We start from the raw sequence: 288,358 nt of genomic DNA, 5'->3' as shown, positions 1-288,358 counted from the left end.
GCCTGAATTAAGTTCTGTTCACTTCTGTATCAATGCAATTTTTTAATGAAAGTATGGAACAGTTCTATATACAACATCCTTTTGAATGGTTGTTAATCTTTACAGATGGATACTTAAGCAGTTACCCCATGAGTGAAAAACATATTTTTTCCCATATAGAAATTGCAACAAAAGTACTGAACACCTCAGCAGCCAGATCAGGACACAATGAGCAATCTGTCTATGTTGCAAAAAGAGAGGATATCACTTTTCACTAATATTTAGTTAAAATCCGTTTACTTCTTCAACTAGAAGCTGGGCAAATAATACTAGAGATTTTCTACTGACATTTTCTAAGATTTATTTGATTAACGTTAGTTATGTTCATACTCCTTTTGGATTTATTTTCTGTGAATATGCAAGTGATTACATTTCATGTTCATGGAAAGTGGATTTTCAAAGCCAAATTTAAATGTAAGGTAAAAAAGCATTGAGATTGGAAGTCTGTGCATGCTTGTCTAATCAGGGAACACGACAAGTACCATATGTTTTATCAGCACTGTCATGTAAACTAAGCATCGTCACTTTAGAGAATCGTAGAATGGTTGGCGTTGAAAGAGACATTAATCATCTAGTTCCAACCCATCTGCCATCGGCAGAGACACCTTCCACTAGACCAGGTTGCTCAAAGCCCCGTCCAACCTGGCCTTGAACACTTCCAGGGAGGGGGCAGCCACAGCTTCTCTGGGCAACCTGTTTCAGTGCCTCATGACCCTCACAGGAAAGAATTTCTTCTTTAAATCTAATCTAAATCTACCCTCTTTTAGTTTAAAACCATCACCCTCTGTCCTATCACTAGACTCCCTGATAATGAGTCCCTCCCTATCTTTCCTGTAGGTCCCCTTTGAGTACTGGAAAGCTGCTATAAGGTGTCCCCAGAGCCTTCCCTTTTCCAGGCAGAACAACTCCAGCTTTCTCAGCCTGTCCTCACAGAGGAGGTGCTCCAGCCCCCTGACCATCTTCATGGGCCTCCTCTAGACTCGCTTGAGTAGGTCCATGTCCTTCTTATGTTGAGGGTCCCAGAGCTGGACACAGTACTCCAGGTGGAGTCTCATGAGAGGGGATTAGAGGGAAAAATCACCTCCCTCAACCTGCTAACCACACCCCTTTTTAAAAATGGGGGCTATGTTTCCCCCTTTCCAGTCAGTGGGAACTTCACCGGACTGCCATGACTTCTCAAATATGATGGATAGTGACTTAGCCGCTTCATCCACCAGTTCCCTCAGGACCCACAGATGCATCTCATCAGATCCCATGGGCTTGTGCACCTTCAGGTTCCTTAGATGGTCTTGAACCTGATCTTCTCCTACAGTGGGGGGTTCTTCATTCTCCCAGTCCCTGCCTTTGCCTTCTGCAACTTGGGTGGTGTGGCTAGTGCACTTGCCAGTGAAGACTGAGGCAAAATAGTTGAGGAGTACCTCAGCTTTCTCCATATCCCAGGTGACCGAGACCCCATTTTCCTTCTGAAGAGGACCCACATTTTCTCTAGTCTTTCTTTTTTCACTGATGTACTTATAGAAGCTTTTCTTTTTGCCCTTGATGTCCCTGGCCAGGGGAAGGCCAAAGCCCGCATAGAATGGGCAACAATCCCATTCTATCAGGTCTTTGGCCTTCCTAACCTGATCCCTGGCTGCTTGGACAGTTTACCGGTATTTCTCCCAGGCTATCTGTCCTCACTTCCACCCTCTGTAGGCTCCTTTTTGTGTTTGAGCTTGTCCAGGAGCTCCTTGTTCATCCATGCAGCCCTCCTGGTGATCTTACTAGACTTCTTCTTTGTCAGGATGCATTGCTCCTGAGCTTGGAGGAGGTGATCCTTGAACATTAACCAGCTTTCTTGGGCTCATCTTCCCTCCAGGACTTTATCCCATGCTACTCTACCAAGTAGATCCCTGAAGAGGCCAAAGTCTGCTCTCCTGAAGTGCGGGGCAGCGAGCTGGCTGTGCATCCCCTTTGCTGCCCTCAGGATCTTGAACTCCACCATTTCACGGTCACTGCAACCAAGGCTGCCCTTGAGCTTCACATTCCCCACCAGCCCCTCCTTGTTGTTGAGAACAAGTTCCAGTGTTGCACCTTCAGTTTGTAAAGTTGTGGTCCATCCATAGAGTAACATATTCAGGGATCGTTATAGAATAAACGTGAATTACAGCTAATTTAGAGAGAAATTGATCTGTTCACAGATGTTCACTGAACATAAAGCTAAATTCTTTAGAAACAGTTAATCTGAAGAATTATTCATTCACTTCTCTTTCTGAGTGTGCAATATGGTCTATTAAAACCCAGCTCTACTTTCCTGTGCAACATAAATATCTAGGAACATTGAGATAAATGTCAACTAGAAGGAATTCCTCTTGCATTTAACTGAAATAGAAGCTTGATATAAACACTTGTTTAAAACAGTTCATTTTAAATTATCAGACAAAACTTTAAATCTAGACTGACATCTCAAATTTAGGCAGGGGATTTCTGCAAATTCGAATGTTAATTCAATGCCATAGTCATTTCTTTTTGGCATTAGACCAGGTCTTGTTTCTACTATTTTTGAAATCACAGACAAAACCACAGGCAACTGGATCTCTCCTAGGAAAAAGTTGGATAAGAAGCAAAAAGAGTTTAATATTCTTCCATCCTTTAGTCCCAAAAAGAACATTATTTTTATTTCTGTTCTCCTCATTTTCACTGTGCAATGGTTGTAGTACTTAGAAAGAAAAAAAAAACCAACTATGTTTTTACTACTCAGATATAGTATTACCCTAAATACTCAACATATTTTAACTGTATTGGAACTGTTAATAAAAAAGGCAAGTAAAGCGGCATCCCTCTTCTCTCTTTTCAGTATGCAAAAATGACTGTTTCAAAGAGGGTGAGATTGGAAAGAATCCCTCATTAAACCAGTGACAGAGGCAAATTCTAGTACAGTTGGAGTTGAAACATAGCTAATGGGGACACGCTTATCATTATCTCCCAAAATATTTTTCATTGTATTATCTTCCCACATCCAAGACACTGTTTTTAATGTAAAATGTCCTAACAATCTTTTTGCAACTAATTATGGTCATTGTAGTTTTCAGTTCTACTAAATGAATAAAACACCTTCTGTGAGTCTGAATGACTGAGTAAACTGGACTCATTCAGTCTAGAAAAGAGAGAGCTGGGGAGGTGTGGTGGGGAATAGAAGTCTGCAAAATTACAGTGGCTTGGGCAGGGTGGATAGGGCCTGACTGCTCATTCTTTCTCCCAATACAATAAAGGATAGAAAAAGAAAAAAAAAAAAAAAAAATGGTGAGATTCGAAGAAAACAGAATGTCTGACACAAGACACCTGGCCATCAGAAGTCCTTGCCAAAGGGTGCTGTGGGTGCAAAGTTTATGGATGGCTGGGAACAGGCTGGACAAACAGATGGAAAAGACATTCTCTGATGGTCACTGAATCCCAAAACACCACATATAACTCAGGAAATTCCCTGAACTGAAAATAGCTGAAACCTAGGAGAGGACTATTCTGTACTTTTCTTACCTTTCTTACTCCTCACACAGCTGGAGTCTGCTGCTGGAGATGTATACTGGGTTACCTGTACAGTTACTGTCTCGGTATAGGCCTGCTTATTTTCTCATACAGGTCTATGAATAACAGTATGTCGATTAATAATGAGTGGCTTTAGTAATTTTCTTCACAGCTTTTTTTTAATTAATTAATGCATGTTTTCAGAAATCTAGATTTCAAGATATTCATTTGGGTGTGAAATTATATTTAAAATATGTCATGATCTGCAGAACTAGGTTCCAGAAATGTAAGATTTGCTGTTACTGAATTTATTTTTTTGAATGAATGAATGAATGAATGAATGAATGTATGAATTAATAAATTAGTTGACCTTAACTACTTCCTTAAATCTAACCAGTACACAGAGCAAATTTTACAAGATTAAACAGAATAATTCTGTGCTTTAAACAGATTCCAAAGCTCAGATTTTTAAAGGGCTTATTTCCATTGATCCTTGGAAACAAGTTCTACAGAAATTTTAAGCCATACCACTTAGTGTAAATCATAAATGAACTGCTTCATATTTGAAATGGAAAAACTGACCTCCAAATAATCTCCAATATTCATAACACCTGAACTATTACCTTCAATGAAGATCACCAAATGCAGATGGATAAAAATAATACTTCACATTTTCTGAAGTTCAGATATGAGAGAGGTTGTGCCCAAATGTTGGTACCTAACCTTCCATTAATTTGCATTGGACTACATGGTCCAATCACATATGAAGGCCTCTAAGGCATCTGAATGAGGAATGGTCCTTTCAGCCTCTCTCAAGCTGCTACTGTCCACACTGGCACATTAACTTGAAAAGCTGCTGACATCTGTCTGCCCAGCATTTCCATCGCTGGTTCTAAAGCACATCAAAATAAAGTTACTTTGCTTTGCTCTCTGACTATTGAAGTCTCACTGAGACTATGGACCTGATTAACCTGTCAAGAAATGTCAAGCTGGCATGATTATAAATAGCCTCAGAAAAATGATGTAAACACTGAAGGCTATTTAGCTCCATCCCCAAAATAGCAAATTTTCCTGGGTAAATCAGAGCTAAATTTGTCCAGTGGTCAGATGCCTTCTTACCAAATCATGTCTTCCTTTTCTTGCATTTCAAATGCACAGACTGCTCATACATATACATCTGCCACAGCACAATTTGCTGCACCTTTAGGCTTTGCACTCCAGGATTGCATTGTAGTTTCTGTAGCTTAGAATGGGTGTCATATACTCTTGGAAAGTATTGATCATTTCTCTGCTGTTCAGGTGATTCTCATACTTTGAATGAATGCATACATTATATAATAATGATCCCACCTTTCCAATTATACATGATGTGCTTATTATCAGATCTCCACATAGATCTACATGACCCAGATTGGTTCTACATGTATTAGAAACTATGCTAGAGTCAATGAGCTTGTATCATTACTACAGACTTCTTGCATTTCCAAATAATAAATTAAGGTGTATATTATCCACTGGATACACTCCTTTCTTGATATATATATATTTGTAACCTATCGGATTTGACAGTTACAACAAAGTGTTAGGTTTTTAAAAAGTGCTCAAAAGCAGGACTTGGACAGTATTTAGTGACCCTAATCCCAAACCACTATCCTAAAAAACCCTATTCAGGCAGTAATTCTACTAACTATCCCAGCCCTTTAGATGCATACACTTCATAGCTGTGCTTCCCTTTGACAGTGAGTACTTACCTCATAACCTGTATTCTGATTTGCCTAAGTGTCAGCAGCTTAGCACTTAACTGCTTAGGCAGTCAGTATTCAAAGACAAGGCATCCTTTTACATAAGTGGGGCCTCATCTGATAGGGACAGACCCCTAAAATTCAGTAAGAAAACTTCCTTTGCTTTTCAGTAGAACTTCTAGAGGAGGAAGTTGGAGGATGTGAAACACCTTTTACATTTTATCTTAGTAACTAGACTACTCATACAGGAAAATGCCTTTCTTTGCCTGATGGGGTTCAGTTCTACATTTTCACAGAATCACAGAATCATCTAGGTTGGAAAGGACTTGAAGATCATCCAGTCCAACCATTAACCTAACATTGACAGTTCCCAACTACACCATATCCCTAAGAGCTTTGTCAACCTGACTCTTAAACACCTCCAGGGATGGGGACTCCACCACTGCCCTGGGCAGCCCATTCCAACGCCTAACAACCCGTTCTGTAAAGAAATGCATCCTAATATCCAGTCTAAACCTTCCCTGGTGCAACTTGAGGCCATTCCCTCTTGTCCTATCACTTGTTACTTGGTTAAAGAGACTCATCCCCAGCTCTCTGCAACCTCCTTTCAGGTAGTTGTAGAGGGCGATGAGGTCTCCCCTCAGCCTCCTCTTCTCCAGACTAAACAACCCCAGTTCCCTCAGATGCTCCTCGTACAACATGTGCTCCAGACCCTTCACCAGCTTCGTTGCCCTTCTTTGGACACACTCGAGTAATTCAATGTCCTTTTTGTAGTGAAGGGCCCAAAACTGAACACAGGAATCGAGGTGCAGCCTCACCAGTGCTGAGTACAGGGGTAAGATCACTTCCCTGTCCCTGCTGGCCACGCTATTTCTGACACAAGCCAGGATGCCATTGGCCTTCTTGGCCACCTGGGCACACTGCTGGCTCCTGTTCAGCCGGCTGTCAATCAACACCCCCAGGTCCCTCTCTGACTGGCAGCTCTCCAGCCACTCCTCCCCAAGCCTGTAGCGCTGCTGGGGGTTGTTGTGGCCAAAGTGAAGAACCCGGCATTTGGCCTTATTGAAGCTCATGCAGTTGGCCTTCGCCCATTGCTCCAGCCTGTCCAGATCTCTCTGCAGAGCCTCCCTACCCTTGAGCTGATCAACACTCCCACCCAACTTGGTGTCATCTGCAAACTTACTGAGGGTGCACTCGATCCCCTCGTCTAGATCATCAATAAAGATGTTAAACAGGAGTGGCCCCAAAACCGAGCCCTGGGGGACACCACTTGTGACCGGCTGCCAACTGAATTTAACTCCATTCACCACAACTCTTTGGGCCCGGCCATCCAGCCAGTTTTTCACCCAGCAAAGCGTGTGCCCATCAAAGCCGCGAGCAGCCAGTTTTGCCAGGAGAATGCTGTGGGAAACGGTGTCAAAGGCCTTACTAAAGTCAAGGTAAACAACATCCACAGACTTTCCCTCATCCAATAAGCAGGTCATGCCTTATACCATGATTTGGTAGGCAGTGCTCTATTAGGATTGTTTCTGTGAAAGCTGATGCACTCTGAAGACCAGATGTCAAATGAACAGAGAGATTGACTATTTAAATCAGTGATTACAGTGGTTTCTTCTGAGAAGGTGTGCGGGTTTCTGGTCTCTGTTCACATTGTCCTTTTAGCCTTATATTTAAAATCTGCCTAATATAAAATACCTTAAAAAACTTAAATTCTAAAACCACGATCTAGCTTACTTTTCCAGCTTTGATGCTGTGTTTTATCTTTGTAACTTCATCACTCTTGAACTACCTTCTAATTAATTCAACTTGAGGAAAAGGCATCATTTCAGGAGAAAGACTGAGTTCTTCCACACATTGTTAACAGTGATGCCATTGTTTAAGGTTTGATGTGTCTGAATCTCTCTGCTTTCCAAGGGTGCTAAGTTCAGAGCACCTGTGGGACAATGTCCCAGGTGCACAGATCATAAGTAAAGAGGGTGTTTTGCTGATTAAGGATACCAATTAAACTCGGACACCAGAGTGAAAAGAGTAGGCGTACTTTACTAGTGATAACCAAGTAATGTAACAGCGTAATACAGAGAACATGCAGTAAGAAGAAGCAGAACAGTGCACTTAAAGCAACAAACAGAGTAATGCATCAAATCATTACTACACGAGAGAGAGAGAGAGAATAGTAATTAAGAGAAATGCATCACCACTTGCATATATAATCATCATCATCCAGATCCGCAGACGCTGGGGAGCCCCAGTTACAGCGAGGATTTGGAGAGCCTGTCCCGGCAAGTGGGAAATCCTACGCGGTGCGTCCACCCATAGGTGAGGCATCCAAGGTCGCTGTGAACGGGCCCAGCCTTATATACCAGAGATCGACAAGCCAGAATAGCTGGCACCTTTGTTTTGAGTGGAAAGTTTCTGGTTTCATTCTCCTGTTGGATTCCACCCAAAGCTTGGCCAGGGCTCGGGGGGGAGACCAAGGGAGTTTCTAACAAGGCCAAATACTTAGGTTCTCAGCCTTGAAGAAGGCTGCGAAAGGAAAGTCGGATACATTCTCTCCTCTCTACTGATTAGATTTTGTCTTTCACTAGCGAGTTTACATATTTTACTAATGACTACATGCTAAGTTAGCAGCTTCAGCTTGGGGCATGTTGTTCAGGCTGCAGTATTTCAATACTTTAGCGTTTTTACACCAGCATAAGTGGGTTGTTATAATTTAGTACATTACCTACTAGCACAATGGTTATCAGTTATAAAATATACAGGATTCATCTATAGGTCAACTCAGGCTTGGGCCTGTTGTCCAAGCCTTAGCACTTCAGAGGGTCAGTGTCACTATTCTTGATGAGTCTCCCAAAGCTTTTCTCATGTCTTCCTTTCTGTTTCCATCCCCTTTTATCTCAGGAATCGTGTTCTTGCAGGGAGGAGGAAGCCCTTCTCTGCCTGGGATGGTAGGTGGTAGCTGTCCACTCCTTCAGCAGGCTCCAGCCCTGCATCCCCAGCAGACGCCATCACCTCTATTCAACCCTTAACAAGATACATGATCCAGACTTCACCATATCACCAATATCTGGGTTTCCCATTGGCTTGTTTCAGAAAGCTCTCAGCCCAAGGTGGTGATGCATTAAATGTCTCCAGCACTATGACTAGAGCTGAGATTCCTAACTGGGTTATAAGTTGTGCAGGAGAAGCCAGGCATTTCAGAGCTAGCACATCAGTTGGCAGGACACGGGCCATATCAAAGAGATTTTTTGTCTGTAAGTGTCTGGAGCAGATCCAGGAGTTGGATATGAACTCAGAATTAGAATGAAACATTGGACCTGCTGAGCTGAGCGGAGTCATTTGAATTCACTGGGCTAAATATTTCAGTGAAGAACTGACACTGAGATAACTGAATCTGAGAGCAAAGAAGGGCCTTATTTTGCTCTTAAATTTTTATTGTATGTTCACTGGAGTTGTGCACAGAAACAAAATAGTACTAACTTTATGGGACTGATTTTAAATTGATATATTTTGCTTCTGTCCCTAAGAGGCTTGAAACAGGCTTTAACCTCATTGAGTGGTTTACCTCATTGACTAAAGACAGAGAGCCAGACAAAACTTCAGGTGTGATACTAATATTGAAGGTGTATTTTAGTCTCAGTCTAACCCTAAATGAGTAAGAACTCAGAGGACAGAAACTACCACCATGCAACCAGAGCCATCACAGAAAGTCTCAGCTGAGAATTGAGGTACAGTCATAAACCCTATTGCCCAGAAATGACCTTTCACAGAGCTGCTGCACTGTGGCTGTTCTGTAGCTTATCCACGTGGCAGATTATGAGCATGTGCAAGCTGGCTTTAACTTATGTTGCAAATATTTGGCAGTTGTTAGCACTGTAGTGAAACCATACAAGTAAGCCCTGATAAAGAGGCAAACTATACTGTCTCTGCACCATGAGCTTATACCATTAGAGTCAGGGACGACTTGTATCACACCAACAGACCATTCAGTTTTGGCTGATTGTTCTGTAATACATAGCTGTAAAAAAATATTTCACTAAGAAATACCATTCAGAAAGGCATCTTCTCTTAAACACAGCCCAAAGGCAGAAATCCATCTTTCCTTTGGCAATTTCTTCCAATGGTCAGCTGCTCTCAGTCTTCAAGTTGAAGTGACAAAGCATAATTGTTCACATGAGCACACCTTCTTATTAATAATGGCAGAATGTAGCAGAAACTACTTTCAAAAATTATGAGGAGATATAAAATTAGGGGCTCACATTCCACTCCTGATCTTCTCCAATGTAAACTCATTAAAGGAATGACCTTGATTGAATTATAAATGATGTGCAAAAATAAAAAAAAAAATCTATCTTTCAGCTGAATGCCACATATGGTGTTTTCTACCCTATTGATAGATGTTATTTTATACAGGAAGAGTAACTGAGGGATACTTAGATCAGAGCCTCCAGAGCCTGTTGTAAAACAAATCAAATGTATTTAAGATGATATATCTTCTAAGAAGAATATAATCTATTATTTAGACATTTCAGTTTCTTATGCTCAATCATCTTTGATATTCCTGCACAAACAATTAATTACTAAGTATTGTATAAATATTGAAACAGTAATTTATGGAAATAAATCAATATAATATCTGTGTTTTCCCTCTCTTCAGGAGCCTAACTATACAGGCTATGTTAAAACACCTTCAAGACCAAATCTTTGGAAGGGCAACATATTATATGTACTGATATCTAGGTCAAAGCCAAAAGAACTATTTTACAAAGAAAACAAACCAGTCATTTCCAATACTGAACGAAGAAGCAGCAGGCCTAACTATTTGGGCCGCATGGGGAACTGAAGGAAAATTGTACTCTATTCCATCATAAATTGCAATGTTAGGAAGAGGAAAGATGCCTACAAAGGTTTCATCCTTTGTGGACCACCTTGCTTCTGTCTGCACTGGTGGGGCTGGGATGTGTGGCTCACATTGAACATATTGCACAGATGAGTCTTGTAGAAGGGGATCTGTATGTAGCTCTAGGAAAGAAATCGCAGAATCTTTCATCCTTCCAAAAATACATTCTGCATGTACCAGGAAAATACCAGCTTAGGCCCTGTGAGGAGTTAAATCTCATAGAGGAAAAGCATAGCATTATTTCTGCTTACCCTAACTGATCACCATGTTCGACACGCTGAGTCAGATCCCCAGTTTGCATAAATCAGAGAAAGTCAATGAGGTTATATTGATTCACACAAGCTTATTTTTTTAACCCAGTGGTATTTCAGACTGTATAACTATGATTTAAAATAGAACACAGTCTATGACATTCCTAAAGGAAAAAGGAGGCAAGGTAATATAATGAATCAGAGTAAGTTGAAATATATGTAACCACGTAACATTAGCCAAAAGTAATGCTTCATTATTGCACTTAGGGTTACAGTTATTAAGTTTGCTTTTTCCTGTTTCTTTTATAACTTTGCAATGATATAACAATAAGATCCTCTGGGAGAGTCAGTCTTGGAGAGAACACAGGCTTTTCCACATGCCCCAAGCTAAAATACTACATATTTTGCTACAAAATCCCAGCTGCAAAATTTAATCCTATGGAGGTAGAACTGCGACTTCTGAATTTTTGCCCTTGTGTCTCTTTCTGTCAATACAAATCCAGAATTATAAAAACTATGAATGCTTTGAAATACCTACAGCTGTGTGTAAATAGTCCACTCTGTTTTAATACAATTTCTCTCCTGAGTGCCAGCTTCTTGATATTCAAATTGAAGTGACACTCAGTTGAGAAATATGAGTTTCACTGACAAAGCTGCTTAAAATGCACATGTGAAATTATTTGAGTACCAAAATATGGATCAGTCCAGGAGGAGCTGACTGAATAATAGTAGGGAAATTGTTTACCAGCTGGAAAGCAAAAGTTGTCAGTTTTCCTCAAATCATATTGTTTGCTTGTGACTTTTTGATGTGTTTGACTCAAAAATGTTAAATGTTAAAAATGTAATTCAACTAAAATGTGTCTGGTTCACAGAAGAAATCTGTGGATATTCAGTGAAATATTCAGTTAGCCTGGGGTAACTTTTACCTGTTATATTGAGCTGGTATAAAAACTCACACTGCAAGCAATTGAACAATTCCATATTGTGAGGTTCTGAATTTGTGAAGGTTAAACGGAATAGGGCACACTATACTAAGCAAGAAATTGTATCAGGCCAAGGCCCTGCAGGTAGCACTATGAAAGGTGAAGGTAAAGAAGAAATGATCTAATAAAAGAAAATTTAGAGCAGAGCAATAAAGTGAATGGTATCAAACTGAGATACCTGATGGTATTTATCCAAGAACTCAGGAAAAGACCTCATATGTGGAACTGTTGAACTACTAACCACAGCATGGAACCTATAGCTTAAATCACCAAAAGGATCAAAACAGCGACAGTGATGACAATTCTTAGAAAAGGCTTTAGGTATGATACTGGAAACTATGAGCCAGCCTGACAGCTAAGCTAGGTAAACTGGTAGGGAAAAAAAAAAAAAAAAAAAAAAAAAAAAGCCAATAAGTAATAGAAATAACAGATAAATATGACCTATTCAGGCTTATCCTTTTGAAGAGAAATAATACCTCATAGGACATCTTTGAAGGAACCAAGAACATAACTCTGTTGGTAAAACAACTTGGATATTCACAAAACTATCTGTGAGGACCCTCATGAAACTCTCAAAGAGATGCAGTTGCCATTGGATATGGGCTAAGGTGTATCTAAGATGGAAAAAAAGGTGGGAATAAGTAATTTCACAGTGCAGGCAGATCTGTAGAGGTATCCCTGAGAACACTACTTGTGGGTATAGTGAGGTGCAAATACTACTGGTGGGACACAGTTGGGCCAGTTAAACCTGAAGCATTTTGCAAAGCACTGAAAAATGTATAATAATATTGAGGATCTCAATGATAGATGGCAGGAAAAATTCACTGTTGATGTACATGGTAGTCATGAATAAGGGGGAAAAGTCCTCTCAGGCTACATACACATTGATGGACTCTTATTTAACAGCTGCTAATCCGCAAAAGGAACTATGAGACACCATTGATAGCTCTCTGAACATGTTGGCTCAGCAGTGATCAGAAAGGTAAAAAGAAGAGTAGGATTACAGAGGAAGGAATAAAGAATAAAGCAGGGGACACCAGTATTTCACTCTACATATCCATGGTTTGGCCACCCTCTGAGTAATGCCTGCAGTTATAATCATCCAGTTTCAAAAGGAGTCTAATACAAAAGAAAGATAAAAAGAACATTGACAAAAATGATCTGAGGAATAAAGCAGCTTCTGTCCAAAGAGGAATAATACAGATTAGGATTCAGACTGGAAAAGCAACTGAGGCAGAGAAGGAGTGTGATGCTATATAAAGTCATGAAGGGTATGAAGAGGGGTGACTGGGGAATGATGTTTCATTATTTCTCATGGTACACATCTGACCCAGTGATAGTACACTGAAATTATTGTGCAGCAAGAGAAAAGGGGAACAAAAGGGATTGAAAGAATGCTGGGGGCGCTATTAATCAGTCTTGTCCCAGATTTTTTTCTCTTTCCTTGATGGAGCTAGGCTTTCAGACTAGACTGATCTTTGGTGTGATCTGAACAGGCAGTCCTTATGACCTTATGTTCAATGTGCCTGAGCAATTTAGAAAGGTACTTGGATATAACAGCAAAGAAGAACATGTAAATCTGCATTTACGGGACAGGAAACAAACAGGTTAAATTCTACTGCAGCTTTCATTTTTAAACAAAATCCTTTCCCCATCACAGAAATATTTATTCAACAGTACAGTTTGTTACATTGCTTTTTTCCTATATTGTGCATGCATGTGAATGTAATTTTCACCCTCAATGCATTTCTAATGCAATTTTTCTAATGAATATTATTGTGTATTTGATTAATAACGTTTATCATCTGTCTTAAGAATTGTGTCAAGATCGTGAAAAATACCAAAATGGAAAACTACAATTAGATTGTCTTATTCCCTCTGTGCTGAAAATGAAATATCCATTGCACCACATAATCATTCTGATGAAATAAATGTACTATATTTTATATTCCCACAGTACTACTACTGCAATCTTGAATTCTATTAGTTCAGTTAATGTCATGCATTCTTCAACCTGTAAATTATGGTCACATTTTGCATTTATAACACATTGCTCTCTGCCAAAGCACTTTTCTAACATGAGCCAAAACTATTCCTACCACTAAAAAGAATCACTGTTGGACTATATATCTTATGAAGAGTTCATGTTTAAAGTCAACATTTTCATTGATGTGCCAGAAGGGCACTTTTGGATATCACTGTGTGGTTTGCAGTGTCTCTGACTGAAAATATTGGCCTCAATCAATAAGACCAAGGAGTTCCAAAGGAGTTAATCTGAACTGTGACTATATAAGAACAATAGGAATTCAGTTACTTCAGTAGATGCAACCATACACCTAGTGCTAACCTGCAGGATCCCACCAACTACTTTGAAATTTGGAAAATTGCTTCCTTTGCATTAGAGTATGCTTTCAGATAAAACCATTAGCAAATAGAGTAACTCAGAAATATCCCTGGAACTAGCTGTCAGCCTGCAATATATTTAAGCATGATCTCAATTTTAATCATGCAAATAATCCCATTTATACAAAAGAATGCATATATTTAATACTAGATGCATCCTTACATGCTTCAGTGATTTGGAACATGAGCAAGATAACAGCTCAGTGGGACTATGTATGAATTTAGGTAAAAGGTTTGGATTTAAGGCAGTAATTAAATTAATTGCTGGATGAAAACTTAAACTACTGTTTTCTTCCAAACTATATCATGCATTGCACCTAAGAACTGGAAGAGTGCAGAAAACCGTGATAGGATGGCAGACCTGCATACTTTCATAAACATGTGAGTGGTGCTGCTATTCTGTTAATCCCTGCCATACAACCTGATTTATGATTTTGCCTTGGGTATGGTAACAGAAATCTTAATGCAACTGAAACTGCAAGTGGGAAATATTTTCCATTTTTGAAATGAGGTAGAATATCGCAGTCAACATTTCTCTTCTCAAAATACCTCAGGAGGACTCCTGCTGTAGGACACTATAATCAGGTCACATAAATCATTTTGACCACTGTCTCTTAATTAAATGCTAAAAATAATGGCCAAAACAAGTGACAGTAGAATTTACTCATTATCAGACAAAAGCATAACTAGAGGTGCTGTGGCTGGTGGCATGTAATACATGGGCTTAGCTTTTCTTGGTTTTGTTTGTCTCTGTCGTTTTCAGTATTAAAGAACAACTAAATCCAATAATGTGTTCTTTATTCTTAGCACTTTCACTGCTAAAATATTTCTGCTAAGAACAACTGCTAAGAACAATTTCTGAGTAACATTTCCAAGTCAACTTGCCTCAGAAAAGAAAGTAATAAAAAGTCTTGAATCAGTGAGGTTATAAATGTAAATTTAATCCATTCTTAATGGCCCATGGATGTGGTTCACCAAGGTTCCCTGCCAGCAATTTTCTGCTGTTCCTTTGGAAAAAAAGTAATTAATGAAACAAGTTGAAGCTTGTTGTGTAATCCTCTCTTGAAAGCTGCATTCATACATTTTTCAATAAGAATCAGCAGCTGATTAAAAATGTACCTGTCTGAATGCTTAGAGCTGTTGGAACAGAACGTGCTTCTTAATATGAGGTTTATTAATACTGCATTAGACTTTTTTTTCCTTTTTTTTTTTTCCACTCATGATAGACTGATTTGCTTTCAGCAAAGACATCCTTGGATTCACTAAAGTTCATTACACAGAAAATGTATATCAGGGAAATCTATTAAATGAGATTACAGTCAGAGGGTTTACATCTAGTTTGGAGCCAAGTTTTTGGAGAATAGAAATCTCTCTCCTGGGAGACATGGACATGAATCCTTTTGACCTGAGGGAACAAACAGAAGCCAAAGACACCACTAGCAGGTACATAGGTTGAGAAGTCCCAGTAGCTCAATGCACACACTCCACCTCTACTTCCCATGCGGCTCACTCTCTCCTCCTGGTTTGGTCACAGCCCTGTGGCAAGCAGGGCCCCCACCGACTCCTCCACTCCTGGGGAGGAGGAGACACACCTGGAAATTCAGGCAAGCACTGGGAGCAAAGCTGAGACCGATGCTGCTGTTGCCTCTGCTACTTGTCCTCCTGCCTGGCTGACCTAGCCCCTGGCATTCCCCACTGTCCGGCCACAATTAAACGAAAAGACCTACTTGGATTTTGTGAAAAAAAAGTGACATTATCTACCCACAGGAGACAAGCATAGCCCCTTGATTCAAAACAAACAAACCCATCACCAACATTTCTGAGTCATATCTTTAAGCCTTGGACTAGAAGAATAATTTAATATATTCATGATCTGAGTTTCTGTATGTTTATAATCTAATATTGTAATTAAGCCCCTCTGGACCCAGGGAGCTGTGATAGTGGTTCTACTGAGAGACTGAGCTATATACATCTTGTTTATTTGTTAAATGAAACAAATGCAATGCCAGCAAAAAGGGGAATTATTTTAGATAAGTTTTCCCTTCAACTCGACTGCCTTGAAAATCCTTAAAAGGAGAAGGCTACTGCTGGCAGAGCTATGACAGTAAAATTTTAAAAGGGCAGAAACACTAATCCAGGTTGAGAATTCATATATATGACAAGCTGGCTTTTTTCCACCTTTGCTGGTGCTAGGAGGTGTTTCCTTCCAACACCAGCTCCCTTGTCAAAGGCTTCTGCAATATTCTTCTCTCTGATCCATTCGGCTTCCTTCTTAGAAGGATTCAGTTCTTGATTTCCACTGTGCACTCTTTATTTTACATGAAAAACCTGATGGTGGAAAAAAAAAAAAAATCCAAAATCCCTTCCAAAGAGCTTGTAGCTGCTGATGATCTACAAAGGTTCATATATTCCAGGTCATCATTAAACCTTGTACTGAGAGTTTGGCTTGAAAAAGCCAAAAACTCAGTGTGGATTTCTTCCCCCTGCTCTCCTGCTCTCCAGCACCTACTCAGTCTGCACTAGTATTCATTCTCCTCCTCCTTCCCATGACCTAAACATAAGTACCATGGATACACAAACATCTCTGTCAATGCTGTAATAAACAGTAGCACAATATTGACAAGGAGAGATGTAGAACTGATTTAGGGCTCAGTTTTGCAGCTGCTCAAATTTGGAATTACCATTGCTTTCAACAGGAATTCTCAAAAGGGAGTGGCTGCAAATTCAGGCCCAAAGAAAGCAGTAGCACATTGACAGCTCACCCGTCCAGCCAGCCTCTCCCTACTCTCTGAGACCTGACCTGACCCAGCTCAGGGGATCCAGGCAGAGAAAATAAATGATGGCTGGAAGGTGATTGACTGGAGCTGGAGTTTGTCAGCCATCTCCCTATACCACCAGCATCGCCACAGTCTATAAAAGCAGAACCAAAGCAGAACCAAAGATTGAGAAGAGACAGCTGAATGAAATAATCATGAAATAAACTTCTCCTGTTTGCCTCTTTCTGCAGCTACATTTTATAGCCCAGTTTGGACCAAACATTAAGATTCTGGAACATACAAATTTGAAAGGGGATGAAATATAAGACTAATTAGCAAAAATGCAACAAATGCACCAAGCATTCATACAGAGAGACCCTCTTAAGTTTTTTATCTATGTATTGCAAACATGCTGTCCTAATTTCAGGACTTGGACACATAGGGATTAAGGTCAGAAAAAGAACTGGATTTTTTCTGTGTTTAGATTCTGTTATGATCCCAGAGCTGGTACTGGTAACTGATAGAACTGTGATAATTCCCACAAATCATTAGAATGGTCATTTTTGGTTGACAAAACTGACTTCATTTTTTCAAAATGGGAACAGAGCTCTGTCGTGAAACTCAGCTGTGTTTCAAACATGCCAGGTTAAGGTGTGTTATGAACAGTGGTGCTAAGACTGGACTTGTTTCAGGTGATGTGGTGCAAAACTTCAGCCCAGAGATTTGCTCAAAGTCTTCCACAAAATTCAGGAGTTCCAGACTTCTGTAATTCTCTATGCTCATCCCTGTGCTGAAAGCTGCAATTTAACTACCAGCAAGCACACCTTCTCTAAGGTACATCAAGACATCCTCAAATGTTTTGATCTTCTTTATTTTCTTCTCTTTGCTGTACCCCTTAGGAGGAATAAAGGAAGCTAAAGAACACTGTTTGAAAGCAAAAAGTCCTCTGTAAACCCAGAAATACTCTCTACTTTAGACCACTTAATGAAGAGATTATGATTCCTGACAGTATGACCACTGTTAAGACAACTCATTAGCACCACCCTGTGATAGGGGAGTTTATATTTAGCAAGACTGTACATGGAATAGGACTACTCAGCTATGTGACATAAATCTTCAAGTGCCAGAAGAAGAAAAAAAAATCTTCCAGTGAAAAAATCCTGGGCTATTGCAGCTAGACAGATAAATAATGCTAAATTAAATACATGGTTGGAAAATGTAGCAGATTTAATCTCATTTTCTAACTGTCTGTGCTTTTTACTAGCTGATTTGGAGTACTTTTTTTTGGCAAATATATTTGAGATCGAATTTCAGCCTATCAATTGTGAATAAACTATCTAATTTTTTTTCATCTACCTCAACTGTGCTATTGGTCACTCAGAATCCACAGAGCTTCACAGATTTATGTCTGCTGAGAATTGAGCAGATTGTTTAGTTTGAGTTTCCTGACAGATGGCCTAAAATCTCTTTTTTAATAAATAAACTACTTCCATTTCTGCCCAGAACTAATTTATTTTGCTCATGAACTAAATTTGATTTTCTGATTAGCCAATGCTTGCTCATAGGCTTAACTTAATTTCACAAACATTCATACAAATATTTTTAGGAAAGTTCTTCAAAAGCAAAAATATTTATTTCAAAGAATGGTCAAAGTGGAGATTTCCTTAGAAGCTTTTCAACCAACCACAAGTAACATTCTTATTGTACAAAAATTTCAACCCCCTCTTCACTCAGCTGGAATCTTTCCATGGACTTCAGGGGGAATTAAACTGGATTATATGAGTCTACTTCAAACAAACACTGTAAAACCTCACTAGATCATGCATGTTTTCCTTGGGGGCTTTTCTCTAAATCTTTACCTCCTCAGTCTCTAGGTTTTCACATCCCATGTACATATCTCAGTTGCCAGTGGGTAGCAGCTCACCTCTGAGGCAGCTGTTGCTCCTTTACATTGGATACTTCCATATTCAGATATTAGAATCTGAATTTGCCCAGTTCTAACCACTCTAGCAGAGCTGGCTCCTTCACCCAGTTCATGGAGGAGGAAAAGTAAGGAGCTCCCAGAAAGGTCTCCACCATTACCTCTCCGGCACTCAGCTGCAGCCTTCCAGCACTTTCTTTCCACACTGCCTCCAGGCTTCCCACATCTCCTCTCCTGTCTGCCGGTTCACCCCAGCCCTGTGAAATGAATCCAAGCTGTTTTTTCCAGCTCTAAGCAATGGTACTTCACTATAATCACAGACACTGTGTACAAAGAAGGTGTCTGAAGTCTGTGTGTGGTTCCTATAGGGAATACTATGCCTGTCTCCAGGCACAGAGCTGTAGCCATACCACACTGAGACAGGCAGTGGCCCCCATTTTAGTGTAAATACATGTGTCCCTTCAGTTGTGTGGGTGACAGTAGAGGAGCTGGTCTGAACCCAGACTATACTCTTTTTTGCTTTTTTTTGAGGTTTGACTTCTCACCTGAAATTGTGATCAGTGCTAGCTGTCATCCTGTACAGTACAGCAAGAATTACCTCCCATTCAGCCAAATGATGTATGTCAACATGTTTTTAACAACCATCTGCTTTCCATTAAATATTCAGAAAGGTGTAAAACTGAAAGGAATGAATAAAGACAACAAAGCACTTTACTTTTAGGCCTTAATATGTCTGTTTAATTACACAACATATGCAAGATGACACTGTTTTACTGTCACAACTTAATTATTTACACTTATTTAGACAGGCTAACTGTAATTAAATTACATCTTGAAATACATCTTTTTTTCTTTGCAGGACTTAATTTAATGCTACATTTTAATTTAAAAGTGCTTTAATGTAATAGAAAACAAGTAGGGATGACAAATAAAAGGCTAATGTGCAGATATAATTCATTTGTACATAAATCAGTTAATCTTTTTTAATGGAACTCCTTTAAATAATGCCTTTTTTTATCAGCTCTAGTTCTGCTCTTTATACTCCTGTTGTTAAGGAACCAGCATTTTCCCAATGACGCACCAATACTGGCAGGAAGCACATCCTAAGTGTATTTTGTGACTCATTTCAATTTGCTCTTTAGTGCATTTGCAGTTTGCTCATTAACAGCAACATTGGTGGCTAATGGATACTCAGTAGGAAGTCATTTTTTTCATGAATGTTTCATGGAGCAACAGAAATGAAGGTGAGGAAGGATTTCACTGGTGACAAAGTGAGCTTGTGGCTGGACGGCGGGCCATGAGCCAGGGCTTGCCACGACCAGGCAGTGGCTGAGCACCACTGCCTCCCCTGCCAGGAGACTCACCATGGCCGGTGTCTGTTGTAGCACCTACACTCCCACTCCTCACATGCACACAGCTCATGTGCGTTGGCAGCAGAGAAAGGGGAATGATCTATAGGCTGAAAGAAGATGATATCTCTATACACTGATCCTTGTCATTGCTCCACAATTGAGGTTTCTGAACACTGTGGTTGTTATGAACCTGAATACAGAATAGACTTGGCTGAGTAATTTTGCTGTACTTTCTCTTTTTTCTTAGCTTTTCCTCTTTCTTTTTCCTGTCTATTTTTTTTAAAGAAGACACTGGAAGAGATACTGCTTTTTGTGTTACACATTCAACACAGAAACCACTAATCATTTTTCACCCATGTCTTCTGGCTCTGTTGAAAACAAAAGGAAAAAAAATCATTCCCTTCCCGCCATACACCAAAAATATAAAATCTGAAACTGTAGCTCGTTCTTTGTCAAAAATTCCCTTTCTGTGGGTTAGGTGAACTGGTTATACTGTTCAGCCATGAATGAGTCAGGTTTCTGACAGATGATAGTATCTCTTGGAAAACCTATTAAAGGCAAGCATATTCTCTCTGTGTCTGTCTTCAGTTGAAGTCGCGAACAGCAGCCACAGTCTGTTTGCATGAACTGGACTGATGTTACATGTATAATAATTTCCCTAACTCAGAACACCTTGTCAGGGCATTCCAGTGACACAAATATGTGTCTGTAGGCTCAAGCACCTTCAGAACATGTAATACATGCAAACACATGTAAAACCTGTAGTGAAGGGCATAAGGGGAAGCCTCAAGGCAGGAGGGGGAGAAGTTAAAGGCAAGCTTGCTAAACTCCTGAAGTGTTCCTGTGTGCACACCAGGAACCATACACAACCGGGTCAGCAAATTTTCAAGCATTCTCAAGAAAAGCAGAGGTTTACATTATTGTTGTTATTACTTTTTTTGCCATATCAGGAACAGTAACAAATTCAGTATGATCTTCAAGGTGCACAGTGACATTTATTATGTTCTCATAAGGTTTTCCTAACCTCAAGTTGTTTCCTCAGCTTTAAAAACAATGATGTCACCAGACAGAGCAAAAAAGAGTGCATTATACTAGATAGCAGGAGGAAAAAACAGTAAAGTACGAAGGCAGAGGATGCACCAAGTGCACAAAAGGTACATGTACAAGAATTCATGTCCTGAATAATCCACCATTTAGTAGATATGTTAAATATTGGTTCCAAAGCAGTTGCACAGTCACTTAAAAACAAAAAGTAGATGCTAAACAATTGGGAAGAAATGCTCAGGTGCCATTGATAAAGTCGAAATGCTCCATATCCTGATTCATTCCTTACACACACACATAAAAAGATACTTTTGACCACATGTGTAGTGTAATTGACCTGATACAGAAATAGAAACATAGGAAGAATAAGGACACAAGAGCTCCAAGAATATTTAGATAAACTAATATCATGACCTGATGAAATTTACCCTGAAGTACTTAAAGAACAAAATGAAGCAATTCTTAAACTGTTGGATACTACTGTGAAGTCATGGAAGACAAATGGCATCCCAAAGACTGGAGATGAATGAGTGCAAAATCTCTTCTTACGAAAAAAAAAACAAATGCAGGACAAAAAGGGCAGTCAGTCTAGCTTGGGTAGATTGCGATGTACTAGAAACTCTTTGAAAGCCCAAAGAGAATAACAAGATAATGAAAGGATCAGCATGGGTATCTCAAGAACAAGTTGTACCAACCTGATCCTTTCTTGACAGGATAGTTAGCTAGGATGCCAATTAGGATAAGCTATAACTCTACTGCAATAAGTCTGGGCATCATCCCACATCACATGTAAGTAACTTGGGGAGATGTTGACTGGATAAAATCACTATAAAGGAGTATAGATAAGTCAAACTGAAAGAACATGTGTCAGTAACATGTTATGAAATTGGAAGGGCAGCGTCCTAGAGGAGTCCATTATAAATCCTCTATTAAGCAATCTTTTCACTTAGATGCTGGAACAGAAGTTGTTTATGTAATTAAACATACAAAATGTGCACATCAAAGCAACTTGGGTGGACCTGCATGTATTTTTGTGGACAAGGCTGGAATTCAAAGTGCCTCTGACCATCTGGACAATGCATATGCCCTCTGCGAGGTGGACAATGAAAGTGAGTAAAAGAAACCTATGGACAAAGGTTGAATGTCTCTGTGTCTACAAGGGAGCTTTACATTAGATATTACAGATGGGGACTGGAGAAGAGAAAAGAAATATTTTACTGTAAGGATAGAAGGCAACTGGGACTAGGCTGTCTTCAGAAGCTGAAAAAAATCCCTTGCTTTTGTATACTTTTAAGAAAATGCTAGACAAATATCTGTTGGGGGATGGTCTAAGTGAATCTGGTTCTGTCTCAGACTGGCAAGGTAAGCTCTACTTCCATCACTGCTATGATTTTGTCAGCCCTCAGGCTTCATCTATAAGGTATTATTTGTTCCTTGTTCACTTTCTCCTCTTATCTTTTTCAGACTTGCCTGCCCTGTGGGACAATTTGCCGTAAGAGTGGGACATTCACGTATTGTTCCTTTTGCTGGATCTGAACACAAAAGAAACTCAGTGAATAAACATAGATTTAGCACACCATCAGCTATGTTTTTATTCCTTCTTGTTTCAGTAGCATGTTATGTTACAACACATTTTCCACAGCTCTTGTTTCCCCCTCAGCTTGCTTTATAATGTTCAGCTTTAGTACACATGTGTCCAGGCAGCACGTGTCCAAAGCAGAAGCAGAGGATCAATCTGTGAAGCTTTGGAAAAAGTCCATCTGGGACCAATGTTGTCTCCTAAAAAGTAGAGCAGGGGGGAAGGGAGAGAAGGAATGAAAGGAAGATGTCCCCAACACCACAATCTTGAGGGATAAAACAGGACAATTAAGGTCCCAGCTACTATGGAGAAACATGCAGAGGGGTTGAGTTATTGCTCTCACTTCCTCTGTCACTAGCACTCTCACTCCCTCTGCATTTCCCTGATCAACATCTTCTCACACAAAGTAAACAGGAAGAAGATAAATCATTGTTGGAAAAAAACATGCAAAAATGGAGATTTTTCAGCAGGAGGACATTTTGGATGCAGTGTGTGCCACCCCACTCCTAATATTTGTAGTGCTATAAACATTCCAACAGCTTTCTGACTTGGTTTCTAAGTCACATGAATTCATTACAAAACTAGTAGGTACCTGGCAGTAAATTCTTGTATTTGGATAGGAGAACCACCAGGATCATAGTAATACTTCTTAAAGGACACTATCTAGATTTGTCTGTGGACCAAAGTCAGACCCAGCTACATGAAGGTCCTGTTTTTGTAGTTTCAGTTCATCCCTATTTCAATTTATTTATGTGAAGAAATAAAATTTGGGGTTTTGACATTGATTTTTAATACAGACATATATTCACATATTTTTAAAATGTAGAATGCTCTTATTTGGTTCATTTTGTTTGATTTCTACATTTAATGAAAATATCTTTGGAACTGGAGGAGGAAATTTTTTTAGTTGTGAATGCAATACAGCTTGCATACAACTTTCTAGGTTTTTCAGTAAGCAGGGGAAAATATAATAGGAAGCCTAGCACCTCAACAGGCTGAAGAACTGAGCAGAGAGGAATCTCATGAAGTTCAACAAAGGAATATATGAAGTTCTGCATCTGGGGAGGAATAACCCCAGGCACCAGAACATGCAGGGGGCCAACTGGCTGGAAAACAGCTCTACAGAGAACTTTGGAAATTCCACGTGAACACATGAAAACACTTTTTTTACTGTGAGGGTGGTCAAACACTGGAACAAGTTGCCCAGAGATTGTGGAGTCTCCATCTGTGGAGATATTAAAAACCCAACCAGACACAGCCCTGAGCAACCTGTTCTATCTGACCCTGCTTTAGCAAGTGGGGGGGATTACATGACCTCAAGAGAACCTTTCCAACCTCTTCATTTCTGTGATTCTGTGATTCTGTGAACAGAAGCAGTGGGAAAGAGAAGCAGTCATTCATCAATGAATGAACACCACCTCATCTGCTCTCAATGGAAAAAGCAGATTCCTGACTTAAAAAAATGGATTGTCTGGATCACCTCTTGGAGGTATTTGTGTTTGCATTATAGGGAATGTAGAGAAGGAAGCACCACCTCCCTTTCAGAGATTTCATCCCAGTAGGGAAGGAGAAGCTCCACTTACCATAAGAAGAAAGGATACCAAATGGACATTCTTCCCCAGAAAATCCTCTTGTACTCCTCTTTAGGGAGCAAAATTCAGTTTGGACAGGGGTATTGAGGAACATTGAACTGTCAGAGCATGGAAAACAGATGGGTCCTGAGTCAGTGTTGGAATCATCATGCCCCTCAACATCTGGTGCTCTACAGAGGTAAGGGAAGGATCCAAAATAGGTGTGACACAGTGGCCTTACCTCAGACTCAGGGACTGTGCATTGTTTTATGTCAACTGAATACCAGCCCACATGTTTTCCTCCCTCCATTTATCTTTGTTTTGGACTATAAGAGTAAATAAAGGATGAACAAGCAGCCCTTACTACATACTAGAAAAAAATGACATGAAAGTACATGGTATGACATATCTACTGTGAAGTACCCATCTTGCAAGAATTAAATGAGTTAAATATTTTAGGGCTTATATTAGGGGGATATAATTTCCAGAGAGCACATTTTGCAAGTCATACTTCTAGGTTGGAAGAACAAATTTAAGTCATATAAATTCTGGATTTTTAACACACTCCTATGTGACTAGTAGAAAAACTACAGTGGTACAATAGAAAGTTACCAGCATCTCCAGAGTTAGCATTTCAGAAAGTTTTCTATTTAACAACAGGATGAAGAAAGATTATCTCCTCATGAGGTCAGAGGAGTTAATATGACACACCTTCAAATCTTCCATGTCCTAAGGACCTTCAATAGCCCAGCTCCTACCTTCTTCTGAAGAAAAGAAACTAATCCCTAGTATGATGCAGTGCCCCAGCCAGACTGCCAGACCATAGTTTTCTTCCAGGTGACAGAAACTTGTAAGCCCATCTCTCCCAGGCTGCATTTCCAGAACAGGGCTCCAAACAGGTTTCAGCTGCAAGCAAATACCGCTGGTCTGGAAAGGAAGACTGCTCTCTTACTAGAGAACAGAGTCAACAGCAGCAGCAGCATTCTCTAGCTATTGAAAAATGGAAACCATTTGCTTGGAAGGGAAACCATTTTTTCTTTTGGCAATTCAGTATGCTTCTTTCCCAGCCTCTGTAGGAATTATTGCGCTCTCACCCTAATAGCTACAACAGATCCATAGTTAATCATTGAAGGCAACATAGTGCTCTTCCTCATGCGACACAACCAATCTTTAAAATAGTTGATGTGCTATGCTTCAAGGCCATCATCATGCTTATGTTGTTCCAGCAGGCTATGCTTATCACATAAGAGTGAGACTGGAGAAATTCTGGACTAATTTCATGTTATAAAATCTTCAGTTGGACCCTATTCACACTACGGGAGTCCCATTATCTCATTCTGACAACTCCTTACACATTTGAGGAATCCTGTACCAAATCAGTGAAAACACTGAGATCTGATAGTAAGATACAGTACTAATTGTTAAAATCATAGATCATAGAATCATGGGATGGTTTGAGTTGGAAGGAACCTTGAAGATCATCTAGTTCCAAACCCTTGCCATGGTCTTGGACACCTTCCACCAGACCAGGTTGCTCAAAGCCCCGTCCAACCTGGCCTTGAACACTTCCAGGGAGGGGGCATCCACAGCTTCTCTGGGCAACCTGTTCCAGTGCCTCACCACCCTCACAGTGAAGAATTTCATCTTTATATCTAATTTAAATCTACCCACTTTCAGTTTAAAACCATTACTCCTCATCCTATCACTACATGCCCTGATAAAGAGTCCCTCCTCATCTTTCCTGCAGGCCCCCTTTGAGTACTGGAAGGCTGCTCTAATGGGTCCCCAGAGCCTTCCCTTCTCCAGGCTGAACAACCCCAACTCTCTCAGCCTGTCCTCGCAGGGTAGGTGCTCCAGCCCCCTGATCATCTTCATGGCCTCCTCTGGATCCACTCAAGCAAGTTTTCTCTTCAGAATGTTCATCTTAAATCTCTTTTTAAGTGGTTATTTTAAATTATAAAGTTGAAAAAAGACATGAAAGAATTTAACATTTACTCACCTTTTTTTTTTTTTTTCCACTAGTAATGACAACATAATGAAGTGTTCATTATCTGTATGTATTAATGAGTAAACACCTCCCTCTGAATCTGTCACAGTGAAATGTCATTTCTGGAAGTGCTATGTATATGGCATTCAGAGTAAAATTGTTGACTGCAGGTGCAGAAGAAAAAAAAAGTAGTGTTTTTCTTTTTTACCATGGACTGATACATCTCTTTCATCATTCATTTCATTATTAATTTATCACACAATGTCATGTTCTTATGGCATTGACTTGAATCAGGTTTAGCATGGACAGGTGCTGTTTAAACATTCCCAGCCCACACACAACTCCTCATCTGGATCATCCCTCTGCTTTTGCAGTTCAAGGCAAACTCCAGAGTAGAAATCATCAATATGACACTTAAGTGTAGTACGGAGTTTGGTGATTTTTTAAAAAAGTAGGGATTAATGGAGATCAGAGTGTCTTATGAAGAATGGTCCATTTTTCAGGATGTCAGTCAAGGATTGACATAGAACTCCTTCCTCCGCCATGTGCTTTTCACAGGATCTTGTAAATGTCACATTGGCAAAACTATCAGAAGCAGTTTGATACTTAGCATCCACATAACTAATTCTTTTCTGTGCTCTTTGCAGCTAATGGATGAATAGACATTTCTAGAATGCAGATAATCTCATCCTAAAGAAAATATCTAGAACAGACTGACAAATCTCACCCTCAAAATGCCTACTTAGCTCTACTGTCTGTCAAGGGATCCCCTAGAGAGTGTCTCAGACATGTCTACAGCATAGTTATCTACAGCTAGGTGAGCTCAGCCCCATCTTTTGTGCCTGACTTCCTCCTCTATTCAGTGGAGCACAAAACATTTACCTTCAGATAATATAGATACGATAAAATAATGTTTTTCTTGTATAATATATAAAATTATATTCTCAAATGCACTTATTCCACATACTGTAGGATAAACATGCTCCAGGCTCAAGCACTGTCCCAGGTGCTGGCAGAGACCCAGTCGGGACTGTGAGCCACCCACAGTGGTTCCCCCTATGCCTCCAAATGGCAGAACACAGTTACCCTCTCACCAGGAGGGTCCCTGCATTAGCTGTGCTATATGAAGGGGTCTACTGCAGATATGACAGCTCACAGGAGTTGTGTAGATCGACCCATTATCATGGGTATTGTCCTGACTTCAGTGTGGCTGCTGGCCTGGACCTGGCTGCTGTCTGACAACTTGAGCATGGCCTGAGAGTCAGCAGAGTGGAACCACTCTCCAACAGGCTCAAACCAAGCTATTTGTAGCCTCCACAAATGAGGAGAGCAAGGCATTATTTTACTGTCTGTCTTAGCCTTTGAGCTCCTTGTTCAGACAAAACTCTCATTCGTTTAGTCTGCATCACTGCTTAAGTAATTTCAACATCAGCTTTCTTCTGATATTGAAGAGCCCAAACCCCAAAACTTATGTATATGGGAAATACTTGTGCTGACATAAAGAAGCTTTCGATCAGTCCCTATTTCATGCATTTGTTATCTGAAAATGAAACAAGAGAAATTTCATGTAAGAATACTTTAACATCCTGAATATGTGAAAGACAGCAGAAGTCCACAAGTTTACCTCTTAAAGAAATCTTGATAAAACTTCAGAATAGCCTAAAAAGCTATGAAAAGGAAGTCAAAACAGAATGAAAGAAGACTTCAATTCCAAAAAAGACAATGAGAATTTTGCCACAGATTTCCACCTTATTTGTATTTCACTCTTGAGTCTGTGAGTCTGATAAGGTCAACAGAGATGTCCCATTGTGCTAAGCAGAGGCAGCCTCTGAAATTCAGTGACTGAAATCTCACTGCTAGATCGGCAGCACAGCCTCCCTCTTCCAGCAGCTGCAGTGCACTACAGCCCTGACCAAGACAGGGGCAGCCCTTTAAAAGCACAGGAATCCACTGCCAGTCTTCTATGCAAATGCATCAAACTATAGACATTTACTGTTCGCCCCCAATATTTATGATGTTGACTGAAGGGGTGGACTAGCTTATGGAAATGATAAATAAAAAGTGAGGTAGACTTGTCTTCTGTGGAATTTCTTCCAGTTTAGTCAAATGGAGCTCCTTGCCTCTTCTTGGCATCTGTCAGAAAATTATAAGCCAGGGTAAATTGGGACTCTGTTTTAGCACTTCATTGTGATGCATCATTTAAAAGGTGACAGCTTTGTAGTTTTCCAGTAATACCAGGAAAATGGGGGAAGGTTACTTAGGCTTAGTAAATAGGATTTTGGTTCACCATTTGTTCTCCAAACCAAAACAGAAAAAAGAGAAGGAATTTTGAACAACACTCCAATACAGGGAGTTGTTTAACTTCTACAGATGACATTTAGGTGGTACATTGCACATTATCAGTGGGAGCAGGGGGGTGGAAGTGAAGAAAAATAATTTACTATTGTGTGAAACCCAGATCACTGAAGAAAAACATAAAACATAAGAAAAATACTAGTGCTCATACACAGAGACACAAGGGACCTCAGCAGAGCCTCTTACAGCAATGGTGCTCATTCACAATCAGTGGAGTTTACCAACATCCATGTGAGAGGCAGGTAATAGTAACAGCTGAGTTACCAAAGCCCACTTTTAATGAATAAACAGAGAGGAAAAGCAGAGATCCTTCCCTCAACCCAGAAGAGGATTTAGAGTGCTATCTGGAAGGTACTGGACTGGTCAACTTGCTCAGCCATCAACACAGCCCTCTCGCATGGCAAACGTGCATCTTGCAGGCAGATGTGCCCTCAGAGTGTGATCCAGCATGAGGCCCATCTCACAATGAGAAACACGAGTCCACAAACTCGTTAGGAAAACTTCAAGAGTCTGGCTCTGCAAGGCTCAGTAGGGCAAGTGGGGCAGACTTGTAATAAAATGTCCCAGTGGACTCTATTTGGCACATGGGCTGAGGTTTGCCACCATTTCAGTGAACACAGACATAAAGACTGTTTCACAGTACGTAGTATCACTAATAGGTCTATAGCGTAAAAAGAACTCAGGGAATCCTTGTTTCAAAAAATCTTTTAATCCCATAGTTGAGCAAATCAAATGTTACATCATTTATATATTTAATAATAACATAGAAAAACAAATTTAACAGATATGTACAGTCCAATTAAATGTTTAATCCTTATCATTAGACTAACAAATAACCCAAGAGAGAGTTTATAGTTTTACTTACTTAATGAACAACGTATACTTTCATTGTGACACATACTCCACTTCATTATACCAGGCAAATGGGACGAAACATTGAGCCTTTTCTTCAAAGAATTAGAAGAACATAGATAATAAATGAAGGTTCTTTGACTCCCACTTCACTGCTGTACTGAATTTGAATTTCTCATTTTCTTACTCAACTTCCCACACAGCTCCTTCCCTCTCTGTTTATTCAGCTTTACTCCTTGCTATGATGGCGATGTCTCTACTAAACCAACGTTAGGCTTAATGCCCTACTGTCTGCTTTCTACAGACTTGCTGTTCCCTATTAGCACCCTATAACTCGATGGATAGTATGCCCTTGCTTAGATGGTTTGCCAAGTCAAGGCTCCCTCTTCATTCACTTCCCTTCTTGAGATCTGCTTCCATCATGAAGACTTAGAAATTACTCTGTTTTCACTTACTTAAGCATCATTCAAGGACAGAACTAATTACTAGAACCTTTTTATGGTCTAAAAACCCAACATATAAAAAGAATGACCTAGAGAGATTAATAAATCCACTAAAAAACTGCAAAATTCACAGCTGCTCACTGAGCAAGAAAGTACACTTCTAAGGTAGATGAGGTCTTCATACAAGTTTGACAGCCTCTCTAGACCCATTTGAATACTGCACAAGGATGCCAGGAGATATTACCTATCTTTCTGTAATATCATTTTCATTTGTCTTCTTTTTGACCCAAAGAAAAGAGTTACCATTTATTTGTTTGACAGCTGACAAAGTCTGAATTGTAAGTCGTTACATGAGTAATCAATCCATCAATAAAGTCTACATAGCTGTTTCTGTGATGATCTTCTAATTCAGGTCCATAGGTTTCTTCCAGCTCATTTCAACAAGTAATGGATTCAGACTACAAAGTGGGACTATACCAGTTAGAACTGTACACCTTTTGATTTGTTTATGAAGCACATGGTGTATGCATAGCATTTCTTATGTGGTAAAACTGTTCTGTATAGAGCATAAGACCTGTAGTAAGTGAACACCTTGCAATTATATTACTGCGTAAACTGGGGTCCTATAATTCAATAAGCTTGAGCGTGAATTTTTGAAAATGAATACCAAAAGTGGTTATAAGTTTTGTTTTCAAAACCATTGATTCTCTATTGACTTTATGCCTATTGACTTTAACAGTATTTTCAGGGAAGAACAGTTCTCAGAGTAAACTGAGTTAACATCCAATGACATCCAGCTTCTTCTTTTCTTGGCAATAAGAATACAAATAAGGCACATTTTGAGTATAACAAGTGTTTGTTCAATTTCTCAGTGACCAACTTGCAAGGTTTTTTTAAAGTATTGAGTAAGTCAGACATTCATGCTAAACTGGTTATGATGGTCCCCTCACAAAACTGATGTCTCAATGAGACTCAGTGTTCTCCACTCATGGAATTACCACACTTGCCTTTCCCCAGTGATCCACTGTGCCCAATTAACCATGGTTGCCTGAGGACAGATCTTCTCAGTTTACAGACTCCTCTCTACAACTGATTCATCATATTTGGGTTGTTCATTTTTATCCCTGAGAACTGTGCATTTACTTTCTACTCTTAATTCATACCCTCCCTCTCTTTTTTTGATAATATGTTGCAGCTTACTAAATATAAGATTTTAGAACAAGAGAATGAAGCAAAATTAACATCATCTTTGTGGCTCATGAAAAGAAGAATGTGATTTTGTATGTGACTGCCTGGGTACATGCAGTTTCTAAAGCATTCAGATGGGACAGATAAAGAAAAATGGTATTTATTTGTAGTGATATAGGAAAGGTTCTGGGATATGTTTGCCTAATTCCTATGGTTAGCTTTAGCCCATAAGTGTTGGAAAATCAGATCCACAAATTTGTCATATCTGATGATAGAGTATCAGTGTGTTTAAGTGTGTTTTCAAGGAGAAAGAAAACATTACTGTTGATGACAATAGTATTTGTATGGTGTCACAGTTCCAGTGACATGCATGTCTCCTGCTTTTAACTATCAGAAGTTAGTTTAGCTAAGAAGTTAGAAGCTAGCCTCTGCCCTAATTTCTAGAGACACTCCATGTCGTTGTTGAGATGGACACAACACCGAATTGTGTAAAATGGCTACTTTATTGTTCTAACAAGCCTTTTTATAACTTTATTAATAGTATGTGTCCATATATGATTGGTTTAATTAGAGACTAACAGTTCATGATTGGATGACCTCTTCTCTGTTGCAACCTCAATAACCTTCCTCTCCTCGCGGTCAGGCAGTTCCGGTCTGGCAGTTCCTTAATCTTGTTTACTCAACTCTTCTTGGGACTTTCAAGCCTCTTAAGGGTACACAGTTATCTGCTCAAGGTCAATATCAAACTTGCATTCTGTTCCCTTGGACAAGCCGAGGTTTCCCATAACTCCAAACAGCAATTCATGCCATCCAAATATACAGGGGAACAATTGTCTATTCTCTGTGCTTATTTTTCTGTACTAACTATTGAGGGAACCTAGACAATGAGGTTGGTCTAGGATTCAGATTCATCTCACCTAACATTGGTTATCTTACATTTGTGCATCTGGTCTATTCTAGTCATCTACCTCCCTTTATAGTCACTGCAGAGAGATAAAATGCATTCAACAGATTATTAATCTAATTTTAAATTATGTGCCTGAAACAGATGGGACAAATCCACCTTTGGATTTGCCTATTTCTCTCAGTTGCTAACAGAAAAAATACAGAAGACCCTCTCAGCCCAGATACCTAACTTCTAAATGGCTGAAGTTACATAAAGGTAACCCTACTCTCAGGAACAAGCAGTACATTTATATAACAAAGTAATGAGCCTAGACAATGAAACAGAACAACTTGAACATTAGGTACAGAATATGAAAGGGGATGACAATGACAGAAACTGGGGAATAACATGGCTGTTGCAACACAGCACCAAAGGGCGTACAGGGATGCATGAAGGACAGGAACGCAGGTCATAAAACAGCAATATGCATTGCAGATTTGACTCTAAAATTATGAAAGAGAGCATGGACAAAACAGAAATGATTTTGTTCAAAATCTCTTGTTAACAATCTTAAATAAATCGTCCGAGGTGTTAACTACTACACAGCCTCACAGATATAACCATCTGGTTACATGCATAGAGAACATCAATGGTACTAGGGAATTGCCTAATAAAGGCCTTGAAAGTCACGACATTATGGGGGAAATATATCTTTCCAGATATGAGACAGAGAACAAATGTTCATTATCATGATAGGGTTCCAGTTAGTATGTCAGCCAGTAGGTTTCTAGGCCAAATACACAGAGAGCGATATTCAGACTATTTACTGTGGCACTTTAACAAACCCTGTGTCTATTGCAGCATCTGAGTTCTAGAATGAAACAAGTAATTCAGCACACTGCTACCCAGAGCTTCTGAAAACCTACTGCCCCTCCAAGTCAACAAAAGAAACAGGTTGTGCAGTCAGTTTGCTGTCAATGGTGTGATCGTACCTGGATTTTGCATCTTCACTGCTTCCAGTTCCAAGTCTAGCTGATTTGTCATTAACCAGAAGATCTCTGCACTTCACTGTATTGTGTAGTACAGGTATGTCCTTCTACATGAGAGTATAGTTTAAATCCCTTTACATATTGAGACTTCCAAGCCTTTTGCAGCACATCACTTTTCAAACATGCTTTGTATAATCAGTGGGAGGCACTGCTGTCCATACAGCAATGTGGACCAGAGAGTTGCCAGGTGAGGAACTACGGAAAAAGCTGACCTGTAGAAAAGAATGGGTTACTTGTCTGTCAAAGCAACTTAATGATAACATATGCTACTTTCAGGTGTTAGAAGACCACAGCAAGTAGGACAACATATGAAATGAGGGTCAACTGTCTGTGGCGGACATGATTGTCCATGACGGGGTGGAACAGAGCAGTTTTGCATAGGACCTAGGAACCTGGAACAACTGACTGAAAAAGCAGAGCAGAGAAGAAAGCAGGAAGAAAATCCTGACTTCACAACATCAAGGGACAGCATGAGGATCTGTACCCTGCTCTGGTGACACATAAGAGCTGACACAATCTTGCTTACCTCTGGCCTTGCTAGTTTATATCAGATGCTGAATTAGTGTACTGTATAGTTGTTGATAATAAAGTTGCCCCCCTCCTGACTAGTGACATGGAGAGTCATTCTATTTGCCTTTCAGATGCCACGATAAGTCAGAAGAGGTCTTTGCTTCCACTGTAAGGAATACCTTGCCAACCTCCTCTAAGAACCAGCTAGTGAATGGATCAAAAGCATTGCCTCAGCCAAGGCTGGTGCACAGTGTCACAGTCCACAAACAGACTAGGGAGGACATCTCTTTCCACAGAGGAACAGATCACAAAGCAGACTGCCAAAGTCAGCACTGGGGCCTTAGTGTCAATGTGCAGTGCAAGGAGATTAGAAATTAAAGGGAACTTTGGTTAATACACTTTTAAAAACAAAAGAAACTAAAGGACAGAGACTTGAGACCTCACTTGAGGCATATTTAATTGTCTGAAATGAGGGTCTACTGCCTACTTTCCCTTCACCTCATGAACAACTGTCCCCATCAGAGGAACCATAACCACAGTTAAAATTAACTGAGGAAATTTTGGACAGTTCCTGGGGGAACACAGCAGGCTGAATGGGTGGTGAAATGGAAGTCTACATATATTTGTTAAGATAGTCCCTCCATACCTCCTCTGTGCACTTGGACAAGGTAGATCAAAGTAGGGACATCATCATCACCACCATCAAACTGCAGGGGTACACTGGTGGGGTAATAAAAAGTTTCATTGCTGATACCACTATTTTCTAAATAAGCTGAAGTCTGCCTCTAACTAACTGGGACCTGTGACAGGCAATAAACAGAGAAAAAAAAAAACCAACTAGAAGTCATTCTTTATATATACATAAATTCAACACTGCTATAGTCAGTCAGACAATTGCCTAGAGGTGCCAGCATTAAATCTGGTTGTTGTTATGAGTGCCTGAAAGACTCTTCTATTTTTAGTCTGCCTAGTGTACCACATCTTCTGTCACAGCTACTCCAAAAATTTCTTTGGTTTTATTCTGGTTTTGTAGCTTTGAAAAGAAGAAAAACTTCCATTCCTTTAATGGGAGTTCTCCAGCAGGAGAAAAAAGCCAGCGGGATCTGTTCCTCTGTGTCCCCAGATGAACTAGACATTCCAAGGTCATCTAAAAATTCTTCCTTATCCTAAGATTGGACATACAAAAAATTATGGTGCATCCAAAATATAATTTCTTTACAGGAGCATCAAATGAAAGGTCTATATATGAAAAATATATATCTGAAACTGTCCGAATCTGGCCCTGGTTTTATGCTCATAAAAGAGTTGTTGGATAAGTACTTCTAGCACAGAAAAATGGATTAAGACACATATTAGAAACTATAGTGGTTAAAAGTAAAAAAACATTTTATGGTATTTCCCAATCTGTAAAAGTTAACAAATTTGGCACAGTCATCCAAACTCTCTCTGGTTTACATTTTGGTCACTGATTGTGATAACAATTCCAACAATATCAAAGAGCAACTGGAATCCACGCTTTAATAATAAGAACTCCCAAAATGGGGTATGACACACTTGTTACCAATTTAGACATCCCCATCAGAATGTGAAGCCCTAGGCTCCCTTTACACCTGGTTCTGTGTCTCTGTTATATGATTACCGATAACATGCTCTACACTAAGAAATCAAATTGATTTCTTATAATAAAGAGATGCAGAACTTTCAACATACTGGGAGAAGTGTTTGGCAACTGGAAAGAACAAACCCTCTTAATTTATGGGAAAAATAATTGCAGTCACTAAAAAGGTGAATAAAAAATTGTATATGAACATTGATCATTTAGGTCTCCATCGTTTGTTTTTTTTTTTTCCTCACAGGCTATTCACAAATTCCTTTAATTCACATTTAGCACTTCTTTGAACATTGATTCCTGCTTTCTTTAATACCAAACGTAACAAATTTAGGCAGGATTAAAGATAATAATAATAATGGGGTTTTTTTTAATATGTCACATGGCCCTGACTCTTTCCAAACCAAACCATATAAAAGTTAGCTATTCTAGAGGAAGTGGCCAAACACTGACTAACTCACATTATTAAGCTTTTTTTTTTTTCTCTTGCTGTTATCATGTTTCCTCCAAATGTAATTAAAAATGGACATAAGCATGTAATACAATACGACTCAGTAGACTATTTCCTCAAACAGAGCTGCAGATAGTTTGAGAGAACAGCATTCAGATTAATTAATAAAGCAAATGCTTTTAGCTTTACATAGGATGTATTCATTTCATTATAAATGGTCTGCCTGTTGAGTCGTCAAGAAATACTGCATTTTCCCTCCACCATAAAAGATGTGGTACTAATTCTTCAGAAGTGCATTGGTGGGAATAAAATCCACCATGTCTGAACAAGGAATATATATCATTTAACATGTAAAAATCATAAGATGGTATTAGCTTCTAATATGAAAAATAATTATTCTTACTGATATTATTAAAACAATTATTTTCTCTTTTGCAACAGAACATTAAATTTATAGGCTGGTGGCTTGGAAATCACGATGGTAATGAGTGGCTGAATTCACTTAATCTAATGTAGATGGGTAGAAGTTATACACAGAAAAAAATCCAGGTCTTTTTTCTCAAGGATTCTATGCTCAAAGCTTGTTTAAATAGACCTGTTTCATCCTAACACTGGAAAGTTTAAGCACCATGGGAAGATCTGGCACAAAATCAGCCATAGAATAGTCAACCCTATAAATTGACCTTCATGGATTAGGTATATGATATCTTCTGGGCAGAATCACATACTTCCCACATAAATATTAGGTATTTCCTTCCTTGCAAGTAGCTCAGGAACAGTCCTAGACATGAGCCACATACAGTCAATGATAAGACCACCTGATGAAAGAAGAGAAAGACACATTTATTAAATTCAGATGTTTGTTGGTCTTAATAGTAATAGTGGTCATCAGTCTATCTGCTGACAAAGAACAGTGATTATAAGAATCATGGTAAAAGGGGTGTTTACAGAAATATTTAAATGACAAAAAGATAAGAAATGCACACATTTTTGATTGAGAGTTGTTCCCAAACATATGAAATATTATCACAACACAACTGACCATCTGACAGCTCATGTTGATTGCACAGGGGTTTAAAGATATAAATTACATGCCATGAGAAAGAAAACAAGGAATGGGGTAAAACAAAAGAAACAACTAAATTGAAAATAAGCGGTAGGTACACTGGTTAAAAGTTTTCCCTTCTTTCTGTACTACTGTTAACAAGAGCAGGGCAAACTACCACGAAACTATTGAAAACCTGCTGTTAAACGTATATCCTAAACCTATGAAATGCTCTCTAACGGCCTGTTGGCAGACAAAATAGCTGAAAGGCTGAAGAGCTGAAAAGAGGATGTACCACAGAAACCCTGGTGCTTCCACAAATTCAAGAATTTGTTAGATTTGTTGAAACTATTTTCTTGCTTTTAAGAATTGTTATTGATCCTGATCAGTTAGCGAAAGAAGACAATCTTAAATGTGCAACATAAATCTTCACAAGACCAAAAAGCCCTTCAGCCTTATAACATGAGATGTTACCTGACAACCTGTGGGGATTCCCAGGAGTTTCTCATCTCATGGTTTTTTTGATCTTTTATGGAAATGGCTCCAAAAGTATTTCATCTGGTCTTCTTATTTATTGATTATTCTGTCTAGTGCAATATTGCTCTGCTTCATTTAATCCAATATTCTTAAACATATTAGTTCTGGAAGATGCTTTAGACAATGGTCTAAACCCAAATTTTATTCAGTCTTTGAAAATAAATATTTTACTTCACTCAGTAGGCTTAAAAAAAAAAAAAGGGGGGGGGGGGGGGGCTGTTCTATCTTGCATCATCCTTGTCCTTAAAATGCTCAGTGAAATGAACTTCCAAGTTTATTAATACTCATAAATTGTCTCCTTTTTGAGCTAACAATAAAGCAAAAGTGGAAGACCTGGCAGCGTTGTTTCGCAAGTCCATAACTCCATAGCAGCCCAAGCTCTCAAGGTCTTCTGAGTCATACAATCAGGGTGGCTCCTGAGGTACATCTAAATCATGCAGTTGTAAAATACTCACAACTCTCCAGCCCATATTAGATACTGACTTAGTGTCAGGACAAGAGCTGAGGGGACCCTCTTCCTTCCATGCATTCTGGTTCATTCCAGAAGTAAAACTAGACACAGAAGCAGTGAAGAGGGTAGCTGTGTACTCAAATGGACCCTTGCATTTGGATGCTTTAAAGACCGAGAATTCTGGGTTCCTTTTTATTTTACAGAAGCTTTCAAAATTGTTGGAGATTTAGTTATACCTGATCACATTTTGAGGTACTGAAAAGCAAGTATTTTCCTTTACACATTTTCAGTTAGGATGACCATTTAGGATCGTCTCAGATAGAAAAAGCTAAATGAGAGCTTTCAAAGAAAAGCCAAACAACATGGCTGAGGGATTATTAACTGCCTTATGAAATATCCTGTCTTATTTTCCTTTATGAAAAGCCTGTAAGAACAGTGCATCCTTATCCATGATAACCTGGCAACTGCAGTTACAGTCTTCAACATTACCTCATTAACACTCAGTAGTCATGTACAAAACCATTATTCACAATGAATTTTTCCAACAGGACTTGAAGGAAACCACAAGATCTGACAGTCTTCTGTGCCTTCATCTTATTTACTGGAGCTGAGTGAGCAAACTGGAGAGTATTGGAGTGTCCGGTAAGCTGGATAAATAGTTCCCCTGCTGCTGTGGAGATTCAAAAAACTAAAAACTATACAACAAACTGGGTTGGAAGAAAACATATCAAATAAAACCACTAGGATTTTTCCATTTTAAAATCTGATCTATCACTGATTTCTCAGGTTGGAAAATGTCCAGCTCTATTTCTTAATCAGGCTTTGATTTCAGCATCATTTTCTCAAAGATCAAGCAAGTAGCTCCAGTGCTTGATACCAGTGCATTCTGCTCCAGCTGAAGTGAGCTGTATTGCATCACCACAAGTAAAGCACCCACATAATTCAGGTACTTCCATACTTTTTTAAAATATTCATTCTGGCCTTTCATGTCATACCCCCAGCACCACCACTGATGTAATCTTGCTCAAGAACTTACTTTCTTTTTTTTTTTTTTTCCTTGAGTGAATAATTAGTTAACACATTTGTTTTGGAAATGTATCATTTCAGTGTAGGGCAGAGAAGTGCAGCAGCTGCAGGTATTAGCACAGCATGGCAACAGAAATACCCATCTGCAACAAAACATCTGCTAGAGCATTTCACAAAGAACAGCACAGCCCACATAAATAAGACACCAAGCAAGCACATCAGCTGCATCCTGAGGCACTGTTCACTGAAGTTTGGAAGGAGGGGACTTGTTAGGTCTTCTTTGGGTTGGTTTTCCAGAAACTAAGCACAATGGGCAAATTTGAGTCCTGTTATAAGCTGATACATTCTGCAGATGAGTTTCCTTATGCCTCATTTAGATTTCTCCCAGCAAAACAAGAAAGTATAGCTCTGGAATTTGTCCCAGCAGTTAGACCACTATATGACATGAAAAGAGCACCACTTTTGCTCGGAATATGTATTTCAAGAATACAAGCAGCAATGGGATAAATCTGAGTCTGTTATTATGTCTCTACTTAAGGAGAAAGCTAAGGTAACCAGGATTATAGGCAGAAAAAAGAGAAATGGAAGGAGTGAGATAATTCCATGGTAAAGAACATGTCAAAGGAGTATCTCATGAAAGATGAGTGTATGTGAGATAGTATCCCTACTTTAATTAACAGTGATTTCCCGCAAAACTATCTGTGCTGATAGAGGTCAAAATATCTGTGGAAATTTGAACTAAATAATTCACTGCCATCCAAGCCTGCACTAACCTACAAATGAAATATCTTGAGTAGTGAAAATAAAGTAAATCAGACTTTGTGTAGTTTATCATAATTTAATAACAGAAGTTTAAAATGTGATTAGAGAGATAGATGATGAGAGCCACCCAAAAACTCTGAGTCAAAAACTAAGATCCTTTCTAACAATTTCTGAACCGAAAGGTGCCAGTTTTAGGGTTCAGTGAAGCCTAGCTTAGTGAAAGACAAAATCAACTTTTGTATTCATTTCATTTGGAGTATTCATTGCCCCAGGGAGGTTTGAAGTCCTAAGAAAAGTGAAAGGCCATGCAGACCACCTCCAGCTGCAATTTGTCATCATTTGCTGGTCTCTGATCAAACAGGTCTGCAGGCTGACAGGGAGAGGTCCATCTGAACCTCTGACCCGCTGAGCTACAGCTGCTCTGATAACCCCTGCCAGGCACAGGTATACCTGTAATCCCTCTTTCCCATTGCCAGTGGCAAAGCCCTGAAGAGGATTGGGCTGGCTGGAAACAGGGGACTTTGGAGGACCCAAAGTGTGCTCACAGCTTCTGCTTTCATGCCCTCTCTCTAGCAAGGACACGGGCTGACTGATAGGAGGGGGCTTGAGCTGCTCTTCCCATTTCCCTTTCCATACCTCTGTGGGCCTCTTAAAAGCCAGATGTCACCATTTCCCACCAGAGTAAATAGGAAAGTCTAAATTAAAGCCTCATTGAGAAAGCAGTGTTGTTTTTTAATTAAGGAAACACTTTGGCTCATCACTAGTAGTTTCATCAGCTAGGTTTATTCTTCTACAAGAAGTGTTCAGTGAAGTATCAGCCTGTCCATTATTTTCATTTTTCAATAAGAAGCAAAGCTTGTTGGGAGAGGTAATATCTTCTGACATAAAAAAATATCAGCTGGTCTGCTAGGAGATATTCTCCCCTGTCTCACTCATGCCTGTGAGCTTCCTCATTTATAAACCCCAACAGTACTACAACTTTTTGTTTTAGGCATTTCTGTGATTCCTGAATTTTTAAAAACAGCCACTTCCAGTGGAGGGAGGTGGGGGGGAAAGGCATCACTGTTACACTGAAAATCCTTACCTCTTTTACTGTACATTTTTTGCTTTGGAGTGTGATTCAGGCATAATTAAAAATCGTAATCAAAAGGATAAAAGCAAGAGTGCTTCCTCATTTTTGCAAAGAAATCTTGCTGGAATCTTTACCCTGCAGGAGTCACTTACCTGTTTGACTGCACAAGGAGAAGAGGGATAGAAAAAGTTGAAGAGAAGGAAGTGGAAAGAGTGGTCTGGCAGTACCACCATACTTTTTAATATCTTTCAAGTCTTTAATTAGTGTTGTCATTTGGTGCCTATCAGTGTAAAATGCAAGTGTTATATTCCCACAGAACAGACTGTATTAACCCAGCCTTCAGTTTGCATGCGTACATGCAGATGTGCTTCTCACCTTTACCTTTGCAATTCAGAGCTGAGTGTGCTAGTGTATTAGATAGCTTTTGACTGAATGCTGCAACAGTCTGCTGGACCTTTAGTTATGGGTTTATCAAGAACAGTGGGGCCTGAATTGGAATTAGAAGTAATTACTTAGTCACAGCCTGAATGAATTTTCAAAACAAATTGGTGCTGACAATCCCATGATTCAGACAGTATTCTATAATTATTGATTTAAGATAGGCTCCAATTTGTTTTAAAAAGATAATGGCTTGAGTATGAAATAAATGGAATTATATTTATTAAGTCCTGAACTCTCCTGGTTAAAATATCATTTCTTCTTTTGTTTTTGGCCAATACAACACCCTATTCTTTATTCACTTGGTGATGGTAGGCGTCAGTGAGTTTAGAGGAAAAGAGTTGTGGATTTCTGCTTCATTTTCCAGACCCTGGGTTCAGGTGACGTTAATGTACGCTGCAGTGCATCATCTATGTGATGTGAATTTGTGCTCATTTTTTAAGGATTTTTCCCTACACAAGAACGCTTTGAGTTTTTGAAACAGCCTCCTCAACAGCTAGCATAACACATCTTCTGCTCTTTGGCCTTCATGAAAGAAGAATAAAAGATGGTTTGAGGAAATGAAATAAAGAGTTTATGGACATAGTTGGCTTCATTTCCTCATTAAAACACTGGACATTAATAATTATGGAAGAGAGACTTTTTATCCAGACCATTTCAGCTCCCTAAAATATGTTACCCTATTTGTTTCTATTCTGGTGGAGTTCTTTTTAAACCAGTTGGGATATACAAAGAGAAAACCTGATACCCTTGAAGAGGGGTTTTGTGGGTTTTGTATCAACTTAGATGAGTCTTGTTGACTGGGCTTTGGAAAACACAAGTTGTTTCCTCTCTGGAGAAGTTTAGCTCTCCAAGTCCAGGGTTCAGGGGTAGCTCTGCATTTACAACGTACAGGGAAAAACTTGAAATATGGTGTCAGAAGTGAACAAAAGAAAAGCATAGTAAGGAGGATAGCAGTAATGCCAGAATTCTTCCCCTGCTGCCTCATTTTCTTAACTTGTGTAATAAATTTAGTCCTGGCATGAGTGACTGTAACACCCACTGAAGTCAATAGGATGTCTGCCATTTATATCAGGACTCCGCTGACAGTTTATGCTTCTTGTCATTTGCATTTTTTACCTGCAGTAGATTAAAACAGGAGAGGAGGGAAGGAAAGGGAAGGGAAAAAGCTAAAATGGCAAGTATAGTACAGTTATAAAATTTGAATAGACAAATGTGATAAAACTTTTTAGGTTTTGAACTCAACAACCTGGGAAAACACTGAAATGGCCTAGTTATATTAATGATTAAAAAATACATGTTTCCAAAGCAACTTCAGGCAGGACTCCATGGACTCTACTTACCTGTGTGACTTTTTAGTTACTATTACTCGATCATCTTTGCATTTCCTAAACCCTGCTCAGTTTATACTGGAGTCCTACAATGCACAAGAATTTCCTGAGTAGTGTGATCAACTCTTATTCCCTCATTACAGAAGCCTATGCTCAGTTTGGCTGTAGTTCTTCATCACATAATGGTCAAAGTTAAAGGGGGAAAATAAGAACAAAAAAAAAAAAAAAAAATTAATTGAAAATTAATTCCTTACTAGAGGAACATAGGGGTTCTGTTATTTTCATTTTATTTTCACTACCAACAAACTTTCAATTTGTTTGTTGTTTTGACAAAAGGTTATGCAAATCAAATTTGGGTTTGGATGTGATTTTCTTTCTTTGCCAGAAAATTGGAGTAAGGAATTCCTTAACCTTGAGCACTTCTTCCCACAGGAATTCTCATCTGTTTATAGTTTTGAAGTACAACTTAAAATCCCATTTAAAAAATAATCCATCAATATCAAAATACAAGGAAATCTTTAAAAACTTATAAAGTTTTAGTGGTATAGTGCATATCCGTAGTCAGGACACTGCTTCACATCTCAGTAAGCCAATCTGATGAGCAGGATGTGTTATCATCTCAGCAAAGAAACAACATCGAATACCAGTTTGGACTGTAAGAAGAACATTTATTTCCTTGTTTTCCCATGGGAAAGTTACACTACACACTATTCTTCCACTCTGAATTCCTGAAAACAATGAAAAGATCTTGTTCCTCCATCACCCAGTACAGGTCTGCTGTTGTTGATTGCATAATTATGAATTACAAAAAGAAAAAAAGAAGTACAGAGAAGGCAAGGGTAGCTCTTGCCACTATGAATTTATACCAGAGCACAGGAGCCACCCAAACATCTTCAATTCACTCCCACCTTTCCAACCTGGGTCTGTCATGAGGCCAAGGTTGTCTCCAATGTTCACCTGTAATACTCCTCCAAGCTTTAGGATGTTCCTCTCATTCAAGGAAAAAAAAAAAAATGAAATACAAACAAAAAGCAAGTCTACAAAAACTTAGTTGGATTTTGTTAGTACAGCAAGATCTGCACGTAATTTTCATAAGGGAAGAACAAAAAGCATGCAATTTAGCTTTGTTTTTTTATATCTGAAAATAAGTCCAAAAAAGCTTGTTTCCTTTGTTTAATAGGTACATGCTATTTATGTCTGTCATGGCATATTGACACTGTGGCAAATTTAGACCCATGCTGACTTTATTTGAACTGGAGATTTGGATGCTCCGCCTCTGCTAGTTTAATTCACTTCACAACTGCCTTACAAATATGGCATGGAAGTTTCCAGAGAGGTAAAGCAAATCTGCTAATGGCTGATAGCAGAGGGAAAAAAGAAAAAACAACCCTCCCTGCTCTTGGTTACTTATAGATTTATCTTCTAAGATCTGTTATGTTACCAACCAGAAGACACTGTGCTGCTTTGAGTTTCGGTAAAAGTAGATACAAGAGCATTAACATACAGTTCATCCCATGATGTATTATTTTTGGACTGTTCCCAAGAAGAAGAGTTAGTATAGAAACAAAGTTATTTTTTCTTTCAGGATAAAAATAAAAATGCCTTTCCACTGCCACCAGGCATATAAAAAATATTTTGCAAAAGAAAGCTTAGCCAAAATAACATACAAGAGAAGGTTTTATAGCAATGGTATCTAATTAACTCCTAACCCTAAACAGAGTACAAGAATCTCCCGGAGTCAATCGTGTCCCAGCAGAAATCCATTCTGATCCAGAAATGCACTCAGCACAACTTCATTCAGTAAGAGGTTAAGAGGTATTTGGTTTTGTGACTTTGGGTTACTGATAAGGTCCCAAACATGTGTTACTTCGTTTTTGAAAACCAGCATGCTCAGCCAAGCTCCATGCTCTCCGCCCAGGGTGGATCTCCCTGGGTGCAGTTGAGAGCATGTTGTGTAATACAGGATAATGCTATATTATTACAGTACTTATTATATACAGCCAGACAAATCAAATTACAAATGTATTTATCCATATCACATTTTCTAGTAAGCCATGTAACCAATTCCTTATATGTCTGAGGTTTGAAGGAAAAGAGTGTGAGAACTTGGTGTACAACAGACTGCCACTTTGTACTACATATTGAACCAAATTTTTAAGGGGCTCACATCTCTTTAAGCCTGAGTTTTTCCACCTTTCCAGACCATTGCAGGTATGTCTGGATGGGTGGTACAGAGAAACATAGGCATCCTTCTGGGGGAGGTTTTCTCATAGTTTTGTCAGAACAAGAAGTAATAAAACGTCTAGATTCAATAGCATGTGCAACTGACTGTTCCTCCCAAGCTTTCTCTGGAGACAGTAAAGACCACTAAAGATTAAAAGAGCAAAATGAATCTTGAGCTTCATTGCACAAGATGTTAAACATATACGAGAAGGAAATTTGACTAGAGCATGCCTGGGGAGGAAAAATGACAGAGAAGGGTGAGCCAGCACAACACTCTGGATGTTTTATGTTCCCAAAATGCATGCAATCTCAGGGAATATACATTTCAAGCACACTTTCCATTCCTGGTGCAATGACTTTCCCAATACTGAACAGCAGCTAGGCTTCTGGACAGGTAATGATTAAGGCTCATATTCGTAACAACTTTTAACTTCCACAAGCAGAATCTCATAGGGCTAGTCACAGCACTTTGCCAGCCTCAGTTATTAGGGTATGGGTCTTGATTCCAGTCTTAGTAGCTACTTATTTGTTGCTCTCAGACATCTAACATGAATGTCCCATGTTCCCAGTGAAATTCTGCAAAGACCAGAACAGCTACCTCATTTAATCTCACTCTTAAACAGACTCCTCAGAATAAAGGTGTTTGTCTCATTATTAGGTTCTAACTTTGCTTACTCTGGTCATTTTCAGAGTGCATGGATTGTTGGGGGCTTGCTTTTTTTTTTTTTTTTTTTTTTTTTTTTTTAATGCATCATGAAGTGAAGTCAGTCTGTGTGAAGCTATCTTCTGGTTTTGTCAGATTTCCAACCTGGTTTACTACCTTTTCTGTTCCGCAACTTTATATGTCATAAGCTAACCTCAAATGGGTTCACAGATAGACTTTCTGCTGAGAATCTTAGATAGAGGTCATGTTCTTACTTACCCTTTTTTTCTGTCTTAGCAATAATAAACTTCAAATTGTTCTGTCAAGTTAATGAAGCATAGTCTTCTCTTGCTGAAAATGAAGTAGGGAGTCTCCCTTCAAGCACTGCTTTTACAAATGTTTCTCCATTCAAACTCCTTAAAACAGTTCCTTACATTTTTCTTATATATCAGCTAGTGTCTACCATATTTCATATATTCCTATGCTTTTTGAAGGTTATCCAGTTCTTGCGACCAGTCCTCAGGAATGTCTCCTGAACTGAGAGAACTTGTGAAAGTATCTGTGAAAACATCTCCTCTTTCTGTTTCCGTTTCCTTCAGATCTCAGTAATATTTTCTCTGGACAGAACACCACATCAAATTTACAAGCTTATAATGTTCATAAGTATTTTTGCTGTTGCCAACACACTTCTGAATTCCTCATCCCAGCAAAAACCCCAGACTTATGCAAACAATCATCATTCTTCCCCACAAAATCAGATGCCAAATGATTCTTGCTACTATTTTGCTGCTCCTCTCATACCAGTCTGTTTCTCTATTGTAATCCTTGAAAGTGCCAGTGCTTGTTTATCAATTGCATATTTTATATAAAAATTGCGTGTTTTAAAATTATCCTAAAGATGCCCAAGACCAGTTTGCACATGTCTTTTTGCATCTCCTTTCTATTTTATTTTAGGTTTCTTAATAATCTCCTCATTCACATATGCAAAACTCTTCGTACCTTTAAATCACATCAGCATTTATGTTTGATCCATAATAATAATGGAATGTTGTTTTTCTGTTTCCATTAAAAAGCATTCAGCAGAAAATAACATCTACTGGTGCATGTGAAAGCAGAAGGGTCCTGATTATTCCATCAAGTTCGCAAATACTTTCACTGTTGAGGACCAAAAGAAACAATGCAATTATCATCTAATCTCACCTCTCATCTAGCAAAGAACAAATAACCTAACTCAACTGTTTCCCTTTCAACAGTATTACACCTTATAAAACAAAGTGAGGTTTCTCCATTTAGATCAAGACAGATATCTTGATTTAAAGGCAGAGAATCCACCATGTTTCAGGGTATAATTTTTTTCAGAATTTTATAACCTTCGCTTCCAAGTTTACCTTTACTCTCTAGCCTATGGATCATATTAAGTCTTCTGCTGTGGAAATCAATGTTCTCTTATTATCACAAAACACATCCCTGTGTAGCTGTTCTGAATTGTGATCATATGGTTCCTGAAGGTATTTTAGAAGAAACAGACAGCTTCTTAGAAGCTATAACGTACAAGCACCTTTTTCAGACTCAGATAACTCAGGGTCTATCCACTGTACCTTTTCTAATGTCTCTATATCTTCTGTGAAGGGTGGACAACAGAATAACGTGGGACATTTATGCCTGTACTTTCATTTTGGTTCAGTCCCTGTTTCACTGTGAAGCACAGGTCCCTCAGAGCTCAGTACTGAACAAAAATTAGTTCATTCCTGCTCTGTGATCTGCAGGGAAACTCAAGATGTCCTCAGGGAAGCTAGAATAAATAGTTTTGTCCAGACTGAGTAGCCTATAAGCAGCACAGTTGCAGACTTTGCTAAAGTTTGCTGCTTCTACTCGAGACAGTCCTCCAACACAACCCCAGCAGGATCACACACACTAAAACATCACACCTAGCTGCTGTTTGAGCAGAACTCACCCTCTGGAGTGCAGTATCAAAGCAAAAGGCATCTGGGCTATGAAGCACTCTTTTCCTTATTTTGCCACAAATTCAAAAAATAAATAAATCTGCAGAGTTGAAAGTGACAGCATGAGGCACAACAAAAATGATCATTCTGGTCAATGTCATGTCAATGGAAACCAGCCCACATCCAGCATCCTGCTCTCCAAAAGACATCATGGAAACAATAGTGGGAAGATAAAGGCCTGAGATGGACCTCAATACAGCTGCATTTGCATATACAGCCCATCACATACCACTTGAATGGGTTAAATAACATGTTACCACTGTCAAAATGGCACCAGATACCCAAGGAATACACACTCTGGCTGCACATCCACAGAAACAATGGCTCTTTGGGCTCAATTTTATCTCCTGCCCTCCGTTGCTCCCTCATGTACACTTTCTCTTCACCCCTACATTCAAGTGCCACCTTCACCATCCAGCCCCCAGAAACGTCCACCCGTGGCCCAGGACGTGCTCTGCCTGCACACATCAGAGGGCACTACACAGCAGACACAGTCATGGAGAAAGTGGGAGGAATTAAGTTACACCCCTGAATTTGCTCTTGCAGGGTAACCTCTGGATACAAGGATCATGGAAGGGGTCTCTTCCACTTACCACCCTTAGGACTCCTTGGGAATTTTGCCCTTTCTTGGGTCACTTCTTCCATGGCATGCTAGGTACAGAGGCACTCAGGATGTGTTGCAGACAAACTTCTGCAGCAGGCACTCCAGCCAGCTGTGCACTTGCAGGAGCAAACCACAGAGACCAGAGTTTTCCAGTAACATGACTGGAAACATCACTCTGTTCCTGACTGTGAAACAGCATAAGGCATGCAGTAACACCATGTCATGCAGGTATGACAGCATCCTGCAAGGCTACTTCTGCCTTACAGGACACACAGAGAAGCATACAGCTTCTGATACGCTCACAGCAAGCTGCAAAGTCATTGCACAGAAACACTGTTGTCATGGTAGACACAAGGTAGTTTCTCCCCTTTCACCAGCTGCTATGCACACTGGCAGGGTTCCCCTCCTCCCTTTAGCTCCCAGAACACTAACAATGCCTCTGTGATGCCATCTCCTGCAATGTTTGAGACATTTACTAGTAGCAGGTATGCTCTGAGTTACCTTCTGGGAATATACTCTGCCACAGAATAAGGTTAGCCTGGGTGCCTTCACATCAAACCCATGTACCCTTGGGATACAGTCAAGCATCACTGAAGAATATTATGTTTTCCAAATATCACTGTGCACTGTTACAGTTGCTAAATCTGTCGCCAGACATACCCCTGAGGAATAAGAAAATTTTTAGCACTTGCCAAGAATAACACCCACTGGTCAGCCATGCAGCTGCAGCAGATTGTTTGGCAGAAGACACTAGAGGTAGTTCTGGACTAACTGCCCTGCAGTCATTTACCTTAGAAAAGAATTGAGATAGTACTAAAAGGGCAGCTCCACTGGGTGTTGCAGAGCAGGGAGCTCTTTGCTGTTATTGCTACAGTTAACACCACTGCTGCTATCCATCTGCCATCCACTAGTGCTGCTCTGACCTTCACTCTGAGCCATCTGCTTTTGTGTGCCTTGGCATTAGTAAAATATATATGGTTCCTCCTGTAAAGAAACAAATTCCCCCTATGCATTGCTAAGCTTTTGGTAAGAATACTGTTTGTGGTCAAATTAAACCTCTTACAGGAGTCTCCAGTTAGATAATGTGTCTGAATATGGAAGTTTAAGTTACCACCCATAAGATGAGCTGCTATAACTCTTCATGCTTTCTATCTCCAGTTGTGAGGTACTCTGATATATCCTAAACTTTAAGACACACTTTCCCTCAAAACTGAAATGGGCTAAGAGAACATGAATTATTCCAGCAGTGAGATGTTCACGTAAGTTAATCAAGTTAAAGGATGAGCTTAAATTTTAAGCATGTTTTATTCACTACTGTTTCAATCTAACTTGTAATCACTTCATAAAAAACTTTATCTCAAAAAAAAATGTAGAGATTAATTATCCATGCTGTGACCCTTTAATTTTTTATTTACTTTATTCTGTATCTTCCTTTCTATAACTTTGTCAAGGGCAAATATCAAGTTATCTGTTTCTACTTACATGGGTGATATCCTTTGCCCATCTTACATAAGGACACATCATTGACTTTTTTCTAATTTTCAGAACTCCCCAATATCCTGTGGTATGTTAATGAAAGTGTTTCCAGCCCTATTCTTTCAGAAATTTTAAAAGCAATTTAACTACTCCTAGGTATTCACAAATATTCTAAAATATTTCATGTTTAACTCATTTGCATATTCACAAGCAGCTCTTTCTCATTTCCTTGGAGCTGTAAATACTTATATGTCATAAATGTACAAATCTACTTTCCGGGGCTATTTTGTCACTTGGTGATCCACAATTTAGTCCTTGAAGTGCAAATATGATCAGAAAAATAATCATAGAAAATATTCTTTAATAGAATCATAGAATTGTTTAGGTTGGAAAAGATTTTTAAGATCATTGAGTCCATCCATTAACCTAACACTGCCAAGTCCACCAATAAACCATGTCCCTAAGCACTGCATTTGAATGTCTTTTAAATACCTCCAGGGATGCTGACTCTACCACTTCCCTGGGCAGCCTGTTCCAGTGCTTGACAACCCTTTCAGTGAAGAAATTTTTCCTAATATCCAATCTAAACCTCTCCTGGTGCAACTTGAGACCATTTCCTCTTGTCCTATTGCTTGTTACTTGGGAGAAGAGACCAACACCCACCTTGCTACAACCTCATTTCAGGTAGTTGTAGAGAGCAATAAGGTCTCCCCCAAGCCTCCATTTCTCCAGACTAAACAACCCCAGTTCCCTCAGCCACTCTTCATAAGACTTGTTCTCTGGACCCTTCACCAGCTTTGTTTCTCTTCTTTGGACACAACATTGGATTCAACATGTTGATTTCCTGGCTCTGATTCCCGTTTGATTTATACCAGAGTCACACTAGTATAAATGCATTGGCCCTTCTGATTTTGACCCTATCTGAACACATATGCACTAGAGGAAAAATAGTTTCAAATTCATGTTTGCTTTCACCCAGCTACTCTTGCAGATAAAACAATTTTATCACTGTTAATAATGCAAATCCAATATGCTCAGGAACAAGCAATTGGTATGTTATTCTGCCTCATGTATTATTGAAAAAATTGTCAGTCAAGATGCTCATTACAGGTTATTTATCATCACCTGGAGATAATAAGAATATTATATGTTTTGATCCCATTTCCTCAATGAACTTTGTAGTTTTGATATTTGGAAAACTATTAAATTTTAACTTGAGAATTTAACATAAGTTATAAACTTGATCCTTGACTGCTTTTCACAGCTCAAAATGGATGCAAATATGACATTATTATGATCCAGCGGTGTTTTGCACTCTCCTTATGTGCAGATCACTGGTTATATAAGGACAGAGTACTTAGTGATTAGAATATAGTTGTATATATATGTATGTGTATTTATATGTATGTGTATTTATTTGTATGTATCTACATTCAGTTGATTAGAGATGTATGTCAGCAAAATGCCCACTGAAATTATTAGACATTTTTCAGTAGATTTTCTTCTCATTTGAGAATCAGCATAGCTCCTCTGCAGTAATATATAAACTTCTGTGTGACAATGTATAAAAATGTTAGCAATTTACAAAGTTAATAAATTTTAGAGACTTGTCAGCTCTACAAACAAGTAAAAACCAAGCAAAATTCAAACAGCCTCTCTCCTCCCCACCTTGCTTGTAAAAGGAACAAGCTTTAGAAAACTGTTTTCTCTTAGGATATTATTAATAGCAGGAATAATCAATAAATAGATATTGTTTGCAATAGAGCACAGGTGCTCTAGGAACAATACTGACAGTTCAGTGCAGTATGCACAGGTGCTCTAGGAACAATACTGACGGTTTAAGCAACTTAGAAAAGCTAAGTAATGAAAAGCTAGACATAGATTAAGTATATGTTAAATAGAACATTTTGAGTCTTTTCTCAGAAGTCTAAAAGTGAATTATGATGAAGATTGTTCAGAAGATAAGTAACCATGATGACCGAAGACTGCATCAGTGAACAGTGTTGTCCAAAGAGGAATTAGAACAGAACGACAAGAACTAGTCGAAACTGTGGAATACAATGGACTTTTGAAATTGATGATGAATTAAGAGTTGAAAGTTCCTGGAAAATCACCAAAGACTCTTTGTATTGTATGTTATATCATATATATAGAGGGCGCTTTTTGTTAGCTGTTGCTACTCACTGAGGTGATGGCCCAACTCTGAGTTGTTAATAAAGCAAGCCTAGAGACACCCACAGTCTGGTAAAATCCTTTAACAGAATTGGCCACCCAGATGGGACTCTAGGACACAAGAGAAGAAGAGTCAGATATTCCTCTGGACAAACCCGTTACCAATACTCAAATTGCCGGCAAAGAAATAAGAGGTGAGTTCACCTAAGAGACTTGGGCACGGGTAATTCCAGACAGAATTATACTGGGAAACTCTTGTGTATAAATTCGCAAAGAGAGAGATAAAAGAAATGTATAGAAGATGGGGACAGTACTCAGTGTTGAAAGGGGGATGCCCCTTGCTGAGGTTTTAGAAAATTGGGGAAGATACCTTTGGCACAATCATTACAGAAAAGGAAACTGATAATATTGTGCCAAGAGCAATGACCATTCCTGACAAGAAATAGAGGAGGAGGGCCAATGGATGTATGGCCTTCAAAAGGAACAGTTAAACCTCATCAGTAAAAATTTCTAAGAATAATTTTGGAGGATTCTGAGAGTCAAGATATCGATTATTGGTATATTTGGTATAATAGAGGTCAACAAAGAAAGAAAACCTCTTTGATAAAAACTAAAGGGAGTTTACTTCCTTCAGCTCCTGAAGCTGAAGGGGAAGAAATTGAATTCCCTTTCAGAAGTACTGGCATGTATCCAATGTGTTTGGATTATATCCCAAATCCTAGAGCGGGCCCTGGTGCAGGCATCGATGTCTCTCCAGTAACAGTAGTGATGTGACATGAACCTTGGAAGCAAGGTGATTTAGTAGCTTGGCAGGCACAAATGCCTCACGAGCTGATGCTGAAAATTGTGCTCAATTGTTATTGGGAATTGTCACTGATTACACCCCTAATTGGAATGATATGAAAACTTTATTACGAGAGCTATTTCAAGCAGAGAAAAGGGAAAAGATTTTCCAAAAAGGTAAGAGAGTACCTAATTGGACAAAAGCTTTGGAATGGAGACAAAGATCCGACGAGCACCCAAGTGATTATTAGTGCTGATTGAAGGCTACTTTAATTATGGGGGTATGACCCATGACAATTTCCAAGAGCCACTAGCTATTAGTGTTTTTGTAGAAATTCATGCCAGGCCAGCAAGGTAAAACATTAACTAAAATCTTGAGCATTGCTGCTTTTGTTTTTGATGGGAGACATGAAAGAAAAAGCAGCAAGAAGAAAGGTTAAAACTTGAGAAAAAGCGAGAGCAAAAAGAGAAAGAAAGAGAAACTGGGTTGCTGGCTGTAGCAATTACCCAAACCTATAACCCAACTCCCAAGAGGGAGAGGTCGGGGATTTCCCTGAGGTAGAATCAGGGAAAGGGGTGCGCAAGGCAGAATTCCTCTTATCTCTCAATATGCTAATTCTTTAGAGTGCTTCTACTGTGGAAATTTGGAACATATGCAGAGAGAGTGCCCGCTGAGACCCGTGTCTGCACAAGGAGGATCTCCACCTGCCAGACTTCCTCGACCTCACTCACAGTAAAGAAAATGATACTCATCTTCTCTGGGAATTGAAAGAACAATGGGACCCATTGGAATCAAGGTAAATGAGCACGGTCAGATTTCTGCAAAGGTAAACGGTATCATTTTGGATAAGAAATTGGTTTGGGGTAAATTTGTGATCTCTCCCAATTCCCCTATTTGCCTTTTGGGCCTGTACTGAATTTTGAAGTTCCCCACATTTCGAATGATAGTACAGGGAATAGTAGGGGAAGAGATAAAATATTTATCTACCCCTTTGATGAGACCTTTTTCAGGAATTTGGTACATTTATCTCCTTGGCTCCAACAGGGATTCGATTGATTTTAATGGGCTCAGAAATAATTGAATTGGGAGGTCAAAACCAAAATGATTGGAATGATATATGATTTGAATTGGCTGCAATTCCCAGAGAACTTTGAAGTGGGATTGTTAAAATCGGCTGAGCCAATTGTGATAAAAACAAAAGGAGGGACGACTCCTTCAATTTGGCAATATCCAATTATAAATGAGGCCATTCCCAGTATAGAAAAACAAATCGTACACTTTTTAGAAAAAAGAATTTTGAAGGAATGTCATAGTCCTTACAATACTCCAATTTTACCAGTTAGTAAACATAAAGTAGATAAAGATGAAGATCCTGAATATAGATTTGTTCAAGATCTACGAGCTGTAAATGAACATGTAATTGCTTCACATCCTGTGGTACAGATCCTAGTCACAGTATTTTACAGTGCTTGATCTTACAGGAGCTTTCTTTAGCATTCCAATTGCGGAAGAAAGCAAATCAATCTTTGCCTTCACATGTCAAGGGAAGCAGTTAACTTGGACTAGGTTACCGCAAGGATTTTACTAATTCTCCAACAGTATTTTCTCAAATTTTGAAAAATTATTTACAAGATTTGGGTTTTTTTTCAAATAAGTCTGTTTTGATACAATATGTTGATGATTTTTTTATTATCAAGTAAAACTAAGGATGAATGTATTAGAGATACTGAATATCTATGTATCCGACTTGTTAAAAAGGAACACTGTGCATCTCTGTCCAAATTATAGTTTTGCAAACAGCAAGTGAAATATCTTGGATTCATATTAAAGCCAGGACTTCCTGATTATTCAAAACCTTTTAAATTGTGATGAAAATAAAGGAACTGTGACAGGGGTGTTAGTACAAACTTTAGGACCACGTGAATGACCTATTGCCTACTTTTCTTCTACATTAGACCCAGTGACTAAAGGAACTCCTTTTTGCATTACAGCAATAACAGCAGCAGCTGAAATGGTAGAAAAAAAAAACAGAACAATTGTCCTAGGACATCCACTAACTGTCTGTGTACCCCATGAAGTAGAGATATTATTAAAACTATATGTGGAGAAAGCTTTATCTCCTCTAAGGGTGCATAGATATGAGATAATTCTATTATTGGCTAATAATTTGAAATTGGAAAGGTACAATACATTGAACCCTGCCACCCTAATGCTTTTACCCTCCGATGGAGAAAAAGATAACCATAACTGTGTTCAATTATTAAGTGAAACCAGCAAACTGTGACCCTGATTTGAACCTCTTCACGGATGGCTCCTCCTATTATGAAGAAAGTCGAAGATGTACCAGTTTTGCAGTGACTACGGAAATGCAGGTACTATTGGTGGGACCTTTTCCTGCACCTTTAGGTGCACAGGGAGCAGAAATAATTGCTCTTACAGAAGCTACAAAATATGGACTTTAAATATGCTTTTGGTATCTGCCATGCAACTGGGACTTTATGGAAAGAATGGGGTTTCTTAACATCAGCAGGGAAGTCTATGGCTCATAGAAAGCAGATCAAGGAATTATTAGAGGCAATACAATTACCCTTTAAGATTTCTGTCATCTATATAAAAGCACATACTCAGAGGCAAGATACGATTTCTAAAGGAAATTCTTTAGCTGACCAAGCAGCTAAAGCCACAGCACGACAGGTTGTGTCTATCATGTCAATTTCACAACATGAGGCGATATCCGAACTTCCAGATATAAATAAGTTATATGAAGACCTCCCTGATGAAGAAAAGGAGCAGTGGATTATGCTTGGAGCCCATCCACAAGAGGAACAATGGATGCTTAATAACAAGCCTCTTCCTCGAAAAAGTTATTTATTACCGATTACGCGATGACATCACGAAAAAAAACTCATGGGGGGCCAGAGAGCTTAACACTCCGGATTCAAAGACTTTGAGCCACCTCTGGAATTTATGCAGCAGCCAAAAGAATCTGTGAAGGATGTAAACTTTGTAAACAATATGCTTCTGTACGAATTAAGGCACCCAGTGGAAAAAGACCTCCAGCCACCTTTCCTTTTTCAAAAGCTCCAAATTGATTATACCGAAATGCCAAAAAAAATGGGGTACTCTTACATGTTAGTGATAATTGATCGGCTAACAGGATGAGTAAAAGCTTTTCCTACCAGGAAAAATGATTCAAAAGCAGTAGTAAAAAAATTTAATGAAGGAAATAATTCCTAAATAGGGAGTTCCTGAAGTCATTGATTCTGATCATGGGGGTCATTTCACAGCTGATATTTTAATTCCAATTTATAATTCCTTAGGAATTTTTAGTCAATTTCATACTCCCCATCACCCCGAATCATCCAGCCAAGTAGAATGAATGAACAGAACCTTAAAAGAAAAATTACTTAAGGTTTGTAAGGTTTGTAAACAGACTGGCCTAAAGTGGCCCAATGCTTTAAATTTAGTGTTATGGGATATAAGGAATACCCCAAGACAGCCAATTGATATTTCCCCAGCTAAAATTTTATTTAAATTAATTGTTACTCTTTTTAATTATTATAGTCATAATAGTCTGTGTGATTGTTTTGTTTCAATATTACATTGGTTGTTCTTTTATAATACAGAAGATAGAAAGAGAGATGTGGAATTATAAATAAGAAGGATCGCAGGAGTGCGATGGGAAAAACAAAAGGAGGGAATTTGTAAAAGGAACAAGCTTTAGAAAACTATTTTCTCTTAGGATATTATTAATAGCAGGAATAATCAATAAATAGATATTGTTTGCAATAGAGCACAGGTGCTCTAGGAACAATACTGACGGTTTAAGCAACTTAGAAAAGCTAAGTAATGAAAAGCTAGACATAGATTAAGTATATGTTAAATAGAACATTTTGAGTCTTTTCTCAGAAGTCTAAAAGTGAATTATGATGAAGATTGTTCAGAAGATAAGTAACCATGATGACCGAAGACTGCATCAGTGAGAAGTGCTGTCCAAAGAGGAATTAGAACAGAATGACAAGAACTAGTCGAAACTGTGGAATACAATGGACTTTTGAAATTGATGATGAATTAAGAGTTGAAAGTTCCTGGAAAATCACCAAAGACTCTTTGTATTGTATGTTATATCATATATATAGAGGGCGCTTTTTGTTAGCTGTTGCTACTCACTGAGGTGATGGCCCAACTCTGAGTTGTTAATAAAGCAAGCCTAGAGACACCCACGATCTGGTAAAATCCTTTAACATGCTCCCTAGCTTTGTAATTCTTCCCTCTTGCCAAAGCCTGGAAAACCTTTAGACTGCACTCACATTCTACTGTAGCTACGTTTTGAGTGTACAGCTGTCAAACAGTTTCTTAATCTTATGAAAATAAGCATTTTATGAGGTTTCGGGGCAGATGTATTTCTTGTAATTGTCTTTGTAAAAGAAACAATGGTTTGTAGGACAGGTTAAGGGGCTGATTTCCCCAGCCTAGCAAATGGATTCACATTTATAGCTGTGTTAAGCTAGTGTGAAGTGAGTATAAAATGTTACCAGTAAGAAATCAGCAGCTACTGTGGAAGGATGCTGAGGAAAAAACCAAAAGATATAAACCAACACTGACAGTTGGTTCTGTCACTCCATAACCAGAAGTATAGTGCAAACGCATCGTCCTGCCTCCAAAAGGTACTGCATTTTTCCCTATTCAAATACAACAGCAGTCACTCCATAACTTGACTGTACAAAACCAAAACCATCCTCTATTACAGAATGACTTTAATTTGCTTTTGCCCAAGAATGTTTTGGTGCCATGTATTATTCAAAGCTGTACACTTTTGTGAACTGAAAGTGATTTTCAGATTAACAAAACCTTTCCCTTTGTTTATGTATTTTTCTTCTTAATTGCAATGCAGACAGCTGAACTAAATAAGAAATTTATTAATTTAAAATCTTTGGCTTTCTCTTCTAGTTGTGCTGTATGATCTATGACCAAATCCTGCTCGAGTCATTACAGAGATGCTTTCAGTTAAGTCCTCTGAATATAGATTTCATGCTGTTGCTTGAAGTGGCTGATATATTATAATTGATAAATGACTTCCAGCAAGTGCATGTCTTTGCCTCAGCTGAGGCATATATTATGGAGTGAGGGTTTTCCCCAAATCTGTGGTCGCTCACCTAAAATTGGAAGAATTTTTTAAAAACTGCTCATGAGCTTACAAAATGGTATATTCAAGGGAACCAGTCTACCCTGTTTGCCTAGCACACTTCTTTAAAATATCTAAGGCTATGGGATCTTACTGCTAAACACAATAAGGGGAAAAAAAATAACTCTAATTAGTTCTTTAAAGAAATGTTGTCCAAACTGAGTAAGAGGACTGATGCTGAAGAAACATTGTATACTTTATTTTTTCTATATTTCACTGGTTCCCGCGTGCTGGACACTGTCAGAAAGAGGACACTGGGCTTTTCACTCTAATTCATTAGAGCTGCTCTTCTGTTCTTATGTTTTGTTCTGAGTTTTAACCAAACTTTCAAATTCATTCTTACTTGCTCTGTCCTCTTACTACAGAATCTGGTAAACAACCATTTCCAGCACACATTGCCCTTTTACTTGACCCCACTTCTTTTAAAATAGGATAAATCTGAGCATATGCACCCAGTTCACAGGAACAGACATCAGAAGAGAAACAGGTTTTGCTGCTGCTTTTGATCTAGCTATGATCTAACTTTCCAACTGAACCTCATTTCAGTATTAAACTTTACTTGTTCAGCACATTCAAAACAGTGTGGTGACTGAAGAGCCATGGAAAGAAGCCACATGTTGGTTAGAGAAAGGCTATTGGTACAGGACAGGAGAGCAAATGATTATAATGCTAAATTAACATATACTGCTATTGTGTTGGAAAAGGAGAAGCATGCTTTTGTCTCCAAACAAAATTACAAGCAACAGCATACATTACAGTTGCTAGAGAATGTGCTTAGAAAATAGAGGTTAAATGCTACCAGATGACATGAACAGGAAAATCAATCTTTCAGCTTGTACCTCTTTTGGGGGATCAGATGGATGTTTATGGTTCAAGTGAGCCCCAGTGGAGAGATGCCCCTCACCAAGCCCCAGAGGCTGCCTTCCACAACCCAGGCTGCCGAGAGGTCCCTGCTGAACAGCTCAGGATGGTGCAGGCAGAGTGTATAAGGCTTAGAGACAACATACATATGGTGCTGGGCTTCCCGCTGCTCTTGTATGGACTGTTGCTGCAAAGTCTCATAGCTGTGGGTTAATGCACTCAGATGACAGGCAGCCCGATCACCACCTCACTTTTATATAGAGGGACTTTCCCACTTTTTCTGAGCTTAAATGACTATGAGAATATGGTTGTGCCTGGAGTTATATGAATGGCTAAGAAAAAATTACACCAGAAGGCTTTACTGATGAACAGAGGAGAAATATAGATATTTCCAGAGGATCATTCATTTATTCTTAAAATAGGGAGAGTTAGTCACCCTGCAAAATGCTGGTTTCATTCACTGTGCTATTAGACACTGTGCTGAAGTTCTGCCACCTATAGGAGGCCATGATCCATTTCCAGCTACAAGTGAAATGAAATAAACTCTAATAACAAGATTTTATTTTAGAGCAATATGCAAACAACCTACATGTCTTTGTTTCCAGGTTTTTTCCTACACTGCTCATCTACCTAAAAACAGTTTCCACAGTTATTTCTTTGTCTCCCTCCAGCAGCCAAAATGTAACCTGTCGTCCAGAAAGTTCTTTCCATTTAAACCTGCACTGCAGTTTTACCTTATGTTCTGAGAAATTATTGTCAGCAATGTTTTCTTTGCTAACTTCACTTCATTCCATATAAATCAAAATGCTATAGTACAATAGCCCATTTTACACAAATTGTTATTAATCATCCCATTATGTATTGTGCAAAAATGTTCTTTAACATGTCTGCATTATATTATTTAAATGGATGTTGCAGAACTGTGCCTAGTTTAATTTGCTAGGACTTTACAAATACGTGCGCAACTCTTCTTACTCTTGTGGGAACAGCAGCTTTAGAAGCCACTATCTTTAAATGCATGGGTCACTAATTCAGGGGTATGCTGCACATATTTTATAGCTGCTAATTGACAGGTTGTTTAGCTCAAGGTCTCAGGGGAATCTGTAGATGAAGTAATTTTGCCAGACATATCAAAATTCAAGAGTTATTTTACTGTAGCAAACTTAATTCTATAATTAAGGTAGGGTGAGCTCTTGGATAGTGCAGTGGACATACATCAGTGTACAACATCAGAAGATGTTGGTTTAAGTCTTTTGCAAATATTAAACATCCATGTGTCAAAGAAGTATTTGTTACATTTACTACACCCTGGCTTTAGGAACTTCTCCTGTCTACTTACCTTTTCTCTGCCCCTTTTTGTTCTGTTTTTATCAGGTGAACTGAACTGTACAGGGCTGCCTGAATTAAAACTGAACTAAAACAAACAGAAAAGTTGACAAGTGTCCATAAAGGTTATTTCAATGGAAAATTTTCATCTGTTTTAAAATACTGAGATCCCTTCCATAGTTGAATAACATTCTGAAGTATAACCAATGGCAAATCACCCCTTTGAATGGGGGGCTGTTACTGGAGGAAAAGACAGAGAAAAGGAAAACATTTTTTTTGCTGTATTTGGCATTTCTTGCACCAGGCCATGTTTTCATTTAGGGTTGGTTATTTTTTTCTTCATGAAGGTAAAATCAAAGAAAACAGAAGCTCCAAAACCTGAATTCTTGGAGTCAAGGATGAGAAACAGTCATTATTATGGTAACTTACTTGACTTTCTTTTTTGTTAAATACCACTATGCTGGGTACAAAAGTGCAGGAGAATGACCTCGCTGTTACCTGCCAAAACAGTTTGCTTTCAGATCAGTGATTGCAGAGGAGTGAGCTAATCTCTACTACAGAAACCCTCTATCATGAAAGCACATTTTCCTTGCAATAGCGTGTGACAAAGTAATATGATTCAGTAATTGATCATGAATAAGAGACAAGTCTCACAGTCTCTCCTGATTATGGAGCTATAAGCTCTTACAAGAGCTCAGGCAAAGCTGAAGGCGATACATGGCAGAAAACAACCTGTTTAAAGGCACTGCAATGGATGCAGATGCTTTTTCACCTGCCTTTTCTTACTCATTCTTTGACCTTTGTGTTGGATTTATTTGGGTAAAACACTGGTTAGGACTTCCTGACTTAAGTTTAATAAGTTAGGAACACTAGCCAAAACCTGATGGGGCCCAACTAGATCTGAAAGGTCAGATTAAAACTAGAGAACATAAAGATGTGGGTGACTGGAGCTGAAGTCAGACAGCCTACAGAACATGGATGATTGGGCACTGTGACTGCTTCTCTCCTTTGGCCCCATAAGGGATCAGGGTCTAGCACCTCTGGCAGGTGGATGGTCTGAGGCACTCATTGCTCGAACGTAGTTCTGGGTGCTTAATTAGGGACCTGCAGATACTCTGTGTATGGCCTACTTTTTGGCAGCTCTACCAAACCAGCTCTTTCACTTGTCACATGGCTAGTTTTTTTATGTGACTTCTGCCCATCAGTTCTAATTCAAACAGGAACAGGTTTCAAAGTTCAGAGTCTTACATTGTCAAACTCTCAGGGACAGATGGATGAGCCAGAAAATGATCAAAAAATGTAGGATATGGAAAACAGCATGAGACCCAGACCGTTTTGTAAGTGACCCCATGTGGTTAAGTATATCACATACATGTACCTGTGCTGAAAGGAAATTTCTACTTTAAAGAAAATGTTGCTGAAACACTTTGTTCAGGAGATGGATTTGATAAAACTGTTATAACACTCTCATCCAGCTCAGTAGACCTGCTTACCATTGCAAACTATTTCTTTAGCACTGAAAGTTATTTTTCTCTTTTATTTGCAGTACAAAAGAACAGTTCTGTGGTTTTCCTGAACTATATGAATGAGTTATCTATGACTCTGATAAAGAATTAAAGTAATATGTGAAGAAGCAGCATACTGAATAGAAATTCATGCTTGCTATGAATGATGCATGAAGGTTCTCCTCCAGAAGAAAAATAGGAAGCTACTGTTAAGTCTCTACTTAGTACTAGAGTAAGTTCAAACATTTTTCTAAAGGCATCTTTGTCTCTTCTTTCATTATTAGTAGTCAAGCTATTCATTCTCCTCCTCCTGAAAGATATTACATGTCATTATGGATAAAGCATAATATTTTTATTTCTCTCTAGTGATCTCAGAAAAAACATAATCCAAACCAAAATAAAATAAATTCTTTTTCTTTCCAGCAGAAAGTGGATAGCAACACAAAATCACAGTTATATGTGTGTCATCAGTGAAGTAATTTTCAACAATAAAAATTGTTTTTCTGCCAGATAACATAAAACTCACACCCAAAAAAAAAAGTAAAACAAGATCCAAACACTCCCAGTTCCTGTATTTCTTGACATAATATCCAAAAACATTTTAAGACAATCTCAGAAGTCAGTGCAAATAAACACTGGTCTGTTACTTTGGGCCTCTTCCACTCCCTCTCCTTGCCATGCTGATTAATTAAAAAAACAACGAAAATATCTGCAGCTGGCAGTTGCACAGTAACAAGGACAATTTACAAATGTGAACAGACTTTGTGTTTCCAGACACAGAGCAGTCACCAGCACATTCCGTTACACACACAATGTGAAGATTAGTAGTAGAACAAAATAAATAGGCCAGGACAGGGAGTTTTACAGCCCTCCGCAATGACAGGTGACAGAAATTGGGGATCAGAACAACCACTTGAGATGTCCTAGATGTAAAGAAGGCTGTCCCTGCTCTTAGGCACCCTTACAAGATCATTTACATATGCAAGCACACATATTCTGCTGGTCCTGAGTACTCATGTTAACCATTTACTTATCTGTGTTCATGATGCAGAAGGAGCCCTCTGAAAACTGCCTTTTGTAGGGCTAAAAGTTGCAACAAACCCCTGCTTTAAATATGCCCAATATGAAATTATCAGTAACACCCTTCTATCAAATAAATCCTATGTTACATAGATATTTCTGAATAAGGTTCTTTTCCTGTATTGGTAGGAAACATCTAGCTAAGCCATTCCAATTTTGAAACGAAGGTTCAAGCAACAAAAGTGAGGCAAGCCCTGCTGTAAGTCAGTGCAACATGTAAGGCATTGCTCTGTCTATTTGATGGAATTGACAAGTCCCACCAGCCTACTAAAGCTCCCCTGCAGCATGGAGAGCCAGAAAACCCAGTGAGTTATGTCACATTAGGCTCAACCTTCTGCCAGATCAGTAAACTCCTGTGGCTTTTGCAACAAGGGTGCTAGCACAATTCTGGGCAAACATGTAACTATCCAGAGTGCAGTAGGTATGATCAGGACAGAAATATTCTCCCTCTCAGTTCCCTGACCAAAAAAACATTAAGCATTCAGTTTCTGCCAGAAATAAGTCTTAACACCCTTGTGGGTTCCACCTCTCTGTCTAGGTCAGCTTCTGCTAGGGCAGCCCTGCGCCGTGCTGCAAGGCAGAGTCAGCAACGCGTGGCAACGGCAGCAGGAGGGAGTTGCAGCTTTAGTTCGGAAAATAACCCTTGTAAGCATGGCATTAACATTCACAGCAAATGGCAGTGGGCAAGGCAGTCCTCATCTGAGATAATAGGCTTTTTCCAGTGATTGCTCCTTGTCGCTTAGGAACCCATCAATCCCAGCATCTGCTACCGCAGGCTGTCATGTCATATATTCTCTTCCCTGGGCCCTATTTTGTAAGAAATAGTTAATGTCCACACCTCCTACCAGCAGGCTGCTCCAAAGCCTCACTGTGATGGTGAGAAAATTGTTTCTGGCTTCCAGTTTCAATTTATTCATGACCAGTTTATAACCATTTCCTCCTGGGCCAATATTGTCCTATAGCTTAATCAGCTTTTTTCCCTTCCTTATGTTTATCCTTCTGATATATTTACACAGGACAGACATATCCCCTGTTAGCCTTTGCTGAACAAGGCAAGCTCCGGCAGTTCCACTCATGGGATTAACTGAATCGCTTCTCCTCCCACCTAGCACTCAGCTTTCCTAAAGACATGTCTATTTGCTGGTTTGTATTTGCTATTCTTCAGGCAGATGGTGCCATTCCTGTCTTGATAGAGTTATTGCAATCTGGATACTAGATGACCCTCATCTGACTATGTCATTTTAGTTCTCCCAGTACACATGTTTTCTATGATGGGGATTAATTAGTTTGGGAAATCAGTGCATGGTACAGAACCTGTACCATGTGATTCTGTGATTCTGTGATTTACTGGGATTCTGGACTCTAGCTGAACTGAGCCAGTGGAGTCCAACAACTGTAACAATTTTCAGCCAAATGAAAACCTGTGTCATGCTACAGTTGTAAATTGTTATCTTTGGACTTTTGAAGCTCAAGGTATCCATCAGAAAATCTTGAGCTGTTAGGACTGACATATGACTTTGGGAGTTAGTAATCACACACCTGGGGCCAGAGTGAGCCAAGCTGGTTAATGTTTTCACAAGTGGGATAGAGGACCCTTCCCCTTGCAATTCCCTCCTGCTAGCAGGCACACATGAGCACGGTCTCTGCATGTACTGGGGCCCAAAGCAGCCCAGAAGGGACACTGTGGCTCTGCTTCTCCCACTCCCAATCACAGTCCATGGGACATAACAGGATTTCAGCACCAAACTTGCTTATTCTGTCTGGCCTGGGAATATTATGACAATGAGGAGCTATTGCTTTCCAGGACATCTTTGGGAGAGACTACTCTTGCTCTTGGTATCTAGACTTCCCACATTTGCCTTGGAAGACTTGGTTGGCAGTCAAGGAAACAGTTGTGCAGGAGGACCAGGCTTTGCCTGCCTTGTTCGGCATTCAGATTCTTTGCCACAGCTTCACTGTCACCAGTTGTCCAAAGGAAAGGTAAAGCAACGTTAACATCCTGTCTGGAAGAATAGAAATAGGGAATAAAATGTCTGTTTTGGTTGAGACATGCTTCAGGAAGCATTTGCTTGTTACTCATGATGCTTTGCCAGCATACCTTTATAATCTCCACAGCCAAAGCATGTCAGTATCAGAAGTAGGACCCAGAGAAGTGCCAAACTAAGTCACGTCATCTGTCTTTTCTGTTCACTGTGGTTTCAGGAATTCAGTCCTTTCATTAGCTGTTTAATTGTCCTGCAAAGGTCTTGAGTCAATATTTTTATTTCCTGATTTTACCTGCCAGTGGTGAACAATCTGCTCCCCTTTTCAGAGCATCTAACTAAATTTAACAGGCAGGACAAGGAGGAACACTCCCAGGCCTGCTGGATTGGAAAATTATATTTAACAATTTAAAGTATGCACACAGACCTTGAAAACAACCACTTTTTTCTGAATAGGACTACTGTTCTGCTGAGAATTTTTTAGACTGTGGAAGTAAAAGGGTTTGGGTTATACAGAAAATATCTAAAGACAAGAATGCTGCAGTTCCATGGATAGACTAAAAATCTAAACCCAAATTATTAAAGTATTAAAATGAATATTTGGAGGGTATCTTATAGTTTATACTTTCTGAAGTGTGAAATCAAATTGGTTCCTAGCTGCTGGCCAATAACTGCTGGAGATAAGTGAGGGTTTTTTAAATCTATCTTTCATTTTCTTTCACATAACCTAAAAAAATGTTGATCTGAACTAGCAACTCATTAAAAGAACCCTTACCCATTACAGAAGGCCCATCAACTCTCCTGAGGAGGAGGAGATCTCCATTTAGGAGATGACAATCATTCCTCAAAACTTCTTAATACAAGAAATAGTGTGGCAGAGCCGTGTTGTAAGTAGTATGCACTCCATGTGATGTCCAGGAAATACCCTTCTGCATTTAGTCTTTCTGACAGAATCTATGAAAAGGTAAGCTAATACAGTGTTGACATCCTGTCTGGAACAATAAATTTGGGGTATAGAGTTAGCTTTGTTGGATGCAAAACAAAAACAAACTAAAGAACCTTTCCTTAAAACTCTAGGTGAGAATGCACTTTAAGGCTTTTTGGGGAAGGCACATTGGCATTGTTAGTGAAGAATGGAAAAGAAAAGGACTGTGAGCACACTATAATGCCCTGATTCAACACTTCTATCAAAAAAATTGATCCATTGTTCTTCTTTTTGGTGTAAACCAAGCCTTTTAGAAAGAAGTACTGCAGAAAACAGCTGGATTTATAATCAAAGAAAAAAGAAAAGGTGATTTACTGTATCTTTGTTTTGGAGGGTTTAGAGGAATTCAACAGGCAGGCTCTGTGGTTCCATAAGGAGAAGCCAGCCCGGCCAATTCTGAATTAAATCCAACAAAAATGGGGGCTGTACATCTTAGCAAGACAGCCATCATATAAATATACGGGTCAGATGGGTTTCCCTTGATGTACATCCAATTTTAACAATCCCAACTCTTTATTATTATTTCAAAAATCCCAGCTGCACAGTGTTTTCAGGAAAAGGGGAACAGAGATGGCAGAAACAGGTATGGCTGAGTCCTTTGCCCTTTTAAATCTTGCCCATGGTATGTCGGCACCTCCTCACTGTACAGTTACACAGATTAATATTTTCTGGAGCTGTTGGAAGCTCCCTTGCATAATCCAAGCAAGCCAAAAATGATGCTGTTGACCTTCAAACATGCTAGTAGTGGACAAAGTCTGGAGCTTGGATGCTCAGATATGCAAGTGGGCTCTAAGGAGCCAAGTCTTGCACTGGATCAGTGGCACGGAGTACAACTACCATATGAAGAGTTCTCGTCTCACTGCTGTTTTCCACTGATCCAAGCAACACACTATTGGCAAATTACAAAACAGATGAACATGCTCTATTTTTTGACACATAAAAGGAAACCTGTCTTACCCAGTCACATCTGTTTCTTTGATTTAACTCCATGCTCATTCCTGTTCGCAGTGGATGAGTGGTTTGGCAAGCGCATTGCAGCCCGCTTCACTGAAAAAAAAAAAAAAGCTTCCTGGTGAAATAAACCCCTTTATGAGACTTTGATATGAACATATTTAGCAAATTATTTTATTAACCCCTCCTCCTCATTAGTGACTGCATTCTGGGGTGGAGCACAAACCTTACATTAAAGGACCTGTTTTTTTACAAATAAATTGAAGAGGAGACCTCTCTCTCTCCAGTCACCCTAGACACTCTCACAGCAGGACTGTGACTATTCATAAGATGCTTGTAGAGAAGTAGCAGATATATCCTGTTGATTTGTAAAGTAATTCCAATGCAAGGGGTAAGGCTGCAATGTCACGCAGTTTATTAATCTCTGAACTGTGAAACTACACAAGTTGCAAGAGAATTATAACTTCTGGAAAGAGCACTCAGAAAAGGGAAAAGAGAGAAGCAGAGAGAAAATTAGGGTATCAGAACACAGAGACTACTAACTTGGAGCAGAAAACTGTAGCTAAAAGTAGAATAACTGTACACAGGGTGCACATACCTCACATCCTTTTTAAGAAGAGATTAAACGGATCATAAGAGATGCTTATAAACTTTGCATTTATCCTGTGCTCATGACCTGGAGCTTGTCAGTCAATCAGCTAATGGCTAAAGATATGCAGTATTGCTCACAACATGTTGATGCTAAATGAATCCTCACAGGAGACTATCTAACATGTAAATTGCTGGGTGCATCTGAAATTGTAACAACAGGCACTATGAAGAGTCATTATTTGTACACAGTTTTTATTTTCAACATTTTACTTAAAGCATCAAGCACAGGGCAGGGGGAGCATTTTTCCATGATTAAAAAAAAGGTGATTATGATCACTCTGTCAGTAACTATTCAGACCAACTCTGCCCAAGAACCAGCAGCCAGGCCCCACCGCATTGTGCTCGTCCACCAGAACTTCGCTGGACTGTGAGAAAATAAAGCATGCCAAGAAAGGGCAGGCAATTATCATAAATTCTCACTGATCCAGGCTAATGAGAGTACCTCCCTGTCTGTACACGGCTGTTGAACACTGGTGGGAATGCTGTTTTAGTAACAGAAACAGAGAATCCCGCAAATATGCCTATAAATATGATGTGGGTCAGGAAACTCGTTTAAACATACTTTATGGCTAGAGGTGTCACCCAGTCAGAAAGCATAAACAAACAGCAAATAGCATGCTCCTGAGCTTGAGAAATCTAAGACTTGTGAATGACTGAAGTCTTCAAAATGGGATTTAAGCAGAATTTCAATGACATGCGGGCCTTGAACGAGAGCTCTGCATAAGGTTAAACTTTCTATTTTCCTCAAAAGCTAACACTGACACCCAAAAGCCAACACCTGAGCAACAATCTGTGACAGAGGCTAACTTCATTAGATAGATTAGATAGATAGATAGATAGATAGATAGATAGATAGATAGATAGATAGATAGACAGACAGACAGATAGAAACAGCCAACTAGTAAACACTAGAGCTGATAGCATCTAAAACATGAGCTTGAAACAACGTTTCCTTGGATTCATATCCAGTCCTTAGTCACCCTTTACTTTTATTCCCTGAATACATGTTTCTATCCTGTTCCTATCTACCAGCACTCACTGCAGCCAAAATATAGGAGGTCTGACCTCCAGCACTGCACAGCCCTTCAGATTTCATTGTTCCTTAAATCCATTCCCTGTCTGCCTTCCCCTTTGCTCTGCCACCAAGGACCTAACCCTCTGCTCTTTTGTCTTATTTGAGTCCGGTGGATTTTTATTCCTTTCTTTCTTTCTTTCGAGAATGCCCTCTCCCACTGTCAACTTCCTCCACTTTTCCTGCTTTCCAGTACATTTAAAACACCCTTCCTTTTATTCACCAGACAAATGCTCCCTTTGCTTTCAAATTCCTCTCTAAAACCTAGGAAGACGGCTTGTCTTCAGCTCCTCGCTGGTGATTATCTTGAGCATACCTAGAGTATAGCCTTTCTGGGACTAGCTTTGCTTATCTGTGTAATAGGCAACATGTAGATGCAGGACAAATAAATAATGTAGAAAAACAGGTCCGATGGAAAGTCTTACCTTTCTTTCTGTTTTCATAAACCAAAGGGTACTTTGAGTCTTCAGTATTCTGCTACTCCTCTACTTTCTTTATGTTTTTCATTGTCCAAGTGCATTACTGAAAATAAAGTTGAGATAAACCTTAAAACTAAAGCAAAATTTTACTTAAAAATATTATTTCACCAAATCACCGCTGGAAGTAGCATCCTGTTCCACACAACCTCGTCTTCATAATCTAACAACTTACACTGCAGATGTGCTGATTTTTCAAGCTAACATTAGAATCATATTTTTCTAAGTACCCACCCACTGATACTCTCCACCTTGACATAATGTGATCACTTTTTTCTCCCCTAATATCATGTATTGATAAATATTGACAGCAAGACCCTGGGTCTCTACAGTTGTCAAGGGCTTTGGAAAGGTGTCAGTTGAGGATGTTCTGAAAAATTTGTTTTCATTAACGAATTGATGCTATCAGCTTCTTCTAGGATGCTATGCCATTGAAAAAAAATAAAAATGCACAAAGTCTAGTTTTCCTGAACATAGCAGGAATCAAAAAGGAGATGGAAATCACTATTTACAGTTACTGGTGTCCCTCCAACTTGCATGTTGCTCTGATTGTTTTCTTTTTCTCTCACACAGATACCTGGTTTTCTGGTTGCTTCCAACTCTTTCTCTGTTCTATGTCTGCTTCTGTTGTTACACACACACACTTCTTCATTTCCTCCAAACAGAAAAACCCCAAAGTATCTTTGCATTACATTCCCTGCAAATACTCTCTGACCTAATCTCTGACTAGTCTTCGATGGCCCCTGCATTTCTGAAAGTCTCTCCTCTTTTGTCACCTATCTGAAGCTCTGAATTTTAATTTTTCCCTCCATTTATGCTGAAGGACAGGTGGCAAAAGTTGTGTACTGTTTATATACTCCAGTTTTTAAAGTGATCATTTTTCAACTTCTAACTTTTCCCATTGTACTGCCCATTTCCACTCAACTTAGTTTAAGTCAATCTTTCAGTTTCTTTTTTGTTTATTTAAATTCATTTATTTATTTAAATGTTCTGCAGCTCCCTTAAAAACAGGGACTGGGAGGGAAAACTGTGCAAATGATACCAGGTGCTGTTTTAGAGTCAACTTTTAGATAGATGGAGTACTGCTTCAAAGTTGAGTGTTAGTTATCCCAGTGGTCAAATTATTGACTAAATTCAAATTGCTAGGAGTAGAGGCAAGATTTTATTTCTAAACTTTTGCAATAGTATTTGGATGAGTTAAAAGTATCACAAACATAAACAAAATTTAAAAAAAAAAAAAAAGGTTAAGCTAATTACAAAACAAAAGTTAGGTTTTATTGGTCTTCTTTCTTACAGGAATGGAGAACTGAAGTACAAGGGAGCAGATGGCTGAAATGTTGCAGGAAATCTGCCACAGGTCTAAGAGCTGGATCTAGATCTTTGAGTTCTTTTCCAGTTCCTTGAAAACAAACTTCCATGATTCATGTACAGAAAAATGTTCTTGGTCAGTTCTAACTTACACAAATAAAATGGCAATAATGGCCTCATTTAACTTTGCCATCACCACTTTAAGTTGTAAAGAATGTTTTTCATTAAAGAGAAAATGCATCTGAGCAATTGCAACAGGTGCTTTATAGGGGAAACCTTGCTTTGTAGTTTCATCTAGCATAAAACATTCCCATGTCCTTGTCGATCAGGTCAGAAACTACCAGGAGAAACACCAATCTATGGCACGGTACAGAAGCTTCTCCATGTCTCTCCAGCTGTGCTCCTTGCTGGCCAGTGCTCGTTTTCACCTCTACCCGGGGATGTCACTGCTGCCCGAGCAAGCAGAGCAGCTCACCAGGCAGCAGTCTGTATTTTCAGAGCTGGCAATGAGTCATGCGTGAAGCTGGCTGACAACCCATGCTGTCTGTATGTATGCAACCATGGATCGTTACACAGCAATAAAGTACAGTACCTTGTTCAAAACCTGTCTCATTTTATTTGGATCCCCACTGACTTTGCTGGCACTGAGCCATGGCTGGTGTTTACTGACCTTTCAGAGCAGCACTGTTGGCTGTAGGAATAAAAATAGCTTCTTTTCGAGGTTGTGCACAGACACTGAAGCTGTAGGGTGCACGCTCAGCCACGTGCACAGCAGCCTTCAGACCCATCTGTAGGCCAGGGGAAAAGATCAGGACAACCAGCCAACACTGTTCCTCCTGGAGTGGTTGCCTTGGTTTGAGCAGCCAGCCCATCCTGAACATCTGTGTGCTGATAACATGCCTCCTGGTCCCACACAGCAATGTATAATGTCTGCTCAGCTTTCAAGGGATAACGCTTCCAGGCTGTGTCTGTGTTATGAGGCAGAGGTGATCCCCCAGTGCTCCCTGCAATCCTGGCCCAAAAACACCTGTTGGAGGTGTTAACAGGATGGCACTGCACCTCCATGCTTGGGTATGCAGCAGGGCACCGTGGAGGAAGGCGCTCACCATGCTGACAGAGCGAGACCATGCTTGAGTGGATGCAGCGAACGCTCCTACACACAGGACAGACTCCCAACATCTTCCCCAGGTGTCTTTGAAGACACATTAGTTGCTGCAATAAAGACAATGTAAAATGCATTTGCCACCAGGCTGTTACAGTGTCTGCCGGGCAGAAAAATGTAGAAGCCAGTTAGCCAAAGTCCCATGGCAAGAGGTAATATGATCTTCCTAATGAGCAGCCCTGAAGTTTGGAGGTTTTTCAGCCCTTAGGTTGGGAAGGTTTGGTTTCACTCACAGAGAGGAGAGGGCTCTGACTGCACCAGGGGTCTTGCGTAAGTTGGCTTAGATGAGACATGCAGAAGTTGAAGGACCCCAACTCATTCAATATATTGGGACCACTGTTAATTTTCTTTTAATGTGAATGTGGTGTGCTGTTTATACATTCCAGTTTTCAAAGAAAGCATTTTTTGAGTACGAGCAAGATTTCTAGCTGGACATGGTGGGCCTGCATGTTGCAGGGGCTTGCCAGTAGTCTCTGCATGACACACAGACACTACTCAACCACTGGCCAGCACACACACAGAGATAGATTTAACTAAAACAAAACAAAGCAAGCCCTGTGTTTTTATGTAAGAACAAAGCTATTATCTTGGTCGTTTATGATGGCCACTCTTATCTCAGAAAAGGACTTGCAGTATCTGGGCCACATTTACTGGTTTGTGCTGAAAGGCCAGGCTAGCAGGAAGATAGTTCCAGGATGGATTATCCCTGTACATGATGGTAAAGAAATTTCACTTATAGAAACATGTACTGCCACCACATTTGGAAGGCTGTGTACTCCTGGCAGTGTACTGCTACAGTTAGCATGGTGGTGTCCTTCCAGGCCTGTAAAAACTTGCATGGGATTTTGTCCCAGGCATTGTCACATCCTGCTCAGACAAGGGAGACCAGTGACTCAGATTCGCAAATCCCCAATGGAGCGGACAAGAAGTCTCCAAGTCCAAACATTTATTAACTACCCACAATGTACTAATCGAACACACAATAGTTGGCTAAGTATATAGCAAGTTGTGGCAAGCAATACAATATGCCTTGCATTTCTTAACGGGAAAGGGAAAAGAGGGAGATAGAGGGAATGGGGAAATACATCACCGGTCTGGGTTCCTGCGCTGATCCCACTGGCGAGGGTTCCAGGAGGCACAGGAGACATCCGTCTTTTTCGCTGGCATCCGTCTTCTTCGCTTCACTGCACTCTCCAGGCTCCCCTCCCCTTTCTTCCCCCACCTTGATTTATACACACTTTCCTTGGGTCCATCCCCTAGGTCAACCCACATACCTACGTATCCCATGTACGGGGAGGGGTAAGGTGTTTCATGGGATGATGTAATTAGCATGATCATGTTAGCACATTGGTGGGTGTTAACTTTACTATGCATTTCGTGGATAATGAAGCAAAGGTCATTCACTGGACAGATGGCCCTTGAAATTTGTCCAGGTGCACCAGAGCAGAACTGTCCTGTCTCCACAGGGCTCCCTCCTCCAGCTGCATCTTGTGTTATTCGGGCAGCTTTATCAGCTTCGACCTCCACAATATCCACCCTGTGACTCATAGTTTTGTCTTGCAAGTGTTTGAGGCATTTCTTCGATCAGCCTCAACTTTTGCTTTCTCTGGCTGTTTCTCTTAATTTCTCGCAGGCCTGGCTTCTTGTCTCTCACAGGCATCAAATGCCTTTTCTGACCTGCTTGTGTCCTTGCAGTATCAGCAAACCTTTCCAAACTGTCATTGTTTCAGAAGCTGGTTTTCACTCTCGAAAATCCACAACAGCTTCAAGTGACACTTGAACTCCATTTTTGTAAGATTTGGTTAGTTCATGGTACCCCCACTCCATGTCACTTCTCACGAGCATCAACCTGATATTGCCAGACAGATGAGCATATAGATAGCAAGAATAACCAAGATAAATCTAATTATTTGAGACATTTGAGACATGTGTGGTATTTAATTTTTCATACCATGGAACATGACAAAATAAATTAGTAACAGAGGAAAATGCTACATAGTGCCATTACAGGGTGAACGTTTTTGTGTGTTCAGTCAAAGCACTGCATAGTAAGATATATGAGTGTCAGGGAATATCCATTTTAGCTATGCACTTAATTCTCAGTATTCAATATACCAGTAATTTAGATGCCTTCATTTAAATTCTTCTAACACTTTTATCAAAGCAACAGTTTCTGTTCATTTCTCTCTTTTAATGAACACAACACTTGCTTTTGGCACATTACTGATGCTTATTTTACCTTTCTTTTCAGGCATACAAGCTGTATTAATGTTTCTGTAATAACCAGAATAAAGCCAAGTGACAAGAACCCAGTATTTGTATTCCTTTGCCAGATAAATATTCCATTATAAAAAGGAGACAGTAAATTATAGAAAGAAAGTAACACTATGACCACAGAATTCTAGTATTTATTCCTACATCAAGAGACCTACATACAGTAACTGAAATTCCTCTTTTTTCATTCAGAGGGGAGCTTTGCATGTTTGGTGATCAGATACTATGAAGGCAGTTACATGTTTTTCAGCTGGTCATAAGCAAGTCACAGGATGCAGTTAAAAGAGGAAGTGACTGATGTGTAACCTGTTTTCACTGTAATCATGCTGTATGGAGTGAATAAAGGAATGTTTCTCCATATCTCTCTCTGTGAATGAATTAAAAGGCACTGGATTCAATAGAGGCATCTTCACTTTTGTCCCACCAGAGAGTATCCTTGCAGGGGCAGTCCACCTTTGGCTGCTACAGATGCCTGAAGTCTGGAGGAACTATATTTTTACCTCTTGAGAGGAGGAATTTTATTTTTACTCCCTCAGTAGCAACACAGAAAGCATTATCCATGACTGAGGTCCTTCCTCGCCTACTGCAGGCTGTGTTCCCTATTCACCTTCTGTACTTGACTGGGAAATTTAAATGACAAGATCTTTACATGCTCAGAGAAAAATGATCTGAACTTTAAGAGACATGAATAGGATGATAAATAACACTCATTTTTAACAGTGACATAGCTGTTAGAAGTTCTGAGCATCTTTGCTGTACTAATACTTCTGACAGTTACCTATATAGGTAGCTACAAAAATTGACACCTGTCAATAGACAGCACAGTCCAGCTAATCAGTGGTACTGTGTCAACATTCAGATTTGTATGCTTGCCACAAATTATCACCCAGAGGTGTGTGAAATACTGTGGTTTCCTACATCAGTGTCAAAGAGACCATGATGGTACAGATAGAATAACTTGAAAATATTCTTCAAAATGTTTCAAAAGAATGATAAAAGTCATAGTCTTTTCTCACTGTCTCTCGTGGTAGCTTTCCCATCCTGTCATTTTCAACATCATCTGCTGTATTTACTTAAATGTATGTATTGGCTGTCAGTTCTCTCCCTCGAACCTTGATACATGCAGTGAGATGGACAAAATGGTAAGACAGAAATATTTAAACCTGGACTCATAGGGTTTGTTTAATTGCATTTTGAGGTGAATCTCAAGAACATTTTCAAGAGCATCTCAATAGTCTGTGCAGAGAAGAACTTTACAAATGCAGGGCTGCTGTCTGCAGCACACATGTTCCCCAGACCCAAAAACTCGGCCATTGGCATTTCATTAGGTGACTTCATACGTGTAAAATAAATGTGTGCATAGAAATTGCAGCACGTCATCTGAATCGTGGAGGAAAACAGTCCTGTATTCCCCGTAGGAGAGATATAAACATATTCCAGGATCTTCCTGTATTAATTTTTCTCAGGAGACCATTCATGAACTGTTCAAAGGACACACAGTGATCTCTGGAGGGACTATAGCTTGCTGGGAGATGGTTGCACTAAAAGTGGCCCATGACCATTCCCCTGCACAGGCAATTCCTAATTCTACCAGTCAAAGACAGGCCTCTGCATAGATGCAGACCTAGACAAACCAGTCTGAGCTCATTGCCTGTCACACAGCTACTGTGTGCTAGCTAGGAAATTTAACTCATCATCACAACACAGCTTCATTAGTTTCCACAAATGGTATAAAAATATCCCCACAGATCAAAGAGAGGTAAGTTTTGAAGAAGTTATGCATGGAAAGGGCCCACTTACTGCAGAGTCTATAAGTTACCGCACCAGGAGACATTTAAAGTAATTGGCCTTGTTAACTGCTGTGCTCACTTCTGCGAAAAGCACCTATACCCAGCAAATACATGGTAGAATTTGCTAGGTCTTACTTCAGTGTAAGCATGAGGAGGTGGCAGGACCTCTACAGAAGAAAATGCTTTCTCTTGGAACACTGACATGGCACACAGGCAGGATGCTGATGTTACTATTAAGAAAAAAGGCAAAAAATAAGTTTAGAAACCCAGGAAAAGCAAAGAAAAAAGCAGGCAGGGCAAAGAAAACTCCAGTGGCAGAACAGCTCTGTCAAGATCCTGGGCTTCAGGTCATACCCAGCACAGCTGCAGCAAGGAAACCAGGATACCACAGAAACAGGAAAGGAGGGTCCACCTCCCCAGAAACAGTGAGAGGAGAAACAAGTCCCTAGGAAGCTGGTGAAGCAGCAGGGGAAACATCTTGAAGCAGAGACTTGCTTTGATCCTGATGATAAATCAAGCTCGCCAAAATGGATGAGCTCTTTGGACCCATTCCCTGTTGTTTAAGGATTTGTCCTTGAAGTGATGAGCATGTGTGAAAACCCACATATGCACTGAGTAGGGGAAGGCAGATGACATCAGGCTTGAATTCAGATTAGAAAAATGTGCATGAAAGCAAAAAAAAAAAAGAAAAACAACCTCACATGGCAGCATAGGAAATGTTGGTATTCCTTTTCTTTCTGTTCTCCTCCTCCAACAGATGGGATTTTCAGCTGTAAATGGTGAGCACCATGTTTTGTTACAGATCATTTGCCTCTCTGGGTACCTGGGCTGCCTCAGATCACCATCTTGCAGAAAGGTTGAAACCAATTTTTAGGACTGGTGCTCCACAGTGCTTGGGCTGGCAGCAGCTGCCCGGCCTTCGGGGCTGTCAGAGGCAGCTGCCTTGCACTCAGCTGCTGCTCCAGGTCACCATAGAGACACAGGGGTCATTTCCTGGGTATTCAGGGAAGCTGGACAAAGCCAGGACTGCTGGCACTGTATCATACAGCAAAAAAAGAGAAAGACCTCCAAACCACGTAAATGATCTTAAAAGACTGAGACTTCAAAACATTTACCTTCAGACATAATTGTTCACATTTTGGTTTTGTTCTGTTTCTCTACTAGGAAGAGTGAATTGCAAAGACTGCACACACCAGGGCCATCTTCACCCAAAGAGGAATTTACAAAATTAACATCAAAACAGGTACTATAGACATATTAATACCTAAAACTGGCATTTTAAAGGTTCACATAGGCTTTTAAAAAATTATTTCACCCCTCTTAAGCAACCCATTAAAAATAATTTTCAATACAAGACCATCACATTTTTGCATTTTTTGGCTAACATCATCAGCATATATGACACACATAACAGGGTATTTTTGTTTCATCTTTATAGTACGCCCAGTTTTCTTCTCATGGTATATAAAAACATAAACTAGGAGTGCTGGTTTTGCAGCTTATTTTGGATGATTTCATGCTTCCAATTATTAAATACATAAGCTGTGATGGCAACTCTGTATGCATTTTAACCAGGAAGAAATTAGGAGACAAAATGCTGAGAATACAGCCTGTATGCATTCAAATCTCCCTACTCCCAGGGAAATAAAATGCACCCGTGTGCAAATACTGTCACCTCCTTGTCATAATTTTAATTTCCAAAAGTCAATGGAGTAATGTCGTCATAGTATATACAATGTAATATTTTGAATGTTGCAGTACTATTAAGTAAACATAGCACTGTTTTGGGATATTCTGAATGTGTTCAGCATCTCAAGTTAATTAATCTAAAACTTGAACGCACCTGACTACCAAAAATGCAGGTCAGCAAGGATACTTGTGTTCACAGGGGTATTTATAGCCTTTATTTGAAACATCCCCTCTCTAGTCAGGCTGGTTGAATTCCTTTTACTTTGAATTTAAATTAGAAGTAAATGCTAGGGTGTTGCTTGCTGCCACCAGTCAGTCCTCCCTGTCCTACATTTAAGATAAAGAGAAGTGTGGAGCATGTGTGGATCCAAGAGCTGCCCGCAGCCGCTGTACATTAGAGGAGGTCTGAGCGTGCCCTGCGTGACTCCATAGACTGCTGCACCTCAGCCAGCTCTGGGTCTGTGAGCGCAAGGATGGCTGACAGATGCTTCAGGCCTATAGGCATTCTGCAAAACCTGGACACACAAAAAAATGTTTTGGTTGCTTATTTAGCATAATGGGTTTAAAATGAGTGGTCCCTCGATTGGTTTGCATTTCAATGTTTAGATCTCACAGATTCCTATAGGAAATCTGCCATAAAAATTTGAACCTGAAGCAGGCTATATTGTGCACTGTTGAAGATTACAGAAATGTGGGTTGAAACTGATATAAATAATGAAAAGCAACTATTTTTTTTTCTAAATCTTTGTGTCTATATAATTTAAAACATATGCAGAATTTTTTAAAGATATGTCTACCTAATCCTAATATAATTAATACCCTGTAAATCTCACCTGTCCTTATAGAGCCTGACCTATAATGTTATATTTTCATTATCGTAATCACTGTGAAGATAGGCTGCCTAGCAAGTGAACAGTGGCCATGACAAACAAAGATCATAATGAGATCTTGAAGATCAGCACAATAGAGTAAATTAGAGAAGATCCATGACTGATTTCATTATGCACATCTCAGTAATGGCAGCAAAGAAATCTGGCTTATTTTGCATATACTGTATTAAAGACACATTGTTCAGTTACCTCAGAACACTGTGCAACTAGACAGCCATGCTTTTACAAAAACATATATAAAGCAAAACCTCAAACTTAACCACTATGGACTCCACTGTGGTGACCTACTGCATAGATTTACATTGGCAATGCCACAGAAATCATGCATGCTGAAATAATTTATTTCTGAGCCTAATTTTTCTCTGTGGATTTTGTCATCTGATTAACATTTCTTCTTTATCTTTTTACAGGCTCTTTGAAGGTGGTGTAAATTGCTTCTAGCTCTAATTAATGGTGAGATTCATGCTAGAAAATAAAACCTTCACTCTAGCTGGAATGTAAATGAAGCCTTTCAAACTAGCACAGAGTTTTTAATAGAAACAAAATGAATTAACTTAACCTGGAATCTTACATATGCACACAAAAAATCAGGTACCTAAATAATCTCAGTTTGTCTCTGCTACAGTTCTTGATAAAAGGCAAATACAGTTTGTTGTGCTGCCAAGATAATACTCTTACTTCTCAAGGTTACTTGTAAAGTATACAGTACTAACACTGTGTCAGATGTATGCCACGTGAAGTCAGTTTTCAAACCCATAAATGGAAATCAGATGCCCAGCCATTGATGGCTGTCCAGAGGGGCTGGGTGCTCAACAGCCCCTTGTGTCAAGTTTACCCTTACTATTGTAAGGGAGAACCCAATCCCTCCCCCACTTTGAGGTAGCTGACTCCCCTTAGAGTCACAGCAGCTACAATGGATGTCACACAATCATTAATATGATTATTTGGGGTAGCATGGTGAGAGAAGTGGGTGTTACATCTGGAAGTTGAGTCACAATCAGAAAGTTTAAGAATCACTCTTCCAAGGCATAATTTTGGAGTTGGTACTAATCATTTGAGAACCAGGAGACTCCTATCTTTAAGGTCAATCCCTCTTTGCAAAAGGGGTAAGGCTAGGAGAGGAAGCTGTGCTTCAGGGCATATTATAAGCAAGTGTCAGGTGAATACTAGATTACCTAGAGCATGAAGTTAGTAATTAGCTCCAAAATACACTCTTTCAACAAAAGAGAAACTTGTCCAGAACAAGATATCAAAAAGCATAAGTTCCCTGCAAAGCACAGAATAAATGAGGAGAGAATGGGGATGGAGAGCATACCCACCTCTTCTCTGTGCACACCAGGAGAATAAGAACTGTACCACCCTTGACTCTTCCCAAAGATCCCTGAAGTCAAAGTTGGAGAGCAAATATGAGAAAAACAACATTTCAAATCTCATTCCCCACATAAGGAAGTGACTCCCATCTTGAGGCCTGTCCATCTGGTATCACTCACTGGTGCCCAAGTGCAGGAATGGTCTTTGCTTTTGTTTCTGAGGAGGATCCCATGGCAACCAAATGAGGCAAGGTTCAAGAGCATGCCAGAGTAACCTACCCATTAAAACACTTGGCTGAAGTGCAAAGGTCCCCACTTCAGCTGAGCTGGTTTGTTTCATGTTAGCTTATTTGTCATGAGAAACCTGAGACAGCACACAAAACCCCTTTCCTTTATTTCCACTCCCCTCCCTCACTTATTTACACATCCTTCTACCGTGTTATTATGCTGAGAAGCAGAAATTTTGTTTGACCACTCTAGAAATGCACCCAGTGCTGGATGTGCATGCATTTGCACATAGCAAGATCAGGACACAAGGCACAGTACAGTATGTACGATTTCCTTATCTCGCATCTGCCTCTGTGCACTGCGCACTGCAAAACCGTTCCTTCCAGCACCCGTAGGAGGGTTGCATGGAACCAGGCACACCTGAAGGGAAAGCGGATGGCAGAATGGGGATGCTGTACCGTCCCATCCACGTAGCTTGTAGATTAAGGCTTGAAGGCATGTTTCCCAGGACATGGGCATCTCTTTACACATGAAAGCTCAAGTTTATTTTGTTACATAGAAAACAGAAATTAAATTTAGCTTTGAGTGTCAAAAAAATTGTTGTTGTAATGGGCCAGATTAATTTCTGGCATGAATAGACACAATTGTCATTGATTTTGATGATTTATGGCAGCAATTTATCCTCAGTGTAACTCAACTGACTTTGCTGCAGCTACATCAGAGCTTAATTTAGCCTGGTATTTTTATCAAGGAAAGGAACAGAATTAAAAGAGCACGTGTCTCGGTTCAGGCATTTGTTTTCTACTTCCCCGTTTTACACAAACTGCATTTCTTTAAGCTATGTATCCTCCAGCCCTCTGTTTTCTGATATTGTGATAGCTTTAAGGAGTTTTTTCCTCTACCTACTATTTGCATCTGGGCTTATTGACAAATTGTCACCTGTGATGTGTTTTCTGTCTTACAAGATTACAGATGACTGCTGCCTAGGACTGCTTCTCCTATATCTCTTGCATACTGAGTGGGTTGTTTTCTGGACAGTGAACACCACCAAATAATTTATATTAAATGCTTTTTATGCATTTCTTAGCCTAGAACTTTTCTTCTTTTAATGACTTGTGTTCTGAACAAGTGCAGGGCAAAGATTTTCATGTAAATTGTTAACAACTTCAAGATACATAAATTTCATACATGCTACATAATTGATGATAAAATCTCTCTTCTTCTTTTTAAAAACTTCATTCTTTGGTCATCTGCAAAATTATCATTAGAGTGAAGAACAAGCAGAATACTTAAAATGGATGCCATGTGCAAGGACACAAATATCTGTTCCCTCTGTAAGCCAGGTTCTTGGAACCCACATAGCTGCCAAATGCAACAGCTTGAGCTGTTTTATCATGTCTGCTTAAGTCATATTCTGGGCATCTGCTGGCATGAGTGTTTGACAAACACTGATATTCTATTTCACAGCAACGCTACTGGTATGGGTACCCCCAGGAAGCTCTCCTTTCTGCCAGGTTGGGCATAGAGTCATTGAAGAAGAACCAACTAAAAATGTTGGCATGCTATGTAGCTGGGGTGCTAGAGGCAAACAAACAAATGAAGACCCCTGAAAGCACTTTAAAGATGCTCTGAAATCCTTTCTTCAAGCTTGTCAGAGCAATACCAGAACCTGTTAGAACATGACAACATACCAAGGTATCTCCAGAGAAATCTGTGATAAGGTTGCTGCAGACCTTAGAGCAGAGCACATAGCCCCATGGGCGACCGGGAGAGCAACAAGGAATCTCTGAGGCACTCGTCAGTCATCAGAAATATGTGAAATCAACCTGCAGCCATACCTGCTCCTCAGGGGTTTGTCTGTCCTCACCTGCTTGAGCGCATGGGTGCTGAGGGCAATTACCTGCAGCAATACCTGCTCCTCAGCGGTTTGTCTGTCCTCACCTGCTTGAGCACATAGGTACTGAGGGCAATTACCTGCAGCATACAGGAGAAAGTTGTTGCTGAGCAAGACAGAAATCTACCAGCAGCAGTGAAAGAGTAGGTGTGCATGCACTCTGCTGTTTGTTTTCTCTGTGTATTCATACTTAATTTACACCACAGAGGCCCTGTTGCAGTAATTAACTGAGGTGTAACAATATTTTGATGGCCTCATACACAAACAATCCCATTCAGTAAGTGAAATGAGTCATCTGAAATCTTCCTCAAAGCTGTGTGATGAGACCTTGAACAAAGCATGCAAGGATTTGTATCACCCTCTCTGACAGGAGACCACAGAAGAGGTACACCGTCTGTTCCTCTGAATCTGCTTACTCATTCCCTCTGCTGCTTAGGCTCTACAGTGGAGGACTTTCAGACCTTTATAATTATATTTGCATTTAGCACCCTTCTGCTGAGCTACTGTTCAAAAAACAGCCACAACAAATAAATAAACAAACCCAGGGCTCCAGTTCAGACAGCCAGCATGCTTGCTCTGAGGACATCTGCCCTTTCCCTAGCACCAAGATCACAGATTGTTGGCAGTGGCCTTTCAACTCATAGTAGCCTTCTTGCATTAAGCTTGTATGTCCTTGGCCCCCCAAAAAACCAAAAGACCTTAGAGATTTCTTTTGGATTTCTCTTTCTTTTTTTTTTTTTTTTTCTTGTTTATTGGTCTTTGCACAGCCCTGGAAAAATGTCTGCAATATCTTTCATAAACATCATCATTTATTAATGTACTGCAAGTCTGAAACAGCCCAGTTGTTTGGGTGCTTGGTAACGTCTGAGGTTAACTCATTTATAAAGAGGAGCAACACTGGAAAGTGTTTCTCTTCAGAGAACCATGCTGATGAAAAGTTGCTTAGAGCTCATCCAAAATTCTGTCTCACACCGGATCTTTAATATAGTTTCTTTTGGATGAACTTACAACATGTGTGATTTTTTTTTTCCCCTAATAACCACCAGTATATTTGTATGCATTATTTTAATGCAGAGATTTTATTTTGATATTATGTGAGAGATGTGGAAACCGCACCTGGGAAATTTGGCTGGCATTTCTGTAGAAATGTAACAATAGTGTGACAGCTTAACCAAGTGGGTACTGGTATTTAACTTGCTTTTCTTTTTAGCTAGTAATTTCAAATGTAATTTGAATATTCATAAGATAGCAAGACAGTGACTCATTAAAAGATGCATCGCATTCTATAGAGTGAAATGCTATGGAAATAAGCAATACATTTGCAAGTTGAACAGATCAAATACAGCAGAGGCCGGAAGGGAAGGACACAGAAAAAACCATCACCTTTCTCTTTTCTGAATGTGTACAGAAGGCAAGGATTAGGATCATCATGTAATATTCAGGAGAGTTGCATGGGAAATACATTTCCCATAGCAACAGCTGTTTTAGACGTTAGAGCAAGATTAAAGAAAACCTATTTCATCTATCTTTAGTTTTAAATGAATGGTTATCTGCCAAACCAGCAGGTCAAAACAGGAGCTTCTGTGAAGACAAACATCTCTTTGCAAAAATTATACTCTTTCTGTGGATTTGGTTTTCTTATCTGATAATGGGCAATCATGTGCCATGCTCCAGGTCTCTGAGTGATTACTAATTCACCATTTCAGTTCTACATGGTTAGTCAAAAAGGCCCTTAAGTAAGTAAAAAGGAATGCAAAAATATTAATGAATTCAAGATGATAAACTCTGATTTGTACCTAATTCTGTTAATACATGCAGTTCAAATTAAAATGTAACATCAGACTTTCTGGATTTGTTGGCTTTAAAAAATCCAATAAAAGAAAAGATTGTATTATAAAAATATTATAATCCAGTTCTGCTCTTATCTCTAGCTCTGTTAAAAGAAAACTAGAGGTAAGTAATAACATCTATAAATGAGTCATTATCAGAGATTGGTATTTTTAAATAGCATCCAAAAGTTTGTCAGGCATTAAAGAGCAAATAGGAGAGATTTGACTTTGCTCCTTGTACAAAGAGATTAGTCTCAAATCCTCAAAGGCTTACATACTCAAGTCCTATCAAGGGCCCAGGTTCATTTCATCTAACCAAAGGATCCTAAATTAGGAGTCAAGTCAAAACAGACTCCCTCTAAAAATCCTTAAAGAAAAATGAGAGATATCAGACAGCTCAGCTGCCCTAGAAGCCAAATAACATTCTGAAGGAGTCTGCTTCTTGCTTTTGGGGTGCTTGCAGGAGGTGATGCTCCTACTGAAAGCAACTGAAGACAAAATGCAAGCACCTCACTGGAAGTGAGGTGGCTCATTAGTAGTTCAGTGCTTCGACACTTGTGATAATCTAGACCTCTGTTGTGTGGGATATGCCAGGTGTCACCAATAAACAAGGGGAGGGTCAGAGAGAAACTGGATAAAATTTATGGCAAATGACTACGTACTCATGATTTTTTACATAGGCATGTCCTGATGGTACTTGCAAATTTATTAATTGATTTATTTTACTTATGTTAATCAGATCACGTACTGCAGGCACCATGGAAGAAGCATTTGTTTTTGAAGTAACTTAAATAAAGAGCAGATGGCGGCTTGGTGAGCAGGGCCTGGATTTGTGCTCAGTTCCAGGTTCACAGTCGCAACCCATTTGTGAGACTCTAAACTGAATTACATCTTATTTGAACCAATATTCACAAAAATCTGCATGCAAATGCTTACATTTGATAGTTGAGAATCAGTGTGTTGATTAATTTTTGATAGAAGGAATTTAAATATCCTGGCTGTTTGGGCCATTGCATATCTAATTTATATCTTTGAAAAATTCAGTTATGGGGCCACACAGAGACAGAGTGAAGGCCTTTATTGCCTACCAGAAAAGGCATCTGCTGGTATGTGGGAGACTCAGGTTTAGCTCCCAGTTTCAAATATTTCACAGTCCACCTCTCCATGAGAAGACTTCAAAACCACCAGTCTCTCAGAGAAGCTAGCAGCAGGATATTTGGGATACCTGTCTGGATTGTAGGATAGAAAATCTTCCAGTTCTATGCCAGACTTTCTTAAGCTCCTTTGGTGCCCATCAGTCCCTCTGATGGTGGCCACAGAAGTAGCTGATGCTTGCTCTCCTCTGGGACATGTCCAAGATGCCCTTCTCTCTTACTTTTGAGTATGATGTTGCAGGTTGTAGCCGCTGATCTCTTTGGGGCACCAAAGAAATGGCATAGCTTCAGTCAGATACACATTGTCTGAGGGAGAGCATCGGGCACTGCATACCTCTTGTGGTTAGCTTGCAATGCCCTCTCTCACTTGCCCTCTCCAACTTTGTCCATCTTCCCAAAAGCTGAGCTCAGTACCAGAGGTACATAGGAAACAAAAAAAAGAATTAAAGTCCTTTTGAAAGCTTCTCTGCTACAGCACATCTTCATGAACAGGGCAGAACTTCATATCTGATTGTTTTTCAGAGGCTCAGGGGTAAGTCATGTGTTTGCACCAGTTCAAGGAGGGCATTTGTATATTCCCCACTAAAAGGGCAGAATTCCTCAGGCAAAGGAAGAAGCTGTTCAGTTTGTCCCTCAGGCTTGCCAAAACTCTCTTGTCTCAAGGGAGAGTCTCATTACAAAGAGGGTTTCCCCCTTCTTTTACAGAGCACTTTCAGTCATTTCAGTGTGAGCTCTCTTTGGATCTTATTGTTGTTAGAAATGTGTACCTTTCTTGGAGCTAAAATGGCCATTGTTAGAAACAAAAACAAAACATCTCTGTGTGTGGGAAAATAGGAACTAGCACAAATAGTCATGACTGCAAATGAACACTGCTTTGCTTTCCAAGTGACTATGACCCCAGATGGTAGGACATGACTGTATGCTGGCAATCCTTAAAGTACTAAAATAAAGGCCCATTTCAAGTACATTTGCCTCTAGAAATAGAAAAGTATCCTCTATATTTATGTTATATTAGTGGTTGGTTGGGAAGTTTTGCCAAAAGTTGTCCAGAAATAAAAAAAAAAAAAAAAAAGAAAAAAAGTTTTGCATGAATCATCCATGTTACAGTCTTCATAAATCTACATCATTACCAAAGTATGTCCCAAATTGCTGCATGAATACCAGACTTGAAAAACTGGTGGGAAAAGGAGCATATAAAATTATGTCAGAGTACAACTGGTACTAATATGATGGCAATGCAATACCATTCTGTTAGTCTACAAAAATTCTGTGGCGATACTCTAACTATAAGACATATGCCTTTGATACAACAGCAGATGTGGTAATGCTCTATTTTACATACTATACTATGCCTCCATCAGTCTGTGGTAATGCAACCTCAAACCATAAGAGAAAAATAAGGCTGAACTTATAACTTTTTTAATACTTACACAGTGCAGCATTGCAATTGCAATACTCACTACAGACCTGATTGAGGGAACCTCTGAAGAGAAGCTGCTGACACACTAAGATTCTTCTGACGACATCTTAAAATGAAGGCTGTTGAGGACAGTTGTCTTTCAGCTGCTATCTCATGGAATGGCTTATATTTTTTTTTCATGATGTCTTAGTTATAAAAAGACAGTTTATGAATATTTCCTAGCGGGTGTATTAAATTGTCACCCACAAATTGATGATGAGCATATCCATTCATTCTAACTCTTTTTTTGCTTGTTTACTGTTAACCGTAAGAAGGTGAGGACAGTCAAGCATAGGAAGAAATTGCCCAGAGAGGCTGTGCAGTCTCCACCCTTGGAGGTTTTCAAAACCCATATGGATAAAGGCTTGAACAATCTGGTCTGATCTCATAACTGCCCTTACTTTGAGATGGAGGTGGTTTTCCTGAGGTCCCTTTGCACCTGAACTATGCTATGATCCTAAGATTTATTATTTACAATTTTATAGCTGAAATAATATGCACTAGAGTCTCATCATTAGGCCCTGTATTTCTCCCACAGCAGTAATTAAAATGTACAGAAGACTCTGAATCAGAGACCCTGGATCTCAAGAGGGACTTTAACCTCCCTGACAGCTGCTGGAAGGATGATACAGTGGGACACAGACAGTCAAGAGGATTTCTGGAAAGGGATAACTTCTTGGCTCAGGAGGGCAACTAAGGGTGAAGCACGGTTGGATCTACTATTCACTAATAAGGAAGAGCTGATCAGAGATGTGATATTGTCCTGGTTTTGGCTGGGAGAGAGTTAATCCTAGATAATCAATGGCAATGATGGCTGCAGTGACCATGAAATAGTGCAGTCTGAGATCCAGAGGGGAGCATGGAAGGAGGTAGGAAGCAGAACATAGGAGAGCAGACTTCAGACTGTTCAAGGAATCATTGCATCTCTGAAGGGTAAAAGGAGCTCAGTGAAGCTGGCAGGTCTTTAAAGAACAGTTCATCACAATCCTTAGGAAACCAGGCAGACTTATCAGGATATTGGCTTGGCTAAGCAGGAAGGTCATGACAGAGCTCCAATGCAAAAGACAGCATAAAGGGGAAGAAGGGCCAGGCTGTAAAGGAGGAATTTGAAAACATTACCAGGGCACACAGAGGTGGTGTCATAAAAGCCAAAGACCTGTTGGAGTTAAGACTTTCAAGGAATGTCAAGGGCAACAAGAAGAGCTTCTATGACAAAATTAGTAGTATAAGGTTGAACAAGGAAAATGTGAAGCTATTGTTAAATGGAGCAGCGGTTTAGTGATAGCAGACAAGTTGATGTGCTTAATGCCTCTTTGCCTGTGTTCAGCAACAAGGTCTCCCAGGCTTCTGTGCTAAATAAAAGGGTTCAGAGAGGAGGGAAGCTAACAGCACAGTATGAGGACCGAGTCAGGGATTACAAACAGAAACTTGACCCAGACAAAAAAATGGTCCTGGGCGCATGGAGAACCAAAAGCAGATTGCCAGCATGGATTTACCAGAGGTAAATCATGCTTGACCAACCTGATATCTTTCTGTGATAAATTTCCTGGATTTCTAGCTGAGAGGAGGGTAGTGGATGTCATTTACATTGACTTTAACAAGGCTTTTGACATTGTGTCCCACAATAATCTTGCATTCAAGTTAAGACATTAAAGTCTGGATGGGTGAAAAAATAAGCAAGTAAAAAACTGGTTGGACAATTGGGCTCACAGGTTGGTAGTAAATGGGTTGTGCTCTACCTGGTGGCCATTGACAAACCATCATTTCAGGGATCTATACTGGAATTTGTCCTGTTTAACACCCTTATCAGTGACCTGAAGAAGGTGACAGAGTGCACCCTCATCAGGTTTGCAGTTGACACCAAACTGACAGACCCATCAATATGCTCAAGGGCAGGGCTACCATCCAGAGGGAGCAAGGCAGGCTGGAGGGATGGGCCAGTCTTGTGAAATCCAAAGAAGAATTGCTGAACTCCCCAGAATGACTGTGATCCACACCGCAGCTGCAGAGTCTCAGGGCTGGTTTCTTCCCTCCTTGACACGGGAAAGACCTATGTTTTGTGCACTTCCACATGCATGTAATGAGAACGAAGATTAGACTCTCTGCACCATGCAGCACTGCTGCTGAAAACCTACCAATGCGTTTGCACTGCATTACAAGCCACTCCATAGTCTTTCCACGAACTATCAGTCTGTGGGCCTGATCATTAGCTCATTGACTTTGCTGCAAATCTTTTAGCAGGTTGTAATGGACATTGGATCAAGATATCTGCAAGCTATCACTCTCCTTTGTGCCAATATATTAGCAACTAGTTCATTGATTGCTCTATTTATACCCTTACATTTTTTGAGATTTGATCCCTTTATCTGAATGTCTAAACTCAACTCAGTTCTTTTATGTTTGACCCATTTTCATCGCTCTTTAGAACTTTGTAGCTGACTCTGCTTTGATCAGGAAGCTGGACTAGGAACCTCCTGAGGTCCCTTCACACCTGCATCATCCTATGACACTGTGCACTTCTCTGCTAGGACAGGAGTTGAGGAGTTTCATTTTCAGGCAGTTTTAAGGAAGAAACTAAATACAACTGCAGCACTAACTGGACTCCCTTTCTCCCACCTTCAGCTTTCCCCACACTCTTTGCTAATAGATCATTAGGCATGTTTATGCTGCTTTCAGCTGATGAATTGTTTATGCAACCTTTCATGACATAACTGTAGTGAATGCTTTTAAAACAAACAAACAAACAGACAAAGAGTTTGGCTCTGTTAGTAAGGACAGACTGTGGCTTTCTTCCAAGACCCAAGGCCCAGAGGGGTATTTAGTTGAGCTATGTTCAGCAGTAGGAAAAAAAAAAAAAAAAAATCTTTCTAAATGATTCACATTCAGCATACTGTTACTGTGGGGAGAAATAGGAAGAAAGGGGGAACGGAAACAGAAGCACATGAAAATTGTTATTGTCCTACACCAGCATCAACTGATGTACATGTACACACCCTCTTAGATTCTCAGCCAAGTTCTTTTTCAGTTTTTTTCCACCTGCTGTGGGGGTGTGGAGGTGTGTCACCTACAAATGAATTAAATTTATTTTGCTCCTCAGCCAAGGTATTGTAATAGGGATTTCTGTCTTTAGTGCTCTAGCCCGAGACAGCCTAGGTGTTTCCTTAAGCATCCTCAGTCATACACATTCTTCATACCAGGTGCTAAAAATATTAAAGGCACTGGCACAGCAAACTGACATAACAGCTAAAACCTTTGGTCTGCTAAACATGTTAAAATGGGGAAAAGCTATCCTACAGACATTGTCAGTACATTTGAGCAGCTCTAGTGGAGTCTAGAGACAGAAATCTAACACAAGAAAGATAGAAGTATTTTGAGTTCTTCAGATATAAAAGTTTCTTTACCTACCAAAATAAGAGACAGGAAGGAGGAGAAGAGTGAAGAAATTTGACAGGACTCATAAAAATCTCCAATATTTAAATATCCATGTGATAGGAATCTCACAGTTAGGAACTTGCAGGAAATATGCATGGCCAGATTTCCAAGAGTACTGAGAAGTCTGTGAGCCAGGCTTGAGGCCCTTTAGAAAAAAAATCAACATAGGACCAGAAGGACTTAAGGAGAAGATCTGTGACCTGACTTGCCATGTTAGGTACTCATGCTGAAACCGTCCACCCACAAAAGCATTGCACAGCTCTTTCTGGTTCTGGTAGATACCTATTTGTCTATTTCTTTGATACCAGAATATATTGGGCATTTCAAGTTCTGTCCTGGAATGTCTCCAGAAGTGCCTCAGTCCTGACAATGCAGAGCATCACTCTGGGACAAGGCAATACAAGGCAGCATTGCAAACTGGTGTTGCTCCTGCTGACCTCATGCTGAGCCAGATGTGACAGCAGTCCCAGACCTCACTAACACAAAATAGGGAGGAGGGAGGCTACATTTTTAATCTTTAATTGGAGCTGTGAGATATCTGGATCTAGCACCCAAACCCACATCTCAGTCCTTCATGAGCACATTAATTACAGAACCAGAGGGTATGCTACCAAGGTGGAGGAGAGCAAAGGGCTGAGAGGAGGTGCTACCATTCCTGCCAGCTGAAGATGCTTAACTTTTCATTAAATTAATTGTTGTAGTTTAACACCAGCCAGCAACCTAAGCACCACCCAGCTGCTCACTCACTCCTTCCTGGTGGAACGGGGAAGAGAATAAGAAGAGTAGAAGTAAGAACACTTATGGGTTGAGATAAAGACAGTTTAATAAGTAAAGTAAAAGCCATTCATGCAAGAAAAGCAAAACAAGGAATTCACTCACTACTTCCCCTCAGCAGGCAGGTGTTCTGCCACCTCCAGGAAAACAGGGCTGAATCATACATAACGGTTACTTGGAAAGACAAAACACCCTAACTTGAAACGTCACCCCCAGCCTTCTTCCCTCAGCTTTATATGCTGAGCATAACACCATATGGTATGGAACATCCCTTTGGTCAGTTGGGGTCAGCTGTCCCAGCTGTGTCCCCTCCCAACTTCTCATGCACCCCCAGCCCACTTGCTGATGGGGTGGGGTGAGAAGCAAAAGAGGCCTTGACTCTGTGTAAGCACTGCTCAGCAATAAGGAAAATATCCCTGACTTATCAACACTGTTTCCAGCACAAATCCAAACCATAGCCCCATAGTAGCTAATATGAAGAAAATTAACTGTATCTCAGCCTAAACCAGCACATTAATTTAATTTACCACTCCCTTCAGCTAATGCCTCAACTTGTGGGATAGGGACTTGCACAGCTACCTGCTCTGCCTCGTCTACACTGGCCCAGTCCCATAAAGAGGGATGCTCTGGAAGGGGAGAGGTGAGAACATCCTCACAGCTCCAGGTATGCCAAAGAGAGTTTGAGATCTGGCTTTGAGACTGGGGTACTCTTTTGAGTGCCACCACATCTTTGAATCCCCTCAGTCTCCTACCTGCCGAGCAAGTGCTTCAGCCTCTTAGAAACTGCACAAGGATAGACAGCCTCTTCTGTCAGCCACATCCCAAAAGTGACTGCCTCACTCACAAAGTACCCTGCATGTATGAGAGCAATTTTCTGATATCTTGGATAAGGTACAAAAGGTAGGGGCAAAGTATAAACATCATTTCTTCCCTTGAGTGTTTCCCATTGTATTCCTTCCCAACGAGAATGCCACATGGGCTCAGATCACATCTGGGTTGCCAAAATCTCCCTGAAGCACTCCAAATAGAGCCAGCATAGCCAGCTTACACTGTATGAATCCCTGCAGATGAATAGATGCCTAAACACCCACCTTGAAAAGCCAACCTGAAGAGTGATTGGGCCCTGGAAACTTTTTGTAACACTGTTATTTTTACATACCACAATAAAGAGAGCCATGAAAATAGACAGAATCATCTCTTGGTACTGAAGGCTTTAGACTCCTCAAGAAAATATTTGGATACAACCTATTTTTGTGACAAATAGGGACAAAATTCCAATCTCAGTATTATTTTAAAGAAGAAACCTGAATTTGGTTACAGTGTAGGTCAGACAGACGTTCCACCCAAGGAACCAAAGCATTACTAAGTATTATATTTGTGTTTATTACAGACCCTCAGAACCACAGCCATGGCCTAGGACCCCACTGTAATGGATGATATATAAAAATATATAATACCCTTCCTGACATAAGTCTGAGAAACCCACTGGCTTTAGTGTGATTACTCACACTGCAAAGCAACAGCTAATTTGCCCTAACAAATAAACCATCTATATATTTTTACACACACCCACCCTCCTCCCTCCCCCCCCCCCCAAAAAAAAAAAAAAAAAAACAACAAAAAACCCACACAACAGGAAAGTGTCCAATATCAGGCTGTAAAACTTAGGTTCACCATGAAAACAAGTATATGCATTTGTAACAACCAATGATGTGCCTTTCCTTCTTGGAAGTAAAGAACATCAAGGGAGCCTTCATTTTCTATTGCTTTGGCATTTTATTGTGTTGGTAATTTCCAAAGAGCCAGGCTGGCCCCATACCTAGAATAGAAAAATTAGGCAATGTAAAAGTTGATTATAAAGCTACTTGAATGCAACATTGCATCTCTTCTGTGCAAATATAATTAAATAGTACATAAAAACCTGCTAGTGAGTAACTCTTGAAATATGACTATGATTAGACCGAAGCGTTTTAATCTGTAGACAAGTTCTATTAGCCACACACACTAACTTATTTTGCTGATGACCATGACTGGGCTTTACCTAAGAACTGGCCAAACCATGCCACAAAATTGGAGATGTCCTTGAACTTGCATGAGAAAACTACTTTCTTGCCTTCCTTCACTCTTAAATAAATAGCAGGGTACTATGTGTGCTGAAAGGGAATCGTTTATGTTGGACTAAAACAGAGAAGGAAAAAAAGATGCAAAAGACAGAATAAAAGTAGGCTGGATGCCTGGAAATAAATATGAATATATTAGAAAAATATTTCAAACTAAGGATGTGAAAAATGGAAAGCCCAAACCAAATCTGGGGAAGGAACTTAATATAATTCAGTTTTATGACTATGAAGTGGCATAATACCAATCCAAAGCAGGGTAAGATTGCTTCTGAGATCTGGAAAAAATGGGAAATTTCTACTCCTTAGATGCTGTGATGTGAATCTCGAACAACTTCTTTGGTTTCTGCAGATTTGCTCCATGAAGAGTCCCATATATTGTGCCTAAAACTCTTGCAAATACAGGGTGATCATAATGTAACCTCCTTGTGGAAGCACAGAGATTACCTGTCAATTGACTTGCAGGATCACAGATTTTATCTGTCCAAAATGAGAGCAGAATCTAGGTCTTCAAAATTTGCCTTCACCATCACCAAAGACTTTTGTTGGCAACAGCACGGGTTTCTCATGCTTTAGCTAGAGGAATACCCTTATCTGTCTGGGTATGCCAGACCAACAGTACTGCCCTCTCTGGCAAAGGCACAGGGAGCAAGAGGATGTCATGCACCAGATGGCAATTAATAAAAACTCTCCTTATTCACTTCCTACCACAGAATCTGGGAAGACTTTTTCTTCTAGTGCTTTCCATATCTTTATCATTGAGAAAATGAAGAAATATCAGATTAAAGCTATTAGGTGATACATGGCCAGATGGTGATAAAAGCTAAACACTGCTATGAAACCATGACTGAAATGAAGATCTTTCTGATATTCTGCCTCTGTTTTGTAATATATAGTATGAGATCATTTTTTGCTCATTTTGCTGTTTCATGGTGAGCAATATCTCTTTTGTGGCTGCAAAATAAAGAAGAACTAGGTCATCATGTTTATTACAATTCACCAGAAAATAGTGGTCTCTTAAATACAATGGAGTCTGAAAAGGTTAGTGACAAAAGGACCAAGAGGCTTTATTGAGAAATTATCTGTAAAGGCAAAAATAGAATAACTGCAGAAAGAGATCAAAAGCAAGAGCACAGACCAGAGGAACACAGGAAGGTCCAGAGAACAGAAAATGTACTGAACTGTAAATACTGAACCAAGGAAAAGAAAATTATCTACAAATGGAAAAGATAAGAATGAAGGAGAGCCAACATGTAAAATATTATAAATAAAGTATATTCAAAAGATGATATTTAAAAATATCACATAATAAAGAGGCTTTTGAGAAAGGATGCATTAAAAAAAACAAACGCTGAATGAGCAAGAAAACCCATCAAACCGAAGGCCAAAGATAGAGAAATAGGCATGTCTGAAGCAATGAATGGTGAGAAAAGACATAAGATAGGTTAATAGAGAGAGGGAAAACAGGAATTTAGACAAATACTAGAGGACTTGTACTGCATATAGGGCAAATTACATGACAGGCAAAGGAGCAATTAGTAGAAAATAAGCCTGTCATTTAATCCTAGGAGCTGGTTAGAACCCAAGCGGATGAGAAATGTGGTTTAAGTGGTTTCTCTAAGATCAGCATCCCAGAAACCCAGCTAAAGAACATAAACAGAAGGATGGTGTCAATCACGCTTGTTGGAAGAGAAATGGCACAGAAATGGTTTAACATAATCCCTGAAGGTTAGATGTTGATTCCAACTTTGTTTTCAGGTTTCAGCCTACATTTAAGAAAACCCCTCTGTTCCATTCGCTGCCCAGAGTCTTTGACATTCCAGTTCTTAACTTTCTTCCTTTTTTCATAACTAAAAGGATCACTGATCAAACCAAATTCAACAAATGTCAAAGGCATTCTTTCAAAGCCAGTATGTGGTCTCAAAACATCTCACTTCTTGGCAATGAATGAGAGCAAGAAAATTAGGCCTGAGACAAGATGATCATTATTATTTTTAAGGAAAGGTATTCATATTTAGTCATACGTTCCATCTAAGACATCCTATTCAAAGGTTGTTTGTAATTCCAGTTGGCTGTGCATCACTAGCTCCCATGAGAACCTCAGAGTTTAACTGTCATGTTTAGTCACTGGAAAACTCTCTTCCACACAGGCATCTTGTGACCCACGCAACTAAACACAGGCATAGCTTTTTACTTTTGGGAAGATACAGCCCCAGATCTTCAGAATACAGAGTGTGTCAGGATACTGCAGGCTTGCATTGGTAAGGATCATCACAGATACAAGGCGGAAATGCATTGATGCCAGCTACTCCTCTGTGAACTCTAACTGTGTTTTGTAAAAGCAATTAAAAGTATTTAGATATAAATTAAAAGCAATTAGATATAAAAAATAAAGAGGAACACGATATCTGAAAGATAATCACAAGTAAGTGTGCATGTACATAAGTGCACATATACATATATATACACACACACAGTTGTATGTATATCTAGATGTCTTAGATATGCTATATGCTATAGATACGCTACGGCATCAGGCAGCACAGTTGTGTCACCACATAGGATTAGGAATTTTATAGTGTTCAGAGCTGTTTATAACCCGTGGTAATCTTCAGGATCAAGAAAAGCGGGAGAAAAAAATTGTCCTCTTTGGAGATGCACCTTCTTAGTGGTGGGATTGGCTTAATGTAGCTGCATACTGCACTTCATGCTGATTTAGGAGTATATGCAAGACTAGACCAAAATCAATTTTAATGGGACACAGGTAAACTATCAATGTGATCTTTTCTCTCAGCACTTAAGAAAACATTTGACTGAAGTGAGGAAGACAGAATAACGCTTCAAAGTCATTTTGGGTCAGGTGTGTTGAAGAACCTTTTGGGTGCCTGTGTTACTGCAAGGACCTGGGCCATCTGACCCTAACTACTTCATAACAGAGCTTTGGCCAGCACTGTCCCCTGTAGTGACTGTCTTCTTCATATCACTAAGGACTGCAAGAAAATTATCTGTACAGTCTTTACACACAGCGATCTTTCCTCCCAGACAAAGTCCAAAAGCCTGACTGCTTGCTGTACCACAGTGCCATGCGCTGTTTTCCACATGTGCAACAGTGCACCTGGGGTAGTTCAGACCCACTGCACAAACACCTGAACTTTGCCTGCAGTGAGCACCAGAAGTCTGAAACATCCTGACTCCTGGTCCTAGATCTCCAGACTTTTTGAAAGGCAGGTGGGCTGGCGTCTGCTCCAAAAACCAGAAGAAGGAGGCCTGGTCCTGCAGACAGACTCCTATCTACATCTCCACTAATACAAAGGAGTGACTTTGAGATGTTGGTATCTTGTAAATATGTCAGTGCAATTAAAACTGAGCCACATTTTTTCACCTTTTCTTATTTCCAGATTTCTATCTCCCATTGCCAGTGTTGCAGCTTTGTACAGTGACTGCTATCCTGCACATGAATACCACAAAATTCCTTTGTCTGTATATTTGTTTCTGTAGGTTCACAGACCTATTTTTTGTACGCATCAGTGACAAATGTAATTTGCAAAATGTATTCCTTTTTTTTGCATTATTTATTTCCTAAGTCATTAGTGAATCTTATTTATCTCCACCACCTTAGCAACAAGTTGACACAGGAAGAGACAGGCAGAAATACTGCTCTTACCACACAACTTTATTGATGTTTCTGTGCTAACTGTGATTCTTGGCGATCCAATCTACCCTTTCCCAGCCCTGGTCAATGAAGTCATACTCATGACATCAACAAAGAGAGATTCAATTTCTCCTTACTCACGTTAGGTGGGCTTTTCAATGTGCTCTCAAGAGAAGGTGATGCCTCCAGATACTCTTGAGAAACAGTTTGAGTCTGTTTACCCTATCATTGCTGGCATCTCTGTGCCCTGTACTTGCTGAGGAGAAGGCAAAGCACTGATTGGGAACTTGGGATCCCAAGGGTAGATGTGTTTTGCATTTCTCTAGTTCACTGAATGCCACATGACTAGTACTGATGGTTATGTTTCCTAGGTAAGTGTGCAAAGCAGGGCTCAGTGTCTTTGTCACTTCCATCTGCTTTCCCAGAAAAGCTAGGGGGAGGATTTCAATGTTGCAAGTTTATGTCTTAAGAGTTTTAACACCTCAGTAAGTTTACTACAACAGTTGACAGTCATTGCAACACATGGCAAAGAAAAAAAGTAGTCACAAAGTGTTTTTCTTTGTGTTTATTTATGTTCAACTTGCATGTACTGTGTTCATGTATGTTTGCTTGTCTGCTCAGGGACCCACCAGCCCATTCTCCCTGATGTGTTTCCACAACACATAGGCTAAGCCCTGGTCCCTGGACTAAGTGATACAGGATCACTCACATCCCTTACTATAGAGTATGGTCCTCAAGGCCACTTCTTCCCTTCTACATCTCAATTTCTCCTACCCTTTTTGTCCTGGACTAGAGCCTGGTGGTGGATAGAGCACTTTAAAGTACATGTGGGTGCCCAGTTACTCAGTTCCTACCAGCTTGACAGGAGGTGGGTGAAGAGATGCAGTTGGTGTCCCTAGGGAGAGAAAGGCTGCAGGCAATCACACTTCTTCCTGTACCAGGCCACTCAGCTCTTCTAACTCCAGGCCATCTGCTTCAGAGTCTGTTCCTGTGACCAGGTTCCCTTTACTTTCACCAATGGTCCTCTGTCACTGTAAAATATTCACACGTATTCATTTTCCCTTCCTTTTTAAGATGAACAGAAAAAAAGTGAGTCCTGACAATATTTTTTTAATGCTGCTGGGATTTTCACATATCACGGCAGATCAACATTATGCTGTTGTAGGTACAAACTTTCAGTGGTATTCGAAAAATGTTCATTCTACCAGCAAAACCTGTATTTTTATCAAGTATGAAACATTTGGGAGTTGTGTTAACTTTTGACAGCTTACAATGGGAGACAATAAAAATTAATAGTACCAACTCTTCAAGTGTCAACAAAATTTATTTTATTCTGGAAAAATTTTGCCTTTCAACAGTTTTTCTATTATTTCATTTTAACTTCTAGATCATAATTTTAGTATAATATTCCTATACATATTTCACTTTTTCTATTGGAGTTTTGACATTATCCAAGTGAAATATTGCAATGGCTCTAAACATAATTTTTTTCTGGAACAACAGGCCTATAACTCAGTTAGATTCTCTTTATAAACTACATTCCGTAGAGCTCAGCAAATAATACAGTTTGTAGTCTGGGACTGAACCAAAAAAGTAAAAAAAAATTTTGTTCAAGGCAAATCAAAACAGAAACTGACATTACAAATATAAATTAAAAATGGGGTAGGTTATAATCAGAAAAGAAGTTTTTCCTTTTCTTTTAAGGATGTTCATGTCTCTGCCTTATACAAGACAGATCATGTTTCTTCCATTGACCTGCTGGCTGAGGTCCTCATAACTAAAAAGGCAGGCTTTCACATTGGCCGTTGGCCGTTTTCTTATGTTAGACTTTTACTAAAACTAGGAAGAACTTGGTCTTTCTTGGGATGCTGAAATCAAGGGTTGGAATCTATCTTCTGCAAGACATTCAGATTCAATTCAAATTTTCTTGAATGCTCTCCTTTCTCCTGAGACCCATCTCTGAAAAACACCTGCTCTGAATGATCCTTAAAGTGAACAAACAAGTTTACCATTGTGGTCCTCTAGAAAATTCTGTTTCTGTTCCCACCAAAATTGTTGTAATTTTTTATTGCTTATTTGACAATGTCCAGGAGGGAGCAAGGTGCTTTAAAATATGGATAAGAAAAGCCAGATTTCTGTCTGCAGCAGTCTGCAAATGTGATGTGATGAAGAGGACAACAGTAGAATAGGGTAAGTCAGTGGGAAGAGAAAATCAAGAATGAACAGTGAGACTGAACTGCTGTTCCCTGACACTTACTGCGCAGCATGAAGGGGTAGAAAATCAAACTTTTCTAAACTATGAAATATAGCATCCGATTTTCTTGGAAGCATCATCATAAAATCTTGACTTTTAAAGAAGTCTAAATAAAAAGAGAGCAGAGTTCTTGCAACCAACTCAGAAAACTATTTTGATTTATCATTGACTTCAATGGCACCTTGACCACATTAACTTTTTTTTTTTTGATAGAATGGCTATAGGTATGGAATGAAGTCTTGGCCAATGACTATTCTGGAAATACTGGCATCAGAAACATTTTATTTCTCACATATTGTGCCATTTTGAAATGTAATGACAGCATTGCATTTATAGAAGATGAATTAATTACTGAAGCTTTTTTCCCCCAATTAATTTTTCTAAAGATCTGATTTTCAAATGGAGCAGTTGTCGCTGCTTAGCACACTGTGGACAGAACAAAATAAGAGCACCTTTCTGAAAAAAAAAAATTAACATTATTCTACTAACAAAAGAAGTGTTTGACTGCAGAACTACTTTAGGCTGGTCACACCCCTAGCCCAGCTTGGGAAAACAAATCTAGGAAGCTCTTTATTTTCATCTATTTTTCTAAGCAAAAACTGCACCATTGACTCCATAAGATTTAAAACTTGCTGTGGTGTGAGCCACAGGACTTTCTGCAGCTAGTTATAGTGTTATTTCAGTCTGAAACATCACCAAAAATAACTAGTATAAACTCATTATTTTTAAAGAAAACAAACTTATTTTTGTAGAAATTCAGATTACATACATTTTTGCATAGACTTGTAATATCAGCTGAAGCCAGTGCTAAAAATTAAATATTCTTTAAAAATATATGCCGTGTTCCTTTAAAGAATTTGATGAATCCATGTAGCAAGCCAGCTTGGATTTCTCCAAATAGCATTCTAATTGTTATTATTCATATAGCAATAGCATCTAAATACTTCAGTGATTTTTAAGCCTCAGGGTGTTAAGTAATGTGCAAGGGAGACAGACACTGCTCCAAAGCACTCATGTTTGAGATGAACAAGCAGCACAAAGCATAGGTGATGGGGAGAACAAAAGACACAGAGGGAGGAGTGACCTACACAAGACACGCAACTGAGACAAATGAAAGTAAAATCTTAACACTCACTGCAATGCCTTGCCCAAGCAGATGTCTGTATAGTGATGGCACAATAACAAGGCTGAAATCCTAGCCCAGTAAAATCAACAGCAAAATTTCTCACCAGTTTCAGCCTAAGAATTAAAATATGTCATGAGACCCCATCCGGAGTACTGTGTTCAGCTCTGGTCCCTGCCCAGTGTAAGAAAGTCATGGACCTGCTCGAGTGGGTCCAGAGGCCCATGATCAGGGGCTGGAGCACCTCCCTTGTGAGGACAGGCTGAGAGAGTTGGGGTTGTGGAGAGGAGAGGAGAGGAGAGGAGAGGAGAGGAGAGGAGAGGAGAGGAGAGGAGAGGAGAGGAGAGGAGAGGAGAGGAGAGGAGAGGAGAGGAGAGGAGAGGAGAGGAGAGGAGAGGAGAGGAGAGGAGAGGAGAGGGGAGGGGAGGGGAGGGGAGGGGAGGGGAGGGGAGGGGAGGGGAGGGGAGGGGAGGGGAGGGGAAGGGAGGGGAGAGGAGAGGAGAGGAGAGGAGAGGAGAGGAGAGGAGAGGAGAGGAGAGGAGAGGAGAGGAGAGGAGAGGAGAGGAGAGGAGAGGAGAGGAGAGGAGAGGAGAGGAGAGGAGAGGAGAGGAGAGGAGAGGAGAGGAGAGGAGAGGAGAGGAGAGGAGAGGAGAGGAGAGGAGAGGAGAGGAGAGGAGAGGAGAGGAGAGGAGAGGAGAGGAGAGAAGAGAAGGGAAGGGAAGGGAAGGAAGGGAAGGGAAGGGAAGGGAAGGGAAGGGAAGGGAAGGGAAGGAAGGGAAGGGAAGGGAAGGGAAGGGAAGGGAAGGGAAGGGAAGGGAAGGAAGGGAAGGGAAGGGAAGGGAAGGGAAGGGAAGGGAAGGGAAGGGAAGGGAAGGGAAGGGAAGGGAAGGGAAGGGAAGGGAAGGGAAGGGAAGGGAAGGGAAGGGAAGGGAAGGGAAGGGAAGGGAAGGAAGGGAAGGGAAGGGAAGGGAAGGGAAGGGAAGGGAAGGGAAGGGAAGGGAAGGGAAGGGAAGGGAAGGGAAGGGAAGGGAAGGGAAGAGAAGAGAAGAGAAGAGAAGAGAAGAGAAGAGAAGAGAAGAGAAGAGAAGAGAAGAGAAGAGAAGAGAGAGAAGAGAAGAGAAGAGAAGAGAAGAGAAGAGAAGAGAAGAGAAGAGAAGAGAAGAGAAGAGAAGAGAAGAGAAGAGAAGAGAAGAGAAGAGAAGAGGACAAGACTCTGGGGACACCTTATAGCAGCCTTCCAATACTTAAAGGGGGGTTACAGGTGTCACGGATTAAAGTATTAACACAGTAATGATTTAACAGGAATTTTAGATTTTTTAATAAATAACAGCAATTGATCATTTACAAAATAATTTAGAAGATGCTATTTATAAAAGCAACTTATTTACAGATTCTAAAATGACAAGATTCACACTAACTTACTTTACAGTACCTTAATTTAATACATATGTACATGCGCATACACAAATCGTACAAACACACACACAGAAACAGAAGTATTTGGATCCAGTAAAATGAACACAAAATGTACAAACACACATACAGAAACAAAAGTATTCAGATCCCGTAGAATGAAGTATGTACCCACACACCAGTAAGCAGAGAAAGAGCTAGTGAAAGAGAAGCTAGCTCAAAGAAAAATTTCTCTCTTCTTGAGTTTAGAGTAAATACTTACAATGCCTTGGCATTCCTCAATGGGCAATAATTGAGACTCGAGTGGGTTGACTTTGCCCTGGTCTTTTGTCAGGTCTGGCAGCAGACGACACCTTAAGGGTTTTGATACCTGAGAGGCGTCCCAGCTCAGGGGAGATCTTGGCCCCAGGCCCGCTGCGATCCAGGAGAGCTCAAAGGGTCTCCCTTGTGGTCGCAATTTATAGGGTCCAAGATAACTGACTTTTGTCAGATACTTTTTGCTCACTCCCAGCTCAAACAATGAAATATTCTGGTGCCTTCCAGCAGTTGTACAAGAACTTGATGAATATGCAACTCTGTTGTTGTTCCCATTTGACCGCATCCCAGGCACAGGTATGCCAGGCCATTAGGAGATGATGGACTGTCATAACCATTTGTGAGCAATCGGGAGGGGCAGGAGCCAGGCTCGTTAAGGGGGCACCTTAACGTTAGCAGTCCTTATCTCCACAGATTGGTGTATAGCTCAGAGGAGATGGGTGGAATCACACCCAACACCAAGCAGCCCAACAAGGAGAGGCTGGGAGGGGTAAGAATTGCACCACCACAACAGGAAAGATGGGGTAGGACTCTTTATCAGGGAGGGTAGTGATAGGGGTAATGGTTTTAAACTGAAAGAGTGTCGATTTAGATTAGATATAAGGAAGAAATTCTTTACTGTGAGGGTGGTGAGATACTGGAACATGTTGCTCAGCGAAGTGGTGGATGCCTCCTCCCTGGAAGTGTTCAAGGCCAGGTTGGATGGGGCTTGGAGCAACCTCATCTAGTGGAAGGTTGGAACTAGATGATCTTCAAGGTCCCTTTAAACCCAAACCATTCTATGATTCTATGATTCTAAAAGGAATTTGAAGACTATGACACATCAAAGTCATCATCAATGTGCCTATTGACTGAGTGACCGAAGTCTTGTATTTCAAGTCTGCGCGCCATGTGCCTGCTCCCATCACTTGCTTAACAACTCTTTTTGATGTTTTCTTCTACAGAGTTACTGAGGAACTTTTATCAATACTCAGTGAGTCTCTAATCTCTCAAATTTTCTGCATTTGGAGTTATTGAAAGCTTTGAATACACTGAAGGAAATATCGTAAGTATGCATAGTCAGGCTTTCCTAAATATTGAGTTCCTGTGAATTCAACTTCTTAATTTATTGAACACGTTGACATGTGTATGGTTATGTTTCACTTCCCTAAACTCGTTGTTGTATTCTGAAGTCTGTGAGATATATTCTAAACACACCGACACAAATTTTCTAATTCTTTTCTAGTGAAGCACAGTTTGTGAATACAATATATAACAAAATCTAAACACAGGTTTAAAAATCTCTTGGCAAAGACTGCCTTCAGTTTCCAGATTCAGAGAGATGGAGATTCCAGCAGAGCAAAAGGCTTGTTATAACCAGAAGTATGTTAAATTTGTACTGATTCAATTATTCATTTGAAATAATATTGATTGCATATGTAATTATTTCTTTTCACTGTGAAGAGCTTATGAACTAATGGACTAGCTCATTATTAAATTCCTTCTTACTCATAAATATTCATAGAATAATCAGGATAATCTTCAGATTCAGAATGTTCACCAGATGTTCACTCTGACCACTTTTTGTTGGTATTTGTGCTGTGTGATTGGCCACTCAAACCATATGGCATTGTTTCTAATCTCTGAATCAGTGATAAATGTTTAAATCTGGATACTGATGAAAAACAAAAGTTCACTTCCATTATGAATCTTCAAATGAAAAAATCACGTCCCAAAAATCTTTTCTTTTTCATGAATTGTGAATATTTTCACCCATTCCATGTAGACATTCAAATAATGATGAATAGCATAATACATAAACTAATCCTAGGGCATTGCTTTTCCTCACAGTTTGCACAGACCAGTCTTTTCTCATTTGACAAGCTCTAACTTTTCCCCAGGGTCTAAATTTTAATGACAGCTACATAGTTTGGACTTTTGTTGCTATCATCATCATTATTTTTGTTAGCCCTTGAACTTGTTATTTCTTCAATTAATTCAATGTATTGATTCAATCAACATATTTACTTTTCAAAATGTGCTTTCAAATAAATATTTCTGGGCAGGGCAGACATATTGGCTCTTTTCTTTAAGAAAATAAATACCATTTTAGGAATATTAGGAGAAAAGGCATATAAATTGGCACTTTTCTTAAAGATTTCTGCACATAGCAGCACATTTTTTCACAGTTATATAAAAGTCAACTTTACTTGAACATTTCTGAGAAAACTAACACTTTTCTTCAGTATCTGGAAATAATTCCTACATAAAACAGTGTGTCTTGAACTTCCAAAGTTTAAGACTATTAAAAACATTGTCCACATGGCATATTTCATAATACTAGGCTATTCTATTCATACCCTTACATCAGTCATCACCTTGGTATCTGAATGCACAAAGTTTAAAAAAAAAAAAATGTTTTTCCTATTAAAAAGAATTAAAAACTGGCTTCTCAGAGATCACAGAAAGTTACTCCAGATAATGAGCAAGAATTTTCTCTAGTCTCAGCATTTTTACTCTCAATCTTTAAACATTTAAACTGAGAGAAAACAGAAAAATATGGCTACTGTTTATAATTTTGCTATCTGCAAAATGTCAAATAATTTGGGGGGCACAACAGTTAGATCAATTTGGATGAAAACACACTCTAACCCAGACAAATGCAAGGTGATATGTCTAGGAAGAATGACACAATTCACAGTAATCAAATGAGAGCTCTTTCCCCAAAAGACAGTGATAGGTATGGTCTTAGGGGATATGATGTGAAAGAGCCAATCTGACTGTCACAGTTGTCTCTTGTTCATGTAAATTTCTGTGAAGCTGCAAAATGCAAGAGATCCAATCTGGGCAACAAACAGCAACAAAATCTGGAGTTTGACCAGCCCTTCTACAGGCAGTCAGTTTCTGACATTATTCATTCATCAAAATCTCAGCCTCTTTCTTCCATCATTCCAGTGTTTCATAACCAAGATGACATTTCAACATGAGAAACATTTCTGAACAGAAATACTAGAACAGAGTCCTGCTCTTCAGCAGTATTTTTCCTTCTTGATTTAAGACCCTGATGCTATGCTGTAGTCACATATTTAGAAGGGTTGAATTAGCTACAGTAACTGAGGACTGCTTCAGGAATTATCCGCTGTGATTGACAAATCTCAGACCGTGTTTCACATGCATGGCCTCTAGAAAACAAAGGAAAGAGTTTCACATCCTCCTGTTCTATGTTTTTCAGAATTATGAAGAACATTATTACACTTTACATGATTTTTATTATATCATCAAGCGGTGTATTTGTGTAACAGCTATGCACAGATAGCCTGACATATCCCACCAGAACTGGATTTACTGGGCATGAACAATATATGCTGAGCCATGCATGCACTATGAACTTAACTATGGTTTCCACATGTACAGCAGCCAGTCTGGAGCTACTTTACTTGCACAGTAGCATCCAACCTTCTAGAAGCTACCAAACATCCAGAGGATCCCAGGCAAGAGTAAAGCATCTCCAAAATTCAGTTAGACAGAACTTCGGAGCAGAAAAAAAGGGGAAGGGAAGGGAAGGGAAGGGAAGGGAAGGGAAGGGAAGGGAAGGGAAGGGAAGGGAAGGGAAGGGAAGGGAAGGGAAGGGAAGGGAAGGGAAGGGAAGGGAAGGGAAGGGAAGGGAAGGGAAGGGAAGGGAAGGGAAGGGAAGGGAAGGGAAGGGAAGGGAAGGGAAGGGAAGGGAAGGGAAGGGAAGGGAAGGGAAGGGAAGGGAAGGGAAGGGAAGGGAAGGGAAGGGAAGGGAAGGGAAGGGAAGGGAAGGGAAGGGAAGGGAAGGGAAGGGAAGGGAAGGGAAGGGAAGAGAAGAGAAGAGAAGAGAAGAGAAGAGAAGAGAAGAGAAGAGAAGAGAAGAGAAGAGAAGAGAAGAGAAGAGAAGAGAAGAGAAGAAAAGAAAAGAAAAGAAAAGAAAAGAAAAGAAAAGAAAAGAAAAGAAAAGAAAAGAAAAGAAAAGAAAAGAAAAGAAAAGAAAAGAAAAGAAAAGAAAAGAAAAGAAAAGAAAAGAAAAGAAAAGAAAAGAAAAGAAAAGAAAAGAAAAGAAAAGAAAAGAAAAGAAAAGAAAAGAAAAGAAAAGAAAAGAAAAGAAAAGAAATACTAGCCCTGCACATAAAACAAATCTTTTCAGGATGGGTGAAAATTGATGATGACATTGTTCATTTGGAGGAACTGTTTCTCATTAGATCCCAGAGCATTTCTCCTACCACTTCCAATGCTGATTCAACTTGGTCACTTCACTCTGGAGAGAACCATATGTTTTGGATAAAACTCCACAGTGGTCTTACTGTACTTTTCACCACTTCTGCAGTACTCCAATCATTTTTGTGTGTTCTCATTTAAGTGGCTTCATTCTTCTAGGCCCATTGAGTGCTGTAATAAACCTTTGTTGTATTTAAAGTGTATTTTGAATACTTCAAAGATGAGGCAGACTGGCCTATCTGTCAATAGCATGAAATAAACTTCTCAGTCCCACTTCTGTCTCTTTCCTTGTCTTCCATCTCTTCCAGCCTTTGAGCCGGATATTAATGACACACCTCCTGAATGATCACCATCCAACTTCGGCCCTTGTGGAAGCTCAAGTTTTTGTGAAATTGCACCAGAGGATGAAGCTGGCATGCTGCACAGAGAACACAGAACAAATGAAACCAAGAAAAAAAATTGGTAAAGAAATGTAATGTGATGTAAGAAAAAATTCCTTAGTGTATACAGTAACTTCTATAACTTCATATCCTATTGGAGTTATGGACATATATAGTACAAAATGATGGTTATTCATCATTTCTAACAGCATTTTTTGTGCTACTACATTTGCTGTGGCAGCAGCCATACTCAGACAGGGGAATATTCAGGTCTCACAGCATCGGCCAGGAGGAAGAGCCAGGGAATGTGCACACATTTGAATCTGCAAAATTAAACTAAAGGAGGCTATTGCCTAGATGCATTATTAGGAATACTAGATCTGAATACTCTGCTGAAAACGAAAGGTGATACTTTTTTCTTCCAGACCTTGAAGATTCTTAACAACATGTCTCATTCTTCAGATGAAACTGTAGGGCTTCTGCATAGGGTCTGAATTTCACCCACAAGATCTGCTTTAAACTAAAGGAGTGGAAAGGATGTCTTTTTCTTATTTTACGTGTGTCTCTAAACTCAGCTTTAGATGGAAACATAAAATACTCATAAATAAATAACTGTAATTTATTTGAGTTTGTATTGCACCATAGAATTTTTTTAGGAATCACTATCTCATCACCATCTAGTTGTATAGATTTCTAAGACAAGAAACTTCCTAGACCAAGCCAACCTACATTCCAGGTTTGGGCAGGGGGAAATTGTCATCCTCATCCATTAGAAAATTATTTAATTTGTATAAAGACCTCTAAACAATATTTTATGAAATGTTGTTTTTTATAAATTGGGTGGTTTTTTATTTTAATGGAAATTCATTTATTAATTGGTCTTATTTTCTGTAGGGCATCATGTCAATGACTTGACACCACAAGAGAAATCTTCCAACATAGCAACACAAATTTCAAGCGCTTAGCTACAAATGCCCTAAAACCATTTCAGAGGTTTGATTTCAGTTATATCCTTTGGGATTCACAGCAATCATTCCACATTTTGATAAATTAAACTAGCAACTGGAATCCAGCCCTTCCATCTCTGTTTACACACTTTAAAAAACAAGAGCAACAAAATTTGAAAAGGATGGAAAGGGAAAAGGAAAATTACATAAATGAGACTGAAAAGAATAACAAAACAAAATCAAACACATCAGAAAAAAGAAGAGCAGGAGGCCAAGTTTATGTCTTCAACTTTGCAGAGGATTATTTCCTGAAACATAGTTTCCCACAGAAGCGATTCTGAAAATAAGAATACGCAAGGCAGTCATTCAGTCTTATAAAATAATATCCAAAAGCCACCATGTGTTGCTATCTTTACAAGATAAATAATTTTCTGTTTGTTGAAGGTACAAACCACAACATTTGGAACTCTGAAAAGTTTCAAATAAAAATAATTATTTCTTGTATCTTGTTTTAAAACAGATGTCACCCTAAAACAAGGTTGTTTACTGGTCTCTTCTTCAAGGGTCTCACAGTTTTGCTGCCAGAAAGCATCTTCTCATTTCTACTCTGTGGCCATTCATGATGAAGCATTCCACCCTAACACACTTAGATGGCATATCACAGAAAAGGTATTAGCTTGTCCATACCAACAACCAACAACAGTGCAACAGCAGCAAAACTCCTGGCTGGCAGTAACAAGTAACAAGACAAAATTCAATCTCCCTCCAGCCAGATGTTGTCCTAATGGGGCAGGCTCAGGCAGACTCACAGAATAGCAATGAGACCCCCAGTGTCCATCAGTCAGGATGCAAACCAACCCTGAGCATAATGAGGCAGGACTGCTAATCCAGGTTATAAAATGGACAATTCGAAAGGGAGACCCACTCTGCAGGAAGACCTGGATAAACTGGAAGAACAGGCTAACAAGAACCTTATGAAGTTCAAGAAGGACAAGTGTAAGGTCTTGCACCTGACAGAACATAATCCAGGAGTGCAGCACAGACTGGGATCTACCCACCTGGGGAACAGCTCTGTGGAAAGGGACCTGAAGGTCCTGAGGGACAACAAGCTCAACATGAGTGAACAGTGTATTGTGGCGGCAAAGAAAGCCAACAGGATGCTAGGTTGCATCAACAAGGGCATCACCAGCACAGATAAGGTCATTATCCTACTCTACCCAGGGCTTGTCAGGCCACACCTGGAATACTGTGTTCAGTTTTGGTCCCTGCTATACAAAACAGATGTGGACAGGCTGGAGAGGGTCCAGAGAAGGGCCACAAAGATGATCAAAGGGTTGGGAAGCCTGTCAGATGAGGAAAGGATGAGAGGACCGTGTTTGTTCAGCCTTGAGAAGAGAAGGCTTGGGGGAGACCTTATCACCATGTTCCATTATTTAAAGGGTGGCTACAAAGAAGATGGAGACTCCCTTTTTACAAGGAGTCACATGGAAAAGACAAGGGGTAACGGGTACAAGTTACTCCTGGGGGAGATTCCAAATGGACACAAGAGGAAAACTTTTCACAATGAGCACAATCAGCCACTGGAATAATGTCCCCAGGGAAGTGGTGGATTCCCCAAGACTGGTCACTTCTAAGATTCAGCTGGAAGGGTGCTGGGCCATCTTGTCTAGACTGTGCTTTTGCCAAGAAAGGTTGAACCAGATGATCCTTGAGGTCCCTTCCAACCTGGTATTCTATGATTGTATGAAAATTTCTTGTGATCAAAGAGAGAAGAAATGTTCCTCCCATATACTTATATTATGCAGAACAAAGCTGTACTGATTGTTCTGGAGTGGTTTCAGTTCAGAATGAAAGCTCATGTTGCATCCAGACCAAGGCAAACTCCACAGTCTCACAACATGTCATTTCTTAAAAAACAATATCCCCTTAATAATTGCAAAAGTTAAAAATAAGTTTTCCTTCTTAAAAATGAACTCATGGAATAGCTGTATTCAAGAAGTGCACAAATGCACCAGAGATGGACCAGGAAGTCTGATATCTGCAACATCGTGCCTGGTACACAACAAGGTTTGCTGCAGGGCACTGTTATTGTTTCCACTAAATTACCAAGGCACAATTAGTTTTGTGACAGTTTGGTAAACCTGGTGATGTGGGATATTTAGGCAGGATTTGGAGTTTTCTGTTGGACATGTCATACTGTACTGCTATTATTGGCATATTTGGTGTTTAGACATATTTTACTGCCTTCTGTAAACCACTAAGTCTACATAATTTAATTTTTTGCTGGAATTTTATTTCCAGTGAAACCAACCCATGTGCACTCCATCTGATTAAAAAAAAAAAAAAAAAAAAAAAAAAACCCAAACAAACAAAAAAAAAAACCACCCAACCCAAGCTTTTAACAAAAATAAAGCACGAGGCTTAAAAGGGGAAAAAATGTTGCTGACAATTTTCCAGCTTTGAGATCTTGCCTGTCCCATGCAACCCCCTTTTCTTCCCCAAGACTTTTGCCTTCCCCACCAGAGAAAGATTTGGACTTTTTTTGCCTTTGAATTCTTAAGTACTCAGTGTTTATTCACTGGAAAACTATTCTGAGAAATGGACTGCCTTATCTTCCCACTTACCTCTCACACTTTTCACAGCATGTAATTCCTGAGAACAGACTCAGTAACTTGGGAAACAGAGCAGAACTCTGGGTCTAACCCCAATCCATTGCAGTCAGTGGGCTTTGAGCCTTGCCAAAAGCCAGATTACTACAGAATCAGTCATCAACCACTGCATAAGCCAAAGACAGACCAGTTTTTATCACAAACCAGCCCTCTCATGTCAGGAATCCCTCTGTTGAAACACCAATTGCTAACCACGATGTCTGGAACACAGTCCCTGATTTTAGGAAAGCTCTGGACAAAACAAAGACATTTCCCTTCCAGACACTGGACAACCCAAACCACTAGAATTAAGCAGTACTGTGGTTTCATGTTGCATGCTTGCAATTAGAGTGGAGATTGATAGCTACTTCATTATCATACTTCAAGTCCTTCCTTAAACTGTCTTTTGCCAACACATACGCACACACACAAAAAAAAGGCAATGTTATTACGACTGCTTATAAAGCTAAGGCATATCTTCTCATTCCTGCTCAGTCTGTATCCATCTATTACCTCTTTATATTTATAAAGTGTCTAGTAAAATGGGATCCAGATCCATGACTGGCTGTCCTGAGCATCACAAAAAGATGAAGACAAGTCAGCATGAGGCTTCCATATTCAAAAGGATTATAATCTGAATACATCTTTTATCTTGAGAGGTAACCCATCTGATCTTATACAATAAGTGGGTTTATATTCTTGTGGAACAAAAAGAGTACGTGATCCACTGTACTGGTTCTGATACATTCAGCAAACCAAGTTCATTATCTCAACTGCGTGTTACAATGTCATCACCCATGTCAGGACTGTCTGTGCTAGCGTATTTCAGCCATACATAGGTTCCCCCTCTTTGCTACTACCACCACACCCATGATGAAAGGAGGTAGTCAGCATACCTCAGGTGGCCCTCAGCTGGGACGAGATAACAGCAGAGTCAGTTGAACAAGACCTACATCCTCAGGTTTGCAACACAAGTGGCCCCCAAAACCTCCAGATATAGTACTACAATTTTCTCTGTCAGCTGCATTTTACCCACCTCAGGAGAAGGAAGAAGAACTTGACCCCAGGTTTTGCCCATAAAAATAGCAAAATTTGAGGAGAACTTGATGAAGCAAGGGATTTAGCACTGAAGCAATACTAAGGAGGCTCAGCAAATGAGCTTCTATTATTTTTGTTAACAGGAAAAAGTTGATCAGTAGCCCTATCAGGAGGAAGAAAGTCTACCCTATGCTGCTATTAGTCATCCTGAGTTTGCCCTTCACGCTCGCTGGAGGTAAAAGATGACACTCCATACCTGGTGCTGCTGATACACCATTATCAACCCTTTTCCAGTGGAAAGTGTAAGAAATGGCTGATGACAGGAATGCTCTGCTTTATTATATTGTACTTCCCTAACAAATATACTACTCTCACAAAATTAATTTTCCTCAGTCTCCAATGATTTCTCCTCCCTGGAAAGTGTGGATTTGTGACTAGCCACAGGAGGAGCTATCGTGATCGGTGGAACACCACGTTCCTGAGGTCCAGACCAATGTAACCCAGTAAAAAACAAACCAGTGTCTGGAAAGGGTCTTTCTCTCTCTTCCAGTGCTGGCTTTCATTGTATTCAATTCTTTTCTGGAAACCACGGTCTCTTGTATATTTTTAAGTCCCAGGGAAAACCAGTTCAGCTTGTTCCTGAAATAACTCCAGCTCTATTATGGCAAGGCAAGAAGTCAGGGATTTGTTTTTCTTTCTCTCTTGGTTGGTGTTTAGTTCTTTTTATGAGACATGCAGGTGGCAAACATAAAATTAAAATACAATCAGTCTCAACACTATATTGACAGTGAAGACAATGATTCCCTTCATATTCATTTGAGAAGTTATTATATCTGTAACAATATATGTCTGTCACCTCACTGCATGCAGAACTGTGTGCACTACCTTTTAAAATGCACAGGGAAGGGAATAAAACACTTGTAATCTAGTTTCCTCCAAAACTGAAAAATAGCATTGGAACAGATATAACTGTGTGTATTCAGATATTGACATATACAATTAAGCACTAAAAGAATAATTTAAGGAAAAAAGTTGTGGTTGAATCCAGCAACAAAGATTTGGAAAACACTGAAGGTCACTCATAATAGATGTCTTGGAAATGGTATTTATACCTGAATTACTCTCTGAAAATTTACTCCTTTGTTGAAAAGCTCTAGCTTTGCCTCCCATCTTTGTATCAAAGGCTTGAAATTTGGTAGAAAGACAGTATTAACACCGGGGAGGAATGATATGCCCAAGAAAAACTGCCCAAATCTGGCTAAGGTTTTGAAGAATGAAAAAAGACAAATACAAACCCTTGTTAGTGCTTGGCAGCAAAACAATGACAAAATATATTTCACTCCATTGTGGACTGATGGGGCTTGGTCAGGACTTCACATGCAATTGCTTTTACTTCTTGCTAGAGGACTCGGTGGGGACAGACACAAGGAATGACCAGAGGGAGTTGCTCCCTCCTGTATTCTCTCTGGACAATTATTTTTGCCTTATCATGCCATTCAGATTTGTTCAAAAAATTAAAACAACTGAATAAGCTGAGCTCTGTTCCATCCTACCAATGCCTCAGCTTTCCAGCAAGTAGAAGAAACTCCTATTTGACTATGTTCTGGTAAGAACATGGTTTCAATTAACCTAACCCCAAATTACAATGAATATTACCTCCACAACCCATTCTTCTAATAGAAATTTTATTTGGCTAATGACTAAAACCCTCCTTATTTACAAAATACGTTCCTGAAGTAGAATATCATTCTGCATCCCTTGAAACACGAAAAATGTTTCCTAGGGAGGTTTTGACCATGGCAGAAAAGATTGAAAAATGTTATGTTATTTTGAGTCTTTCAAAATTTGACTTTAGCATAGAAAGACTGTGACGATAACTTGCACAATATTTTTTTTTAATTTAAATTCTTTTTTTCTAATGGGAAGGTGGTGATGCCTTTTTTTTTATGAAATGTTTACGCTGTGCAAACAGTAAAGATACATATTTGCTTTACTTCTTGAAATAGCAGGGGAATTTTTCATTTCATAAAGACAACAGCTGAGCTGAGAAATGGTGTTTCCTAAGTGCTGAGCTGCAGCTGAACATCAGAACTGCTCTGTTCTGGTTCAAGGAAGGCTGCTGTTAGAGTGAATGTATTGAAAAGAGATTTTTTGGACTTTCTTAGTGAGAACAAGTACCTGGCAAGATTATTAATTTTATTTCAATTTCTTAGTAAAAAATTTCTTTGATTTTTCAAGATTCTATGGTAATTTGAATTCATCCAGGACAGATGGAATATTACTGATAAGGGGATGAAAGCAAATGTATGCCAAGATACTTCACATAAGCTGGTCCCCAGTTATTTTTCCCACTAAAGATGAGTCAGTTATTTTTTATTAAAGAAAGAGCAAAGTGTTCACAGGTGCTGTAGAGCAGATGACATGCACTGAAATCCCATACTGTCATACCCCAGGGTAATGCACATGTGTTTCCAAAACTCTCATATACATGCTGCCTCTTGAGCTGCGTGGATTGCTGCAGTTCAGGGAAAGTCCCCGGAAGAGTGATAATTGACCAGAGACAAATTTCTGTCTCTTCCTTTTCCTTCACTGTTGCAGTATATAGGAACTTGTTTGTTTTCCTTGCCCCAGGCACCTACATTTCGTTAAACCATCTCCCCTGGATGACAGCCAGTACTCCAAATGACAACGCTAGAGAATAAGCATTCTCCTTACCAACTGATGAAAACATCTGCATAGGAAGTTAATAATTAAACCAGAATAATAGAAGTGCACTGTATTAAATCTGAAGTGCCCCCATCCTTGGATTTCTTAAGACACTGCCAAACACAGCTGGCCAGTATTTATTATCTGATGAGAGATTAGCCAGTGCAGCTTCAGATGACTTCCAAAGTGAAACTGATTGTAGTAATTATATATTTAGCCAAATAGTACCTATCAATATTTATGAGTGACAGGAAAGTAATGCAGACTTACTTTTAAATAAATTAGAGAAGCATTAATCTAGAGTAGTTATATAATGCAGAAATAACCTGCTTAACCTTTACTTACGTTTCCCAAATCACTTCCCCAGAGTGAGTAGTCTATACAGAGAGAAAGGAAAATAAGCAGACCTGTAGAACAGTGTACTTTTCCCTTATATGTAAGCAATATAAAATACCAGTTTAAACTGAATAAAGCAGTGTAGTCCATATGAGCTCGTGGTCATTTCATATAATAAATTTCAGTCCAAAATGCAATCCAGACTGCTGTGTCTTATATTCCCTTTGCACACAGTGCATTTCAGCAGAAGATGTGATGAAGCAGGAGGAAGGGATTGAACAGCCAAGTTTGCTATCTGCAGACCCCCAGCCCATAGGCACATTGAGGTTCTACAGGCACTGACTGTAAACAAAATAACCAAGATATGTGTCTGTGGTGGAAGTCATCTCAATGACTTCTTGAAATCTGAACATTCTTAGGATGTGTTCATGCTTCTGGGAATGTTGCTGAAACTGATGCTGTTATCAAAAATTTAGTAGAACAAAATGTTAATGACTCTTTTATGTTTAAAACTTCTCAGTAGTTGTTGATTATTCTTTCCACACTTGATAAATTTTTCACCATCTCTTCCAATACATGAACTGAGGAGCATCAGCTGAGCAGAGAAAGTGGCTGGCTGAAGTTAAATAAAAGAAAATGTTTATTTTCACAACAGGTTATTCAGCTGCAGAAGTCCCTTCGGCAATATGTTGAGTGTGCTAAAGCACACATGAGCTTGGCCATGCTTGGCCGGGCCAAGGGTCTATGTGGTGCAGTAGCCTGTCTCCAGCAGGGCCTTCAGTCTGAAAAAGGAGTCAGACCCAATATGGCTGTTCTTACCTTCTTACACAACCCTTTCCTTCTGGCCTGAGTTCTTTTATGTGGACGCTTCCATTGAAAATATCTCCAAAGGAGACTTTAGTATGATCTCCTGTATACCCAAGTCATCACAAATCACCCAAATATCTTTCTTAAATCCAGAATCTTCAACTAAGTCATTTCCTTCTTCGAGAAATTAAAAAATGCATGCAGAAAGTGGGTAAGAGCTTGGAGCCACTGATACACAAGCCATCTACAAAGGCAAAAAAACTGATCACAGAAAAGATCAGATCATAATACAAACTATGTTACACCTTTAGCTACTAAAGAGGTGGAAAATCACATCAAGATCCCTGCCAATGTGCTGAAGAGAAGGCCAGGAGGTGAGATGGCCTGTCAGCTTTGGGTGATGAGAAGATGAAGATGAAGCAGTCTGCAGTCAGGCAGTCAAGCCAAGAGGATTTGCTGCACAGTCCCAGAGGGTTCATGAATCTTGCCCAGCAGCCAGACCTTGGTACTCTGGAGAAACATAAAATAGAAAAACAAAACAAAAAATTCAACAAAGAGAGAACATGTCAACACAACCAGGGCTTCTTGGAGAACGGCTCTTCCTTACACTGCTTAAGAAGACCTGAAACTGCTACTTTGCTCCTCAGTGCTATTAAAGTTTGCCCTATGAAACAGTTATTGCTTGACCACCTACAATAAACAGCTGCAAATATTATGACCACAGGCATGTCAGATTTCTGAAACCAGGGACAAACCCTCTCTCACCCTGGATTACATACCCAAGACTTGTTATCATTCTCGGGTAACAGCCAGCACAACAGATTTTTTAATAATATTTGTCTGATTTAAACTTTGCACAGCATATGCTCAATCCTTCAGTCCTGAGAGGGTGGGAGAGAAATATTCCAGATGCTACGGCTTAACCCCCAATGAACTGAGAAAAAATCATCTCATTTATTTTTTGGGATGTGGCTTGAAATCTTGGCTATATTAAATCAATGAAAACACTGCCATTGGCTTAAGAGATGTTAGTGTCTATTAATATATTATTCAAAGATGGGGTTGGGGAAAAAGGCTGTAAAATACAGACAGCAAGCAGCTCTGCAGTATAACCGGACCTGGTCCTCCTAGAAAAAAACAAGTGCATGTTCCACAGCCTCACAGTGTCCATGAGACTGGGGTTCACCAAGGTGTTTAGTCCTTGCTCCATAGGGCAGCCCAGAGCCAGATCTCAGTCCTCCTCCTCCCAGCCCCTGGCTCTCTCCTGCCATTCCTGTACCATCTCTCATCCAGCCTGTACCACTGCCACCATTACAGAGGCATGGCCCTCATCCAGGCGAAAGGGCACAAGATTTCACTCCCCACATCCCTCTGATAAATCAGTATATTTTTCTATAGTCTCTTTCCTGGAAACAATTGCCCAGGAATCATGTCAAACCGATGAAATTCCCAGTTCTTTCTTCATCTTCCTATAAAAATGGACAGAAAAACAAACCAAAAAGCTTGAGGCCAATACCCAGGATGGAAAATGTCAGACCGAATGGTTAAAATTTAACAAAATTATTGGTGCTAAGAACAGGACCTCTTAAGAGAGAGTATTAAGGAGCCTCACATACCAGTGTGTCCAGATTTGAGCTGCATTCAAAAAGTCATTTTGAATTGCCAGTACTATGCAATGGGTTGTAAAGTAAAGGAAGAAAGGCCATCATTTCTTTATGTAAAATTACTCTATTGGGATAACCTCCATTTTGCAGGAGGGCAGCCATGAAATGCCTGACCTTGCCAGAAATTTGGTGACATAACTGGACCAGGTTCAAAGACTCTTCCAGGAGACAAGTGGGATTTCAGCTGCATCAGGGACCTTGGCTTAGATCAAGCTTTTATTGACCATACATCAAAATCTGCTGAGATTTACAGAGGCTTCTGACTTGATTCATTACCAGCTGATGGGAGTATGACACCCTTCAGTCCCACAACCTCCTTCAGCACTCCTGACTTGTGTGCTTGGTGGTATTTTGGCATAATTTGGGAGTGTCCTGGTTTAACCAGGATAGGGTTAAGTTTCCCCAGCAGTGGGGGGGGAAGCTCTAGCCGGGTTATTCAGATACCATGCTGACGTCACATCCTGGCAGGTCACATTTTCCTGGCGCAGAGCGCGGTGCACTAGTGGTTTTGTACATCGTGCTTCTCACTGCTGTATTTGGTAGCTATTTTGCTCTGTTCACTGCTATCACTATTACTGTTATTGTTATTGTTGTTGTTGGTTGTGTTGCTATTGCATTGTTGTATTAAACCTTTCCTTATTTCAGTCTTGGGGCTTTGTATTTCACTCCCTTTGTGGGGGAGGGGTAGCAGCCGCATGGTCTCAGACCCCAGCAGGGGCTAAACCACCACAGGGAGGCAACTGGGATCTGTGCAAAGATGGTTTTTCTCCATTTCTCTTTTGCATTCACACATAGGCAGGGAAAGAGTACTGTCTTCATTTCACCTGCACGTCTTTTATACCGTTAGCTTCACATTAAAACACATTCAGGTGAAATAAAGAATGCAAAGCCTACATAAGATACTACAGAATACATCTCCTGTGTAATAGATGCATCCAGACTGCATAAAATATCTTCTCCCATCAAGCCTTTTCATCATTCATAGAAATTTTTAAAAGGTATCTGTGCAACAGAAGAATAACAGATAGAGCCCATTTTATTACAGAGCAGAAAATAACAAAATTCTAGACACATGGACATCAGTAGCAAAGACGATTTTTTTTTTTTTTTAAAGAAGAACCTTTTCACTTTAAAATTTCAGGATAAAAAGGTTCTTTAGAGTGTCAACATAATACTGCTTTGTGATCTCAAATTATGAGGAACATTCTCTTCTGGGCAATTATTGATAAAAATCTATTTTGGCATTAATTTCTGCAGCTACCCAGCCTACCTAGACAGCTTCACTCATTTTGATGGGTGGAAGGGCTTGTTTCCACATGGAAATGTCTCTTGCTCCCTCCAGACCTGAGTCAGAGGTTGAACTCTGAGCCAGTTTGAGCACCCCAGTTCTTGGCAGTCCAGAAGGAAGTGAGGATGTAAAGGACCCAGAGACACACCATGATCCTTCTGTGGTCATGATTTGCTCAGATCAGTCAAGCATGAAACCAAGTTCAATGCACAAATGACTCCTCCAGCGTGACCAGTCATGCCCTCTGAGGTCTCAGATGCCCCGAGGCCCAGCTTTGCTTTCAGCACTTTGCTTTCCCAAGCTGTCCTCCTCCTCTTCCCCAGCCCTGGGATGCCATAATTTACCTTCTCAGAAGAGGGGAGCAAGGATGGATAGGGAGAGGAGTGGTGGGGTGCCACAACCAAAGCCCACGCTGGAAGGACAGCTTTGGCGAGTGTCACACCCAAAGGGAAAAGCCTGGGCTGTGAGGGGCAAGGAAGCTCTGTTTGCTGCTGCTGTCACCCCCTACCCCTGCCAGAGCTGGAGCTGGGATGGGGGGAGAGGCAGCAAATGCTGCCTGAAAGCATTTTAATTTGCTGTCAGAGAGCAAGAGACCAGCTGCTGCCGAGGACAGAACATCATCTGCCACTTGGAAAGAATTAATGTGCAGTAAGATGTGAGCTCTGGATGCAAACCTGCGGTACCTGACCTTGAGCCAAGGCAGAGCTTGGGCTCCATTGGTTATAGGCATGTCTGTGTGGACAGAACGACAATAGGTGAGCTGCTGGCTGCAGTTGGTGCAGCAGTCCCTATGGCCCTGTGTTTTCCTAGCTAATATTTAGTTGAGAGGCCTCCAAGGAAAACCCACGGGACACTGCTGCTGGTGATTCAATAAGTGTCATTCTTCCCTCTGACTCAGTGCGCAACCATTTCCCATAAATGGGGTTAACAAGTACTCGATGGCTGGAGAGAGTTGTCTTTTAGGCCAGACGTAAAAAACAGAAGTCCTGAACAGTAGTGTGAAAAACATTTGTAACTACAGCAAAGTAAAGGGATTTTCCTAACTCAGTATAAACAAATGGGTTCACTTCTGCACATTTTGTTAAAGCAATATCAGGCTCATTTTCCACTGAGAGCATGCCAGCTTTAGAACAAAACTAGTCCTGGTTTAGGGTGAAAATGACTTTTTTATTATGTACGAACAAGGTGATATTTTCGTCTGTGTTTTGTCCTGCGGTGAGGGATGTGAGGTCAGGCAGAAAAGAGGAGCTGTTGCACCCAGCACATGAAGGAAGTGATGGTGAGGGGGAAGGACCACCACAGTGGGGCTCTGTCCAGTGGGGTGTGTTAGCCTGGGGTTTACCGGGCAGATGTTACCCACTATCCACTGGACTTCACATTGCATAGAAACAACAGCCCTGGAGAGATGCAAACTCTCCAGCCACATGTTGTTCCAGTCAAAATCAATGCAGATGCCCAGCACCTCTGGAAATCCAGTACTTTTTTTTCTCCTTGCAGTCTGAAAACTACCATTCCCTTGTCTAATCTCACATTATACAAGATCTTAGAAACCTCCATTGTCTTTCTTCAAAATATTTAGAGTTTCCTTTATTTCTCTTCTCACTTGCAAAGGGAGCCTCGGACAGCCACACTGGAGAGTTTGAAAGAAACCAGTCCACTCAGAGAGGCTAAATTTTTTAGTTACAGAAAGTCATTAGAATTCATTGTTCATCACAGTTATTTATTCCTGATGGACTTTATTCAATTGCTATTTGATTTCACCCCTGGGTGAGCTCAAAGGCATTTCAAAGAGACTGGGAAAAAACTCTCACTTGCAAGAAGCCATTGTTTCTCCTACAAGGAATACTTAGGCTGGGATGCAGTTCAAGGTTAAAAGACACCTAAAGTTAAGTGCTTCCTTGTGAAGTAGGTGCCTGAAATACTGTTAGAAATGGAGCTTGGAGCGTGACTCAGCTTACCGTAAACATCCTGCAGCTGTGCAGCTGAATAACCATGTAGCCTCTGCTGACACTTAGGACAGGCTACGGAGCAGTCATTTTAGGAGCTTTGGGGTTTCCCCTTCACCAACTTGCTGCTCCTGCTGTGCATGGAGATGACTGCTTGCCCTGCGCACTGAGCATAGCTGGTGGGACTGCATGAGGTGAGGAGGGGTGACCTGCCCCCAGGCACCCACATCTCCACCCATGTATCCTGACTCCTGGACCCTGTTGCCATAAAACTGCCTTCACCTTTCAGTAGCAGCACATTTGGCACCGGCTTTTGGAAAGCTCAGAGTTTATCCTCTGACACTTGTACAAGCATCTGCCACTTTGCAGACAGAGCTGATTTATTATTTTTATTATTTATACACAGATAGCCATGTAGCTTGGACAATCCCAAGCACAAATACAGGCTGGGCGATGAGTGGGTTGAGAGCAGCCCTGAGGAGAAGGACTTGGGGGTATTACAGAATCACAGAATCATCTAGGTTGGAAAAGACCTTAACGATCATCTGGTCCAACCATTAGTGGATGGAAAACTGAATATGAGCCAGCAGTGTGCATTCGCAGCCCAGAAAGCCAACTGTATCCTGGGCTGCGTCAAGACAAGTGTGGCCAGCAGGTCAAGGGAGGTGATTCTCCCCCTCTACTCTGCTCTCGTGAGACCCCACCTGAGTACTGCGTCCAGCTCTGGGGCCCTCAACATAAGAAGGACATGAAGATGATCAGGGCCTGGACCGCCTCCTTTACGAGGCCAGGTTGAGAGAGTTGGGGTTGCTCAGCCTAGAGAGGGCTCCAGGGAGAACTTATAGTGGCCTTTCAGTACTTAAAGGGGGCTTACAGAAAAGATGGGGAGGGATTTTTTACAAGGGCATGTATGATAGGACAATGGGTAATGGTTTTAAGCTGAAAGAGAGAAGATTTAGATTAGATGTAAGGAAGAAATTCTTTACTGTGACAGTGGTGAGACACTGGAACAGGTTGCCCAGAGCACTGGTGGATGCCTCCTCCCTGGCAGTGTTCAAGGCCAGGTTGGACGGGGCTTTGAGCAACCTGGTCTAGTGGAAGGTGTCCTTGCCCATGGCAGGGTGGATGGAAATAGATGGTCTTTAAGGTCCCTTCCAACCCAAACCATTCTATGAGTCTATGATTCTATGATTCATTATTTTCAGATATGAGCTCTTTACCATTTTGTCAAGAAAATGTGCCTTCTAACGCATTTTGTTTCTCTTTCTTTCCCTTTTTGTGTGGTGACACAGCCACTCCTTTCCTCTGCCATCCATTAAATCTCACTGGACCTCTGATGGGAGTGGGTGGGTAGGACAACATTTTTTGATTCCTTTCGATTCCCACTTCCCACTTCAGAAGAGGAGCTCATTTTGTAGTTTAACTGGTGCTGTACAGAGTGGCGTTGTTGATCGTAGCACAATTGGGAGGTTAAATTTAATCAGAGGGCTACAGCTTTCTTCATGTATTTCACAGATACCTAAATGCCTCTTCTGTTCTCTCCCACTGCAGCCTGTGTTGACAGCCGCTGCCCCTCGGGTAGAGCCGTACTATGAGCACACACAAACAGTGTTGCAATCCCCATGAATTTTTAGGAAAGGCAGTTTTTGCTGAAGGCACAAATGCTTCAACAGGTAATGCAGATTACTTCTAGACAAAGACATACTAATGAGGAACTGCTGATAGGTTCTGTGCTTGGTGTTTCTCTTCCAACAAAACTGTAAAAGCCATCAAAGGCAAATGTCTAATTTCCGTGTGAAGGATTAAACAACAACCCACATCCAAATATTTACACTAATGAGCATGTTCTCAGAATTTCCTGATTAAAACTTTTTTTTTTCCTAATTACATGCTCAAAATGCTCCAGGCTGCAATTGAGAATATAGCAGGGATTCAAATGAGAGAGATGAGGGGGCTATGGAGACACTTTGAAAAGAAACAGCTTGCAAGAGAGTGATGCCAAGAGCCATGCTCCCTCCCATCGTGCTGAACTCCACCTTTCCCATTACACTGTGGGGCAGCACTGCTCCAAGGAGAAATGGCAGCTCTGGGCTGAGCCCCATGAGACTGGCTCCACCTTGGAGCTGCAGGTAGGGATTCTGGGCACGTGTCCCTTCATCCTTTGATGAGACCTTTGTCCCAACTGGAATTCAAACTCACCCCTCCACCCCTCCCCAAAGTGTAGTCCACGGCAGCCTCGGGGACAAGGGTGCAGTCAGCGCTTCCTCTGATGGAGATTTTTAATGTCAGGTGACTGTCTGGACTGTGCTCATAAATGTACATTTATACATCCAAAACAATTTCATTAGATTTCAGGATCATCAGACCTAGAATTAAAGCTTAGTTTTAGAGGAATGTTTGGTTGTTGTACATCTAACTAAGCAGTAATGGTATCTTTGGGTAGATTTTCAAGCAAACACGTGAAGCACTTCTGTAGTTGAAGATATCAACGAAATCAGAGGTGCTGGCAAGAAGCATAATCACAATGAAATAATCAGAGGAAAGAAAGGACATTTCTGGAGTATCGCTCTGGCAGCAGTAAAGTGCCCGTAAATGTAATCAAAGCTTAGCAGCCTGCTGTATCCCAGATCGCACATGCAAATGCCATCAAAGCTCACAATCTGCAGTTAGGCTTTATGCCCGTTCCTTCCATCTGTGGCAAGGCAGAGCCCCAGAAAGTGGGATCCCATAAAGTAACCCCACGTGCATTGCACACGGGGGTCTGCTTTCAACCAGCCTCATGAACAACAGGCAGAGGAACATATTTATGAGCAAGAGGAACATACAAAAAATTGCTACAACAGCTGAGTGCATGTAGATAAAACAGTGACAACCAGGTAAATAGCCACTACCTTTGACATGTGGCTCCATAAAGACCTTCCTAAATAGCCAACAGGTCTGCTTTAACTAAAAACAGCAAACAAAGCTACGTTCTGATGATATCTGCCTATAAAGGATATTTATTTTGTTCATGCATCAAGTAAATTGCACAACATCCCTCATTGTATTCTAGCAAATAAGCCAGCATGGTTATGACATTTCCATTTTGCAACACCATAGTTATGATTGTTTAATAGGAAGTAATGGGATATTTTACTTTGCAACACAATGTTGCCAGCACTGATTTTATAACACACTTACCTCAGGTATTATTTTCTTGTTTAGAGAAGGGGGGAAAATGGACTGAATTTGGCTTGAAATCTGCATTGGCTCCTTGATTTGGAAAAATGCCTAACAGAGACTCAACAGAGATTACCAGTCCATTTCCATTTGTGACACTATACAAACACGGATATCAATCCAGAACTGACATCCTCACAGATATCAATAAAACACTGACTGTCTCCCCTAGGGCCAGGCCTTCAGCCCAGGGTGACAATGCTACCATGGTAATCACAGTGACGCATACATACAATACTTTGCCATGTCTTCTAGCATTTCTTTTCCTCCTGAAAAATACACAGACTTGCAGCAGCTCCTCAGAACACCAGTCCAGCCAAATGTTCTGATTTAACCCTCAGTGCCCAAAACAGTGCCAACTTCACAAAGATTCTACAGACATCATCAAGCTCCTTTCACTTAAAAACAGAAATAAAACAAAAGTTAATGTGTTAATTACCTACACAATCCCTTATCAAAATTAAATACAATAAATAGTCCCCCAGTTTCAGAAAGCCCACTAGGGTAGTGAGTCTGTGTCCTAACTCATGAAGACCAGGTGTGTAAATGTGCAATGAATCCAGCTGTGATAAACGCCTCCCAGGAAAGCTCTGGAGGAGACACTTGCAGCATCCCTCCCACTGACAGGTAGGCTCCAAATCCTGGCTCCTCCTTTGGGACCCAGCACAGGGGATGGGGGATGAGGGACAAGGAATGGCGGCAGGGGACAAAACATGCTCCACTTCCATCATACCAACAGTGTGTCCCAAAGGAACATCTCCCACAGCAAAACTACCTTTTATGGATTATATTCACTAAAAGTAGGATTAGAAAAATCAGTAAGTTTATAAAACGACAGATTTCTCTGATGGCAACAACAGCACTAAAGCATCACTGCAGCTGATCTGACTCTGTGACTGTTCAGCACATAAAGAAACCACAGTAAACTTCCTTAAACCATCAAGCACCCAAGCTCCGTAACTGTTGAAATTCCTGTTGATGCAGAAGTTATAGATCTCTCTTGCTGCCTACAGCAAATGTGACTTTCTCTTTTAAACATGCAGAAAAGAAAGCGTCATAACTCTTTTTGTGAAATCGTCTAAGTTAAAACATTTACAATGCCACTACAACCTTTAGCATAATTTATATAACATCACCATGAAGTCTGATTGATAGCTAGTGGACGGCTTCAGGAAAGAAAAGGTAATCAGGATACTGATCATGACATGTTTCAAATATATACTTGGTATTTCTTCAACAACTTGAACCTGGAGTTGAAAATCATAAATGTATCATAAGACTCTTCAGCTCAGTATTATTTTCTGATGATATCTGTAAATGAAAGATAAAGTATGTTTTATTACCATGTAAGTACAATCTTCTAAAATGCCCAAGCTCAATAATAAATGATGAATTATTTTTGTAGGTAAAGAATTGCATGAACATGTAGAAATCTCAGGAAAAAAATGTTTCCAGAATAAATGTTTTGCAACTCTTCATTTAGCTATACAATGTTTTCTGATTTTTTTTTTTAATTAAAATCATGTCTAAACTACATTTTTAGACAATGCCAGTTATACACAGCTGTTCCTACAGAGTTAATTTTAAAATGTAGATTTTAATGATTTGAAAAAATATATGTTTTTTAGTTAAACCTGCAAGAAATAAAATATAGACCAATTTTTTTTTTTTTTTTATAGGCTTTTTGGGGGGGGTCTTCAGCAGGAGGAACTATACTTACATTATGAATAAAGTGATTTAGTGATTCTTCTGTTGGGAAAAAACCCTATTAGTACATCATTAAAATTTCATGGTGGACATCATGCTATGTCACAAGTTACTTTGCAAAAGAAAAACTGACTAAGAAATGCAGTGTAAACTGCATGAGCCACATGGCTACACCCTGCGCGATGCATCATGACCCCAGTTCATTAGAGAACAGAAGTGGATGATAAAGTCCTTCCACGTACAAAAGAATTTAGCACCTGTGTAACACCCCTTAAATCATAAGGGTCATATTAAATGTGCTGGGGTCATGCTTATAACCTCACCACATTTCACAGAATAGGATTTTTCAGCAGCTTCACTTCCAGACGGGGTAGGTAGGTGCTGGCAGTGCACGAGCAATGTGGGTGGCCATGGAGAAGTTAAGGTCTGGGAACCACTTTTGGTTTGTTTTCAGCAGAGCTATTTGGGCCTCGTGACTCACTTAAGGACTATTTTACAGCTTCATGCTCTTCCACATTTCTTAAGTATATTCTACATTAAACATGAACTAAAATAGACAGAGAAGTAACTTACCATAGAAATGGTGAGGGCTGCAAGCTGAAAGTAGAAGAAAAATATTGTTTTTAATCATGCCAAATCCTGCCTACAGCTCAGAAGTTTACCTGAGTTCAAGCTAAAATGAGGCTCACAAACCATCACTGAGGAATAAAAAACTTGCAGAAAAAAGACTTCCACATGGGCTTTTTTAACTTTTCCACAGGGACCAGCTTCTCAGGTGTTAATTCAGTACCTGGGAAGAGGCCAGAGCAATAGCCCCTTAGAAATGAAATTGTGGGATGTGTTTAGATAGGCACCAGAAGTTCTGGGAAAAGAGATGAGGAAGCAGAGGTAGGAACCTCGGGCAAGAAGGAGATGTCCATGAGGACAGGAATGTGTTGAGCAACCAAAAGCTGGGGAGGGTGGGGATGTGCTCAGAAATCTTCAGCTGAGCAGTTTCATGGTGAGGGCACTGTGGACTATCATGTCAGACTGAAATTAAATGAGACTTAATTAACAGCTGCTTGTTGCTGAACAGAACACAACTGCCCTACAAAGCCATAATTTCTATCAAATGTACATCAAGAGGTGAGATTAATGTTTCTTATAGCTAAAATTAGTCCTGTTGTTCACCTTGGTTATTTTCACACTGCTTAGGAAAATCAAGATAGCATGGTGTCCAGAAATGTGATTGGGGACAATCACTGAAGAACTAGCTTATTAAACATGTTTTTATATTTTGTTGCATTTTTACACATACTTTAAGCATTTCTCTACCACACTGATCAATGTGTTACAGTAATGTCCTTATTGGTTACAAAAATCATATCCACCAATATGACAATGACACAATAACCAAGACAACAGGATATATTTACAGTTACCCTTGGGTCTCATAACTAATTAAAAATAATTAATCAGGCACTACAGACATTCTGACTTGAAAAAAAAAAGTCTTTGTTAGTCCTGCCATCCAGTTCAGAGGGTCCCAGAAGCTGATGAAGGGAATGAAGTACAACCTACTAGCTGTCTCCTCCAAATACTAGCCCAAAATGTCCTCAAAAGAAAGCAAAAAGTTCTTGTGTTATTGAATGCCCTGTGAGGGAAAGAAGCCGGAGCTGCCTGAGAGCAACTTGAGTCTTCTGCAGGACATTTATTGCAGCCCCATGTGACTTTCTTTCTGCATGTTCATAAACTACCTGTTTTATGGCGTTTTATTGAAATATGAACCTGCAGCTCCTTCAGGGAACTCATTGTTTTGTTGTTTCTGAGGCTCTATCAGGAATGAAATATGACCACTGGTCTCCTTCATGCCAGACTGTGTGTCCATGTTACAACCAATGCAACTGCAATGAAACAGTGCAGCAGATTCATGGGGTCTGAGTTAAGGCTTTGGGATAGGTGTTGGTCACTGCAGTGAGTGAGTGGGGGTCTTGTATTTCCCAGCAGCTAACTGAGGTCCATGGGACAAGTGTAACTTGTTCTTGCATCTGCAAGCAGGGAGAAATGGCATGTGGTTGGTGTATGCATGAATAAATACACACTTCACATTGCCACTGTAATCCCAGGAAATGAGGGAAAGGTGAGTTCTGCAGCTGATGTGTTCTTTGCTTATGTCCAAGACAAAATGAATGGGAATTTAATCTACAGGTACTCCTCTCAGAAGTGATCAAAGAAGTAATTGAATTAAGCAGACAAACAGCAACGACAACTCCCTAAGCCCAAACGTGTCTTGATCAAAGAGCACGTGATGATAATGCATGAGCTGTGATAAAACTGATTAGGCTGCTGACTACGAGGAAATTGGGTCTTTTGTTGTTGTTGTTATATTGACCAGATCCTCTAAATCTATTAATTCCTTAGAGCTGTTCTTGGGTAACACTTAGAGCACCATAGGACCTATTCTTTGAGAAATAACCTCAGTAAAGCCACAGATGCAACACACACAGAGCTAAATGAAACAGGAATCAGAGCCACGCAAGTGGACTATGTTTCTTCTATCAAAAATGAGGTGAAAATCATTAACGACTCCTCAAAGTAAAGCTTAAGCAGAAGGCCCAAGTGGGCGGGTAGGGGAAGAGATGTTCTCTCTGGGCTCATCCATCTCACACCCCAGAGACAGGAGAGCAGCAGTGTAGCGCTGCCTCTTTCAGTTGGTTGAAGACCCATCTCAGCTAGTTTGCTGTTTTTCATTACGGAATGATTTGGTTTTGATCCTTTGCTTTCATTTCCTGATATCTCCTAACCAGCAGTGAATATGAGTTGTGATCAGTGTAATCTCCACATAGGTGTTTGACAGAAACATGCAGATGACATCCTGAAGAACATCACCAGATTGAAGCAATCGTCATCCCACTCCTGCCCATCTGTGGTTCTTTAGTAGTCCTCAGGAGTCCTGCAAACAATATCCAAACTACACAAACATTGTGTCACTTTTCCTACCTGTTTACATGAAAGTATCCATTTGTACAGATAAACTTAGACCAGCTGATTACTGTGTGACTGACCTCCAGCCAAAAGGAGGGAACATCTGGAGGCTAACAATCTTAGCCTCAGCTGCCTTTTCTGGGAATAAGAAGAAGTTTTACTGCACTCTTCCAAAAGGCAGAGGACAGAAACTACCTTTGTTTTGTAGGTGTTGGCTTTCTAAGCAACATGCTCTGCAAGCAGCTCTGCAAGACCATGGACAAATGAAAATCTGAGCAGAAGTGGTGGGATGCTGAAGGGCAGAGCAAAGGTCTGGACTATGCAGCAGAGGAAAATAGAAATGTGGGAGAACTGCTTGGTGCATGTTAAACAGGCCAGCTAGTGCATCCCCTACTCTCTTCTTCCCACTAAAAACTTTCAGAGGAGCAGGTGCAAAAAAATGGGTTTTCTTTGCCATCAGAGCAGAGGATTTTCAAAAGTTCCCCAGGGATACGGGAATAAAGGTGTCACTGGCTTTCAGCAGTTTCCTCCAAGCTTTTGAAATCCCAGCCTGCTTGCCTCACATACTCACAAGACCTTCATGACTGCAGCATCTGAGGACTTCACCATCTTTCACGCATTAATCTTCCCAGCACCTCTGCTAAGCAGCCCAGCTGTAACAGCTCTGGTTTATAGCAAGTGGTGAACAGCAGTACAGAGACCAAAGTCTAGAGCCACAAAAAGACTCTGACATTGTGTTGCCCAACACTATGAAATGTAACATGGATCTGGCATCACGTACAGTCTGAGGTCAAGTGCTTTTACGGTATACAAGGAGGCTCAGGGGTGTACAGGGACAAACAACTATCCTTCCAGTGCCCCACAGGGACTACAATACATGGGGAAGCAGGAGGCACATCACTGCACTGGAAGGGTTCAAGTACATCTTGAGGGATGTGAAGGCTCACCCCCAGTGTCACACAAACCTTTCTATACACATAGCGAGGTCCTTCTGAAGCCATCTCAACTCCTCACTGGTCTGTTTTGCTAGAAAGCTCCTTCCAGATGCCATTCTTTGGGCAACCAGACAATTTCTCATTTATGACCTAGTTTTCTTCATCACCAATTTTTTTCTACTATCAGCATAGCCATTTAACCTAAATAGTTCTTTTCTCTCCCTATGATTTCACATCATTATCTTTTTGTGAAGGTTTGTATCATTAAGCCGAACAAGTCACTCAGTCTCCACATGGAAGACAGACTTCTCATTGCCTTGATCACCATTAGAGCCTTTCACCACATGTGTTCCAGTTTATCTTTTACTAAAACACAGCTAATCAGAGCTGGAAACAGTTTTCTAAACAAAATCATACATAAAGCCTTGCACAGCGGTGCTAATGCTTCCTATTTCTCTGGGAAAATGTCGTCTGTCTCATCCTAAAACTTGACTAGATCCTTTTAGCCCACATTATGTCTGCAGCTGGTAGCTCTCCTGCAGCTGGGCTCAGTTGCTGTGACTGGTTGAGAGGCACAAGGAGTCCACTTGTCTCACACCTCACTTCTTGTTTTATGTTTAGCAGTCCCGTGATCAGCTCCTACTTCATACTTAACTTTTAGGGCTTTACCCACTGGGGTCTTTTGTGAAAAGTGTCTGTGGGCACTATGGGAAGGAAAGCGAGGGAAAACTACCCCCTCTCTTTTGGCAATCTTGCCTATCACCAGGAGCCCAAAATAGTGAAGAGGCTCAAACCTCTTCACTACTGGGGGAGTCACCCCGCAAGTCATGGGCTCCCTTCCTTTCTGAAGGCACAAATGATTTTCTGAAGGCTCAGGAACATTAGAGCTATTTTGGTGCTCCATGAGACCCCACCTCCTCTCCCTTGTCCTCACTTGGTAAGGAAAGTGCTGGGAGGAAATATACACTTGGCCTTGCTGATTCACTGGACCTTCGTGCTGAAACCAGTCTCTCTGTGTATTTTGCGCAAGTTCCACTGAAGGCGACAAGACAACCAAGACAGCCAGCCCCACTTGCTTATTTTTTTCTTAACCAGTGTTGCCAGAGCTTTCTGACTAATCAGCAAATACCAAAGGACAGTCTTGTGCTTTTGAAGTGCATACAGTCTGACACTCAGAGTAATTTCTAGGGCATAGAGGCAGTTACCCCAAGGAATACACCCAAGTGCAATAAGAAACAGCTCCCTGAAGCTCCCCATTGCCTGCTGCATCCACCTGGCTGGGCGCTTAGCCTCTTTTATTCATTAATATAATTCTCTCTATAGGAGCCCATAATCCAATTTTAAATACCTATCATAACTTTCTGGAATATGTACCCAAGTGCTTTATGAAACAAAAGACCTAAGAAAAGGGTTGTATTACAACAGGAATACCAAAGCTGCTGCAGTGCCTGATGCCAGCCTTTCTCTGCTTCTGAGGTTAAAAGAAAACAAACAAAAAGAAAACACACAAAAAGAAAACACAGCAGAGAGAGCACAAAGTAATAAGTAATGAACATACTGAGGTATGGTTTGATACAGGTATCAAACAAGCACGCTGTAATTGTTCAGCTTAGTTCTTCATGTAAGAAACTTATAACACTGAGAAGTGTCTTTCATCTGAACAAGGGAACAAGTGTCTTTGATATGGATAAAAATAAGTGCACTTGGAGAGAGACATATCCTGTGCCTCTTGCATAATTACAAAAATGTAACCAAAATGGAGCTCTTCGGTGAGCTACAGGCAGCTTTGATGGCATTTGCACAAGGAACTGACTGGACAGACTGCAGGAAGTTGTGGGCCACGAGCTTACTGCACTTGTGAAGAGATGTATTGTGGTCTCCAAACTACCATCAGTGTTTTGGGGAAAAAAAAATGGTCTAGGTCTAAGCAGAGACTATTATGCAGAAAACACATTTAGAACTTCTTTTGAAGTCAGTCCAAGTTTTATGTCATAGCATTTCTCAGCCACATTCCTAGCATTGCTTTGGAATGATAATTGAAAAGGAAACTACCTTTTCTAGTGAAAAGCCAAACTTCTGTTCAGCTGAACTATTTGAAATGACCTGTAAAGGAATCATGTACCTTGTATTTCTGGGACTGCATTAATCAGAAACATCCCATGATTGACTGCATCAAAGTTTCATTCAGGATGACAACAGAGCTGACCTTTTCCTATAGGTAAAAGATGTTTTGACAAGACTTTTTGTTCAGTGTGCTGGGCAAAATCCTGAATTTGTCAACTAGAGCTGTAGAAACTGAGCCTAGGTAGATTACCATTACTGTTTGTTCTTCCACTGGTCTTCCTATGTATACTGTAAGTTTACCGTGGTTGTTGCTGTTAATAGAAATGCAACCAAACAATGTGATATGCCACTATCTACACAAACAGGAGGCAAACACTACCACATCAGAGACCTCCCCCTTTAAGTCATTGAGCATCAGGAGCGATGGAAAACACCAGATCCATCAGTCACACTGATGTCCCCATCCATCAGGCACCATGAGGCTATTAGTGACCGAGAAACAGTCAGTGTCACATACTTAAATTACTGTGTCATGATGGCCTTCACTAACACCCTGTAAAAAAGCCCTCAGAAATATTTCCCCAAACTCTCAGGGATGTGACAGAAAAGGTTCATCCTCAGCCAGGCTCCAAGCAAGCCCAGCACATTGTAAAAAAGGCAGCTCATAACTTGCTGCTTCCCATTCTGTTACAGATACAGATGTAGCCTGTGATGGTTTAGCCCCTGCCGGGGTCTGAGACCACACGGCCGCTGCCCCTCCCCCACAAAGGGAGTGAAATACAAAGCCCCAAGACTGAAATAAGGAAAGGTTTAATACAACAATGCAATAGCAACACAACAAACAACAACAACAATAACAGTAATAGTGATAGCAATGAACAGAGCAAAATAGCTACCAAATACAGCAGTGAGAAGCACGATGTACAAAACCATGAGTGCACCGCGATCCCGCACCAGGAAAATGTGACCTGCCAGGATGTGACTTCTGCATGGTATCTGAATAACCCGGCTAGAGCTCCCCCCACTGCTGGGGAAACTTAACCCTATCCTGGTTAAACCAGGACATAGCCATGCACACTTATCTGGCTATGAGTGCGTGACAGCTGTCACCTCTCCAGCTATAGCCGTGGGACAGAAACCTCTGCACTGAAGTGTGTAGAAGTCAGTGCCTTCATGGGAAAGGAAAGTAGCTGGAGTGGGATCCAGCAAATGCAACCTGGTTTTGCAATGCTCATCACCACTTCCAGTGTCTCAACCATAAGAGTAATAAATAGATGAAATGAAAATGAGGGAACAGCCCCAGGTTCCCACATACACTTAAAATTGCTGGCCATCAGATTCACAGAAGCAGCAATACAAGTGGTATGAATAAAGCTCACAAGCGTTAGTCATTTGTCTGGGTGTAAAAAGCCCTATTTTTCAATTCAAATATGGAGGGACTCAGCAATACAGTACATGCAAAATAAATTAGTGGTTCATCCCCAGACCCAGCAGGCCATAACTGTGACTGCCCAGTTCTTGTTCCTATCTGGTTTTGGTCTCCATGACTCATAAACCCAGCAGATGATTTCTCCAAAACCGCAGCCGTTGGCCCTTTCATCTACTTCTTCCCAGCTGATCTTCAGCTCATTTAGATCTTTGTTAATGTTTTGTTGACACAAAGCTCTTGGTCATCCATGGTCTCTTTTCCCAAACATTTTCTGGACCTATGTTGGCCACAGGACCCTGCCAGCTTTCCACTTCACTATGTGCCTGACCTAACCAGCTTTCCTACCATAGCTTACTGGTCATGGTCCAGCTCTCTCACACATTTCCAGACCCATAACCCAGCAATTTCTCTCAGCTTTCATCCTCTGTCAACTTTATGAGACAAAGTGAATGGTTTTAACTCTTATATCCATATTTATTTCCACCAGAAAGCATAGTGTTCACTGCTGTTCTTCACTGCTTCAGTGTCTTACTTGCTGAAGGGTTTTCACCAGCTTCCCTTCTCAACCTTTCCTCTGGCCTTTTTGTTGTTGCCATACCAGTATGGGCTCACCAAGGAAACGAAATTCCTCAGCACTACTGACCTTTACTGCCTCTTGTTGAGCTGCATCTGTTGTTCGCCTCCAGCAAAAAGCAAACAAGACTTACCCAGGCTGCCTTTCCATGTCAGACGCTGCTTGGCAACTTTGCCTGCGTACCAGGAGGAGGTGCTGCAACGCACCTGTTCACCCGCACATCCAGGGCTCCTGCCATCAGCCAACACCACCCCAGCACTGCTGCCCAAGGCATCCTTTAGCCCACCCAACAAGGAGGAGGCAATTGCCATCACCTTTGCCCAGTTTCTGTCATTACTTTAAACCGACCTGCTGGTTTGGGGATGGGGTTTTATACCCCGTTCACTGTTGGCATAGAGTTGCAGTTTTGTTTTCCTATTTCTTCTGACATCTCCCAGGTGCTATAACTTTCCCTGGGCTCTCTCCAAACCACCACAACTATGAGGAAACCATTGCCAAGGTGGTATGGCTCATGGCTGATGCTGGCTCTCCAGTGCATTTTCTGGAGCCTCTGCCAGGGGACCTCACTGGAATCAAGAATGCAGTCAAGACATTCCCAGTTATTATTATTGCAGTTAGCATATGTGCCTCTGGCCTGGCCAAGCCACAGTGCTCTCCACTGCAGAAGACACCCCTCTGGGACCAACTGTTGTTTTCTTGTTAACTTGCACCACCATTCCATGAACATGATTTTGGCCAAAGGAGGTCTCAAGAGCAAAAGCTGGTATGTTTTGTACAGGAGACCTCACCTCAGCAAACATTTGTGGTGAGAATCATGCCCAGAGCACCAGTTTTACCTTTCATTTGCCTTTCTCAGTTTGTATCAAAACACGAAGTGGGATTGTGGGAGAACACAGTAAAAAAAAATACTTAAAAAAATTTCAACGTGAAAACGTTGCTGCATGTTTCTGGCACAGGGATCTGAATGAGAAAACTTCAAATATGTAAACAACCCCAAAATGCTACAAAAGATCAGTCCAATCATATCTGCCACGTGACTGACTTTATTGTAACTGGAAGCCATACAGGTACTGAACTTGGATCTTTTTAATACTTTCAGATATTTTGTGAGCTTCAGAAGGGAATGCCTGGCATAAATACTGCTTGCAAAAGGGCTTTTCAGCAAATATATTAATCTTATGGGATCTGCCAAAATGAAAAATCCATCTATTTTTCCATGGATTTCTTGTATCTTTTGGCATGTTCATGCAATAGGAAAAAATTGGGGGGGTTTTAATTATGATTATTATTTTGGAAGTTCAGTAGCACTTTCGAGACTTTAATCCTGGTAGCTGAATTGTTCAGTAAAACCACTGACCCATGTACTAGTTGCAAACTAGAAAACTTTCAAAGGGTTTGATAAAAGTTATTTCTCTCTGCAAAGCCCTGAAGGTGCCAGTAGGTTTGGGTCCAGGTGCCAGGCAATGGCTTCCCCTTGAGGGCATGGAAAACAAGGAACCAGCTCTGATTTTCACACTGGCATCCTTCCCGTGCCGTGCTGTGCCGGGAGCCGCAGCCAGGGCAGGAGGAGGCTGAGGCTCCCTTGGGGCCAAGCGAGGAGCAAGCTCCCCTGCGTCAAGCATCCCTGTCAGCTCCCGTCCCATCCCCACCACTGCTTCCAGAGCCGACAGGCTGCAAACCACCTTGGTTGGGCTGGTGGCACTGCTTTCCCCTGGTGTGTGAGAGGCAATGCTTGAAGTTTCATTTCTCAGCAGGCCCCACTCAGTTCAGTGGTAATGACATGTTTGCTACAGGGTGTAAAAATAGAAATGTATGGATATGGTAATCCCTTCCTGAAAGCCTGGCCAGTGTTGCTTAGGAAACGGCTAAACATGCAAGCTAACCCCCATCACACTTTCTTGCATGTTTTTCATCGTCTTCAGGTGTACCTATGCTGCAAGCTGAGGGTGGCCAAGTCTGAGAGAGAGTGGCGAGAAAAAAACAAATCAAGGGCTTTGTTTAAACAGGTTTTTCTGTTAGAGAAATTGTGTCAATTTGGAGACCTTACATCTGTGTGAAGGTATTTTTAGCTACCATTGCTACATGCCCTGCCTTAAGTCTCTGGAGCTAAAACCAGATCCCAGTAAACCAGATCCCAAATAAACCAAAGCGTAATCCCTCTCTTCCAATGCACTTAACTGGGTGAATCTCTGGCATTTGGCACAGTGGCAGAAACTTGGCCCTTTTCTCTCAGGTGTATTTTTTCACACAAGTAAAAGGAAGACAACAACAAAACATTTACAAAAGCAAAAAAACATGATAGTGAAAAAAATCATTGGGGGTGTTCAGGCTGATATAGCAGAACATAAACCAATTTAATTATTTTCAACACAGATCTGGGTGTCAAGTCCACATCAAACAATTAATTTAGTTCTTTGCTGTCCAGATTTTTAGATGTTCTCCACAGGAATCACTGGAGAAGCATCTTGGTCATTTTTTCCCTTCCAACAATGACATAATAAGCAAGGAAAGGAGAAGCAAGGGAATTAAGCTGAACCTTGGTAATATGTGCAGACTCCATCCCAGAAAAAAAATACAGTCCATCGGATAATATATATGAGGCTGAGTATACATAATATAGACATGTATCAGTATACAATGTTTACTGGCAACACCATGGTAAGTTTGAACTAGCAGTGCAAGTGATGAGGTCATTTTTAAGGTGATCATGCTGATAGTGCTGAGGGAGAAGCTCCTCAGCTCTTCCCTGGTGTACCTGTGCCTTGCCTGCAACAGACTGCTGGCTGTGGGGTGGGTGAGGATCTTGTCCTGCTCACTGCATGTCCCACATTTCCAGCGGCATTGCACCGGTAACAGCAAGTAATCCGGGACCATGGTTTGGGCTGGATAATGGCCTTTTGTTCCCAGCTTCGTGGCAGAGCAGGGCTGCTGCCTGCTCTTGGCACTGTGGCACAGCATTGCCTGCCTGCTCAGCACCAGCCTCTGACTGTCAGCCGTGCAAACAAGAGCCGCTGTAGGCACCGGCACAGCTGTATCACCCATCATGAAACATGCTCCTTATGTGCCTGCAATGCTCTGGGCAAGCTGATAGATAGTCACAGCCCTCTGTACCCCTGAGCACCCACCACCACTTTCAGGGAGGTTTGCACTCTTTCATGAGCCAGCAGCATTTCCCAGGTGCATGCAGGAACTGGGAAATGTGCTCCCGTGGCATGGCCATGGCCGGTTTATTTCCATGTTTAACATCCCAGCCCTGTGAGGTCCTGCACCAAACCCCAACAGTTCTCCAGTCCAGGAGAAGCTAGACACACAGCCCCATGGTCCATCTGTCCCTCTCATGGCTGCCATCACTGGGCTCTCCTTGGTTTGAAGATAACAGACAGGACAAAAAAGGCTTCCAGGACTTTCTCCTCCTCTTTATACTGCCTGAAGCAATGTTTTTCTCATAGAAATGTGATATCCCCAAACATCAGCTGTCAAAAGACAGAGTTGCAGTTACGCTGGGGACAAGAGGAGCAAAACAAGGAGGAAACCAGAGCAGTCTTGAAAAGAGGAGCCCAGAAGGAAGACAGGGGCACCAGGCAGGCGGCAGCTTGCTCAGGGATCTGCCCGTGCAGGCCTGCATCTGCTGGGCTGCAAACATCTCTCTGCCTGGGGTTGGCTTTGATGGCACTCAGACGGGCAATGGAGGGAACTGTGACTGGCACTTTGGAGTAGGATAATTATAATCTGGGCCCTGCAAGTGTGGGTTAGCTTTCACTGAAATAAACTGCTCGAATCTATGATGAATATCAACATTGTAGGCACAAGGGGAAAGGCAGTAAATTGTAGTAGGATGAAATACCTACATTTAATTATGTCAAATTATATAGAATTTGAGAGAGTTTTTCTGATGCATGCTATTTAAAGTTATGCATAAGTGCACTTCCTTGCCTGAATAAAGCAGCTTTTGTTGCAAGATGTGGGCTTGCTTTGTAGTTTATGATTTATAGTCTTCACCACATTTGTCACTTTCTTGTTTCTTGACTGAGATGTTTCTGAACATCTCATTTCAGATAATGGGATACAGCTAGAGTGCCATACTATATACAGCCTCTTAAAAATGCATGAGCAGTGTTTTGTTGGTTTTCACCAAGATAGTCAAGTATCTTGAGTATATTCTTCACCAAAGTGTATATAAACAACACACGCACACACAGCCAGCAGTCATTGCTCCACCAGCCTAAAAGTCATGCACTTCTACACCAGCTGGCTGGGGCCAACCCCACTGAACTCCATTGCCGATAATTTTTGATCAAACCAATCACGAGTGCATAAACAGCTCCAGACTGGCCTAGATGAGCTCATCCTTTGGCTCCACATCATTAGCAGCCTCTGGGGTTGAGCACCGTTTTGGGGATGCTGCCTCAGGAGCCATGTGCTGTGCAGTTGGGCTTGGTCTGCTCCCATCGTGGTGGGGCTGGCAAATTACAAAGTGAGAAGCCTTCGTCTCAGGGCAGAGGGACTTCTAATAGTTTCCACTGTGGGCAGAGGAAACAACCAGCTGGTGAAGCTGAAAGGGTTGCCACCCACACAGTTCAACGGCCCTGGAAAGAAAAGACAGTTTATGTGCAAATGAGAACTTGAAATCTTCCTGCCTGACGAGCTCAGCACATCGAGCAAGCCTATAGCCGTGTGCTAGTAAGGACACACAGCATGTCGGCAGAGCAGATGAAATTTAGTTCAGCCTCAATAAGCACAGCATTTAGCTGATGATGGTGGTAGCCCAGACCTGAACCATTTATTCGCATGCAAACACACATGGGAACATTTCTGATCTGGTGCTCCAGCCAGCATGAATCCCTTGGCATCCTCCCCAAGCTGGAGGGACACCCTCAGGGGTGGCCAGTCCTGCACAAGCCTTGTTGTCATCTCAGCTGGCACAGCCAGGGCCTGGTGACAGGGAGGCAAGCGCTGACATATTCCAGGTGTACAGTACACGGGACAATATAGTCATGGCTTTATTTCTCAGATACAGCGTCAGGTCTCTAAGTTCCCTGGCAGTGAATGGGGAGTGTTTGCAGCCATAACTCACCTTGTTGCAAGGGACTGTGGTGAGGCTTGCCAAGCAGATTTCTCAGCATAGCATCAGAGTTCATGAAAGGATTAAAGAGTTTCATAAATAAGTAATAAAAGAACAAAGCCCACTTGAATTTAACTATTCCCCCTGGTTGAAAAACAAGTAAATCCAAAGAACCCGCTTAGAAAATGGTCCCATACTTCATACCTAGATGAAGGACTGTAAGGTTTCATCTATGGATATGGACAGACGTTACCAACACAGAGGAAGGACAAGAGTGTAACTCAAGTATTGTTTGTCCTTAAAATTAAAATTAATCAAACTCATTGGGAAAAATACTTTAAACTTCAGTCTCAGGGAACCAGATTCATTCAAGAGCAGCCTGACTCATTTCAGTGAGTGTGTATAGATACAGACACACACAAATATCAGTTTACTTTTGCAGCTGTGTTCCACTGAGATCATTTTAACCATATCAAACGTGAACATCCTCCCCCCCAAAAGAGCAGGCTGAACAGAGGCAGTTCCTGTGCTTCCACAAAATGGCTTTACAAGAGCAGACAGAGGTAGCATCAACCTGAGGAGAGAGAGCTGGTGCGGTAACAGAAACCCAAGCAAATTCATGCCAGGCTTCAGTTAACCCACAGCACTATGGTAGCTAAGGGCTCAGTTAGCAAAGCCGACAGCAAAACTCTCAGCAATTTCACTGCTCAAGATGAATCACAGTTCTCAGCTGAAAACTAATTAGATAAAGCGCCATCTCCCAAAGGCTCATGCTGTGCCTATCACAACACCCCTATCACAGCCTGAGTGGGTGTTTCAGCCTCTTGATGGCCCTGAGCAGTGAATAGCTGTAAGTCACCAAAACTGCCTCCACCTGGGGGAGGAGGAACAAGACCAAAAGATGAGGGGTGGGACAGGGTGTCAGCAGGCAGGGCACTGCAGGTAGATAAGAGATGCACAGTCCGTGATGGCCAGGCTGGATCCCTCTCCTAAGGAACTGGCACTAGGACTGGCAGCAGAGGGGAAGTCCGGGGGAGCTGGGATCACTGGTTGAGGCTGGGCAGGGCTATGACCTCGCTATGAAATGCTAGTGCCCACCTCGCACCTCTTTGCCCTCTCACTTTCATTGCCTGGCAGCAGCAGCAGCCGCTGCTGTGGTACCCAGTCCATCACCTCCCCTGGCTCAGCCCCAGCCCCTACCTGGGGGCAGCGAAGCCTCCCCACACCCAAGGAAGATGTGGGTTGGTTGTGGCATGGGGCAAAGCCAGGAAGGAAAAAGGACCAAGGGAGAAGACAAGGGCTTCTGACTGTCTCTGCTCTGCAAGGCAGTTCAACACCCACTTGTCTTTGCTTCAGCCACCTCTAACTCGAGTGTAACAAACACCAAATGAGGAAGAGCTCAATAACCTATACTTTGGTTTTATTACAAACAAGTGAGACAAAAGACACTTTAAAAGTTTAAAAGTGTTGTAGTTGAAAAAGTAGCTAGGTTGTTGGCAAAAAGGGAGGGGGCAAACTTTACTGAAGAGTTTTGGGGGTGATGACAAGAAAAAATCATTGGAAAGGTATGATAGCTATGGTTACTCTAACCTTGTTCTTAGTCCTTTTTGTTCTCCATGTATTAACATTTGAATGGCAACCTGCTCGCAGTTTCCTTCCCAAGGTAAATTCTGTTTTGTTAATAAAACACAGGACCAGTGGGTTACAACATGACAGGCCATGAAGCCAGTGGAGCTGCACTTGAACAAGGCTGCGCTTTGTTCCTCCACCACCTCACTGCTCTCTCAAGAGGCATCTCTGAAAATCCCTGAGGTCAAGCCAGTAGGCATTAGAATTTTATCATCACAGCAGACACAAACTTCCTGGTTTTTATAAGATAAATAATTACCCAGAAATACTTTTATATGTGACACATACCTCTCAAGCATCTTCTGCTTTGACTTGAGACACTGCCCTGCACCGGGCTGGGTGGCAGAGGAAAGCCTACAACGCTATGCTGCAGCCATAGGTCCTGCTGGAGGCACCTTCCCACTGTCTTCTGTACAAACCAGCCCAAAATTTTAAACACATCTAGACTGGCCCCTTCCTGCAAAACCCTGGATTAGCAAATAGTGTGAGATAGCTGAGTTACCTGAGCACATGGAAAGCCAAGGTTCTGCACTGCAAATGTATGCAGGCTTGGAGTCACACAGTGCCTCTCAGGTCCCAGGTTGTCACTGAACAGCAATCTCTCTCTAATGTCGTCTCTGTGTAACTACCACTGAGACCTACCACCTGGAAGTGCTTCTCCAGGCTGGCCAGACCCCATCCCCCAGCTCACAGGAGTAAGCTGGCTCCTCCATTTGTCACGCGTCACGGCTTATTTACTGCCTGTCAGGTACCAAACTGCTCTGACTCAGCTGACGGAGGGAGGCACCGCTGGGTCTGCGCACCAGCTGCTGCCTGCGCTGCCATCACCTGCCCTCCCACAAGTTGCTTCTGCAACCCCTTGAAGGTCATGGTCCCCACGTCACTCACACCATCCCACTGCCGCAGCTCAGGCAGAGGCAGGGTTCGTGTGAGCGCTTCTGCCCTTGCCGCAGGCCAAACCAAATGTACTCAGGATCCTGGTGTTGCTCCGTACACTCATGGTGTCCTCCACCAGTTGGACCCTTGGCAAGGGCTGCCTCGAGGTCCTCGGCACAGCCTAAACTGGCAGGGAAGCAGAGGGGAAAGGGGTGTATCAGCTTTACTACCCGTGCAGTTTATGCCAGAACCCTGGGAAGCCAATCAAACTGTGTTTGTAAGTGAGGGGCTCTCACTGACGCACAGGTGCGCGGGTGGAGGCGGCAGTGGGGGACTGCTCTCCCTGCCAGCCCCTTGCCAGCCACCCGAGCAGCACTGCACCTCCACCATCTCCCTTGTCCTCCAGGTTTCCCCCTGGGAAAGGTGGGACAAGTCCAAGTCAGGCGCGAGCAGCCCAAATTCATAGTGGGAGCTAACGAGAGGCTTTGCCCGGAGGGGGAACAACTGTGCACCTCTGCGCTGCTTCATCACCCAGGATAAGGGGCGTGCAAGCAAGGGCTGTGGTGGAAAGACTGGAAAGAAAGCATCTGCCTGCAGCCTGGGTTGCTTACCTCAGAACTGCCTGAGACCACACGAAACTGGAACTAGCAGTGGATCAGGCACAGCAGAGCTCACAAACACTGCAAGAAGAGTGCAACCACAGGCATCATAAATTCAGACGATTTCTGTTTTCAGCAAGTACTCAGCTGCAAGCAAACAGAGTGCATTTATCCAGGAATGATTTAATTATCGTATAAAAGTAATTAATTAGACACAGGAATCAACAGGGAGCCCTCCTCAAACACTGGTGGCACATTACTGTCAGTTGTAGAACAGTTATCCACAGACCTACATGAGCAAAACCAGACACTAGTTTCTACTCTTAATGTAGAACAATTATTTTGGCTTACCTTTTTTCCTCCAAGACAGACAAAAAGAGGGTTTAAATACATAACCAAAAATCACAAAACAATTTCAAAGCAAGTAACATAAACCCAAAGCTGGGGTTGATTCAGTGTTGCACCTGTAATATAAAATAGGCCAATTGAGCAAATTAATCAGCATTGTTAATCAGGAGGCTTAGTTCTTTCTGTTAGACGGCTGGGGATGGCTAACATGATAAGTACGGGTTAGGCCATTGCTCCTAATAGCACTTGGACTAAGCAACAGACCATCTTCTTCCAGCTTCTTGCACCAGTTAGTGCGTGGTCCCAGCATCCACCTAACACTTCGTGTGCTGCTTCTTCACTCTTTCCCTTCTCTCAAAAGCATCCAATGGGCAATTTCATCTGAAGTTAAGCATCCAACGTCCACATTTGGGCTGTGATCCCATGACAGACACAGCCACTGGACAATTAGATCCTGTTGCCCACACAAGCTTCTAGCAATGATGCCCGAGATGACTTAGGGCGTGAAAGATATACCTGAGCTAGCAGGTATGACTGAGGAACAGTGGGAGATCTGGACCTTTCTAGACTAGTGTCCAAAGGCAAGGCAGGACACCTTACAGCATCTCATGTGGCACTATGCATAGAAAACTTAACGGAGGCAGTCAGTAGAGTCAGTTCAGCCTACAGAATGAGTCAGATTACCCCAAAGGCACTTACTAGCTAGCTCAACTGCTCTGCTTGGCCATACATACCTATATCCAACACTTAAATTTAGGTAGCTTAATCCTGAGCTGAATCCCACACATGGCTCCTGCAGGAAGCAAGGGAGCTGCAGCTCCCTTGTCTCTCATTAACTCACCACCGTTGCTTATGGCTTTGCTGAACTTGAACCAGGTCCTGCCCACATGTTATCTTCAGATATTCATCAGAAACTTTGTGAGTTACGGCAACCAACTCCAGCCAGGGAACATTTATGAGGCTGGAGTTTTGCTTTAAATTATTTGCCTCAAGGAACTAACTGTCCAGTTCAGCATTAGCCTGTCACCCAGGAGATAATCCTTTCCTTCACACGCACAATGTGTCATGTATCCCACCTTATGTACTTACTAGGGATTTCAGCAATTTATTTTGAAAATTGAGACATGCACCAGTCTCAGTGCTAGCATTTTATGCAAGCTCACAGAAAAATAGTCAGACATCAGCTATCCAAGCCCCAGAAAACAAAGGGCTCCATTTAGATGCCTGAACACAGGCATCTAGTGCCATTTGAGATGCCCTAGGGCACCCAAGATACACACGGGGTTGGCAGGTATCACACAGGACCTATGGAAGCAGCAGCTGGAGATGTAGAGACCATGCAGGATACCCCAGGGTGTCTCACATGGTACTCAATGTAAAAGCATAAGCAACTGAACTAAGTTCTAAAAATCTTGTTTATACTGAAGTCAGATGTACATCTCCTATATCTAACAAACACGTATCGTGCAGAACAGCTAAGCAGCTAAAGAGCTACAAAAGAATTGCATCCTTATTTTGGGTTTACTGAAATCTGGCAGAGCTTACAGACTGTGTCAGCTTATTTTGTTATGAACATATAATGCTCACTGAACCCCATGAGCTGCTGTGATAACAATCTCTGCCAGCTTGCTGAATGGATTCCTTTCAGTTGCTGCCTCTGAAGTTATGTGGCTAGAACAGAGCTTCTGCAATATACCAGTGCACGGGGAACACCGCTTTTTAGCTACAGGAGCGAGAGAGCTGTCTGAAAAGATTCATGAGCTCAGAATTGATTATCAGACCATAGAAGTGGAAGGTCATTGTGTCAAGTCTCCTGACTACTGCATGGAGAACATACTACTGGCTAATCCTCTTACAAACACGTGCACTTCCACGAGGGAGAATGCCTCTAATGATTTAAACCCAATTTTTATTAATTGGTGCACTGTTTATTACTATGAGGTTGTTATGGCACTACAGCCTTAACTGAGCTAGATGACAGAAGAAGAGTATACAAGTCTTTCATCTGCAGTTAATAAATCTAGGATCCCATGAATGCTGTGTATGTGTCTCTTGAATTCCAATCTTAGGATCCAGTATTAAACTATGTACCATAATTATTTCCAGTAATTAGTGTTAACTGAGCATGACTAGATAGATTACTAATTTTCTGGACTATCATCATGGAGTACTGACACGATTTTTGCTTTAGAAGGAGTTACTTAGAGTGAAACAATCACTGCCCAGTTTAAATCTCAGAATATTCCTCTACACATTTTTTGCATAATCTAAATAATCTAATTAAGAGACCAAAGTGGTTAAAAAACAGAAAATATGACTTGTCCTTGAATTTTATTATTAGGGGATTTAATGAGAAACAGTTTGTATGTAACAGCACACACCTTCCTGTCCAATTTAGAACTATATGTCATTTTTCCATAACACACACTTTAAACAGCCGTCACCCTTGAGCACAGGTTACATGAGTGGATACTGCCATCTAGGCAGGGTTTTGGGAGCAGCACCTATTTAAGAACATTAATTGCCTTTGCCAGAGAAAAATATTCTATTATCCAAAACAGAGGAGAAAGGAACATTTTTTATACTATTAAAAAATGACACATCACCACTCACTGAAAATATAAAACCTGTCCCTCAGCCAGACTGCAGTAGTCCACATTAACAGCAAATATTTTCTACATGTTTATTAAGAAATATATTATTCTGTATTTCCATACATGCAACTTGAACTTAAGCTCTGCATTAAATTACAAACTGCTTTTATCTATGAAAACAGGAAATACAAAGTATATAGCATTAAGGCTATTAATTACCAAAGCACATTTTACAATGGCAGTACTGTAATTGTATCTATTTTATATGCTTTGAAATATAGTAACAGTACATTTTTAGAAGACACTAAAATATCTATTGATTTTCTACAAAGAGAGAAATAATTTTTAAAACCATTTTTCATCATAAAACCAATAGTTTCTATCCAGCACGAAAAATATAAAATACATAATGCATCTATCTTATTTAAAACAATTAACAAATTCTATACATGGCATTTACAGGAGACTTACAGACAGAAGACTTGACTAGTCATTTTGATTAGAAACATTGACAACTAGCTTCATTATCAGTTGTGGGATTCTGTAGGGAATGTATGAACTATGAATCTTACACAAAATGGTAGCAGGGCCTGAAAAGATTATCATTTAGCACCTTCTATCTGTACAAGTCATTTGAACGCAGCTTTTTGAATGGAGTTCTGCTGGAGGGCAAGCATCACCCCATGTTGCAAACAATGAACCACGCTACAAGGATCGCTCCTGAGGTTTGGGAGAGTGAGATGAGAGTTGCCTAGGAGCCCTAAGAAGCACACCACTTTGAGATGCGGGCGTGTGCACTTTGGCACCCATAATCAAGGACGTTGTCCCAAAAGCCAGATTTCCCTTGGATTTCAGTGGATCTGCTTGATTAACAACCTCCCAGATCATCAGAATGGGTGATGGAGGGGCATGGTGGGGAATATCCACTGACAGAGTGAAGTTATTGGCCTGAGCTTCCTCCGTGGTGTGTCTCAGCAGTCACGCCGAGGACTGCCCTGAGCAGGTTTGTGTACAAAGGTATTCTTCTTTCTCCCTGAAAGATCCCCCTGAATAATAATGGAAATGTGGTTATCTGGCTACTGGCATACATCTTCCAAATCCCTTCCCTTCCTCCCCCATATAATAAGAAGCAATGCAGCATGAGATTGATTTGTACAGAGAGCAAAGCAACCAAACAGACTAGGAACTGCTGAATTCACACTTAATTTAGGAGGTGGAAAAATGATCAGAGCTGGTACCAAAGGAATTCAGTAATAAGCTTTGAAACTACTGTGCTGGAAGAAGATCTGCTGCCCTTTGAGCAGTCCTGGAATGTAGGACAAGAGAGGATAATTTTCACAACATCTTTGCTGTGTCCTTGGCTTGTCATATGGAAAAGAAGGGCATTATTAAAAATTAAGCAAAACTTCACTGAGCTCAGAGGCTCTCTGTCTGAAAGGTTGGACTCCTTTTTGCACTTAGGGATGTTCACTGCCCTTTATATTAGCACAGGAAAAATAAACATTCAGGTTTAATTTTATAACAGAGTCTTTTTGGTAATTTTGTATTTCTGTGTGCTCACCAACAGAAAAAGGTATGTGAGCTGCCTCTTCTCATACCACTGGTATGAATATGTCAGGGTACTGTTACCTTTTCTCCACAAACTGGCACATTTTGCACAATTGCTTAGCAGCAGACATATTCCGTATCTAGAGGAAAAATAATTAAACAAAGATATTGCAGCAAAGATGTACCAATGGAGCCTCTCACCTATAGCAACAAAGCAAAAAAATCTCTCCTCCCTTCTCAAGAAAAATTGAGTCTTCATTTCCCTTGCAGAAAGGAAAATCAGTATTTGGGACTATTTTACATGAAGCCGCTCAGCTGAAAGACACCTAAGGACACTGGTTAAAGGAAGTGTCCATCAGACCAGATGCACAAGCTGGTCTGGCTGTCTAAGGTTTATTTTGTTGAAATTACTGTCACATTCAAATACCTTCTTTGGGTTTTCCTAAAACAATAACAAAACCAAGAGACAACATATGCATAACATGTTTTATTGAATAAAATCCTGCTTCTAATATTTACACAGCGAAGTTTAGAGGTGTAACCTAGTGAAGCATGGCAATGTGTAACATTCATACAACATCTGGAATATTTTTAAATACATCTGAAACTACTTATTATAGCAATCACCTGATCATCACTGATTTCATAATTAAGGTAGATTTGAACTTTCTGACGAATAGCCAAGATGAGTATTAAGGATAGTTGAGTTCAGAGAAAACAGTCTGCTATATGAATGCCAAACCCAAAAGATGTGAGTAAAGTGTCGAAAGTTTTGAAGGCAGCTTCTGTATTTCCCTGTTGCTCTTCTCACCTCTGCAGAAGATGACAAAACAAATTACAAATCTTAAGGCTGAAAGTAATATCCACAATTTAAACACAGATCATCCTCCATGGTAATCTTACTTTTTAAATTTATAACATCATCTTAACCTCAAGGTGTGTGAACTATAACAAAATACTTACTTACGTGTATTAAAAACTATATTAAATTTTTAAAGCTGCCAAGGTAGACACGCAGAAGTCAGAAATACTGTAACTGATATCTAGTGTCAAGACAACACTAATTACCACTGTTTACACAAAAACTTTATGATAAAGTGCCTTCCATCCCACTCTAGGATGTTAAGCGAAGTGTTATGAGCTTTTTAAAACTCTACTAGATATACTATCAATCTACTACTACAGTGAAGAGGTGTCTTTTAAAAAAACTATAGTCTATACCTTTCCTATTTATAGGGGTTTTTTTAAGATAATTTCAATATTCATGATCTTGCATGAATTCTCAGCAAGGTTTGAATGCAAGTATAGACTTGCAACCGCCATACTAACAGACTAACTCATAGCACTAGTAGACTGCTATCTTTTATTTGGAGTACTCAGTGGTTGTGAATAAGACATGATTCACTGGCCATTTTCATGATTTTTGCCATCCAGCAGGAAAACATTATAAACCAGGAATGTTGCATGCTACTCAAGCCTCTGGAGGTTGTTTGTTCTAGTGGGTTACAGACAGCGCATTATAAAAGACAGGCAGTCTAGCCTGCCATACTTAGGATTCTGGGTTGAAAAAAAACCTGGTTATTAGTCTCAGGTTAAAAAGAAATTATCTTCCACAGTCTCTCATATTTTATTGACCAAACAGGGAGAGGAATTATATTTTTCCTGTGTCCCAAGTCAACCTGTATGAAGCTCTGCCTAATAACCATGAGTGCAAAGAACAGACAATTACTAACCAAAGTATCTACGAGGTCCCTTCCCATTTCCCAGCAGAACTTACTGGTTGAGAAAGGGAAAGCATAGCTGTCATGTGCAAGTCTCTCCCAATTGGAGCACTGGTTCTAAGCAAACTGTATTGAATGTTGAAATACAACTTCAAATACATGCTTGGAACAAAAAATAAATTTAAATCAACCTCCCACCATCCCCTAACCTTTAAGCACCAAGATTAAACTTTCCATAAAATAGTTCCATAGTGAAGTTCAGTGTGGTAACTTTGCATTTTTAGAGACTAAATTTGTAATAGTAATAGTGTCTCTACATACACACACACACTCTCATGGAGGCAAACTGTCATTTGGCAGGGACTACTTTAAAATTCAGAATTTGACAAGAAAACAGAATATGCAAATGTGGTATAAAAAGCTGCAAAAGGTAACAGAAAAGCACTTGGCTATTTGCCATTTCTATGTTACAACCATCCCTCACTATATTTGTGTATCACGAGCGTATATTTTATAAAAATTTGTGGCTGTTTTCTTCTGTTTCTTCTTTTATCTTTTCGATTTTTTGGTTTTTTCCCTCCCCAAATGAACAGCCAGACACCATTCCATCTATCCAGGAAATGTATATCCATCCTAATCCCACTGCCTCTTTTCTCTTTATCTTTTTTCCAACTACAAAGAGTTATCTGGAACACAGATGCCTACCTGGAAGCTCTTTCTCTTATAGCTAACATAGCTATAAATTTTAATAACTAAGAAGCTGATGAAAGATACAGATTTTGCTCTTGCCAGTCTCATTGGTGAGGTATACATGCATTGTCAAATGCTGTCTTTGAGCAGGAAAACCATCTGTACTGTCAACCTCAAGATAAGCAACTATGCATGTGTGAGACACTGTCAACGCAGGTTCAATAAAACCAAATGTACATTAAGATAAGGCTATATTTAGAAATTATTGACTGTAGCATCCAGCTTGAGATCCTGCATTAGCCTCAGACACAAAGTAGTAAGTTAATTCAGGTGCCTGAGAAGAACCTTTCTGGGTATGAGGTACATTTGTACACACAGCAAAACATACTTCAGGGAGGGGTTTTTTGTTTGTTTTTTTAAAGATGCAGATTTATTCTTTGTTAAGTGAGAAATGTGTGATAAGGACAGAAAGTTTTCAACACACCAATAACTTAACGGAAAACATACTGTAACTGGTAAAAATAAGGTTGGAGTTAGCATCCTCATGCTTTACTATAGAACCTGTTTCCAGGTCTGAAGAAGACTTTGAAACAGTGGTAGACCATGAAACATTATACAACTTGGTGTTATCCAGTAACAAGGGGAGGGAATCATATCACTGCAGACTTCATGAAATTAAGTTGCAGGTAGCTTCTCTCTCAAACTACAGAGATTTCAGGCCATGTTAGAAAGGACAATCTGATATATACCATTGATATATTTGACAATTACCACTTGTTTTTCTTCCCCACAGCCTGAATGGAAGCCATAGATGAAGCAACTTCTAGTAAGCTGTCGATTAAGAGAGGAAAAGAAGGAGGTATCCCGCCATGCCACCAACTTGTATCTAACAGAAACGACTTGAAACATAAGCCAAGCAACAACTTAGCCAGCTTGGCCATTTCTGTAACTTAAAAGCCAACCCTACATCCCTCTTCACCACAGCGAACTGCTAGCTCCTCTTTCTCTCCAGCAGCAGGACAAGTAGGGGCCCAACTTTTCTAACATCCAGAAGACTATGACTATGCTCAAAGCCACACAACCTGTAACACCATTTCTTAGAAAAGATATCCCTGTCTCCCTACACGTGAGATGGTTTGGAACACATTAACCTCATGAGTCCAGATCGATGGCAAGTATCATCACTAATAAATGCTACACTGAGTACAAAACAAAAAAAGCAGATGTGAAGCAATTCTTCCATTTCTCAGAAACATAAGCACACTACCTTATATGCAAACTCTGTGGAGCAGATGGCAGGATGGAGATCTACAACAACTGCTGTGTGAAGCACGTCAGCCCAATTACCTACTACAGCACACAGAAAAGTAAGGGAATACTCCCCTGAAATGTGCCTCACAACGAGGCATATTAAGGTTCTCTCTTGGAAAAAACCTTTGAACAGCTCATTCTGTATCACTAATACCAAGTCACACCAACCAAAAGATGGGCCCCACCATCCGGATGTTTTCTTAGACAAACCAGAAAGCAGAGTTTTCTGTGTCTTTACATTGTTTTCCAGACAGTCCCTAATAAACCTGTTCTTTCATACGCTAAATCTATGTTTTAAGCTGGCCAAGAATCTCTTCTGATATTTGTATGTGGTGCAGCCCACAGGAGAAATGTAAATATGAATGCAGATGGATTTTCCACATTTTAGTTCATATTACCTTCACAGAAAGGTGACTTCCAGTGGACTTTCAGTGTGGAAATTGGTTTGTGTGCAAATTCAATGCAATCTCAGAACCCACATTTTTCTCTCTCTCCCTCACTTTACCATCCTATGGAGAAATGGGGGTTAAACTAAGTATCTGAACCACCAGATATGTTTGTCTCCCTTTCCTTATACAGAGGTAAGGATATTTGGTCCTTTGGTTTTCTTTGGAAAGGAACAGATTAGAGGCTACCTAGCATGGCCCCCATAACTTGCCTCAAAGAGCAGATACTACCCATTCTCTTTAGGAAAGCTTCACTGACTTTATTACAGAGGTGCCAAACAGAAAAGAAAGTAAGTCTTTAATAAGTTTACTTCAACTCAGAAAAAAGTCAAGGACAACCGTCATGAAAAAGAGAGCATTTGCCACATACTCTACAAAAAAGATCACAACATTCTTCAGTTTTAATCCAAAGGAAATGCTCTGGTATGTAAATAACAGGTGATTTTTGAGAAATATTGTAAGTGGAGCTAAATAACTTTTCAGAAACACTGCCTCACCGGTAGCATTCCCATTTCACATACAGGCCACTCCACCATCAGCTATCGAGGGAAACAGAGTTAAATGCAAAAAGTCGTCCTGAAAGTAAGTATGCATATAAACATTAAGGTATTGACAATCTTCTATCCCTGGCCCTAAATTTAATTCACAGCTTAATGTATAGGTAAAATGGACACGAGAGGGCGACCCTAATATAGGGCCCACCTTCAGTGGCCCTATATTCAGTGTCAACAGCTAAAAATCCCGACTGCCTGTTATAGGATCTCCTTATGCCAAAGGAAAACAGGCCTGTTGCTTTCTTCTTTTCTTTTTAGTTTAGATGTACAAGACCATTAAGACTTAATCTCAAAAACGAGGCTACTTCAGTCACCTAATTAAAGGAAGTACAGAATACAATGCACTGACACATTTCCTAACTATTAAACTTTGGTCAATAAACACCAGAAGTTCTCCCACAGCAATGCATAATACTAAGTCCTGGTTGGCCACTGCACAATCTAATGCTACTTAGTATGATATTACAATGAAACATAGCAAAAGATGTTACAGACTGTGATTAATAGGTATGTAGTAGAAATATACATTACTTCACAGATTTGGTGCCTGAAGGGCTCTGCAAACAGAAATGTTCAAGCACGACTGAATTACACAAAAGATTATAAAGAAAAACTATTTTTAGAATAAATATTAAATATAAGCCTTACAGATTTGAACAGAACTGTAAGATACTACAGATACTTCATGTATTTTCAATGCTCTGTTTATGTCTGCAATGCAGTGCCTATATTTGGTGTAAATTGGGTCATATTAGTACCTCACCGGATTACAGGCCACCCTGAAGAGTGAAAAATTATAAAATTTAACACTACGATTTCCCTATTAAATAATTGTAAGTCTTCTAATATAAGTGAAAATAAAATCTGTGCATTAGTATTCCTTTCACCTTTCACTTTACATTCTTTTCTCAGGATACAAGACATTTAATTTTCAGATTAAGCAAGCTGATTAATTTTAAACACTGACTTCAATGGCACTACTTGAAAATATTCAGATGCCTTTAAGACTGAAGGTCCAAAGCCATAAAAGGCAATTCTTGTTATAAATAAATAACAGAGTAGTATTTTAGCCCCAAACCTTGCAATTACTTTGTCAGAATCTTTACAGGCAAACTGTCGGTTCAAGACATTATTTCTCACCTGTACTACTGCTTAGTAGTTAATCATTTTTCGAAGGGCATCATAGCATTTCCATTTGTCTGGGATGTAGAAAGGCTCAAAGATGTGAGGGAAAGGAGTGTCATAGCCACATACTCTTGAAATTGGAGCTTCTAAATTCAAAAAGCATTCCTCCTATTAACAGAAATACAAAATAAATGTTAGTGAGGCCATTATTTTCAGGAGTCTTGCATCACAAATTGAGGTCAAATGAACTTTGCCAGACTGACAGTCCTGGAAACTCAAACCTTCTATTTATATCACAGCATAAGTAGTCCAGACTAGAACAGTGCTTCCTTTTGCCCAAAGGTCCATATTAAAATAACAACTTGTATTAATGTTATTTTCATTTTCTACATGTGTGCTGCATTAAATCATAGGCAGGTTATATTTAGTACATCTGCTATACATCCAGACAAGTGCTGCCAAGAAACAAATATTTTAGGAACAAAGAAGTGAGAGTTTCTTTCCTGTGACACTTTAAACACATAGAAAAATTAGATAATCTGAGTGTGTATTATTTGTTGGATACATGAACATCATAGTCAAACTTCTCTGAAACCTTAGATTATTAAGACTCTGAGAAACATTAAGCAGTTATGGAAATTATGCATTTGAGCTCAAGTGGATTTGCATACCTCCAACCCTTGAGTCAAATCCATGCTCTACACAAAACCCCACAACTTGTGTTCTATTTGGAGATCAGATTTGGCAATGACTGTGAGAGTTTCATTACTCGATCTAGTAGAGCACAAGATACTACAAATACAACATATTAATCAGAAAGTAACCTGTGGAAATATGTGCAATGTTGCCATCGTTAATAATCAAACAAATAGTGGGGTTTCAATCTTCCTACTCTCAAGTACCAGAGCGATGGCATGAACCATGAAAATCTGCAAGAAGTAGATTTGCCAGATCTCACTGACATCGATGTTATCAGCTCCCTTTCTCCCTGTATCTTTAGCGTATGCATTTGCTTTCCAGAAGAGACAAATGACAAAACACGTCTCCTCCTGGCCTCTCCTTTATGGCCTGAAGCAACTGAGACATCCTGGCCAACTCTCCCTGTACTTGGCTCAGTAAAATGGAAGGTGAAGGATCATCTACCAGTCCTTTTCCACCAGGCCTACAAGGAAAACGAAGATCTATGCTTTTCTGCAGCAAAGTGCTAAGTATTTTCTCAGACTGATGAACTGTTTTGAATGCACATTGCCTTGCAGTCTGTGGCAGCCTAACTCTAACTTACTGTGCTTTCTATACATCACGATATTTGGCAGCATAGAAGGTACTCATAATACACTAAGATTATAACCTTTTGCTCCAGCTACCACTTTGGTGCACTGTGAAGTGGCATATTTCTGCAAGATAGATGGAAGCAAAAAGTTCAAGAGGTTATGTGATTGCATAGTGTCATTACATTTAATAGTGAACTAATTCACCTTGAAAACTTCAGTCTGAATAGGTCTAAGGTAAAAATATATGCAAACAATATGGAGATTTTTTTTTTGAGCTCCATTTTCAGGCACTCCTTTGCCTTTCTTTGTAAAGTGAAAGATTCATATTAGTAGAAAATTCTGGGAAGTAGAGTGTATTAAATCTTTTACCTGTCCATGAGGTAGATCATAATGTCCTACCCAAACCTGCTGGCAAGGATATTTTTGATACTAATCAGTCCTTGGTTCCCATGTTGTGACTGCCCAATAAGACAAAGCAATAGCTTTCCGACCATCACAAAATTGACTGTCCAGACCACCTGTGAAATTGCATTACACCAAAACAGACAAGTATATTCTAGACCCACAGCCTTCCAGTCCTGCACGGCTCTTTCAGAATACACAACACAGGTCCACTATCTAGGAGAGACCTTTCATCTACATCATAACGAGCTCTGTGGTAAGAGCTCATCGCAAACAAAGCGTGGAGAGAAAGTTCATTAGTTTCACTGAAAATATTTACTGCAATATCCCCCATACATTGGGCAACTGTGCACATTCAGCAGCCCAAGCAGCAGACAGAGAAATGTTAGCTGCGACTGGCAGGCGGCGGTGCTATACTCTGCCTGAATGAGCCCTCAGCTTGGCTGTAAATATAAATCTCAGCTGGCAAACCCAAGCCACATAGAATAGTTGCAAGCATGCATATTTATTAATGTTATCACTATTATATTTAATTCAGAATAAAAATTAAGTCATAAGACTTTCCAAAACTCCACTTAATTTTTTTTCCCCCAGGGAGAACCCAAAACAGCTGTCACAAACACCCCTTCTGTGGTTTTGAGACTCACCAATTGCTTTCAGTTTGAGCATACCCCTATTGCTTTGAAACTTGTACAGCTTCCAGAGATTCCCTTGCCTCAGTGAGGAATTCAAAGTGAGAAGCTGGGATGAGCAGTGTTGTATTGTCAGATACCATCCAAGAATGACAACCCAATAAAGGTGGAAAAACTCTGAAGTCTGAGCTACCCTCTGGGTGTATGTATATAAATGTAACTTTCTTACTATTACTTTCCTGGATGTAAGGGGGTGTGTTTGCAGATTTTTAACTAAGTTATCACACTGCATGAGTAAAATACTTCAGAGGCAGAAAAAACAGACCCAAGCCACCAGTCAAATCCATGAGGGAAATTCTCTACTTACACATTAGCTGACTGAAGTCAACAGTTTCACAAATATTCACACCCATGGCTCTGACTGTAATAGTGTCACGCACAGAATTCTACACTGTAATAGTTTATCATCAAAAAAGTGATTTTCCTAGCAAACTGATAAAATTTGTACAACAATATACTGAATAAACTGCTTACAGTTTTTGAGCTTGAAAAGCACTTAAGTGATCAGCCCATCAAATAGCCTATCTTACACGGATTCTTGTTCACACCTGCTGTTAAAAGTTAGACTACAGGAGAAACAAGAATCCACCTCATCCCGAATATGATACTGCCACATCTGCAGTACATATTACTGTGCCAGATTTTTTGCACCTGTGCAGCCACATTGTAGAGAAACATGACTGAGAATATTACATACATAACATCCAGCTCTTTTTAAGACTAATTAGCAGATATGCATTGACAAGCCTATCAGAACAAGTCGACCGCAGTATTTAAGAGAGTGATAGAAGATCAAGATTTTAAATTAAGTGGATTTAGTCCATACTACTTGGGCATATAAGGGCTGATACTGGCCCAAAGCATTCTTGCACACAAGGGGAATGCAAGCTTGCAGCCTTCAATAAGTCCCTGCATATTTCAGAGACTGTTTAAACAATCTGACATCTTTCAGGAAAGACCTTAGAAAAAAACTTAAAAATTAAATGGCTTTGGAAGTAGAGACATGTCATTTCTGATTCAGTGTAAAATCTTTAAATTCAGTTTCGAAAATCAGTATGAAAGTCATACTTATTGAGCAGACTATCCACTAACTTCCAAAATTCAGCTGAAGTAAAAAATTGTTAGAAAAAAAAATAAGGGAACAGATATAGTTATTAGTCTAATATATCCAAATTGTCTTAATTTTTAAAAATTCAGACAAAACATTAAATCATTGTTCTTCCTGCTTCCTAACTGCAGAGGTCAAATTCTGGCCTCAGTTATTCAATATGACTTTTGATTTTTACTTTTGTTTGCCTGAATGTCACTCAAAGCCTCCTGGAAAATACATTATTATATTCTATAAAGGCATTTTACTTGGTCACATTATTCCATCTCAACATCTGATGTTTAATACACATTTAAGAAGACTTTTCAAAACAACTTAAGAGCATAGGTCCCACTAAAAATCTGTTCTTGAAATTCACAGCAATCAGCCAAATGTATCACAAACACTGCTTCAAAACAATCCTATGCCTTGATTTTTAGAATAGATGCTAAAACCATGGACTTGCTAGATGTTGCATGATCATATTTGAAATGCATCCTCTAGTACTGTGTACACTCCATTTCCCTAAATTATATTCTAATATGCTAACATGGAAAACTTTACCCATGTTTATTTTAGCTTTATTTAAGTGTATATTTTACGCTTATCAGAGATTCAGGTATTCATTATTAAATCAGGGTTCTGAGTGTAAAACTCTTAAAAACGTGTACAACTGAGAACTGCAGGCTTTTTTAGAGATACACAATTGTACAAAAAGGGTAAAATAGAAAACAAATCCATTATTGGGCATGACTGAAAGAAAACATTACTCATCCTTCTGCAACGTATAGAAAAATAAAGCAATCTGGTCTGCAGTTTAGGGGAAGTGCTTTTAGGCATTTGGCCAATAACAAAATAGTTAAAGAGTCTATTGCTCCAGACCTTCCTTCCTCTGAAGGGAATGTCTGTCATTCTATATTCATAGCAAACAAACCTCCATATGTAAACACTTTGGTAAGCACCAGTAAATGAGACTATTTAATGTGGTCAGCAATACAGACAATTCTGAACTGATACTTAACTATCCTATTTTGGTCTTATTCTCCTTATTTTCATATCTTTTGGATCTATTTCATTTTTCTCCTCTGACTGACATGCATTAAAATCAGTAAGGAAATATTTTTTATTTTTGAATTCCATTACTCTGTAGAATACTCACTGAGGTGAGAAAACTTTCCTTTAAAAATCAATTATTTCTGCAACATTTTATGTCCCGCGATCCCTCCCATGCTATTCTTATTTTGCAACAGTACAGGCACTCAAAAAAATTAAGAACTATGAGAATATCACATGACTACATAGTTGCTATATGAGAACACTGATTTTACAACTCCTTTTTTCAGTACACGAATTCATTTTCTCTGGATGACAAAGTCAATTTTAAAGACTAATATGAATAGGCAGAGTTTGATAGAAATGTTAGTATTTCTTTTGGTATTATAGCTATTACAATAAAAAGAAGACTAAACATAAGGTTAAGGTCCATTACACAAGGCAAACTGTAGGAACATTTTTCATGCAAGACTACTTCTTCTTCTGCTGACAGTAACTACAAAATTTAGAACCAGAAACTCAGTGACTAGTTGCAAAGGTTTAATTCAATTGTGGTTTCTGTCAATTAGAACTCTGAATCTTTTCATCTCATTTATAGATTATAAAATTTTAAAAAACACATAGAACTTTTCAGAGAGAAAACACATCACATGAGAGTTTCACTTTCTGTTCTGGTATTTTTATTCTGATTTGTTTATGCAGTTGTCAGAAATTAAAATGTGGGGCTCAAACAGTTAAGAAAACTTATTCCACATTACTTTGTAAATGTCTGTTACATTTATATTATCTATTATCTCCCCATATGGATTTTCAACTGCAAATTGCCTACTATTGTAAGAATGAGATGAATCCTACTATAGGTTAATAATGAGCATGATGATCTCATGTACAATAAAGACTGTTTTTTAAGTCAAAGCTTAGATAAAGAAGCTTTCCAAAGAGGTAGTCAATCAAACCCCATTTTATACAAGGAGGATTTCATGCAATAAAGCTGACACTAAACACAGATTAAAGGTATTTTTCTTTGGTTTCTGCTTTTAAAAAATGTCTAATTTGAACAGTTTACTTTCAATAACAGAAAAGTCAAGTATCTGCATTTTCATGTCTCACAAGTGTAGTACAGTACTTCCCTTGACAGCTGCAAGCACCAAATGCTACAGATTTTAAACATATTTTGCTTTGAAAATATATATGTTATATTCTTATGAAGTCACTTCTATGAGCTACATAAGTACTATACACCCATGAGATATTTTCAAGTTGAGATATGTATCTATCTATAACTTTTTTAGAGGGAACATTTTTTTCCAACAGCTTAGACATTTTTGTCTTAAAACACTTTTATAAATCTCTTCCTGATAGTTACAATAGTGATACAATTTTTCCTCAGAGAAATCTGCAGTGATATGTTGCAAACATTTAACTTCTATCAAAGAGTTTCCTCCTTTTTGAGATCACTTTAAAACAATCCTTTTATAATTTAGCACAGCTTGCAGTGATTCATTTTTTTGGTTACCAGTTCTTTGCAGTTACATAATTAATGTCTTGTCAAATACAGAGAAATAGTTCACTGCTAAAATGATTTATCTTATGATTGCCAAGCAGATAATACTTTTACTTGCAAAATATATCAGCAATTAAAAAATAAAGAAACGCTGAAGGGGGAAAAAAGTCTGTTCTGTGTAATTCATTGGCTTGTTACCGTTAAAAAGCATTTAATGGTAAATATTGTCTTTATAGAGCTGAATCACAAAGAACAGTATTTATAGATTAAGTCAAATTTACTATATAAAAGATAAAGTACTGTAACATAAAATTAACTAAATTATTTCCAAATAATTCATATCCCTCAAATCCATCATGCTAAAATAAGAATTTACTTCAGCTACTTTTAATCACAAGCATTGAATCTATCAGCAGTGAATATATTTCTGACCACAGCACTTTTAGAATCCAGTTATATACAACATAATGCACCATTTTAAGAGTAACACTTATGCAGGTTTAATACTTTAATACTTAAACTTTTTTCAATTATCTGAGATGTTGCATTACGATACTTAAAAAAAAGTTTTATATATGAATTCTCTGTACTAATATCTTTACTAGAAAAGAAAGGGAGTGCAGGTGTGCTTTAAATGTTATTCTCATCAAAAGAAACACACAGGATTGGGTGGGGAGGAGTATGACAGTTAATATAAATCCCTTCTGTATGACACACAGACACTTTTAGAAAACATATTTCTACTATATACCATATACCTAAAAGGTTTCCCAATAAATGTTCAAGGGATTTGAACAAAAATATTTAAATTGCAAGCACTGTAAAATGAAAATAATACCTGGAGTAACCCAGATTTGTAAGAATACAAATATTCCTATGTACTAAGTAAATTATTTTTGAAACCGCTTTCTTCAGGCAGGACAGAACTCCTGGTGCTATGGCCATAACTGCAATCCTATAAAATGATGTTAGGTCACTATAGCAACTATAGGGTGGCTATGTAGCAGCAGCAGCCTTGCAAGCCCATGCTGTTAATATGGGCTCTTTTTCTGCTATGTGGAAGTAAAGAATCCACAAGTGGATTGAAAAATTAAATGAACACTTTCTGAAAAATCAGCATCCCATATGTTATTTTTCTGTAATCCTGGATACCGTGTTGACTTTCATTGCAGATATGTATTTGCATGCTTTGCTCCTGGCACATTATTAGCTGATGAAAATAATGACACTGAAAGGATGTTTTAATTCAAGTCACTGAAAAACATTTATGTTGCATATTTTTCCAGACCACTTGCAACTTCTTTATAATAAAAAAGTACCAATTTACTGTTAAGCTCATTACTTCCATTTCACAGAAAGGAATGTGAATAATTAGACAAGTAAAATGAATTAAGATAATGTTGTCTTTATTGTCACTTGTATCTCTGGAAGTTGTAAACACCCTGAAAGATGATTTGACCAGAAATTCAGGATGGACTCCTCACGATGAACTGGATTTAGTTTTTAAAATCCACATGCATAATTTTTATAGAGTCATACCTTTCGTACTTCGCTTACACTGCAATGAACTGCTTACAGGCAGAATAACGTTACTGTTTATGAAATATTCACAGTGAATTTAAAAGGTTCTGCAACTTCCAAGAGGGAGAACTGAAACTAACTTCTCCAGCTTCACTATTTTGTGGCTGACAGGAGACACCAAGTGACATGTTTATATCTATGTCAGATTTTACAGAGGGTCTCATCACTATGCATTTACATAACATAACCCTGTTATACATTGAAGACTTTTATATGAACTCAAGAATATTTTATTTCTTACTTATTTTACAACTCTTTTGAGCTTCACTAGTTGCATTGCTTAATTCAACATCTATCTTAGCAATGGTTGCCTGATGCAGTTAAGTTTCATTCATACACGTTTGAAGATTGCCTTCAAATTTCATTTCAGCTAACTTCACAAATGAACAGAACAATCTTTAATAGCCCAGTGCAAGACTGGTATTGTTTGTTAAATTCTCTTTATAAAGCTTACAACAACACAACCACTCCAACAAACATTCACAGCAACAGCATTAACTTGAAGCTGTTGGGACTAGAGCCTTGGTCTGTGGCTTAGTTGTTTTGGTGGTAGAACTGCACAAAAGAATCAGCACTGCATAACCAAGGTCTTTATAAAACAAAAAAACCCTCACTACAGATTATGTTATTCTATAGGATATTCCAATTTTTTGGTGCGCTTTCTTTAAGTGGCAATTATGAACATTTGCACCGGGACCCACATATTTTCTAAAAGCATGCTCTAAGCCCCACAGTTAGAATGACTTCCCAGGCCCATGAGTATCTGAAGATACTTACTTTATTTAGATACTTGGCATTACTAACGCATCTGTTCAGTCAATGACCTTGCCAACTGTTACACATACATTAACTCAGGTGAATATTCCAAGTAAAATCAATGGAGCTAAACTGTCTACGTAAATTACTCATATGTGAAAATGTTTGCAGACCACAAGTCATTTTTCCACATGAATAAGAATAAACATTTGTTAAGTTTTTAAAGTGGGGATTATTCTAATTGCACCCTACACCTTTTAATCACAAAGCTAGAAATATCCTACCAATATAGTAAGATTGTATACTTTTAGAGCACCACTTATCACCTACCATTCTAATTACTTATTTAATTATTTTGCAAAAACATCTCCTGGTTAAGATCAGCATGCCAGAAGTGACTGGAGGGATTTGTTGCTAAGAGTTTTAATAGTCAGTGAGTGGTATTTTTATTTTTACAGCTGTTTAGGCAGCTGAGAGATTCTTGCAAAGACAGCCTTGTCAATCTATGTATCTGGCACAGTAAAATCCTCATAGAAGTACTTCACTCAACACACACTAATGAAATTCAAAGGAAATGAAATTTCAATTGCTGTTATTAAGCAACTTAAAACAGCATATTTCCCATTTTATACCAAAGCATTTGCATTTTAGGACAGCACAGTCAGAACGATGCTGTCACTCTGACTGACTGTCACCAAATACTTCACCAGTGCAAACCCGCAGCTTGGCCAGGCAGAGGCAAGTACAAAGGAAATACCTCGTCCACCCATTAAAAGGTTGGAGCTTACCTAGTATACTTCCATAGTGTTTTTTAACATTGTCATCTTTGTAAATGGACTTGGAGCAGGGGAGGAAATGTTAAACTACTTGAAACAGATGTATAAGAAATTTTATAGTGTATTCTTTAAACCAAGCTGCTGTTTCACTTATATATTTAATTTATAGGAAGCTGCTTGATGATTCAAAACCAGAGGTAAAAGAATTCTAGTGCAAAGCTTCAACTCATATATTAAATATCGTCTCATATAATGGCAAAAGTAACTGGTAAGTATAGAGGGGTAATCTTTATTTTACAGAAAAGATGTAAAAAATTGTATGGAGAGAAATGCAATGAGGTTTTGCAGAAAGTATAAAAGTTTATGCAAAAAAAACCCTCAGAAAAACTGAATGAACCATACTGGAGACTGAGGTTTTGGGTCCAGGCTGACTTGAAAAGCATGAAAGAAATATTTTATCATACAAATTTCAAATATTTATACCAAGTTATGCCCAACTATCTTACAATATTTGGCTCTTCTTCTTTCCTAGAGATGCATTTTTTCAATACTTTTGATAATTTTTCACCACATTGTCTAAATTGTCTTCACACAAACAAGCTACATTGCTACTCCGCTGTAAAGAAAAATTGCCAACAAAACAAAAAACCCAAAAAACCCAAAAAAACCAAAATCAAAAATAACCCAAAACCTCTAAGAAAATAGAAAAATAATGCTTTGATAATTTTTCAAGCTATAAAAAGTTAAAGAGAACTCTGTTACAAAAGACCAAGAGATGTGCTGCAAATGAAAGTAATTTTAAAATGTTTAATAAAACTATCTAAACAGTTAGTATTACATCTCTTAATTTAAAAAATGGTCAAAAAATGAAATTTTAGTTTACCTTTATCCCAGAATTAACAATTCAAAATTATTGACCTGATTTTGAAGCATCAATGAACTGCATTCATAAAAACAAATGCACGGGACCTGTGAAATATCTGGCAACATTTAAGAACAGAAATACAGATAACAATTAATTATTTTTATACAACAGAGAAACATAATGGTAGAGGTTAACTGTAAAGTTTTCATTGGATTAAACCCAAGTATTTAACTTGGTCTATGTTTTAGAACTGAGTGTTTAAATAATTTAATACTTAAAAGTGATTATGTGAACTTTACTTTTACACTAAATCAATTATGAAATTTTAATTTTCACTCCACTAATGAACTTTCTGCTTTACAGCCAAAACTATAAATCTTTTATGTAACCTAATCTATCTCTTCCACCATTATCAAATGCAAAGTACAGCAAATTTCTTAATGAAGAAATAGTGTAAAAAGTAAAATACCTACACAGCTGCCTTAGCTACCATGAAGCACCTCGCATAATTTTCTTCTTTTCATTTGCACACTAGCACTTAAAGTACAGTTGCCATGAATGAAATGTAAAAATAAACTATTGGTAATATTGCAAAAAGGAAATTGTAACCCAGTTCAAGCTGAGATTTTTTTTCCCCCTAAATGACGGCTAAACAGTAAAAAATCAAAACATTTTCCCAACATTAGGAAGTTCTTTCATGGTTTATTCAATAAATAAAATTTTTCCTGAGATTAATCTATCAACACAAGCTGCATTCTACAGGAGTGGGGATCACTAACAAATGACATTCAATACCACAAATATAAACCAGAACTACAGTACAAATGGAGAGAATTATACTATTTACAAGGTCTGATTCTGGAAGCAAATTAGTAAACAGCAATCCTCATCTCCCTCTCCTGAAAAAAAAAAAAAAATCCACAGCTATTATATTAAAGCAGGATTGTTGAAGAACTAAAAGTCTCTATGTTAGCTGATTTTTTCAATATTTAACATATTTTTTGAAGCACATCGGGCGTGTTGTTTCGCCCTGTATTCAGTACTGTAATTATACAGTAGCATAAAATCTAGCCACTTGCAGTCACAGAGACTGCAATATATGATATACAAGGGGAAACATAAAGAGAGGAACTAAAAAGCAGAATTCTCTGGAAGTCTGAGCTTTTATTTAGGTCCGTTTCCTTTGCTGGTGGCCAAACCCATTGTTGTTCAAATCAGATTTCCCATCACATAAAGTCATTACTGATGGCAGAAGTCAGGAATTAGGTGCACTGACACTGATGTGCTCTTACAGCTGTGCAACCACAAAACCAAAACACATTTTTAAACAACAGTTATTCAGTCAGGGAAATTCCTGTGCTCACCAGCCCATGCATCTGATTTCCTCTCAATAAATGAGACCATCAGGCCATATTCAGCTAAAGTTTTTGGTTTTGAAACTTCTGAGAAAGTGTAAGGACACAAGACTGACAAGGTCTCAGAACTGAAGTCCAACCTCTGCCATCACAGAAGGCCACAGTTTCTACCATAAACTGATCATATTTGACTGTATCATACTGTACTGTGGTGATACTGCAGTTACTGGGGTTTTTTTATTCCTGCTGCTTCTGTATGACAGGTGATCTTTACACCATTTTTCTAATTTAATATATTGTTTTTTCCCAGCATTGCTTTAGTAAAATAGGCCCTTTTCTGCTGGTTACCTTTGCTCATTTCCCCAGTAAATTTATAAATAGGACTTGCATTCCTGTAGCCTTCATTTTGATAGCGGGAAGAAGGCAGGCACTTTTAAGCTATTTTCATACAACTGGCTCTCCACAACTCCCGATCACCCTAGCAGCTCCTCAGTCACATGATCTGGTTTCAATGTTTTTTTCTTAAAACTAGTTGACCACACTTATATACAATATTCCACATGAGACCTTATGCTATCTTCTACAACAAAATAAGTACTTACTATTTCTACTGTAAGGGCCTCTCCAAACACACTTGTCTTTTTATTCAACTGTATGATGTTGGTGGCACACAGCTGAGCAGAAGGTAACTGATACACTAGCTCTTCCTCTTTGCCCAACTTATAATCTATAAATTTATGTTTTAAAAAAAATTATTATGTAACCTTGTACTTTCCCAATTAGACTGTACTCTGTTTCTGCTTCTGACACCCTCAACATCATCCAGGTTCATTATAGGATTCTAATTTTTACTGTATTAAAAATAGACCGACTTTATAACTCACAAATTTTATTTTTTGTAATGAAGAAACTAAAGAGAGCATTAAGATCTAACCAAGTCTTAAGAAATGCTACTAGTAGCCTCTTACAACTTGGTAACATTTCTGAGAGCCCAACATACTACAGTCACCTCATCATATACCTTTTCGTTCTTGTACTACCAAGATTTTGTAATGTCAGGATCTAACGTGTCAGGTTAATCTGGCACAACCTACACTTGCTATATAAAGCCCAACAAATTCTGTAACAAATTAAGTTTCAGAAAACATCAACCTGACAAAAATCTTTATCGGAATACAGTAACTGAAGAAAATGAGTACCTTATGCTTTTAGGAGGGAATTCAGAGCTATGAAGATGGAAAACCAGTGTTGAGGAAAACCCAGCTGATACAGAAGTTATGGGGCTTTGCTCACTGTATTCGGTGAACTACATTAGTTCTGGATTTTTCACGCATCCACCAGTAGAAATACAGTCAAACAATTCTGCTAACAAGTATAAGAAAGCATCCTGCAGACACTGCAGGCATGGGTTTCTATCACTGAAGATCCAGCTTTAAGTGTTTGACATTGTACTTTGGCTTGATCAAGACAAGAAACATGCTCTCAAATGTCTTCTTTTGTGGTTGGTTAAAAAAAAAAAAAAAGCCACAGAAATAAAGCTCACATGTAACACATTATTTTCATGGTTTGTATCTGCTACGAATTCAGGGATACTCCAGAAATTATGGGTTTTGTTGGCTGCATAGTTTCCTATCCATCATAAAATCAATATTATTTTGAATGCTCTACAAAAATAGAGGTTTAAGCAGCTTTCTCTGAACAGTGTATAATTTTTCAAGATATTTCTACTTATTTTAGTGGTCACTACAAATTATATGGAGAAAGAAAAGCTTAGTTTTTAGCGGTTAATAAACAACTTCAACCTAGAAGACCCTCTGACCAAACAAAGTAATGGCTGTGGCTTACTGTAGCATGGTGACCAAAGCATGCTGAAATTCAAGTTGCTGTTTTGCACACAATGGTTTCCAACAGCCAAACATCTTTTGAAGGGTTTCTTACTTCTTTGATATAACTTTTCTAAATTATTACTGTTTGCATCTTAAAACAGCTGTTTTCAACTTTTCTTTCTGATTTTCCTTGCCAAAAATGAGAATATGAAATATGTATCTGAATTTCTTAGCTCTAACCAGTGTTTATATACTCTGCTCTCTGCTGTTACATGTCATGTTAAGTGTGTCAGCTTTCCTGAGAACAGAAACCAAGCTATTAAGACAGGCTTTCTTTCCTTTACTCTGGTATGTTCCTTCAGGATGGGTCATTTCAGAGGGTGTGTGTGGCTTTAATTAAGTAAACTGCAGAATATTACTATGGTAATTGACAACTAATAAATCTGAACAATAGGAGAATAAAGCTATAAGCTGTTTAAAACTTTAAAAGTAAATACTTTGGGGAGTGAATTGATTTAACTGAAAAACCTCAAAATATTTCATACTAAAACCAAAAGCAAATCAAAACTTTTAATACTATTCTTAAAAAAAATACATAAAAGCTATGGTGGTTTAGAATACAGTTTGCAAGACAACTGCAATCTACCTTGCAGACAGACTGCTAACACTGCAAAACAGCTGAGCAGCTTTAAGGTGAGTTATCTCAATTACCATATATCTGCACTGACAGACTAGAGGCCAGACGTTCAATGCTATTTATGTTCTTGTAAGGGAGACAGTTATTTTAGGAGACATTCAACAGGATCTTTAATTCTCAGTCACTGCTAAAAAGTTTCAAATCTTTCCGTAAGGAGATTTACTCTAAAATGAAATGTGTCATCCTTTGAAGATGTTTACTCTTACCGACTAGGAAGGAGGCTTGGAGTGAATGGATTAGAGATTTAATTTTTAGATTAATCCTACCTAAATTATTATGAAGAAAAATTCAAATCCATGACACCTCATTGCAGTGGTTGCCTTTACACAGTTAGTTGCAGAGATGAGACAAATGCTCCCATTTAAACAGAATTATTGTGGAAGCTATTTAATACCAAACTGGACCAATACAAAAACTGTAGTACCTAGTGAGAGTGTCCATCATTAACAGTAAAAGAGACAATGTTACTTTAAAAATCCATCCATATTTCCTTCTCTTTTCAGTCCTTATCAAATGCCAAAGGTGCTAAAATCTTTATGGACATAAAATACAGGGCAACATGTGTTGTCAGTACACAGATGATGAAAAGTCTTCACATCTTCCAAGTTTCTTGACTATCTGCTGGAATTCAAAGTTGGTATAATATCCAGCTTTGAAGGTGAATGAAGACTGCAGGTAAACAAACACATTATAAAGGAAAACAAAATGCCATTCATTAGGTAACTTGATAACTTCTAAAGTTGCCCCATACATTCATTTCAGCGTGTTTTAGGTTCACCCAGTGGCTTCTCAAATGAGGCTACTAATGGAAATTACCATTTCCTAAGAAGAGAATCCAGTTAGACAGTATGTCTTAAACTTCTATGAGTAACGAATGTATGCAAATATATAAACTGATCAGGAAAGATGTCTAACAGAATACACTGATCCACACTCATAACACTGCACTTCTAAACCTGTATATAATGTTACATATACTATTTAGAAATAGATGTTTCCCTCCAGTAGCTCAGTACTCCATATGAAGTTCAGATCTTCCTACTCAAAGCTAAATCAGAAAACTTCTATAATTAAAGGATAGTAAAATATTCTTTATAACTTTTGCAAAGATGGTAATATCCACATTTACTCACTTAATCCTGTCATGCTTATTTATATGAGAAAGCCTTTTCTTAGCATTCTGAATATAGGCAGTGATTAAGTACATGAGGATTTTGCCTCAAAGGAAATTAGATTTCTCAATTTTGGTTTAACCAAGCAGGATTCCTCTGCAGGGAAATTGTTAAAATGGTCTTGGAAATGCAACATTGATGATGCAATTTCAGTTTTGAATAACACTGGATTGCTTCTTCTGTATTACTTATCAGGTTCCTTGCTCATCTGAAGCATTTTAAATACATTCTGAAGATAAATTGCTTATCTGAAGCATTCTGAATAAATGGGAACAATTTGCTGACTCAACACACAGTACTATATAGTGTTAAAACCAATATTTCAGAGACATTTTCTCTAATTTCACTTCTGCCCTTTGGGACTGAATACAGCATAACTTCATCAATACATTTATTAGCATAGAATCACATTAATTCCATCAACATCAAGATATATTGCAGTTGAGTCAGACATATGCGTATACTGTGGACTTCATGTTGGCACCTACAGTATACACAAAAGTATTCAATGTTAGCTCTTTATACTCATTATTTCTTATTCTCAGCCAAATAGCATTCCTAAATGCAAGGCTCAGCATACGATCACAACAGAACAGAGGAAGAAATTAGGTCATAACAAGATGTAGCAGCTGCACAGGACGTACCGAGGCACATTTATCAGGATTAATGATGACACTGCAGTCTTGCATCCCTATGCTAGTAAAAGGAGTATCCTTCTGCAACATACCCTTTGCAAAGACTTTGGTTTATTTTTAACTTGCATTGGTAGTAACATATAGACTTTGTGACTTATATTACTGAATGCTTTATTTGTCAATCTGTTGCAGGGAGAAAATCCATGATCAGTATAGTTTTGTAGACAACAATTATGTTTTGTTGTGTAAGAGATACTTCTCTCATTACAAAAAAATAAACATAATTCATGGTTTTCTTAGCCTACCTAAAGACTTAAATGTAGTACCAGCAAGTTTTTTACGTAAAGTTAGAAATGCTCATAACTCCAAGGTATGACAGAGATGAACGGCACCACGTGCCCAGGGATTGTGGCCACTAGCACTGAAGTCCAGCAACTGTGAGCACCAGGACAGCATGAGAAAGCCTGATTTTTGGCCTGAGGGTCCCAGGCCAGCAGAGATCTTCCTGCTGGGGAGAAGAATTGAGAACAATTGATGTGTGAGATATTTGAGTAGGAGAAGAGCTCAAATCTCCTTCATTCTTATACAAAACTCAGTACCCAGATCTGCTATGGGTGGTTGTTTACTCTGGCCATTCCCTTACAGATTTTCCTTTCGTCCCTGCAGTGGAAGCACAGTGAGTCAGAGAAACAGCGTGAGTAAGGGACCTCCTGAAAGTTAACCTCATCCTCATACTTCCACAGTGAGTTTAAAACCAGCATTATAATGGTAGATACTGTAAAATTAAACACATTTAAGCTACACTCAGTTTTACTATCAGAGTGCTCCAAAGAAGCTTTCTTCAACCTGTAAGGTGACAAGCCTATTAATTTCTGATCCAGAAACACAAGCCTCAGGTACAAACAGAACAAACCAGACAGAGAGGAAAACCAGAGGTCCTGAATTCTGGAAACCCAGGTTCAAAAAGGTCTCAGGGACCTTAGGGAAATATTACACAGATTCTCCATCTCCAAGAGCATCAGCATGTGTGAGATGCCTGCATGTTGCCTGTGTTACAGGTTCTGTAGCGACTGAAAGCTCTGCTTCTCCGTGTTCAAAGAACCATTGCCATTTTAGCAGCACTCTCCTTGTCCCACATCTGATCCTGCTCAAAACCCACAACGACCCCGAATCTGACAGGGAGTTGTGCTCTGGGTAAGGCCAGTGAATGGTGCTGCATTAACACCAGAAAGTAGCTCGCAGACAGCTTTGTTCAAGGTTGTTTGGTGGTGGCTAGGCCAGCAAGAATATGAAGCTTGAAACCTAATCCCCAGGTACGGTAGCTGCAGCTATTCTGCAACAAACAAAAAATAAACAAACCGTGTTCACTACAGAAAGAATAATTTCAATTTCTGTTCAATACAGAAAGAAAAATACTGAAGTACTCGCATGAATACAGAACCGCCCTAATAACTAGCTACAGAGACGGGTAAAATTGGAAAAAGCAACATTCTCCTTGTGGCACCACAAGAGTCGCAGTGCCACCAGCAAAGGGAGCACACGCATGGCACTTCTGCCCCGAGGCCAGGGTGCTCTCCTCAGGGATGGCAGCTCCTGAACTCCTGTTCCTCCTCATACATACATTTCACCCAGCAGCTGCAAACACTAATCAGAGAAACAGTCCAGGGAAGAAACTCAATCAATCAAGAACATCAGGTTTGTCAGAAATTCCACCTGCTAAGATAGACAAACCACATGGTAAAACTGCAAAAAAAATTGACACTGGCATTTTCTGACAGAACAATATTTTGTCAAAAAATCCACAGCCAGTCCTAAAATAACTTTTTTTCCTAAAAAAAACTTTTTTTGCTAAAGGATGAAAGCATTGCATGTAATTAGCGTCCTGCCTGATTGAAATAATAGGTTTGCAGGGACTAAATACTAGCAGTCCCAAATCAGTGGAACTGGATGGTCATTCCTCCTCTGGGTCCTCAGCGATTTTCATCTGTCGTCTTCTTTCCCTACCATTATTGCCTTGGATCTAGCCAAGACTTACAGACACATTCAAATATAAGAGTCTGCACATCTTTTACAGTTCATCTTAAAATACTGAAAAAATACTGAAACTATGTTAGGCAAAGAGACAGATATATTTCTACTCAAGTATTTCATAAATGAAATGAGATGCTTGTTTCTCTTGAATAACACCAGTCAATGCTAGCCACCCAAGGGGCCTTCCAGGATTTAATTACCGAAACTTGGGCTTGCAGATAACTTCTCTTCTGTGACAACGCTGAATAGTATAAGTTTGACTGTATTCAGAGCAGCAGCCAATCTTAAAATACTTTAGGATTCATCCATCTCAGCCGTCCAACAAAAGCATGGAGCTTTCACATTATAATGCAGGATTTAAGGAGTTGGTTTTTCTGCTGGGTTTTTTTTTTTCCCCCTTAAGTTTTTGTAGGAACACCACGTGAGTTGTCTTTGGACTCATAAACCCAAAAGCTGTTTCTTGTATGCTTTTTGGATTTCACTGTTACCAGTATTTCTGCCTCCCTGACAGAACATCTTAAGTCTGAGGTTTCATGATTCAAGGCAATTATATTATAAAAATTGAATGTTAAAACAATTCATTTACACATATGTTTATATTGCTCCAAAGATTTTATACACTGAGATCAGATTATAAAGCACATGGAACTAGACTTGTGTTTCAGCTTCAGCTAAAAGACGATTCACATTTGGTAAATTGTTTCAAAATAAGATGACTGCACTTCATTTTACAGTTTGTGTATTTTTATAATTATAGTATACCCTAATGTATTTTTTGCACTGAATTAATTACATTATTTGGCAAAAGTACAAATATAGCCTCATGAAGTTTTCATTGTATTATTCTAAAGTGTTCTTGACTGTAAAACCTACAAACAGCTGTAGAAAGAAAAATTTTTACTTTAAAAATTTAAAAAATTAAGAAATAGAAAAAATTAAGCATACAGAGTTCCAGATACAATATCATAATTAATATAATAATCTTTACATATGGAAACCTTAGGTTTCAGGTTTATACTGATCAGTGGGTTTTTTAAATCAAAAATTATTGATTTTTTCTGAACAGTTAATACTATGTTCAACATTTTTCTGATCTTTAGAATTAAATTTAATAATCTGTTAAAAAGTGATAAATGATAAACAGATCAATTTAGTATAGAAAGTATATATTTAAAATTACAGTCCTCTATTTAAATTCTGTATTTATGTTCCATAATCTACCGTAAAATCTCATGCTATGAAATCGGCATGAGAATAGATTTTAAAGCTCTAGTGCTACTACAAACCAGAGCACATGGAAGCAATTAACTCAAATTGCAATCATCTTATGCTGTGTTTATAGAAAATAAAGCTTTAAAAATACTTATTTGAAATGGTGATATTTTGCAAATATGCTTGTTGTATACATAACAAGAATTAGAGGTAATTTATTATCTTTTAGTGTCAAGCTATGCAAAGAAATACACCATCTGAGGTAATAACAAAACCACACATTCTCTCTAGAATATATTTTGTAATTGCTATGAATATTTATATAGAAAGACATGCTAAATTCTTTCATTTTTACTTTCACTAATTATCATTCTGAATTCTTTCTACTATGTAAACAAAAGGGCTGGCTCAAAACCGTCAAAGAAAGGTTAATGTTGCATAGAGAGTAACAGCTCCAGTCCTGCGAGCTGTGAAATGCTTTCCATGTATACTTGAAACTCTCATACCTCAGTGAGAGATGACAGCAGTAAACAACACAAAGGGTTATGTATTAATTTTTTGTGAAAGAAACAGTACAAAACATGTTAATGCACTAAACTTCTTATTTTTACTTATTTTACTGATTAAACATGTTACAGTCCACTAAACTGTGGATTTAAAGCAAGAAGCGTTTCATTTGTAAAACAACTCTCCAGTTTGGTTTTTGTGTCCTCGGGCAGGACTCCAGTTCAACTCCATGGGTATATTGGCCATACAGGAAGACAGGCATTCATGCTGTTAAATATTCACATTTCTCTGGTATCTGATCAAAAACTGTAAAAGCTAAGACAACTGATTTTGCTTTATACTTACTGTAATTCAACTGATTCGAATATAGCAACCAGTCTGCTTCATCTGCTGGTCTGGAAGTAAGCCCATGAGAAAAGCAGTAGTAGCGTGTTCCATTCATCACAAGTTTGCTTCAGTAAAATTAATTTTGTGTGCCCTTTTCCACGTTTATTTTTGAGTTCAAGTGGCAAACACCTTCTACAAATTCTCTAGGCAAGCAACTTCCCGACCCAAACCTTCCCCCTTGCTCAGGGCACATTTCAAGAACAAAGTGCACCGCCGTGGTGACTGGCAAAGCTCCCCAGTATGGAGGCATCTCCTACCTCTCCAAGGGGACAGACCCCTCCTCTCCACCAAGCGGGCAGGGGTGGCACAGCAACCACCCTCCAACCTTCAGTGGTACAATTCAGTCCCTGAAGTAGCTAAACAAGTACTGCACCCCCAGTTTGGCAGGTTTAAGACACCCAAAAGCAGTTTTTGCTGCTCAGAGGCCACTGAATAAATTTGTGTTACTGCATTACCCAGAGGTAAATGGCAGCAACCGCAGCTGAGTATTACCTGAAAGAATTTCAAAATGTAATTTGGACAGTAAAATACTTAATTTAAAACTGTTTCACCCACAAAATTCTGAAATCAATCCATTAGAGTGGGCAGTTTCTAACCTCAGTTAGCTATTTTAGAGTCAGCATCTGGTTTAAGCTAGTTGTCTGAAAGCTCTTCACAATTTGAGGGAGAAGCCAGGCCCCCCCTCCAGGGGCAAGGCAGTCCCCAGGAGCAAAGCGTGACCAAGACTCTGCAACTGCAAATGGAGATTATGGCAGAAAACTTCCAAGCCCCTTGGTAATCTGGCCCAGTCAATTGTCCAGTCAAGCAAAAATTACATGAAAAAATTAAGTCCCATTTTTATAAAAAAATTATCAAAACCAGATTTGTTATTCAAGCCATAAAAAACATACAGAACTACATACAGAGTGTACACAACTACCATGAGCCCTGGTCATCCCGACAGTTGCTTACATAGTGAAGTGCTATCTATTTTTCATACAGTGCAATAAATCAATACATGCTGATAGATGTCACCATAGAGCATGTCTTAAATCAAGAGAGACACTGAGGAATAGCTAAAAACTATCCAGCCAAAGAACTGCAAAGAACCACTGTGAAAAACTCCCACATGCCAAAAAGAGCTACAGCATAAAAGGAAAGTATAAAAATACTGTTGTGGTATTGAAATGTTCAACAGTTTATACCACTGTAACACATTTGACTATCAGCATGCTTATGTGCATGGCAGTGTCTTTAACTAATTTGGTTTATACCGAAGATCAAATTTTTTCTCACTTCTCTAGTGTCAGACATCGGCTCCAGCAATTCACTATTTTATGGCATCGCTCAGTGCTTAGATGAAATAAGTGAGTCTATCTTGGATTAACAGCTCTGGCCTCACTCAGTTTAAAACATAAAAACGCACGTTTTCCAGCTGAAAAAACTAGTTTTCAACTCTCTTGCTATAAATATTTAGCACTCCTGAGCTGAGAAGAAATTTCCTCTCCTTAATATTCAAGGGTGAAGACTTGCAGGAGAAACATGAGTAATGGGTCGCTCACCATTTCCCAGCTACGGAATCGAAACCATCAGCGGTTCTAACCAGCTCAAACGTTTTGCTCTGCTAAGTCTGCAACAGCTTTTCCAGCAAAGTGAGTAGTTAAAGACTATAGCACATGATCAAATCAAAGCACCAATGGCATCTGCAGAGCAAATTATTGCACATATCTTGATTTTCAAAAGATCAGATACAAAAGATCATTCTTAAGTCTGTTGAATACTGTTCATTTATAAAAACAGACACATACGTAGCAATCTGGATCTTATGAACCTGAGCAAAAAATTAAGAACAGCCTTCACAGTTTTAATCAAGTATGTTTTATTCTCAATCTTATTTGCCAGAAATTGTTTTCAATGAAGAAAAAAAAAAATTGAAAGTCCAGGAAAGCGTCAACATAATTAAACAATTATAAGCATATGAAAAACTCTTCATAACAAAACATTTCTGAAGATGCCTGACTGACATGAAAGAATACCTCTTAACAATAGAATATATTTTCCTGATGCAGTCCTCTTCCATTTTTAAATACAATCAGTGGATATTTTTACATACGTAATCCTCTCAGTCTACACAATAACCAAAGCCAGTAAGCCAAGGACAGAACCAGTTTTATATCATAGTTTCAATCATACTTATTTATTTTGTTGTGCTTCACATGCTTGTCCTCCAGAATTAATTTCATCTGTCCTTTTCACGACCATCATCTTGACTCTGTGCCCCCTTCTTTCCTCCTTATGAATTATGAACTTTCCAACACTCCTGAGTTCCCCTGAACTCAATTCTCCTTTTGGACTCCATTCTCAACTCCAATATTATTCCTTCCAGTAATATTACTAGAGAATTAGAATTAATCACTTTGCACAGAAATTCAGATTTCTAAGTCACTGTTTCAGGATATCTGAAAACTCAGGCATCCAGCAAATGTACCAGACTGATCAAGCTCATGTTGTTAAGGTATTTCTTGCTAATATTACAAGCAGTAGCTGCTTACTTTCATTTGGTAAAGTGTCATTTTGTCTATAGCATTACACTAAAGCAGACAGTTTTTTGACAGACCTATTTCAACTTCTTGTATTATAAGTTTTGAGGTAATTATTTAATTCATTCTCAAAAACTTTTAATCCCCACATTTCTCAGCTGCATTGCGTAAAACACTACTGCTTATTCTTCATTAATGATTTCAAAACTGTCATTCATCAAGCAAGTAATATTTGAAAGGGTACACTATCCCTTCTGTGAGAATAATTTAAGGTTGGGATTTGAAAATTTAGTTTGATTCTGCTTACAAACTTCCCACTGAGTATTTGCTATTACAGGGTAAGGGGCTGGTTTTGCAGTCATCTTCAGAAAAGAAGTTTATCTTTAGCCTTTAATTCCTCCTTTTCACAGACACCGTTGCAAAGCACTCCTACAAGCCAGTGAACTGTAAGCATATAAAACAAAGACTTCTAGGTACTTAGGAAACTATATCTTGCTAGATCATGCAGGATGTAACTTTGTCAAAGAGACTATGGTAGATTAAGGAGAATTTTGATTGGGTTTTGGCCCCATAAATAGATATTCACACACTAATCACACATGAGATCATTTTCCCCTCACTGAGATTTATAATTATTTTATAGCAATCTAGAGGTACATATATATATACTCAAAGGTAAATATATATATATTCAAAGGTAAATATATTTAAAGTGTAGCTGCTCCTTCTGCTTCATTTGCATTTCATCAATAGGTTTCTCATGTTACAGCTCACGTCATACTATTAGATATTGCCCTCAGTGCAAAATTCTTAATCACCTCTACATTTTAAAGCTAATCTCCTCCACACCTGGCCCTCAGTTAAACTCAGTTCTAAATGCATTCTTTACCTTATTAAAAATATTGAGACTATCCTAAGTATACAACTGGCCTTTGAAATAGTCCTCCTTTATTTGGCAACGAATGTCTACTGTGGAGATAAATTGCTTGACTCTAAATCAACAAACCTGAGTGTCTCCAAGTGCTAACTACAAATATTTTGCTATTACCATGTCTCCTTTCAACAATAAAACTGAGCAAAATACTTCTGAAAACAATGTGCTGTCTTTGAAATGTTTATGAATTGTCTGAATAGATGACGTTAGCACTTCTTACTCAAAATTAGAGATTTTCAGCATATAATTCTTAGCAGAATTTTTAAATCGCCTTTTGTGAATGATGTGGTTTGTTCTGTGCTACTTCAGCTGTCTGTTATTTCTTTCCTCTAAATGTGGAACTTCTCCCTAACTTCAGCTTAAGTCAGGCATCTTAACTAACCTAGCATCCAAGTTCTTTAGATAAGAAATACAAGACACAGCAGATATTATACAACTCTGTGCATGTCAATCTATTTTAGAAAAGGGTCAGCTATTCTCTGTAAAAGTCTGTTACATCTGCTATAAAAAATTAGATGAGATAAATCTGACCTTAATTGATTAAAACAAAGTAATTTGTATTAAGAAACTGACTATCTACAATACAACTTTAAACTATCAGCTAATATCCAATTACAGAAGCAGCACATTTGTCTTTGGAGAACATTCACATTCAAGCACAGATATATGTAGTGTGTGATTATAAAATATTCACAGATGTAATCAATTCAACATTTGCTCTGAACATTATTAAAGAATTTTATTTCCATTTTTGAAGTAATGCAAAATGAGCAAATACACCAATCACATCAACACATGTCTGAGCTGAACTATAAAGATCATGTTGTTACCATTTGTATGTGAAGCTAGCAAGCTTTGTACAACAACTGAAAGTTTGAAGAACTTATTTTCAATTGTTGACATTTTTATTGATTACATTGATGCCAAGTGGAGGTAAATTACATGAGCAGTGGAGCTCAGTTATACAGCAATTCAATACTTACACAATCATTCTTGACGAGCACCCACCTAAAGCAGCAGTCTCAGCAAGATCAATTAGCTGCTTGTCAATGCTGCCAAGGTTTAGGGGATGTTTCCTGCATTCTAAGTCACAGCACCTCTGTGAATTCCAGAAACATTTTGTGCTGCATTCTGCAAAATCCCTTATGGAGTGCACTTGCCTACTCTGCAATCCATCTTAAGACAGTAACAGGTTTACTCACAACTTCAAAACACTTCTCTAAATATTTTTTTTATGGCCTGACTTAAAAACAAATCAGTTTACCATTAAGAGTTTTTCTTAGATCATTTTAAAATATTTTCCTGTAAATGACACCATATGATTGCTTCTCTTCCAAGAACATTTGAAAGAGCTGAATTTAAGAAAAGGCAAAAACAAAAATAAAAACGGTACATTAAAAACAAAAGAGTAAGAAAACAAAAGCAAATTTTCACTTATGTAACATGGCCATATAACTTGATAGTGTGGAGATCTGAACCATTCTTCAGAATATCTAGTCCAATGCCCCATAAAGAACGGGCAATTACGTTTCACCCAGCTAGCTTCCAGTAATCCCAAATATAAAATGGATTCAAACACTAAAACTCTGCAGAAACTATTTGACACCAAAAAGCAAGAGACAAAGTGAAAGCTGTTTGTCAACAGCAGCCAAGGCTCATCCAGCATCAAGGAACTGATCAGGAGAAATATGTACAAGTAATCCCAGATAGCAGATGAACACCCAGGTTGCAACACTGCACTTTTGATGCTCATTACTCCCACACAAACACATCACAGGCTTCCAAACTTTCCACACTAAAGTTCAGTTTAATCTAAATCAGACAGCAATATATAAAACATGAATCTAGGAGATAAAATTTCCTTCAGAGAACTGCTCCATTTGTCCACTTTCTGAGGCCAATTCCAGCTGTTGCAAAGGAATGCAATGCAAAAAACCTTCAGAGAAATCTGATACTGAAGACCATGCATCCCTTCAGGATACAAAGCCTATCAGACTTCCAAAATAAATACCTTCCTTCTCTCAAAACTAATAAAATATTCATTTAGCTTATCTTTTCCAAATATCTCAAAGTGTCACTGCTTGAACCTTATAGATTCAGGAGAATGTTCAAACAAAACCCAAACTGATATGTTTGATGGTGACTGGGCTTGACAGACCAGATAAGAGGTAATTTAGGCAGTGAGAGATGTTAACGCAATACATAGCAAAAGCATTATGGTCTCACATGGTCACTAAAGGTTTTCATATTGACACAATAACTGCTAGGCACTAGGGGGGTTTTTTGCAGAAATACTATCATTAGTTTTCCTTTCTTTCCACCATAATATTCTAAATTAATTAGGAAAATTAGTTATGTAAGAAGAGACTAGCCAATGCACTTCTGCCAATCCATTCCATTCAGGCCACTGGGTACTGCATAAACAAAACCCAGCACGACCTTTAAACAAACTCAGGTGGATGACACAGGGTTGATCTTTTTGCTTAGAGGGACTCTCTGGTACCAGAGAAAGATTTATAATAGTGGAGTTCTTCCTCAAATACAGTATGATTGCAGGAACAAGACACGGTAGGGATGTGATCTGCATAGCAACATAATTAATTCACATTTTTAGGCAGGGCAGGAAGGAGGATCTACGGAAATGTGATTCTACAACGTTAAGCCTAACATCAAGTTCCTAGAAAGATGGAGCAAGCCATCCTCGATGCCATGTCCAAGAACACCAAGGACCACAAGCTGTTTGGGAATGGCCAGCATGAATTTAACAAGGGCAAATCTTGCCTGATCAACATGATTGCCTTCTAAAATGAGATGTCACACTTAATGGACAAGGGGAGAACAGCAGATATTCTTTTACCAGAACTTTAGCAAGGCTATCAACAGCCTCCCCTAGTTTCCCTTTAGACGAGTTGGTGAAACACAGGTTGAAAAAGCAATCATGGGTGGAAAACTGGCTGGATCAGTCAGGCTCAAAGGGTGGTGATCAGCAGGACAAAATCCAATTGGCAGCTGATTACTAGATGTGTTCCTCAGGGATCAACATTCATCAGCATCTTTATTAACAGTTCTTGACGATGGGATGGAGCACACTCTCAGCAAGAATGCATGTGACACCAAACTAGGTGTTGTTGGACTGGATGATCTTCACGGTCTCTTCCCACCTAGACAATTCTGTGATAGGGAGAAAGGACTGATAAACTGGAAGGTGGAGCAGCTATTCAGTGGCACCTCAGCAGCCAGGGAAACAGACTGACAAGCACCAGGTTTGTGCTTGCAGGTGCTCCAAGCACTCTGTGCACCAGTGCAAGCTGAGTGCAGCCAGCTGGAAAGCAGCTCTGCGGAAAAGCAGCAGGGAATCCTGCTGGGCAACGAGCTGCGTGACAGGCAGCAGCAGGCACCTCCAGCAAAGGCAGGGAATGGCATATTGGGCTCTGTTAGCAAGTCCAAGATCAGCCTGGGTTTAAAGACTTTGCTTTCAACGTCTGCCTTATGTGGTTTCGTAAATTGTATTCCTTACATGACTCGAATGTAACCCTTGTAGTTTAATACTACAACTGGTAGTAGTTTTCAGCTAATGACTTTTTCCCCAGCTCTCACTGTCATTTCTTTCACACATTTAAACTTTCATGGATTTTCATTTAAAAATAAGTAAAAAAGGTAGTAGGAAAAGAAAATGGATATGCCAAAGTCTGACATTTTTCTGATTTTTTTAATCTGGATGAACACCCTTGTGCTAAAGAATCATAACACATAACCCTTGTTCATGCTATATTAGTTCAAAAGAATAAAAGCCAAAAATAATTAGCATCGGCAAGGATTTCAGATTTAGAAAGAGTGAGCACAATACATTCCTTGTGTTATTCATCTGTACTGTACTAGGAACTCTGTAATATTCCATCATTACAAAATGTGCTTGTGAAAGAATATAAAAATAGGCAAACAAAATGAAGACCAAAACACTCAAGCTCAGAACACACAGTGCACAAAGTACATTTCCATTGTATTTACCCAGGCATTAGCTATCTGTTTACATTGTATATGGGGAAGTGCAAAGTAAACTAGAAAGCCTGCTTGCGTAGTCACTGACATCAGTATTCTAGGGTTATTAGACCCTGGACAACCTTTTGCAAAAAGCTTTTACGATTTGAAATCTTTCTAAAATAACAGATACGGATTTACTGTGAGAACTGAGATAGTTCTAAGCCCTTGTTGCCTTGCTTTCCCTAATTAACAGTCTTTGTTATGGTGGACACAGTCCCAGGCGTTGCATGACAGAGGTAGCAAACGTTCATGTCTTCTGCTAATGTAACACCCTTGAATTTCAAACTATGATAATTTAAAACCCATAAACACGAGTATAAGACAATGTATTTCTCTGTTAATCAAGAGCCATTATTTGCCTCCCATGCCCATCCCCAAGGCATGAAAAAATGGAAGAAAGAATGTCCACGGCTGTGAAAATATCCTCAAGATCTGTTAATGATCTTCTAGAGAGCTACAGCTCACATTGCCAAGTGCAAATGAGAAAGCAGGGAAAATTGCCCAGAAGAACAGTAGCACGAACACATCCTTTTCAGCCCCAAAGAAACTATATAGTAATAATTCAATATGATCTTTTACACCGAACACATGACTCTGTAGCAGAATGGCCACCCTAAACCTGTGTCTTTTGCAAGCGTGACAATAAGACTACAAAGGCAGCAGGCTTGCACACATCTTCCAAAAATTAGTTTTTCCTGTTATTTCTTGTTACCTAAAAAAAATGTTTTGTCAAAATGTGCATGGAAAAAAATCACCTATATAAGAAGCTTAATGAAATGACTGGCATGATTTTCCATGATCGATGTATACCAGCAGTTCAGCATCATTCAATTCAGTTGCAGTCTTGGGAACAACAAAACCCCAAAATTGAGTAATCTTTTTACAGTTAAAAAAACCAAGAGGAATTCTTCCATTTTGGAAGCACATCAAAATGATACTTATTTCACTGTTCATTTTCAAACTTGGAAATTGTCAGTAAAATCTGCAGGCATATTTCTCCATTCTTTTTCCTTCCGATTTGTGTACCCTAAGGTTCCAGAAAGCAGGAACATTGCCACTTCATTCAGAGGAGAAAAAAGGCATGTTGTGATATGATTGCTTTTAATCACTTCAACTGTAAATCCAAAATTCATAGTAATTTCAAAACTCTTTATATCAGCCATCTTCCTCAACTGCTTTGTGTTTTTTATATACTTACTGCTAATAAATTATGGCAAAATTAAAAGCGAACACAGATTAGAAAATTTTGCAACTGATTGGGGAAAGCAATGATGAACGTGTAAGACTCCTAAGTGGTGGGGCTGCCTAGAATACAGCCAGGAATTTGCCTTTATGCCTTTGCATAAACTGCCGGTTACAAGGAAAAAAGCTACTGCACAATGCAACTATTTCCAAGCAAATTGTTAAGGCTCCAGCATCTGAAGTGGGTGTAAATGACAGTTCTTAAGGAAAAACAGGGGGTTCTTTCTAGCCCTTAACAGATATCAAGGGGGCAGGGAGAAGATACCACCTTTGGTTTTTGTTCAAAATGGTGTTGTTATGCTCTATTCAAGTTGACACATTTGTAAGCTTAATAGCCAGTGTGACTCCATTCTAGTCAATGGATTTGTACCAAAGGGCATTTTAGTTCTAACAGAAGAGTTTGGGGTGTTTTGATACTTTGAACAACCTTTTTTGTCATTTGCAGCTGTTCAGGTTGTACTTCCCTCTCAAGAAGCAGATATGATTCCCTATGGATTATTACACATGGATTGAATAAACTTACAGCTGTTTGAAGTGGCTCTCCTCCCTTTGCTTGTGATGATGGGGAAAGCAAAGAAAACATACATGTCTAACTCAGCCACCACAACTGAATAATTTGCCACCAGCAAAATGATCCCTACATCCAGTAAACCATGAAATAACAGCCTTCCCTAATGTTATCCCATGCTTTTAGAGCTTTTCAGTCTTCCTGATCGTTTCAGAGCAGCATTTTAAGTGCTTACTTTCACTGCGATCCTAGCTGTGATATTAGTGTTGTCACATTCAGTCAAGAAAAAAAGTAACCTATACATTGGCCCTTACATATTTCATCATTTACTCAGCCTAGTTTTAAAACACTGCAATCACTGGCACTATTTATATGTCGTCTCTCAGTGCTACTCAACCTTCACTATTGCAGAAGCAGGACCAGATTAAGGTTCACATTGCACAAAGTCTGATAATTAGCACTCATCTCTCATTTTATAAAGTGCCAGATAACTCGTAAGGCAGTAAGCACTGGGCTCGTGACTGAAGCCAGCACAGTACCTGCTAGGACTGGGATCTCACTCTTGCGACAAATGTTTAATATTGCAAAGGGCTTTTTCAAGTCAGATAGAGCTGAATTACTTCCACAGGTGTAAGTGATATTCATCATATTTTTAGCAGAATTGCCAGCTAATGACTTAGAGCAGGACTAACTGTCTGCAGAACGACATCCCACAATAAAACACTGGAACATATGCAGCGGAAGAGCTTTTTATTTTTCAGAATATATTTTAAGATGTCAGTGAGGAGGACTTATTTTTAATAGTATGAAATATAGGCATAATTAATATTTTAAGGGCTGATTAAACAAAAACTACCCACATAATTAAACTGTGTAGCCTGTAAACTTCAATTAAAAAAACAGAACTCCATTTTATTTAACACTGTAAAACCATTTTATTTAAGATATTCTGAAATTTTATTTAACTACCGGGATGCAGTCAGATTAGTGAAGAGATTTTCTTTTGCAGCACATGTTTGTATGCTTAGAAATACATTTTATTCTGATCATGGTTTCAGTTACTAGCACTGGAATGCAAGTTTCAAGAGCAGATTTTCCGTTCTTCTTTAATTCAATTCAATATATTCAATTAATTCAACTTTAATTCAAATAGTACTACCACAACTCAGACCAGAAATTCACTTTTGCGATATGAAGTCACTTGGCCATAAAGTTTCAGCAGCTTTCATAGTACAACTCTAGTATGTATCACTATAATTCTGTATTCCACTTTAAAACCAGTATGTGGTATTTTCCTTGAAACTACTAGCTGCTAATTTTATTGTGCCATCTAGACTGTATTTAGCTGTGGTATTCAGAAGAAGAAATAATAAGTAACAGCCTCGTTGTGGGATCAGAATGGAGCTTCAATTATTTCTGCTTACTTTTTATTAGACTGTTCACACCCATGAAATACAAAATATTTGATCAGTTTAACAGAGAAAACATTATTTTCCTACAGTGGATAGTCCAATAAATGTTATGTGCATGGTAGAGATTATTATGTCTGCATCTTATCTAAATCAATTACTGAAAAAGCAGTGTTTTTAACCATAGGAGGCCAAAATTACATACTCACATAATCACAGCAGTTGGACAACTTTCTGCAAGTCAAGTCATTTTAAGGTGCACATCCCGGACATATGAAAACACTGAATTTAGTACAGAAAGATGCCTGAAACACAGTTTACAATAGTTCTCAGCTATCCTTTTTCACAAGCTATTGATAATGCATGCTCTGGGACAAGTTCAGCCCACAGATGAGGAAATAAATCAGAGAAAAGAAAATGAAATGAAATTTTTATTCCAAATGTTAATTTTATTCTTATTTTAAAATAAATTATCCATCTATTAGCATAATATATTTCTGTACCTATTATCATAATACGTGTGCAAGCCAAGTATCAATCTCTGTCCCTGGGAAGTTGAATGTGATCATTTAATCTGTAAACCATGAAACACACCACTGTTAACCATGAAAGTGCTGCTGTCTCAGAAGAAATAGGATACTCCCAAAACTACAACCCATATTAAGAGAAACTTTTAAACAACACATTTTTTTTTATTTTCTTATTTCTAAAGAACTCTTAACTTTAAAATATGTTCTCAAACCAGTAAATAAATGGGCATATACACACACAAAACCTAAATCGTTTTCAGTCACACAGTTCAGAGTGCAAAGCCACTGCATAAAAATCTGATCTCTCTTAAAATGCCCCTTGCTAATCATTTCAGTTACTCTAGGAAAGCTTCTTTAGAGTCTTGAAATGCTGGCTCTGCTGAAGTTAACTAATGACTTGTTGATCTCAGTTGTTCAACTACCCTTGGACAGAAAACTTCAATGCAGATAGATTAATACTAGTTACTAATGTCACTGGCATTAAGTCATGACGCTTCTTTCCTTTTTCTCTCAGCACTTTCCTATGAAAAAGTGTCACTGTGATTATGTCCTTCTCTTCTTTGTTAAGCAGATGATTTACGGAATGTCAACTTTAAAGTAAGAACTGGAAGATACTTAGATTACCTTTTTTATATACCTGGTAATCACTCTGTTTTTCATGAATGAGAAGTTCTAAGAGAAAAAAGCCAGCGGGAATTTTTCAGTAAGCTTCAGGACAGATGTGGGTTTTTGAAGTCAGGCCATATATTTATGTAACCAAATACAGACTTCTCAGTCTAACTACATGTACCATATAAAGAAAAAAAACAGACCGCTTTTAAAAGAAAGCTATGTAGGAAAGCGACTGAAAAAAGGAAAACTGCATAGTCTAACAAATTACTTTTAAGATCAAAGGTTAAAAAAAAAAATAAATTACCTTTTCTGATTCTCCTCAACAGACTCACTGCAACTGCGCCTATTTTTCAAAGTGTTGTGTGTTGTCCATAAATGCACTGCATTGCCTTGCCTAACTTCAAGCAAGGCAAGACACACTTTGAACAGGTAACTTGCATTTCTGAAGCACTAATGGATAATGAGTGTCCTACCTTTTGCATGTAATTGAAAACCAGGATTCCTTCTTTACTGCTGCTTTTACCTTTTGATGTGGCATGGGTGCAATCTTGAAATGAACCTTTGTGTGGAGGAAATTTGAGTCCTCTCAAAAAATGCACATCATTTTGACTAAGATAACTTAAGTGTGTCCAAGTTACAAGTTTACTCTAATAGCTGGCTACTAAACAGCTTCTTTTATTTCTCCTAATACACAGTAAACTCTGGTTATTCATATAATATAAAGTACAAAGCCATATAAGGTTCTGATATAAGATTGCTGAAATCAACAAAACTATAGAGAGCAAAAAACGTGAGACATTTCCTTTCTAGAAGACTTGGTGACATTAAATTTTTGTAATATATCAATAACATTATTCATAACATTGTAATACTAGAGTACATTCTTAGCATTCTCTTTGCCCAAAGGCACTGCACTTTTCAGGGATTTACTTATCACAAGGTTATTCATCAGTGTGCATTCATCTGGTTAACAAAAGAAGGTACAAAAAAGCAAAGCACTATATTTTTTGCTGTAAAGAACTCAAGCTTTCCAATTCTACACATGTGCAATCAGTTAAAGGAAAAAAATTAACAGGTGACACTTAGGGCCAACCATCCTCTCTGCGCACTGACTTGTGAAAGAAATGGAATACTAAAAAAAGAGACATTCAGAATGAAATCTTAATTCCACTGACTTCATCGTGCGAGGCTAGGTTTTCACCCTTGGTGACTTAGAGCCAAGCCCAAAGTGACAGAGACACATCGGGAGGGAGAAGATATAGTATCCAGGCAATAGCTCTGAAATCTCAGCAGCCTGTATTTCCTACCACCTCTCTGCCTAAGAGTTAGGTATTTTTTTACTGCTACCTTTAGTAGAGAGCCACATTTTATCTATATTCCTTCCTAGTCTGCAATATCCTAAATCTCAGAGAGCACTTTCTCTAAAATGTAAAGGAGAAATGGTAGTTTTTCACTAAGTGATGGGAGAGAAATGCTTCTGCCCCCTGCTTCTGCCTTCCATCCAAGAGGATACACTCCTTGGAAATCAAAGTTACTGCACTACTAGTAATTTGTGCATGCTTAGTGCTTCAGCAAAATGCCGTTTTGGGTGATCAGAACTCCACTTGCCATAACACTGACATAAGGCACTTACTCAGTGATGACAGGGAGCAAAATACTATTTCCAAGCCAATGTATCTTAGGAACAATTCCAGCTACACAGATCAACTTTTCCAGAGTCAGAAGCTTCCATACATAGATTAATAAAAGATGTTTTTGACTCTTCGTAGAGAAATTTTTTCAGTTTTGAAGGGTGTTTTATAACTGCTTCTATGTTTGGTACAGTGGAAGCAGACCTTCCTTCCTTTGTCTGTCACGTCTAACATTAAATCCTCATCAATTTTTCCTCTTTGTGAGAACTGTCACTAGAATGATTTGCACTATGTGTGCCTGTAACTTCATTTCCTCCTTAGATGTTCACTGTTAAGCATGGTGATAGTAACCAACGTTTCCAGCGGGATGGAGACAGATGCCTGTCCTGCTATTGCTCTTTCAATAAAGCCACATTTCAAAAATCCCAGTTCAACAGCAAACACAGCACAACTACATAAAATTTCCCAGGCACTGCCTATATACAGAATATGAATAATATCTACAACTAGGATAGTAACTCATGTTCACTCTCTTAAGTTGCTGTTACAGAATATAATGGACCTTTAATCAGCAGTCTAAAGCATCGTTGCAGATAAGGCCATAGGAACAGAGGGGCATGCTGGGCTCTCTCCCAGTGTTGTTATTCTTTTTGTTAAACTGACTGAAATTCACAATTTTCTCTTTCTCTGGAACTAATTCTGGGTTTAATCTGCTACTCAGGAATTCTTAATCAGTTTAAATAACTTTTATAGTTTTTTAATTGTACATCCCTATATGATAGTGATAACCATGTGTCCACTTACATCCAAAAGGACTACTGGACAAAAAAAGACCATTCAGAATTTCTTCCTCTGTGCCTATCTAAACTATCACACAGAAACTGAGCACTGTCATAACTTATCCTACAATCAGTCCAGATTTGAGACTTTAAGCCAGAATGATACTTGGGCACTGACACGTTGTGTCTGTCCCCACGGAGAGAGGCAATTCCCTTCTCCAGGACACAGCAGAAGCTGCTAAACTGGTTTTTTCAGGCAGTAGAACTGCAGCCTCCATTTTCTCTTCTGTATTAAAGATCTTAATGTAGCCAACAGCAACAGTATAAAATTCACAGCACTCTGGAAGGGCACAGAAGAGTTCAAGAGGCTCTTTTTATATCCTTTCCTATGAATACATTCAGCACGGAAGTGAAATAATTTGATCTTGGGTGTGTACATAAAACATCAATAAAGATACACTATTTTATGGGCCTTTCATGTATTAATTAAAGTAAGCCTGTAAGAAAAGAAGAAAAAAAAAAAGCAATGTTCCTTATATATAGTATTTTTAAAACTTCAGTGAGTCACTAACATGCAAGCATTGATTTTTCTGTTTTGTACTATATTTTCTCTTCTATTCTGCATTGATTTTTATATGCTATGGACCACTCTTCTCCAGACATGCTACTTTGAACTATGTCTGTTGCTCTAAATTGATGGTCTAGCCAGACCATTTCTAATGACCACATGAAAATATGAAAGGCCAGGAAAAAAGGTAACAATATGCTTTCATGATTCAGCACTATACAACCCCAAACCAACCCACTAAAGCAAATTTTTAAATAAGACAAGCTACTGTCTTCTCCAAAGAAGTAAACCTGACATACAGTGCAACTAGAAAACTCCACATTATTCTTTACGTGGCTTACCAGGGTGCCTTAGCACATATTAAGTTGCTATACATGTGGCTAATAAAGGATTCTAGCATCCCATTGAAGTGCTTTGAGAAATTATGCCAAAGGTCAAGTAACTTCAACCACCCAAGAAGCTTTTTATAGCACTAAAGCACTGGAAATAGTAAGAAAGGTTATTATCACACTTTTACGGGGGGGGGGAATCATGGGCACACCATAGCAAATTGCTGTTCAAAGCTCCACTTGGAGCTCTAAAGCAACTCATAACTCATTTGGAAGATAAGATAATGCCAAATAAAATAAAGCAAGTTAAACACAATATTGTTAGGTTTTCAAGCAGAAGAGAAGTTAAATATCCTTTAGTTAGTAATTACTATGCAGAGTTGCCTTATTCTAGAGTCCTGACAGAGATCATCTTTACCAGACTAGAGTCAGAGTTTCAAAGCACTGTAAAGCCTATTAAAATGGAAGGGATATTTTATATTAATTTGAATTAAGCAACAAGTTGGCTATTTGACATGTTATAAAATAAAGGCCTGTTCAGTAACAGCTTTAACATTAACACAAAATTGCTGTAGGAAAGTTCATAGTTTTGATGTCCCTCTAAATCATTAGTTATATTTACATATCAGTTAAAAATGCTGATGTTACTGAACTCTAATATGGTATTAGAGATAATAATGGAAAAATATCGCCACATCAAAGACCGGAAAATATAGGATAGATATGCAGTCCATGGCAGGTTTTTTGCCCTCCTCGCTATTTGGAATAAAACCTTCTCATTTCTACCAGCTCCATGGGCTATCAGAAATGTAATGTTAGAATCACAACATGGTTCTAATCAAAGCAGTTTGAATTAAAATTGTAAATGTAAACTGTACCTTAGAGTAAGCATAAGCACAAAACATTTCCTTCCCCTAGAAGAACAATTTCTAATAGATAGAAAGATGAACATACAAACAGGAGGGAAGTGCACAGCAAAGAAAATTTTAATTCTGCCTCAGTGCCCATGTTTTTGGCCTTTTCCAGAATTTGTGTATGGAAGGCCAAACACATTGTTCAAAGTCATAAATCACAACGAATGAACACGGATGCATCAGCAGGACAATGATGCTGGAGTTCAGCCTCAAGCATATGAACATTTGCATGCCAAATTAAATAACAGAACATGGAGAAAATGTCCTCAGTAAATACACTAACAGCACACTTAACACTCAATTGATTAAGGTGAATCCAACACTGAACTTGTTCAGTAGCCCAAACTTTTGATTTCACTGAACCACAATGACTCTCAGCTTATTTTGCCATTTTACCACTTTGTGTTTGTCTTGGGATAAACTCCTTGTGCCTCTTCAATAATTTGCATAAAAAGTGAAAAGTACTTGGCTGCACGCTTGCATACCCCAACAATGCAGGAAAATCAGTTCAGACAGGAGAAGACAAATGGGGTTTGATGCATCTGGAAGAAATGCTGCCTGCTGCCCAAGAGACAGTACAGCTGAAAATGGACAGGAGAGGGTGTGGCAGGCGCACCCACCCAATGACAATAGGGCTTCTTGGATGCTGAAGTGTAGCAGCTCCTGATTGCCTTTTCTCTCGGGGCTTCACGGTAGTTGGGGCCTTTGGCCAATGGGAGCTGCTATTGACTACAGGTCGGATTCAGCCTGGGTATAAATGGAGTCCCCTGGGGAGCCATTTTGAATTTTTCCCCTGGAGCAGCACGCTGCGGTTGAGGACTCTCCCCTTGGGTCAGGACACCACCCAAGGAAACACCTCGAGGTGACTTGGGTGGAGACACTGCCCTGAGCAGGTCCTCAAGGTTGAGAGCCCTCACTTGTCAGGTGAGTGACAGAGCATTTTGGGTTGTTGTTAAACCCTAGGAAGTTGTTCTGTTCTCCTCTCACAGACATTCAAACCTGTAATTTGCAGAAGGCTAGTTAAGTGTGTTAATAATAAATTTTTAATTTTTGGTGGTTGGTTGGTTGAGAGCCTCTGGAACAGAGGATTATTTTGCTTCAGTGCCAAAAGCATTTATTCCAATATATATTACTTGAAAATAAGTAACTCTGTAGAAAACATACAAGTTAATGCCAAGCTTTAAAAATATTCTTTTCTCAGTTGAATGCTTTCCTGAAAATTGCCTGATCTTGCTGAGTACTACCTACCTCCAGTGCCTGTGTGGAGAGACAGGCCAGTCTCAGGTTGCCCATTGTCTTGAGCTTTCCCTGCTCCATCCACGGGGAGCTGTTTACTGGCACATGTCTCTTGCCCTACCCACCCCTGTCTGTCTGTGAACACTGATCCCATAGCAGCAAAGCTGGCACATGTAGCATACTCCAAGAGGGCAGGGATTTATTCTCATTCACTGGGAACACCCCTCAAAACCTTATTGGTGGCCTTGTTCTCTCCTAATGAGGCAGCACTTACTGTCCTTCTCCTTGCACTGCCTATGGATACTGCCATGCTCCTGTCTCATTCTTTCTTCTACCTCTCTAGAGAGAAAAAAGGTTTCTTTAACTCCTGTCAGATGTGAGGATACTCCCATGGTGCATGGGAAAAGCTTGCTCCAGCCCATAATTTTTAGACAGGACAGACCCAAAGCCACGTAGGCAGGGCACACTCTCATATTGTAGAAAACAATGTCCACATCAGTGCCAGGGCTATTCAAGCTTGGGTTAATAATTTTGCATCAGAAGGATGTGCCACGAGTGGCTGGCTGAAACACTGCCTGCAGGCAGGGCAGCCAGGGCATGGGTTTGTGTTCCCCCACATGCAGGGAATAAGACTGTCCCCAAAAACAAGAGGAGCGAGTGTGCATGAGCAACCCCATGGCTCGGACATCTCTTAGCACATGTGTCCACTTCTGTGTTAACCTTTTCATGAAGTGTTTCACAGCAGCTGAAGAGAATTCAAGCTGAGCTGCAGATGAATAAGACATTTTGATTTTTGTTGTGTCTAGAGACTTGACTAATTGGACATGTAAACACTCTGTGTTTACAACTTTAGAGAGTGCATTTTGGGGAACATTTTATAAAAATCCACCACAATCTTTGAGCACTTCAATTTCCAACTTGAATGTTATTTTAGGATTTGGGGGTTGTTTGCTTGTTTTAAGAGATGTATTTGGGAGTTGTATACAGTACAGACAGACTACTGTGTGTCCTGTTTAATATTTGGCTATAATCATTAAATCATTTTTCTCTTCTCAGTCTTGAATTTATTCCAACCTAGAGGCACACAACGCTCCCTTGTAGCTTGAACGGATAACACATGCCGCTATTATAATGAAATTTCTGTTTGCATTTTAGAGAAATTTGCTCCTCCCTATGTCAACCAAAAATAAAATAATCATGCATAAAGTCTCATGAGTAAATTGGACTTCATGACATGATAACAGCAAACAAAATTTCTTAGAAGTCCATTCATCTTGTGCTGCATTTCTTACAGCTATAAAACAAGACTTCTGTATGGGTCGTAAGTATCTGAACATGAGAGAAGATGAAAATTCAGATACTTCCACACAGCAAGTAAAGCTGTATAATAAGAGACTTTGGTGTAACATCCAGAACAATTTTGGCCTCAAAAAGTTAGTGTGGAAAAAGCACAGGCACTACTCTGTGGACAGGCATTGCTTGTTAGATTTTGGTTCCCTTTTAAAAGTGATACAGGTTCAGAAAAATATGACCTCTGCCAGACAAACAGCACCACCAAATCCCTGCAGCCAGGCTCGCAAGCCCCAGGTGTTGTGCAGTCACTGTAGCAATGAGGGGCAACAGTCTAGAAGGGGACACACAGTGGAGTACAAGGCACAAAACTGTCCTTTTATTTACAAAAGAAAACAAAATCTCAAATGTTTATTGCTGTATCCAAGCTCTTTCAGATACAGAATAACTCTTAGTATATTTACTGATGAATAATGCAGGTTTATTTCCTTTGAGAAATCTTGAGTTTGTAACATTTTGTCTATTCACTTCTATTTTCTACATTGCTTATTAAAATGTGCTAATAACATTCAATACTATGCGAGACTTCAGACCTGCATAGCAAAAATTGCTTCTAGTTCATGCTGCATCATAAATTGGGGGTTTGATGAACTGCCTATATACATATTTTATAAATACAAGGAACATCTTCATGCACCTTTCACATACACCTTTGATTCAAGTCACTGAATGGCAACTTTATATTGATAATGTTTCCCTTACTACTCCTAACTCCTTACTTCGGAAATAACATTATTCCTTTCCATTATTCTGGCTTATTTCTATATGTTTTGGTTTTCTTTTCCTTCAAATCACTGCTCTTTCTCTACAGTATCACTATACATTTTATGCTCACCTTGAATTTACTTCTCTGTTTTTATTACAGCTTTTATTTATATTCTATACCAACATTTTCTAGATCATACTCCTAGTGACAGGAACTGATGTAGTGATCTATAAAACCAGGCTTTTACAGCTTGTGATTCCTGCTAGATGTGCTAAAAGAGTGAAAGTGACAAAGCTAAACAGGATAGTAAATTAAGAACTATATTGTGTCAATATTTCACCTCTTCCAATTTTACTGCCTACTGTGACTGTGTCAAAGCAAAGTTAAAAAACATAAATTCAGATTTAATAATTTTCTTATGTCAGCTGAACAACCATATTCCTGTACCTGCATGTTTTAGCGTGCCTTCTTCTTAGGTATCTGTGTTACATTTAGTCCAGAGTCTGTTTAGCCATTCCATGAAATGGTACTCAGTGAATAAAGTCTGTGTCCTATGAAAAGCTGTCCAGACTGGCCTACACTCAATCATCTTTCTAGTCAACTTGGAAAAACATGTTTGAGTCTTCTTTTATTATTTCTCCAGCTGAATAGAGAATAATTTCAAATTTCCTTCATTTCTATAATTAAGTAGTTCTAACAACTTCTACCTCAAACTCCTTCAACTTCTTAAGACATAGACATTCCATTATAGATCAATGGTCAATACAAAGGGCAATTTGCTTCAACATATATTGTGAGAATGAAATAATTTAAATATAAAGCAATAACAATTACACCAGAAGCATTGCTTTCAATACAGACAATAATACAGGTTTACAGCCTGTTCATTAAAATTAGATTTTAAGTGGCACCAGCACAAAATCTGATGTTATTCACATGATTTCAAAATAAATCCCACAGACCAAGCTATTAATTAGTTCCTTTTGCACTAAGTACAGACACAGATGCATAGCGTGAAACTCAAACCTGGTCACGCAGATATTTTTGAGTACCGCATTGCAATCACGTCCTCAAAGCACCACAAAGAGCCATGGAGGACTGTCACAGCTTCATTGGGAAATTCCACCTTAGCTTCTGCTCATGAGAAAACCGAAATAATTGGACTGTTTGGAATATCTCAACATCCCAAATTCTAAAGACAGATAATGTAATGGTATGAAAAATTATTCAGTTCAATCATTCTGAAAGCGTTTTGTTGGAAAGGTTAATTTTTTTTCATTAGGACTCTGTAAAATAATAGTTATTTAAGACAGTTCCTGTCCAATATCAGCCTTAGGGCTATTTTACTTTAAATGTTCATACTGCTGAAATCATTGAATTATTTTGTTGTTGTTGTTCAAGCTTTTTTTGTTTTGGCACATTCTTTCTCTGGTAACCTGCTTTAGAATAAAATTGCTGTGAAACTCTTACATCTTTGAAAGGTATTCCTAGACATACCTACTTTCCCTTTTCCTGAAATGCTTCTCAGAAAAATAGCTCATCTAATAGTTTCTCCTAATGTCACATACTAGCAGGAAATTACATCACTTACTAGAGATTAGGCCTTATTTTGCAGCAGCATGAGGAAATCTAAAGCACCACCAATCCAAACAGACAAATATTATTCTATCCAATTTTTAGATACAGAACTGAAGAATTTAAAAAAAATAAGATCACGTAACTCAGTCCTCAGAAACAGGCTATTTCATTGAATTTGCGGGAACCTGTCCTCTGATTAATATCAATCTTTTGGAAGACTGAAACCTCTGTGTAACTCTGAGAAACACACTGAGTCCTCTGGAAGGGCTCCTGAGGACTGGACTCCATTCACCTGTACATTTCTTTGGTAGCTGACACAACATCCCCTGTTCCCCAGTCCTCACAAAGCGTAGCCAGATGCCCAGGGACAAATTAGTTACCGGGTAATAAGAAAAGAAACTGCGCTACTAAGACAGAAAACCACAATTAAACCAGAATTGCTCTGTTCTTGCAAGAATGAAGAAAATATGTTCCTTTTTAAATCTGTGCAACCTCTACAAAAACCACTGTGCCGACTTGTTATTTTATAGACAGCAACAATCTTTACCGGGCCGGCTAACACCTTTAGTCACATGCTTTTCCTGTATTTTAATAACAGCATACCATTTTCAAGGTATTCTGATATGAGGTTATTGGCGTACACAAAGATCCAAATTCCTAAATTAAATTTTAAATTCCTTAAATGAAAACATTCAAAATTAGTAAAGCATTTTCTATTTTTCAGTAGTTTAGTCATTATTTGTACAGAATGGGTAGAAAGCAGCAAGACCTTCCTGTGACATGCGTTTTCTGTATGTGCAAGATCAGTGCCAGATGGTATGTGTTAATTCCCTACGTTTATTTCAGTCCTATCAGAAAACAGTAACCACTGTATTATTGTGACCATAATACACCCTTCCGACATACAGTCCTATAGGAAGCAGGAATGGGACAACACATTTGATCTACAAGCTATACAACCAGGAAATGAAAAATCAAGGCACTAGTCAGTATACACATCCTAATCCTTTCCCAACAGGCACATATCTTCAACAACAACCTATAAATTTCCCCAGCAATCTTAACTCTGTTCTCCTCAATTTCCAGTTTCTAAATATATTCTCCACCAAATTGCCTTCACTTCTCAGAACAGTAGTATAGATTCAGTAAAAGAGTCCAGCTAAAGAAGGACAAGAAAGCTGACCTGAATAACAAGAAAGAACATTACATATTGTACTATGCCAGCTCAGTGCTGACAAAGTCTCACGGTCAAGCAGCTGCTATTTATTGGACCCAAATGTGACAGAAATTAAGCAGAATAGCTGCTAATGTTCAAGACAGTGTGCACACTCTATCATACACAGAAGCTACAAGTGGCAAGAACTGCATATGATATTAGTGACTATTAAAAGTTCAGTTTTAAAAATAAAAGCTATTTGTTTCAGGCTTACATGAAATTTCTCTCAAAACCATATAATTCAAAATGTTTTTAATGAAATATCAGACCGCATTCTTGAGATTGCCATGAAATACTCAGCTATACCCAAATTTCAAAAACTCTCTTCTAATACATTGTTTATAAACAAAACATAAGTGTTTGAAATTTCATACTGAAAGGCCACCTAATTTTAGAGGAAATAAAAAGAGTTTCATGTAAGTCCTTCCTAAAACAGAATCTGAGGATTCTCTTCAAATCTGATATGTTGCTTAGTCCACAATAAAATTCTGAAGACCTTCAGTGTAGGGTTAGCTTTCTAGCATATTACATCCCAGAGTAAAAGATATGTAATTTTGAAATAATCTGAAGAGATGATGGTAATGACTTCTTAAAGACAAAAAGATCACCTTTGAGTCAATTCTAGATTTTTGACTCATTGTTGAAACCAAAACCTTTACCATCTAAAAGCACTCTTTCAAATTATGATGGTGGGTTACTGCAGGATTACAGCTTTATGTTTGGATTCCTTACTCCCATTATACTGCAAGCTCAACAGGAGTGCTGCATTCAGAACGCTCTCATCTTTCTACAAAGAGATCAATACAGATATGCTCAAAGGCTCATCCCAATAAAAGCGACCTAGAATAACAATCCCTTAATTTACAAGAACAAAGCAACACATCGCAATTTAAATTGGAACGCTAACAAGACAGTAGCGATAGGGAGTGATAGAGCGGCTTTGGTAGACACCTGGCATCCAGCCAAGGTCAACCCACCACACAACTGTTGCAAGCATGAAAGACTTCTAAAATCAAGAATTAGTTCTTCACACAACTGAGTTTATTTTCCCTTGTAGAACCTGTCATTTCATAGTCCCCTACTAAGTCTTGCACTTCTTTCTGAAATTGTGTCACACCATCATCTTCATTTTGTTGATATGACAAGGATGATAAGGAGAAAATGGGATTGCAAGCTGCTGCTCTGTAAAGTAGCTTTTTACTACAGGGGCACTATTGAAAGACAGCCATGGCTTAGAACTTAACCTGCTTTCAGAAACATTGCTTTAATTAGAGAAACAACATGCATACAGGTTGGCCAACCTCACCTATAAGTAGCTCTGGAACAGCAGACACTTAAAAAACAAAACACACCTTGTGGCACCTGCACACAAGCCCCTACTCACAGCCCCAACTCCAGCTGCTGGGACAGACATCCACCTCAACTTACACACCACCACACAGAGACACACATGCTGCAGATCCCTGCAGTAACTGGGCTTTGACACCACCGTCGGTCCAGTAGCTTGCCCTGGATCTTCTATCTCCCTTGCTGTCTCACTCACTGCCAGACACACACCAGTCTCTCAGTTGACCCCAGACCCCATGGTCTCTCCAAGTTGCTGGCTTGGATCCTGGCTCCTCCAGTAGCCAGCTTCTCCAGCTGACTCCCTGTCAGAGACACACACATATATACACCTGGCTCACTTAACCTACCCCCGGCTAGTACAGCTTGATATTTGCTAGTGACAGACACTGACACATTCACCCACTGCCAGTCCCACACCTCAGGCACACTGTTCTCCATGACCCATGTGCTGGCACTCAGACCTCCATACACAGACATGCACACAGAATAGAAAGAGTCTCACCCAGGAAAATAGAAATAGAGTTTATCAAGAAGACAGGACACATAATGCTGATCAGACACAGGACGTGGCCAGTCATATCAACCAGCCTGTTTATATGCAGCCAGTCCTTTTTATACCCTTATCACTCAATGCTTCAGTATCTATTCCTCCCCAAACCACCTTGGTCCCCACCTCTTCCCACCTTTGGTTCCTTCTCTAAACATCCCATAAGTCTTATATGATTCCAAAGTCGTACATGCTGGCAGGCAGCAATCACCCTCAGTCTGCAGAGTGGTCCACAGTGGCCCTGAGCCCTGGTGCTGGGTGTCCCCACTTGGCCCATGGGGCTGAGGCTGGGGACAGCCCTGGCAGGAGTTGGGGGCTCCATTTCCCGGAGTGGGTTATTGGGGTTCCCCTGCCTGCCGCTTTGCCTCTGGGCTCCTTTGCATGCATGTGTGTGTGTGTGGAGATGAGCCTTTTATCACACAACATAATCTACTCGTTTCCCTTTTTCCTCCCTCTCATCCCTCTTTGAAAACATCCTGTTTCTCTCTTATTTTCTTTTTCTTTTCTTTTTTTTTTTTTTTTTTTGACAGGGACACAAATACTAGATTTACATTCTTTCATATTACAAGTGATTAATGTACTGATGATTTCCACACGCGATGCCTCATTATTTTGGAAGTGACATCTCAGTGGGCCCTTCTCCAAGGCTTCTCAAACTGCTCCAACCATATGCCTTAAGCAAAAGTTTAGTGCCCTCTCTGCTGAAAATGACAGTTTTGCAAGCTTTTATACAGAATATAATCAATATGGAGCATTAACTGTACCTGTATTGAATTTATCCTATCATCTGTTGCTCATTTCAGAATATCCGTTGAGATCCCGTATGAAAAAACAAAGGGCAAAGTCATATCATGTAGAGTTTTAACTACACCACTTCATCCTGTTCTTAGTTTTATGTGTTTGAGAAATCAGAGTAAATTACTACTTAACGCAGTAATGTCCCCCTCTGAAATATTCTGTTTGACACAGAACAAATCTTAATTAATACGCTCTCCAAACGCTGCTTTTAATCTCTCATATGCAAAAAGAAAACTGTTCAATAGTTTTCTCCTATACTTCACAAGCAAAAGCCATAGCTTCTGTTCGTACCCTTTTCCTTGAAGTGTACGTCACCATGAAGTATTTGTGACAGTTAACTTTTAAAATAACCTATGTACTTTTATTCACCTTATTTCTATGACAAGACCTCACAGCAAGGATGGAATAACAATATGGAAACTAACCATCTAATCCAACTGGACACACTTTATTGAAGTCTTATTACTTCCATGTGTAAGAGGAAACTAAAGCCAACTACAACCCCCAACTTTTGGCATTCTCAGTATGCATTGTATCCAGCAAAAGAGAATTTCACTTTTCATTTTATTTTTACAGCACAGTTGTATCAGACATATGGACTTAACTTCATCATTTAGAGATCAAGTGTTTTAACTGAATAAAAAAAGCAAGGTCTTTATTATGCCTAAACCAATACTGTTCTTTAAAAAGTTGTAATGCAAAAGAGATTAGAATAATATTTACTAAGCAGTATGAATATTCTTTAAAATATCTTGTATCGGAATTTTAGTACAGATGATAAAATCTTCAAGAATGGATATAAAGACTAATGACACTATGGTTATAACACAGATTCAAGTCAACCAATTTATATGAAAGAAACTCACCATGCATAAATTCAATGCCAAAGAGTTATATTCCAAGTTATTCTGAGGTAGTATGTGTGATAAATTAACTAATATTTCTTAAGATACAAATCCTAGTTGCCTAAAAAATATGAATATAAAATTATGAGCTACTATCATGAAACAAATATTTGCTTTCAATATTGACGGAAATAGCCCTTTATTAAAGCATTTAAACTTTGTTTTCTAAATAAGTGATATTTGTCAAGATACATCTCTGATATGAAAAATAACCCCAAGATAGATCAATCAGGTAAGTACCTTTCTTAGTGGAGGTATGAGGAGATTAAAAACTCATTTTGTAGTTTCAGCAATATATTGACCACCCCATGCAACGACTCTTCCAATATTTACTGATAAGCTTTTATCTTTTCAACTCCCTTTTCTCTCCAACACACATGTTTTCTTTTGTTATGCCAGTAAATTATGAGATTGCTTCACGGCTTAGAAGTTTTCTCCTCCAGTGTTAATAACAACACAAGACAGTAGAGGACAGGCTCTTTTGGTTGAATTTATTTCACATTTTTGTAAAAATTTAAGAAAAATCATCACTTTCAACACTCACAGTACCTTATGACTTTACTAGATTTATGTTAATCAAAGAGACTACCTATAAAAGAAGGGAGGTGGAATATTTTCCTCCTCTTTTCTTTTTCTTTATAGTTTACATGGGTTCAATTTGTGAACAGATAAATTAATGCAAGAAAAGTTATCAGTTACCTAGAGCAAGAAACCATATTGGAGTCAGGAAACTTGTGAAAATAGTTGGAGGCTGGAGGTCAAATACTAATTACATAGAAGGATGATAAATATTTGGTTCTTAATGGAGACTAAATTTTGGCAGAAAAAATTAATGACCTTCACATAATATTAAAATTAGTACAATTACTCTTTCAAGGAAATTGTATCACAAAGATCAAGAAACAGTTTTCTGACTCCTTATGCATACTTAATTCAAAATTACATTCCCAGAACAATTAACTCTATTCCTTCCTACAAAAAGGCTAATTCTCAAACTTTAACTACTGCCTATATGACTTATATTTTATTAGAATCCCATTTGTCTCTAGTCCTATAAATTAACTACTCTAAGAATAGAATAATCAGAAAATGGTAACCAGTGATGGACGCAATTAGTTTAGATGTTTCTATAAACCAGTATCACTGATGTGCATAGAAGAGAAATCAAGTTAAAGGGAAAACCTGTATGCAAGTGTAGAAAGCTCAAAAGGACTTCCAAAAAACTTAAAGCCTAATGCTCCAAATAACTGATACTGATGTACATCTCAACCTTCCAAAGCTGTTCTGTACAGACAAGGTCTACATATGTATGAGTATCACCACACCTATACATGAACCACTTTTGCAGACTACTTTCCCCTAACGGGTCTCTGAACACTATGCCTAACACCACGTTATACTGTTCTGGACCTGGGTGCTTTTTCTGTGTCTGATTTCAACATTCCCAGAATGTATTTTTAAGAAGTTTTGAGGATAAAAATATGAGAAAGGTAAAAATGTATATTAAAAATAGAGTGTACATATTCTTCCTTTGCATCTGACAGCACATCCCCCCTGCTTTTCAGTGAAAGTTAAATTTTCTAGCTTAGCAGATGCTACGTCCAGTGCCCTGTAGGTACACGGTTTCTCAGCTGTTCAAAGTAACACAAGCATCCACAAAACTGAAATTTAATAAAAATGTAAAAAAGAATACAAAAATTATGAAAAACTCAACTTTTAATGTAGTAACACATCTTGTTTCTGTGGGTAGACATATTCAACCATGCACAACACTTAAATAGAAATAACCTGTTTACCTGAACTGTGGAACTGATTTCAGACGCAAATCCTCCTGTCAAGGGAGCCTCATGGCTAATCAGCAATCGCCCAGTCTTCACCACCGACTGAAAAGGAAAAGCAAACCCCAAAAATGTAACCAAATTACAGCTCTTGTGATTTCTTATGTGTACTACTTGTGAAATATCTGAAATATGTGACATTCTTAGTAGTGTTAAAATGTATCTACTTTTCTCCTCTTGCCTCTTCTCTGAAAGATAAATCATCCAAAAAGTCTGAATTAAGTAATTAACAGGATGTTTTAATATTTACTATAAATGTGTTTACATCTTCCACTCCATTTTTAAGCAAATATCAAGACTAAAAATCGATTCCACTGAATATGAATTTACCTTATCAATGCAAACTGTAACATTTATAAAGGAGAATATGGATTTTAACAAGAAGTCAGTAAAAACTTGGATCCTGAAAATAGTAAAAAACACACATGTAAAGAAATTCTTCACTGATGTATATCTCTACGCAATCACATCCTAGGTAAAGTCATGAATTATAGTTATTCAGAAAGTAAAACTGTTAAATAAAAATTTTAGCAAGAAAACAATCATTTTGGATTAATGATGCTTATTTAAGTTTTACATGGCAAATACAAGCAATATTTTCTAATTTTAAATCCTAGTGTTTGTGCAGTTCTTATGTGATCCACTTTATAAATAATTACGTAGCACACAATATATAAAGAAAGTGATCTAAGAATCTTGTAATCAGAAAAATAACTGGGTTCATTGTGAAACATAACAATGAAAGCAAAATATTTTTAATCTGATGGGTGTATAAAGCTTCACCACACCCAAATATCTTGAAGTTTATTGCAACTACATACTAAATTGCCTAGAATCAAACAATATCAGATACTTTTGGTCAGAAATATGGCAAAGTCTCATTTTTCATAACACACATTTTATAATTTCATAAGGTGCATAAAAAAGTCTCATGAACTTCTAGGGATGCACATCAGAAAAAGAAATCAGAATAATGTGTATGTTAATCTTTTAAGAACAGTTACAGTCTGATTTTTAAGTACATAGTGTACTGCAGGTGTACCATTAGCCATCAAGTGGAAAAGCCCAAGACAGTGCTAGCTATCAGATCAGACTTTCTTAATGCTGTGATCTTCAATTTAATGTCTACAGCAGCACATTCTCCAGTTGGGCAGCTCCATGTTGTCTGCTTAATAGAATACATCAAGGCAATGCCTTAATTATACAGTTTTCCTTCTGATTCAAGTACTTTTCTAATTCTTTTGCTTTTCTAGCAATGACTCAATCAATGGCTCTAAGTAGCTCATCCACAGATGTACTGGCAAGTCACAAGCCTATAAACAAGATGACCCATATACTGTACTATGAAGTGGTTTGACAACATTCAGAGCTAAACAAGACAGGAAAAGGCATTTCAACAGTTGGAAAGTAATCTACAGTTACATAGGCTGATTTCTTGCATTGCTTTTGCCAGAACTGGAAACTCCTATCTAAAGAGCAGAGGCATTAACTGCACTGTAAATCTGTCCAATACATCAGAACGATAGCTCAATGAACAAAATGTACACTCCAGTTTTAAGTTGGCATGATAAAACTGATACAATCAATTTTAAGTTATGATAAAACTGATATAATTAATCAGTTCTAAAGGTTATTTTGAGAATCTTCTTAGTTTTCTTTTAAACAAAGATTGATTTGCATATATTTGTTCTTAGAAGTTCACACTGTGAAACATTACAAGCTATTATTAAAGTTACAGATTTGGTTTCTCAGAATTTAATAGTATAAAACAGACATGATTAGAACGTATATAAGAAAATCCACATGGGAACAGACCAGTAATCCAGCAGTCCATTATCCTGTCTCTACAACAGAGACAATTTGATGCTTAGGAAAGAGTAAGAATAGGGCCTTTAATTGTTCCTTCACTATTTCTCAGCCTTCAACTAGTTTCTCGCCACAGGTTTCCTGAGTCTAATATGGTTTCTTGCACTAAGTAACTGATAATTTTTCTTGCATGAATTTATCTGTTCTCGAATGCATGCAAACAATAAGGAAAAAGAAAAAAAAAAAGGAAAAAAAATCTAATTTTGGAAACCTCCTTCTCCTATATGAGAAATCCTTATCTTTACATATGATTCCCAAGGGCCTCAAGGAGCCTGTTTAAGAGCAAGCAAGCAGCTGTGATCATCAAGCATTGCATGCAAGTATCTCATCCCTGCTAAAAAGCACTATGTATCACACCTGGTGGGAAACCATGTTAGCATAGCTTTGGTGCTTTTATTATCCATTCTAGCTTGTTCAGGGTCAGCGTGGATACCTGCACCACATTGTGCCATGTAGAATACCTTAAAAATTCTCCTAATGGCTAAACCAGAATCGAAATCAGCAGAAATTAACCACTATACTGCAAACAGAGTCCTGGACTTTAAGGGTGAGTATTGCGATTCCTGAATATTAGGCTCCCCTGCATCAATTTCTACTTCACATTAACACTAGTTCCTAAACTACAGTGAGTCTTTCAGAAAGACATGCAATCTTAATTATGGTGTTTCCAGTGTTTGCAAATGCATCACAGCTATTGGTAAGTTGTTCCAGTGTTTAACTGCCTCCCCTGTTAAAATTTTGCACCTTATTTCCAAACTAATTTGGCTGACTTCAACTTCAAACTCTTGGTTCTTATTTTACTTCTGGGTGCTAGCTGGAGAAGCTATCTATTATCACATTTCTGCTCCCCACATGAATACATTAAGATTGTGATCAAATGATCTCTTAACCACATTTTTGCTAAACTAAGCAGACTGAGCTCTAAATCTTTCACCATACAGCACTCTTCCAATTCCTTCATCATTCGTACAACCCTATCCTGAATCATCTCCAGTTTTCAATGTCCTTCTTGAAGTACACCCATCTGGAACCAGCATTCCAACCTTTTTCAGAGCATGCCAAATATGGAGATAATATAACCTCGATACTGCAGCTCTTGGATGTATGAGGTCTTTTGGCCAAAGCATAACAACACGAGTCCAGTTTCAACTGATGACTGCGATTCCCTGTTCTTGGGAAAGAGGGTTTTGTCATTAAAGGATAACTGCTTCTTGGAATAAAGATGGAAATACAGTGTACATTTATTATGTCAAGATACTAAATTGTATTTGGATATGCTTAAAAATATATTGTGTGCCTGAACCCAGCTCAGTTAATAAACCTATCTTTATCAGTGACTGTGTCTATTTTATCTATTTCTCCAGCCGTTTGTGATCTTTAACTTATCAGTAATAGTTTTAAATGTTTTCCATATCTTTGATAGAAATATTAAAAAACAGGTTAATAATCAGACTCTGCAGAACCTCAGTGACTTCACTGTTTCCATTCACTAAGATAACTGTATGCCTTTACATGACAAAGTCACCGCAGCACTAATTCCTTACTTCTCAACTATGTTAATTTGTTTTCTGAGCACCTAATTATGAATTGTTGATGGTGTATTTCTAAGTTATTTCTCCCTACTTGCTCCTTCCTTGTTATTTTTTTTTTTTATATATAGTTTTATAGGTTATTCATTCTAAGTGATTTGGGATACAGTTGGCGGGGGGGGGGTTGGTTTGTGGGGGCTTTTTTGTGGAAAAAACACTCCATAAGGTATCAGATCAATAAATTACTGGTAGGATACTTTGGTTCAAACACTGTGTCTCTGTATGCCCTCTTCACTTTAATTATTGTTCTCTCTATCTTACAGATGACAGTGCGATACAGGAATAACAACTGTCAATACCAACTAATGTGATTTTCTTAAACAAATTTTTAAAATATATGTAAAAATGTTTCAGACCATATAGCTTAGAAGAAAGTCATAACCCACAATGAAAAAGTGCAACCTTTTCATACACTGGTAGTGTTCTAGAATGGCTAACTTATTTAATTTCTGTATCTTATTTCCCAGAAGTAAAATGAATAATCAGTTAAAATGGAAAATTTCAAAAGTAACTGCTCTACAATCTATAGGATACAGTGGACATTTTCAGATATTAGTGCTCTTCTATAAAAGCATTCAACCTCCAGGATAACCAAAGCCCAACATTCAGAAAAGCATTTACAGTCCAAATAAATGCAGCATGGCAACATCCAGTAATGGGGTCCTCACCTTTGAAACTTAATGAGAAATACACTGGCATAAAACTGGAGAAGACAGTCATTAAATCAGCACAGTGTAACAAACTGGCCAGCATAGCATCCTACCGTTTCATCACCTTTTAAAAAGGTGGATGGTTGGAGTGTTGGTTTTTTTCATTTGGATTACCTAGAGAAAAGGATGGCCTTTCAGGGAATGATGTATTTTGTCCCCAAAGCCAGAGACTTGCTGCATTTCTATGAGGGCTTGATTCTCCTTCATTTCCCCAACATCCCCACTTTGTCTTCCAAAACCCCAGTCTTTACAATTCTTCTTACCTCGGTAAGAGATCAAAATTTTGAAACACATGCACATTCTAAAGCTCATGTAGAGTACTTTTAAAAAATGCATCTTCATAAAATATGGTGTGGTTTAGGAGACTGGCACTGATAAAATATGTCCTTCTTTACATCCACAACCAGAAGTTGTTGTTCACTGATCTTTAAAGTCCAGGGAGACTTCTGAGGGCACTAAGGGATTCTGTAGGTATCTCCTATCTCAAATTAAATGAAAATGGAAACTTTTTTTTGCCACCTTTAGTAACAGTCTATAGAGGGAAGTCAGAAGCAACATCCAGGCATTTAGAGAGCATGGCTCCTCTTTCTGTCATGGTCACTCTGCACTTTCACAGCTGAGTTCAGCTGATGCAACCCTGGTTGCTCCCAAAAGGGAGAGGTCCTACCCTACCCAGAATCTCCTGTTCCCAGCCCATCCCTGGCATCTCCACAAACACTGTAGGGGTCATGGGGTAAGCCAGTTGAAGGAGATAATCTGATTTATCCTGCAGCAGTGTATGGTCAGCACAAAGCAGCAAACACGGTTCCAGATACAGATTCAGAGATCAGAGACAGATCAGGATTAACTCACAGAAAGTTTCAGCAGTGCCCCCTCCCTCTAGAAGGCAGGTGAGACACAGGTCATGGCACTCCACTGTCACCTGTGCTCTATCCAGTCATTAGCAAAAAGACTCTAGGGCTTTCAACTACTAAATTAACCCTAAAACAAAACCAGAAACCAATATTGACTATACCACCTAAATTTTGTTGTCAGGACTGTTTTACACTGGTGTCATCCACAAAGATGACAATTGACATTGCATCAGAACAAAAGGCTAGCAGCATGATCACCCTGATAATGAAATGTAAAAAAACCCTAACGCCTTTGCAAGACTAATGCTTTCATATTGCACTCTGAAGGTTTTCTGAACTGCAGCCCAGCATTTTTGCAGTGAAGCAGCTGAGCAAATTTTCAACCTCCCTGACCACACTCTTTATCCAAGAGTTTCTATAATCACTTTTCTGTTCAACTCTCAATTCGTCACGTTGGCCGCTTTCTCCCCTCCTACAGGCACTGACGACAGAAGAAAACTACACAAGTCTGGTGCTTCCAAGCAATTTGAAATCTAAGCGCTGACACTACCAACAACATTCTGTGCCCTTACTTAGGAGAAAGCAGACTTAAACCAAAATGAGTTTGATGATCAACAGCATTTTACACTATTACTCTACACACATAGCAACAGCTCTGCTTCCAGTCTAACCAGCTGCATCACTAACACAGCAACTGCCTTTAAAGAAATTGTCAAAGTCAGAATTAGATTATAAATGGCTTATACTGTGTCACAATGGCAAGTTGCCTATTTTCTTTAAAAAGAAAATCTTGTTCTCAGAATAAAAGTATTTTCTATCTCTTACAGAAAAGGAATTATTTTGATGTTCACTTTCACATTTAAAGTTCTGCATACTTTTGATCATGTTCTTTAAAGAGTATAAAAAATTCCTGCGTAACTGAAAACACAGCTTTCCAAAATAATTTGAAAGAAGCTGGCAAAAGTACTGAAATTGTATTTGTATTATATCTCACTTCACACTAAGCATGTATCCAAGCAATTATATAATTGCATAAAAATGAACATTAATAGATGCATGCCTTTACTGAAAACCAATCAGAATATGGAAGCTTAAAAAAACCCCACAACTTGGTAAAGTTTCAATAAATGCCTTGAAAAACATTTTTTCTTTTTCATTTTTAGATCAGCTTTAATGAATTCGTGCTTGGAAATTGTAAAACCCAAGGGAGGCTACGTCGCCCAAACCATTAGTTCTACTTTCCTTTTAATGTTTCAATAACGAATGAAATTGCATAGCAGCATTCTTGGTGCTGAATAGCATAAGCATAGGGATAGAAATAAGATCCCAGATTTTTATTCAGCATTTCCCACAGAGCAATGTATAACATAACCTACCAGATGAATCACTGAGATTACATTTACTAAGCACATGCTAATCCATAGCATGACACATTAGGTCCAATGTACACCAGATACAATGACCTGTTTGTGCATGTGATATACTGACAATCTTAAGAAATGCAGTTATTGTGTCCCCAGTTTCAAGGCACCCCAGAGCCATGTTGGAGTTGTGGAATCTGTGGAAAACCAAATAGATCCTCAAGCACCTTTTTTTTTTTTTTTTTTTAGTAGAAGGAATAGAAGTGAAGAAGAATAGGATGTCATAAGAGCCTGGATATGCAAAAACCCCATAACTGCCTAACAATTATGATCTAGTTTGCAAATTATAACTATCAGTTGAACAGAAGAACTACCTTCTCCTAGAAGTAGTAAAAGCTAGGAATAGTATGCACTTTTTAAAGCTCTAACACAGCAGAAAAAATAATTCATAACATTAAAGAAAAAATATTAAATAATTAACCTGAATTAAAAAAAAAAATAACATTACTTGGTGTAGTTTTCAACAGTACTAAATTCTCAGAGAAGGAAAATGAGAGCATGCCGTCAAATCTACTATATCATGTCTACACTACACTCCCAGATTAACTGAAACAATAAAATCAAGATTCAAAGACAAACAAATGACACGACAAACCATTATTTCATCACACACAGCTCAACAGCCCAAAGTATGAATAAGATTTCTCAATTACTGGTAATGAGACAGACAGCCTTACACTTGTTCTGTTAAGATTCATAAGGCTAGTGTAAGTACAATAAACATATCAGAGTATTGCAATAATATCACAGAGAATCCTAACCGAACACTGGCAACAATGCACATAGTTCAAACTACTTAGAAAGGAAAAAACATCGTTCTTATTCCATCACTTAGGAAGGCCACTGGAGAAAAATCTTAAACAAAACTTTTCAAACACTAAAATGAAAAAACATAGGCAGTTCTGTAATAGAGTATGCTGATTAACAGCAGGGAATGAAAAAGAAAATTCACTTTTTTTTAACTTGACACAATGTCATCCTGTTAGTAGTTAACCAAAACAGAGGCTTTTAATCCATTACTGCCTGCTTGTTCAGCTGATGCAGCTGAGGTTTGTGTTTTCTGACCTACAAGCCTGGAATTCATTGACTGCAGATGCACAACCCGAGGCTGCTGTGACAGGCTGTGGCCGGGACAGAGCTTCCCCAAATCAAAAGGATCTGCAATAATTAATTTACATGGCGAGGACGAGCAGATCCATTAGGGCTTCCAGACTGCAAAGAACACAAAGGTGAACAGACATGGATTCTGGTTTCTCAAAAAGAGAACCAAAACGTGGTCCTTGGAAGGAGACAACAGTAACAGTGAACAGGGACTACTGAAAGAACAGAGAACAGCCCTCCACTAGTGTTCAACACAGCACAAGACCTTCACACATTTGGGTAAAGAGGCTGTTCCCTGCTGCACAACGCTCCTGTGACACTATGACTATACCCTTACCTGCCTTCTCTGGAGCAAAAGACAATCACAAAAAAACCCAAAAACTAAACCCCAAAACTTGTTATTCAAAACTCCTTTCCAATTAATTTCAAATCAGAATAAAAGACCAACTATTAGAGAAAACAAAGATCTAAAAGCATAATGCATTACAACTCCAAGTATCATAATAATGAAGAAAAAATGTAGAAAAGTATTAAAAATGTATTTGCTGTCCAATGAGCTGTTTACCTGAAACCAAACAATTAATGCTTCATGAAATAAATTATCAAAACATGTACTAACATGTAGCATGTTGTAGACAACTCTCATACTCTCCACTGAGCTCTCTGAAAGTTATTACTGTTCATTCAAATACTGATTTCTAATAAGGAGTAAAGCTCCCAGAAAAGTGTTCAAGTTAATTTTATGTGACTACTTTAGATTTGTTCTCCCTAAAAGCTCAGTCTTGCTGTACTTCTACCTGGCTACTACTTCTATCAACTCCATAGTATTAGCCCAATATAATCGGATTAAAATCCTAATGACAGCTCGAAGGAAAGGGAAGGAACAATCTGGAGCACGTGAAACAGCTGGACTACATTTTTAACAGCAGCAAAGGCAGAAGCAGGAGGAGACACTAACAGCAGGATGAGGAAATAAATAACTAAACAAAAACCATACTTCTGTGTATAGCCAGATGTCCATCATAACTCTGACCTTTGACCTTCCTTTGACTATGTTTAAGATTAAGTACCAAGAAAGATTTTGTATTACAAATACTGTCCTCTAGAGAAAAAACCTAGATGGTAACAGTAAAGGCAACATTATTAGTATGGGTCTCTGTCCCAAGGAATTTGGATTTTAAAAGACTTTGAATAAGGTCACATTGATAAACTACACAAAGCAGAGATTCATAATAAATTTGTAAGGCTTACCCTTTGATATAATTCTAGATACATATAGAAAGGTATACACAGAGCACATACGTCCAGAACTCAACTGGCTCAAAGACATTTTCTTTCCCTTTAAGCATTCTTCAAGTCCATACATGTGCATCACCTGTTGTGGGGTTGGTGAGCCCTGTTCCTGTTGTCACAAAGATTATGAATAAAATCACTTCCACAATTTCCATCTACATCTGAGCTGGTGGTCAGGAAATCAACCTGTACATTCTGTACAAGAATTCTGTATTTCTACTAGATGAGCTGGAGTGAGGAAACAAGTTAATAGGCTTGCAATAATTCTCAAAACCTATTTTCAGACAATTGTCTGAGAAGTCTGACCCTGTAGTAAAGAGAAAAAAATACCATAATAGGTAAAATTCCAATTTTTTTTGCTATATACTATTTTTCTTACAGTGAACAGTGTGTGGCAACTGAATTAAAAGTGTTCCTTTTGATAAATTGCTATGGAGACAACCAAGCATTCAAAAAAAGTTCCTTGAAGACTTCTCTGTACCATCTCAGTTTTAATATGTATATCTAGCTATATGCAGATGTCTGTATCTTTGTTTCCTTGTTACCAACTGAAACACAAATATTACATTGATCTCTCATATCAAGAACAAAACAAATTAAAATGTCTCTGAAGACTGAGATTAATTGCTCCAATTCAGTGTGTCAAAGCAACAAAAATATTTTGCTCAGGAGTCATCATTCACAACTTGTTCTGTCACTCAGTATTAATAACATCTGAGATGTCTAAAAATAAACAACATCCAACAACTAATTCCCAGTTCTCTTATCAGCTTCACTTGTACAATGTACTACTGTGCTCCTGTTTAAACCTACACAGCTACTTATGGCATAATAAAAACAGTTCTCAGGAAGAAATATGGTCCTTACACCTCAAATAGCACTGCATTAAGCAGTTGAGGCTTTACTGCCTCTAACCTCAAGTGAGGTGCCTGCAATGGGTTAGGTGTTCATCCTGACTTCCTCCTATATGGAAGTACATAGATTTTCCAAGCAATGGATCTGATTAAACACCTCCTTTTAATAAGAAAGATTACAAATAAAACCATCAGCATTGGTCTAACAGTTTGCCTGCCCCTTTTATTTACATAACCATTTATACCATTTAGACTGCGCCCATCCACCTAAGGGCAAAGGCTCCAGCCCTCAAACATCCTGATGCCTTTATCAGTATCTTTCTTTTATTGAGGGCCCAGGCCTTGAATATTGAGTGGAGGGAGGCAATTGCTGCCTTTGATCACTAGGTCACACTTGTGCTGACACAGCCCAGGATGCTGTGGGCCCTTGTTGCTGCCAGGACCACTGCAGGCTCACGGTCAGCTCACTGCCCACCAGGGCCCCCAAGGGCTTTACCTGGCAGAGCTGCTCCCCAGCCAGGCACTCCCAGCCTGTATCACTGCAAGGGGCTCTCCCTTCCCAGGTGAAAGACCTGCCATTTGACCTTGCTGAATTTCATAAAGTCACTGTCAGCACATTCCTTGTCAGTCCATTCCTCCAGCTTGTCTATGTTCCTCCACATGGCAGCCCTGCCCTCAAGCATATCACTTGTTTCCCCCTCTCAGAGTATGGTCTCGTCTGTTAAGTTTGATGAGGGTGCACTCCATCACCTCCTCCACATCATTGATCATGATGTTTGAACAGGACAAGTCCAGTACAGATCCCTGTGGCACTCGCTTGTCACTGGCCTCCAGGTAGAATACCGTACTCCACCCATTAACCATGACCCTCTAGGTCCAGTCATGCAAACAGCATTTTATTTATCCAGCTGTTCATCTGATTAGAGCGTAACATCCTAACTTGGATACAGGAGTATTATGGGAGATAGTATCAAAAGCCTTGCTGAAGTCAAAGTAAGTGTCATCCATTGGCCACGTCTTGTCTGTAGATCCAGATGCTTTTATCAAAGAAGGCAATCTCGTTGGTTGAACATGAGTTAGCTTTAGCAAGACCATGGTTGCTTTTCCTTATTTTCTCCTTAATATGTTCAGAAGTTACAGGAAACTTTCAGTCTGGGTGAAGAACACTAGTTTTAATGATTAAAAACAGCATCAAAGCATTTACTGATAATTATATATATAGCATTTTACTAAATTTGATCACAAAAAGGTAACCAAGTGCTCACTGAAGCAGAAAACATGCATCTGTAAGCAGTCTGAGTGCTGTCAATGAGATGACCCACAGTAGGGAGCACCCTGGCAATCTCAGTACACATTTGCAGAACTGTATTATAAATCAATACTTAGAAAAATATTACTGCAGTTTTCTTTTCAGGCAACTCTTCAGTCACTTCTGGATGATGGGGTAGAGTGTACCCTGAGCAAAGTTGCAGGTGACAAAACTGGGAGGAGCGGCTGATAGGTCAGAGGGTTGTGCTGCCATTTGGAGGGACCTGGACATGCTGAAGAAATGGGCTGACAGGAACCTCATGAAGTTCAAAAAGGGAAGTGCAAAGTCCTGCACCTGGGAAGGAACAACCCCAGGCACCAGTATACACTGGGGGCCACACATCTGCAAAGTGGCTTGGCAGGAAAGGGACATGGGTGTCCTGGTGAACACCACATTGACCATGAGCCAGCAATGTGCCCCTGCAGCAAAGAAGGCTAATGGTATCCTGGGTTGCATTAGGAGGACTGTTGCCAGCCTGTCAAGAGAGAGGTGATTATTCTCCTCTACTCATCACTGGTAAAGGCCACACCTGGAGTGCTGCATTCTCTTCCGGGCTCCTCAGTACAAGAGACATCAACATATTGGGGAGAGTCCAACAAAGGGCCACAGAGATGATTAAGGGGTCTCATCAATGTACATACATACCCGAAGGGAAGGTGCAAACGAGACAGAGCCAGCCTCTTTTTGAGGTGCCCAGTGACAGGATTGCATAGTTTATGCTATTATGCTGATGTTGCATAATGCACTAGTTAAACATCACCACTTTGCAATCCACATCAGGATGGATCATCTCCCCAGTTTAAAATGTATGCATGGCAGGAACAGTTCATAAAGAACTAATATGACCACAGCTGGGATGTACATATGAAACATCTTGCAGAGAAATGTTAGCATAAACATAAAACTTACTGCCTCAACACACCAGGATTGTATTATTCCAACATGTATCATTTTACACTATAAATGCCAAAAATAATTCTGAAAGACTAACGTGGCTTCCTCCTGCATAGCACTGAAAACATAACGCTGCAGTGTTAAGATAGTGGTGCAGAGATAATGAGAAATGAAAACAAGTACAGGAGTAACGCAAAGTAACCTGGAAAATTTTAAAAATTACAATCAAAACCAGAAGAGTTGGCTACAAGGCTAGGCAGAACATCCTAAGAAGCAATGAAGACAGTGGATAATAAAACAGTTATGGCCTTTATATCCTACACAGCATTGTCAGAGTATGGCTGAGATGTTCAACAGAGAGATTTATAAGCTTCCTATAGAGCAAAAAACCAAGGACAGATTCCCAATGTGTTAGGCACCGTAAAAATACAGAGTAGCAGAGAATTCCTCTCCAAAACAACTTTCAATTTAAATAGCTAGGACTGTGAAAAAACAAAAAGAGATATGACACCACAGGGTGCATCTCAACACAGTTTGGGCTGCTTGATATATTTTTTTAATAGAAGAGCACTAAACTAGATTAAAAGGACAGATATTCTACCAACCAGTGACTAACTTTCTAATGCCTTTCAGTAAATTTACTCTTGTAAAACAATGCTGCTACAAACCCTCTTGTAATATTGTCATAACACCATTCTACATACCCTAAAGCAGTTAATTGCTAAGAAAACAGTAGCTGTTAATAATGGTCATAGGATGTGGAGACAATGGAGAAGAGTTACGATTTGTGCAGATGGATACTCCTGCTTAACCTAAAAATATTTAGGAACACACTGACCAACTTTGGTAAGAGATAGGCAAAGAAAAATTACTTCTGGAATTCTAGGTCATGACCTCTTGATATCCTTAACATAAACTGCTACATACACACTGGAATCAATTGTTTAGGAAAGAAAACGGATTCAGAAGTCAAAAGCAAATTTGAAAATAAAACCCACCTGGTCCATTCTTATTACTTCATATACACTATATTGACTTTATTGCATTCTTGTCCTCCACTCTTCACATCTCATTTGTTTTCTAATACTGGAAGCTCTCCTTAACACTGATAATATTTTTTAATATACATTTGCTGCAAGGAGTCCCTGTTTACTTCTGAGGACCCCACATACAACCTGGTTAACACTACTAAAATAACATGAATATAAGAATGCTTCTTTTGACCAGCTGCCTCTAAATCTCCCAGTCACTGTCTTCTAGTAATAACTATGAACAGATTCCTTAAATAGGTTTTAAGTATAAAGGCAACCAAACTAATGGAAAATATTCAGGAATCCACTGGACTGGTAACTCATAATTCCTCAATACTTTGAACTATATTTGCCTACTTAACCACAATTAAATACATCTATTCAAACAATCTTCTTGAGTGTGTAGCCTAAAACATAAAACTTAATAGTAAAGGTTTCAGTATCCTTTTCACTATAATCTTTTTATTAAAAAAAAAAAAAAAAAAAAAAAATCCAAGGTTTTCTGAGTGGTTTTTGAAGTTCCCCCAAACCAACTTTCAAGAAATGACTATAGTCTTCTACACCCAAAAAGGCAGGGAAAACACCCACATTGCAAGTCCCAAACTCTTAGAGCCACCTACCTCAGGACTACCGAGCTACCTAAACTCCTGAGACACTAAGAAGATCTAGCTAGCTTTATTTATCCCCTTCCTCATAACCACCACCTTTCACTTTCAGCACCCTACCTCTTCCAGGTGCTCTAACTCTCATTTAGAGTCAATATGGAAAACTCAGACAAGCTGTTAATTCCACCGCTGAGTCATAAAACATTATGAGGATGAACAGTGGCTCAGCTAGACTCCTACATGCAATTTATTCTTTTATTCCTGAAAAACAGATGGGATCTTGAACAGTTCTGAAAGAGCTCCTATGGACAATCCATTTTTTTGCAAGATTCATAAACCTTCTGTTAGACCAAATGTTGTACTACACTTCCTGTGCAAAACACCAGATAAACAACCACTTCAGGTGTTTTGGAGGATCCAAGAATGGGCCAACTAATTCACTGCCATACTCACACCCCAATACACACAAAAACACTGTCAGGAACAAATTTTGACAGTATTCATCCACAAGCGAAACACTGTGCTGACAGATATGACCCACTTAACAGGCCTCCTCAGAACTTTATTGAAGCTAACCATAGATATGGAGAACTTAAAAAAAATCAATTACTCTTAAAAGAAAAAAAAAAAAAAAAAAAAGGAGCATCAGGTCACCGAGAAAATAAATAAAACAATCTGAAATTTTACTGATGAACCCATCATAATAATTTCATTTGCCCCCATAAAATTACTCAGGAGCTTCTACTAACATGATTCAAATAACCATGTAGGACAGACAATAGTTGTGTCCCAGCAAAAATCCTGCTTTGATCAACCCATGGCACAACAATAAAAGACTTTCAGAAGCTATGTGAACCACTGTCTTTCATCTTTACAATTACATTAAAACTGTAATGAAAAACCTAACAAAATATACGGCAATGTACACACACCTCCTAATACAAAGGCTATCAGTCAATAAGAAGGTGCAGCATGTGACTGACAGCCAGTAGGTGGAACAACAGGAGACAGATGCAAGATAGCCTGCAATTGTCATTTACTACCTGGGCACCCTATTTGCCAAATAGAAAGATTAAAATGAAACTGGTATTTCTTAAAACTGTAGATGAAGAACTGTGATAAGAAGAATATAAGAACTTGAAGGCAGGACAGACAGAAGAAAAACATGAATTCTGGAAAATGAGACATGCAGAAATGTAGATGAAGAAAAGAACAGCAAGAAAAAAGAAAAGGCCAAGCAAGAGAGATACCAAGTTGCAGAAAGAAGAGACCTGGATTCTGGAAGGTATGGAGAAAGGAACTGAGAAAAGTGTTGGCAATATCAGTTGTGGCATACCACCTGTTTTTTTCACTCTGGTTCATAGTGGAGTTCTAGCATGACCAGGACAGTAGTGGGACTTTGTCCAGGCCATGACAGTCCACTATTAGTTTGATCTATGCAATTTCCTCTTTATCCCTATATGGTGACTCCAAAGATTCCTTCTATCTGCTTCTGCTCTATTCTAAGGCTCAAGCCCTTTGACAGTCTTCAAATGACAAATGTAATTATTTACCTTTCTCTTTCAGCAGAAAAAAACAGCCCACCCAGTGCTCAAAGAATCCCTTCTAAAACATAAAGCATCCTCAGGCTACTGTGTTGAATTGATTTGACCAAGCACCTCACCAACCTTTCAGCAGAAAAAGGAGACTGAAAGTCAAGTTATAAGACTTGTGTGAGTAGCACATGAAATCTAATAAAACATTATCTATCTGTAAGCTAATCATGCCAGCCAGAATGACCGATAACACAAACTAATCAAGTGTAAAGTTTCAGAACTGGGCAAAGGGGTTTGTTTATTTGACCAAAAACAAGAACAAGGGATAAACATCTGTGAAGATGTCTTTCAAGTGTGGCGAGGGGGGGGGGGGGGGGGGAGGGGAACAGACACACTTTGCTGACATTCTTCATATCAGCAACTGTCTTTTTCAAGCAATACTGAAAGAATCACCTCAAGGAAGACCAGAGTATGTATGTGAAATTTGAAAGCTAGTGCAATTTATAATCTGAATAACTGTTCTGAAAAGCTACTACACTTCTAAAAAAATTTGCACTAAAACTCCATAAGAAGCAGAAGCTTCAGCATCTATGCACCCAGCATCTGCTTCATTTCTATTTCCTAAACTTAACTCGAATTTTGATAGCACAAATTAATACACCTCATCACAAGACAGACGAATCCATTTCACTGCAGCTATTGAACCCACTTATGCTTAGGATTCATTTGACTTAATATCTGAATTACATGGATTATATGGGAAAGCATGAGGCAATATAATGGAAAGATCTGAGCAAAATAATCACTAAATAATTTAATAAAAATATGAAGTAGACCAAGATGGTTAAGTAGATGCCTGAAAATGAGACCTGTGCCATCTTTGATCCCTTTCAAAAATAAGCGTTACCAGGTGTCTAATGGTTATGATAACTATTTGAATGATACAAACTGTTTACTGAATTTTGTGCCTAATTTCTTGCAAACCTATGTTTTAAAAATTATTGTATCTTTTGTTTGTTTTTCTGAATACATTTTTCTGTATTACTTCCCATTTAAATTAATTTTTCTAAAGCAACAACCAATTCCTCTTCTCTTTTCATTCTTTCAATGCTATATTTTGTCCTATTCTCCCTTCTATTTTTGCACTCTCTTCATCAAAAGCATCTAAGCAATCCTCATCTCATTTCTTCTTCAATATCCATTCTTTTCTATCAGTTACACACTCTCCGTATCTGACCTACTTCAACTTACAGAGGAATGAATAGTCATTTTCAAGCTATATATTCATTTTCAGCCTCTTAGCCAAGGAAATGAGGGTTCTGCAACCTGATCTTATTTTTCTGTCCATTTGTCAGTCTCCTGATAGCCATTTTGCAGCCAAATGCAAGTCTTAAAGATATTAAGTTCCTGCAAGCTTGGTAAAAATGAGTCTCTCTGGGTAAGGGAGATTAGTACTCCTGCTAACCGAATAAGTCAGTAAAAGACAAGCCGCACTTAACACTATCTTTCCCGCAGCTCTTTCAGCAACCAGTAAGCACCAATAACCTGTCTTTAGCGCTACTTTTTGTCTAGCCAGGCATTTAGAAAGGAGCTGAGCATCTTAATGTAGGTAAATGGAGAATATGGAATAGTGGAAGGTAGGAAATAAGGAACATAAATCCATAGAAAACCAGGCTTCATTACTCATGCAGTAATTATTTTTCATTCTTTATCATAGTGTTGTTATCCAAAGTAAAAAAATAAATTCATTTCTATGCCTTCATAGCATTGCATGGGAAGAGAAAAGAGAGAGTTCCCTGGGTTTTTTTCAGGCTCCAATTTCATAGAACGTTTCTACTATGTTGTTGGGATTTTTAAATTATTAACACAGTGTTATCACTCAGTAATTTGCCTGTAACTTTTTAATTTAAATTTCCATTAAATTCCACGAAACAATATGTTATTTTATATTTAAGTAACAACTCTGTTGCTTCTACTACAATAGCTTTAGTTTGAGCTTTTTGATTCAACTCACTCAATCCAGTAATTTGGATTTACCTTCTTTTTCCCCAGAAGAGGGACTACAGTTGCAATGCTTGGGATAAAGGTAAAACATTACCTCTCAACATCAACTGATTAAGATTACATCATACAGCTTCAGACTGTTTGTCACATACAATTGATCCAGAAAACAGGAAAAGTAAAAACTGCAAATTTATATACACTGAGTCATCACATAAACAGAGGTTGAGATTCAGCAATCTTTCCTTTATAGATAAACTTGAGTTTTATAATTTATTACTCCATTTTCTGGCAAATGTCACTATTAAAATCTTCCAGCATTTTCCACCAACATCTGTCTTGCATATCCAAGCTAAAACTAATAAAAAGGTTAGATTACACTAAAATAAGAACTTCTCCCAATGCTCAAAGACATTAAAAAGGATAATCATGTGCCTTAGTTCTCTTTGTACTCAACAAAATTCATTCTCCATTTCCATTCAGTTTAATGGTCTTTGTGCACAAGTGACGTGCTACTTAGAGCTATAGTAAGCCAATGACATTTGATAGGTTAGCACAGGACAATAAAGCATTAACATGCAAAACAACCTAGAAACCGTCAAAAAATATATGCATTTTTCATTGATGTCAATGGAAGTCTCTTTAATGGCAAACACCAAATCAAGGCTCATATTTGAGACAGATATTTCTTGACACACAACAGAGCTACATTTAATTGCTGCATTGAATCTTTTATCACAAGTGTTAGCCCAAGAATAACTACTTACAGTGATTTTAAAATGTACACAAAAGAAAATCTATCTATAGACCAAGAAATATATTTTACTTTTAAATAGCCTCTCCTGGAAAAAAAATCATGAAAGTAATCTCGGAAAAACAGCCTGCTTCCATTAACTGATATATAAACTTTTCCATTGTACTGATCACCATAGCAAATGAGTCAGCAGCATGAACAAATTATCAGCATTAAGAGTTTATAAATATTCCATATCTATTTAGTGTACACACCTCAAAGACCAACTCTTTGGTTTCTTGTATTCAACACGATACACGGACATTACCATTTTTCACTTAGATCACCAGCTTAAAGACGTGTTGAACCCTTTACATGTTTATCAACTAAAAGACAGCAGTCATCTTTGTACGTGACAGAATAAATAATCAAAGCCTGTAAATCATTCACTTCAGAGTTCTGAATATTGCTGAATAAAAATGTCTTTATTCCCTCCTTTCTGCTTATTATGTATTAATAACATATCTGAGACACAGTGTTTACTCTAAATACTTTGAAATGTGTCTTAGACTAAGTGTCACATGAAGATTTTTCTCCCAAATCACTAAGGCAGTTTTTATGGTCAACGGCAGATATGATGCAGACAGAAAACACGAATTTGACGTAAGAACCACACAAAGCACAAATGAGCCTTTCTTGTCTGAAGCTTTGATTTCCTAATGTAAAGTTATTGAATAACACTCATTCCGAGTTAGAAATGAATTCTGCATCACTGTAATCACTGAAATGCCTGTAGAGATCTCCTCATTTACATCCTCTATATATGTAGGGACCAGAGAGAGAAGACATTAAATCCGGATCCCTAGAAATACCAGGGAGCTTTGTACATCTAAGAGAATGACAATGAAGGAAGCATAACCAAACTTGTCAACCGAGCAAAACTGTATTGACCAGAATGTCAATTCATTCTTGGAGAGGAATAATTAGCAGAGCTGTAGATCTGTTATGGACCTTTATGTAAACTTGGTTTCGTAGTGGATGGGCCAGAGGTAAGACCAATCACTCCGCATTGTAGGTGGTAAACAAAATGTGGTTGTTCACTAGTTCTTTCCATTTTTGTACTGAGCAACATTTGCATTTGCTTACAAAAAACCACTGTACACTGCCTTTAACAGCAGCTCATCAACTTACTGCTCAATAACAAAATTTGTGTTCTCTGATATGCTTTGGAGCTCTGTTTTTGCAGAAAGCTTTTCATGAGCAGGTTTATCCCAGTTTCTAGATCTCTCAGGTAAAATTTTCTACTATAGAATGCAATCATTTTTGAAAGAGATTGTTGCTTAGCCTTTGTTGTCACTTATTTTCCTCAAATGGGAAAGCAGACATTAAACAGCCAGTGTGAAGAATTCAGAAAACTGGAAAAAGGGCCTAAGTGGTTGTATTGTAGTGCCTCAGAGAAAATTAGACAAAAGATCCAAATCTTTAAAAGCTACTGGAAGCTCAAAACTATGAACATATTTATATTAGACAACACAGGAAGAGGAGAGATTAATACATATTTTATAAATGTTAAGACCATGGCACAAAGAAATTAACTTGCCAAATACCCTAAATAGTATGTGGCAGAAAGGACTTGTAAGGCACATGACTAATGGATATCACAATCTCTTCCTCTATACTCCTGCATTGCTAATTATGTTTAGTTATAAAAGCATTGAGCCTCTCAATTATATAATTTTTGATTGCTCAAAGTCTTTTTATTTATTTAAAGATCAGTGTTTCTGTATTACCAGTAAATATTTTATTTCTTTAGAAGTTTGCCGATGTATACAAGATTCACAATATTTTAAGAACACATATGGGGAAAGCTTAAAACTGCATCACAACAGCAATTTCCTCAGTACTTCGCTAAACCATTAGCTTACTCAATTGTGTTTGTTCTGACATTAATTTAGGTGATAATAAAATAAAGAGGAAACTAATAAAGAATATGGGATGGAGGGAGAATATGAGTCTTGACTTCTACTTTGCAGTAACATTTATTTTGATCTTTTCCCAATACTGAAAAAAAAAATGGTGTTTTATTATTGTGTATTACAAGTCAGAAAACTACTGAACACTAAGTGCCTTAAGTAAAACAAGTTACAATCATCTTAAATATTTGACAACTATTGAAGCCACAGAAAAAAAAAAATATAGCTAAATTTATCTTTTGTAATATGCAAACTCACATGTGATACTAAGTCATTTCTGAAATAAGAAGGTTCCATATATTAGCTTTTCAATTACTCCAAGTAATTGCCCCAAGAAAATATCTACATTTTGCAACATTTCATTAGTGCAAGCAAATGTAATTAGGTAAAACAACCAAGATCTTTAAGGTTTAACTTCAGAACAGCTACATCAATCATGATGATACTTTTTAAATCTAGACATATACATAACCAGTAACATATACCTTAACTGCTTTATATACATTTTGATTGTCCAGTAAAAGGGACAATTTACATGTGACTAGGTAGATAGATTATTTTGATAGATTTATTTTCTTTCACAAGAAAATAAAACTGTAAAACTACATTAACAGAAACTGCTGACAGTATTTTTAAGAGCTAAAAATCACATTTTCCTCTAGTCAATCCATTATTTAAAACATCATTAAGCTCTAAGCCAAAAAAAAAAATGATAGCATAAAGACATTTGGCTAATGTCAACAAAACACTGTAGCTGGTAATTAGAAATTAATTGTTTCCACAGGCTTTTTAAAGCGCAACATTTGTTGCCATCATACTGCAGATAGTTCAACACTAACAAATGGAAAACTAAGTCACATTGTTGTGCTTAATAATCCAATTTCTTTTTTTCTTCTCAACTCTAACTCCATTTCCCCTCTAGTGAGAAGCAGACAGAAAAGAATCACACATTTTAAATTTATTTAAGAAATTTAAATTTCTAAGAGAACTTTCAAAATTTTGAAAAATTTAATAATTCAACTTTTGCTTTTAGTGCTAAAATAATGAACCAATTTACTGGCAAATGATAAATAGATGCCTTCCACTTACTCTTTAAATTCAAAACAAGATCCCCCTTTTGCAGTAAAGCCATTTAAACCCTTTATCCTTAAGAAATTTGTGGTCTTCCACACACAGCACTATTGTGAACTTCAAAGTCTAGGCAGCATATCAGTAAATGCACCACAAATGCCAAAGATAACAGTACAGTATAGATTAGTACTTATGACCACATGCCAAAAGAGTGGTTTTACAGTTTTGTCATTTGCAGACCAAGTAACTTAATAAAACTGCAATTTATTTTTTTTTAACTGGATGGGGAAATCATAATGCACACTTACAGCACAAGCATTATACTGTAACCAAGTGGTTATAAACTACCATTTACTGTTCTTCTCATCTGGAAAGTTTGATTAGCATTCTCTGTAAACAATTGCAAGTCTCAAGCTACAAGACGTAAACCAAAGTACAGTTCCAAATTACAGCACACTGCACTGCTGATCTTAGTAATGTGACTACAGTTTAAACAGAATATTGCTCGGGCAAGTGGATAAATACCTCACATACGGTTCAAATCGAACAAAGAATGAATTGCATGATCTTAAAATGATATCATTGTAAGCATCCACAATGCTGGCAGCCTCTCCATGAAATTTAGGCCAAATGAACAATTCCCCTCACATCACCCGATTTTAAAAAGTGATAAAGATTATTCTGATGTTTAACACGGTTATTTTAGACTGCTTTAGATTAAGACCTTCCAGTACTTTACCAATTCAATTTCTGGCTGCTTTTCTTCTTATGTTATCTTTCATATTCTGTCTCCAAAGAGGAGAGAAAATGGCTTGAACTAATTCCTCCTGAAGATTTCTTTGTTGCAATTAAATTTTACAAATAAAAACCTTACCTTTTTTTAAATGAAATAAACTTGCAAAATAACCATATAACACCAGCACCTCTAGTTTACAAACCACAACGTTGGCTAATGGCAAAAGCATTTGCAGGGTAATCACATGGGTAGAAGAGTAGGGGAGGAAGAACTGTGTGAGGAAGAGAAGAACAGAGCAAACATATTTTGTACTAACATTTACCAAAATCAAATAGCGGCCGATTTCCCTGCATGTTTAGCACTGTAGTAAGATTCATTATGCAATAAGTAAAATCACACCACTCCCAGAACAATACAGATGGGTAGTTCTTAGCGAAGTCATTGGCAGAAAAAGAGAACATGAACCAAGAATATGATTATATTCTAACATTGCCAGCTGAATTTCCTGCTTTTTTCTCAGATGCCATGGCCCATCCTGCTTATCCTACCACTATGGCCCAACTTCTTCTGTTATTCACGGAATCATCTAGGTTGGAAAGGACCTTGAAGATCATCCAGTCCAACCGTTAACTTAGCACTGACAGACCCCAACTACACCATATCCCTAAGTGCTATGTCAACCCGCCGCCTGAACACCTCCAGGGATGGGGACTCCACCACTGCCCTGGGCAGCCCATTCCAATGCCTAACTACCCATTCTGTAAAGAAATACTTCCTAATATCTAGTCTAAACCTTCCCTGGTGCAACTTGAGGCCATTACCTCTTGTCCTATCACTTATTACTTGGTTAAAGAGACTCATCCCCAGCTCTCTGCAACCTCCTTTCAGGTAGTTGTAGAGGGCGATGAGGTCTCCCCTCAGCCTCCTCTTCTCCGGACTAAACAACCCCAGTTCCCTCAGCTGCTCCTCGTACGACATGTGCTCCAGACCCTTCACCAGCTTCGTTGCCCTTCTCTGGACACGCTCGAGTAATTCAATGTCCTTTTTGGAGTGAGGGGCCCAAAACTGAACACAGGAATCGAGGTGCGGCCTTACCAGTGCCGAGTACAGGGGTAAGATCACTTCCCTGTCCCTGCTGGCCACGCTATTTCTGATACAAGCCAGGATGCCATTGGCCTTCTTGGCCACCTGGGCACACTGCTGGCTCATGTTCAGCCGGCTGTCAATCAACACCCCCAGGTCCCTCTCTGACTGGCAGCTCTCCAGCCACTCCTCCCCAAGCCTGTAGCACTGCTGGGGATTGTGGCCAAAGTGCAGCACCCGCCATTTGGCCTTATTGAAACTCATCCAGTTGGCCTTAGCCCATCGCTCCAGCCTGTCCAGATCTCTCTGCAGAGCCTCCCTACCCTCGAGCAGATCAACACTCCCACACTTCTCAAAGTAATGATGACATGTGCCATAGCTCAGAATTCTTCCCTTCATTTGGCTCCTTCCTGACCAGCATCTACAGTTTTAACTAGATTGTACTTTGAGTACAAGGACTAGACGTTAATATAACACATCCCTGAAAATGGATACCTGAAAGAAGAGAGCAACAACAGCAGTAGCAAATGTTGCAACAGTAATTCCTCCTTCTCTTTCTGTAGGGAAGAGGCAAAGACAATCACCGAAATCAAAGACTATTATCCTTTTTTTTCTTTCTTTCTTTTCTCAGTGCGTAGGAGAAGAATCAAGTTGAACAGCAGCAAAGCCTTTCTCTTTTTCAGCACAGAAAACAGAATACGCTCAGGTGCCAATAATGAACAGGTACAAAGATCTCCAGAGGTATTAAAGGGCTGTTATTAAAGGTAAATTAGCTGAGCACCTTCCAAAAGATGAAGCCACAGGGTGCCACCACATCACTATTCAGCTGCTCTATCCATTTTCTTCAATTTAAAGCAACTGCAACTTGAAACCTATCCCAGAATATTTTAAAGCATTACATAGGAAAAGAAAAGATATCATTTTAAAAGAAGATATTATTTGAAAAAATATTATTTGCAAGTACTCTAATACGAGAATAAAATACTGTCTTATGACTTCCCTACCTTAAGTTACAATTAACAATAAATTGTATATAACCTTGTTGTTTTCAACATCACACAAATTCATGGCCCCTGTCAGATAAGATTTCTCTGTAACCTGCTCAGGAAACTGAAACCTAAAAACTAAAATTAAACTCTCTAATTGATCATAAAATTTTCAAAATATTATGAAGAGAGGTCCTAAGACATTCCATACTCTCAGTCATTCTAGAGAACTATTAAAAGACTGAGTTTAAGCTGAATGTAAGAGCCATAACAGGTGAGTGCAGGTGTTATACAGCAGTGACACCTATCAAAGCTACACTCTCATCTACGTAAAGTTGAGGTGGGCTTAATGAAAGTCGCTAGGTAAAATATTTAAAGTGAAGAGGGGAGCAAGGTGACTAATATGTTGTTAAAGGTGGTGCTATATACAAAAATGCTAGTGCAATAGTTCTCTTGCTGTAGCTACTGAAAAGTCTTTTAAACCATTTAAATAATACAAGCCTACATTTCCTATACAGTGTTATACAATTCGTCTACAGACAGATGTCTGCATAAAATGAAGTAGTAGTGTAACCTTCAACTATAATTTCATTACATGAGAAAATACAGCACGAGCCTACAAACACACATTCTTCTATGTTTTCAGACCATTATTTCCATATCCCTAAATTCCTTCTACAAGAGTTTTTAATCCAGGTGTTGGATGACATATTTTTCTTTCTTCTCCATCCTTAATTTCACCTTTTACACAGCTTTGCTTCAATACCCTCCCAACCTTGCTTTAGCTTCACTTTTTTCAGCATAGGTAAAAATGCCCTAAATAAATGCAGAGGACTATACAGGTATTTTATTGTAATTGCAGGTTCCAGCAATGCCAGTCACAGTCATTATACCCCACCAAAAAATAATATAATGCAATCAGAGGCTTCCCAACCATGAAGCTAACAATTCTCCACCTAGTAAATCAAACTTGTACAAATGCTATCCATAATCCATGAGCACCCGCCAACATAGTTAAGCAAACCAATTCAGCCTTGCTGTTCTACCACAACTCATTATGATTGATATGCGCAAGATAACAAACAGCTCAGCCAGCAGATTAGACCATGCTTTGAGATATGGATGAATAATTTTAGCAAATGAAACCCCCCAAGCAAAATCCCCACAAAGAACAAACAAAAAACCCACCTTTAGGTTGACACCCAATATGGGAAAGCCTGAGCAATTAAAGTCTGGCAAATTTATACGGAACTACATTTTTCATAGGTCTTTTAGACAGTTTTAAGTACAGACAGAGCTACTACATTCCCTTTCAATTAAAAAAAAATATCTATATTCAATTGAGCTGGGAGCAAAATTTCAGGCAGAACAGATTAAGAGCAAGAGGTAAAATCTGTCCCTTGAAATTCTGTCCTGTATTATCTGCAAAAGGATATTCTGCAAACCAGGCAGTTGCTTGGTTCTGTAGGGTTAGTTCCATATAACAATTGAAATGAAACCAGAGACAAGGGAGAAAAAAATTGCTAGAATACTCTGCTGGAATGTAGTACCATAGACAAATGTGTAATTATTTTTTTAATTTTATTAATTGCTTTCATATGAAAAAAAGTCTTCAGGAAGTTCTGAAATATACATATCAGTTTGAGATCTTCCAAAATGCACACCAAATGAAACAATTTCTAAATACTAGTAGTAACAGCTTTAAGTATCAAAAACATATTTTGCAAACAAAAAGAGCTAGAAAAAAAATTAGTCTGATTTGTTTCTGTGGAAAAAAAAATAATTTCCAGACCTGTTTTTTCCATGTGTTAGACCATTATATTGTCATGCAATAATTAAAGTCCATGCATCTCATTCTAGGATATTTTTCATGACATTACAGGACAGTAATTTTTTTGTTTTCCTATACCCACATGCAAAAGTAAAATGTCCACCAAGTCCATAGAAATTCTGTCCTACTCTATCATATTATTATGTGAAGTATTATCATAAATTTCAGGACAGTGCAAGGTACATACAAAGAACATACAAATAAGAAAAATGCAAGGTTTTCAGATTAGTTCAATCTCCATCTGATAAAAGTAGTAACAAAGAACTTCTTAACATATATCCAGAAAATCAAACATTTCAACATGGTAAAGATCTTAATGTGTGTCAGAGCCTTCAAAAGGTGCATAACAAGAAAATATAACATGGGATAATACACAAGAAAATAATTGTTTTCAACCATAATGAGTCCATTAGGTAACCAAACATTCAGGATTTCATGCATTAATTCAGCTCAACAGATTTGCAGGGGGAAATAGGCTAAAAAATTTCAAGAGACTTGGAGAATTTCAGGAGTACTCCATAGTAGCTTCACAAAAAAGTTATTGTAGAATATATTGAGTTTATTTAGATGAAAACCTTTGATTTTGGCGAGTGCTGTTGTGTAGCAGACCAAAAATGAAAGCAGTCCATAAGTACAGGCTCTTTAGCACAAAACAAAGACAGGAAGGAAGGTAAATGGTTTGTCTAGTCCACATTAGTAGCACTGGAAAAGGTCACAGCATAATGAAAACTAAGTTTAATAACTGTATCTATCAGGGCAGCATTTAGCCTGTCATCGACCAGGTACAGCTGTAAGACCTGTGGTAAATATCTTAATGAGTAAATATCATTAAAAACAAAGATCCTATTATTAAAAAAAACTAAATCAAGATTTTTACATTTGGAAATCTCTGTAGTCTACATAGTCTATGCAGTCTATGTTTGTATTAGAAGCATTTCAGATTGCCTTCACATAAAGCTCACTGTGAAAAGAAAAATACTTACAATAAGCCAAATACAATGCATTATACTATTAATAAATGCATATGCATTTTACATAATAATTCAGTAAAAAACGGATTAAATCTTAGCATCTGAAATTCTAACATTATCCTAAAAATCACAAAATTATTGCAGAAATACTTAAAACTTCATTGTCTCAGGGTAAAGGTTAATAATGCACAAATAATAAGAATCTACAGCATCTGAATCCTAAAAAAATAGTTTAAAAAAGTAGCTGGCTCAACAAAGTGATAATAGCAGGATAAATAGCTACAGACATTTAAAGAAACGCAATACTGTAAAGAAGTAATAATTATCTCTGTGGAAGAATGATTCATATATGATTACCATTGTGGAACTTCATCCCAACTTCCATTAGAATTCAATCAGCACCAATTGCAATGGAAAAAAAAAAAATAAAAACACATATTGGAGCTATAAAATAGCTTCTAACTATAGATTATGCACCACTACTCATTTATTTGCATGTGTCTTTAAATGTGAAGCTTGTAATACAGAATGTGGCCAAAAGGAAAAAGGTTTTATGAGGAATTCATGGACCTTATCATCAGCACTATACTCATCAACGTTAACAGAAACTACACAGAAATGCCTTTTCTCTATTTAATCAAGGTTTTCAATAATCAGACTATTTCTCAAGTACCACTTATCAATACATACATGGAAACTGGACACAGTAACTTAAAGGTTGAGAACTGTTTTTATATTGGGAGGGAGAAAGAAGAAAACAGAACTGTATATACACAAATGCCTCATCTTTGAGATACTTCCCTGAAACAACAAGATGCATAGGAACAAACAAGGCTTCCATTCAAAGCTTTATTGAAATACAGAAGAGCAAAATATGTGAATAACTGGTTTCTAAAATGGTTATATATATTCTCATAACTTCAGAATGACTGCCTACAAGCATGGTTCCAGTGTTCTGCTTCTGGAAGCCATGCAACAGTCCACAGCATGCTCTAACAATGTGAAACTATAAGACCAAAAGACATGAATTTCTTATGGAAAGAGTGACAAAGTTAACTGTCATCACGCAAGCAGTACAACTTTAATCACATTTTATAGGTACAAGATCCATTCAGTAAGAAATCCAAGGAGTAACATGTAAAATGGCAAAGGATCAAGAACAGATAGCCAAGAAACATAAATCTGATCCCAGGATACCCGCGCTACAATTGCACAGTTCTATGCCTGGTGAGTGCAGTTAATGCATAAAAAAACCACATCAAGCTCGCTGATCTTGATTTTCCTTTATTCACAGTCCAATTAGATGAAGTAAACTTAAAGGAATGGGGACAACAAGCTGGTAGACCAACAGGTCTGCTAGGACATGCTGCCTGTTAAGTATAGGACACCAGGGATCTACTACTGACAAATATTCAGTCACTTTAATGACAATGGCTGACAAAAATGCCACCTGTGCTTTAAGGAAAAAGCTCTAATACACACTGTAGAAATAGCTCCCATCAAATAGCCTCGATGGAAAACAGGCATAGAGTTTGCCCTAAACTGCTCCCCAGTGCTGTATTACCCACTGGTTCCCAGTGTGGCTGCTTTCTATCTTGCTCAGATTTGCTCTTTCCAATGAGAGGGCATATGTTTATTCAGCCTGCCGAGCATCTATGCTGACCGCCGTGGGAAGGTCTGCAGAACACCAAGTGCCCAGAAGAACATACACCCCTTCATTTGCCTGTAGTACAGTGTCCTTAAGAAGCAACTTCAGAATTACTATCATTGATATCAACCCATAAACTCTGTTTCTGCAAAGACACCGCTGGATTTTTGCAAAATTCCGTTATCCAGGCTCACAGTAATGCACAAGCTCTTAATACTGCACTTCACAGTGCTTTTATTACTAAGTCATGAATGAATAATTCTCAGCATTTCTTTGCACTACAGTAGCAACAGTTCAGAGAAAGTTAGGATGACTAATAAATGCAAATCATCATTATGCATGGCAAATACTTGCCTTCTAAATCATACAAAAGCACAAAAATGTACTTTTGCAAATTTTCACTTACAAATGTGAAAATCGCAGATTGATACCAATCAATTTAAAGTTTAAGTAACATGCTTGGCTCAATTCAGGGTGAATAAAATACAGTAATTTGCACAATCCCTTAAGAGTACTTAATACTGAGCTAGATTTCCCACTTCCAGTAACACATGCATTTCAATATTAAAAAACACTACAACCACAGAATTTTACCCTGAATGTGACCAGTGAAGCACTGGGAAGTGTGCCACTGGCTTTTTAATCAATACCACACCACCCAATAGTTCATAGACAGAAAAATCCACGCAGCCTAATCTCTCCAAAGCTTCCAAGCAAATCTGTTAAGTACAATGGAGGGAAAAAAAATTTGTCTGAAAACTTAATTTCTGAAAGGGAGAAACGGTATGTGAACAGTTTCATAGGTTATACAGTAACAAATTTTATAGATATTTCATATACATCTCATGTTTCAGTTTCTTGAGCAGCACCCTTCAAGACACCTTAGCCTTCAAATAATAACACAGCTGATCAATCAAGTAGTAGGGAAGTGTTACCTGCCCAGATAGGAACTGATATCTTTGCTGTGGCTGCACTAAAATCCAGAAGTCTGCATGCACATGCAACAGCAGGGGAGTCAGCAGAGTCAGGAGTCAAGGCCGAGGTTTCGTTAGCAGCAGTGTATGTCGAGAAACACATTATTTCATGTGTTTGTGTTTACAGTTGAAGGTTTAAAGGGTGAGAAATCACTCCTGATCCCAACTCCCTCATACATGAATAAAACACACAGACATAGGATGCTGGTGTTTGAATAAGCGCAGGGAATGCATTCTCTCCCTCAAAAAAAGTAATGCACTCTACGGACAGCTAACTCCTCTCCCTTTGAGTCATAACTGCTGGATCACTCATACTCCAGCCCCAGGGAATAAAGCAAGACCTTTAGTCAGAAATCAGTGAAGATTGTCAAAGTAAACAAGTCTTACCAAATTTTTCACTGGCACGTGAAATTACACAGTGCTTTGAGAATGTATATATAGACAAGAAGCTCAGTAATCTAAAGACAGCCTTCGCTGTTACATTTCCTAAGGAAGCAGCAACAGCAGCCCACACTCTTTAAACAAGCTTGTGTCACTTTTCTAACATGTAACACCACAACCATTTATGCTGATCTATTCAGCTACAAATTGGGAGTTGACGTTGGATTCACTTTCAATCCTCTAGGAGTAAAGCACAAAGAATTGCATCATGTCTCATTCAGAAGCACTATACCAGAGCTCTATGCATGTACAAGCTGTACAATCTATTCCATTTTTCATGTGAAAGGCTTTAGAAAGATTACAGATCAGGGTGTGTCTTAATGTATATAAAATTCTTTCTACGCTCAGTAAAAGTAAACTGCTGATGGACTTGCCTTGCAAAATGCTTGCTTCCACCTCCATAATGGTAATCTCCGACTTCCATCATGAAAAAGGAATTATAAATAAAACCATTTTTCTTCCTTTTAGGAACAGAGCTATAAATAAGGACAGCTATATGACACTACTCAGATCCTGCATTTCTTCCACATGGCTGAAGTGGCTATGGTGACTGAACAAAAATGGCCTAAAAAAAGGTTTAAAAAACTCACTGAAGTCAACAACCTAAAATAACTACATGTAACCACCCAGGTATCTCACACTACATCCCATCACACTGCAACGGTATGTAGACAGAGCAAAAAGCAACCTGACATGGGCACAAAACAGATCATGACAGGAGGTTAGGACATCGTTGCATCAAGTCTGCAGCAGATCCAAGCTTCTCAACTAAGGCATGATGAAAGGCTTACTTAAGACCCTAAACACACAGTTCATACATACAGCCCTTCAGGATTCATTCTCTAAGCAACCACAACAAATTATACCCTTCAGAAACTGAAGTGTGCTTTGAGCACACTGCTAATCTGCTAACATTGAACTGACAGCAAAGTATCATGGCCCTGGGTACAAAGGCTTATGAGCTATTCAGCTCTTCAATTTGAGATGGTAGGGTAAGGGCCCATGTTCAAGAGGAGAAACCTGGATTCAATGCCTTGTCACCACATGGGCTCTTCAATCCAATCTTCCATCTCCCTGGGGTGTGACCTTGTTATCAAATTACGGGATAAACTGGGAGATCAGCCTGCTCATATTCTATTGTTGCTGTTACCCTAAATTGCACAGAATAAGCACCAGACAATAGTAAGGGAGAAAGCAAAGGGAATGTGATCACTCCTGTAAGGAGGGCACACTCCAAAAGGAAATAGTCCTGGATTCCCATCTTCATCTTCAGAATGCTGTGTTTTATTAAAAGGCTCTACAGTGCAAAAAGCATAAAAATCTAGCAGATTTAACTAGTGACACTTTCAGTGTGATATGAGTCCTTTGAGAACAGTCCAAGTTTAAGTGATCATGACACACAAGCACACTAGCTCAAACCTAAGCATATAACCAGAAAACAAGTGATATATTAAAGTCTTTGCATTATCAAAAGAAAACAAAAAGTCAATCTTTTTTAAAATGTTTCTCTGGTACAAACACTTCATAAAATTCAGAAAAATAATCACTTCAGAAGTTAGTTTTCTAAGCACATGAAAACTCATATATAAAGCTCAGTAGAGACATCACATCAAGCTTTCACAGCACTGAGCCTATCAAACAACACATGCACAGAAGTCACAGTTTCAGCAGTTTGAAATATGTGCAAAATGACAAATTCTGATTGAATATAGACAACTAAAGAATATACTCCATTTCAAGTACTTTAATTTTTTTTACCTGTCCGGATTTCTGTGAAAAGCAACAAAGTATAAAATACAGGTCTAAACTAATTTATGTGACTTAAAATATTTCCTGTATATCATTTTAAGCTGTCAGCCTGTAAAATCAATGATTTCTCTTGATCCAGACCAGGAACGATTTTTTTTTTTTAAGAATGCTAGAGAATCTTGAAACAGGCTAGATTAATTTTCAGTGGCAAGGGACTGTTTGTATCTACTGCCTTTAAGTAAGGAAGGACATCTTTCTTTCACAAGAACCTTTCCCAAGTTAAATAGTAATGAAGCCTATAAAAAATATATATTTTTATAAATATACACACACAGAGATTCTTTGCTTTTATTCTAGTAAAGAGATGTCAGATTATTTTTTTAACAGGCCAACTACTTATTTCCTTTCTGTCAGCAGTAGGTGTCATCTCTCAGCTATACAATGAGGGTGCAATTTATCTCACCTGACTTTACACTGCACTCAGGGTTCCCTTAACTTTTTTGTTTTAAACTTTTAAACCAAGACATTTCCAGAGGCCAATTTATCTTATTCCAAAACAGGCTGCTGAAACACCTAGGATGAATGACCCTCAGGAGATATCCTTTCTCTGGAATAGCTCTATGAGCTATTATAACTAGCTCAAACTTCAGTACTTGCTCTTACACATATGAAGATTCACAAAAGAAAAATCTAGCCTCTGTTTGCATGTTTACCCATCCCAGGAACTGTACCAAAAAGAAGGTTTCAGTTACTGCTGGGACCTATTCAAAGCTCATGGCAGTATGCTCCAGGCAGATGTACCCTCATCTCTTTCTCATGAAGATGACAATGCTAACCTATTTCAAAACTGAATATAATCTCAACATCTTAAAAATGCAAAGGAAATATTATAAATAATAATATATAATGCTTATATTTATATACTATGCATTTAGTGTATTATTTATATTATTGATTATAGTAACTGTACAGTTAATATTTATACATACTGTATCATATTTAGATAATTAAACAATATAAATATAAAATTATGCAGCCATTTTTATTTATGTTCACTATTTCGGTTTCACTCAGGGCTATCTATTCATAAAAATGTTCAAAGGAACAATGCAGTCAAAGCAGCTGCTTAACTTGGCTAAAAAGAGGCCTCTGGTGGCAGTCGTGAAGTATGACTTCTCATAGTTTTATGAAATATGTATTTTGATGACATAATTTTCTATATAGAAACAGCTACAGAAAGCAGACTAAGCATTTAGATTTGCAGTGAAAATTTTGACATATTACTGCTCATCTCCAAAGCGCTGTTTCAGCTCATCCTTCTTCATGCCTACACCACAGCTGTCAAATTAAAGTTGCATATATTTCCAGTTAAGTAAAGCATCTCATTTTTAAAAAGCTTCATTGAAAACTTCAGTGTTAAAGTTAGATCATTTCTAAAGACAGTAACAATTAACTTATGGTTATGAGGCCTGCTCATTCCCCCACACCAACCATGAAGGCTCCTTGGTTTTGTTTAAAAATTACATAGACTAACAAGGAAAATTCACAGAAATATTTCTATATAAAAATGCAGCATTCCTTGGGTAAGCATAAGAATAAAATAAGCCTGCAGAATAAAACATATTAGACTGGCAAACGCATACAACTTCTGTAAAATTTGATTCCTTTATTAAAGTCTCATGACACTGACCCATATGGAACATAGGTAACCCTAATGTTAGGCACATGATTAGGAACAATCACAGAGCCTACAAGAAGCTAGATAAGGGTCCCTGCCTTCTAGAAAGAGCCATCAGACAGGAAAATCATAACAACGTGGAGAATTGTAACAGGTATGTTAAGTTTGGCATGAAGACATGTGAACAGAGATGTACGTGTGCAAGGACTGAAAGAGCAGCAGGCCAAGGACTAAAATAACAGTCTGTTCTGATCACAAAAGACACCACTCTCAGCAGTAAAACCGAGGGATGTGTTTTTACATCAAAACCCAAAGTCCTGCTCTCCAATAAGATAACAGCACAGATTCCCAGCAGCAGAGGACCACGCATCCCAGCACCAGCAGAACAGCCATAAGGTTGCAGCGCATCACATGCACCATAATTTTCTTGTGTGCAACAGGACATGATGATAATAAGACATATTGCAAACACATATGTAAGACAAGAAAAAACATAAAAACTTGGCCTGAGATTTATGGAGGCCGACATAAGTAATAGTCTGAGGCAAAGCGCAGCCTGCAAGAGCTGACGAGCGTATAAATAGGTTGGACTGGAGCAAAAGCAATACCATTATCATTTACAGCCTGCAAAGAGGACTTAAGCAGGCCAGTGGACAGCCAAGGATTTTCTCTGTCATGGCTAACTTTTCTACCAGTCTCTTGGTCCTTGACACTAGCATCTGAGGAACAGAATAACAAGTCCTGTCACCAGAACTGACCCTGTAAACCACTGTCATCTGCAACAGCTGCACCAAGCAGTTCCTCTTGGGATGAGGTTACAGCAAGCAGCTACAACTATAGTTTCAATCCTTCTATTTATGTTGGCAATTACCTTAAAAGCTGTCTAGGATGCAAATTAAGTTAAGTTTCAGTGTCGCATAGTACAAAATGTAAACCACTAATTATTTTCAGCTGAGCAAAACAAACAAGATCTACAGAAGTAGATAATTTAACATTTCTCCCTTCAGACTGGCCAGCCTACAGCCATACTAACATGAGAGCAATGCTAAAAATATTTACTATTTGGTATTTATTATAATAAACAGATAAACTGCCTAGCCAATGTGCACTGTATTTCTCTTGAAATAATTCTAATTCTTAAAATTAAACTAACAGATTTAAAGCAACAGGTCTATCTGTTCCATCTTTTTATGTATGCCACAGTTACCTTAAAAGATGTTCAGAATGGAATATAAGCTGAAAATCTTCATGGAATATCTATTTTTAAAGTACAGATTTGTGAAACACTGTACAACTAAAGCTCTGCACTTCCTATGCACAGCTGCATTTTTTCCTGACAGCGTATCAGTGCAGGTCCAATCCAACAAAACAGACTTAACTGCTCTTTTGAAGAGATGCTTTGTTTTCATAGAATGACAGCTCATATCTTTAAAGAAGGAAAAAAATTTAACTACAAAAAAATGGAATAATTTTAGTTGTCCAGAAGGGACTGTAAAGCATTTATTACTGCCAAAGTTTCTCATTATGTTGATGACTACTCAACACATTTCGTTTTTTACAGCTAGAAAGTACATCCAAGTAACATGAAATACACTGCAAACAAACACTGAGAACACTTCAACTGAGAAGATCAAAATTATATGAAGCAACACATCGCTATACTGTAAGTACACAACTTGTTACACATCCACAACTGGACAGTAGGACACTGCCAATAGCAGATGCCCAATGTGGATCTTTCCTCCCATAATCTGCTCCGTCCAGTCCCACTGGCAGTCCCTCAGACAAACATAACAGTAAAATTCATACTGTGGAGAATTACAAGCTTTGCCATAGAGTAGCAGACCAATGGCTCATCTTCCCATTTATCACACTTAATATGTTTATACTTTACCTGACCAAGAGCAAGCCCCTTACTGAGTAACTACAGAATCACAAAACACGTACCTACACAAGATACTCCAAATATATAGAGTCAGATAATGAGGTGCGCCTGATCTGCCCTATTTAAACATCTGTACAGTCTGACTTAGCTGTAGATACGATACCATATTGCCTGAAATTAGAAACTGCAGGCAGAGAAGCTACTTGGTGGAATCACACACCTTTTTCAAGTCCATGGCTCTTCTCATCCCTATGGTTATCTTAACTCAGTACACTACAATTATTAGGCCTCAGTTAACTAAGCTGCAGACATCTCTCAAGTTTCAGAGTGATTTGATCAGCAGCATAAAATGAGCTAGTGTGCAGAGATTGAATTAGGACCCAATGAGCTGTTAGCCATGGTCCTACAGGACCGTGAATTTGCCAGCTTAAGGAAACTCGCAGCTCTAGTAGAAGCTACAAGCATTCTGCTAACCCACACTTGTTCAAGCTTAAATCAAGGGAGCCATTACCATGAAGTGAGGGGTAAACCTTTGGCTATGCTCTAATTGTTAATGCTGTAAATAATGCAAAGACAAAGATACCTGCAGAACCTTTCAGAGCACTGCAGTCCAAAACCATGTTCACCAGCCTTTGTACTGTTGGATGGCAATCTGGCAGCAGCTCTTCTCTCATAGTTCTCAAGTAGTTTGAGAAAAAACGGTTTCATGGAAGAGACTTCAGACTAATTTTTATGAGGTAGCTATGGAAAAGACCTGTCTATGAGTGCTCCCAAAGCAGCAACACTAACATTTATTTTACAGAATCTAAGTTTATTCATGTATTTACAACATTAAAAGTACCTCATCAAATGGGTAAGTGAAAAATGAAGGAAAAAAAGTATTACAGGCACTCTAAATAATGCACACAAAAAATTGCTAATTCAGAACAGGAAAAATGTTAGATAACAATTGGGAGGGGGGAAATTAAGTTTTCCAGATACACGGTTTTGCTTTAATGACCTCCAGTTTGTTTGGTGGGGTTTTTTTTTAATTTCCCAAATGGCACTTTTGGGATTCTTAGATTTACAAAGACTTTTGGGAAGTACTTTCCCTTCTATTTTCTTTAAGTTCTTTCCTCCCAATAGCTCTTAGCTGCTCAAGAAAAAGCAGTACGGGGCAAGGGAAGGTAAGCAGACCAAGATGTATGTAAGCACAATAACCACTTCCTATGGTTTCTCAGTATATGAAAATTCAAATTCTAGTTGCAGCTGCCCAGTGCTTTGAAAGAAATTCTTTGCAATATCAAAGACTTCCACAGAGCAGACAAGGACTTCACAGTACTCATGAATTTCAAACCAGATAGTCTGAGAATAGTAAATGCTGCCTTTTCTCCCCAGCCCAAGAATTCACATACCTTAAATCAAAACATTTATTTCCAGAAATATGGATAAACAAAACTAAGGCACATTACTGCAGACCTAAAACTAGATAAAGGTCTTGGTGTAAAACAACAGGAAAAAAAGATAAAAGACTTCACCTGATCTTTTCAGACCCAAAGACAGCAAAGCTGATAGAAAGAGCCAGAAATCATGGAAAAGCAGTTTTCAGGCACAAGTCTGATTAAATCCTGCCCTCTGCTGCAATGCAAAGAACATGTATTCTAATATTATTTTGAACCCTGAAACATTATTCTCGTTCAGTGCTAAAGCAAATGTTTGGTCCATTTCCTTACCTTGCAAACAGTCTCTATATCCCAGGGTAAGATGGTTCTCAAATCAATAACTTCACAGGACACGCCAAGCTTTTCTTGAGCCATCGCTGCCACCTCTTTGATCACGTGTACCTGAAAAGGCAATGTATTATCACCAAGTAAACATTTAATTTGTTTAAGATATTCTAAATTATGCATACAAAATACAATCAGTGATTTAACATATTACCTGCATGTTTATCAGAAACCTTTTTATTCAATAAACTAATAATCATTTACTACTTTGTTCGTTCTTCTTATTCACTACTTATATTATTCCTAGCATTTTAGCACCACTTCAAAAACTAACTTTAATGAAGAATCACAGAACTGTTGTTTTCTAGAAAAGTATCTTTCAGTGAACAGTATCAGGCCTCACTATTTTATATTTTTAATGAGTTTGGGGTTTAGGATAGGGGTTTTTTAGGACTGTAACTAAGCTAAGACCCAAATATATCAGATAAATGTATTTTGAAGTAGCAGTCACATGAAATCCTGCAAGAAGCATTACGCACATTCAAAAATAGCCCTAGTAACTACACTTACTACAATTTACTGAAAGTGCAATATCAAGTGATCATCTCCAAAGAATTATCTTATGAAAAGTTAGGAGAGATAGTAAGTACCATGTAAAAAGTTACCTGTAACCATCCAGTCCTGACCCTCGCAACCAAAGCATATTGGCACTAATATGATAATATGACCATTCACTGGTCTTCCACCACAGTTTAACACCAACATTACAAATGTTGCATAATCCGATTATTATAATTAACATTTTACTAAAACAGAAAAGTATTCCCCTCTAGCAAGAGGCTTGTACTGAATTAGAATACGTTACTCACTATCCACCAGTGAAGGAATGTATTTAACAGCGTATGTTAAGTGCATCAAAGTAGATGTAAAACAATCCACATCTATTAGCATCCTTTTCATAAGGTATGTTATGATATGAACAGAAAAGAAAGCAATACTACATACATTCAAAACTCTATCTTGACATTATGTTATACAACACTTAAGTGAAACGTATTGTAAGCATTGGCTTCCCTAAAACAAACATTAGCAAGCAAATGCTCCAACATGGAAAATAACAAGTGTTATGACAACAACTCAGATTATCCTCCACAAATATCTCAGCAAAAAGTATTTGTTCATGAGATATGAGGGTAAAAAAATAATTTCTTGGTATGTTGTCAATAAACTCTGATATTTTCCTTATTGTTAGAACATTTCATAATACAGGTTTGGACTGAGGCAGGTGACCTCCATCGAGCAACTTCTAGGCATAGGTAAGGGATTGGAGGATCCCCAACAAGCAATTTGGATGAGGTCATCTTAGTCTGGAAGGAAACAAAACTTAATAATATGGACACGGTCAGGCAGTGTCAGTTGCCTGAGAGTCAGAGAGCAGTATTAAATTCTACATAGAGAAAAAAATCTATGCTGAAATAAGATGATTAAGGATTTAAAAATGTATCTACATAATGCAAATATGAATAGCTAAACACCAAAGGACTGTTTTAAAAGGTAAATCAATCCAGGTGTAGTAATAATAAAAAGAAAATATAGCTTGCAGTGTTTCTGTTTAAACTTCTAATACATCTGTGGCTGTAATAAGAGGGTTTGAGAACTTTAAACATGACACACAGGATGGATGTTTTTGCTATTTCTCTGATGTGTAAGTGAGGATGTTTACCTAGTTCACAGTGGTAAGTATTAGTTAATGACCATAAAACACTGAGAACTGGAGAGGAACTAAAAGCTTTTACTGCTCCTCAATAGTACCACCCAGGAAAACAAGCATCAGGCAACCCCACCAGAGCAGCATCTGCCAAGCAACTACCTAACAACTGAAATCATACAAGAAGTAACGAGCGAGTACGTGCAATCACTCTGCCTATTGACAATAAACTCTGGATTGGTTGCACATTTAGCAATCAAGTTCCAAGTTTACATACACAGCCTGCAAACACCCTCAGCACAAACTCACTGAACATATTTGATCTGCAGAAGCCTGACACATCCAGAACATGTGGATTTACTGCGTATGTGCTAAACATGTATCCCCATGCTGGATTATACAGCCACACCCGTGGTTTGGTCAACTCCTAAATTTGGATTAGGGCTGCACATCTGTTCTATTACTATTCACATCAAAAGAACCGCCTCTCTTGAACATTTGGCCTACATTTTCCAAGCTCCAAAGCACACAGTTTTTTTGAAGGATGTCACTCCAAGTCCCCTCTGCACTACTGCCTACTGGGTGAACACCGGATATTATTAAATCTCCATAGACAGTTTTCAAGCCATTACTTTATCAATACAATTTTTGGGAATATGATGAACACTAAAATTTCATCCAAATGGACCAAAAATCTGCACTTTCAAAAGGGAACAGGGAGAATTACAGAAAATGTTTTCTGCTGGAGAAACAAGTACAAGTAAAGATATTGAAGGAGTACATAATACCAATGAAAAGTATCAGAGACTAATAGGAACAACCATAGATATAAAGGAGATCAAGTAGTCTGAGAACAAGGAAACTATCACAGAAAAGCACTGAAAATGACAGATTTCAAACAGAAAGGGAAAAAAAAAGGCACAACCACAGAGATCAGTTCAATACTCTTGTGATGAAAGTTCTAACAATCCCTCCTCTAAAAGCTTCTCTCAGATATAATTAGGCCAGGAAAATAGCAATTTTCTTAATTATAGGTTAAAGGCAATAAAAAGATTTTGCTGGTAATTCCAAACTAGACTTAAATTTCTTTTCTATAATTCTTGAGAAAGAACATGTGGGGGTTTTTTTACTAGATTTTTTCAATATTTGCACATCTTAATTTGGGGGCAGGAGGGGTGTCCAATCATATTCTTGAACAGCTTTGAAATGTAACTGTTAGAATCAAAACTATATCAATCCCTATTTGTATTAAATGTTCACTGGATTTTAACTCTCTGTATAAAGGAGACCCCAGATGGCACTTTTTAAAATCATGCAGTAAAAATCTATACTTTTCTTTCAGCACACTATTTTGAACTCTCCTTTCCCACTGCCTTCCTCAGTCACATCTCACTGTCCCATTTTTACTTTTCATAATCACAGACAAATCATTAACCTCCTGCACAGGTACCTCTTCCACATTTCCAGAGTCAGCTTCAACCAAAAATTAGTAAAATCTTACACAATAAAAATCAGGTTTCATATAAACACTGGCAATCATTTATTCAAGCATACAGTGATGGAAGATGCACACGGTTTATTGTCTTGCATTTGACCCTGAATGCAAATGCAACACTATTCAAACATCACCTAACCTTTAGCCTAGGCTTTGCTGGATGACAAATAGCTAGTAAGAGCCTTACTGACCTGAGTGCCCCAAGCAACCAGTGTCACATCACTGCCTGTCTGCAGCACCTCAGCTTGAGACAGTGGAATGTTGTAGGGCTCCACAGGAACTTGTTCCACTGAATAAATAAAAACAAAGGGAAAAATAAGCATTAGATTCCTTTACTATTCAGTATTATCTCATAAAAACATACACTAAATTTTTTTTAATGTTAATGCTATCTAAAATGATAGACCAAGATTACATTGAGTATTAGCCTTTATTTCAAAAGTTTATTTGTAATTCAAAATATTTTTAATTATACTGGTAAAAACACATTCAGTGTAGTGTTTAATTTATGTTATATACTACAGCAGTAAGATACATGTGTACACAACAATGACAGTAATAAGTCTTGGTGTACCCCAAGTCAAAATATCAGCATCAGATCCGGACATGAACACTGCTACAGTTGATAAAAAATCTCAAGTAAACACTGCAGTTAATTCTGATAAGCAGCAAGAGAGACTTAAAATTATGCTTTAGTACTCTAGAAACAGCAAAACTGTGCCAGTGCCCTCCTGGTATCTGCCAAGAATGATGCTCCACATTTTTATGTCTAAATAGGGGGAAAATGTTTTCATAACCTACACAGAAAATGTCACCAAGAACTTGTGATTATAGCAGTTTTAAGCTGGTCTAAATTTTTTGCTTTGAAAAAAAAGTTATATATTCACCAAAAATACATCACAGTTAGAGAGAAACAAAAATTAAGCATCTTGTCTCCTCCAAGACATTTAAGGTGATTCCACTCAACTTAAGACCCATTTACTAGTTTTCAGATGGAAATATATTAGGTCTGTTGTGCTAGTTTTGAATTGATGCGCCAATGCACTATACATTGATGGATTTAATGACTAAAACTGTGATAAAAGAGGTTTATATATAATATTTTAAAAGAAATATTGTTTTGATCTAAGGGTGAACTTGTCTATGAACCAGCAAGTCAAATAATACTTCTTAAAATAAATTCCAGTGGAAAGTGGAAAAAAAACCCAAACTTACTCAACTCCTAAATACACAAAACCAACTTATAAAAAAGGTGCTCTACTTTTTTTATTAACATATTTCATAGGTCATAAAATAGTTATTGAGTTCCTGCTGAACAAATTATGGTAAAGAATCCTACTGAGTGCTACCAACAGAAGAAAGTAAGTGTTTTGTATTTTCTTCATTGGTATGGCAAATCCAATACAAGTAGAATGACCTAGGGTTTTTCCTGTCTTACAAGTTATAAACAACTTTTCAATAAATCAAGTGGTGAGGATTTTTTTAAATTACAGTAGATATTTTTTTTTTTTTTTTTTTTTTTTGCCAGTAATGATACATAAATACTACAAATTTCACAGAATCACAGTATGGCTGAGGTAGAAAGCAACCTCTGGAGATTACCTAGTCCAAGCCCCCTGCTCAGAGCAAAGTCACCTAGAGCCAGTCATTCAGGGACATGTCCAGTCAGGTTTTGAGTATTTCCATGGTCAGAGACTCCACAACCTCTCTGGGCAACCTGTTCATGTGTTTGACCACACTCACAGTAAAAAAGTTTTTGCCTATGCTTAAGTTAAAGATATCTCACTTCACCTGAACAGGCACAGAGGAGGCATACATGTTAACTAAATCACAGAATCATCTAGGTTGGAAAAGACCTTGTAGATCATCCAGTCCAACCATTAACCTAGCACTGACAGACCCCAACTACACCATATCCCTCAGCACTATGTCCACCCTACTCTTAAACACCTCCAGGGATGGGGACTCCACCACTGCCCTGGGCAGCCCATTCCAATGCCTAACTACCCATTCTGTAAAGAAATACTTCTGAATATCCAGTCTAAACCTTCCCTGGTGCAACTTGAGGCCATTACCTCTTGTCCTATCACTTATTACTTGGTTAAAGAGACTCATCCCCAGCTCTCTGCCACCTCCTTTCAGGTAGCTGTAGAGGGCAATGAGGTCTCTCCTCAGCCTCCTCTTCTCCAGACTAAACAACCCCAGTTCCCTCAGCCACTCCTCGTACGACATGTGCTCCAGACCCTGCACCAGCTTCGTTGCCCTTCTCTGGACATGCTCGAGTAATTCAATGTCCTTTTTGGAGTGAGGGGCCCAAAACTGAACACAGTAATCGAGGTGTGGCCTCACCAGTGCCGAGTACAGGGGTAAGATCACTTCCCTGTCCCTGCTGGCCACGCTATTTCTGATCCAAGCCAGGATACCATTGGCCTTCTTGGCCACCTGGGCACACTGCTGGCTCCTGTTCAGCTGGCTGTCAATCAACACCCCCAGGTCCCTCTCTGACTGGCAACTCTCCAGCCACTCCTCCCCAAGCCTGTAGCGCTGCTGGGGGTTGTTGTGGCCGAAGTGCAGCACCTGGCATTTGGCCTTATTGAAACTCATACAGTTGGCCTTAGCCCATCACTCCAGCCTGTCCAGATCTCTCTGCAGAGCCTCCCTACCCTCGAGGAGATCAACACTCCCACCCAACTTGGTGTCATCTACAAACTTACTGAGGGTGCACTCGATCCCCTCGTCTAGATCATCAATAAAGATGTTAAACAGGAGTGGCCCCAAAACCGAGCCCTGGGGGACACCACTCGTGACCGGCTGCCAACCAGATTTAACTCCGTTCACCACAACTCTTTGGGCCCGGCCATCCAGCCAGTTTTTCACCCAGCAAAGCATGTGCCCATCCAAGCCACGAGCAGCCAGTTTCGCCAGGAGAATGCTGTGGGAAACGGTGTCAAAGGCCTTACTAAAGTCAAGGTAATCATTCTTCATAAAAACACAACAGGAACTGTTTTTTCAGCATAATTCAAAAACACATGTCCTTTCAATCAAGGAAAAAAGAAAAAATTGAATTTTAAACACAAGGTGCTTTTAAACATAACACAGAATTAGATCCCTTTTCAAACTATCATTTTTAATGTATTAAAATGTCAGTGTCTTCCTGTAATAATTTATTTGAATAACAAGTGGCTAAAGGAATATAGGGTGGGGAAAGAAAGAGGGGAAAGGCACATCCAGCCCTTGCTCACTGCACATTACTGGTTGTCAGTAAAGCAGACCAGGCTTCTGTGGATTTTGCACATTGCAAAATCCTCAGGCAAAAGCAAGCAGAGATCCTGAAAGACAATGAAACCCACAACTATACTAATTGGCATTGCATAACTGTCTTTTTCATGGGATGGACATCTACATGAAATTCAAAGAACCTTATAAAAATGCCACGGGACCTTCAAGTGGAAACCCTGGCAATTGCCATGAATGAGAAGGTTTTGAAGTGACACTGGGATGCACCAGAGGAAAAACTGGAAGGTGTACGTGATACAAAAAGAGCTCCTTCTCTGCATAATGGTTTTATCCATTTAGGGAAATTAAATACAACATACAATTATACAAATTAACTGATTTCTTATTAAAGTTAAACTATTCTGCAACAAGATGAGCTAGATGAGTTCACCTAGAATTCCTGACACTTTCAAATGCAAAATTCAGCTTGTCAAAAATTTATAGGGAAGTCCAGATTTGGCAGGATTTTATTCAAATGCCTTTGCAAAAACTCCTCCCTCCACTAACAATGATGAAAAGTAGCACATGAAATTATTCTATGAATATTCTTCCACAATAATTAACCAAATCAAGACAACATACAATGCAACCCGTTCATCTATTACTGAAGATATAAATAAAATACTTTAAATCAAATATTTCTAGCACAGATTTCAAATAAAGCAAATAACAAAAATTTGTAATTATCAGCGAAAAAGGGCCATCACAAGTTAATTTTAAGAGGCTGCACCATCTGTTGCTTTTTCTAAAAGAGCAGTCTGAACAGCAGAAAGAAAACACATGTTTTCTCATCTTACCTGTCTTGTCTCTATAACAACCACTGATGCAAGTCGTATTTATTTCTACACCACCAATGTCATATATAGTACAATTAAATGAAACTGAAAAGGTCAAAAAACATCAGAGTAGGTTCTCCACAAGATGTCTAAACCTGATAATGTCAAGGTGACTCATCTTCTCCTTTGATTCACAATCATTATGTGCTCTTGACACTGCACAGGCTGTTAACTATTTTCTATAATTCAAAGCCTCCTTTTTCTTTTTAATTCAGATATTTTCTTGGTATCTCTGACATTTACGGGGATGTCACCACGGCACTTTCAGTAACTTTGTAATCTTATAAATTAACCAGCAACAGAATTCTCTCTATATATGTGTATTTGTATATTTAACTCAACTTTTACCCAGAAAGGCTTACATTTCTTTGCTCCTTTCTAATTTCATACAAGGCAAATTAACATACACAAAGCTTCTGATGACCACTGTAAGGTTAAGTGGAAGAAAAGACTATCTGCTCCCTCAAGCAAGATCTTTTCAATGCAAAAAGGGATAACAGGAAGAGGGAGAAGCCATAGGGAAGAACACGCAGGTACACAAACCTAACGAACAAACAATGAGGAAGGCAGTAACAAGAACCAAACCTGCTCAGTCTCACATCTTGATAAGAGTATGGGGAACATGCAAGTGCTTCTTTCAGTAAAACTATCTGATAGAGGACCTTGTCAAATGGGATGATAAAGAAAAAGGAGAAGCTATAAACAAAATAGACAAACATGACAAAGACAAGAAACAAACCTGGTCAGGAACTATGGGCAAATCAGGACTTTGCAACTGATAAGCATTCAAACCTGAGGGTCCAGGGTGTTGGAGGAGGGTGTGTGGAACTACATCAGCTGACGAGGGCATGTGAAGGTGAAGGGGACTGGGGAACAAACATAAAGGGTTGTAGAAGGGGCCAACTGCACATAAGACAGGCCAGTCAGCATGTTTGTCTGACTGAGCCCTGTGCCTCATCATGGTGGTCTGTCCTAGATTCTTCTGAAATCCTATCCTGTGCAGGGGTGTGTGCTGCAAGGACTAAGTGCCAGCTGCTCATGAGACCAGCACAAGAGGACAAGACACTGGGCCAGCAACAGGAGTCAAACTGGGGTGCAGAAGCCCTGGCTTGTGGTGTGAGCTACAGGAGCAAGTGGAGGTCTTGGCCACCAGCTGCTGGGGTGGGAACAGCGTGTCCCAAACACCAGCTACCAGGAGGGACTGGAGTGAGGCAAGTAAAAGGCTGTTCTAGCTCCTATGGGAAACATGCACAGCTGCTACACTAGCTAAGATCCTCCACTCAAGAGTTTTGAAAGGAAAAGAGCTGTCCAGGGCAGGAAACACTGACATTCTCAGTCCACAATATGTACAACCAAGCTGGTGGTGGTGCTGCCATAACTGTCCAAGCAAGTACACAAAGAGTAAGGGTGATCACTCCAAAGAGCTCAGGCACACTGAGGAATAGCAAGTCCCCTGCTAAACAAACTGCCAGTAAAGAGGGTGACTGTGCAAGAGACATAGGCAGTCCTGCCTGTCAGCTTAGCTGTGGATGCAGTACTGTACTGCTTCAGAGTATGGGAAGAAGAAATCTGCAATTACTAGCTACAACTACACATACTAAGTATATTTTTTCTTTTCCAATCTAGTTACTGCTTTATGATACACATCTTACAGAAATATGTATCCATATAAACAAATATATGCACTTGGATAACGTGTTATATATAACTATACATATACTATGTCTGTATATAGGGACTATTTCAAATTGGTTGCACATCACAGCTAACGCAGAATATGAAACTTATCAACTGTATTTCTTTCAAACAAAATAGATAGTTCTCTCTGTAACTTTTGAAGTTTGCTGTTAACACCCAGGCAAAGTTTAAGATCTTAGCTTTAAGTCCATTCACTCCTTTCGGTGTTACTAGGGCTCTAAGGTGTGAGTTACTTTTTCAATGAACTGGAAAATGTTTTCAAAGTGTTCTTGCAAAGCTGTTCTTCACTTTGGAAGTTGCCTTTTCTCCTCAGTTCATCACAGTGTGCATTTGGTGAACTTAATGCAATGCTACTTTGATATCCATCTTTCTCCCAGGGATGACTAGGGTGAAGATTTAAGACCTAATTTTATTCTTGTATCTTGTGTGAGCAAAGGCAAATATTGGATGGCGAATACTCATATAAAAATGAATGTTCATTTAATAACATGGTTAGTTTTACTTCATGTCTGAATAAGCATACAACATATTTGAATAAGCAAACCTGTGTTTATTTAGGAAGACATGCAGCTAAATTCATTATTCAAAAAAAACAGCAAGCAATCACAATATCCATGTGGTAGTTACACTGAAATATTTTGTGCTACAGCTCTGATTTACCTTGGAGACCAGACTTGTGTTTTGAAACACTTACAAAGATTCTTCTTTTTTTTTTGTACAAAGTCTTTACTGTTATGAAAAAAAACTATGCTTGAATCTTGAAAAACCTGCTCTGTCATCAACAAAACAAAACAAAAAAAAACCCAAAAGCCCAGAAAACCCACAAACAACTTGAAAGCAATTGGTGGGCCTATATAGCTCCTTGGAGATATGCATCAGATGCAAAATCACAAGGTTGGTTCTGCACAAGAGCTTCCATAAAACAGCAATGACCTGGCACTCAATGTTTAACATTCTTAAAAAGCAACTTTAGGTCATACATCCTAAACTAGATATATATTATCTTCCATCACTAGCATCCAACAGCTAATTTCAACAGTAATAGCAACACCTGGGGGCAGAAGCAGAGGGCATAGTTTTTTGTTTGGTTAGGGTGTAGTGAGTGTGGAGTTTTTGCCAGTTTTTGGTTGGTTTGGGGGGTTTTTTTGCTTGTTTGTTTTAAACAAAGCATCAGTAACTTCAACCCACATGAACAAGGACATATATCCTGTGTTTTAAAGACTATCCCATCTACAGCTATTTTCAGCTGAAATTTCAAAGATATTCTCAACTCTGAACAAAATATCATGGATAGCTATTTAGAGGCCTCATGGGGGAAAGAAAATACCATTAGAGAAGAATGATGAAGCTCAAATGCCTACATTAATTTTACAGATAGAAAATACTACTTCCCATTATCATCTTTGACACCTTAATTTTTCAGTGAAGTCCCTATACACCCACTGTAACATCAGTCATGAAGTTTTCTGCAACAAACATGTCTACTCAGGTGAAGCTAGAACAAAAAATTTTATGGTGGGGCAATATAATTTCATTATTCAATGCCTCAGCCACCATCACGAAAATAAAGAAAATTATTTTTTGTCTGGAACAACGAGATCCCAAATCTTGGGTGATATTTTATACCATATTATACTATTAATATCCTGTCTTTCTCCTAAAAATGTGTCAATGGCAAAGCGGAAGTTTCTGATATAAACCAGTAACTCCTCCCACCCTTCCCCCCAAAAAAGGAAAAAAAAATAGAGATAAATAAAGCAACAGAGGACATCTGATACCATTTTCTCTTCTTGTTTTGGAAAGCCTGCATGATCCCAGTCTTGGAAAACCCTGTAGTATTTTGAGACACTAATGGAAAGAGACAAGAAATACATATATAGTTTAAGCTTACTGTGTAAGCAATTTCTGAATCTGTGCTATCTTCTTTCTTCTGCTAGAATCAACACACTCATATGGGATAATAGAAAACTTTGCTCTATTCAAAACACAAGACAGTTGCATTTTTAAAATCCTTCTTTCCACCATTTATCCTGTTCTTGTTTATCAGGCTTGTGTCATTGCTGCTGCCTCTGGACCAAGCAATCATGATGGCCCTGGTCCATTTCTGAATTCCCCAGGCCACTTCATTTCTATGGTGGAATTACAAGAAACCCTGACCATGGCCAGCAGCATAAGAAGGAACTCAAGAGAGGTTCACTTCCTAGGAGAAGCTCTCAGACACCACTCTTCCAGTTCAAGCTGACCCAAACCACAAAGGACAACTAAACAGGTAAGATGAGGAACCAACGATGCCAGAGAAAAAGGTTTTCAATGAAAATAAAAGGAACATCAAAACCTTCTACATAATAAAATATTCCTGGTTTATATTGTAGAAATAATAAAAAGTCCACTCAAAATTCTCTCAAAACGAAAGAAGTTACCTGTCACAATCATCCCCGTCACATGTTGACACAAATGCACTATAAATTTCAGCCCACATCACTAAACTGAAGTTCTTAGAAATTTTAAGACAAAATGTAGGTAATGTCTCTGAAAATCAGGCCATTGGAATATAGGAGGAAATCACAGTCTTTCAGAAACTACCAACATCATCTTGCAGCAACGCTGCGGCTGGTTATTGACCAGCACATAAACCACATTAACCACTATTTCAGCACATCTTTACTCAAGATTCCAATCACAAGGCTGATTTATGTGCACTAGACGATCCAGCAATTGCTTTACAAGTCATTTCCTCAAACACAAAAACCTCCCTATATTCTCAAAAGATGTGTGATATTGATGTGCAGCCATTCATTCCACTATAAAAGCAAGTATTTTATTAACTCTACAGTCTGTATTTGGGACTTGTAAATACTGGGGGAAAAAATGAAAGAAAGGATTGTTTTAAAGACACAGGAATTTTAAACTTTCATTTTTTTCTTTGTTTAACAGGACTCTAAGACTCAAGTTCATTTTCCAAACTACTTCACCTAAATGAAGTCAGAGGTCTTTATTGCTAAATTTCAGTAAGCTCTCAAAACACACTGAATTTAAGGAATGCAATACCCTTTGGGTACATCACACCACACTAAAAATAATTGCACTTTTAAAAATATATTGCTAATGGGAATTCTGAGTCTTTTTTGAAACTATAAAAGCAAATAAGCAGTTTCCCCAGTAAATATCCTATTTGTTCCTGAGTTATTCTGCTATTTTTTTGTAGCTTTGATGTCTACTTTCTAAATCCTTCCCTTGTTATTCTTTGGTTCTCTTCTCTAGGAAGAGGATAAATTTACTAACAAAATGGATGCACTAATGGAAAAGTGCTGTTAAAACATCCAAAGTAAAATACAAATATTTGATCCTTCAGTCAACTTCAGTCCACACATAGAGTCAACTTATAAATTGGATTGATGGATTGAAGCATAGTTGGTATATAAAGCTATATGCCATAGAAATGCTGAAGGTAAGTGATGGCTTTAGTTTTATTTTATCAGTTGCTCACCCAACCACTCTCCACATGCAAAATTTGTTTTCATCTATAATCTGTTCTCAGTCCAGTTTCTCTAGTTCAAAGAAGTAACAAGCTAATTTTTACAACCAGCTCAAGCCTATCATCTTCAAATTACTCTATTCTTATATGTTATGCATAATGATAGCTGTTAAAACTTATTTGAACCAAAAAGTTCACTATGTCTAAAAAAATTTTTAAAAATAATAGCTGTCACACTTCCTTCCACATAAGATTAAAATCTAAGGGGGCAGATTTTCAAGTTTTTTAGAAATTAAGCACCTGAAAGAAATTTTAACTTTGAGAAAATGGTGATGGTGAGGTTCAGTTCTTTTGGAAAAATAAAAACTGATCTGGAAACGTATTTTAGTATCTAGAGTTATCAAAAAGGAAAGCAGTTTAACTTCTGTCAAATTTATATTGCAATTTGATAAAGGACAATGCCTCTTAGCTCTATTTCTTCTTTTTTTTTTTTTTAACCTAAGACTGTATAAAGCACTCCATTTCCAAAGTTAACTGATTATGAATCAGACTGTAAATGTTCATTTATCTTTGCAGGTGAATTCAGAGATCTTACTCAGTTTTCACAGTTCCTCTAAAAACACAACCCCCAAACCTAGCTAGAAACAAAACAAGTGAAGACTTCTGCTACAGTATTGTTTCAGCTGTGACTATCAACATATTGGGGGGGGGGGGGGGGGGGGGGGAGAAGCTTTGCTTTATTGGCAAATACAGCATATAAATCTTTACCTGCAGCTCTGTAAAGTATTTTAGGTTCAAAGAATATGCATGGGTTTTTGTCCTCTATGCATGATAGCAGCAGTCCTTTGGCCTGAAGAGGACTCCTTGGAATAACAATCTGTAAAAATATTTTTTAAAGAGTTTATTTAAACCACAATTCTGCTACAAGCTTCATCAATTAATAGTAAAAACCAAGCAACTATTTGCTTTAAATAAACCTATTACAGACTGAGCAGTTCTTACAAAGCGAATTAACATCAGTGCTACATTACTGACACACACACTCCAAATTTTCAATTTTATTTGTTCATTGATGAGGCTTGAATAGTTCCCCTCTACACCACAATTTAAGTACTAATGGACTTCCCTCCGATAAGGTGGAACTAAAATCTTAACAATAACATTTTAAGGTAGAAGGAACAGAAGAAAGTTAGTCAGATTTTTAAAAAATATTATATGTTAGTTTAGTAAAATTAATGTAGATGTATGACAAAAACATTCAGCTGTATGATCCTCAGTTGCTTGGTTAAAGATTCATCAGAGCAGTCCTGGAAGGTATGCAGACTTATCCCAGTAAAGAAGACTAAAAAAGGGAAATAGCTATTTAAAGTTGACTTCCTTTGCTTATGGTGGAGGCCTGAAATTTGTTTATTTTGGAAATGAACAAATACCAAAAAATTACCAAAAAATACCTGAAACTATGATGAAGTAGATAGAAAACTAAGCACGGCCTCCAGATGTAATCTGAATACATGGAAGGAAAAAGTATAATTAATTTGCCAACAGAAGAGTTAATTTTGGATGATCTAAAAGAATGTTGATTATGAACAGAAAATTAGCAAATTGCCACAGTTTAGATGAAATTAGAACCAAGAGCTCAATTCCTTCAAATCAGAAGGAGCAGCTAATTTACATCCCAGACATGTCAAAGAGCTGGCACATGCAGCGTAAAGTCTACTAGCAAACATTTTTATAGCTGTGAAGTTAGAAGTGGTCCCCTCTGACTGAAAACATTAGTTGTAGCACTTGTTTAAAGAACAAATAGTCCATGTAACTACAGACATGTTAACTAACTGCCTCCAGGAGTTTCCAAGGTTTCAAAATATTTTTTGAGAGTAAGAACATTTAATTATATAAAAGTAATAGAAAGGAGTCAAGTCACAACCTAAATTTGCTATCACATCAAATTAACTTGATAAGTGATTTCTCTAAACAAGAGAGAAGCAGTCTGTTAATGTTTCACCAAAGCATTTGTAACTGACACATGGGAAGTTACCCAACTGATGGATGTTACTAGTGCAGCTTCTTAGGGATCATTTTTAGGACAGACTTTATTTACCTTATTCATTTACAATGTTAAGTCAGAACATGGTAATGAAAACTATTCAAAAGCTGAGAGTCACTGTCACTACAGAGGATGATACCAAAAACACCTAGTTCACATTGAGGACATGACTGACAAAAACTGAACAATACATACTGAAAAGTCACACATTTAAGGACTACATTTTTGTGATAAATTTAGAACTCAGCAGTAGAAATTCAGATCTGAACTTATTATCTGCTCAAAGGATAACTAGGACACTATGCAGTACATCCCTAACAAAGCATAATAATATAGTCAAGGAAGTGTTAGTGCTATTACAAAAAATCACTACTAGAAACTCAGTTGGAATACTTCATGACTGTATCAACTGTTTGAAAAAAAATGAATGAAACAGGTGCCAAAGGAGCTTCAGAACTTGTTAACATCTCTTTGATACTTTGATTTGTTTAGTCTAACAAAATAAAGACTAAAGGGAAAACAATTGTTCTCTTAGTATATGAAAGGGAAGATGAAGGACAGATGAGTTAAATATACAAGTTAGGAACAAATTTAGGCTGGAAATGAAAAGAAAGCTTCTAGCCATGATGGCAAATATTCTGGAGCAGTCTTACAATGGAATGGAGAGAGTCAATACAGTAATTTTGGAAGACAGTCTGATCCATTAAGACATACATCCTCACAACAGTAGACAAAAAGATACAACCATCTAGCAATGTCCTTGTCACCCCAACAAGCCTCGTCTTAAGTACTAATGATTATAGTCCTTCGCCTGAACAGCCAAAGTTACACAAATTCTCTTTTGCTTTGGAAATCCAAACCTCACCTTTCACTTAAGGAAAACACAAAATAAAAATCTTAAATCGGGAACCTGCCCCAGAGTTTAATAAGAGGGCAGTCTTGAAAATCACTCTCCCCAAAGATCAATCCTGCCCTTCCCAGTTTGTAATACGCGGTCTTTCCTCCTGTAATTTGGAGAAAATATGCATAGATATGGGACTTTTGCAAATACATCTGAACCATGAGTTCACTTGCATTTCTGGATTCATACATTAAGGGCCGGGTTCAGGTTCATTCAAAAAAAAGACCTGCAACCTTAAGGTTTAAGGCTTGCTTTATCTTCATTAACTGCATTAATTAATAGCTTTGTAAAAAATATTAAAGGAACAACATTGTTTTCACAAAGATACAAAATTCAAAAGAGAAAATTCTTCTCTGTGCATCAAAAACTGGTATATTGTTCCACCAGTTCCACAGAATTTAATGTGCCCTCTACCTTTAACTGAGATGACAGCTGTTAATGGTAGCAACCTATTTGAGTGCTTTACCCAAGGAAAAGTGAAAGAAAGTGAAAAACCAACAAGAAGAAAGATCAGAGAGGTAATTAAATTATCTGGAGTGATTCAATAAAATTCTGACTTACTAATTTATACAGAAGACTAAGCACAGTAGTACTACGTTGCTATGAATTAAGAGTTTTAATCAACAGAGTGGACCACTAAATCTCAGCACTTAGTTCAGTACATAAAGATTTGAGAATGACCAACAAAATCAGCATACATTAGCTAGACCTGGCATCAGTATCTTAATCATATAAGTTATCTTGTGCTTCCATATGATAATAAACTACTCTAGTTTTTAAACAAGCTCAAGAAACCATTTGGTTCAATTACCTGGCAAAAGACTTCATAGATTGCTTTTGTCTATATCAGGAAATATTTTCAAGTTCAGAGCAGGAACACCTCAATGATCATAAAGAACACCCAAGGACAAAAATGCATTCCATTTCTCAAATATCATTAAATAAATGTGAATAATACAAGATTTTTTTATTAAGTGAAGAGAAACAAGTAGGAGAAATGGCTGTGGCCTCCCTGTAAATGAGCAATATCTGAAGTTTTAGAACACCAAAATCATATAGAGACGATAGTTTAAACAACAGATGAACAATGAACATTTATCTTCAGCATACAAACACTGGTTTCACTTAAGATTTCCACATTAATGAAGCTATGAGTCATTTCTCAGTGGACTGGATGGCAGTCAACCCAGAAGTACAAGTCCATAGACAAAAATTTACTCAGAAAAAAATGGAGAGCTGGCAAACAGTGCTCTCTTAATCTGAGGTGACCAGATCCCACCCCTCCCTCTTCTCCAGGAAAGTAATCCATTTAAGTGCTAGGAATCTTAGCTTCAAGGGATGCCACCATCTCACACAGAAATCTTGCCTAAAGTTATCATTCAGAGAATCACAGAGCAGTTGAGGTTGGCAGGGACCTCCAAAAGGTCATTTGGTCCAACGACCCTGCTCAAGCAGAGCCACCTAGAGGCAGTTGCCAAGGACCACGTGCAGACAGCTTCTGAATACCTCCAAGGATGGACGCTACAATCTCTCTGTGCAACCTGCGCCAAGTGCTTCCTCATGCTCAGACAGACCCTCTTGTGTTTCACTTTGTGCCCACTGCCTGTCACTGTCATTCATATAAATGAATCCAGTAATGCACTTAAGATGACAGATGCAGAGAAAAATAAAAGGAAAGTACTATTTATTAGTGTTCGTTTTTAGTTTATGTACTATACTAGGCACAGAATAGACGTAAAATGTATGCTTTTAGTGCAAAAAGCACACAAACACAAAATGCTATGCCTACTAAAGATTGCTTCAATAATGGTTATAAATTCTCAAACACTTAACACAGTTTAAGTTTTATAACTTGAAAACTTCTAAAAGAGTTTTTAATTAACATATTCAGGTATTTTGTTGTGGACTGACTTCCATTCTTCCCCTGCCTGCACCCAGACTCATGGTTAGTCAGGTCAAATAAAAAACAAACAAAATTAATCTTCATAAAGTAAGAGTTACTGTACCTTTATTCCTGGACAGTGAGCAAAAAAAGCTTCTGGACTTTGAGAGTGATATAGTGCACCATGACCCACACAGCCCCAGGGGGCTCTAATGGTGAGGTTTCCACAGTTAAACAGATCTCCAGAGCGGTAACGATACTTTGCTGCTTCGTTAACAATCTGGGAAGATTTATATATAAAAGTAACATTCAGTCCAATACCTTTAGTTATGTGTCATTAAGCCTCTAAAATACATGAGATGTAACTACATCATCTGCACCATGCATGGGATTTGGAGGACCAAATTAGAAGCAAAGGAATTCTGTAAGTCAGTGGAAAGGCAAACATTTTCCAAGGCAAGAAGCAATAATTTAGTATGTTCAAGTTAGATGCCTAGGCCTCAGGAGCAGCCATATAACCCAGTTGTTTCCCCCATTCCCATGGTGCCAATCAGCCCAGTTCAAATCTGTAGTTTGTCCTGCGGACACATGGCTGGCGGCAGCAGCATAGAGAAGTGAGAGATGGTTTTGGGAAGACAGCTGAGGAATTTAAGGGCTGTCGAAGCCAACACAACCACAAAACCAAAAATAAAAACAGAGACGTTTGCTTCAAACCACATCTTTAATTTCCATTATTTAATGAGCCTTCAGACTGGCCTTGGTACCTTCCTGTTTACTTAAAGCATGCATAAATATTAGTAATACAGCTGTGGATATATTTGCAAAAATTACATAGTCAAAAGTATTAATGCTAACAGAAGCATAATTTAGACAGCCATAAGATTTCTTTTTACTTCTCAAGTTTATTAGTACTAACCTGATCAAATGCTGGAAAAATGTAATCGGCAAACTGAATTTCTGCAATGGCTGTAGCACCTGCAACAGCAACTCCAATACCGAAGCCAACAATTCCTTGTTCACACAAGGGTGTGTTGAAAACTCTATCTTTACCTAAAAGATAAATAAAAACACAAATAAAAAAAATCACAATTCCTCTAACACACCAACTCTAAGTGGAAAACATAGCCCCAGAAATAATCAAGTTATAAACAAGTCACCTGCAATTAAGCATACAGCTCTTCAGATAGGCTTTTTTAGGTGTAGGAACAATAAACATCCATTACAGGTAAAGATACTTTAATTTGTAACAGCTCAGAGGAAGACAAGGAGAAACAAAATGAAAAATAAGAACAGTTTCTGTAACCTACAATGTTCTTAACACTTCAAGGAAAATAGTTTGTTCTGATGTACATACAGATAAGTATGCATATGCCTCATGCTTATATGGGACGAGTAAAGTATACTTACAAGCATTTTAAAAAAGCTTACCATAAAGTATTGTTACTTCAATTTTTTTCAGGCAGTCAAAACTAACTGTCCATACTCGAAGGCAGACGGATCTATGAGAGCATCTATATGAAAGTATACTGTCTCTTGCCCATACTCCCCCTAAGCAGTGCCCAGTCTTACCATTCTTCTTTAGTAAGGTAAGTCTGTGCTTACTAAAGAATTTGGTTTGTCTCCAAGAGAAAAAAAGCTGTTGGAGGCACAGGACTGGAAATCAAATATTTTGGGTTTTGTATCTTCCCTGTGGGAGTGCAAAAGGTCATTTTAGCCCTGACATATTTTTGTGCCACAGTAATTTCAGATTCCAAATATGCATCAATCTAATAAATGGCTGAAGACAAAATTGTTCCGTTCATGAAATTAAAAACAAGGAAGGGGAGGGAGATGAAACATCACTACAATACGCTCTGTAAAACATAATTACAATATTTGCCAGCAATCCTGTACTTCCTCAACAGATCAACAGGAGAACCTAGTTATGCTATTAAATTTTCCCTTTAGAACATTGGGAAATAGACAGTAGGTTTCTATAGGAGTCCATCATGCATGGATATGCCAAAGACTTCAAACTGAATAGAAAAAAAGTGAGCACAGTGCACACCAGTGTCTATGAAATACACTAAACAATAACTAAATAACCACCAAATAACTAAAAAGAAAGACTAAAATAATCAATAACTAGAAAAGTTGTTACTATGAAGACTCCTAATTTCAATAACTGCAAGATAACAAACTAGAGAAAGGGAAGCTAACAAAAAGTTTTAGAAGGGGATGCTGAAAGGAGAACCATCGCCTACAGCTGTATTTACTATATGGGGGCATGTTTTACAAATCTTTCAAGTACATGTCTTTGATCTTCACACATCATCCAGCACAGCATTGCCACTGCTTGTACCCTGTCCACATGCTTTACCTGGTGTTTTGAGTTTCATGCTTCAAGGGTTACTTTGTTTTGGGTTGGTTTTTCGATTTGGGGGTATTCCGCTTTGTTTGGGGGGGAATTTTTTTTAAATATCAGTAATTAGTTTTTGGCTTTCCCTCTGCCTTCCTCTTTCTTTCCTCCACCAGGAACACCACTAAGATACCATTCATTTAAGGCGAGTAGAAAAAATGCCATTGAACGATACTACAATGTTGGTGTTGTCAGGGAGGCTACACAAGTCAACACAAATACAAAGGGCTCCCACAATTACAGGTGAAGTGCTAAGGCTTGGACAATAAGCCCAAGCCAGAGTTGACCTATAGATGAATCCTGTACATTTTATAACTGATAACCATTGTGCTAATAGGTATTATATTAAGTTATAGCAAGCCAACTATTCTGATATAAAAGGTGGGAATACTGAAGCCTGAGCAACAGGCCCTGAACTGAAACTGCTAACTCCATATGTAGTCATTAGTGAAATATGCATAGAAGATGTAGCTTAAACATCATAAAACATGTCTATCTTGAATGTATCCTTATATTTCTTTATGTGTGAGCAAGATAACAAGGCCACAGAAACAGTTGTCTGGCCTTGTGACCTTGCTCATAAATTAACTAGATAAGCAAGGAAACTCCCTTAGCTTCTCCCTTAAGCCCTGGCCAGGCTCTGGGGGGAACCTAACGTGAGATGAAAACCAGATATTTCCGCTTAAAACAAAGGTGCCAGCTATTCTGGCTTACTGATTTTTAGGTATATAAGGCTGGACCCGCTCACAGCGACTTTGGATGCCTCACCTACGGGTGGACGCACCGCGTAGGATTTCCCACTTGCAGGGAAAGGTTCTCCAAATCCTCGCTGTAACCGGGGCTCCCCAGCGACTGCAGATCCGGATGATGGTAACGTATGCAAGTGGTGATGGATCTTTCTTAACCACTATTCTCTCTCTCAGGTAGTAATGATTTGATGCATTACCCTGTATTTTCCTATCTGTTTAAGTGCACTATTCTGTCTTTTCCTACTGTATGTTTTCTGTATTATTCTGTTATATTATTTAGTTATTTCTAGTAAAATATGCCTGCTCTTTTCACTCTGGTGTCTGAGTTTAATTGATATCCCTTATCAGCAAAACAACAGGACACTCCACGATTTTGCATACATGACAGAGAAAACATTTTCAACCGTCTTAAAGATCCCCTTTTATGAGGGGAAGCACCATTTTTTCAAATTAGTCATTCCAAACTTCCTTGACTTCTACTTATTTCTTAAAAATCAGTGTTTGAAACAAAAAACTCTGAGACTTACAGTACTTTTAAGATACATGCACACCAGGCTGTTTCTTGTTTAGAAATAAATTTCCAAGAAACTTTTTAAATTCCTATGACTTAGAAGTCCAGCTATTGCTGCTGGAGATAAAAATGTTACCATGGCTAGCTCAGTAATCAAAACTGAATTCCAATTAACAAAATTATTGCATAGCTTTTGAAAGAGAGGTTTTGTTGTCTGGATGTCAAACACACCCACTATTACCCTGATCAACTGTGAATCTCAGTGAAGTACCTTGCAGATCAGAGAACATTTTACAAGTACAAAAACCTGCTAGATCTCATTTCCAAGGTATATGAGCAAGCTGATCTCAGTAATTTCCAGATGTGGGTCATCTGTACTTTGTTTTGTATCTTCTGAAAGAAAAATAATGATCTCTGCAGGTGCTGTGCTCAAAAGCTGTTCAGACTGAAATGGCATGGGAAGTGAGAATGGCAGTAACTTCATAGCACTGTCATTTATTCTTAGGCATTTGTTTTACCAGCATGTTGCAGTAATGCTACTAATCTGTGTATTTCTATTTTTTCTTTACTAGTACTACCAATGTGCCTGGCAATGTCACTACATAAGAACAGCTGCAGCCCTGAAACATTTTCATTCCAAGTAACAGAAAGACAGAATGCTCTGGGAAACCCAGAACTGGGGAAGATACTGATAGAAGATGTAACTTGTTTTTATTGTTCTCGTAATTAAGTTATACTCACTTCTGACAGACATCAATTGTGTCTTGGCTTTACTGCCAAGAATTAACAAAAATCAGTTCATCAAGCTGCACGGAGGAATCTTCTCTTCCCTTAAGAGCTGGCAAAAGGGAAAGATTTCAGTCACATCAGCACCATGCTTCTCCGATGCAGAGTAAGAAACTTTGGCTTTCAGGGCTATTTAGTCCCATTTCTACAGAGTAAATAGATCAGTAAACTAATCTATAGGATGGAGAAGGAAAATAGTGCCATGGAAAGATGAAAGAACTTCTGTAACAAGGAGAACACAAGATTATTTTTGAACCTAGAGAGAGCGTATACTGTGTAAATTGTTCCCATTCCTGGCTGTAACCTCAGTTCCCAAGATATACTCTGTACTATATCCTCTGGTGCACTCCCTTCACTGACAGGCATCATGGTCAAGGAAAGAGGAACATAAACCACCTATGCAAATGTGTAGTTGTCCCAGGCCTTACTACCTTCTGTGAAGGGGTGCTTCAAGATGCAACCACAAGAGCTGTCCCTGTACCCATATCCATCTGTAACACTATAAACACTTGGCAAACATCTCTTTCCCTTTTTTTAACTTAATCTAGGGTACCATGAATTAGATATCTTGTTTCCCTTTTCTTTCACTGATGCATTTAATTTTTAATTTAAAACAACTCCTATTTTACTAAACTAAAAAGGTATTATCATTACCAAAACACATTACACTTTCTTACTTCTTAAAAGTCTGTTGGCAGATCAATTTATTTCACTTCACTTCGCTTACATGGTATTTTGATATAGGACATAACCAGCAAAGAAAACACTGAAAAAAGTAAGACTACAGAAGAGACTGAAGAAAAAGTAAAGTTAAATTCACACTAAATTTAAAAATATAGCATTTTTATATTGAAATCAAAATATTCAATTGGCCTTTTTTTCCTTCATGTGATTTACAGAAATGCAGGTAAATCTGCTTTAAAACTCTACCACATAGCCTACATAAATAGACTAATGTCTGAGCAGGACAAAAAAAAGCAGATTGTTGAGAAGTACACAGAATTCAGATCATACTAAGCTTACCTAACCTTATTCTTTATTAACAGATTTTTCAGAGTACACTGAAATAGTGTAATACATTGGTTCCATAAATAATTTTATATCATCACACAGAAATTGAAAAGTACTTGAACAATTCTGTAAAATGAGCTTTTAACTAATAATTGATAAAAACTTCAAAATTAATTCTTTAATACTGATCTGGGGTAGGTCAATTAACTTAAAAGCATGTTAGATCCACCACACTAGTATGCCTCTCTGATTCGAAGTATAAAATACATCCTAATAAAACTTCTGAAATACTATTGAGATATTAAATTAGAGGCAGCATGCTGCTATCAATGGAGTATGATGAAATAAATGAAATGACAATCAATAAAACCAAATGTGAAATAAAACATGACAGCTATAACATGATCAGTTTGAAGCACCTAATTTGGACTTCCAGTCCTAAAGGCATAATCCTGAAGTACTGTGGCTTAAAACAGTAAAGAAAGAGCCAGGTAATTGTTACTGAATGAGATTCATTACTCAGGAATGGTTTTGATTGTACATTTAAAGCAATAATACTGACCCCTTTAAAGCAAAACCTAAAGCACTTTACTATTCATGAGATGGGAAAACAAGCCTTGGATAGAGTTTCAAGGGGTAGGGTTTTCTTTATAAAATCTAGCCCTTTAAGACAAAAAGATATATACATCATTAGGATAAAACAAATTTATTAATTTCACTGAACATCAAATATTGTATGGCATGGCTTTAATCTCCTATTTTTATTGATAGAATATGAAAAACACTACTGAAACTAACACAAAATTTAAACACTGAACATACAAAGGCATTAAGCCTATGTATTTTTATCTATTTCACATTTTTTATTTTTCACATTTTTTTCAAAATGTAAAAAAGGAAGTCAATTTTGATAAACAGCCATTCATATCATCCTTTGCAAACCATCTGAGCCAGATTTCAGCTGAAATCTGACTGAAGCAGACAAATAACCCAGAGATACTTTGTCTTTCCATATTTCATTTCCGAATCAATAAAGAAACATTTCCTAAAATGTACTCTTCTCCTATTACTTGCGTCAGCCACACAGCTCAAAACAAGTTAACACAAACTCCACAAGCTGACTTGTTACTCCAGTTGAAACCAGTGCCTCTACGTTATCAGAAATCAGGTGCATCAGCCTCTAAGAAAGATGTCATGCTGGTGTCCACTTCAATTAACCTGCCACGCTTTATCAACAACCCTAGTTTCAGCCATCTGAACAGATTGGTGCCCTTTTCCAAGTAGTGAGGGAAGCAATACAGCAAATGGGGCTATGTGAAAAAAAAGAATGATTCTTCTCATCTCTCCATCCCAATAGCTCAGGAAGAAGACTGGATGAATGTTAAGCAAGTGAATGAATACACTAGAAGTGTTGCCTAATAAAGTAAATCTGAAAAGATTAAAAACATTAAGGAAAAAGCAGTATTTGATTAAAGGCAATTTTTAAACACTTACTTCATCCTCCCCCGATCTATTTTTATTTAAATAAAAAAAAATTGATCTTTGTGATTTTCAGAACAAAGAGTTAAGTACCCCACAAACATTCAGATTACCACTGACCCTCTGTCCAAGGAGCAACAGCTTTAAGGGAGTCTTACAGTCATCTTCTCATCCTCCAAGAATAAAAAGTTTCATAGCAACCTAACAGAACATGTTTACAGGACATATGTAGTCGATTATTTGGCATTAATGTTTTGGCCTGCTTCATCCTTATTTGTTCCAAGCCATCAGGAAAAAAGTATTTCAGATTTCAGTATCTGCAGTGAAACATGTTTCTGTCTTAATTTAACTTCAAAAATGAGATATTCAAACAATAGCAAATCTCCTACAATGTTAAAACATCACCTAAGGCTCCAACCCTGAGTAATTTCACATCACTCTGTAAGAGCCTACATTGGACAATTTGAGTGGTTTAAGGAGCATTGCTGGTGATTTAGTCAAAGAAGGGTGCTCTGTTTTGTTTTTAAGATACTTCTACATCACTTGTGTTAAAAAAGGCATGTTAAAAGATGCCAGCACTGAGTAGTATTAACAATATACCTGCACAGCATTTTATTTGTCCCCATTAGCTTCCATTTGAGACATCCATTAGAAGTCAAAGTCCAACAAGCTAAATATATTCTGTCCTCAACTGCAACAATCATGGGTGCACGTGGAGAAACAAAGAACTGGAAAGGAAAGGAAGTCCCAGCAGATTAGCTTTTCTTTGCTACTCACTGGGGACTTCATGTAGAAAATTCAAATAGAAATGACTGATTTCAAATCAGTCCTGCCTTTAAAGACCTGTTTTAATCCTAGAATACCTAGGATTTTTCACAGATATACATCTATGGAAGTCTACTAAATCTATTCCTTAACATAATTTAACACAATCTATCCAGCATTCAGACTTTCTTGGTCCCACAATTCCTTTTAAGCCCTGTTTTACAATTGGTGACACTTGTTATCTTCCATTTCTCTGATATCATGTGAGATACATCACAGCAAGTAGTTTGGTAAATTCATACTCAACTCTTTTAGAGCTCCTGGTTGAAGGCAAAACAGTTCTAATAATTTCTTGTTAATTTTAATTAATTTGTTCTACCATTTCTTCTATTGATACACCAGTAACAGTTCTCCAGCTTTAAAAAAAGGGTGTGCAAAGACCATAGATCCTCTATAGTGAATATCAGTAAAAAGACATTAGCTTTCCATTTGAATATGTAAATTTCAAATCTACTTGTCCAAAGCAGGGCTTCAGTTTCACAGAGGTGGTTTACCTCTCAATCTTCAATCCTTGCACATTAACATGCCATGCCATTTAAAAAGCTGCTTCTTCCAGAGCTGCCTATGTTAAAATAGATCATTTCACCTACCTAACAGATGGAAGGTAATTATGTGAAATTAAAAGGATTCCATATGCAACAGCTTATAACTTCTTATGATTAATTTTACCTGCTGCGTGTAGAGTAACACAGTTTACACAATTGAGCTTTACTCCTCTCCTGTTCTTCCCCAATTCTGTATTCTACAAGAGTTGCACAGACTGAGCCAAGAACATTTGTCTGTGCCCAGACATTCACAACAGGCTTCAAGGACTCAGCCATAGCTCCAGCGCAGCTCAGCCAACTGCATGGCTCAGCAGCCAGGTCTCAGGCCCCATTTAAGTCAATCTAGTCTCCAGTCAAGTGCTATGAGTTGGGACTGTTACAGGAAAAACACATATACTCCCCCTCCCACCGAAAATCACGGTGTATACACAGCCTATGATTTCAAAAGAATTTTAACATTTAGTTACTTTGAATGAAAAATTAATTCAAATTTTGATTAATTACCAACTAATTCCATGGGAGATTGCCATTACTTTTTCCTTAAATATTCCAAAAAGACACGTTATGGCAATAAGATACATGGCAAAAAAGGGTACTTCAGAAATCTGTGAGGGCCGGAATAGAGATTTTCATTCACTAAACTAAATTAGTTGCTTCCTCTGCTGCAAAATCTGCTATCACGCTCCACTCTGCAATAAAGGACCCGACTTCTTACCCTAGACAGTTTTAGAAAGGTCGAATGACAGATAATTCTTTCTTGCTTGGTTTCGCTTGTTTACAGGAGTCTTAAGCTTCATTTTGAGGAAAAAAATTTTTTAAAATCACTTGCACAAAAAAAATGTATCCTTCTGAAGCACTAATCAGCACAGTATTGCCCAAAGAAAAGGACATCTGTTCTGACAGGTAACTGGTAAGAACAGGAATTCCTCACAGGTTTATCATTTATTCCACTGACATAACCAACACTTCTGAGGAGTACTTCAAGTAAATTGGAAATTAAGAACAGCTGAAGGGTAAACTTTCCTTTTAAATCTCCCTTAGTTACTAATTCCAAGGCATTCATACATTTGAACAGACATGAATATTCGAACTAGCAGTTCTAGCTCAAAGTGTTCTCAACACATCATTCTTTTACTCAAGATGGTGCATTTTTCTTCCAAGAGCTCCGTAGATCCAAACTGCACTTTCACCTCCTCTCCTCCAAGATTCCCTTAGGAAAAAAGCATGTTTATTGCATTTTCATTTAATCCTCACTCTTAAAGACCCCAAACAATATCAGTCAGGAGAACTGCTGAAGTACAAAGAAAATATTACCACGGACAGGGAGCAACCTCAATTATCTACAAATTCTTATAATCTGCACAGTTACTGAATTGCAGGTTTGGAAGGAAAGGAAACTTGCTTTCTAATAAAACTTAGTAAATTCTTAAAGTTGTTCACAGCATGAACATAACATTAAGCATTTACTCAATTGTCAGGTTTATAGCCCTCTGGATGAGGGAGGACCCAGGAAAATTTATTTATAAACAGCTCTGCCTTACTAAAGCAAATAGGGAAAACTTGATTTTTGGCCTTCTCCCCCACTTCAGATTTCCTGACATTTGTGACAAAATAGCATCCCACCAAAAGCTAAAAAATAAACCAGAAATATTAAAATATATCATCTAATTATCTCCCTTTCTCAGGGAAGAAGTGGGACCGGAAGGGGTCAGAGGAGGTTAATGCAAAGCTTTGGCATAACTTTGAATGCTGGTAAGACTGCATGTCATTTAATCCTTCCATGATGCAAAAGCAGCCAAGCAGTAGTATAAGCAGGAGGAAAATCAGATTCTTTTCAGGTACACAGTGATAGGTGAAAGAATGACACAAAAAGTGAAATTGATCATATAAGAGGGGAAGAAAACCTCACTATGGCAGTAGTCAAAGGCTGGAACAAGCTGCCCAGAGAGGTTATATAAGCTCCTTCCTTGGACATATCCAAAACTCATCTGAACAAGACCACAAACAACCTAAACTGGCTCTACGCTGAGTGCTGGTTTGGACCAGTTGACCTTCAAGGTCTTTTCCTTTCAACCCTTATTCTACGATTCGTGAACAGCCCCAAGCAGGGTTACATGCCAACTGCCCAAACTTTTTATGTCTGTACCTGTCCTGCTGATGGAAGAATTTCATGACATTAATAAAATAGTCCTGATTCAGCTCCACACTGTTAGAAAAATATTCAATAAGCAGCTCACCTCAAAGCAGCAGATTTGCTCACAAGAATTTCTTTTTACTGATGACTGTGCAGGTAGCCCACTCCCCATTGAACTCCTTCTGGCTTATATACCCAATTGTATCAGCCTAAAGAAAAAAAGCACGATCCCTAACTGCACCAAGGCATTCAGCGTTTCTCCAGCTATGATTAGTAACATTCCTTGTTCAACCACAAAAAATTTTGCTGTGTGAGAAGCACACTTGCAGAAGAGCATAACTGACTATCAAGTTAGATGTGTGAAGCTATACCAGATGACAGAATGCTCACTTGCAAAAATACACTCTAAAACTGACATCTACCAAACATACATGGATATAACCAAGGGATAATATATCAGCTTTATTTAAGCGGCTTAGTCTGAAAATGCATGGAACTGACCTATCTGCAACATTACATGACATTGCAAAAGATCCAACAGGAAAATACACAACAGTTACCAAAGCTAAGTATTACAACATGTTAATGAAAATTCTGCTGTAATAGGCTGGGTACACTATCTGGATGACAAATTGAGGAATAAGCAAAATTGTGTCAAATACAAGGCACTGGCTCTCACATTCCTCAGTATCAGTAGTGTAGAAATACTTTATAGTAAATTTGAAAGCATACTGGATCTACCCTAAATTGTGAAGCGCTACTCTCAACACAGCAAGGATTTAGTGCTGCTAAAGAAGTACTCAAGAACAAAGTGCTGAATGACCAGTAATCTGCAGTAATGAAAAACATTTTATGAATCTCATTTGCAACCATGCCTGTCGCTTGATAATGTAAAGCATGTTGTAATGGGTTTGCATGGCAATGTTTTGGTCACAGAGGGGCTACAGGGGTGGTTTCTGTGAGAAGCTTGTAGAAGCTTCCCCTATGTCCAACAGAGCCACTGCCAGCCGGCTCCAAGACGGACCCGCCACTGGCCAAGGCTGAGCCCATCAGGTGGTAGCATCTCTGTGATACTGTATTTAAGAAAGGGGAAAAAAACCCTGAGCAACTGCAGCCGGAGGAAGGAGTGAGAACATGTGAGAAAATCAATTCTGAAGACACCAAGGTCACTGAAGAAGGAGGGGAGGAGGTGCTCCAAGCTCCAGAGCAGAGATTCCCCTGCAGCCCCTGGTGCAGACCATGATGAGGCAGGCTGTGCCCCTGCACCCATGGAGGTCCGTGGTGGAGCAGATATCCACCTGCAGCTCATGGAGGACTCCACGCTGAAGCATGTGGGTGCACCCAAAGGAGGTTGTGACTCCATGGGAAGCCTTCACTGGAGCAGGCTCCTGGCAGGACCTGTGGACCTGTGGAGAAAGAGGAGCCCACACTGCAGCAGGTTTGCTGACAAGACTTGTGACCCCGTGGGGAACCCACACTGGAGCAGCCTGTTCCTGAAGGACTGCACCCCATGGCAGGGACCCACACTGGAGCAGTTTGTGAAGAGCTGCAGCCTGTGGGAAGGACTCATGTTGGAGAAGTTCACGGAGGACTGTCTCCCATGGGAGGGACCCCACACTGGAGCAGGAGAAGAGTGTGAGGAGTCCTCCCCCTGAGGAGCAGCAGAGAAATGTGATGAACTGACTGCAACCCCCATTCCCTGCCTCCCTGTGCTGCTGGCAGTGAAGAGGTAGAGAAAATCAGGACTAAAGGTAAGCCTGGGAAGAAGGGAGGGGTCAGGGGAAGGTGTTTTAAGATTTAGTTTTTATTTCTTATGATCGTACTCTGATTTGATTAGTAATAAGTTAAACTAATTTCCCCAAGTCAAGTCTGTTTTGCCCGTGACAGTAATCACTGAGTGATCTCTCCCTGTCCTCATCTCAACCCACGAGCCTTTCATTATATTTTTTCTCCCCTCTCCAGTTGAGGAGGGGGAGTGATAGAGTGGCTTTGGTGGACACCTGGCATCCAGCAAGGGTCAACCCACCACATATGTGCATGAGAAAAATCAATAAATTGATCTATACTTGGTGCTTCCATACAAGTGTGAAAACTCCTTGCCAGGTCTTGAAGATTTAATGTTTGTACTAATTAAAAAGAAAGGAGACCTTTTATAATAAATGACTAGCATGTTATGTCAGCCTCGTCACTGCAAAATGGCTCCAAATCGAGTTAAATTAAGATTAACCTGCTCCTCAAAGTGCTTCTGCTGCAAAGCTGCTCAGACAATTGACTGGATGTGGATGGTAGTCTTGACCTTTTGGACCCTTCTAGGCTTCTAGCAAATTACTTCCAAGAAAACTGAGTGGTTTACTCCCTGTAATAAAGTCTGCAGCACCTTCTTAAACTGCAGAAGTGATAATTACCACACTCTTATCACCAACCTCAGAAGCTGAAAAAACAGCGGACATACTAAATTAGTCCCACTTGACAAGTACAAATGATACTGATCACAGGACTAACCAAGGAAATTGAGAATCACTAAATTCCACCTAAAAAGTAGTAAAGGCATAAAAACTGACATCTAAAACAAGGTACATGAACTGTGCTTGCAGACGTGGTATTAATACAGACTGCAAATACTAGTCAGGCTCATCGATTCCATCTCGTGTCTTTAATACATAAAGTTTCATCTTCCTTGACACTACATTACTAAAATATTACTTTTAAATGTTTCACTGCAAGTATTTCCTGAAGTGGAAAATTCCATTTTTATGAAGTTCAGCAGCACATACTTTTTTGCCCAGAAATGTATCTTGAAATATCTTAAAAATGTGTTAGAACAGCTTTCTTAAGCTCTGTACTGAGTATCAAGTTCTATATTAAAAAGTATATCCCTTATCTTTCCCTCAAACAGGTTTACAACACATAAAAAGAAACATAATAAATATTATTAAGTCCCAAACAAATAAAATACTGTTATCACACCAGGCACACTATCAGAACAATTAAAAAAATTAAAACAAAACTAAAATAAAGTCTATTTAGCTCTGATACAGAATGATTTATATCAATATCCCACAGATTCAAACAGTATAAGAGGATATAATACACTGTATCAAGTTCTCAAATAATTTTTCTTTTCTTCTAACTGTAAATCTTAAGAAAAAAATTGGCTATTTAAGACGAAAATGAACAAAATGTACTATTGTGTAATGAGTCTGGAACACGTTCTCCAGATGTTACTGTTCAAAGACATTTATATAAATCAGAACAAAATCCAGATCTTGCCAAACTGCTCTGGAAGAACCAGGCAAGCAAGCTGCAGAATTCTCCACTTAAATCCATCCACAAAGAAACAACAATAACCAAACTCCAGACTACTTGGGTTTTACTCAATCTATATTCAACAACTAGTCATTTTCAACTCTGAATAAAATGTTCTACACTGAGCTTAAATCCACCATGTCAAAAATTCTGAACTACTTCATTCTACCATGTGCAATATGTTAGGAAGGACCAGCACCTACATAAAAGGGGAAACACAGTGCTTCTCAAACAAGCTTGCAGTCTGCTTCTGAAGCACCGACCTAACATTTTCTATCTATCTGCTTATACAATAAAGCCCTAACACTTACTTCTTATGCTACTTTAGGCTGAGTTTTTCTCCTCCCTATAATAGCATATTGCTATGTTATTAAAGAATGCAAGAGACCCCATGACTGATAAAAAACCTCACAGAAAAACCCCAGCATGTCTCCCCACCTGCTGAAGTAATACCCAACCACTAGTAGCTTCTGGGAGACAGAACACACTACCTTAATACACTGCCCCAACCAGCCTATCCAAATTGTGGTGTTGTACTACTTGCCCTTGCACTGTAACACTTGGCAACATGAGAACAGACCCAAAACATCCACTGACAGATCTCTGCTCTCTCACCAGTAACATGCTGTGAAGTCTCCACTATAAACAATTTACTGAAAGCACTAACAAAAAATATTTAAAATATAAACATTTTAAAGTATTTTATGTATTTTGGAGGCAAATTAGAATTATTTTTTTTAAAACATACTATATCTACCTCTATTAGCTCAGCTGCAAAAGGTTCTCCCGTTATGCTACTAAAAGCTGTCAGGACATTAAGCAATCTTTGTAGGCATATCCAATCCTTAGCCAAGAAACTTCACCAAATACTGTAACAACCTGGGGACAACCTTATCTTCTGATCCATGTTTTCCCCATAGGCATTTCACTTAAACACAGAACTTGCCTTCAGGAGTTTTCTACAGCTCAAGCCCATAAAATAATACTGTGTTGAAGTAAATACTTTTTTTCAAAGAATGACTGCCACAGTTTTAGAAAGGATGGTGTCCCTCAGGCATGGCTAGATACAGCCATCTCCTGGCCAAGTAGACAAAAACTCCTGAATTATTTTACTGGACCATAAACAAATGACTCATTTACTGAGAATGAAATGTTCCCTGAAAACTCACACAGGTGTTTACACCTTAGACACAAGGTCTACAGAATAACAACCAGGGATTACAGTGGATTAGACACTGGAAATAAACATTGATGCTGCAAGACAAACTAGAAACAACAGAAAGCTGTAAGCAACCAGGTTTTACTCAGTAAAACCCAGAGTAATGTACCCAGTTTTGGATGGCCCATATCCTTCAGTTTCAGGAACCAGAGTCTAGAGAAAACTGATCAATAAGAAAAAGCTTCAAACCATAAGAATAATCCTGCACTGGGACCATGCGTGTAGGGAAGCCAGGGAATCTCCATCGCTGAAGGCTAAGAACAGCCTTTGACAGCTGATCCGTCACAAAACATACCCTGTGTTTCAGAGATCTAATTCAGTAAGGCAGGCAGAAAGTACAGGAAAACAAATATGGAAGTGATAAATACAATCATTTTTAAAGCATCCAGCTGATTGCTAATGTGGCTAGGTCATCCTGACATAAGGATGTTATTTTCTTGCTATAACTGTGGTTTCATATGCAGTTCAGTCACTTGCTTTTTGATGTGTTTGAAATTTTCCACAGTGGAAATCTTTGATTCAACTCCCCCCACCCTCAAAGGATTCAATACAAGTGTTCTTCCTTCTCTAGATTTTCCTTTTCTTCTGTGATTTTCCAATTTGCAAGAAAATATCCTGGACCGATTGAACAGACACTAATTACTGTTCACAATCTGCTCTCCGTCTATATCACACTTTACTAAAGTGTGATACTTTATTAAATATGGTTTGGAAGAAAAAAAAATCCTACCAACTTTATACTTCTAGCTGCATCAAAATAATAAAGATTAGGAAGGATTATTTATGAAACAAGCCTGTAAGACTGAACAGAATAGGGCAAAAATTACATTTCAAGTTACATGTGTGTACTTATTACACACTTTCTACTCCATAAGAGGAAATCTATTTAGCTATGAAAAATGAGTAAGGACAAAAAAAATTGAAGCTGCTTATTTCTCATTTATGACTGTCTGCATGTATGAATGTCTAGCCACGTATGTAATACAGAATTGCCTGAAAGGAAATGATCTGAGATTGATTTTGGTTTATCCTACATATAGGAGTGACACACAGTTGTTCTTACTGAGTTTTATTTTAACAAGTGTCCACCCAGAAAAGAAGCAATTACTGGCTGCACAGCAATACAATAGAAAGGGCATAGGGACCAAAGCATGCCACAAACTGACAGTCAACACCACACTACTAATAAAGGCAAACATCACTCCAGAACATATTAGCAATGTTACACAGAAAGCTTATGAAAAGCATCTTGTTCCAACTGGCTTTGTATAAGAGTACCATAAACTGCTGTGAGCAGTACATCTCTCTAAGCACTGACAAAAAAAAGAGGAGGACAGCAATAACAGAGATCAAACAGAACATAAAAGAAACCAGAACAGACCAAAAATAAAAGCCATGCGTGAAAGACTCTCCAACCCCTCCTACTGGTGATGGGACATTAATCCAGAAAAGAGGAAACCTATCTTCCTCTGGTTCACTTTGCTATCACACAGAGGTTGCCAAACAGTGACAAATGAATCACATGAGCAAAAGACAAATTCATTCCAAAACTTTTCCACAGAACAACTGCTGACAAAACCATTTCTGCTGCATCTCCACAAAGGTCAGCCTTGGTATCTCTGTCAACTCTTTTGGGAGTAAGTTCAGAGCTCCTGAGGGACAGAACTGAGGCCAAGACTCTTCTACCCTGGGCAAGCACTCACTTCTGGGGGGAGACACCACAGTGGCATCCTCCAGGAACTGCCTGAAGTATTCACATTCTACCCAAATAGTTGCAAGTGAAATAAAATGGCATAACTCAAGAATTCCCTACTGAAAAGAAAAAAACCTCATTTACACTACTCTTTCAGCTCAAAAATTATTTCCAATAGCTCAAAAACTTAGAAGGTAATCCAATCAGGCATCCAAATATTAGGAACCTAACGTAAGCAGTCACCTAGACTCCCTTGGTGGCAAATACAAAGACATGCCATGAAAGAGAAATGCAGGCTGCTGTATGATAGGGGATTGAGTTCACCCTCAGTAAGTTTGCAGACAACACCGAGTGGGAGTGTTGATCTGCTTGAGGGTAGCAAGGCTCTACAGAGGGATCGGGACGGGCTGGATCAATGGGCTGAGGCCAACTGTATGAGGCTCAACAAGGCTCAGTGCCAGGTCCTTGGGTCACAACAACCCTGTGCAACGCTGCAGGCTTGGGGAGGAGTGGCTGGAAAGCTGCCTGGCGGAAAAGGACCTGGGGATGTTGGTCGACAGCCGGCTGAGTATGAGCCAGCAGTGTGCTCAGGTGGCCAAGAAGGCCAATGGTATCCTGGCTTGTATCAGAAATAGCGTGGCCAGCAGGGACAGGGAAGTGATCTTACCCCTGTACTCGGCGCTGGTGAGGCCGCACCTCGATTACTGTGTTCAGTTTTGGGCCCCTCACTACAAGAAAGACATTGAGGTGCTGGAGCGTGTCCAAAGAAGAGCAACGAAGCTGGTGAAGGGTCTAGAGCACATGTCTTATGAGGAGCGGCTGGGAACTGGGGTTGTTTAGTCTGGAGAAAAGGAGGCTCAGGGGAGACCTTATTGCTCTCTACAACTACCTGAAAGGAGGTTGTAGTGAGGTGGGTGTTGGTCACTTCTCCCAAGTAACATGTGATAGGACAAGAGGAAATGGCCTTAAGTTGCACCAGGGGAGGTTTAGATTAGATATTAAGAAAAATGTCTTCATCAAAAGGGTTGTCAAGCATTGGAACAGGCTGGCCAGGGAACTGGTGGAGTCAGCATCCCTGGAGGTATTTAAAAGATATGCAGGTGTGGCACTTAGGGACATGGTTTAGTGGTGGACCTGGCAATGTTAGGTTTGCAGACTGACTCAATCTTAAAAGTTTTTTCCAACCTAAATGATTCTATGATTCTATGTCAAAAATTCATCCGATCAAAAATTAGGATTTTTTTCCTTACAAAGTTAACGAGCTTGACTTCTTTCACTTACTAGTATAGGCCTCTAGCTGTGTTCATATTACATTACTCTACACTCAGGCTTAAATGGCTTTCCTGGCAAAAAAAAGTTTTAGATTTGATGACAGATTTATTCTAAACGCAAATCTCTTCTCTACCTCTCCAGAGAGACTCCAGTAACAGTCTGGATAGCAACCAACATCTGTATAGTACTACAACTGAGTATTAATACACTAAATTCTCCCTACTATTATTAGGTGATATTATAAAAGTGCTTGAAAAGGAACTCTCAATTTGTATCAAAATAACTACTTATAGGCATAGACTGCCATCTAGTGATTTTGATCCTCTACAGAAAAAAAAAAACACAACAAAAAACCAAACAACCTCCCTCTTCCAGATGAGGAGAAAAAAAACATTAATTCCTTCTTATTTTACATCAAGACATAGAAAAAACCTTGTATTGTATCACTTGTATCTCCTATTATTATGTTGATGGTAAATGCAGGAGGGGAATGAGGAAAGAAGAGTCAGTAAGTGTATATAATCTTCCTTGTACAGGTATGATCCATGAGGCTGGTTGCTCACCGATTCTGTCTGGAATTCCTCCTCATTTTACACAGACTCTAGCCTTTGCATAAAACAAGCACTGCAACCAGAACTTATTTAATCTCTAAGACAATACTGACAGACAGCCACACCCCTCTCAAAATTTTGGATTCCTTCAATTTTTGTGCTTTCAGTCTTTCCTGGTTCTCCTCAGCATTGTAACTATATTTTCAGTACATCCTCTAGTTCATCTTCGTCATTCCCTCTTCATCCATTGCCTGTTTTCTGCAGGATTTCACTATTAGTAAGAAAGGAGCCAAGTTACCTGTGTCATTTTATCTGCCTTACAAAGTTAAATTACCATTATGTGAATAACTCCTAAATTCATCTTATCTCCACATTCCTCTTTCTGTCCAAACTTGTATTTCACACATTGCCGTCATTTATTTATGAGCACCTCACCAGCAACATAAAGAACTGTCATGTCTTCTCCGTCCCCTTCTCTCTCAATCACTATCATCATCTTCAGTTCACTTCTCATCTAGACCTAAATCTCAGAACTGCAAGACAAATGGATCTTAGGAAGATCCTTCTATAATGAATCTGCAAGAAAAACTTTTTTTTAAGTAGGAAAACAGCAAAAAACTTTTCCAATTTCTCCTTCTCTTCTAGCTAACATGCTTTTCCTCTAGCAAATACAATCTTTGCAATGCTCTGAACACATGTGAAGAGATGGTTTCCTACCTTGTTAATCTGATCTCATCAGCACTTTATGTACCTACCCATTTTATTTTACAGTCTCATGAAACAAGAGCACTACTTATTTTTTCCTTCTCAATTCTATCCACTTATTCACCATAAAGAGGTCAGTACCCTTTTTGATCAAATGGCAATACTAGCTTTCATTAGCCCTTGTTCAGTGTTCATGTAAGTACTTCCACAATTTCTCATGTTGCTTCTCATGCTTTAAAGAAGTTCAAGTATTCCCAAAGTCATGTCATATCTTCCTCAAAAACCTCATTACAAAAAATCTTTGTTGTTATAAAATAAATCAGATTCTAGCTAGGCTGCCGGTGTGCTGTGACTGTTGCTTATCGTACTGACTAACACAATGTGTAAATAGTTCTTTGCACTCCGTTAACAGTACCCATCTTAAAAGTACCCCCCTGCACTCTGAGGCCATCACAGAGCCTTTGAACAGCACCCACACTTTTAAATACACCATCAATAAAATGCTACCACAAGAATTAAATAATGTCTTTCCTTCATTCCAATATTATATGACTTTCTTACATCAAAGAAAACAAACAAACGACCCTCAAAGCAACACCCTAACAATATAAAGTTTGTTCCTTTTGTCTTTTAAACTGGAGATGTTCACTAAAAAACGAGAAGGTTGCTTATAGAGCCATCTGGTGCTGTTGCTTATTTCCCAAATGAAGTCTTCTGTAGCCCATGTTTCCAGCAACTGACTGCTGTCTCAGAGGCTTCCTTTTCACATGAAATCTAGTAAAGAGAGTTAACATATCACACCAGAGTTACAGAACTCTAACTCAACCTCAACATGCAGCACTAAATATCATTGCTAATAAAAGTCCTATCCAAACTATTTGAATATTAACATATAAACTAGAGTGAGAAAACATACATATAATAATTGAAGCAGAGAAACAAGACAATGAAATATGGTTCTGCTTCTAAAACTTCTTAAAAGTACATTCTTCCTCTCTCCCTTTTTTGGTTCACTCCAAAAAAATAGACCTTGCTGATCTCCAAGATGGCAGTAACTCATTTCCTCCAGATGAGGAAAATGAAATAGATTTAATTACTGGCTGCAAGTGGTCCCAGTCATCTTTGTGCCTTGAAGAAAGTAAGCTACTGAAACTTAACATTTTAAAACTTCTTCTGTTTAATAGCCCAGCGGGGGAGACAGCCACTGCCAAATTAAAAGCTATCAGGTTACTGTATCCACAACCAGTTTCCAAGACCTGTAAAATGCTATGTACTACCTGGCGTGCCATACATGAAACATTCTTTTTTTAGCATTCCAGTAACAGTACTTCTCAGAGCAAAATGGGCACTTAATGAAACCACAGCAAATGGATTACCAGAGAAGAAACTTAATTGGAGGAACAGTGAAGGACTTTGAAAACTCCTCCAGATTTGCCAACCAGGTATCACTAACTAGGTGGTTAAATTCTATCCATCAAGAACTGTGAACGTGACACTTACATGCTTGTGCAACAACATAGGATCTGAAATAAAGTCTTTTTCTTCCCCCCACCTTCCTTAGAAGCCACTGATACCCAGCCATAGGAGACTGTCCCTCAGAAATAGCGGAACTAAATTTCTTCCAAAATGAACACAATATAGGGATTAATTTAAATCACGGATAACACAAGAAAAGCTCTTGCAAATTTTAAAGAAATTCCCTATTTAAAACTTACTTAAAAAATAAGCTTTCAACAAGAATTAAAGAGTTCCTGCAAGTGACTATTTTTCCTCTTCCACTGAACTCACCTCAGCTGTCTGAGGTATGAGATGATAAAGTACCATCTTATTTTTCATATACTTTCACAAACCTGTTTTTCCTATCTAGTGAGGTGTTGGGTCTGTGACTGTGTGTGGTGGATTTTGGTAGTGGGAGAGGAGGGTACAGTGGTGGTTCCTGTGAGAAGCTTCTCAAAGCTCCGCTGGCTCCAAGTTGGACCTGCCTCTGGCCAAGGCCAAGACAATTAGGAATGGTGGCTGCACCTTTGTGATAACATATTTAAGAAGGGGAATCTGAAGAGGAGTTGCAAGAACACCTATGCCGACACTGAGGTCAGTGGAAGAAAGGAGGAGGAGTAGTGAGGGAAATGCGCTGCAGCTTTCCTGTAGAGCATCTGAGACTCCCCTTCAGCCTGTGGTGAGAGGACAGGCTGTCCCATGGAGATCACTGGTGGAGCAGGTGCCCATGGAAGACCAACCCCACGCCAGAGCAGGTGGTTGCGCGCAAAGAAGGCCGGGACTCTGAGGGAAGCCCCCACTGTTGTAGTCCAGCACTGGAAGGACTGCAACATGTGGGACGGACCCACACTGGAGCAGTTCGTGAAGAGCTACAGACCATGGGAGGGACTCATGTCAGAGAAAGTCCATGAAGGACTGTCTCCCATGGGAGGGACCCCACACTGGAGCACGGGAAGTGTGTGAGGAGTCTTCCCCTGAGGAGGAAGGAGCAGCAGAGACAATGGGTGATGAACTGCCCGTAACCCCCATTCCCCGACCCCCTGTGCCACTGGCAGGGAGGAAGTAGAGAAATGGGGAGCAAAGCTGAGCCTGGGAAGAAGAGAGGAGTGGGGGGGAAGACGTTTTTAAGATGTGGTTGCATTTCTCACTGTACTACTATGATTGGTAAATTAAGTGGTGGTGGTGTTCAAATTAAATTGATGTTTTTTTTCTTCCCCTAACAAGTCTGTCTTTTGCCTGTGACCATAATGGGTGAATCATCCCTCTCTGTCCTCATCTTGAATCCAGAGCCTTTTGTTTTATTTTGTCCTCCCCATCCCTGAGGGGGAAGGAGTGAGTGAGCATCTGCAGCTCCCTGGTGCTCAGCTGCCCTGTGGGCTCAAACCAGGACAAGTGATAAATAGTCTTTGAGACAAAGCTTGTACCATTTGTCTGAATGCCTTCACATGATTCTCCCAAACAAGTAAAGCAATCACATTTTAGATGAAGCACAAGCATAGCTATAACACATAATTTCTATATTGGCTTTCTAGGCCATGCTAGAAAATACTATATTTAACCAAGAGTTTAAATCCATTTTAATGTAATTCCTTCGCAGTACTTGACAGATAGGACTAAAAAGTATCACCATGCATTGTTGCTCTAAGAGGCTTTAATTTGATTACAGTAATGAAATGGGGCCAACATCTGATCCAATTGCAGTTTAAAAAAAATGAAGTTATATTGATAAAGTTAGCTGAAGAAATAGAAGACTCCTGAAATTATGTCAGCAAGTTTAAAAGCTTTGAAAGCTTGCATAAATAGTAAACACGTTCAAAACTTTTTCTATTTCTAAAGACAGAAAGGAAAACATATGTTCATTTACAAAGCTTCTCTCCCACAAACCACAGAGAGGTACAAAAGAACAGACATGCTAATAGGAAAATAATGTCAGATGGAAGTTAACTTACCATATTTGTCTCGCAAGCCAACTGTACACCTGAAGACTCCTCCAAAGGCCACATCTTCACCAAATATTACTGAAAGATAAGAACAGTAGAGGAGGCTATTGTTACTCCAGTGCATCTTATTTTTAATGAACATGTTTCAAATGTTTTTATATGAGACACTAACATACGTAGCACATAATATTTCATTTTACTTCAAGATTTACCTAGACTTAAGCGTTTCTCATGCACAGCCCAACTATAACAAATAAAGAACCAAGGTTAATACAACACAACTAAGTCTCAAATCAGAATTCATGAAACTGATTCAGCTATGCTTTCATTAAACCATCTGTTTATTTTTCTGCAATATTCTATACCACAACATCTAAATCTAAATGAATAAAAGCAATTCCAAGAAACAATTACATTTAATCACTAAAGAGTCATTGAAGTTGTGTTCTGCTTCAACTGATAACCGTTTGCATTTCTCATCCACAGATTTCAGTTTTCTTCAAAATACCAATCCAACATGAAATTTCAAGCCTTCTCCAAACATACTTGCCAGATCCCTGAAGAGTGACTTCAGAGGAACTCCTCTACAGAAAAGATGGGTATCTAACAACCAGGACAACTCTCAGTATTCAACACTATTATCCTTACAGTGTGGGTAACCTAGTCAATCCATTTTTATCATAAAAGTAATTGCCTTCAAAATTTAGCTTCATATCAACTAATCTGCGGGTCTTTTTTCTTTGAATTTATGGAATGATGATGTCTAATTTTTGTTAAAACAGTTTTGTTATTTAATTCACAGAAATAAGTATTGCTCATTTCATTTTTTTTAAGCATGTAAAAGACGTGCAGCAGTATCACCAATAGTAGCTTGCATGAACTGGGGTCCGTTCTGATAAATCCCAAATTCCTCAATACTCTCCATATTCTAAAGGACACAAAATAATGAGTTAGCCTCCTTGCTTTTCAAATATTATTTTTATTTAAATAAAATACACTTCTGATTGAAAGGACTAAAAGGGATTATTCTGACAATCATATTAATGACACCACTTAAAGAAAAATAACTTGTACAATGATGTAAAACCAATGCAGTCATGGAGTACATGATTGAAGTATGTTCCCAGATTATCTCTCTCATTCATGTTTAATATTAACTTGTTTGCTTTTTTATGTACTTAAAATCTTTGTAAGGACTTTCCATTACCATATGGCTACTCACTTTTGAGCCAGCTGGCATTAAAAAAATCCCATTTAATGCTGGCATCAGCAAACTTGCGTGGGTTTACTCATTCTCTTCAGCCACTGAAAATATTTTCCCAGAGAGATTCTAATTCTCATCATCACAAGTATGAGGATTTCCACTACTTAAACAACAGTTGCTCAATTCCCATACAACTAAAAACATATGAAGGACATGCTTTCTACTGCAAGAAGTACTAATTACTTCAGTAAGTAGAGTGATACTAACAACTCACATGTCTGGACTGTAGAATTCCAACATGGTCTTGCAAAGGGCTTTGCAAAGATCCAGCCCTGCAAAGCCGAGGAGCAAGACTGGAGCCTTAGAGCAACTAAAAGGCTGAAAATTACATATGAGTTTAGGTTCCTACTGGACTAACACTCTACTTACTTTTATATGGCTGATTCTACAGAAAGAGTACTAAAATCTGTTCTTGGAACTAATTTACCCTGAATTGTCTAAGTTCAATTTAATAAAGGTGACTATAACACAGCTGTAGATTGAGAGGGAATGTATACAGACATAGTACTGGACAGACTACATAGAATTTGTCCTAACAGATCAGACGATTAGTCAGACTTTAAATTGAGCAGTAGTTTAAGCAGTGCCAAAACACACTAAAAAAAAAAACCAAAAATTACACAAGATCATACAGCTTTTGCAGCCATGTTCATGACATTAAGAATCTCTTTCAGATATCTGGCCATCATCACACCTTTCTTATGACAACAGAAGCAACGGACCTCCTGTTATGTACAAGAATTAAAAGTGCAGTAAATAGTTTTGTGCAAAAGAGTTTAGAATAACCCTTTTAAATCAAGCTATGATGAACTGCCTTCTTCAAAGTTACAGGTTATCTAGACTGCAAAAGTCTAGAAAATTTTACATTGCCTATGCACAATGATGAGCAGTAATCAGTAAAGCTGGAAATGAATTTTGGAGGGCAGGGAAGGAGAGAAGGGAGAACGGACAGAGTGAGGAATATATAGTCTCTAAAAAACCCCACTTTTTTAGCATAGAGAGTTGAAGGAATTAAAAACTAAGATTTACATTTTAAAAACTCGCGGTATTCAAGCTGCCCTTAAGTACAGTTCACATCAGTAATGCCAGAAGCATGTTAAGTGATGTATCTTTCTGTCTCAACTTTCAAGCAAAATACACACAGCTAATACAGAAGACACAGCTGCATCCTAGATCACACAATTCATTAATAATCTGTTAATACAACACATTTTTAAGCTTTGTTTGAGATCAAAGTGTAGAAATAACTTATTAGAAGACTTTAAAGGCCACAAGAAATGCATTTAATACTGTACACAAATAGGCAAAACAAAATGCAATTTATACAAAGCAAAACACAGTAACAAGTATAGTATACCTGCAGTCGGATCTTTGGCTAAAGCATTGTCCAAGGCACTTGTTATCGATTGGAAGAGATTCATCTTCTGAGTTTGCCCTGTGTGAAAGTGATTATTTAGCCACTTAATTTGGTTCAAAATACAAAGTACATTAGAAAATACTGCTGTAAAACACAAATAAAAACTTAGTTAACAGTCATAAACAAGAACCCTGTTAGGAGTACCCAAGACTCATCTGCTGAGTAAACTTAAATTATGGGATAGATGGGATTAAGTATGGTATACTTTGCAATCCCAAGAACTATAATTCTACTATCCCTGCATGCAACCTTTTTTCAAAAACTATGCTCTTAACTAGAGCAAATGCAGCTTTGCAATGCCTAGTCAAACACTAGGAACGATGACTAATCCAACAGTTTTTCAAAGGAAAAAACCATAGTAAAGTATTATTGTTTTGAGGATTGGGATCCTTTCTGCTAAAATTCACCAGATTTCATTAAGCTTACTTCATCATTCTTTAATAGTTTTTTTTAAAAGCTTCAGTCTTTCTTGTTTACAGACACCTATTACTATCAGAAGTTTTCTAGACCACCAGCCTGCTCTCTGGACTGCAGTTAGAAAGTGTCAGAAGCATCAAATCCACACTCAAAAGGAAGAAAAGCTGGTCCTGAACAGCTATACCTAAAATGTATACTTAAAAAAAAGCAAATGCACCAGACTGCTGTATTAAAATATTCTGCAGCACCAATGATTGAAAGAAAACCTTCAAAACGAAGAAGGGCTACCCGAGTCCCCTTCTTCATTCCAGCACTGCAAGGAAAAACAAACAGGCCTGAAAGCAAAGATGGAACAAAGCAATAGCCCAGTCCCCACTACTGTGACCAAATCAGATCCTCCAAGTAAATAAAATAATGCCTTACCAGAAACTAAGTGAATAAGAAATTGCCTGGCTGACATTTGGTAGCTCTTTAACTGGCAAAACCTCTAAGTCATGACTAGGAGCCACAGCTCAGGAGAATACTACCTACCAGCACATACAGCATGTAAAAACAAACAAACAACAAAAAAAGCATGATTAGGTGAAGATCCCAGACAAACATGTGAACAGGTGTTAGAAATCAAAAAGGAGAACTACATTCTGTTTCCAGTAGCTACAGTATCCCTCAACAACCATTCAGACTCCCTTCCTCCTAAATTGTTAATTAACCTTAGCATTTTTTGTTAAAGACTCATGTCATGCCACACCAGAGCTGAGTAGCTGCATTCCTACATGTTCCCGTGCTTGGTAACTTCACTTGCTACCCTTTACATGGCCCTTTAAGAAGAGGAAACTGTAAAAAAAAAAAAAAATTATGGGAACTGTTCAAATTATACATAAGCTACAAATAATGAACATTTATAAATTCAAGGGAAGGAACACTGGGGAACAACAGTTGTTTCTCTTTCCCAAGTCATCCACATTATTTACATTACCTTTTCCACAAGAAACAATCCTTCCAGTATTTGATATAAATGCCTATTATTTAATCAACTGTCAGAAACTCCTCACACTGACTGTTCTGACCTGCTACTCTTGCTTATAATAAAGGCCTCTGTTCCAGCCCTTGAAGGAAAGGAAAAACTAACTGTGCCCTTCAGATTTGAACTGTGGAGTTGAATAAGCATTATCTTACCAGGATTGGTATTGGCATAACCTTATTTTACTTTCACTATTTTTCAGTGAATTTCAAAGTGTGTTTTAAATCAAAGGGAAGTAGTTTTCCATCAATAAATTGCAACAAAAACTGGACTGCCCCCCTACAGCTTCTTTGCCATCATCTCAGGCAGGGACTTGCAGCGCACAGGCTTGACTCTGTGACACCTCGGATGACTATACCATTCAATGAGCAACAGAAATGGCCAGGAGTTTTCTTGGACTTAATGACCAAACTGGAACACCAAGGTATCCAACAAGGTAACAGCCTTCTAGAAGACAGTGCGGTTCACGTGAGAAACAGCTATTCTGCAGCTGGCAGGCTTCTTCCAGGAGAACTCAGCACTGGTCATTTGCAGGGATACATCTCAGAAATAAAGTCAAAACATCAACTTTCATCCTGAGCTGTTTGTTTCCAACCAGTCTGTTTACTCTCAACCATGTGATCATGTGGATTACCTCAAGCCTTTCACTAGGCAGCAGTCTTTATTAATCACAGGTTTATTACAACATTCATGACTTAAGCATACAATAAAAAAATAGGGATGGATGTAAGTCATCCAGTTACTGCTAGCTTTTCCCCTGAAACAGGAGTGGGGCAGGGCAAAGGCTTACAGGCCCGAGCAGATGATGGAAAGGCCTAGTGCAACTATTGCACTGACCGCCCAAAAACACTTCATGAACATGCCCCCCGAAGCACCACCGCCCCCTCCGGCGGCCCACGGGGGCCATCTAACCCGCAGCCCAAGTTTTTCGCGGAAAACCCGCAAGTGGAAGCGCCGCAGACACAGCGGGGGAAACGCACCCAGGCGGGGCCCAGCGCCGCCCGGGGTCCCGCTCCCAGCGCTGGCGGCCGCCGCCCCGCCAGGGAAGCCTCTCGTTCCCACGGCCACCGGCGCCTCGCCGGGCGGTGGCCCGAGAGGGCGGAGGCGAGAAGAGCCCACCCTTCCTCCTCCCTCCCCCTTCGCCCCACCCCGGCCGGGGGCCTCCCCCGAGAAGGCGGCGGCAGCGGGGCGGACCCGGCAGCAGAGCGAGGGTGAGCCCGGCCCAGCCCCGCTCTCACCGTACGCGCTGGGCGCCGGGTCCGGCTGGAAAGCGAAGTGCGCCGCGGACCGGCGCGGCGTGGCCGGCAGCGGGGTCAGGCGGCTCCAGAGCCCAGCGCGGCGGCGCACCGCCACGGCCGCCCCAGGGCCGAGCGCCCCGCGCAGCGCCAGCCGCCCCCCCGCCGCCGCCATCGCCGCCGCTGTCAGGGGCTGCCGCGGCCGCCGCGCGTTCTAAAGAGGCGGGGTCCTGGGCGGGCTCCGTGACTGGCCAGCAGCCATGGAGGACGGGCCAATCAGAAGCCGCCCTGCGGTGGGTGGAGGGGAGGGAGGGGCGAGAAAGGGTTTGGTGCGCGTGCGCCGGGGGCACGCCGTCAGGGGGCGGGGCCGGCAGGGGCGGGGCTAGTGCTCGGCACGCGGGGCGGCGAGAAGTGGGGGGTGCAGCGCGCGCTGAGGGCGAGAGCGGGCGGTGCGCGCGCGTGCGCGTGGTACCGGCCGCGGCGAGCGGGCGGCCGTTCCCTCAGGGCGGCGGGGGGGGCCGCGGGGCTGTGCGGCTGTGAGCCTCGGCAGGGGCAGCGGGTGCTTTCGCCCTCTCGTCGGCGCTGCTGATAACGGTGTGCCTGGTACCGGGCGCATGGGGGAGTGCCGAGCTGGGCCTCGCCTCTCCCTTGGTGTTCTCACAGCTGAAACAAAAGTCTTCACCTTTCTTTTTAAACGTTGTTCTTCCACTGGGATTTTCATATTGCTATGTTGGCATCGAGAAACACTGAACAAGTGTCTGAAATCCTCAAATTCTACTCCAGCAGGTGGCCCAGAAAGATAAAATGAACGAAGAGACCTGCAGATACCGTTCCCTGTGTCCCTTTCACCCCCTCTCAACTGCGCATCCAACCTCTTCTTGAGTCTTGTTCAAGGTCTTTTTTTCCAAAAAGATCATACCTTCATGGCATTATTTTTAGCAACAGAAATTATGGTCTTTCCTATGTACATATTCCCTTGCCAGGTTTCATAATACATTCTTTCTATTGTTCTCCTCACCAAAGTGACCACCTCACATTCCTTCTCCAGACGCTCCCATCACCCACGTAACTTGCTCTACTTTTGCAGCCTTTCTTCCCCTGTATGTCCGTCATTCCCACCATTCACTTGCCTCCACATCCTTCCCCTTTTGCCAGTGCTTCACATCTTGCCCATACACGTACTTCTCCATCAAACCCTTTCATGCAGCCTCCAACATGTGTGAAAAGTCCCTTTGAGTCGTTTTTCTTTGTGTTGATATAGTCTGTAAGACTAACCATAGTGGACAGCATTTTTACTCTGATCCAAGAAATGTAACTCCAAAACCTTGCCTCAGAGAAAGACTAGAAACTGGAATGATGTATATATGACATCATCTCTTTCAAATGAGAGGGCTCATGTGTAACCCCGTCTGAATAGGGCTGGGTTTTAAACACTGGAATATGAGATTTCATATCTAATATGAAATATGTATCACTATTATGTTTAGATTTTCTTTTCTGTCTGAGTTCCAAGCCATTACTGAATATCCCTGTTAATGACCACAGGACCATTTCAGTGAAGACCATTGTTTCATTATGTAGAGTGCAAAAAAAATTTTTTTCATGTTGATTTTTAATTTCTTAATCATTGGGATTTATGCAAGATAAAAGGCTTAATCCTACTGCTAACTGGAGAGATGAGTCTCTTGCTCTTTACATGCCCTTTATCCCTAGAGACTGCTGACAAACCACTCGAGATCATGGGATCACGCAAGTTCTTCTACCAGATTCCAGTGTATCCCATGGAAGCAAAATACTGATGAGTATCTAAAGGGGGCAAGAATTTTAATAAACTAAGAGAAATGCAATCTCTCCAATGAAGGAGGCGTATAAATGTCAAATGTTGAGATTGCTTCCAACTCCACTGGAAGGCAAAACATAGATATTTGAAAAAGTTTAGTACATAGCAAACATTATAACCATCAAATTACATATAACCATTTATTTGTATGGATAATAGTATAAGAGTTTACAAATATCAAAGTTTGTTATTCAAATAATTATATTTCTTTTAGTAAGCAATGTATTCGAGTAGGAGGAATATAGCTATATTGCACATTGTCGTGGCCAGATCTGCAAAATTTACAAATGGAGAACAGATAGTATAGGAAGGTATTACTTATAACTCTGTGATCTATTATTAATATGTTAGTTGTTGGACCTGTGAATTGCTAAACTCAAAGTATAAACTATGAGATATATTTGGTTTAGGTACATTTAGTATTTGTCATGCTGTATTATGTGTAAAATAACCAAGGCAATAACCTTGGTCATATTCCAGAAGATGCTTCAGTTTTCAACACAGGCAGAAAAAGATACTCCTTACTGTCTTAGTTCAGTAACTGTTGTCTCCTACATCTGGTGATATATGGAACTTGAAAAGGAAAAAATGGTCATGCAGCCCAGTATCTTACAGAGGAAGTTCTGACATTTGTGGTGGAAAGAAGAAATACCTTCAGTAAGACCTGTTCACCTGCTATCCAGACCTAGGTGAAAGAGAAAAAAGTGTCTGGAGATGAGGCTTGCCACCTAAATTATTACTGCCTTTTGAGTACAATTGTCCACATGGCCTTGGGAATTTGCACTGGTTCTAAAAAGGGAAATGGACAATCAGAGAGGTTTATCCAAATGTACTTTGGCTGACCAATATGTTAGCGGAGATGAGTCCTAGCATTCATGTTTTCCAGCTCTGAGGAGGTAATAATTATATCCACATTGTTCCTGGTATAGGTTATGATATTCCAGCAACTTCAATTATGTTTTGAAAACAGCTTTCTCATTTGGAAGTTGTTCAGTCACTTAGGGCCACTTCCCTTAAATCTATACACCAGACGTTAAAGATTCTGCTGATTTCAGCAGCTGCATTCCCCATCTCTGTGGTTTTTCTCATCATGTGCACCCTTAGCCATTTAAAAAATCTGGCAGTCATTACTATTATTTCTGCATAATCATGCAGAGCAATTAATGAGGATCTGATGATGAGTGCAGACCCTACTGACATAGCCCACATTATGCCATGTTTATACCAGCATTAATCAGATGTAACTCCTTTGAAGTCCATGTTGTTACCTCTGATTGACATGGATCTAATTGTGAGCAAATTGCAAGTATTGGACTCTGACATGAGCATATGGCTCCGTGTCTACTGTTCTACGCCAAAATCTCTCAAAATTTGGACATAGCCTGCAGCTGAACCTTAGACTCCTTCTGAGCTTGTCACGTTTCCCAGTAGGTGTTGCTTTATTTAAATTACATCTCTGTAGATGATAAGACATCCAGGTGATTTCTGTTGCATTCCTTCAAGTGTAGTTTCACTGTTGTTTTCTTGTCAATTCTCTCTGTCATGCTATAGTGTTGCTGTAAATTTTCCTTGCTGCTCTGTGGTTCATTGACAGTAGCATGTTCTCCACACCAACAGTTGATTAGCTGATTCACCCTTCTTATAGGAGCTGCTAGCAAGCACTCTTGTCACGCTAATACTATGTCTTGGCACTTCACCTGTTTTGTTGCTTCCTTTGCTGTCTTGTCTTCCTGCTACCCTAATTATGATCTTATTCATCCTTCTTTTTCTGTAATTTATTGGCACTTTGGAGCTGTTTTGTCCTCTGTTCCTACTCCCTCACTCACACGAATGGGTTATTTTGCTAGTTAGGGACAGTCATCTCTTTCTTGGGTATGTATAAATGAGGAGCTGTTTTCTGAAGTTGTGCTGGGTTTATGTGACATGGTTTTGGTAGCGGGGGAGGGGGCTATAGCAGTGGCCCCCTGTAGGAAGCTTCTCTAAGCTCCCCTGGCTCCAAGTCAGACCCGCCTTTGGCCAAGGCTGAGCCAATTAGCGACGCTGCCTACACCTCTGCAATAATGTGTTTAAGAAGGGAAACCTGAGAGGGGGCAGAGGACTTGTGAGGAAGAGTTACAAAGAGGACACCTATGTGAACACTGAGGTCAGTGGAAAGAAGGAGGAGGAAGAGGGGGGTGCTCCAGAGCAGACAGTCCCCCTGTATCCTGTGGTGAGATGGCAGGGCCGCCCCTGCCACCCATGGAGGTCACTGGAGGAGCAGAGATCTGCCTGTGGAGGACCCCCCACTGCAGCAGGCAGCTGCGGCCAGAGGAGGCCGGGACTCTATGGAAAGAAGAAGCCCCTGCTGTTGTAGTTCAGCACTGGGAGGACTGCAAAACACGGTGGTGACCCACACCAGAGCAGCATGGCAACGGCTGCGGCCCATGGGAAGAATTTACAGCAGAGAAAGTTCATGGAAGGCTGTCTCCTGTGAGAGGCCAGCCACGTGGAGCAGGGCAAGAAATGCAGAGGGGTGTCCCCCCCCACCCCCCAGAAGGAAGGAGCAGCGAACTAAAAACCCCCCCACTCCCTGCCCCTGCACCACTCAGAGGAGGTGGTAGAGATATCAGGAACAAAACTGAACCTGGGAAGTAGGGAGGGGTGGGGTGAGGTGTGTTTATGATATGGTAATGCTTCTCACTGTCCCATTCTGTCTGTTAAGTGTTGGTTTTGTTAATGTTTTGAAATAAAGTGATGTCCTTCTTCCCCTAAGGAGTCTGTCTTTTGCCCATGACCATAATGGCTGAGCAACCCCACCCTGTCCTCATCTTGATTCCTGAGCCTTTTTCTTCATTTTCTCCTTCCCATGCTGGGGGGAAAGGGGTGAGTGAACGGCTGCGTGGTGCTCAGTTGCCCTCTGGGCTCAAACCACTGTGGAAAGGAGATGTAGCTTCTGGCCTGTCTGGTTTTATTATCAGTCCTGTACAGATTGGATGTGTGAACAGAAAGGGTAGTCTTAACCCTAGGAACAAGTAAGACAAACTGAGCAAGAGCAGAGCAGCAATGGTTTTGAGCAAAGGAACTTACAAGTGAATGGTTTCATCTTAGGTAGCATAAATCCCAGGGACCATTTTGCAGTTTAGCAGATAAATTATTATTTTAGACTTTGATAAGAAGCAGGCCAGGAGCACTGCATCTGGAGCCAGCCAATTTGTAGTCTGGCAGAGAGCAGGAAAAAAAGGAAAAGAAGCTTTAATGGAGTACTTTTGTATTCATTTGCATGTAAGGTCAGAAGTCATCCAGTTATTTCTGCCATTTCACCCACCTCTGTGTTAAGACAGTGCTTCCCGCTTCGTCTGGAATAGTAACCGTGGCTTTCATCCCCAGTTGCTTTTTAGATTTTTAAACACTTCACCAGAATGATCACGCTCAAGTTAAAGACAATCCTATTTTTAAATTATATGAATAATTCCTAACATTAAGTGAAGCAATGCTAGAAACAGCAGTGTCTATCCACAGAGACATTATTCAGCTTTTTTTGTAAGACGTTTTGTGTTTCATAATTATGGGAAGAGAATCCCACTCTCCTCTGTTTAATTCAATCAGTTTTAATTGCTTTGAAACCACAGAGCATATTTAACACTATTTTCTACTGTGACTCAATCTAGAAATACCTGTACAGGGAAGTGATTTCTAATAGTTGACAACTCATAATTCTAATGCAAAAAAAGTCATAATGAAATCCAATTTGTACAAGGAATAAGGACCACATTTTTATCTTGAGGATCATTAAATGTAGGAACAATTTACTTGAGAACATGCTGGTTTCTCATCACTTCCATTCTTCAAATAATAGCTGGATGTCTTTGTAGACGATGTACTGTAGCTCAACCAAAAGTTATGATCTTGATACCAAAACTATTGAAAATACTGAAATAATTATACTAATACCTTCCAGTTCTAAAATAACTGTTGTTGTTCATTAATAAGCAAGAATTGCTATTTGACCGATCAGGAAAGTATGACGAAAATTCTCAGTCAGATTCAGAAACAAGTGGAGAGATGGATTCTTCATATAAGTATATATATATACACAACTGACATTATAAGCAGAGCTCAAAAAGCAAATATACAGAAGTCCTGTATTCAGGGTTCTTGGGATAAAACATCCATCCAGTAGATCATATATAAAACACACTGGAATGTGTCTCTGATATTTTGATAATATACTATAGTATACTGGTCAGTTTTGATGCCTGCTTATAGTATAGTTGTGTTCAGTGGAAGTTAAAGAAGGGAGAATAAAAAGGTATGATGGATCAACTCATGCCAGGAACCCACTGAGCCAAAGTCTTGCTGTTTCCCCATAGTTAGTCATTGCTCTAGTGCTGTTCCCGTGTCTGTTTAAATGAGATACCTTTATGGAGCATTTTGTCCTCTGTAGGTAAGTCTGAAGCATAATTCTGTATTTCTGCTGCTATTATTTTTATTAGAGAACTATCTGCTTATTTTATTCAGACTGATAGCATTAGCTCTGATTTAAATAGTAATACACTGTAAACCTTATCTCATGATGTGTACAGGTAGAAGTGTGTTACAAAAAGAGATAGAAAGGAAAATCCACTGTCCATTAATTATCTTTTGTCAAAAGATACAGTTTTATTCAGTTTAGTTGGCTTTAAGTAATGGTCATGTGAGCTAAAGAAGTCACCTTTGGATCATGAGTTCCCTACAGGTTTCCAGTGTTCTGCCTGCCACTGGCAGGTACTGCTCTAGAGATAACCCTGTACCAAGCAACGTCTTCCACAGGTTTAAATAAGTGTTTGAGATTCCATTCGCCTTGCCACAGACTGACCTTGAGCTGCTGATCAGAGTGCGAGCTGTGATCAGTTACAAAAATAGTAAAACTCACCACATAATGTTAATAGTAATTCCTGTAAATTAAACATACAGAATTTGTACTCTACCAGCAAGTGAACAATTAAAAGTCATACTCCTACCATACAATTGTAAAATTTAGACTTTTAAGTATGGAGACATCAATTTCTGTGCATCAGTTGTCCATTTGTTGAACTGGTATCAATAGCCAGAGAGGCAATATTGCACAAGTCAGTGCAGTATCCAGGCCCACATTTCATTGCTCTCAACGTGAGAAGGTTGAAAAGAACTGTATTCAGGGTGTGAATAATCAAAGCTACCCAAAAATAGATCATACTTTAGGGACACCTATGCTACTAATTTTATAAATGGAAAACCCCATACCCAGCTGTCAGTTCTCCTAAATTTAATCCAAATGGCATATTTTTTTCTTTCTACATACCTCTCACTTTTAGTTTGACCATCTTTGCAGTTAGAGAATGTTCTAGATGTAGTTTTCCTAGGGTACTTTACAAAGGCTTTGGGTATTGGATCGTATTCAGATTCTAATGCTGCAGTCAGTGTGGCACTGGTGTCTGCACCAACACAGTCACCCACGTGCAGCCATCTTTAAATAAGGTAGCTGGTTGTGATAGTTCTTATTATTTCTTTCTTCCTTCACCCAATCCATTTTCTTTATCCCAGCAAATAATGTGTAGGTGCATTTTTAATTTTAACATAAAAAGAATGTGTCTTTCTATATGCTCTTTTGACTAAAGATTTTCATCACCACAGAGTACCTGCAAATTCTCTTGGTTACCTCTCAAAGCAGGAATGCTTAACACTCGTGCAATTCCTATGGCTCTGGGGAAATCTAAGATTGATTCAACATTTTTGTGCCTCATTCAAAAAAACAACTAGGTTGTAACAATGCTGTACATTGATTCTTTCTAATTTTTATATAAAGAATTGTTTCAAGTAGGTATATGACAAACTTCTGCCTAAATTTAATTTAGATGAACAGAATATGTTGTAGCAGGTTTTCAGAGGCACCCACAGGCAGCACAGGCATTTAATGTAGAAATACAGCTTCACTAATACCCAGAATTTAGGCTAAATTAGGCAGCCTGATCTCACTGAAAGACAGTAATGGTAATAGTAATTCACATTTTTATCCATAACCTCGATCTTTCTTCATATTTAAATAAATTTTATGTCTATTAGGAGTAGCATAATATGAGAATTGTCTTACTGATTTGTAATTTTTCACGTACACCATTAGGTGGCAGGGAACAATAAAGATTTACTTGATGAAATGTCATACATATGTTGAAATACAGGTCTGTCAGATTGTTCTCTCCACCCTTTTTGAATCAGAATTATTTGCTACTGTGAATTGTCAAGAGCTTTGTCTAGTTGATTATTAAATGACTTACCAACAGGGCTCACTGCTTTCATCAACACTGTTTCTGTGCGATCCTTTTGTCAACTGAGAAAAAAACAAGGCATATTCATCCTACTGGGAGTTCTCTAAAAATTAAATCTCACCACAGTTGTATCTCTACTTCTAACCTCTACTTCTGCTTCTGGTCTGGCTAAATCTGACTGCTGGAAGTAGCCCTTAGGCCAGGCTAATTCCAACAGGCATTAGTGGGAGGCAAGAAACTTTATTATTCTTTTGGGAGCCTTGATTCTAAACTGGTTGTAAGGACTAGACTTTTGTCTGGGTCCAGCTATAAATAAGGACTTTTTACATATCATAGGTACAAGAAGATTGAAGTGATGGGGTTTAGATACCCAGGCTAACAGGCAGATGGGTGCATGTTAAAAGATAGGGAATTTATACTGCCGGCAACATTTGTTTCTCTAAATCCCGATGGCTGCTGATTTTAGAATTGCAGTGAATGTCACAGGTGAGAGGGTAGGTGGCAGGAATCACAGAGCAAGACTCATCTGCTTGATAACTCACTCAGTGGTTGATGTATGGGAAGTATGGGAATTCCACTACCAGTGACTCTGCAGGAGTTAAGGATGCCTATGCTCGGCATTTCCCAGAGACGTAGAATGAAGTCCCTGGCAGGAGTAGCCCCTAAGAGATTTATTCTTACTCTCTCAAACTCTTCCAGTACTGTTGGTAGGAACTGCACCACAGATATTGTCACATGTGCTTAACTGGAAAGTCCCAGTGCAGATTTTTCCATATGTTTATGTAATAAGCTGTCCTGGGTTTGGCTGGAATAGAGTTAATTCTCACAAGAAGCTGGGAGGGGACACAGCCAGGACAGCTGACCAGAACTAGCCATGATGATGTTCGATACCATATGACATCATGCTCAGGACATAACCCAGGGGCTGGCCGGGGGCAGGAGGGATCACAGCTCGGGAACGTGCTGGGCATTGGGTTCCAGGTGGTGAGCAGTTGCATTGTGCATCACTTGCTTCGTATACTCTTTTATTAGTAATATTATTATTTCTTCTCTCCATGTGTTGTCCTATTAAACTGTCCTTATCCAGTCCACGAGTTTTTACCTTTTTCTTCCGATTCTCCTCCCCATCCCACCAGGGAGGGGTGGGAGGAGTGAGTGAGCTCATGGTGCTTAGTTGCCAGCTGGGCTTAAACCACAACATAAACTCATGCCAAAGAAAGAAGTAACAGTTCTAGAGAATGGTACAGCTGCAGTTTGCTGTAGCTGTTTTTGAAGCTAACACTTGAAAGGAGGAAAAGCACAGGAGTGATATTTTGTTGATTTGCTGTTGACTAGTCTGATATGCAGAGAAATTCAGCTCAGTGCAGTTTAAACATGACTGAGTGAGTGACAGTAGAGAGACTGAAATCCATTATTCACAGAAAAAATGCGTGGTAGCAACTCACAGAACTCCTAGAGTGTGTCTTTTTTGTCCCAGGCAATTGCATGTGGAAGCAAGGAGCCCTTTGTTTCCCCCGTTCAGCCCCAGCGTTGCCTGAGAGCACTGAGAGTAAGCACACAAACTGTAATCTCAGTGTTTGTGAGGTCTATATGTCTGCCTGGATTTGGATTCGGTATTTTTCATCTTAGTCCCTGAGTTTCATT

At 39.0% G+C, this 288,358-nt stretch overlaps 1 protein-coding gene across 1 annotated transcript; it reads right to left on the bottom strand.

Moving 5' to 3' along the window:
- Positions 1 to 144,072: 144,072 nt before the first annotated feature.
- BCKDHB (branched chain keto acid dehydrogenase E1 subunit beta) lies at positions 144,073 to 278,801 on the bottom strand. The gene is made up of 11 exons (XM_074861925.1): positions 278,615 to 278,801; positions 275,879 to 275,956; positions 273,267 to 273,335; positions 251,553 to 251,686; positions 250,761 to 250,916; positions 246,578 to 246,686; positions 236,716 to 236,813; positions 233,328 to 233,438; positions 196,752 to 196,838; positions 149,463 to 149,615; positions 144,073 to 144,413 (listed from the first exon to the last, which is right to left on the bottom strand). The coding sequence occupies exons 1-10, from the start codon at positions 278,784 to 278,786 to the stop codon at positions 149,475 to 149,477; spliced, it is 1,155 nt and encodes a 384-aa protein (XP_074718026.1). The 5' UTR covers positions 278,787 to 278,801; the 3' UTR covers positions 144,073 to 144,413; positions 149,463 to 149,474.
- Between the last annotated feature and the right edge of the window lie 9,557 nt (positions 278,802 to 288,358).

Source organism: Strix uralensis, chromosome 3 (assembly GCF_047716275.1).
Source record: "Strix uralensis isolate ZFMK-TIS-50842 chromosome 3, bStrUra1, whole genome shotgun sequence".
In the NCBI taxonomy this organism is placed as follows: Eukaryota; Metazoa; Chordata; class Aves; order Strigiformes; family Strigidae; genus Strix; species Strix uralensis.
Note: the sequence above shows the minus strand (reverse complement) of the source record. Positions and strands in the feature narration are given on the sequence as shown.

What these genes read in the sequence shown, in the direction of transcription:
- BCKDHB (XM_074861925.1), bottom strand. Translation starts at nt 278,786, where the DNA reads ATGGCGGCGGCGGGGGGGCGGCTGGCGCTGCGCGGGGCGCTCGGCCCT. An exon ending in CCCGGCGCCCAGCGCGTACG is followed by an intron (nt 275,957 to 278,614) that starts GTGAGAGCGGGG and finishes ACTTTCACACAG; the next exon opens with GGCAAACTCAGAAGATGAAT. An exon ending in AGCCAAAGATCCGACTGCAG is followed by an intron (nt 273,336 to 275,878) that starts GTATACTATACT and finishes CTTATCTTTCAG; the next exon opens with TAATATTTGGTGAAGATGTG.